At 41.1% G+C, this 287252-nt stretch overlaps 9 protein-coding genes, 1 non-coding gene and 3 pseudogenes across 23 annotated transcripts; 5 read left to right on the forward strand and 8 right to left on the reverse strand.

The window, feature by feature from the left end:
• Positions 1-2265: 2265 nt before the first annotated feature.
• On the forward strand, positions 2266-23013 carry SPTY2D1 (SPT2 chromatin protein domain containing 1). Of its 2 annotated transcripts, none has more exons than XM_071221418.1 (6): positions 2266-2383; positions 13199-13313; positions 14082-15581; positions 17093-17261; positions 18784-18861; positions 19793-23013. In XM_071221418.1, the coding sequence occupies exons 3-6, from the start codon at positions 14159-14161 to the stop codon at positions 19884-19886; spliced, it is 1764 nt and encodes a 587-aa protein (XP_071077519.1). In that variant the 5' UTR covers positions 2266-2383; positions 13199-13313; positions 14082-14158; the 3' UTR covers positions 19887-23013. The 2 variants fall into 2 exon arrangements, with proteins under 2 accessions (XP_071077519.1, XP_024414634.2); XM_024558866.4 differs by lacking the exon at positions 2266-2383 and adding an exon at positions 2618-2895.
• Positions 23014-23129: 116 nt separating this feature from the next.
• Positions 23130-30366, reverse strand: MISFA (mitochondrial sheath formation associated). Of its 5 annotated transcripts, XM_024558868.4 has the most exons (5): positions 30199-30366; positions 28100-28311; positions 27588-27676; positions 25892-25929; positions 23130-25226 (listed from the first exon to the last, which is right to left on the reverse strand). In XM_024558868.4, the coding sequence occupies exons 2-4, from the start codon at positions 28166-28168 to the stop codon at positions 25908-25910; spliced, it is 180 nt and encodes a 59-aa protein (XP_024414636.1). In that variant the 5' UTR covers positions 28169-28311; positions 30199-30366; the 3' UTR covers positions 23130-25226; positions 25892-25907. The 5 variants fall into 5 exon arrangements, 3 of the variants coding, with proteins under 3 accessions (XP_024414636.1, XP_045050068.1, XP_045050071.1); XM_045194133.3 differs by lacking the exon at positions 25892-25929; XM_045194136.3 differs by lacking the exon at positions 25892-25929 and having other exon boundaries at positions 27576-27676.
• Positions 30367-30421: 55 nt separating this feature from the next.
• UEVLD (UEV and lactate/malate dehyrogenase domains) lies at positions 30422-78242 on the forward strand. 6 transcript variants are annotated; one of them, XM_024558779.3, is made up of 12 exons: positions 30427-30554; positions 39018-39102; positions 42009-42074; positions 50847-51010; positions 53618-53753; positions 54668-54786; positions 58296-58398; positions 64523-64693; positions 65683-65856; positions 72460-72523; positions 74670-74793; positions 75581-78242. In XM_024558779.3, exons 1-12 carry the CDS (start codon positions 30513-30515, stop codon positions 75746-75748), a joined length of 1416 nt encoding a protein of 471 aa, XP_024414547.2. In that variant the 5' UTR covers positions 30427-30512; the 3' UTR covers positions 75749-78242. The 6 variants fall into 6 exon arrangements, with proteins under 6 accessions (XP_045050002.2, XP_024414549.2, XP_045050005.2 ...); XM_045194067.2 differs by lacking the exon at positions 39018-39102 and having other exon boundaries at positions 30422-30554; XM_024558781.3 differs by lacking the exon at positions 39018-39102 and having other exon boundaries at positions 30422-30554; positions 50924-51010.
• A 1429-nt stretch (positions 78243-79671) lies between these two features.
• On the forward strand, positions 79672-122033 carry TSG101 (tumor susceptibility 101). The gene is made up of 10 exons (XM_053924681.2): positions 79672-79853; positions 88623-88707; positions 90611-90676; positions 93037-93200; positions 95487-95613; positions 99350-99416; positions 106027-106118; positions 118720-118922; positions 120193-120432; positions 121695-122033. The coding sequence occupies exons 1-10, from the start codon at positions 79812-79814 to the stop codon at positions 121782-121784; spliced, it is 1176 nt and encodes a 391-aa protein (XP_053780656.1). The 5' UTR covers positions 79672-79811; the 3' UTR covers positions 121785-122033.
• Positions 85785-86774, reverse strand: LOC112303391 (transcription factor BTF3 homolog 4 pseudogene; annotated as a pseudogene).
• Positions 122034-137589: 15556 nt separating the features above from the next.
• LOC112303279 (L-lactate dehydrogenase C chain) lies at positions 137590-170016 on the reverse strand. Its single transcript, XM_024558792.2, has 8 exons — positions 169924-170016; positions 169503-169637; positions 159788-159905; positions 156165-156338; positions 152550-152723; positions 145994-146111; positions 140173-140296; positions 137590-137754 (listed from the first exon to the last, which is right to left on the reverse strand). The coding sequence occupies exons 2-8, from the start codon at positions 169626-169628 to the stop codon at positions 137590-137592; spliced, it is 999 nt and encodes a 332-aa protein (XP_024414560.1). The 5' UTR covers positions 169629-169637; positions 169924-170016.
• Positions 170017-174434: 4418 nt separating this feature from the next.
• LOC112303278 (L-lactate dehydrogenase A chain) lies at positions 174435-185897 on the reverse strand. 2 transcript variants are annotated; one of them, XM_024558790.4, is made up of 8 exons: positions 185744-185897; positions 183500-183649; positions 181015-181132; positions 179838-180011; positions 178450-178623; positions 177633-177750; positions 175714-175837; positions 174435-175140 (listed from the first exon to the last, which is right to left on the reverse strand). In XM_024558790.4, exons 2-8 carry the CDS (start codon positions 183623-183625, stop codon positions 174976-174978), a joined length of 999 nt encoding a protein of 332 aa, XP_024414558.2. In that variant the 5' UTR covers positions 183626-183649; positions 185744-185897; the 3' UTR covers positions 174435-174975. The 2 variants fall into 2 exon arrangements, with proteins under 2 accessions (XP_024414558.2, XP_024414559.2); XM_024558791.4 differs by lacking the exon at positions 185744-185897 and adding an exon at positions 183867-184050.
• LOC112303283 (large ribosomal subunit protein eL34-like) lies at positions 175848-177619 on the reverse strand (annotated as a pseudogene).
• Positions 178755-179374, forward strand: LOC112303282 (glutathione S-transferase P pseudogene; annotated as a pseudogene).
• Positions 185898-192322: 6425 nt separating the features above from the next.
• On the reverse strand, positions 192323-192428 carry LOC112303499 (U6 spliceosomal RNA). Its single transcript, XR_002974650.2, has one exon. It is a non-coding gene; the product is annotated as a U6 spliceosomal RNA (small nuclear RNA).
• A 9874-nt stretch (positions 192429-202302) lies between these two features.
• Positions 202303-237393, reverse strand: GTF2H1 (general transcription factor IIH subunit 1). Of its 2 annotated transcripts, XM_045194012.2 has the most exons (16): positions 236944-237393; positions 233296-233349; positions 227924-228092; positions 224903-225095; positions 223215-223380; positions 222040-222133; positions 220267-220416; positions 219689-219768; positions 215270-215397; positions 215086-215173; positions 213097-213185; positions 212631-212748; positions 208770-208860; positions 208197-208312; positions 205293-205385; positions 202303-203520 (listed from the first exon to the last, which is right to left on the reverse strand). In XM_045194012.2, the coding sequence occupies exons 3-16, from the start codon at positions 228075-228077 to the stop codon at positions 203434-203436; spliced, it is 1647 nt and encodes a 548-aa protein (XP_045049947.1). In that variant the 5' UTR covers positions 228078-228092; positions 233296-233349; positions 236944-237393; the 3' UTR covers positions 202303-203433. The 2 variants fall into 2 exon arrangements, with proteins under 2 accessions (XP_045049947.1, XP_024414568.1); XM_024558800.3 differs by lacking the exon at positions 233296-233349.
• Positions 237394-237409: 16 nt separating this feature from the next.
• On the forward strand, positions 237410-275145 carry HPS5 (HPS5 biogenesis of lysosomal organelles complex 2 subunit 2). Of its 2 annotated transcripts, none has more exons than XM_045194010.2 (23): positions 237410-237547; positions 242796-242959; positions 244638-244748; positions 244918-244982; positions 245430-245622; positions 246922-247055; positions 250798-251010; positions 251326-251397; positions 255501-255589; positions 257202-257380; positions 257733-257891; positions 258483-258669; positions 259349-259451; positions 260329-260478; positions 261849-261926; positions 262222-262799; positions 265260-265380; positions 265590-265745; positions 266469-266588; positions 267873-267986; positions 269561-269667; positions 272015-272285; positions 274401-275145. In XM_045194010.2, the coding sequence occupies exons 2-23, from the start codon at positions 242852-242854 to the stop codon at positions 274459-274461; spliced, it is 3369 nt and encodes a 1122-aa protein (XP_045049945.2). In that variant the 5' UTR covers positions 237410-237547; positions 242796-242851; the 3' UTR covers positions 274462-275145. The 2 variants fall into 2 exon arrangements, with proteins under 2 accessions (XP_045049945.2, XP_053780048.1); XM_053924073.1 differs by having other exon boundaries at positions 237500-237547; positions 242848-242959.
• Positions 275146-282190: 7045 nt separating this feature from the next.
• LOC128779137 (serum amyloid A-2 protein-like) lies at positions 282191-286220 on the reverse strand. Its single transcript, XM_053925705.1, has 4 exons — positions 286156-286220; positions 285215-285306; positions 282843-282981; positions 282191-282466 (listed from the first exon to the last, which is right to left on the reverse strand). Exons 2-4 carry the CDS (start codon positions 285303-285305, stop codon positions 282304-282306), a joined length of 393 nt encoding a protein of 130 aa, XP_053781680.1. The 5' UTR covers position 285306; positions 286156-286220; the 3' UTR covers positions 282191-282303.
• Positions 286221-287252: the final 1032 nt, after the last annotated feature.

The raw sequence follows: 287252 nt of genomic DNA on the forward strand, positions 1-287252 counted from the left end.
TGGGGAACCGTTCCAAGTGTGGGAAATGTGGCCCAGTCCCCACTCGGAAAAGCCAGTGGGGACCGAGGTTGGTGGGCAGGACCCACACCCATGGATAGGTTCTCCCAGGGGAAATCAGGCCTGCATTGTACCTAGACTGCTATGAGACTTGCTTTTGCTAAAACTCCCTCACCCTGAATTGAGGCAGAAAATGTTTACTATCTTTATCTTCCTAAAATCTGAGCTAGACCTCCCAAGTATGGAGCATTCTCCCTTTACATTGCAAATATCCTTCTTTGATGTATGACATCCTCTCCTTTGTTGTCTGCAAAAGATAACCACCTAAAACAAACCTATGCATAGTAAATGAGGACCATCCTTGGTGTAAGGTGCCTAGAAAAACAATAAAAGCATGTCCAGCCCGGGTCTCGGGGGCCCTCTCTCCTACTTGGAGAGCGGCCGCACAGCCCCTTTTTCTCCACAGGATTTCTGTAGTCCGTGTGTATTTGTCTATTGCCGCCACAACACAGGATGCTGCGGGCCGGGATCCCTGTCAGTATTCACCATATGCCTGTATATAAAATTGCTGGGGCTTCTAAACCAAAGCACCACAGACTGGGTCACTTAAATAACAGAAATTAATTTTCTCACAATTGGAGACTAGAAGTATGAAATCAAGGTGGTGGCAGGATTGGTTTTTACTGAGGCCTTTCTCCTTGGTTTGTAGGTATCCACCTTCTTTCTGTGTCTTCACATGGTCTTCCCCCTGTACGTGCCTATGTTCATATGTCCTCTTCTAAGGATCCCCTAATTGGATTGGGAGCCACTCTAAGGACTTCATTTTAACTTAATTATCTTTTCAAAGACCTTATCTCCAAATATGGTCACACTCTACAGTCCGGGTGGTTAGGACTTCAATATATGAATCTTAAGGTCACACAACTCAGCCCCTGACAGTTAGGTACTAATCTATAGTTCTTACACGCATTATTTTACATCAACTGTATTGTTGCTATTTTAATCTTATATATTAAACTGAGGTGCGGGGAGAGGTTGAGCACTTGCCCAGTTAGATAATACCTAGGAACCAAGGGAGCTCATGCTTGATCCTAGATAACCACCCACCAAAGGCGTATGAAATTCAGAAGGACGAGTTGGAGAAGGAGCTGGCCCAGCAAAGATAGGAGGGAGCATGCCAGGTAGAGGGGAGCATATGGGAAGGCCCTGGAGTGGAAGAGAGCTTGGCATATAAGGAGATGTTAGAGTCAAGGTGATGATACTAAAGAAATGGGCCAGGGAAAACCACAGCAGTCCTAAAGGCCATGGTTAGGATTAAGATTTTGGTCTTTATCCTAAGAACAATGGGAAGCCTTTGAAGGATGATGCTACCCATTGAATAGAAAACCACTTGAACGAAACACAAAAATCTTAGTTTTAATTTTCTACAGATGAGGAACCTGAGATCCGCTAGTTTTTTCAATATTTGCTCCCAAGTTTCCATATAACTCACAACCGCAAGAGTGAAATATTTGTAGAGTTGGCCTCTTGCAGCTGTGAACTACCTAAAATAGGTGGGCATGTATATGACAGGCACTGGCGACCTGTACGCTAAGCTGTTCTGGGTTCCCCAGAGGGAATAGGAAAGTTGAGAATTCCAGTTCTGCCCTGGAACAAACTAATCTTGGCCTATTGCTTTGGCAGCCTTAAACGTGGAAATGTAGTGAGGGCTACAGCTCAGCATTAAACTTCAATTGGAAGAGTAAGACCGAGAAGCTAATATTTTTCACAGTTTTACTTAGATATAATTTACTGTAAAACTCACGTGTTTTAAGTGCACAATGATTTTTAGTAAATTTATAGCATAACCATCACTGCAATGCAGTTGTGGAGTATTTTCATTACACTGGAAAGATCCCTACAGTACGTTTACAATGAGTTCGGGACTGTTCCCACTCATCCCCCAGTCCGCCTAATTGTGTACTTTACTGAGTTGAGATTACCTTATAGACCTCAGATAACTCTTAAAAGGAAACGAGGACTGGACTTCCAGTGAATGTGAATATAGGGCACACAGGTCTGTATGCGAGGAATTCATGCACTGAGCAAAACACTGCCCTACGTGGTTTATTTGCCCTTAAATGGGGCAAAAGCGGTAAGTGGGTGCCGCTAAACCTGGAACGTGTGCATCTGTGTAGGAGGTGAGCACACATCATGTGCCAGGACATTATGAATAATGTGTACCTAAGACAGGACAAGTCGGTGTCATGTGCGCCTGCGCAGCTTCGGGAGCGCCTAGAAACCAGTTACCGAAATCCCCCCGCTCGAGACCTGTCGGTTCTGCTGTTCGGGCGCCGCCGTTTCAGACCTGAGCGTCCACCCGTGACACCCAGCGAACCCAGGCCTGGTAGGTAACCACCACACCCCCACCTCCCCAACACAGAGCTCGCAAGGGGTACCAAGATTGTAAGGCTACGCGCCAGGGCCGCTAGGGAAGGAGCCCTCTAACGTAGCCACACCCCGCATTTTACTAGGCCGCGTCTCCTACGTCGGTGATGGGCTTAGTCCCGCCCCCTGAGGTGATGTCATCAGCCACGTATCACGTTTCTACGTGTCTCCAAACTAAAAGAGGAAGTTACGCCAGGGATTCGCTAGTGAAGCGACAGACCTGAAAGAATCCAGGCTGCCGGAGGAGAGGGGGCGGTTAGACGGCATTGGAAGGCGCCGGAAGTGGTCGTGCTGGGGCGGGGTGGGAAAGGGGCTGGTCGGCCAGTTTACTTGGCTGCAGCTGGCCGCCTGGGTAGGGCGCTCTTTCCCTCCGCTCCCAGAACCTGGCCCAGTCTGCCCGATTCGGTCAACATGGATTTCAGGGAAATTCTCATGATAGCTTCTAAAGCACAAGGAGTCAACAACGTACCGGTAAGTAGCCGTCGGGACGCCCCTGCAGGAGGTCTTAATCTTCAAGTTCGGAATGTGTATCCATCGGGTGGAACTTAAAGCATCCGCCTCTCGCCTCCGAAAGAGGAAAAACCTGAACACCTTTATTTACTTTTCTTGGGCACGGACTTCTGGAAACTCGGGGTGAAGATGGGCTGGCGACGAGGCAGAGCCTTCCAGCGAGTGGGTTTTGTTAGCTCAGTTACCCCTGCAACAAGGACTTTGCGGTTTGGTTGTTTTAGAGTTGAGTGAGAGCTGATGAGTGGAGTCGTGCCTGGCACACAGTGGAATCTAGCGCTAGTAGTTTGTGGCTTCGGTATAAACTTCTGCCCAAAGGTTGGGAGGAAGCATGTATACTGGGAGATAAGGGGTTTTAGATACTTGGCCTGATATACTTTTGGCTGATTTTCCGCCGATTTTCGGGTCAAGCATTTAGTGATTTCCCTAACAAGTTCTCCTGATTTGTGGCTCCACCCACTTAACAAATGGGGTGGTTAAATTATCTCCCAAGGATCACCTTTTGTGTTGAGAAGAGAAATTGAGCGGATTCCACGAAGTCCTTGGCTAACAGCGTGAGTGAGCTAGTTTTAGCTTCCGTTTACTTGTGGCCTTCCAGATTTGTCTTTGTTTGAAATACAGGTTCCATTTCCTCAAGTAATGTTTGCCAATTCGCTAATCATCGCAGAAGTGGAGGGTACCGGGGTTGTAGCTGTTTTGCATAAACGAATCATTTCTGGATTCTCAGACGGTACCCACAGGACAGCTGTAAACCGAAAAATTGCTTTGTGATACCTGCGGTTTGAGCAGTGAGATGTAGAACACGTACAGCTCTCTGTTAGAGTCAGTTCAGCTGGAATTTATTGCGCCCTCACTGTGGTCTGCATTTCTTAGAATTTTGTGTATTGCAATGTGGGTTTTTTTCTCTCTCTCTTCTGTACTTGTCTTCTGATGCTGGCTCATTCTTTTACCCTTTTGAAAACATTAATCTGAAGATAGTAAAATGACTGGTAAATAAAACTGATGTCTATCAGTTTATTATCTGTCTAGCCATCTCCATCCCAAGTACTCTTAATAATCATTCCCTTCAGCCATGAGTCATAAGCTATGCAGGTTGAAGTTCTGGGCTTAAACCTTTGAAACCTTGAATAACAGAATTACTTTCTGCATCTGTACATTTCCTAGACAAGTCAGTATGGAACCTGGTAATATTGGACCTTTGAATTAGGTCCATATTTAATCCTAGATTCCTGAATTTCAGTGGAGGTCAAAAATGGATGACAATACTAACTTTGATGCCCAAGTATGTTCTGTGGAAGAATTAAAGAGTTAGTAATTTCTTACTCTAACAACCAATAGCTGCTGGGAGAAAGGCAGATATTCCTGGAGCAGAAGCAGATTTCAAAATACGTGTATATTTCAGAATATATACATTATCTATTGATCTATCTATTGATCTATCAAAAACTGGAAGCAGAAGGGAAAACCAGGTAAATTGGTGAGGTCATTTAAAATTTAATAGATGAATACAGGCATATATGAAAACATGCTTTTATCTGCCTGCCCCTCAAAAGGTTAGTAAGCCTAGAAGTTGATTTAGTTAGGAGCATTTTCCATCACACGAAGGTACATCACAAAAGAAACTGTTGAGGAATAGAGCAAGACTCCAGTTAAATTTAACCCATGATCTTGCTTCAACTTGATTCATCTAGGTTATAAGTTATATTCTTTATCAGCTCAAAGTCTTGCCTTTAGAGCACACCATCTGTGCAAACAATGTATAGTAATAGGGCCCAAGAAAATGTTTTCTTTCTACAGGATTCTTTTTCCTTTTAAGTCAACTGGAGAGAGAGATAAAACATTCTTACAAAATAATATATTTTTAAATTTTTGGACACTTGTAAAACATAGAATGTTAACACATACCTATATGCCCACACCTCATATTTAACATATATTATTTTGCCATTTCCATATTTTTAAAGAAACAAAGCCTAATTGATAGAGCTGAAGAGTCTCCCAAGCCCTGTTTCCTTTTTTAAAAATTATAACACACGGTACAGAGTAAAAGAGATTCTTATTAAACAAGTATCCTCGTAAACCACCATCCAAATCAAGAAACATCATTTCAAGCCACATACGCCCTGCTGGACGTTAACTTTGCTGACTAATTGGTATTCTGAGAACTACAGAGTTTGCAGTCATTGGCAGCGATAGCGCCACCCCTCTCTGGTGCGTAGTTCATTTTTCCTTTCCAGCCATCTCCCCGACCTTCCGTTTGACTCAGATCCGACCTGAAGTTCAGAGTTAGTCTTCATGGTTCCTGTGTCAGACCTTCCCTACAGAAAGACACCGCTGGTGATGATTAGAGTAAAATCCAAGGGAGGCTAAAATCTAAAACACCTGGAAAGCCACTTGGACCTCTTTGCAGGGCTTTATTTTCAAGAGATGTCTGTTGTATCTGGCTTGAGAATCAATGAACATTTCCCTAATGGGACATCTTTCTTTTTTCTGTTGTTTCTTTTTAAAAGAATTAGTTATTTTTACAATGTTTTTGTTAAAACATAGAAAGGATTGCATCATGCCTAGAAATAGTAGGCACGCTGTATTTCCCAGTGGAAAACTGAGTACAGAATAACAGCTGGTCAAGGTGATGTAACCAGTCATTGTCATTAACTCTGTTTATATTTAAAGGAGAAAAGACATTTTTCTCCCTGTCTTCCTCTAGGAAAAACAAAGCAGTTGTCTTATTTTGATAGAATAGCTTAGCATATGGATTCTCTAGGTTTCAAGTAGCTATAATTAATGGCTTGTAGTGCATGGTCTTTATCACAGCGAGAGTGTGAAAATTATCCCAAACAAGATACCACAGCTCTGATGTGAACCTCACACCGAAAGTAAAGGGGAAGCCTTTATGTGGTACCAGATAATGTAAAGATGTGGGGGGCTGTTGCCCCTTAAGGAGAAAAATATAGGTACTGAAAATGGAGCCAGGAAGTTTAACTGGGATGGCAGTTACAGATGTCTTCAGGGAACAGGTGGGTATTGTAAATTCTTGAAGTAGTCTCGATGTAAAACGATAGGTGCCAAAGCTCCACGTATTCGAAAGAAGCCTGCCCTTTATTACAATAGTTGCATTTCCCTTTAAAGAACGGTATGGGCCAACAAAGATGCTTGTACAGGCAGTGACTTTGTAACCCTTGATCTGTTGGATTGGCCAAAAAGTTCATTCAGTTTTTCCCGTAGGATGGCGGCTCTGGTAGTGCTTAGTTGTCTTTAACTTCATTTGAAATGATTTTGTTGGATTGTATTGGGACAGCTGTCATATCAGTGTGCATTAAAAAAATTATCAAAATTGGTGAATTTTTTTGTGCAGCCATTTTAATATTGAAGATGGAAGAAGATACCCAACATTTCCAGTGTATTATGCTTTATTATTTCAAGAAAGGTGAAAACACAACTGAAAAGCAAAGAAAAGATTTGTATATGGAGGAGGTGCTGTGACTGGTGGAACGTGTCAAAAGTGGTTTGCGAAGTTTCTTGGTACTATTGACATTTTGGCCAAATAATTCTTTGTTGTGGGGCTGTCTCATGCATTGGAAGATGTTTAGCAGCACCCCTGGCCTCTGCCCACTAGAAGCCAATAGCGCAGGGGTGTCAAACTCAATTTCACCGGGGGCCACATCAGCCTTGCAGTTGCCTTCAAAGGACCAAATATAATTTCATCTCGTAAACAGTTAAGGAGTAGTTACATTTATATGGTTCTAAAATTATTTTGGCCCTTTGAAGGCAACCACGAGGCTGATGTGGCCCCCAGTGAAAATGAATTTGACACCCCTGCAGTAGTGGGGGATACCCAACATACTCAAAATATCCAAATCAATAAAGTTATTTGGGAAAATGAAAAGTGCGTCTTTTATATTATGGAAAAAACTAAATGGACTTTTTGGCCAACTGAACACAATCAGTTATAACTCCACTCTGGGATCTCATGACGACTTACCCAGGGCCTGGTGCAGCTTTGGATTTCTGGCTTCGAGCAGTATTTCCCAACCAGTATTTTAGGTTATTTCCTTCATCATCATCACCTAGATAATCTCTTTCTGAATAATAATGGCAAAAGCAATATTTATAGTACTTACTCTGTGCTAGGTGGCACTGATCTAAGCACTTTATATACATATTAATTAATCACTGTAATAACCTTATAAGGAAAGTTGTTTTACAGATGAGGAAACTGAGGCCCAAAGAGATGGAGAAACTTGCCCAGAACCACACAGCTAATGAGTAACATGGCAGACTGGCTCCAGAGTTCTTGTTCTTAATCTCGAGCCTTTGTTGAATGAGGAGAATGTATTAGATACAGGGTGGAAAGGAAGGTTGTCATCTATACAGCCTGAACCACTGAACCCACCCAGCTCCCTATCCCCAACTAATATAGTCTTAAGCAGTAATCCAGTTGGTTTTATTTATGACACTTCTCAGTATATAGTAAAGTCTGATGGGAGAGAGATTTAAACAGCATTTGAAACTGATAGAGAAATTTTCAGCCCATTAGGGATAGTGCTTGCCTGATTAACAGAAAGGGCGTGAGGGTGAAGGAAGATAAGAGAAAGTTCAGTGGTGGATCTGAGGTAATGGCACTGTCCAAGAGACAGATGGAAATTAGGGAGCGGCCTTTAAGATTGAGGTTAGAGCCCTGCCTGGTGTGGCTCAATGGGTTGGGCATTGTGCTGCAAACCTAAAGGTTGTGGGTTCTATTTCCATCAGGGTACATCCCAGGTTGGGGGCATGCAAGAGGCAACCAGTCGATGTTTCTCTCTCTTCCTTTTTCCCTCCCTTCCCCTCTCTCTAAAAATAACTAAAGTCTTTAAAAAAAAATACTTAAAGAAAAGATTGAAGTTAGAGCTAGAGATATAAGTGTTGGAATTAAATTAGAAGTGAGGCATGTTGTGGTGGTAACACTCTTAGACCCGCGTCAGACCTAAATACGAATTCACAACTGTCTGCTACAAACTGGAAGTGCATGGTTGTCCTACCTGGGGCATTTCTAATAGTGAGGTTGGACTAGAGGCTCTGAAGTACCTATCTGATATTACATTCTATCATCAGATATATTATAAACACAGTACTAGTAAATTGTACATTTAGTGCAATAGCAACTTGAATAGCAAGTTTTCTAATTGTTTTATTTTCACCCTCTTAGCTACCCAGCTGAGCATGCATGGTGCAAACCATTGGTTTTCCAGGCCTTGCATTCATTCCCTGACTATGATATTTTGAGATTGTAGAAATTGTGTGGTTATTAAAGATATATTCTTTGAATATTCCTAACTCTTCATTCTAACCAATAATAGATCTCTAACGTAGGTAAAACCATCAGGAAATTTATGTCTTCTGCAATTACAACAATATGTTATCTCCTGAGTAAAGAACAGCTTTCAAGAAGGGATTGACTGTTGGTTCCAACATATTTGGTGAACACATATTTCCAGACTGAAAGCTCCTAAAGAAAAAGCTTCCTTTTTTAATTTTTTTATTGAATTGATGAGGTGACACTGGTTCACAAAATTATACAGGTTTCAGGTGCACAGTTCACAACACATCATCTGTACACTGTATTGTGTGTTCACCACCCCAAGTCAAGACTCTTTCCGTCACCATTTATCCTTCCCATACCTCTTCCATCTCCCCCCCAACCCCCTAATTTTCTTAATATGACTGTGGCAGTATAGTCTCAACACAAGGAACACATGTTTTAAAATTAATGTCGTCTAGGTCTGTTGGCTTTAGAATTACAAATCTTGGCAAAATCTCATGCTGTATTTAAATGGCATAAGCTTCACTGTTGTGGATCATTCATTGGAGTCCAGCAGAATGACTGGGTTGGCTTACAGTATAATAAAATGAAAGAAACTCTTGTCCAGCTGCTTTTCATGGAGCCGAAACAATGAAGCAGCCTGGTGCCTTGAATCAGATTCAGAATTGGTGGGGACATCTTGATGTGCTGCTGCAAGAGCTAAATGCGACCATCTGATGCAGGGGAAAGTGCCAAGTGGTTCTTCTGCCTTATAAATAGAATATAATGTAGTCCCAGCCTGAGGCTTTCTGCAACATTTTTATTGAGATGTACGAGGGGAGACCCAAATAAACCTGGAATTTATAAACAATTGTGTATTTATTCTTACATGTTTAAACTTCAGTTTCAAAGTACTCTCCATTTGATGTAATACACCTATCGAGACTTTTTCCCACTGCTCAGAACAGTTCTTGAACTCATAGATGTTGATGCCTTTTGGTGCTTCTGCCATTTTTTGTTTCACCTCTTCCACATCGACAAAACATTTCCCTTTGAGGACTTTTTTCATCCAGGGAGACAAAAAAAAAAAGTTGCTCAGGCAAGGGTTGGGCACAGGGGTCATGCCATTTTTGGTTAAAAACTGCTGAACACTCAGTGAGGTATGAGTGGGTGCACTTGTAAATCACTCATCATGAAATGGGCAGATGTGTTGAAAGAATCTTCAAAAAAAAAAAATTCACTGAAGCCAAACAGCCTCTCACACCACCACCAGCTGGCACACTGATATAGATGGGTTCTAGAACACTCAGCTAGCGGGAGAAGCCCATACTATAAGGGGCCTGCCCTCCAGAAGATAATTCCTGTTTTGGGGGGTCCCCCATTGTAATTCACATAACCATAAAACCCACCCATGGTTTTTAGTATATTCACAGTTCTGCAACCATCACCAGTATCTGGTTCCAGACATTTTCATAATCCTCAAAAATAATCTGTTACCTTTCAGTAATCACTTCCCACCCACCCCCCTCTCCTATTAACCCTGCAACCACTAATATACTTTCCATCTCTGTGAGTTTACCGGTTCTGGACATTTCATGTAAATGAAATCACGTACCTCATGAAGCATTACATAGTGATAATTATCATAAAATGAGGTAAAATGCATAGGCCATAAATAAATGACTAAGTAGATAAGTGATTATACAAAAATATATGATTTTTTTATTTTGAAAACCTGCATTAATTTTTACTTGACTGTATTATTAAGTTTGAAAAGAGACACCTTCAAAGGCCAAGGGAATACCTTTTGGAGAATGCTCTGTAAGCTGGTTCCTAACATCCTTGAACTGAGAAATTATATTTCTCTTAATTAAAATTAAGAGATAATTAGTTTCTGTGACCATTAAATGTTTCAACAAGGGTATCATTTTAACTCTTTTGGAGTAAAAGAATATCGTAGACCTTAAAAAACGGCAATGATGTATGTCAATTTAAATGGTCGGAAGTAATTTTATTCTGTAGTCATTGTTGACTTTTCTATTACAAAAAGGGTGGTCTTCCTATTTGATAACAAGTTTTTTTTCTCAAATAAAAACTTTAAAAGAAAAAAGTGAAATTCTACACTATGTGGCTGTGGTGGTCAGTTTTGTGCTAGCTTTTGGAATTTTTTTCACTTACTGATTTTAGAAAGAGAGCAAGGGGAGAGAGGGAGGCCGGGAGAGAAACATTAATTTGTTGCTGTACTTATTTACGCATTCATCGGTTGGTTGTTGTATGTGCCCTGACTGGAGAGAGAACCTGCAGCTTTGGCGTACGGGACCCAAAGACGCGCTAACCAGGGCAGGAATTCCTTTCTGGGTGAATCCGAGTTCCTGAACACCCACCTTGTTTCTTCCTTGTGCTCTGCCTTTCCTGTATTTATGTTCCTAGTTCGTGTTTCCTCGAGTGCAGTACAGGTAGCTCTGCCTCTACCATCATTTTAGATGATGCACCAATACTTTTTATTCTAATAGCTTTTTAAAAATAGTTATATATTTTGATATGATTTGGAAAAATGTAACTAGCCGTCTAAGCTGGTCATTTCATAGATATTATTCCTGGAGGTAAAGCTGTAATAGTAAGTCACGGTGTTAGGTCTACGCATTTTCTTCCTTTTTAAAAAGATTTTATTTATTTTTAGAGGGGGAAGGGAGGGAGAAAAAGAAGAATAGAAACATTAATGTAAGAGAGGAACATTGATTGGCTGCCTCTTACATGCACCTGACCGGGACAGAACTTGCAACCCAGGCACGTGCCCTGACCTGGAATCCAATCGGCGACCCTTCACTTTGCAGGAAGACACTCAACCAGCTGAGCCAAACCCAGCAGGGCAGATCTACGAATTTTCTTAAAGTTAATAAATAACAATACAGGTGGTACACTAGAAAGAAGAAGAATCGCGACAGTGGTATATGAATGGCCGATGCTTGGTAAACACTGTGTTAAGTCGTGCCCACTGACACTGTTGTTTTCCCTTTGGGTGCCTGTGTTCAGCAAAGAGGAGCTTCCCTACTGGTCGTAAAGTCCCAGGGTAGGAAGAAAGGTGTCTGTCCTGAAATCAAATTAGGGAGTGCTTATTGCTTAATATGTAGATAACAAACCAAGCCTATTTTAAGTAATTAACACTGTGTTGATTGGTTTTCTTCTGTGGGAAACGTGCTTTGATTTGGCAGGTGAATCTATGGACTATATAGTTGGCAGGGACAGGAAAGTCTTAAGTCTCAGCAAGAAAAAAATCTACCTTTCCTCCTCTTCTGGTGGAGTGAGTGTGCGCACCTCTGCTTACGAATCAGTATATGTCTTATGCAACTCGATTCACAGGCATAGTGGTCCTTCCATTAGAAAACCGTGACCTTCTTGTCTATGTTTGAGGTTCTCGTAAAGCAGGACAGTTTTATATACCTAGTTAGGTAAGCAGCGTGCTCCTTCTCCTCAGTCTTCTTTCACCTCTAAATGTTGGGCCCCAATCCAGTATGGGAAGGGTCTACAACTAAATTTACAAAGATAGGGATTTTTTTAAAAAAGGAATCTCATTGTGACTCAGCCAAGAGGACTAGGAAAGAACTCTGGATGCTCTCTTGGGATTTCTCTGTCAGAGATGTGTCAGTCCTCGGCATTGTAATCACGCCGGATTTTCGGGTTGATTGGGGTGTGCTTCCTTGGCTAGTTGCTTCGCTGGTAGACTGACTTAGCTGGAACTTCCAGCCTGTTTCAAGATGTCTTGTGTTTGGCAGCCATATGGTAAGCATGGATCCTTTGGCTTTCCTCCAAGAATTTCATACACACTTTGGGAATCACTTTTTGGTTCCTGAGTAGCTGAATTTTTTCTCAGAGGTTAGTGTTTCTTTTTTAACTAGTACAGCAATAGGTTAAATGGATAAAGGTGTCATCTCTCTAAGAAGACAAAAGAGGGAGGGCACTTTAAAAATCTATTCCTAGCCCATAAATTTTGGGATGATCCTGGAAATGAGTCATCTCAGTCTGAGTTATTAGCTCTATTTATCATACTTCTTTAATGATAGTTACAAAATGGAAATGTTTGTCTTTCCATAGTTCAAATGAACCATATTTTAGTGTTAGTCATTTCCCGATGTGGTTACATAAAAAGTGAAGCCCAGAGAAATTCCCTCTGTGCCAGGATGTTAGTACTTTTTGGGTGGTCAGAGTGAAATCTCAGTGCTTCATGTTGTGAGCAGAACAACCTGTGTAGCCATGAGTCCCTACTAGAAAACCAGCTGGAGAGGGGTACTTGGGAAAGAACAGAGCTGTGAGTAGTCATCTTTACAGCTTGTTTGAAACGTTGCACTTTGAAATGCTTAGAGAAGAAGGCTGCTTTTATTTTAAGATTTTATTTATTTATTTATTTATTTATTCATTTATTCATTTATTTATTTATTTATTTTTAGCCAGAGGGGAAGGGAAGAAAAAAGCAAGGGAGAGAAACATTGATTGGTTGTCTCTCACAAGCCCCCAATCTGGCCTACAAACCAGGCCTGTGCCCTGATGGGGAATTGAACCAGGGACATTTTGATTAGTGGGACAACACCCAGCCTGCTGAGCCACACCAATCAGGGCGAAGGCTGACTTTTAGATCAGAATTTTAAAACAGTCTGTTCTAAGTGGTGATTGACTTTTTTTTAACCCCCAGTCCAGGTACCTTTTTGGGATAATAGCCTGAAAATAATGTTTCTCTGAATTTTTCATTTATGTATCATTTGGGTACTTACAGAGAAGGTCTGTACATAAAAATAGCCTTTCACAATCATATTTAACCTGAAATTTTATGGCTAAGCTTTAATGGGGGTTATATGATCTCAATTATTCAGATTAGGTTTTTCAGTCAACATTTAAACCCTCTCTATTGCCTGGCAAAGTGCTATATACTAACAGACAATACATTTTTTAAAGATGAATTATTTGTAACTTTCACTGTTGTTTTTTATTTTTTAGAAAAGGTATAGTTTGGCAGTGGGTCCTCCCAAAAAAGACCCAAAAGTTAAGGGTGTCCAATCAGCAGCCGTACAAGCTTTTCTCAGAAGAAAGGAAGAGGAGCTCAGACGAAAGGGTACGTTATCTATTATTGCCTTGCCCTTAGTTTTAAAGTCTTCCACCTTCACAGCTAGCTTGTACTTAGCCAGTGGATGTTTATAACAGTGTAACAGGCTAGTGGGTTTGTTGCATATGTGTGTGAGTCAACTGCATAGAATTACCTATGTTATGTTGGTCATTTGCATGGATGTTATCTTTTATTTCCTCTTCAATAAAAGCTTTTTGGGAGTAGTGACCATATCCTCTAATTGGCCATAGTAACCCCAGTAAGAGCTATTCCTTGACCTTGGTTCTGAATCTGCTTCTAACCTATTTTGTGTTTTAATTTTTAAATTATTATTGAAAGTGCTATCTAAAAGATTGAAATAGAGGCAATTTTTGAAAACCAGTAAACTCAAGAAGTAATTTTACTTCTTGAAAATGAAAAGGAAACTGACTCAATAGGTTTAAGTATTCATTGAGTCGTTATAACAACTATTAAGTGGGTACTAATGTTCCCTTAACTTGGTATATTTATTCGGTATGAGCTATTTTCTATATTTAAAGCTAAAAGCCAAGTCTCTCACTTGCTTAGTCATATAGAAAAACCCCTATGTGACCCACTTATTATGTTAAGATGACTCAGTTGATACTTGTTCAAGTGACTTCCTCATTTGATTCCTAGATGTCTTCAGACTGTATTGTTTCAAACTAAGTGTTGCTTATGTTTTGGCCACCTGCTTATTTCAGATGAACAGGCTGTTATCTTGAGATCTTGAAATGTGTTCTTTTTTGTCCCCTTTAGCCTTAGAGGAGAAAAGAAGAAAAGAAGAACTAGTGAAAAAGCGAATTGAGTTAAAACATGACAAGAAAGCGAGAGCTATGGCCAAGAGGACGAAGGATAATTTCCATGGTTATGATGGGATTCCTATTGAGGAAAAGTCAAAGAAGAGACAGGCAATGGAAAGCCACACTAGTCAGGGAACAGACCAAGAGTATGAGATGGAAGAAGAGGATGAATTCTTAGAATACAATCAAGCAGCATCAGAGCAGGAGTATGAGGAAGAGCAAGAACCTCCCAAAGTTGAAAGCAAACCAAAGGTCCCCCTTAAAAGTGCCCCACCACTCATGAACTTCACTGATCTACTGAAGCTGGCTGAGAAAAAGCAGTATGAGCCAGTGGAAATCAAGGTAGTAAAGAAAGCAGAAGAGCGGCCTATGACTGCACAAGAACTTAGGGAGCGAGAATTTCTTGAACGAAAGCATAAGAAAAAGAAACCAGAGGCAGACGCAAGACTACCTCCAACCAAGAAGGTACCCTCTCAGAAAGAAAGTGCGGGCACAAAACTTAGCAAAGTTTCTGGGGACAAACTTCCTTCTTCCAAAGGTGCTCCCCTTCCTCACGCTGAGAAAAAAGCCAGACCCAGCACTGCTAATGAGAAACACTTGGGTTTGTCTTCATCCAAATCCATGCCAGGAGAGAGGACCAAAGTAGCATCTGGCAATTGCTCCCAACCCCCGCTTCGTGCGGGCCACAACAAACCTGTTTTCAATGGGGCTGGAAAGATCCACTCGAATACTTATTCACCAGGTGTCCCAAAGACTTCTGCTAAAGGGACTCAGAAATCTGCTGCTGAGCACAAAGCCAAAAAATCTCCTCCCCATCCTAGCCATTCCAGGCCTGGGCCCATGGTCACCCCACGTAATAAGGCTAAGAGTCCAGGTGTTAGGCCGCCAGGCAGCAGCTCCAGCTCAGCCCCTGGCCAGCCCAGCATAGGGACTGCTCGGCCTACAGTCAGTTCTGGCTCCATGCCCAGGCGCCAGAATGGCAGCTCCAGCTCAGGACCTGAGCGATCAGTCATTGGGACCAAGAGGCCAGCTAGTGACTTAAATCCTTCTGGACGGACAGTCAGTGGTACCAGTGGCCCTGGACGACCCGTCAGTGGCCCAGGTGCCTCTGGGAGATCAGTAGTCAACTCTGGTGGTCCTGGGCGGCCTGTGAACACTCCACATAACCTTCGACGACCAGTGAGTGGCTCAGTGCCCACCCGGCGGTCAGTCAGTGGCCCTGGGCATTCAGTAAGTGGCTCAGTTCCAGCTGGACGGACTGTTGGTAGTTCAGGCCCTGGAAGACCAGTGAGCAACTTGGGACCTGGGCGAATAGTTAGTAGCTCAGGGCCCCCCTCGAAGCCCAGGTGCACTGTTGTCTCAGAAACAATTTCTTCCAAGAATATCATCAGCCGGCCCAGCAATGGACAGATGAATGGAATGAAGCCTTCTTTGTCTGGCTACAGATCTGCCCAAGGTAAAATTGTCCCTCGCCCTGAAAGTATCTATTTATCACTAGGAAATTGGAAAGCATACTTTTTTATATACCAGAGATACTAATCCTTCTACATGCACTTTAAAGTTTTCTTATGTTGCTAGAATCCCGATGTTTTGATTGTCTTGTGCCTGAGAGTTCCTGTAGTGATCATGACTTGGAAAAGTCTTTAGAAAGAGACTTATTTAGCGCCCCGGTGTTTATCCCTGTAATATCTCCAAGTTTAATAAATACAGCTTTGTGATTTGTAAGACAGAGGGTATATCTGCCTTATATGGTTCAGTGAATGGATTCACCTTTTCATGAGACTAAAGAGACCAGTCTTCAAGTATTGGAGGCTTGAAGCCTTTTGGTACGTCACTTATTCATCAGATGTTTGTTTAGTACCCAGTATGTGCCAGGAACTGTTTAAGACCGCCCTTGTGTTTCTGCTCCCTATAGTGAGCAACATTAAGGCCCTAGCTGCTGAACCTTTAGGAATCTCCTGTCCCAACATACAGGATCGTTGGCGGCACCTACTGGCTGCTAAGCCATAGTTTCTTCATTGTAATAATTATTTGTTAAAGCGCTTGTTAGGCACCATGGAGAATACAAAAAGAAACAAAAGATTGTCATCCATGATTTTAACTTCCTAATTGAGCTAGAATATTGGATCCCAAGCAAGGATGATTTTGATCCCCAGTGAACATTGGCAGTGTCTGGGGGCTGGGGATGCTACTGGAATCTACTAGATGGAAGGCAGGGATGCCACCATTGTCCTACAGTGCATAGTACAGCCTCCTCCCAACAGAGAGATCAGGCCCAAAGTGTCAGTGGTGCCGAAGTTGGGAAAGCAGCTCTGAGCTGATGAGACGAGCCTGCAGATTAAAGTTACAGAACAACAGGAGTGTCTGTAATCAAGGACTAGAAAGCAGTTGTTCCCAGATGCTGGCCTATTGATTAATGTCAGTCTTTGCAAAATTTTTAATCAGTCTTTTGGGAAAATGACAAAAATAAGGATAATGTAGTGAGTTTTTCCTAAAGTCAGACTTTACTCATTTTAAATAATTATCCATAATTCTGAGAATCTCTCCTACTTTATTGGACTTTTTAAAAATTTAATGAAATTATGGTGATAATAGATGATAGGTTGTTACCTTTGGTGTCTTTTCCTTGTGAAATTAAAAGTTAATGATCCTATGCTATTTGTAAGTTTTTTTTTTAAAAGTTGCCAGTCTTTTAAATCCAGGAGAATTTCACTTCTCAGTAAGTCCTGGGATATACAGGAATTCTGTTCCTTGTGGGTATCGTGAAGCAGCGGGGACGGGGTGGGAATGGCCCCATGCCGTACACTAGCCTGCTGGTTCTGGTTTTGAGAATACCATCTTAATGAGTTCTCAAAATCTGTTTATGTAGAACTTTGTGGCGCTATTTTAAGGGTTTTTTTTGGGGGGGGTGGCTATTTTAAGTTTAAGTTTTAATGCTCTTATAAACAATGGCTTTTCTATTCTTAGGTCCTCAAAGGCTTCCCTTCCCTAGTGGTTACAAAAGGCAGCGAGACTATGAAGAGGAAGAAGATGATGACTATGACTCTGAAATGGAAGATTTTATCGAAGATGAAGGAGAATCTCAGGAAGAAATATCCAAGCACATTCGAGAAATCTTTGGCTATGACCGAAAAAAGTAAGGCTAAAGGAGATTTAGATACACTTTTTATTTTGAATAACTCATGCTAACAGGAGGGGCATTGAATATAATTCTTAATTAGGAATCTTTGCATGATTTAGATTTACTTCTTTGGCATTTAATATCTGAGAATTATGTAACTCAGAATTATTTGTGTAGTTCCTTGCATGAGAGCCAAAAATTATCCCTTGTCAAACAGTTGTCTCTATAAGATATATAGCTAATGTGAGTGGAGCAGCATGGTGTGGTAGAAGTAGATTGGTTTTGAAATCAAAAAGCCGTCCACAGAGCTATGTTGAAAGCTGGTCTGATCTGACAGCTGCTTTTCTTTGGTGTTACAAACTTTGCGCTTAAGCTTCGTCCCTGGACAGCAGTTGTCATTAACTGCTAATGCTAATCAATAGCATTAACATTATCTGGGAGCTCTTAGAAAGTAGGCTCTCAGGCCTCACGTCAGATCTCCTGAATCCAAATCAGCTTTATAAGGTTCCTAGGTGATACACACATTATAGTTTGAGAAGCATTTAAAGAAAGATCAGGATTTGAATGAAGGTTCTACCACTTGCTAGCTAGGTAAACTCGAGTAAATTATTTTATATAAAATGGCATTTGGAAGGATTAAATGAGGCAGTGTTTACGTAGAACAGAAAGGCTGTATCATAGTGCCTGTCCATCAACAATTACTACCTCCTTCAAAGCCATGGAAAAGAGAAATGCAATGGCAGTCCTAAGTTTTTTTGTTTGTTTGTTTGTTTGTTTGTTTGTTTTAAGACATTTCGTAGAAAAAAGAACTGGATTAAAAATTAGATCTAAAAATCTAATCTAGCCCTGACTGGTGCGGCCCAGTGGGTTGGGCATCCTGCAAACCAAAAGGTCACTGGTTCGATTCCCAGCCAGGGCCCATGCCTGGGTTGATGGCATGCAAGAGGCACCAATCAGTGTTTCTCTTGCACATCGATGTTTCTCTCCCTCTCCTCCTCCCACTATTCCCTTCTCTCTAAAATAAATAAAATCTTCAAAAAAAAATTGTCAAAACTAGTAACTTTTAAAAAATAAAATAATAAAAATCTAATCTATGTAGTGCCATCAGAGCTATATGTTCTTGGCCCAACCTATTGACCTACGTGCTTCAGTCTATGTTCTGAAAGGCCTCTCCTCCCTCCTGATGGCATGAAGTTCCTGTGACACTTACACAGAGTAATTTCCACATGTATTGTGCTTTTAGGACTTTACTGTAAACTATCATATAAGTAGAAGTGAGTTGAGAGTAAGCATTGTTGGTTTGGTACCTTCCTCAGCATTGGATTCAGGAAACTGGGAGTAGTCAGGGCTCATTTAATTTGTCTCAGAAATCCACTTCTACTCATCCTCTGCCCACTCTACGCCCCGCCAAGCTAGGAGGAGTACTCCTAAATGTGTTTGATTTAGTTATAAAGATGCTGATTTTAAAAACAGGATTTAGTTCCTTTAAAAAATTGAATTTTTGTTTTTTAAAACAATTTTGATTTCCTCTTTCCAGATACAAGGATGAAAGTGATTATGCCTTACGTTACATGGAGAGTAGTTGGAAAGAGCAGCAGAAGGAAGAAGCAAGGAGGTAGGCACAAAATACCACGTTTTTATCCCATGTGTAGACATGACCTACATCTCTTTCCTGTTTGCTGCTTCATTTGCACCATTGGGAGCAGGGGCTTTGGGCCAAACAATTCTGAATTCCAGTCCTGCTTATTTGCTGTGGGGCTCTAGACAAATTCCTTAGCCTTGCTAAATCTTGTTTTCTTATTTGTAAAATGCGAACATACTGCTTTTACTGACAGATGTATGGTGAGAATTAAGACAATGTGGACAAGTTGCCTTGTGCAGCGCCTCATCCATGTAGGCCCACGAGAACTGCCGGAGGCTTGCTCTGATCCCGTTACAGTGTGTTCTTGTTTTTGTTCTCCATCCCGCTCCCTGTGCCGCTGTTGGCCTCAGGGCCCCGATGAGGGACATTAGATTCCCTCTGATTCCTGTCTGGCTACCTGATAGCAAACTCATGATAATTTCTTAGGTAGAGGTAACAAGTGAAATAATTTGTAACTTGGTAAAATACTTTGCCTTAGTCTCAACCCAGAATATTAAACCTTTTTCTCCCTCTCCTGTAACTAGGTATCAAACTAGTGTTGGGAAGGCTGAAGCACAGAATGCTATTTTTGTATAAATGTTTCTTGTTCTGTATTTTTAAAAGCTGGTGAGATCATTTCTATTTTATTACTTCATGGGAATGTTAAAGGTATTTTGTGTCGAGGTTGCACATGAGGTCTTTTCCCCACTATAATTTGAGTCAGTGGCAGTGGCTCCTGGTAAAAATATTTCTGCTAATCTGTTCTCAGTGGTAAGGCCTGGAGGCATTTTGAGTGCATAATACAGTCCATCTGAACTTTCCGTTGAAAATTCATCCTCGCTTTTTAAAGAAAGTAGTAATTTCATGTGTATTGACAACCTTTCTTTTCTTTTTCTTTTTTTCTTTTTTTTTTTATTTTTGACAGTTTGAGACTAGGTATGCAAGAGGACTTAGAGGAGTTGAAACGTGAGGAAGAAGAAATGAAATGCCGAAAGGGCAAGAAGCTGAAAAGGCGTTAGCTGCTGCTTTAATTTATTTTTGTGAAATTCTGGAGACACTCTGCTGCAAGGAAGTCCTGCCTTCTGACTGAAGAAGCCCCTTTATCATTTTAGATTTATACTTGGGTCCTAAGGAGAAGGAATGCGTACTGTATATCTTGAGCATAAAGTATTTTCAAATACTTTGCAGGGCGAAATCTGTAATGCAGATGACATCCTGCCCAGAGCGCTCTTATGAGGCAGGTGCCAGCCTTGATCCTGATGAGCTATGCACTCTAGTGTGGGGCCACTCGCAGTCAGCCGTCTTCACTGCTCCTTCGCTAGGTTAAGGAGGAGGAAAAAAGATTGTTTCTTGACTTCCACAATTCTGCTGATGCGTGTGTGGGGCGATGGCCAGCTCCCAAACTTACTTTCTTTTTACGAGGAACCTGGCCCTTCCACGAATGTTGCCAGCAATAAAGTGACCTGTCCTAATCTATATGTTTGTATTGAGAACTTGAAAATGTAGAGTAGGCTTTATAATTATCAGATGGAAGTCATCTCTGTGACTTTGAAGTAAAAAGTAGAATAAATTATATTGTATTCTGTATTCATGGATTGGATGCTGAGCATTCTTATTCACTAATTTAGGTGATTAGGCAATTAACAAAAATTCTCATGTTAAAATATAAGTTATGCCGTTTAGTAAAAGAATATTCTTTTTCAAGTTTTCCTTTCAGATTTACTGTAAAATAGATAATGTCATTTCTGATTTTTATCTAAAAATTCATTTTTATATTGAAGAAAATAATATTTTACTCAAAAATTAGAGTTGGAAGAGTAATAGTTTAAAAAAAATAAGCAAGTGACATGTGAGGCTGCCCTCCTCCCCGTCCCATCCCCCACTGCAGAGATACTTTGGAATCCCAGGTGCCCTTGTATCCCTTGATGTTAACAACTTTGCATTTTTACTTTAAAATTCCTTAGCAATTAATGGCAACAACCAAAAACTAAATTCACGTGTATCAAGAGCACCACTTTCTCTTTTTGCCCATATTGCACTTTGTTTCAAACTATGCACTGTGAAGAGATTTTTCCCCCCAGGTAGAAAAGGATGTTTGTTATACTGGGCTGTGTTCCACCTTTCTTCAAGTCCTATCTCTTAAGCCTCAAATCCAAGCAGTTGCAAATGGGCTGACTTAGGTTCTGGCTGGAGAGAAGCCAAGTCTCAAGGAAAGACAGCAACAGAAAATGAGATGACAGAGAGCATGTGTCCTTGATTGTAAATGGGGAGGGTTGGGGACAGTGGGACATACGCTTCTAGAACAGCTCTACAGTACTGTGGCTACTTTAAGCCAGTGGGTGGTGAGGATTAAGTAAGAAAAGTTGTTCTACAAAGAATCCTGACTGTCCAGTAGGTCCAAAACTTGTTTTGGTGTATTGCTTTTTATCCATCAAGCTTTCTTTACTCTCCAAGTTTGAGTATTACAGACGACCGCCATTAGCCTTCCTTCATGGGTGGGCCATGTGACCCACCCCCTTAAGACTCTGACTCATTTTGAATTGACTTTCAGACTTTGAAAGTGCGAGGGTTTAATTTTGAAGTTGAATCCAATGAAAGGTTTTGTCATCGCTAGGAATAACATCCTTTCTAATGTTCCACACAGACTGTTAATACTGGAGGCAGAAAACCCTATAAACTGCCTCTCGCCCATCTCAGATACCTTCAGTGAAGTTGATGTAAGGGTAGTGTGAGGTTCCATGTGATAAAACAGGTCGGGAACATCATTTCCTTTGTTGTCACTTAATGTGGTTTTTTTCCCCCACTTCAAAAGTTTTTTTCTTGGATATATTTTTTTCAATATTCCAACTCTTTGATATTGGCAATTACAATCAAGTACTTGTTACAGATGAAAGATTTTTGGTGGCTTAAGTTAACTAGCACTTTACTCAGTGATGTTGAGCAGCCATTTGTACAGAAAGGCACCGTCGTGCCAGCTCAAACTTGCAGACCTTGGCAGGAGGAGTCAGGTCGTGTCCTTGTGTCTGTCACTTCTGAGTGCGTTCCTTCGGTAATGTAGATGTTGGTTTTGCTATTACTTAACATCAACATTAATGAAAAGGCACCTCCATAGCTCATTTTTAAAAAATTGAGTCTTTCAAGTTAATTTTGGCCTTGTTTCCAAATCTTGCCTTCCATTTTGTTCAATTCCTGACCACTCTTACAAAAAGCTCACAAACCTTTCAAGAAACTGGAGTAGGCTGTTATTTTATCACGGTTTACAAAATAAGTGCGTGATTTTTAACGTATCCTCTACTGTTCATTTTCAGATTTCCCTAAGTCAATATTTAAAGATGTGCCTTTTATTGGGTAATGTTAATTCACGAATGTAGTAATGTTATTTCACAACTGTAATAATGTTACATGATCATGAGCGTGGTACTCTAACAGATGATGTGAAAGGAAAGTAGTTTTCATAAAACTCATATGCCTCTGATTGCACAGTCCCACTTGCTTTTAATGTCTCTACGACAAAGCAAGGGGCACTTTCTTGTAAGGCTACTTTCAGAACTTTTCTTAGTATTTTCTCTAAACTATAAATGCAGTTTATGTCCATTTGGAGGCCAGGGTACCACATGTCACAGGCAGCCTTATGTGTGTGCCGTGAAAAGGTTAAGACTGTTAACAAAAAAGAAAGTCTATGGGAACTCGAAATTTCATGTTATAATGTAATCCCCAAGATTTTCTCCAAAAGATAATTTACTGTTTTTGTATTTTGTAACTTCAAAGCAGCTATTAGTACATTTCTGAGATGTAGCAGGAGACCAAAACATGTTTGGAAAGAGAATAAATCTATGAAGAGAGACTGGTTGGTTTATTTTCAATGTGCTGAATATATCAGACTACTATTTATTTTGTGTGTGAACGTGATGAGGTAAATATTCAGGTGTTTAGTTAATAATTGAGAATGGGATATAGATTTCTTTGGAGTTATTAAATCCACCATGTCTTTTATGTAATGGACAAATCAAGTTTAGAAACATTTATAGTTTAGCTTGTTAATCTGGTGCTGTTGACCTGCAAGAGAATCTACTTTTGCATTTACAGGTGAAAGTTTTAAAATTTATGTATAAAAAAATCATAGGCATTAAAAATATTTTATTGATATTTTCCCTGGTTTGCACTTATTTACCAAAACCCATATTCCTTCTGTCATCGCCCTGAACATTTTTCCGGCTAGCATCCCCAGCAGACTCCTCACACTTCAGAGCAGAGTTTGCCTCCTTGCACACATGCCTCTGTTGGTTCGCCCGTAGGCATTCGCTTCTGCTCAGTTCCTACCACTGATGCCTGTCTCCCACCAACTTACAGAAGACACCCAAGTTAGGAGACTGTTTGGAGGTATACTCCGAACTGGAGGGAAGAAGACTGGGTATAAACTTCTTATCAAGAAGAGCAGGCTCTGATCCCCTGTAATAAAAAGAGCCTGAGATGGCTAAGAAGATGAGTCCTTAGGAATATGTTAAGAAAGTAAGCACTCTTGATTGAAACTACAGCTCACCACATGGGAGGCAAGTGGGTGCCGCCATGCAGCCAGAGGATGCAGGCACTTAATGAAATACGTTGAGACTAGGTCATAAATACAAGAGATGCTAGTATCCTAGGTTGAGAAATTACAGTTTTGCTTATGGATTTTGAATTCACATTTCCATAAAAAACGAAAAGGGTAATCCAGTGCATCGAGCCACTTGGACATAGTTTAGCAAAACTGTACGAAATAGTCATCAACAAAGTGTGTACGTAACCAAAAGGTCTGCTGGTAAGGGTGCATTTCTGGACATGAAACTATGAGTAACCCCCAAGCAGCCACAGAATGTTTCATACAGTTTATTTAAAAAGTACCGTATTTACTCCTGTTAGAGTTGTCCCTCCCTCTCCCCTTCCCCTTTAGGGTCAGAGAGCTCTAAGCCAGGGATCCCCAACCTCCCTCCTCCTGGTGTGTGGACTGGCTCACATTACCATTACCACCTGAGCTCCTCCTCTTGTCGCCCACCCCCTTCCCCGGCCTGACCTCTGCCTTGTATCTCCCCTATACCCCCCACCCTGGTCCACGGAAAAGTTGTCTTCCACAAAACCTGCCTTTGGTGCAAAAAAGGTTGGGGAATCACTGCTCTAAGCCACTAGAGGGCTTATTAGGAATAACCCAGGGTTTGCACAAATTAGTTGCATGTATCTTATACTTACATTCTATCCTTGGTCTCATAAACTCAAACTACATCATAATGAGGACTCAGCAGTTAGCTTTTGTTTCTGCACATGCTGCCTGTATTAGCAGCAGTCAGTGCTAAAAGAATCAGGCAACTTCTTGGCTATACAGGTTAGGGAAATATTTGAACCAAGAGGCAGCCAAGAAGATCTCACATATCCCAGCCTCTTGTTTGGCCCTTTTCCTTGGCACATTAAAGCATGCCAAGGACTCCTGGCTGGTGTGGCTCGGTGGAATTAGTGCCTGCTTGCGAACCAAAGGGTCACCAGTTTGGTTCCCAGTCAGGGCACATGCCTGGGTTGTGGGCCAGGTCCCCAGTAGAGGGTACCCGAGAGGCAACCACACACTGATGTTTCCCTCTCTCACTCCCTTCTCTCTAAAAAATAATAATACATACATACAATCTTAAAAAAGAAAAAAAAAGCAGCATGACAAGGAGAAGGCCTGGATCTTAATCTTCACTGCAACTCAGAGCTGTGTAGGCTGGTAAGTTAAGACTCGCAACTTCATTTTGGCCATTTTGTAAAATGAGGCTAATACCCAGCTTAGGTTATTGTAAGGTTTAAAATAATACAGAATTTAGTATCCAGCACCCAATACAAAAATGAGGTCTTTCCGCCACATGGTATAAGCTTTGGGTTCTTAATAATAGCTGTGGGACGGCCACAGAGAAATACCCCGAAGAATAGGCTTAAAGTTACTGCAATCTTTAGTCCTTTAACAGTTTTTCAACCCTGGACCCAGGAGAAAGACATTATTTAGGAAATAGGTCTAAAGAGATCTTGAGAATTTCTATCCTTGAGGATACAGAATAGAAGACAAGTTGAACTTGATATCTTAGTCTTAATACCAGTTTTAAGGACTCTGAAACAAAGAGGACTCAGTCATTCCCATCCACCCTGACTCCCTCCTCACCCTCCACCTCCCCGTTCCCAGCTCACAGAATACCAAGTCTTCATCTTAAAAAGGTGCGGTAACTTTTTACATTAAATGTGACAAAAATAATGTGCAATTACTTTATGCGAAACCAACAACAGGAGCTGTACAGCTGGTCAGGTGAGCCTCAGAGCTGCATTACTTCACCAGGATCATCTTTGCTTATCTCCACCGGGGTCTAAAGGGAAAAAAGTATGTCAGGTGGGTCACGCTTAGTGTTTGCTAGGTGTGGGCTAAGGTAATTGCCCTCCTTACCAAGAGCAGGCAGGGGTAGCTGTGTCCAATCCTGTCACCTAATGCCTCTGATCTCAGTTGCCAGAGGGACTTAGTAGTAGGGAGCTGACAAGAGGCAGAGAAAGGACAAATATCCAAGGTCCAACAGGAGGAGAGAGGATAGAGACTTGTGTGGCCTGGAATACAGACCAGCGCTTACTTGAGGGAGAGTTAAGTGTGGGCTGCTGGTGTGGGCTGCGCTAAGAAAGGGTAGTGAACACTGAGCACACAGAACATCCCATGAGAACAGACTAGAGCATCCACGTCAGACAGCTTTGTCCCTGGGTCTGAGAAATCTTTAACTCTACCCCTCCAGTTTATTTGAAACTGAAAAAGAACAGAGACTCTTAGGAAAATACACATAAAAGATCACATGAGAGACTGAGGTAACTCTCCCAGCTTAAGTAGAAAGTAATAATAATAGAAGTAGGTAAGCTATGTAACTTTTTTAACAAAGAAAAGGGTATTTGTTTCTAAAGTTACTACAGTGGGATTTCGATGCTTCGTTCATTTATCTGGGGGAATACATTTCAAAGTCAGAATAGAGAACAAAGTTGACAGTACACTCACCCCTCCTGGGGGATACTTATACCCCTTCCACATAGTTCCTGCAATGAGAAGCATCCATAAGACAACAATCATTGCGGGCTCCGGCTCAGCTGGTGGTGCGTGCAGGGGGAAGTGGGTGGTTCTGAAAGGTGTGTTCTGTTCCCTGAGTGCTGGGAACTGGGCTGTTTTCATTCAAAGCCTGATGGTGGATGACCCAGCATGATAGCTCCTGGCTGAGGAGCTCTGTGGTCTAGTCTGAACTGAAATGGCTTGCTGTGGCCATTTTGGGGGGCAGAGCTCAGCTACCAATTGTGACATCAGCTCCTGTGACCTTGGGGGCCAGTCAGAGTGAGTAGCTGTGGGATGGCTGCCCAGGATGCCAGGTGTGTTGGAGCTAAGGAGCCCTCCTTATCAGAAGGGCCCTGTTCTCTGGTGGTTCTGTGGTTGGGATCCTGCTGGTGCCAGATCTTTATTAACTCATCACCTGTCAAAATTCTGACTAGTGGTGTTATGCAATCAAATGCATAAAGAATCCTATGTAAAACACAAAACAAAAAAAATACCCTGGATTAATTGGGAGGATTAAGTGGCTAGGTATGCTATGAGCAATTACTTTAAATACAGTTGTCAGACTATTCAAAGAAGAAAAATCTTGCATTTTGCAAAATAGCACAGTTAAACTTTTATGTAAGGTAAGCCTCCTCACAACTGCCCTCAGAAGGGAAGAGAAGGAAGGTGGGCTGTTCTGCTCATTCACAGCCGGGGAAAAGGAGCCACAGGATAGATGCAGTGGTTTGGTCAGGAACACGGCAGAGGCTCGGCGAAACGTGTACCCCGGACCTCCATCCCATCCCCACCCCTACAGAGGTCTGACTGCGTGGTGCCAATCATCTCTCAAAGGAATTCTGAGGCAGATGAAGAAAAAAAAAAAAAAAGGAACCACCATTGTGCCTTGCTCTTAGCATATCTGGGGCTGGGATTTGACACCCATGCCTTCCAGAGTAGCTTCCCAGAAAACCTGCTCCTGCAGTCAGTACATTACTAAGACTCGGAGTTAAGTTTCTCTAACTATGGAACATCTTTGAAAAATCAGGTCTGAATGAAACGGGGTGGGACATGAGAAACCCAGAGGGGATGGTTTGCTAAAAGGACACTGTTATTAATGTTTGTTACAGGCAGGCTGGACTAGTGGAATGAATGTGAGAGGCTATTAAGTCCAGAGGTCTACACTTACGTCCCAGCTTCACAAACAAGTTGGTCTGTGTGGTCTTGGATAAACAGTTGAGGTTGTTGCCAAAGTAAATCTTTGTTGACTGGTTCATGAGTTTGCTTAGTTGTTAAGTTAGCATATACCAAATGCTAAGTTTTGCATTAAATAAATGCTTTGCATGCATTACCAAATGTAATCCTCACAAAAAAATAGTAACATCTGAGATAACTCCATTACACAAATGAAGAAAGTGAACTTCATAGAGATTAAATTTACCCAAGTGTGATAGTTAGTAAATTGCAAAGTTAGGACTTGAACCCAAGTGCAGGTTAACTGTCCTCAGCAGTGCTCCCCAAATTCTCTTTCCTGGCCATCTATTTCCAACCATATCCCCTTCTAGAGTTTATTATATTTTCCAGAGGAATATAAACTCTCCGTTGAGATTTCAGGGTTCTACCAAGTTCTCAGGAAAGGGAGGAAAGCAGCCCAACAGACCTGATCACTCACAGTTGTAGATCTTCATCCAAAGCCTGGCTGCTCCGTCGTGCCTTGCTCTCCTTAACAGGCCACCTCTCTTTCCACCTCAGAGTTGGAGGCTGAGTCAGAAAGAAATGTAAAGGCAGACATGGCTTTACTCGTTGGCTCAGTAGGCAGCTGCCCTTGTATGGGACTGAAAGGACTGCTGAGAAGTCCACCCTCCAAGGCCCGCCTCCCCTCTCCTGATCAGCAACCACTGATCCACTTGGCCTGAAATCCAGAAGTCAAGCACGATCTCCAACAGATCCCTTATAAATTCTGCAATGCTTTGAAACAAGTGATGTTACATATAGCTAAGGGGAGGGGGACTTAAAGATGTCCAAATGGGATGGGAAGTAGCCTGGGAAACTAACTTTATTTCCTGACCTCTAATTAGTGATGAACCTCAACTGTCTTTCCCACTTGCTCAGAAACCCCAGCTGGGAGGGTCAGCCTGAGCCAGGACTGATTACCATGGATTTACATGCAGGGTCATTACTTACCATGAACTCCGGAAACGTGCCCATGTAACATGCAAGGCCAACAAAAAGCATCCAGCCAAGCACGATCATGTTAACACAATTTTAAAGACACGATAGCACAGTGAAAGACTCTTCACCTAGATCTTGGTAAAGGAGTATGCTCATGAAACCCTCAGGTGGCAGAGCTCTCAAAAGTCAGTTCCAGTCCTTGGCTCCAAGGGATCTGCAACTCCCTAGTGGAGAGGTTGGAGTCTAGTAGGGCATTGTGACATCATTGGCCACATGACCCATGCTCACACCAAATCAGATCACGTTAATTCTACCGTTCAAACCCCACCAGTAGCTTCCTCTTTCAGAGTAAAGGCCTAACAAAGGAAAAAGCAGCCCCTGACATTGGAACAGGTCTGACCCAGCCAGGTCTTACTGTTGCTAGCTGAGCTGGCACTCACAGCCAGGCTATATGTGATTCTCCTGTGGGTATAACAATCTCACTGAAAACCAACATCAGATGGGTCATTCAAACCATGATAAAATGAGATAAAACAAGGCCACTTCATAATTTTGTCTAAGCAGGCAAAAACAAGGTCACTTTACAAACCATGGAATAACAAATATCCTCTTTTCTCTGCTAATGTGAGTGACTGCTGCTTCTTTACCAATCACCACTCTATCATCACTCTAGTTTGCCCTTCTTATAGATATTTGAGATAATCATAGAATTGTCCTTTCTGACAGCACCCAAACCAGAGGGAAGCTTTGGTCCTTAAATCCTTCCCCAAGTCACCCAAAGCCCAAATCCTGTTATGATAGGTTCAACACTCTTACTGAGCTATCTCAATGCTTGTCTACAATATCTGTTCCCTCCCTACAAGGAGCAGTCAACTCAGCTTGTTCAGGTGTGAGTGTGTCTGCTGCTCTCTGGCTGAAGGGCACAGACAAGCCAGAGTCACAACTGTCTGCACACACGGTGGTTCTCAGACTTTATCACGCATTAGATTCACCCAGTATTCTTAAAACAGAGTGCTACACCTTACCCCCAGAGTTCCTGGTTTTGTATGTCTGCGGTGGGGTCTTAGAATCTGTATTTTTAACAAGTTCCAGATGCTGCTGAGGCTCTAAGTCTGGGGATTGCAGTGGAAGAATCACTGCCTTGAACCATCTATAGTTCCCTCATTTCTCTGATTTAGCCTTTTCTGCTTCCTTACCTCTTACTTCATTCTATTCCAGCTATACTGGCCTCACCGTTTCAAGCATCCCCAAGCTCATGTCTGTCTTAGGACTTTGCCTTGAATGTCCTCTATGTATATGAAATGCTTACATAGTTCACCTCTCAAGGGGATCCACCCTGCCTTTAGGAGGTAATAACACTTAATTACCTCCTAACATGGAGTCTAATTTACTGATTTATTATATTTATTGTTTTCTCTCTTCCTACTAATGAAAGAATGACAGCCTTAGAACAGCTGATTTTTTTGTTTGTTCACTTCTATATCATCAGACCTAGAAAAATATCTAGCAAGTAGTCAATGCTCAACATAAGTTTGCTGAATGAATACATGCTCCTTCCAGCCTTTCAATTTCTTCTAATTGAGCCACAGAATTCCTGCCTTTGGGTCTTCCTAATGATACAGTCACCCTACTGCCAGCCCAACCTCCTAACAGTTAAAGTATCCAGCTCCTGAGAGTTGTTAGGCCCAATGGATCAAGCCAGGAATACAAAGCAGGTAACTCACAAGTCAAGGAGACCAAATAAAGCCACCATATTGCATATCTTCACCCGCCTTCTCCAGACGACCTTATCCACCAATCTACCTCCTATCTTGTTTCCTGAGTCTTTTTCTCACCTGGCTTTTCACCCTCTCTACCACCACCAAGCTTGTGGCACCCCTCCCCCGATGCTCCATCATCCTCACAACGCTGTCCCTATCTCCCATTTCTCCAACAACCCTCTTGCCGGCGCAGTTTTCCTTTTCTAGCTCCCTGAAATTTTGGGTTTGAAGTTTCATTACCTCTTTCTTCCTAAATCCAACTACAATATTCAGTCTTGATATTTTTCCATACTCTGAATGTAACACATCCTTCTAGAAACTCTCTTCCAGAACAGTGCCAGCTGCTTCTACCTCCTTTCCAGCTTCTCCTCAGGTCCTTTCTACTCCTCTCTCCACAGATGTCTCCCAAGTTTCTTTCCAGCAAGCTGGAGCGTAGTTCCCTACACGCTAGCGCTAGCGCGTTTCCGAAGGTGCAGCGACGACCCGACTCCCGCGGACCGCTGCCGAGTCTGGTGCGCTGGACGCAGGTCGACTCTGGAGTCTGGATAGGGGCGGGGCCTTGGAGCTCTTGGGAGTTTGGTCCTCGGCGGCCTCCGTCCAGGAGCCGGCGCGAGAAGAGGTCCGGGGGGGCTGGGGTCTCGGGACCTGGCTCGACGTGGCTGGAGATGGAATTCGACTGTGAGGGTCTGAGACGGCTGCTTTGCAAGGTGCGGGCAGCCCGCCGTGTGGGGTTTGGGGACCCGGGGTCTCTCGGGCGTGGCCACCTGGCCGGGCTACCTCTGCCGGGCGTGTTCCCGTTTGGAGCGGAAGGGTGTGGGCCTGAAGTTGGCTGCGGAGAAGGGCCCGCGGGAAGCCACTGGCCTCTCTCTCCCAGATTCGGGGGTCACCCGCAACTCCGGAGTCCAGTCTCCACCCGGTGTGAGACCTCCCTTCGCCCCCAGTAGTTTCCAGCACTCCCCTGTCCCTTTAACCACTCCCCTTTCTCTCTGCTGAACTGGCCTGTCCCATTTTTCTTCACTTGCAGTGCCCAGCCTGTGTATGACCCCAACTCAGATGTTACTCCCCAGAAGATAGAATCAGTCACTCCCTTCTCTCTACTTGCTTTCAGAAATATCAGTTATCACATTGTGGAGTAATTATTGATTTACAAACTTTACTCACGCTTCTGAACTAGACACCCTACACGGTGCTTCACCCAACTCTATGCCTGTCAAAACCGGAGGTGCTTAATAACTGCAGTGAATGAAAAGACCTGAGCAGACTTAGGGATGAAGACAGGGCTTGAAGGCCCAGAGGAGGTCCTCTTAATTTTGAAGGGTTAAGTGGGAGGGCTGACCCAGAAGTATGACCCACGTTCCTGGGGCTTGACTATTGCCAGTTTCCAGGTCAGTCCTGGCTCTCTGATTCCCTACCAGAGTGTATAATCTGAGGCGTCCCCCTTTTTCACCAGTTTTCTAGTTAAGTGATACTTATGTTTCTTAAAAGTTCCCTCATGTGAAAACCATCCATTTGTGCCATTTTTTTGTTGTTTTTGTTGGGTTTGCCAGTGTTTTTATTTGTTGGAGCAGTTTGCACTGCTGCGTGAAATTTTAAGCCTTGTGAGTGAAATTGTTTATATATATAAATGTATATATTTATATTTATATATATATTTATATATATATATGCACGATTTGAATGATTTTAACTACTGTGACAGGTGTAGATCTTATAAAAAGAGCATGTCATCATGCTTAGAGTTACACCCATTCTATTTTCTCTTCAAACATGGAATTAAAAAAAACATCTCTACCAAGTTTTTAAATGAGGGAACACGACGTACCAGTGGCAAAATTATTAAAATTGATAGTAGAAAAAAACCTTAATTTTACTGGAACTGGAATGAAGGAAAAAGACAAAAGAGAGTGATTTTTTTCAAGGGTGGGAATAGACTTGTAGAGGGTTTTTTTAAATTTTTTTTATCATCGGTGCATAACATAAAGTCTGTCACATAGGCGCCCAATATTTGCTGGATGTGTCAATTAAGGAAACCAGTTAGAAACAAGTCAGTCCTGCCAATATTTCTGAAGTTCCCTAGCCCTTGTACTAGGCAAATAATATAATAACTTAATATCTAGAAACAATTTTAGTGCTGAAAAATCTGTGAGCAATACCTTAAAATTAAGCAACTATACGGAGAATGTGAAAATTTTTATTGAAAACATATTAAATATTTCAACCTAAATAAATATTCCAACTTCATGGATATGAAGAAGTCGGTTTTCTCCAGATTGACCTTCAGAGTCAATACATTTCCAATCAAAATTCTAACAGGTTATTTTGGAAACTTTTCACGCTGGTTCTAAAACTCATTTGGAAGAGCAGAAGGCCACGAATAATCTTGACATTCTGATAGACTTGCTCTACCAGATGCCAAGACTGGTAATTAAGATTTAGTGTGGTGTTGGTGTAGGATAGATGAGTAAGCCAGTGAAGCAAGACTACAGGACTTAGAACCATACTCACACGTATTTGGAAATGCAATACAAGACAGAAGAAGTGCTGCAGACTGGAAAGGAGGACACAGGGACAAATAATTATTCATATGGGAAAAAAATAAAAGTAGATGCCGACTTTTTACCAAACTTAAAAATTCCCTTGTATTGAAGATTTAAATGTAAATGACAAGCTTTAAAACATATAGAGGTAAATGTAGGGAAGAATCTGTGGATTCAGAGTATACAGACATTTTTAAAAATAAGACATAAAATACTCAAACTGATAAATTTGACTGCATTCAAATTAAGAACTTCTAGATATCAAAAGACAGCATGAAAAGAGTGAAGAAGGGTCAAAATACAATCTTAGAGAAGAATTTTGTAATATATAACTGACAAAGTGTTGATATCCAGATACATAAACTAGCATGCTTACAAATCAATAAAACCAATAGAAAATTGGTTTTATAACCATGAATAATCATTTTTTTAAAAAAGTAAAGGAACCAGGGAAATTAATGTTTGCTCAATCTGTTAGTAACTGGAGAAGCAAATGAAGGCCATGGTAAAACACCATTTTCCCTTGCTAGGCTGGCACAGATTAAGGTAATTTCAAATGATTTGAAGGATGTAGATGAATTGGAATTTTCAGCACTGCTAGTGGTTAAATGGTTGTTTAACCATTTTAGGAAATAGTTTGGCCTTATTTTATTGATTTGATCATGTGTGTTTGATGTCCCATTTACCTCTGGGTAGATACCAGAGAGAATTCAGAGTATATGAAGCAAGAAACATTTGTAGAAGTTATTTATAGCTAAAAATTAGAAACAACCGAAGTGTGCAGTGACAAAAAGGAACGGTAATTTGTTGTATATTCACACATAGAAAACATGTGCGTATACAACATTCACACACGCAGCAGTGGAAATGAATGAGCTACAATGGGCAACAATACAAATGAATCTTAGAATATTATTTTGAGTGAAAAAATCTGGTTATGTACAAATTATTTTTTGATAAACTCAAGAAACAAAACTGAACAAAAATTAAACAATGAACTGTGTTGCTTAGGGTTACACAGGTGATAAAACTATGGAGGGTAAAAGCCAAGGGATGTGAACACACAATTCAGTTCAAGGGAGGCAGCTGAAGCAGCAAAAGCAGGAGCGCTGAGACAGCTGTAACGGCATCGGGAAGGTCTGTGCGGCGGCCTCCCGCTGCTGTGGCTACTTCATCATTAAAATTAGATAAAACTAAAAATTTAGTTTCTGAGTCACACATGCCAAGTTTCAAGTGTCAATAGCCACACGTGGAGGTGGCTGTTGTATTGGACACCACACATAACGATCTTTTTCATCTTGGCAGAAAGTTTTGTTAGCACTGTTCTGGATTATATGTGGGTGGGTTGGTGCATGTGTGTCTGTTATTCTTCAAATGTGTGTCTGTAAGTATGTGTATATTTGTATATATTATCTAGTTTGTATTAAATATTAAGTTTTTTAAAAATTATCTGATTCCCGGACATCCAGCCAAGATGGAGGCATAGATAGACACACTGTACCTCCTTGCACAATCAAAAGAACAACAAATTTAAAAACAAAAAACAACCAGAACTAACAGAAAATCGAACTGTATGGAAGTCCAACAACCAAGGATTTACAGAAGAAACTTTCATCTAGACCAGTAGGAGGGGCAGAGAGGACTCAGGGCAAGGCAGCAGCTGGAGGACTGGGGCGGGCAAGGCGGTGGATTGCAGACTGGGTGGTCCCATATTCACGTACAGATAAACCAGGAGGAACAACTAGGGAGCAAGTCAGACTATGCAACCCAGGATTCCAGTATCAGGAAATAAAGCCTCAAATCTCTGATTGAAAACACCTGTGGGGGTTGAGGTGGCAGGAGGAGAAACTCCCAGCTTCATAGGAGAGTTCATTGGAGAGACCCACAGGGTCCTAGAATGTACACAAGCCCACCCACCTGGGAAACAGCACCAGAAGGGCCCAATTTGCTTGTGGGTAATTGGGGACGAGACTGAAAACCGACAGAGAGCAGAGCAAACGGCATTGTTCCCTCTCAGACCCCTCCCCCACATACAGTGTCACAATGCAGGGTTGCCCCACCCTGGTGAACACCCAAGGCTCTGCCCCTTCCTACAGATGCACTGAGACAAAAAAAAATAGCCCAAATGAAAGAACAGATCAAAGCTCCAGAAAAAATACAACTAAGTGACGAAGAGATAGCCAACCTATCAGATGCACAGTTCAAAACACTGTTAATCAGGATGCTCACAGACTTGATTGAATATGGTTGCAAATTAGATGAAAAAATGAAGGCTATGCTAAGTGAAATAATGGAAAATGTACAGGGAACCAACAGTGACGGGAAGGAAACCAGGACTCAACAGTGTGAACCAGAAGAAAGAAAGAAACATCCAACCAGAAAAGAATGAAAAAACAAGAATTCAAAATAATGGAGGCTTAGGAACCTCCAGGACATCTTTAAACGTTCCAACATCCAAATCATAGGGGTTCCAGAAGGAGACAAGGAAGAGCAAGAAATTGAAATCTTATTTGAAAAAATAATGAAGGAGAGAGAACCAAGATGGTGGCGTAGGTAGACACACTGCTCCTCCTCGCACAACCAGAACTGACAGAAAATCGAACAGCAAGGAAGTCCGACACCAAGGAAATAAAAAATAAACATTCATCCAGACCGGTAGGAGGGGCGGAGACGGGCAGCCAGGGCGGAGAGGACTCGCGTTGCCGTGGTGGGACCGAGACTGGCAGAGTGAGGGACCAACAGGGCAGGCAGTCTGACCACTAGCAGACCCTGCGGCCCCACAATCGCACAGATAAACCGAGAGGGCCGGACTCAGAGTGGCAGAGAACGGGGCAGGCAGAGCGGCGGGTAGCACCCCGTGGCCCCACATTCGCGCACAGATAAGCCGGACAAACAGTGGGGAGCACAGCAGACCACACAACCCAGGGCTCCAGCTCGGGGAAATAAAGCCTCAAACCTCTGATTGAAAACGCCCATGGGGGTTGGGGCAGCAGCAGGAGAGACTCCCAGCCTCACAGGAGAGGTTGTTGGAGAGACCCACAGGGACCTAGGGCGTGCACAAGCCCACCCACTCGGGAACCAGCACCAGAGGGGCCCAGTTTGATTGTGCGTAGCGGAGTGAAAGACTGAAATCCGGTGGAGAGGGGAGCAGGCGCCATTGCTCCCTCTCAGCCCCTCCCCCACGTACAGTGTCACAGCTCAGCGACCAGCGTTACCCCACCCTGGGGAACACCTAAGGCTCTGCCCCTTTAAGTAACAGACATGCCAAGGCCAAAAAAAAAAAAAAAAAAAAAAAATGGCCCAAATGACAGAACACTTCAAAGCTCCAGAAAAAATACAACTAAGCGAGGAAGAGATAGCCAACCTATCGGATGCACAGTTCAAAACACTGGTTATCAAGACGCTCACAGAATTGGTTGAATTGGTTCGAAAACTAGATGAAAAAATGAAGCCTATGCTAAGAGAAACAAAGGAAAATGTACAGGGAACCAATAGTGAGGCGAAGAAAACTGGGACTCAAATCAACGGTGTGGACCAGAAGGAAGAAAGAAACATCCAACCAGAAAAGAATGAAGAAACAAGAATTCGGAAAAATGAGGAGAGGCTTAGGAACCTCCAGGACATCTTGAAACATTCCAACATCCGAATTATAGGGGTGCCAGAAGGAGAAGAGGAAGAACAAAAAATTGAAAACTTATTTGAACAAATAATGAAGGAGAACCTCCCTCATCTGGCAAAGGAAATAGACTTCCAGGAAGTCCAGGAAGCTCAGAGAGTCCCAAAGAAGCTGGACCCAAGGAGGAACACACCAAGGCACATCATAATTACATTACCCAAGATTAAGCAGAAGGAGAGAATCTTAGAAGCAGCAAGAGAAAAGGAGACAGTTACCTACAAAGGAGTTCCCATAAGACTGTCAGCTGATTTCTCCAAAGAGACCTTACAGGCAAGAGGGAGTTGGCAAGAAGTATTCCAAGTCATGAAAGGCAAGGGTCTACATCCAAGATTACTGTATCCAGCAAAGCTATCATTTAGAATGGAAGGGCAGATAAAGTGCTTCTCAGATAAGGTCAAGTTAAAGAAGTTCATCATCACCAAGCCCTTACTATATGAAATGTTAAAGGGACTTACCTAAGAAAAAGAAGATAAAAATTATGGACAGTAAAATGACAGCAAACTCACAGTTATTAGCAACCAAACCTAAAACAAAAACAAAAACAAACTAAGCAAACAACTAGAATAGGAACAGAATCACAGAAATGGAGATCACATGGAGGGTTATCAGCAGGGGAGTGGGTGGGGGAGAGAGGGGGAAAAGGTACAGAGAGTAAGTGGCATAAATAGTAGGTAGAAAATAGACAGGGAGAGGGTAAGAATAGTATAGGAAATGTAGAAGCCAAAGAACTTATATATGACCCACAGACATGAACTAAAGGGGGGGAATGTGGGTGGAAGGGGGTGTGCAGGGTGGAGGGGAGTGAAGGGGGAAAAATGGGACAACTGTAGTAACATAATCAATAAAATATATTAAAAAATGTCTCTGATTCCCTACTTCCTATTTTCCACTCCCCTGGCTGAGTTACTTTGGATAAGTAACTAGCAAACTAGATTTGCTCACTCATAAAATGATAAGGTTGGGCTTGATCAATGTTGGGTTTAAGATTTAGCAGATTACTTCTTGCTAAAAATATTTTATGAAATGATGCCACAAAGTATTACTCAATGTTCTCCTATATTTGAGCAATATCATGAGTATTCTTGATATTCATAAATATCAAATTACTAAAAATACTGTAGTATATCAGATACAATGAAGATTTTAGTAACATCAATTTTTCAGTTGTACTGATTTTTATAACAATATAATTGCTTTAGTTTTAGACTATCATGGGCCATTTTGTCTCTTTAGTGACAACGCCTGCACTCTTTAAGCATATGACATTATCTGAGGCACATTTCCTTAGAGAATATTATGCAGATTTCTCTTAGGTGATACAGGAGGGGTAATGGAATATGTCTTAATATTACACTAAGAAGATATCTCTGTTTCATATAGTGAAAATGACCTGAATATTTTTTTAAGGACATAAAATAGACCTTTTCTTCTTTGGATGTCAAAAAGACAAATCACATATTTAACTTGTCATAGTGACTTGGGTTTTCAAGCCTTAAAGAAGAGCTCTTGCCCTCTTTGGACAAACCTTTATAGCAGTTTTGCCATTCATTCAATACTGGTGTATAGTTATCTCTTTAGCTATTTTTTAAAGATTTTATTATTTATTTATGTATGTATGTATGTATGTATGTATGTATGTATTTTTAGAGAGGGGAAGGGATGGAGAAAGAGAAGGAGAGAAACATCAGTGTGTGGTTGCCTCTTGCACACCCCCTACTGGGGACCTGGCCTGTAACCCGGCCATGTGCCCTAGACTGGGAATCAAACCAGCAAGACTTTGGTTCACAGACCAGCACTCAATCCACTGAGCCACACCAGCCAGGGCTTTTTAGCTATTAATCACATTTTCACCAGATTTTAAAGATGTAGAAAACAGCCTATAATATTAAGTAGAAAAAATTGCTTTTAAAAAAAATAAATGTATATTCCAGGTGACAACAAAGCAGCCTTTTGTACATCAGTGTAGTGTTTGGAGTTGGGATAATTTCATTCACTTTTGTTTATCCTGAATCAGGGACACTGAATCTGGGGCTCATTTTACTCTGCTGTAGTTAATACTGATCAATTCTTAGTTTTGATGCTCAGTCCTGTGGATCACAATTGCCTTCTATATCCACTGTACTCATGCCAACCTGCCTCTTTGTTAACTCCCATCAATCAGCCTGCCTTTTTTATTTCTCTTTGCAGAGGAGAAAATCAGTTCAGAGAAATTAAATGATTTAGCCCTGGCTGGTGTGGCTCAGTGGACTGAGTGCTGCTGACCTGCAAACCAGAGGTTGTTGATTGGATTCCCAGTCAGGGCACATGCCTGGGTTGTGGGCCAGGTCCCCAGTAGGGCAGCTGATGTTTCTCTCCCTTTCTTTCACCCTCCTTTCTCCTCTCTCTAAAAAATAAATAAATAAAATCTTTTTTAAAAAATTAAAAAAAAGAAATTAAATGATTTTGCCCACAGGGCAACCAAGGTAGTGTTTCTGGGAGTGCATCTGGATGAATGAGGAGACACTTCACTCAGTCTGACTACAAACCCTTGCATGCTTTCTATTCACCCTTTGGAACCCAAGGTGCCAGGGGGATTGGAAGGGAAATTCAGGGTGTCTCAAGTGAGTGAATGAGTATTCAGGAATAAGAGTTGGATCTTGAACAATGATGACAGGAGTGGTAGGTATACACTGCCTCACTTCCTAAGCCTTCGGGAGGTATTTGAAGGCAGTAGGGAGACCGTATGATCGAAGGCCCGGGTCCTAGGTTTGACTCTGGCTTCCCTACTTAACTTGCCGTCCTCTAGCATTCATTTTTGTCTTCATAGGGTCGCTATTAAAATGATTAAATCAAATACAATTTATGTTTTTAAAACTCAGAGCCCAGAGCCTAGTACATAGTAAGTGTTAAGTGTTCTTTGTAATTGTTCTGTTGCCTATAGATTTACTCTTATTCCATCTTCATTTTTCTCTTTTCAGTACAAGTTCAGGGATCTAACAGTGGAAGAACTAAAGCATGTAAATATGTTTTTCCCACATTTCAGATATTCCATGGACACCTATGGTAAGAATCATATTCTCTAGTTTTTCCTGCATTACATAAACTGTTAATTATTTGTTTCTAGAGATCTACAAAATTATAATTTCTCATTTCTCTGTTTTATCCCCTGATTTTGAACTACACTTTGTGACCTGTGATCTCTGAGGCAATTTAAGTTAATAAAATTTACATTGTATTAGATTTTTATTGCTGCCATGACAAATTAGCACAAATTCCATGGCTTAAAACAACACATATTTACTATCTTACAATTCTATAGGCCAGAAATCCAGCACAGGTCTCTGTAGGTTAGAGGTGCTGGCAGGTCTCCGTTCCCCTCTGCAGGCTCTGGGACAGAGTCCATTTCCTTGTCTTTTGTCGCTTTCTAAAGGTCACCCCCCTTCTTTGGCTCCAGATCTCCCTCGTCTTCACGGCCAGCAGTGTCGCCTCCCTCTGACTGTTCTCCTGTAGCCAAATCCCCCTCTCTCCACAGCTAGACCCGTCCTCTGCTTTTTAAGGACCCACGTGATGAGGTTAGTCGCATGTTAATATGTTAATTAGTCTTAACTTGATTACATGTAAAAAGCCTCTTTGCCAAGCAGGGTTAACATCACAGCTTCCAAGGATTAGGGTATTGGATATCTTTGGAGGCTATTATTTTGCCTACCACCTGTATGGTTGATTCAAAATTATTAATAACAAAGTTTTAGTTATCTTATTCACTTAATATAGAGGGTCTGGCTACCTAAGAAAAACTTTACTGTCTTTCAAAAATTTCTGACCACAACCCACACTTGGGAATACATTTTGCATCATGACCCCACATACACATAACTACGATACTGTGGACCCGCTGGCATTTTCTCTTGTTCATTTCAGTCCATTTAAATACAAATGCTGGTTAAGACTCACTAAATTTCAGGGCCCATGAATTAGAACACACAATTTTGAAAAACTTCTTTGCTCTATGTGGATATGTTTTATATTTGAATTAGTTTGGATTAAGAAAATATATTTAATTGAGATTTATACATTGGAAATTTTGAGGAGTTAATGAAGTATTTCTTAGGAATAGCTAATTTTATATGTGGAAGAAATGATTAGATTCTGGCCCATCTGTGACTGGCCTGTTTTGATTGCAGAGACTTTCTAGATGTAATTAAGAACCCTGAGATGGGAAATTCTCCTGTATTATAGGAGTAGGACTAACCTCATCACATGGGTCCTTAAAAGCAGAGGACGGGTCTAGCTGTGGAGAGAGGGAGATTTGGCTACAGGAGAACAGTCAGAGGGACGCGACACTGCTGGCCGTGAAGATGAGGGAGATCTGGAGCCAAAGAAGGGGGGTGACCTTTAGAAAGCGACAAAAGACAAGGAAATGGACTCTGTCCCAGAGCCTGCAGAGGGGAACGGAGACCTGCCAGCACCAGGGATGGGGGATCCAACAGCTGCTGCTTACTGAATGTCGGCTGTGCTTCCAGACGTCTTATCTGTGTTACCTGACATATATATATTTTTTACAACCAGGGCCATGAGTTAAATATTATCATCTTTATTTTCTGGATAAAGAAACCAAGACTCAGAGAGTTTAAATGAATTGCTCAAGATTTCACAACCAGTTAGGGATAGAGTTGGGGTTTGTGCCCATGTCGGTCTTGCCCTCTGCTTGAATACTGCTTGTTCTTTTATAGTGTGTTTCTTCATTATACAGATTTATTATTCCAGTTAATTCTTATTCTCGTTTCACCACGTCCAGAGAAAGTGAGCTCTGGTGCCATTCGGCCCTCAAACTATGGGGTTTATATTGTCAATGTGTATTTTATTGTATATTATAATGATAGTCATGCATCTTAATCACTTTTATTTTAACTTTTTTAATAATTTAATTGGACAATGAATATTGATACCTATAGTTTCTCTACCACATTTCTAGGTTATTCTGTGTCCCTGAAAAGAATCCCTGTTCCATACCTGTTTCCATTTTAATTTTACCATGGAGTGATCTCTTCACCTATTGTTACCTTTCATTTATGTATTGTAGTTCAGGGTAAACATTAGTACTTCTGTACCATCTTGGACTTGAGTTTTCTGTCAGCTTGGTTTCCTCGTTTCTCTTCCTAATAGATCATCAAATCTACTTGGGATTTTTTTCTTCCACTAAATATATAGTTACCGAGGTACTAAAAGGAACACAATTCCAAGGCAGTGTGATAGTTTGAGGTCAAAGGTAGTCTTTCCTGTGCTCGGTTCAGAGGTTAGGGCATTAGCTGTCCCCAGTGTGTCCCAGTTATTGGTGGGCAAGTTGAATTTCAGGGATGTGAAGACTGAATAAAGATTGAGAATAGTGGAGTTAGAGAAACCAAAGAAGATAATCATTGATCTTTTTAAAAGGTCACTTTAAAAAATAAAGCTAACATTTTTTTCTGATTATAAAAGTTATAATCTGATTTCTGAAAGTTTTTGTAACTGATTTGTTACATGTGACAAGTATTTGATAATGTCCCCACATTTTATAATCCTTTACTTTTTTCACATTATCTCATTAGAGTTGTCTTTGTGACAACTTTTTTATGCAGTATTATTATCTTTATTTTATTTTACCTTCAAACTGAAGGTCAAAGAGATTAAAGTAACCAAAATCAGGTGCCTCTTAGTGGGGAAAGTGGACCTAGAACTTGGCATTTCAATGTCAAAGTCCCATGTTTTTTCACCTACTTTCTCTGCTTTCTAAGAAAATAAATTCAGTAATTTCCCTTTGTCAACATTTTCACTGATTCCGAGACTGTGGTATTTGGACATGACGTGTGTCTGTGCGCGTGTGTGTATGTGTGTGTTACCTGCTGCTGAGTCAGCTTTGACTCCCGGCGACCCGTCTTGAATGCACTTCCTACTTCTGATAGCACATTTTGAGGCTTTTTTTTTCCTTTCAGTTTTCAAAGATGATTCCCAGAAAGACTTGCTGAATTTCACTGGTACTATTCCCGTGATGTATCAGGGTAAGTGTGGAAATTGAAAAAATGTGGGAATTTTCTAAAAGAACAGTTTAAGAAGAACTTATATTTGTTTAGTGCCATAATATTCTCAAAGTGTTTTGACATGTGTATGGTCTATACAGAACCTTATTGAATATAGCAGACTACTGTCCCAGTCAAGGAAAGCCTAGATTAGTATCAACAAATTCAATTCAATTCAATAAATATTTATCAAATGTGAACTATGTGCCCACTACTCTGCTCGGTACTGTGGTTCAGAGGAGAGTAAGACAGGCATAGACCTTCTCTGGTGGAGAGTTATCTCTGTTTCCCATAGCAACCGGCAGGAATCCCCACCTTTGTCTTCATTACCTCAGTGGAGAGTTCCCCTTCCTCTCCCTCCATATGATGTAGCATTATCCCCATTCTAGAGATGGAACTAAGTCTAAGCCTGGTCAGGTGATTTACCTAAGACGACACATCTGGTATCAGGCTAGAACTTCAAACTCCTAGTAGGAAAATTTAAAACATGAGGGTCATTAAAATTCAAAGAAAGCGTCACATTTTCAGTGACCCGACAGGTTTAAACAGCTAAGTGTTTTCCCAAAAAGAAAACAAATAAACCACTAGTTCCCTATACATAACTCTTCCTATTTGTCCAGACCTAGTTCCTCCAGTGTTCAAGAGGACCAGCCTTTAAGATACGTATCGCAGGAGATTGCTTTTATAGTGCGAGTTGAAGAATACCAGTGAAATGTTGGTTCCAATATAGTTCTCTTAAGTGGTGCCTGAAATTTCACCATTAGAAATTTATTCCTTTTTAAATGTGCAAAGAATCCCCGGGGGGATAACACTCAAAATCACTGCTAGACCGTGCTGCGCTTACAGAAGACACTCGGTGAATAGTTGAATGACTGCCCTAGTTTATTACTGACTGGAGGACTGAGGAATACTGGGCATTTGAAAGAGGAGGTGCACTGCAAAGGGACTGAGGAGGTTCCGGAAAGCAGTGGGAAGAGAACAGTGGAGTTTGCTGTCTCTTCAAAAGGGTTGAACACTACGTAATGAGAATACTTTGTTCAAAACACACCAAGAAGCTATATGCTGGAGGACTTTTTCAAAGTAGGTGCTTCATTATGGTAGTGCCTAGATTATTAGAAACATTCTTTAATTTCTGCCTCTCTGTAATGACTTATTGCTGGAAGCACTCACGTTTTATTCTGCCTCTGTTTATGTCCCACCATTGTCACCTCCTTTGGCACAGGAAATGCAGAGGAATTTAGTTCGGTTTTTACACATCGGAGTGTGGTTGGAGATGAAAGTAGGTAGCAATGGACTCTGCAGAATTTGCAGTGAGGTAGGCAGAGCAGACATAAGGTTTGTTTTAATTCTCCTTTCCTGCTCCTCTGCTACCAAGCTGTCAGACTATTTTCTGGCTGCTTGGAGAACTTTCCTCGGACCTGTTCCCCATTACTTGTGTTCTGCATATTTTTATGGTTAGATGTTAGGAGTGAGAAAGAATTCCTACCCACCCCAATGACTGACTGACTGACTGACCAATTGATTTCACAATTCTTGCCCATCCCAATCATTTCAAGGGAAGGTGCATAGTAACAGAGGAGCTTATGCATTTAAATGAATCATTGCTTAGTAGCATTTCAGTTTTTAGAACAGTGTGGGAAGGTAACAGGAGGGCACACAAGTTAACTTAATACCATCAGTAAGGTGCCCTTCATTGGCACTCAGACTCTCCTAGTGCCATGGAGTCGTGTCATTGGTTCTTATGCTGGCAGGGTTTTTCAAGGTAGTGATGGTACCTGCAATACCTTTTTATTGGCAGTGCACTTTTTTTCCCTTTGCTTTTTTTTTTTTTTTTAAGAATTTTTGGGATTGATTTTGTCTGGGCAATTGATTTTGTCTGGGCATCTCACAATCTTCAGAACAATCACAGAACAGTCTGTCTTCAGAACAGTCACAGCACAGGAAATGGGTCAGCAAGACTGCCCAGGTAGTCTGACCAGCTGAATCTTACTGCTTAAAGTTCACATATTCAACTGACAAACAGTGATGTGCCTCACACAGGAATGTGTTAGCGTTTGCAAATCTTCTGACTAGTATAGAACCCTCGAGCAACACTCTCCTTCTCATTTTTCTGGAAAACCAGACTCAATAAAAGCTCCCTGGCACCCTAATAGGCCTTCGATGTGCCATTTCCATCTCTCTCTGCCCTCAGGGTAGCCTCCAGGAACAGGCACAGGTTGTGACTGCTACAGTCAAGCCCAGCTACCCAGGTTCTGTTACCCCTTCTCCTGTGTTTAGGGTAGGACTCTACAGTGAACCTTAACACTCAGACCAAATCCCCACTCTAATTGAGGAAGGAAATTTGAGAGGGCCAGAATTCATCCATTTGATCGATTAACTAAAGGATTCATTTTAGTAAAACTTGATTCCTGGAAGAAGGGCTTGATTCCTTATACTGTTATAGTTGTGTCAGTTTTTCCCCCTTTCCCACATCCACCCAGCACCCCCCACTCCCTCAGACAATTCCCCCCACCATTGTTCATGTCCATGGGTCAGGTGTATAAGTTCTTTGGCTACTCCATTTCCTACACTGTACTTTACATCCCCATGGCTATTCTGTAACTATGTATTTGTACTTCTTAATCCCCCCACCTCTTCACCCATTCCCCTCCAACCCCTCCCATCTGGCAACCATCAAAACGCTCTCTGTATCCATGATTCTGTCTCTGTTCTTTCTTGTTTGCTTAGTTTGTTTTTTAGATTCAGTTCTTGACAGATATGTATTTATTGCCACTTTATTGTTTATAATTTCAATCTTCTTTTTCTTAAATAAATCCCTTTAGCATTTCATATAATAATGGTTTGGTGATGATGAACTCCTTCAGTTTTTTCTTGTCTGGGAAGCCCTTTATCTGCCCTTCAATCTAAGTGATAGCTTTGCTGGGCAGAACAATCTTGACTGTAGGTCCCTGCTTCTCATGACTTTGAATATTTCTTGCCAGTCCCTTCTAGACTGCAGAATTTCTTTTGATAAATCAGCTGACAGTCTTATGGGAACTTCCCTGTAGGTAACTAACTTCTTTTCTCTTGCTGCTTTAACCAAAGAGAGAATCTTAACCTTTGGTTAAAGACAAAACCAAAATGTTTAATTAACATTTTAATTATGATGTGTCTTGGAGTGAGCCTCTTTGCATCCTTGTTTGGGACTTTGTGCTTCCTGGGCTTGCATGTCTATTTCCTTCACCAAATTAGGAAAGTTGTCTTTCATTATTTTTTCAAATAGAGTTCCAATTTCTTGCTCTTCCTCTTCTCATTCAGGCACCCCTATGATGCGAATGTTGAACATCTTGAAGTTGTCCCAGAGGCTGCTTATACTATCCTCACTTTTTTGGATTCTTTTTTCTTCTTGTTGTTCTGATTGGTTGTTTTTGGCTTCCTTATGTTCCAAATCAGTGATTTGATTCTCAGCTTCATCCACTCCACTGTTGTTTCCCTATAGATTGTTCTTTATTTCAATTGTGTATCCTTTGTTTCTGACAGAATCTTTTTTATGTTGCTGAGGTCTTCACTAAGTTCCTTGAGCATCCTTATAACCAGTATTTTGAAATCTGCATCTGACAGATTGCTTATCTCCCTTTCGTTTAGCTCTTTTTCTGGAGTTTTGCTCTGTTCTTTCATTTGGGCCATGCATCTTGTCTCCTCGTTTTGGCAGCCTCCCTGTGTTTGTTTCTATGTATTAGGAAGAGCTGTTATGAACTCTCTGTCTTGGTAGCATGGCCTAATGTAGTAGGTGTCCTGTGAGGTCCAGTGGCACAGCCTCCCCTCTCACCAAGCTGGGTACTCCAGCTGCGCCCTTCATGTGGTCTGAGTACACCCTCCTCTTGTAGCTGAGCCTTGGTTGCTGTTGGCAGGTCAATGACAGGGATTTACCCAGGCCAGTCAGCTGCAAGGATTGGCTGTGACCCCTTACCACAACCTCCACCCTCCATGGAAGATCAGCTGTGCAGAGGCAGTGTGGTGTTATTCTGACATGGTCTGTAGTTTTCCACTGGGTGTGCTGGCCCTGGAGTTTTCCGGGTGGTATCAACCCCCACCTGTATTTTGCCTAGGGCCACCCAGCCTGAGCTATAGAGCAATCTGAGATGGCTGTTACTTGTGCTGGGCCTGGAGATTCCCAGCCAGATTATTCTTATCAAAGCTCAACTGGTTATCTGAAGCCAAACTGCAGTAATAAGGATCCTGTGGTCCTTCTGGTTGACTGCCTTCCCCCACCCCTCCTGGGCCACTTAGATTCTTTACAAAGGCTACAACGATTGGTTATCCCACTCACAAGGGGTGGGGGAGGGAAAGGGCATGGAAACCACAGGTAACCAAGGCAATTTTTTCCCAAGTGATCAGTTTAAAAATGAAAGCTTGTAACTGAATAAAAATTTTTTAAAAATAAAAAAATAAAAAAAAGAAAACCAATACATCCCAAAAAGTTAAAAAAAAAAAAAAAAGGCCTATTTAAGGCCTTAAAAAAAGAAAATAAAAAAGAAAATAAAAAAGAAAACTTATTCAGAATCAAGAGAAAATACTGTGTGAGAGCCCTGTTGCCCTTCCTCAGAACCCACAGTCCCCTCATTTGTTCATATAGAATGATGAGACATAAAGGCCTGCAGGCGGTGTGCTTGAGGTCGGGGAGGGCCCTGTGTGGGCACAGGCCAAAGGGCAGAGATGCAGAAAGCTGCAGCTCTACCTGCTGCCATGGCTTAGGGCCTCCTGTGCACCCACAGAAGTTCCAGAGATAGCCTCCCCCCAACCCGGTACACAAAACATCTCTGCCTCTCTTGCAGCAAGGCTCTGTGAAGGCCAACTTGGGTTTTTCCTTTTGCTTTTTTTTTTTTAATTGTCAGTCAAGTATATGTATATTGATTTTAGGGAGAGAGAAACATGAATCGGTTGGCTCCCATGCATACCCCAACTGGGGATCAAACAGACAACATAGGTATGTGCCCTAACCAAGAATTGAACCCACAACCTTTTGGTGGACAAAATGATGCTCCAACCAAGTAAGCCACCTAGCCAGGGCTTTCCCTTTGCTTTTGACTAAAATTACATCAACTAGTGATGCACACTAGTTATTTCTTGCTGATCAGGTGGTCAGAATTTATTATCTTTCTTTATCAAATGGGCCAATATAAATGATCACGTTGTGGTACTATGATCATATGACTTTATAATCATAGAGCTATATACAGATCAATAGCTATGCCTATCTATACCTATACCTATATTGTAAATATTTAGACACTATGGTGATGGATGTTAACTAACTGTGGTGACATACCTCAGTAAAAACATCTTTTAAATAGTTAGACATCCCTGGCTGGTATGGCGAAATGGTTTGAATGCCAGCCTGGGAACCAAAGGGCCACCAGTTCGAGTCCCAGGGCACATGCCGGGGTTACGGGCCAGGTCCCCAGTAGGGGGCGCACAAGAGGCAGCCATACATCGATGTTTTTCTCCCTCTCTTTGTCCCTCCCTTCCCCTCTCTAAAAAGAAATAAATAAAATCTGTTTAAAAGTACTTAGACAAAAGTAGAAAAGGAGTATGGAGTCTTGAGTGACTCAATAGGACCAAGGTTGGGGGGAGGTAGGGAGGAGAAGAAACAAAGAAAACTTTGAAGGAGCAGCCATTGGTATAGATGGAACCTCAGGAAAGCATGATGTCTGGGAAGCCATGAGAAGAAACTTATTCAAGATAAAGAGCTCTTGATACTTCAAAAGCTTCTGATACTTCAAATCTTGCTCTACAGAAACAACCAGTTTTGCCTGGTGGTCAAAATCCAGAGCAATCAAATAGGAATCATAGTGAAGATAAAATAAGGAAAAATAAAAAGTGGAGAGAAGGAGAAGGAGATAAAGAGGAAAAAAGGAAACGGATATAAAAGAGAAACCAGAATGGGAACAAGAGGAGGTGAAAAAAGAAGAAAAAGTGGGAAAAGAGGAAGACCATCTGGAGAAAAGATTAGTTGGTAAACCCCTCTTCGCCATTCTCTGGGCAAAGTTTAAGTTGCATTTGAATTTATCATGACAGAAAAACAGGTATATCAATGGTTATTTATATTTTTTAAGACTTTACTTATTTATTTTTTAGAGAGAAGGGAAGGAAGGGAGAAAGAGAAGGAAAGAAACATCAGTGTGTGAGACATACATCAATAGGTTGCCTCTCGAATGCACCCAACTGGGGACCCGCCTGCAACCTAGGCATGTTCCCTGACTGGGCATTGAACCGTCAGCCTTTTGGTTTGTAGGCCGGCACTCAAACCCCTGAGCCACACTAGCTAGGGCTAAATCAATGTTTTTTAAAAAAGAGAGGGGAATTCAATAAAGAAATGTGTAAACGGAAATATAAGAGAAAGTGAGAGGGGGGTAGGGAGAAAGAGAGAGAGAGAAACATCGTAGTGAGAGAAACATCAATTGGTTGCCTCTCTCATGCAACCCATCCAGGGACTGAACCTGCAACCCAGGCATGTGCCCTGACCAGGAATCGAACCAGTGACCTTTTGCTGGCATGTCAACTCCAACCAACTGAGCCACACCAGTCAGGGCTAAACAAGAAAACATTAACAATTTTTAATTCTGTGGAGAGCTGGATGAGAGGAGTGCAAAGAAGTTTCTAAACATTCTATTTTTACACTACTGTGGATTTGAAGTTTTATAATGTAAGTTCATTGATTTTATTTAATTAAAAAATCAGTGAAGAAATTATTAACCTCTGTGGAAATAAATGTTCATAGAATAAAAGGGAAATCTACTATAGAAAAAAAAATAAAAGGAGTATAGTTTGGGAACTGCTGATATGAAATAGTAGATCAGCTTTTAGGACATTTTAGGACATAATCTCCTGATTTTCTATCCTAGCTGCGTGTTAGAATTACATGGGAAGCTTTTTATTTTTTTTATTATTAATTTTTTTTATCCTCACCCACAGACACTTTTTTTCATTGGTTTCGGAAATAGAGGAAGGGAGAGAGGAAGGGAGAGAGAGAAACTTCAGCATGAGAGAGAAACATCTATTGGTTGCCTCCCATACACACCCAGACCAGGGACTGAACCCACAACCTAGGTATGTGCCCTGACTGGGAAATGGACCTGCAACCTCTTAGTTATAGGGCAGTGCTCCAGCCAACTGAGCCACACTAGCCAGGGCCATGGGAAGCTTTTTAAAAATTACGTCCACACCCCATCCCACTGAATCAGAAACTTTGGGGGAGTGGCCTAGATATTGGCATGTTTCGAAGTTCCTTAAATATTACTGATTTGCAGACACTGCTGAGTATTACTGTGCTTAGGGGAGGAGTCAGTCAGCAAGATCAAAAAGTAACTTTCAGTGGGAGGAGGATTTCCTTAGAGAAAAGGGTTGCAGTGGAAAGGAGAACATTTTATTTATACCTGGCCTATTTGCAAAATGCAAATATTGCCAACCCTTCATGGTACTTACCATGTCATATACTGTTCTAAGCATTTTACTTACCTGCATCAACTAATTTCATCCTCTCAACAACCCTGTGAGGTAGGAGCTATTGTTCCCATTTTATAGAGGAAGGAATTGAGAAGCAGAGAAGTTAAGTTCCCTGAAATCATACAGCTAGTAATGTGTGAAACCTATGCATTCCTGCTTCTACACAGCTATGTTCTTAAGTACAGTGAAAGACATAGGCAATAAGACTATGAAAGCAGGAATAAATATCAGGTGCTACAATAAAAGAGCCAAGGTAATTGATGAGATTTTTAGTTTAAGTTTAGTTGTTGTACTTATGTTAGGTTTAGCTTTGGGCTTCCGGGCAACCGAGGCAGTCAGATGTTGGCTCTCAGCAGGCGTGACATGCGTGATTACAACAGGAGGCAAGTCCCATCTCAGCACACTAAAATGGACAGACCACTGGGCAAGGTCCCTGTTAGAGTTATTTTCAGCTCTAAGCCTTTGTAGCAAAACTAGCTTGTATGTTACAGTGCCTGCTAGTAGTGAGCATCTTGAGGGACAGTATCAAATTAATCTTACTTATTTTTCATTTGTTTATTAATTCAGTCATTCTTAATTATATAAGAAACTTTTATTGAGCAGCCAGTATGTCAGGCACTATACTTGGTGCAGGGGATACAGAAATGAGTAATAGGTAATCCTCTCTTAGGAAGAAGTTTATGATGTAAAAGAAGAAACAGAACTGTAAGCAAATAACTTTAATGCAGAAGTATAAAAATATAAGGGTCCAGGTAGCAGCACTTCTGTCTCACTTTTTCTTACTTACCCCCCTTTCCCTTCCTTTTTTTTCTTTTTCTTTTCCCCCCTTCCTCCCTTTCACCATTTCCCCTTGGAGGTGCTTCCCCACCAGCAGGGCAGAGCTGGTCTCACCCTCCTCCTCCTAAAAAATACATATATGTATAAGGATCCACTACCATTCAAGAAAGGTGCCATAGCTCTGCTTGGGTGGACAAAGAAGATTATATAGAGAAGATGGTGTAGCTCAAACTCCTGGCACAGTAGGTCCTGTCAATATTCATTGAATTGAATTGGATGTCTTAATTAAATTTCCTCAAATATTATGCTGGTGACTTAATGGGAACATATTTCCAGTGTTAATGTAGATGAAATGGGGAAAATAGGCCTCGATTTACATGAATCATTTCTATATAAACTTGACTATGCATCTTAAAATGCCACCTAGCTATACCGTAGATAAATGCATGTGCCTTATTATTGTTTGAAGTGTGTTTGTTTTGTCTCAAATAGGTAATACATATAACATACCCATTCGCTTGTGGATTTTGGATTCGCACCCTTTTGCTCCCCCCATTTGCTTCCTAAAGCCAACTGCAAATATGGAAATCTCAGTTGGAAAACATGTGGATGCTCAAGGCAGAATATACTTGCCCTACCTCCAAAACTGGAGCCATGTAAGATTGATTCGGGTTTTCTTTTAAAAGTTCTTATTTTTCTGAATATTTATATTTGATCCTAGTGGATCAAAGTAACAAATAAGTTACTGAATTTTCTTTCAACTCTATGCTTCATATGGTCTTTAAAAGTAACTGGAAGTTGAGCCCCAGGGTCACCCGAGCCCCAGCACCCCGATGACAGCAGCCTGCCTGAAGCTGCTGTCTGCGAGTCTGGGAGCCAACTGGTGTTTGCTCCCTGCCTCTTCATAGTTGTTCGCTGCTTGATAAAGCAGGTGTAAAGCTACTAGCGAGATTTGGGGCGTTATTTCCCAGTGCCTCTTGATTAAAGATTCTTAGGTAACATATATGTATTTATTCGTAGTTTTGCCTCTCTATGACCTTTAATAAATTGAACCATATAATTTTCCATTATGAGCTTTGTTTTAACTGAGCATTACATTTTTAAAATTCACTCATGTGATGTATGTAACTGTAATTTACTTGTTTTATAAATTCACATTATGCAGCTTTGTATTCTGCATTCTGCAAGATTTTCATCTGCCATTATATTGAGCATTGATAAGTCTCTGGGAATGGAATACTTGGATCAAAGGTTATAAATATTTTGAAGGCTATTCTTATCTGTTGCCAAATTGGCCTCCAAAAAGTAGACAGAATGTTGCAGGCCCACCATCAGTAGAAATCAGTGCAGGCAAGTACCTGTTTTACAGCACCCTTGCTCTGACAGAAGGTATTATTCAAACAAAATAAACCTTTGCTTCTCTCTTTACATTTACTTTAAAATGTTCTCATTTTGATAAGTAATTAAAACCTTTGCGAAAGGATAATTTGTAATATATTTGTACGTACCCAGGAAGTTGTAGAACACAGGGACAGGGCTGTAGGAGAGTCCAGCGAGGTTGCTGCCGAGGATGGCGTTAGGGTCGCCACTTCTTATTTTATATGCATCCCTTAAAAAGGTGTGCAACTGTGGATACATTTTCCTTTTTTTATAGCTTTTATTTTCATCTATATAAAACCTTTAAAAAGAAGGAAAACAAATAGTAAAAGAAAGAATTTACACCAAGTTGTCAGTAGTGGAGTTTAGGTGGAAAAACATTGATTGTTTATTGACTGTTTTATGAACTTGTACATTATTTGTAATAGTTGGTGATTTAAATAAGATTTTCAGTTAAATGTTATGATTGGGTCTTGTTAACAATTAGTCCACCAGAAGGCCAAAAATGATGTCTTAATCTTAATGTTTAGTTCTTTGGGTAGTTGAGAAATTTAAATCTTTTTCATATATTTATCAATCATGCATGTTTCTCCTTTTTTGAATTGCCTCTCTCCTGCATCAATATGACCTTCTTTTTTTCTTTTCTTTTTTTAAAACTATCCTCAAAAGATATTTTGACATCTGTACCCTGTTGTGGGAATCCATGGTTCCTGTTTCCTCTTTCTGACTTTCTTGGGCATCTCTTTTCATAGTGTTACTCGTTTGCTTGTTTAATAAACACTCCGAGACAGTCTGTAATCTGGTCGAGGTTGTGCTTTATTTCAGCTCAGACAGTGTTGATTTCATTTTACTCTTCTGAGTTTCTATGTTATAAGCTAAAACTAGTTTTAAGAAGATACTACATTATTTAAATTACCCTATTTAAGATTACTAGTAATTTTAAGTTCCACATACTCTTGTACAGTGGAATTATAATTATGTAGTGTAATTATATAGGATTTTGGAGCTAGAAAGAATCTGGAGATTGTCTAGGCCAAGGATTACAGACATTCTCCCCAGGAGAGTCAGTGTGCTGTGTTAGGTCTATAGAATTTTGTTTGAACGGCACAATAGTTTTGTTTTATTATTTTTCTTCTTTTTTGTTTTGTTCTTAATATGAGTTTGAATGCCTATACATGTACTGTTTCCAATCTGCCACAATAACCATCTCACCAAATTTTCTTATCCCTAACAACGTCACACATTATGTTATCTTCTTAGTCTTTAAAGGTATTTGATGCTAATGACCTCATCCCCTTAACTGACAAATAATGAAACCCAGACACTGAGAATTTAAGCATTTTTTACAATGAACAAGCTACTAGATATTCCTAACAACAATAAACATCGATTTTACACTCAGAGTATATAGTCCGCATGCATCGGCTCATTTCTTTCTCATAGCAGCCACTCGGGATTTCTTACTCACGTTATATTGCTGATAACACGGAAGCTAAGCTAGGCTAAATGACTTTCACTGAGGTTGCTTAGCCAGTTAAATGGAAAGAAGCAGTACAGCTTAGATAATACTGATCAGCGCTGACTTTTGGATTTGATGACGGCTGTATAGGCACTCTGCTAGTAAGCACGTGCCTGTGATTTTCCCACATTCGGACATGTGGATTTAACATTTCTTTCTTCATTTTTCAGTTAAAAGGTTTAAGTAATTTTCTAAATGAAAGTATTGAAACAGTTGAAGGCATCAACTAATTTCCATGGTAGTTTTCAAAAAATGAGAACGTAACACAGTACTTTGTTTTGGCTAACTAAAACAAAGTGTAGGTTAACAAGGTAGTATTTGTGAGCAAAATTTTTGCATAACTCTTCCCTTTGTGTGTGTTCTGCAGCCTAAATCTGTCATTGTAGGATTAATTAAAGAAATGATCGCCAAGTTTCAGGAGGAACTTCCCCTGTATTCTCTCTCACCATCTGATGAGGCACGACAGGTGGACTTGCTAGCCTATATTGCAAAAATCACTGAAGGTTTGTATCTTTGTTAATCAAAGAGTTATGAATTTAGAATCTCTCGCTAATAGCCTCTATTCTCTGCTACTTTATTTTTATAAGTAAATACATAGACACACACATATCTGTCTTGAATCAAAAATTCCTGTCTTTCTATCATAGGGTAAACTTTAGCATATGGTTCCAATGAATATGGTTTCTTAAAATGCAGAAGATTACTCTTAGAGTGATAGATAAAACAATTCTGTGTTTTGTTCAAAATCACTTGATATGTACAGGGGCCGCAAAAGTAAGTTATCAGCCATTATTACCTAAAAGATAAAGCATAAGTAAGGATACAAAATAATAATAAAAAGAAGACAAATTATATTATAATAAATAATAATACCAGAATGAACTGTTTCGTGTACTCACAGCTGTAAACCTACTTCTGCCAACCCCGTATTAATGATCCTAAACCTTTTTCATTACGTGTTTATGTGGCTTTTTGCCTCATTTCAATGTATTGGACCAGAAAAAACTGTGATTCCCAGTGTTTCCATTGAGTATAAGGCAAAATACCCATGGTTATAAAATTTTGTAAGGTGTTGAATATTTTTTACATTTTGGACCAGAGCAGTAAGAATTAGAATGTTTTTTAGAAATATGAAAATTCTGTTTTTTTCAGTCTTATATAATGTTTTTAAATGTTTGGAAGGATGTTTTCCTTTTAAAAGAGTAGCCTTCATTTAGCAGACTACTTAGTATCAGATTCCTGTCTCTCTAGCATTTCATTTGTTCAGCAGGTATTTTTGAGTGCCTGCTACAGGTTAGCACCATGTTTTCTGTCCCAGTTATTGAAGCTCGGTGTATTCTTTTTTTAAAGAAAATCTTTAAAAAGATTTTCGATAGTATTTTTAAATTGTCACGTTCATTCACTTTTTTCTTTCTAGGTGTCTCAGACATAAATTCAAAGAACTGGGCAGATCATGAGAACAAAACAGTAAAGAAAATTACTGTGGTTGGAGGTGGAGAACTAGGAGTTGCCTGCACTTTGGCAATATCAGCAAAGGTATGTAAGCATGGTGGCTATAAATATATTTATCTTATTGCTGCACTTTTGGGTAGTTTATGGTTAGTATACAAGAAATGATGGCTTAATTTTGTCATGTGGGACAATCTCTTTTTGCCTTAAAATATATTTAGTTAGTTGACAAAAGCTAAAAGCTCTCATTCAGTTAGTCATGGAATAGGCTTTGAAAAAGTGATTTGAATAATGGACTTATCACACTAATTCAAGGGAAACCTCAACTTGGCATTTATCTGACTTAGTCACAAATTCTTTTGTTTTCTGAGTCATGCTGCTTATTTTTAAAAAGATTTTATTTACTTATTTACTTTTAGAGCAAGGGGAAGGGATGGGGAGAGAGGGGGAGAGAAACATCTGTGTGCAAGAGAAACATTGATGGGTTGCCTCTTGCACTCCTCTGAGTGGGGACCTGGCCTACAAACCAGGCATGTTCCCTGACTGGGAATCGAACCTGCAGCCTTGTGGTTTGCCGCATGACACCCATCCCACTGAGTCATACCAGTCAGGGCTGAGTCATGCTGCTTTAATTAAACTCTTATTTAAGAACTTAATTTTAGCTCTTTCTAAAATTATTCAACAGAATTTTTTAAGGTGGTCTTTTTTCATGTAATTACTCTACTTTCTTTAAGATTGTAATTCCCGAAGTGACAGTTTGAGATTTATATTTCATAAGTCCATTTCACTAGATATTTTCTATATAAATTATTTTCAGAAAGGCACTTAAATCCCCCTTCCAGAATGGTTCAAATGGCCCTGCAGGGCCCAGTATCTTGGTAACAGTATGTCTATGTTATTTGAGGAATATAATCCAGAATAGAATAGCTGCCCCTTTATATGTTTATTTGATAGTTGTCATTTGATTTTCTAGTCCATTAAACTTTGATTGTTTACCAACTAAATTTTCCCCTATCCTTGCCATCTAATTTCTTCCACTTAAGACTCACATATGTCTTGGAGCTAGGTTCTACTTCAGCAAATAATTAAATTGTATCCAGGGAGCTAGAAAGTTTTAAATCTGGCTGTTGAGAACAATACAAGTATATGCTACCTTTTGACATATTTATAGTTCCATTTCCTCCACCCTCCATCTGAATAGACTGTTCCCTGTTAACTGGAATTGGAATTGTTTTCAATTCTTTTGTTACTCAATAGAGTGCTTTTGTAAACACTGCTTTACAAGCTGCTTATTTTCTCATCTGAATTTTTTTTAGGTGTACATAATCTCAGAAGTAATACGAGTAAGTCAGAGGGCATGGATGGTTTTTATGGCACTTATTACATATTGCAGGACTGCTCGGAGAAAGTAGAACTAATTTATGCTACTAATAAAAACGGGCACATCAACCAGAATTTTGACATCTCTAACAATACTGAGTTTCATCCATTTTCTTTGTTTTTGTTAAGTACAGAAAGCCCTTTAAAGTCATGTTTCTTTAGCTGTTAGAGGAGTCTCACTGTCAGTATTTCTTTGTGAGCTGTCTAGATGGAAATTTTTTTCCATTTTTCCTTTTTAAACATTACTATTTTAAGACAAGGTACAATATTCAAGTAGTGCAACAATACTCAGATAGTGCAATAGTAGCCATAACAGCAACAGTAGTATGTACTAGTGGTGGTTATAGCAGTAACTAACCTTTACTGAATGCTTAGCCGGGTGCCAGGCACTTGTCTAAACACCTGAGTCATTTTTACAGCCACCCTGTGGCTTAGATACCATCACTACTGACCTTTTACAAATGAAGAAATCAGGGCTTAGGGAGGTAACCCAACTGCCCGAAGTCACACTGTTAATAAACGGAGCCAGCATTTGAAGATAGGCAGTCTATTTATAGAATCTTTATTCTAGATCCTTCCTACTCGATGTGTGGCTTTCAGACCAGCAGCACTGACATCACCTGAGATCGTACTAGAAGTGCATAATCTCGGGCCCCACTCCAGACTTATAATAGCAAATCTGCATTTAATAAAATCCCTGGTGATCCATGAGCTTCACTGACCTACTAAATGTGATCCTTTAGCTTGGGAAGCTCTACTTTAAATCGCTATGTTATACTGTTTCATTATTGTTGTTGTTAGCAGTGGACGTTTAGGTTGTTTAGTCTTTGTTGGTTTTTTTTCTGAGTTTATCTGAGCCAAGCTGATGGCCTATGCTGGGAGCAAGATTTCAGATGCTCCCTCTATTCTTTTGAATATCCGTATACTTACCCATCTTGTATCAGCATCCTCCATGTACTAGTAGACTTGTCGGATAATTTACATAAATGAAATTGATGGATTAAAGGAGTTACTGTTTTAAAATTTTGATAGAAATTTTCAAATTATCTCTATGTCAGTTTATTCTCATACCCATATTGTGTGAAAATACCTGTTTTTTATTGTTGTTAAACTTTTGGATCTTTGAATGTCTGATAAATGAAAAATGGTAATTCAGTTTTTTTTGTATTTCTCTTGTAAGTGGTTAACAATAATATAATTAAGAGGTACAATTTAGAGGACTGCTCTCTGCCAGGCCTGTGTCACATAATTAATTCTCACAACTCATGAAATAAGGCCAAGTTCAGTGACTTGCCCAGCATTACAGAGCTAATAACTAGTCTTGCTGCGTTGTTTTCTTAACTTCTACACTTTTTTCCCAATAGTCTGGTAGATCCCTTGGTGTTCTTGCTCCTGCACTCTAAGACAGGAGAGAGTCTTAAGGGATCCCTTAGATCCCTTAGATCCCATCATGGCACCCAAGGAGCCATCTGCAGGCAGGGGGAGAGAATTTCCATGAGCTCTCTGGGGAGAGTGCTGCATGATAATTGGATTTTATTTTAGACTTATGGCTATTATCCTTTTTTTTATATGTTTACTGATTTTTGTAGAGAGAGAGGAAGGGAGAAAGAGTGAGAGAGAAACATCGACTGGTTACCTCCCATACATACCCTGACTGGGGATCGAACCCACAACCTAGGTATGTGTCCTGACTGGGAATCGAACCCCCAGCCTTTTGTTGTATGGGACAATGCTCTAACCAACTAAGCCACAGCAGCCAGGGTTATCCTTCTTTTTTCTTTAAGAGAAAGTTGGCATTAGTATTTACTTTCACGCTAGAAATGAGATGCCAAAAGAGACCAAAAAAATCATTCTAAATTCTTTCAGAATGTAAATTATAACATGAAAATGAAAACATGAACTCAATAACAATAGTAAACATATTGAATGCACCAAATCATCTTTATTACTTGTCCCATCAAAGGAAACCTGCAATATGTGACTTCTGATTTAAGCCCTGCTGGATCCGAGTTTTCAGTGACACCTGAAGGATCAAATTATTCAAGTTCATAATAATTTCTTGCTTGTGTGTCCCTTTTATTGTTACTGCATTACTTTTGCTTCATAACACAGCACACAAGTCCCGTGCATTCTCCCGTAGCCCTCACTTCTGGGTGAACTTAAATTGAGTAACTGGACATGTCCCTTGTAATGCTCTTCTGTTTCTTATTGTGCAGGGCCTTGCAGGCAGAATTGTCCTCTTAGACCTCTCAGAAGGGACTAAAGGAGGGATGATGGACCTTAATATCTTCAACCTGCCTAATGTGGAGATCAGCAAAGGTCTGGTTTTTCTGGTTAAAACTTGTATGCTTTATTTGCTCTTGTATTTAAGTCCTAGAATTTTAATAGACTTTATTTTTTAGAGCAGTTTTAGGTTCAGAGCCATATGAAGGAGAAGATACAGAAATTTCCCATATGTACTTCCTGCTCCCACACATGCATTGCCTTCCCCATTGTTAGCATCCCCTACCTGAGTGGTACAATTGGTGATCCCATCTGGAAACATCATTATCATTCAAAGTCCGTAGTTTACTTAGGATTCACTCTTGATGTTCTACTTTCTATGGATGTGGACAAATCTATAATGACATGTATCAATAATTACTGTATCTTAGAGAGTTGTTTTACCTTGTAAAAAGCTTGGAAAATTTCTGGGCAAGTGGAATATGGAAACTGAGAAAAGAACATTGAACAAGGCCAAACAGTTTGAACAACTTACAGCCAGCTAGTGAGTTGCAAGACCTTATCTTCCCCAGGCCTAACCAAGGACACTTGAGAGCAAAGTGGCCTATACCTCTCCTCCCTAACCAGACAATACACAGCTTAAATGACTCTAGTTTGGGAAATAGAGAACAGAGACCCAGTTAATGCCATTTATGCCAGCCAAACCCAAGGCTGGATAAAGTCAGGGGAACAGATAACAAAAACGCGACTGGAGCCAGAGAGACCCAAGATAAAAAGTAAAACAGTGAAGCAAACCAAAGAATAATCTCAAACTGTCCTATATGATCATTTTGATGCATCCGCATACTGAAAACGACCTGGAAAGCTCATAAATATTCTGCTGAAACTCTCCCCTAAGATTCTCACCTGCAGAAGAGAAATAAAACTCTCAAAACAAAAGATGTAAGTATGGACTTGCTCTAGGGCATGCCCTTACCCCTTCTCAGGTGTGAATTTTTTTCTTCCTCCTAAACTCTAAGGGTCCCCAGGAGACTTGCAACTAGGGGGGAAGTGGGCAGCTGGAGCTCATCCCAGGCCTTCCCCCTGGTCCTCTCTCCAAGGCCCCCTTTTTCTCTGACTTCCCTGTGAGCCAACAGCAGCCCTGTCTGGACTCACTCCTTTCCTATAACGATTCTAGGGAGCCAAAGCAGAGCACCGCCTGGGCTCTCTCCTGTCGCTTCTACCCCGAGCCCTTCCGTTGTGTCACTGTCTCCGGCTTTAATAAATGTACGCTCAAAAGCACCTGGACTTGTGTTGTGAAATCTTCCCTACATGAAGTCAAGAGCCCATATACTGCAGGCCAGCCTGAGGCAGACCCACTCTGGGCCTAGGCCCATCTGATAACAGTTTCTGCCTAAAAGTCATCTGTGCTCTGCCTGGAGTACTAGAATGTTAATGCTGAAAGTACCTTAAAGATCACCTAGTCCAGGCCTGGCTCAGTGGGTTAGAGTGTTGTCCTGACACGCCAAGGTTGCGGGTTTGGCCCCAGGTCAGGGCACGTACAGGAATGAACCAATGAATACATAAATAAGTGGGCCAACAGATCTGTGTTTCTCTCTCTGTCTGTATCTCTCCCTTCCTCTCTAAAAATCAATTTTAAAAAAAGATCACCTAGTCCAAATCCTTCAGTTTATATATTTAGAAACTAAGATTCAAAAAAGTTAAGTGACTTACCCAGGATCATAGAGAGTCTGCAGTTGATTATAGTAACAAGAGTCAGATAAGCAAATACCGTACTTTCGGACCATAAGATGCACCTAGATTTTAGAGGAGGAAAATAGGGGGAAAAAACCCCGCTGCCCCCCCAAGAACCAGGTAAGCTACATTCGGACTATAAGACACACCCCCATTTTCCTCCCAAAACGGGGGGGGGGGGGGGGGGGTGCGTCTTATAGTCTGAAAATACAGTAATATTCAGGTTGGTCAGAAGGATGTATTCTGGTCTCTTTCAAAGCACCTGAGGGGACTGTTTGGTACATGGACCCTAGAGGTCATGAGGCCATTTAGGACATGAGGGAATTTTTTCTTTCTGTGTGTCTCAGTATCAATTTATTTTCTCTGATTGCTTGCTTTTTCATAATATTTTGGTTAAGAGCACTGGTTTTAGAGTTAGAAAGATGGGGTGTGCATCCTAGGTCTGCCACATTATAACTGACATTTGTCAGATTATATAATCTCCAAAAGTTTAGTTTTATCATCTTAAAAGTGGGAATACTGCCTACTTCTTGGTATATAGCCAAAGTGTTAAACCAAGAATCTCTTTATACATATTCAGTTTGCATTACTGCCACTAAAAATATATTGTCAAAATAAGTTTTAATAACAACAATAAAAAGGGGTTTTGTATGAATAAAAAATTTTAATGTTAATTTATCTCATATTTTTAATTTAAAAAGTTTGTATATATTTTATCATGTACATGATATATTGATACAGACATATATATGTAGGTAAATACTATATTTGAGGATATGGGCTTAAAATATTTTATTACCAGAGATGTATGATCAAAAAAATTGGAAGACCATTGAACTAGAAAGTGTTTATTTACTCTAAGTACCCTAAACACTAGAATGTGTTTACTCTAACCTTCCAAAACCAGGTTACCGCAAAAGTCCGGTTGTAACATATAGTTGTTTGGCTTTCCCTTGCGTTTCCTTACTTAGGTGCCTGCTATCCATTCACCATACTTGCCATATATAGTGTTGAGATATAATGGCTTCACAAGCCTAAATGTACTAAGAACAACAGGAGGTCAGAAAAGTTGAAATGATACCTCTGGTTTATAAAAGTTGGGTAAAATAGTTTCAGCAAGCCTCTAGATCCCTGTAGGGCACAGTGGGTTCATTTCCTTTCTCTACAGACAGTACAATAGTCGCTTAAAAGAGCCTTTTGTGGCCCTCATCTAGGGGACCCCTGGGGGGCTGGATATTCTCTCGTGGCTGTCATTTCAAGTACTGAAGTTCTTAAGGGACCTTGTAACAATTCCAAGTCACCTTAGGGCACTGTTGAGTACCGGACCCTAGAGGTTGTGAGCCATTTAGTACATGAGGAAATTGTTTCTTCCTCTGTGTCATTAACCATCAGTGACTGTTGTTTCCTGTCACTGGAAGAATGGAGTCCTTGGAGTAGATATGTAGGTTGAGGAGCTTGCCACCAGATGGGGAATGTTGAATGAATGCACGCTGTCTTGGGGCAAGTTTCATGTTGCCCTCGTTAATTGTGGTTGCACATTCATATAATACTTAATTCCTATGACGCAAAGTAATTTTAAATATAATGTTAACTAACATTTTATGAATATATTTTACCACATGGAGAAGTGCACTAATAATTTTGGGAAATTGAACTCGGGAAATTTTAGTAATGTCCCATCATAACAGGTCTTGATGATTGCGGCTGATCATTGTAGAGTTGCACTTTTCTCCATTTGGATATTTTGTTTAATAGCTGCTAAAACATTTAAGGGAGTGATATACGTATGGGGTTGGCCAAAAAGTTCATTTGGTTTTTTTCTGTAGGAAGGCTCTACGAGCACTTAGTTGTCTTAACTTCATTTGAAACAATTTGGTTAGATTGTATTGTGACAGCTGTCATAAGAGCGTGCAATTAAAAAAAAACTTTTCAAAATTGGTGAATTTTTGTGTAGCCATTTTAATATTGAAGATGGGAGAAAATAAGCAACATTTTTGACATATTATGCTTTATTCTTTCAAGAAAGGTAAAAATGCAACTGAAACACAAAAAAAGATTTGTGCAGTATATGGAGGAGGTGCTGTGACTGATCGAACGCATCAAAAGAAATGCACAACCTTTTTGGGTATGGGATGACACTCCCAATGGAGCCACCAGGCCAGGGTGCCAGCGATTCTTCAAACATGGTTTATGGATTGATAATTTGCATCACAATCACCTGATGTACTTTTTAAAATCACAGATGCCTGGCACCCCCACAGGCCTATGGAGAAATGAAAGAACTGGGGAGCTCCCTGGTCTTTCAGCTCCCTGTGGGGACACTCAATTGGTTGGAGTGTCATCCCACAAACTGAAAGAGGTTGAGGGCTCGATTCTCGGTCAGGGCACATGCCTAGGTTGCAGGTTCGGTCACTGGTTGGGGCATGTGCAGCAACTGATTGATGTCTCTCTCCCTCTCTCTCTCCCTCCCTTCTTCTTTCTAAAATCAATAAGCATGTCCTCAGGTAAGGATAAAAAAATAAATAAAGAACTTGAGAGCTTGATAGGAAATAATACGGCGTAGGAAGCCTTTCTTGCATTTTTGAAATATTAGAAAGCTTCTACTCTCTTTAGTCATAAATCAACCTTGAGGGTAAAGGCATTTTCATCATTCAAAGCAGAAGAAGCTAAAAGGGGAAAAGAAAAGAAATGATCCTAGCAAGGTAGGTTGGGGCCAAACTCTAGGGTTAGAAGTTGAACTGTTCACTGATATTTAATAATATGGACAAGCCACCTAATCTTCCCAGGAATCAGTTTCCTCTTCTCTGTGAGGGTTAAGCACACTCTGAAGCCAGGCTGCCTGGGCTTGAAACTCTGGCTCTGCTGCTTACTAGGTCTGTGACTTTGTACAAGTTACTTAGTTCTCTGTGCCTCAGACTTGTGATCTGTCCGATGGGGATGATATTGACCCCATAGTGTAGTGTGGCTTAGATTGAATGAGTAAATATATGGAAAGCTCTTAGAACAATACTTGGCACATAAAAGTGGTATGGAAGTCTTCACTATATCCCTTCCAGTTCTACTGTCTTCCAATTCTTGAAATTTTGACTTACCACCCAATGTCTATTCCGAACTCTAGAACACAGGAATTACTTAAGAGGACTCATGAAGAACCATAATTAAAATCCATGAGTCAGTTTCTAGAGCTACCATGCCCACAGTTGCGTTAGATTATGAACTGAAATTGGGTAGTTCATTTCCCAGTGGACACATTGCACATGTGTTTCCTCCTGAAACTTGCTTAGGAAGATGGCCTTAGAGGCTTAATTAAGACTGTAAACCCCGGCATCTACTCGTCTCCCTGGGATGCTAATATTCATTTACAAAGGTTGAACTGATGCCATCCTACTTGCTTTCTTATAGTCCTGTTGTTTCTGATGTTGACAATGTCTGGCTACTGTTTTGACATGTACTTACTGTAAAACACACTGTGTAACAGAGAGTAATGTTGGAAAATAGCATATGTATGTTTGAGGATCGCAGCAGTGAGCCCCAGAGAACAGCTTTTCTGAAGTCGTAACAGTTGCTTTATGCCTTAAGTCCCATTGAAAGAACCTAAAACCAAGGATAGTGGGCTTCAGCATAAGAAAAAGTCAGCAAAAAGTGAGCCAAAATATTTTATCTTGATTTAAAGAGTATTCAAACCATTTTTTTTTCCTATTTGAAGTGGAATCCTCAGTAAATAAAACAGATACGAGCAGAACTACTCTGCTCGAAGTTGAAGTAAGTGGCCTGGACCCGTGCCTACCAGCCTCCTTTTTACTCCCAGTCCTCCCAGCTGGCCTCTGAGTCACTTTTAAGGAACTCTAGGACTCCTAAGCCCAAAGTTTAGAAATGAGTGATGTAATTGATTGTAAGTTCATTTTGCCTATAGTTTGCCTATTATTATTGCCTGTAGTTACCTATTATTTATTTTCCCTAATGAAATTGTGAATTGCATAGAAATGAATTCCTTATTTGTGGGTTCTGGATCCTGTAATTTATTTGGTTTATCTTTATTGCTGTCTTTCCCTCCTTGGGATATACTCTTGCTCTTAATTCTCCTTCTGATGGCAAATGTCAGCACTTGGTATACTTCCTATGGAGATAAGATTGATCTGGGGCCAAGTAAGCCTAACAGCTCTCTACTTGAAAAAAAGAAAAACCTTCTTATGAACTCGAACTTGAATAAAACCTGTATCTTGAGCCCTGGCTGATATGGCTCAGTGGACTGAAAGCCAGCCTGTGAACCGAAAGGTCACTGGTTCAATTCCCAGTCAGGGCACAAGCCCAATTTGCAGGCCAGGTCCCTGGTTGGGGGAGTGTGAGTGGCAAGCAATTGATGTTTCTCACACATCGGTGTTTCTCTCTCTCTTAATCTCTCTCCCTTCCCCTCCCTCTATAAAAACAAGCAAGCACACAAAAAACCTGTATCTTGACCTCAGGCTGTTTCTTTTTATTCATTTAGATCCCTCTGCCTCTGCTCATTCCAAGGTGGTCATCTTCACAGTTAACTCTTTGGGAACTTCTCAGTCCTACCTTGATGTGGTGCAGAGAAATGTGGACATGTTCAGAGCCCTTGTCCCAGCTCTGGGGCATTATAGTCCAAACAGTATCCTGCTCGTTGCATCTCAGCCAGGTAAAAGGTTTTATTTTAAATGAGTTTGATGGTGCAGTACATCAGTAGAATTGCCATTACTGATAGAAGTCATAAAACTAGATTATAAAGGGACGACTAGGGTATTCAGTTAAACTGCCCTTACAGCGAACAATGCAGTGTTTCCGTATCCTGTCATCCAGGATTTTCATGGCTGGCATAACCAGAAGGTTACAGACCCCAATTTTTAATGCAGTACGACTGTTACTGTGTTCCAGGTTGTTAGCCATGCTTTCTTCAGACAGAAAACAAGCTCCCAAGAGAAAAATACAGGGACTGAAGTGAAAGATCTTTTGTTAATTCTGAAGTATCATAAAATGTTAGTGAGCATGCCAGAGTACATTTTAACATTTTGTATTTTAAATTGTTTGAAAGTGTTTTATCTAAAAAATGAATAGTTTCCAAGAGTTAGGTGTGGTACTGGGCTCAAATCGGTGATCGCATTTTTTTAATGTTCCCAGTGTAGGAGTGTGGTATGCATTCGCTTGTTTTCCTGTGGTAATTGGTGAGGGACACTGGCCTCCCTAATTCCTTATGTCCTTTGGCATGTCAGAAGGAGGTCGTTGTGTTCTGTTGCTATACTGCATAGTGGTGGTATGTGAACCAATATTTTAATTTCAAGATAGAAATTTAGCCTAAGATGTAAAAGAGAACTTGACTAATGAAAAAAAAAATTATCTTCTGGTTTTCTGTACCCGGATTTCATCCTTCTTGCTTAATGATTCTAGGAAATTGTTTTCCACTCTTAACAATTTATATTTAACAACAGAGTTACGTTAAATCACGCTGGAACCTTGTTCATGTTTTTAATATACATTAAATTATATTGAGCTTCATAGTGCATTTAGGACCCAAGAAGAGTGCATACAAGTTCTAATTTACTTAGTAAAATAACAAGTATTTGTCTATGAACTAGGCTAGAAGTATATTTTTAAAAATGTTTACATGTTCCTCTTGTGTGCAATATTTAGTGGAGGTCATGACCTATGTGACATGGAAACTGAGTGCATTTCCTGCAACTCGAGTGATTGGAATTGGATGCAATCTGGATTCACAGAGATTACAGTATGTTATCACAAATGTTTTGAAGGCACAAACTTCAGGAAAAGCAGTATGGGTTATTGGTGAGCAGGGAGAAGCCAAAGGTAAGAAGTACATTTTTGTTGGTTATATTGACAACCTGTCACTAACGGCCATGATGTTCAGAACATCTGGGGACTCATAATTGTGGAGTTTCGTTGGTTTTTGCTCCACATTTGAGTGCCTTCTTTGTTACATGCCCTGTGTCGTGAATAGAGACCTCAAACTTGTTTTTCTAATTATACTTACTTTTCTGTAAATTTACAATTAGGCTAGATTTCTTAGTCAGGTTATATATTTCCTCAGAACTTTCTTAAAATTTAAAGCTTCTGGTATGCTTTGATGTCCAATATTAACGCTGTTATGTCTGGGTTAGAGATAACTTTTAAAAATTTATACTTTTCTGTGTTTCCTAATTTTGTCATTATGGATATGTAGTATTTGTATAATTTTTAAGAAAATTATTTTAATGAAATACAGCAGTATTTTAAATCTGTGCTAGTTACCTAGAAAGTTCAATGCCAGAATCAGGCTATAGAATAAGTCTTTACAAAACCTGACAATGTAATTCAAGCAGAAATACTTTCCAGGTTCATAATACCTCCTGACCCTAAACAGTCATCAGCAGGACCCTAGAAAAGGGTGGTGAACAAGAACTTGGAGCAGATGCATTAGAGTAATGGATGTACAGGGGTTTAAACAAGCCCGAGACCTGAATTTCACTTGCTACTCCATTTCTGGTCCATGTCGATCTTTGGCTTATCTGATTATTGTAAATCTCCCAGTTAGTTTTCTCTTCCTCCCCTAGTCCTACCAAATTAATAATGATATCAGCCAAAACTTACATAGTGTTTACTGTATGCTTTCAAATATTAATTCAATCTTCCTAAATCATATTCCTCTTTTCAAAACATTTCACTGGCTTCTTCTGACCAAACCATTAAATTCCTTTGCTTGGCATTCAGGGAGTCCCAAAATACAGCCCTAATTTTCTTTTCCAATTGTAGGTATGGAGGTAGTCATGTCATGAAAGAGTTGGGAGGGACCCAGGGATCATCAATTATACTTTGTTTTAGGGAGCCAGAAATGGTGCAGGATGGTAAGAGTATAGGCTCCTGGGGAGCCGATAGCTTTCCCGGTCAAAGAAGGACTACAACCCAGGTCCTGTGCCTCCCAGAGCCACCCCAGAGCTTCACTTCAGCCACAGGGACCTTAGCCCACTGCCTTTCCCTCCTCCATAACCCCTTCTCCCTCCCTCTCAGCATATTTAAACCTCATCCTTCAAGCTCTCAGTCAGGACCCCCTTATTTACACTTAGGAAGTTTTTCCTGATCACATCACAGTGATTTTTTTCATTCCTTGGAGCTAAAAGTCATTGTTAACTACATGGCGATTAACCATTTATTGTCTCATGATGTTTATTCTTTTGTGAAACTGCTGTTTATCCTGATCCAGTTTGAATTTTGTGTGTGCAGTTTCTCCTTATTAAAAGTGTAAGTTATTAAGCGTTTCTTCTAGTTGAAAAAGTCATATGTTCACATTGTAAAAAAATTAAATAGTAGAAAAAGATATACAGAGAAAAAATGTCCCTTCTATGCCAGACACCCAGTTCCCTTTCTGTGAAAGCAATCACAGTTACCTGTTTCTGGTGTAATCTTAGAGAAATGTTTTGTGAATAGACAGGTGCGTGTATGAAATGTATATCATACATTATTCTCTACCTTGCCCTTTTACTTATTGGTGTGACTCGAAAATGATTACTACATATATACATATGTATACATATACATATATGTATGTATATATATTTCATTCTTTTTAACTACTGGATATACCAAAGTTTATTTAACCAGTCCCCCAAATAAGTGACAATTTTTGAATGAATTAGAACATTTCACAATATGGTTGCATTAATATCACAAATTGTACAGTGAAAATAAAGGATGATGTGACAATAAATAAACCTACAACACTGTGTTGGCTGCTGTTAGAACTATTTACATGAATAGAACCCGACCCTGTCTTTAGGAAGCTTAGGGACAGGTCCAAGGGAAGCAGGATGAAAGCACAAGGGAGGATATGGTAATTCTGTCCTGAGAATAGGACAGAATGGGAACTAGAATAGAGGGATGTAGGTGCATGTGAATTGGGGTTACTAAATATAACATGTAATATTTGACACATGTAAAAGAATGCGTATAATGTATATGTATGTTTTAAAACATAATAATAGAATATACATTCATGAATCCACACTCAATTATTAAGAACATTACCGATACCACCCAAGCTGACTATGTCCTGCCCAGCCCATCTCCCGGTCTTCCCTCTAGATACCACTGCCAGATCGTTTTTCATCCTGTCTTCTGCTTTGTTTCACAGATAAGTTACGTCCACGGGTAGGTGTACTTAGGTTGGCCCTGAAGCCAGAAATGGATTAGAGGCTCCCTCTGCTGGTTGCATGTGTAGATATGAGCTGATTATATTTTTAAGTGATACTACCACGATAATAGCAATTATAATTATAACTCTATATTGAGTGGCTACTATGCGCATTAAATGGTTTGCATATCTTACCCTGAGAAGGAGGTGGTGGTTTTCCAAATTAATAGATGACAAAGCTTAAAACTAATTTGCTTATAAGGGCATCTAGTAAGGGCAAAACTGAAGCTTGAGCCCTGATCCAAAGCTGTGCTTTTGCTTGCTGTGACTTAATGAGATAATTTACGTACAGCACTTAGCACAGTGTCTGGCACTGAGTAAATGCTCAGTAAATGGTAGCTGTCACTACAGTCATCAGCAAGATGGTGGTGAAAACTGACAGCAGGACATGTAAAACTACACTTTGAAGCAGATTAGGGTTTGGAAACATAATAGTAGGTGTGCAAGTAAAATTATTCTCTCCAGGTGTTTCAGAGACGAATGACAACTACAGTCACATGACATGCAAGACCCTTTAGGATCTGTTTCCTGCTTCCTTCCCCAGCTTCGTCTTCTGCCCTTCTGCCAGGCATTCTGTACTAGTCAGACGGTCAACTTGCAGCTTCCTGAATGGCTTGTGCTCTCTCATGCCTCCTTGCCTTTGCACCTGATGCTTCCTTTCCCTGAACATTCATTCACTTGACTAACTCCTGCTTGCCCTTCAAGACTAGGCTTGAGTGCCACCTCTCTCAGGAAGCCTTCCTGAATTCTCCAGGTTAAGTAAGTTCATGCCTCTATTATAAACATTATCACACTATGTTATAACTGCATATTTACCTGTCTGTTCACCCCACCAAGACTGTAAGTTCCTTGGAATGGTCTCAATAAATGAATGAAATGAATGATCTTGAAATGAATGGATTTCAGACTCAAATTCATTTCAGTTTCAAATAAATGAATGATCTTGACACCTCTTGTGACCAAAAGTCATTCATATTATGCCCCACCAAATTAGACATTCAGCAGAGCATGTACTTCGGAGCTGCTATTTTCAGCTGTGATACTGAAATCATATGTGAACTGCAGATCACTCTTTGCAGTGGTGTTCTAGAAATCCAAGGCTGGACCTCAGAACAGGGTGTTCGGTCATCTGCTTTGGGCACCAATCTTACTGAAGGGGTAGGCGTTATATGTGATGGAAAAATGCTGTTCCATGGTCGTTTTTCATTAAAATATTGGGGTGTAGAGGGTTACTGTTCTTGAGAAGTGGAACCAGAAAGATTAGGATTGATATTAGATACAATATTTGAAAGGGCTCCTTAAACTAGGATGGATTTACATTTAGGAAGTTTGAAGGGCTGGGCAGTAAATGAACAAAAAATGAAATAATTAAGTCCATCTAAACTTAAAATTCTAATGACTGTCACAAGCAAATTTGAACATTTGGACATTTGAAAGTAGTGAAACTTTCTCCCTCTTTCCAAGTGTTCTTTTCTCATGGCTCAGAGATGAAAGATTAAGAATTTGATCATTGTGTAATATATAATGGTAGTAATATTCATAATTAATTTCCAGATGTTGTACCCTTTGTCTTTTTTATACCTACCTTGCCCCTTTTATTCATCTCTCCAAGGTATATAAAGGCTGTATTTTGTTTAACATTTTCCTGCAATTTTCTATATATTGTGAATATACTAATAATGTACCAATATTTTTTCTGGAAAATAAGTCGTGTGTAATCCTTCTGTCCAAGTAAAACAGTTTTTAAAATTCCTCAATCTGTCCGCATTTATTTATATTTATATTTATAATTTTTGGTTTCCATGTTTTTCAACTTAATTAATGCAAGTATGTCTTCCTCTTTGTTGCAAAATATAATTATGGATTGTGTGTGAGGTCAGTTCTGTATTATCTCCTGAGCATTCTTTTTTTTAAATACTTTTATTGGTTTTAGAAGTGGGGGGAGAGAGAGAAAGTGAGAGAGAGAGAGAGAAAGAGAGAGAGAGAAGCAGAAACATTTACTGGTTGCCTCCCATACATACCCCAACTGAGAGTGAACCTGCAACCTAGGTATGTGCCCTGGCTAGGAATCGAACCCCCCAACCTTTTGGTGTACAGGAAGATGCTCCAACCACCTGAGCCATGCCGGCAGTGGCTCTCCTGAGAATTCCTTACCATGGTAAAGAATATATGTGAGAGGACACAAAAGATGAACACATGGTTCCTGCCCCCCAGAAGCTTATAATAAGTTTAGGGAAGGGAGGCATCTGGATACATATGATGTTCTTTGTTACTGACACATCTCTAAATGGCCTAATTTTGAATGCAGTTTAGACACTTGTATTTTAAACATAAGATAGTCTTCTGTATCTGAGTGTGTTTTCGTTTTGCTTACTCAAATGAAGATTTGTATCAAAGAATGTCTTCACACAGATAAGAAGCAAGTGAATATTACAAAGGTTTAAAAATGTTGACTTTCTGATATGTCCCCTAAAGTAAGGGACATAAAGGAAAGAATAAACGAATGGGACCTCATCAAATTAAAAAGCTTCTGCATGGCTAAAAAAAAAACAGCATTAAAGTGAAAAGAGAACCAACTATATGGGAAAACATATTTGCCAATGATACCTCGGACAAGGGTTTGATCTCCAAAATATATAAAGAACTCACACAACTCCATCCAGGAAGACAAACAACCCAATTAAAAAATGGGCAAAAGACTTGAACAGACACTTCTCCAAGGAGGACATACAGAAGACCCAGAGGCATTTGAAAAGATGCTCAGCATCTCTAGCCATCAGACAGATGCAAATTAAAACCACAATGAGATACCACTTCAAACCCATCAGAATGGCATCATAAACAAACCAACAAACAAGTGTTGGAGAGGATGCGGAGAAAAGGGAACCATAGTGCACTGTTGGTAGGAATGCAGACTGGTGCAGCCACTATGGAAAGCAGTATGGAATTTCCTCAGAAAACTAAAAATGGAACTGCCTTTTGACCCAGCAGTTCCACTACTGGGATTATATCCTAAGAGCCCTGAAACACCAATCCGAAAGAACCTGTGCACCCCAATGTTCATAGCAGCACAATTTACAATAGCCAAGTGCAGGAAGCAACCTAAGTGCCCATCAGTAAATGAATGGATCAAAAAACATTTACACAGTGGAATACTACACAGCAGAAAGAAAGAAAGAGCTCCTCCCCTTCACGACAGCATGGATGGAACTGGAGAGCATTATGCTAAGTGAAATAAACTAGGCGGTGAGGTACAAATACCATATGATCTCACCTTTAACTGGAACATAATCAACAAAAGAAAAAAGCAAACAAAATATAACCAGAGACATTGAAATTAAGAACAATCTAACAATAGCCAGCGGGGAGGGGAGAGGGGACAATAGGGAGAGGGGTTTTCAGGGGCAACTATAAAGGACACATGGACAAAACCAAGGGGGAGGGTGGAAGCAATGGAGGGAGGGAGGTTTGGCTGGGGTTGGGAGGAGTGTGGGGGGAAATGCAGGCAACTGTAATTGAACAACAATAAAATAATTTAAAATAAGAACTAAGAACTAAACAAATGACTTTATACAACTATAAAAATATAAATTTAACTTCATTTGAAAAAATTTTAAAAATAATAAAAATGTTGACTTTCAATTCAATATTAAAATATGATATAAATATTGAGCTCACATGCTCAGCTTTTAATTTTCAATTGTTTTTATAATTAATGTAGTAGAGGAAATGGGGAACACCAAAGATGCTCTCAGAAAACGGGACCTCACCTGTCTTAACCGCTGTGGAAATCTAGTCCAGAGTAGGTGACCAAATTACTCCTCACCTGGTGAAAGAGATTAGTCTGTGTGGTTCCCAGCTGGACAAATGTCACGTGTTTGCAGTACTTGAGGTCCGATTATTCACAGCCTGCTAAGGAAAGAAAGCTTTCTACCTTCAAATGGCCCTGGTAGAACTACTGTTGATGAGAGAGGACAGGTGAGCGGGCTGCAAGTAGACTTTGGGGATCAGTGTGTTTTGGGGATCCCAGCTCAAAGTCTTTCTTACCCCAGGCAGTCAATATAACACACCAGTGTCATCAGTGGAAAATGTGGCTGTTGCTAGAAGGGGGGAAATGTTTATTTAATGTTTAATACAGGTACCCTTGACTTCACACAATCATTTATCACATCTTAATCCTGTGAGAGTTATTGACAAAATATAATTAATTTTTCATTTACTTCCAGTGACCAAGTGGGGTGGCCAAGAAGAAGTAATGAGTCATAACGCCCAGGTGCAGCTGTCCAGCAGGTAACACTGAGTGTAACTTTGCGTTTTTCCAACTAGCAATCATGTCCTCCGTTGCTAACACAAGAGCTGTTTACACAGCATGTGCTTACAAGGCTCCTGCAGACAGAACCAGCTAGTACGGACAAATCCGAAAGTACAAGGGAGCAGTCAGTGTTTTCTGCTCTTCGATTTCTTATCTGAAAGTGGATCCAAGAGTGCTTTGCAAACTTTACATAAGATACTCAGTTGGCACTTAAAGGGCAGAACAGGCTCCTGTGATTTGTAGGTAGAGATTTGCTGCTTCTGTATCTAAACATCTGAGGATATTGAGAACTTCTGAAATGTAGAAGAGAATTTGTGCATACCACTTGAAAATGAATGTGTATTTATTAATCACTCATAATACATTTAGAAATTGGTCTAACATGAATGGATAAGCCACATTATAAGTTCAGGCAAAAACACAGGATGATGCGCAGATCCTTGTATCTAGTGCTTTATTCAGAGGCCTTCCAGGGTCTGCAGGTTGGACTCTCTGTGTATTTCCATGCCATTGTTTGTTTCACCATCACGTAATGACATACTTCCCTGCAGTCTGAGTGGTGGAGATTTTTAGCTTTTTAAACCTTCAGCATATGGCCCTGACTGGTGTGGCTCAGTGGGCTTTGTCCCACAAAACCAAGGGTCACCAGTTCGTTTCCAGTTGGGGCACAGGCCCAAGCTGCCGGCCAGGTCCCTGGTTGGGGGTGTGTGAGAGGCAAAACCAAACAATGTTTCTGACCGATGTTTCCCTTGTACATTGGTGTCTCTCTCTCTCTCTTTCTCCTTCCCATCCCTTCACTCTATAAATAAATAAATAAATAAAACCTTTGCCAAAAAACCCTTCAGCTTATGGTTTTCAGAATATAGAGACTGGAAAGAATATTCTTTTATTGAGAAGAATAGTATGTTGTATAGTCCATTCTAACCTGATTCTTTATATATTCTTTACAGCTTTTAAAAGGAAGAAATTCAAACATGTTCTTAAAATTTATATCATTTTTATTAGTTACAGAAGACCGTATACTGTTATAAAACTTTACTGTAGATATCTATAAAGTAGAAAGTGAAAAGCTGGGATAATTCCATTCTCTAGAAGCTATCACTTCTAACAGTTTAAATGCCCATATGTTCAAATATCTTTTCGATGCTTCTGTAAACATCATTTTTTAAATTATTTTTATGATAATAGATTTATGTCATTTATATTATCCTATAACTTGATTTGTTTTCTTAATAATAAATCTTGGACATTTTTCCATATTGTACATATAAATCTACTTTGCCCTTCTCAAGAGCTACATGGCACTACATTTGGTAGTTACTTATTTAACCAGTCACTTTTTAAAAAAAAAATTTAGTATTTATTTTTAGAGAGAAGGGAAGGGAGGGAGAAGGAGAGGGAGAGAAGCGTCGATGGGCGAGATGGGCGAGAAAAGCACTGATCCGTTGCCTCTCGCCTGCCCCCAACCTGTGACTTGGCCACAACCCAGGCATGTGTCCTGACTGGAAATCCAAACGGCGACCTTTCTCTCTCCAGGATGACGCACTGCTCACTGAGCCAAGCTGGGCAGAGCTAACCAGTCACTTCGGATTGTTTCCAGAATTCTTTCTGTCTGAAGCAAGGCAAACGTACTCATGTTTATCTCTGCACATTTGAGCATATTGCTGTAGGACAAATTCCTGGAAGGGGAATTTCTAGGTCAGGTGTTGCCAAATCTTTCTCCTAAAAGATAACTCTTACCAGCAGTTATAGGAATGCCTGTTTCTTTGTAGCTTCTCTAAAAGTAGTGGCCAATTTTTTTAATATTTGCCAATCTTAATAGGCAAAACTGGTGTATTTATTGTTTTAACTCATATCTCGTTAAACAGTAGTGGTGGTGGTGAGCATCTTTTTATGTTATTAAGCCATTTGTATTTCCCTCTGTGAACTGCCTGTTTGACATTTTAGGAAAAACCTTAATCATTAGTTTATCTGTGGCAAACTATTCCTAACAATTACTCTATAGCTCTTATTTCTGCGTTATAAAAATATGTAATTAATACCTTAACTAAAAGGTAAAAAACTAAATGCGTATTGTGTTCATTTTCTGAGGTTTTTTTGTTTTTTGGTTTTTTTGTAACCTAGAGCCATGGAATTACTAAGGGAAAAAGGTCAAAGATCCTGGTCTGTTGGACTGTCAGTAGCTGACCTGGTTGACAGTCTTATAAATGATAAAAAGAAAGTGCATTCTGTATCGGTTTTAGCAAAGGTAATTCCTATTCTCATTCTCTCACATTTTAAAAATCTTGTTACTAGAATAAAACCAGAAAAGGTGCTATTCACACTGTAACCGAGTGTCTTCCGTATCACCAGCTTTTAGAGTAACACCTGGGAGGGGACAGTTCGGTCTCAGCCGTATCCCGCTTGGCTGTGGGAATTCTGGACTCCTACCATGTTTCTCCTCCCCGCATGTCATTTTAGAGAATTCCCAAGAAGCATTTGTGTATTCCATAAGTGACTTGTGGTTGTCATTTACCACCTCCGCCAGCCAGGTCACCCCAGACTGCACTGGTCATCAGTCTGCGCCCTCCAGTATAGTGTGTCCCTTACCACTTAATCCCAAGTGTGAAATCCCTAAAGCACAGCTAAGACCAGGTGCAAATGCCTAACCAAATTTTCTGGAAAACTTAGGGATACCAGGAGGAATAAAACATGGAAAAGAAAACGTAAAGCAGATGACTGTATTTAACTGCACCCGGGGCCCAGTGCCCCTCCCTGGGAATCTCCTCTGACGTCTTAGCCCTCATCCCGCTCTCCACATTGCAAGGAGCCAGCTCCCTTCCCATGCAGGCATGTTTCTGACCAGGTCCTTCCTGTCTCACAAACAATTCTGAAACAATAGCTTGAGTTCACAAAATAAATGAACAATTTTTTTTTTAAAGTTCAACTGTATCACTTGGTACTAGGGCTATAAAAGCAAGAAAGTGACCATATGTATGATACTAACTTCTTGGCAGTGATTCAGCTGTATTATAACCTAATTTTATTCGTTTTAGGGATACTATGATATAAATAGTGAGGTGTTTTTAAGTTTGCCTTGCATCCTTGGAACCAATGGGGTATCCGAAGTCATCAGAAGCACAGTGAAAGAAGACAGAGTGGCTGAGAAGCTCCAAGGCAGCGCGTCTTCGCTCCATGATCTCCAACAGCAGTTAAAGCTTTGAGCCTGAAGTTCAGAGTTACTGAAAGGAAAGGTCACTTAGTTTTGCCAACACATATAGGGTTGAGAACTTCTGTATCTGATTACTTATCCTTACAAACTGCTTGGTTAAGGTAGATGGTTTCTTGGTTAGTTTTGTAATTTGAATTCTTAGGGAGTTAGATCAGGAGAGGGGAAAATCCAATTTTCTTTGTTGGTCTTGGGGTATCGGTATCGTTCTTTAAACCTGCAGCAGAGATGAACACTCTCCGCAGTGTACGTCATGTAAAGTTCTGTGTCCTCAGCGACACGCACATTCGGCACTCCGGGAATATTTTGAGAGTAATACATTTTTAGAAGACAGTTACTCCTCGACGGTTACAGTAAACATGAGGAGCTGAAGGCCCATTATGGATTTAGGAAATCTGTGCTAGGTGTGCATTCAAAGGATCCACAGTTTAAGGTCTTGTTTCTTCTCTAAAATACCAAACACAGTTGGTAGTAATGGTAGTAAAGCATTTTGCTTTCCCTCTTCAATTAATTAGCTACCAAAATATGGAAAAGAATTTACATGTACTTTAAAATAGTAAAGGGGAAAATGAAATTTTTTAAATATATGAAGACAAAGTCTAGTTTAACTTCCAGTGGGACTGTCCTTTTTGAAATTTTCTATAATCTCTTTCTGGGCCATACCAGATCTCTACTATATCATAAACTCACTGTAATATTAGTAGAATCATAGAGAAATGTGCCTTTTGATGGTGAACGAAAGCCAAGCAGTTTACCTTAAAGCTGAAATATGAGGGGGAGTGGTTGGACTGATTATTCTGAGCAGATCCTTTAATGACTCCCAAAGAAATGATCGGAGTGCATCCACTTTGATGCTGGGTCAACAACAGTATCTTCACGTGTGAGAGATAGCCTGTTATCACTAAGGTGGTGTGCAACTAGTAGTAACAACTAACGTCAGCACTTCTTACATTTCAGGCAGTGTGATGAGCAGTTTATTTTTTTATTGAATCTTCAACAGTAACCCATCGAGGTAGGGACTGTTACCATTATCATTTCATAGAGCAGGAAATTGAGTTTTAGTGACCAAGAGCTCATGGTTAAAGGGTGCTTATCCACATAATGTCTACTTTTTCTAGTACTAGAAGAGGGAAAAGGCCTAATAGCAAAAATAGTCACCACCAGAGTAAAGCTGAGGTTCTGTATTCTTCCATTCTCACGTAGGAGCTGACTTTTTTCCAACATAGTTTTTACAAAGATTAATTCTCTGACTTCCCAGACTTGCCCTCAGCAAGTAGCAGAGAGGGGTATGCACCGAGGGAGGTGTATATTTATTTGGTCACTCAGGAGGTATGGACTGGGAGCCTACTGTGCAGCAGGCGCTGCATTTTCAGGTACTGCAGATACAATGAGCAAACCTGGACTAGGTACAAGCCCTTATGTTCCTTAAAATTTAGCATAGGAGACATACTAATCAAATGTCACAAGTAAATGTGCAATTGTACATGTAAGTACCGTGAAGAAGTCCAGGCGCTTTGAAAGCATGTCATAAGCGAATCCATACCTGGTCAGAGAGAGGTAGGAGCCCAATGGTTTGTGAGGGCAGATACATCCTAGATAAAGAGGAAACAGTCAAACTAAGGTTGCTTTAGTGTAATAAAGGATGCTTATAATGATGAGCTTAAATCATTAAGGAAAGGTAAAATTATATTGTATCCTATGTTTAAGAAAGTGGGAAAGTATTTATTATGCTTGGAAGGATTCCCACTAGAATTAACTAGTGTAAAAACCTTAGACACTTGAAGAGATGAGCATTAGTTCTGTGTAAGTTCACTGGATGGAAAGATTATTTTCGTGTTAACTCTAAAAATGTATCCTCGTTGCCCATTTGCATGAGGTAGGAAAGTAAAACTGAAAGAACAATTCTTCTGTTTTTTAGAAACTAGCCTTTTTTCATATCAGATATCTAATGAGAAAGTAGATAATTTCTATGATCTAATATGCTCTTAAACAATGACCTAACTAGAAGACACTATATTACAGATGAATTGCCGAGAATTCACTGCATTAGTTATAGAAGAAACATGTCAATACAACAAATACTTACTGAATGTCTGTTATTCGAAGTACTGTGTTAGAATCTGAGTATTGAAGGAGTTAACAGCTCTTGCCCTACAGCAGCCTACCGTGTAGAAGTAATTCTATCAAATAGTTCCTTGTGTCAGATAGTTCTTTGAGTGTTGAATACTATCAATCATGTTGTCTATATTCCATATAAAAGTCAAGAAGCAGTACCACCACACCTCACTATGATTTGGTGATAATTTGACATTCATGATGCTGCTATTAAGTTTCACTTTATTTTTCCCCAAATCATGAAATGTCCCTTGTTATGATTTTTAGTGGAGCTTAAAGTGATTCTTTGATATTGTAGCAGAAATAAATATTTTATTTTTCCAGTTATACATTGTAAAAACAGTGAATAAAATAAACTTTGACTTTAAAATCACCAGGAGATTCCTACTTTATTGAGTGGAAAGAAACTTATTCAGATTGAGGAGGAAGATTCTTTCATATAATTCTGCGGTTCCCAAGATATTTAGTTTTTTTGAGTAGCTTAAATGCAAAATGAAGAGACTGGATTTTGTTAATTGTTTTCAAACTTTAAAAGATTGTTTTTAGCAAGAAAACTTTTCAAACAATATATTACCTCACTCCCTCAATTGATAAAAGCAAGGTTGCTCTAAGTGAAGGTACTCCTGAGTAAGCTGTGGCTTTAAGAACAATTTGAAAACCACATTGGAGACAATTGTACTTAACAACAGTAAAAAAAAGTTTAAAAAAAGAAGAAAACCACATTGCTTTTAAATGACATAAAAGAGGTGCGGTGGCAGGATAGACTGCCGTGTGGTTTTGTCTGACTGGAGCTGTGTGCTTTACTAACATGTCCACATTCAAAATAATTACTCCTATTGAAATAATTTTTATTGTTTGTGTGTGTGTGCAACAATTTATAATAATGCTTCCACGTAGTTTCAGTTATGCCCTCTTTGTGTATGGACCTTCACTTAGGTGCCGGTTTAGAAGGGAATTAACACTACAGCCTGTTCCTCATTAGCACTAGGCCAAAATCATCCAAATTACCATACATCATCAAAACCAAGTTTTACAGTATCTTTAATGACATTGTACTTAAAACGGTGGGGATGTGCAATGACCAATATGACTAGTTCTTCATAAATGACTATGAAGAACTCTTATTGGTGGTAGAAATTCAATTAAGATCAAGTTCTCTTGTGCTTTACACAGCGTGAGCCTCTGAAGATGAGCCTGCCCTCAAGACTTGGACTTGGACACAAATACAGTGCAAGGTGGAATGCATCCTGTGTTATCATTTATGCCTGGGTACAGAGCGGAAGTTCTGACTCAGGGGAATGGTTTCCTGGAGAAGAAATGACCGCCATGCCTTCTGTGAAAGGAGTGCTCTGCACTTTTCCCTTGTTGGTGTAGTAGTAGTAACTTTTACGCTTCAGACAAAACCCCTGATAATCAGAGAGACCCTGGGCATCATAAAAGCAAGCCTGTCATCTTAGAATTCTTAAAAAGTTCGGCCAGAGCTAAAAGTGCACTTGCCTGCTAATATCACATGGGCAAGTCAGTGCCAGTTTCGCGATTCCCAGTCCAGGGCCCTCCCATTTGATGAATCAGTCATTAAAGCTGATTGGCAAGACCTTCCCAGGACGTTTTCTCCTCCCTGCACCTGCTCCCCTAGTCAAAGGGCAACTGTGAACACCTGCCGGTCTTGCCCCAGCCCAGTTCCCACCGTCGGAACAAGCTGTCCACATCACCAGGACCCGACCGCAACAGACCTTCGGGTAGGTGGGAACCAACCCGGCTTCAGGGATCACCTCGGAAGTGACGTAAAGGAAGCGGAAGGTCTGTCGTGGCGGCCGACTTCCTGTTAGAGGCGGGGGGGTGGGGGGCTGGCGACTCGGTGTACTGCTGTGTGGGGCGGCCTGGGGCAGCCCCGGAGCGGCTGACCCCCTGCCTACGGGGACAGAAGCCGCAAGGTGGCCGCCATGGCGGTGTCGGAGGGCCAGCTCAAGAAAATGGTGTCCAAGGTGAGGCCGCGACGCGTTCGCCACCCGGCCCGCCCACCGCCCCCTTCCCTGCCGGGACGGGCCTGGCCCGACCCGGTCCAACGAGCCACCCCGGCGGGCCGGGACCCCAGTGTGGCCCTCGGGTGCCTTTGCGCCCCCTAGCCCCCAGATCCCTGTCGCCCAGTGCCGGAACCCCAATATAGGGCCAGGGAAGGTGGGGGGCGGCGACCGTCAACAAAGGCACGGAGCGGAGGCCGTCCGCCACCTGCCGCCTGCCCTCCTCTCCCCCGCTTGAGTTTGGAGCAGTCTGCGGGGCAATAGTTTTCGTTATCGGTTTCGTTTTCGTTTTGATAAACACAAAGGGAAGGTTGTACTTAATTCTCGGTCGGGGGCAGACCTCCACGCCAAAAGGGATCCGTCAGTCTTCGTCCTTCCCTCCCGGGCCCCCAGAGATTGTGTCTTTTGTATTCCTCACACGGCTCAATGCCTGACCCGCGGGAGATGAGGAACTGTTGGTTGAATAGGCTCGATTTTAAATAAAAACGTCCAGAGAATCCAAAATACCAATACCGCACCACCTCGGGTAAAATGAATAGAATTGCGTTACCATTTCAGGGACTTTGATTTGCTAAGAGTAACTATCTTTTATTTTTTTAATTTCATTTTTCAATTATAGTTCACATTCAGTATTACTTTCTGTTAGTTTCAGGTGCACAGCATAGTGGTTAGGCAATTATACGTAGCCATTACAATAGTTTTGACTGTGTTCTCTATGCTTTCCCTCCCTGTGACTATTTCGTGATACCTATTTGTACTTCTTCATCCTTCCACCTTCTTCACCCAGCCCCCCAACTTCCCTCACCTCTGACAACCATCAGCCTGTTCTCTGTATCCGTGGGTCTGTTTATATTTTGTTTGTTCATTTATTTTGTTGTTTGGATTCCACATGAAGATGAAATCATACAGTATTTGTCTTTCTCTGACTTATTTCCGTTAGCATAATACCCTCTCAGTCCATCCATGTTGTCACAAATGGTATGGTTCTGTTCTTTTTAATGGCCAAGTAATATTCCATGGCATGCACCACCTCTTTTTTATCCATTCGTCTGTTGATGGGCACTTGGGCTGCTTTCATATCTTGGGTATTGTGGATAATGCTGCAGTGAACACAGGGGTGCTTATGTTTTTTCCAATTAGGGTCTTGGGTTGTTCAGATACATACCCAGCAGTGGCATTGCTGGGTCATAAGGCAATTCCATTTTTAATTTTTGAGGGACTCCAGTTTTCCACAGTGGCTGCACCGGTCTGCATTCCAACCAGTAGTGCTGAGGCTTCCCCTTTCCTCCATGCCTTGCTGACACTTGTCATTTGTGGATTTATTGATGGTCGCCATACTGACAAGTGTGAGGTGACATTTCATTGTGGTTTGAATTTGCATTTCTCTGATGATTAGAGACATTGAGCATCTTTTCATGTTTGTTAGCCCAGAGAGTAACTGTCCTTGATTGTATGCTTCATATAAGGTGAATTTATTTGCTTTGAACTTAATTTATAATCTTCACAGTTCGAGACCGGTGTATTTTTTCATTTAAAAAAAAAAGATTGGAATTTTGTCTATTAAAGCTGTGAATTATTTTCATAATTACTTCAAATGTGGCACTTGCTACCAGAGTGAACTGGGTGGGTTTCCCCCCCCCCTGAATTTACCAGACCTAATCAAAATAAGATGTATATGAAGTGTTCGAGAGTTGAGTCTTCTGTAGTTCACTGGGTGAGCTTTGGATGTTTGTCAGAGCAAGAATAATAGAAACTGAAGTAACGTAAACACTTTTCAATGTTAGTAAAACACATTATTATATATAAACTTATTTCTTTGAAAAAAATTTTCTAGTCCCTAGTCTTTGGTGAAAAAGAACATAGCCTCTGTAGAGAAAGTGACAACTTTCAGAATATTGCTTCTCTTGGTTGTCTAGCGTCTTCTAGGCTTTTTGATTTTCTTTTGATAAAGTAGTTATCCTTAATTGTAGATAAAGTTTTGGGAGCCCTAGAAGATTGTGGCCCAGATCTATGTTGTAACATTTATATACATACATCACTTTTTAAAAAACAGTATATTATTTTACATACTGTGTAACTAAGAGTATCTGTCCATGCCATTTTTGATCTTTAAATTGATGGCATAGTATTAAGTATTAATATGTAAAGACAATATTCAAATACTGATTTTGAATTTTTTTTGCATTTTATTTATTTATTTTTAGAGAGGGGAAGGGAGGGAGAAAGAGAGGGAGAGAGACATCAGTCGGTTCCCTCTTGCACGCCCCCAGTGGGGAACCTGGCCCACAACCCAGGCATGTGCCCTGACTGGGAATTGAACCAGTGACCTTTTGGTTCACAGGCCGGTGCTCAATCCACTGAGCCACACCAGCCCATGGCCAAATACTGGTTTTGAATTTTAAGAACCATAATTAAGATTCCCAGGCTTCCTCTAGAGGAACTTGTCTTCCTCTCCCTTCAACTTCTTTTGAACCTAAGAACGAAAAGGATGTAGGGAAGAGGTGAGACAGAGCATTCTACCATCTTTTGGTTCTTGGACCAATATCTGAAAAACTGAGCCTCCTACAAGTGATCATGTCAATTCTGTGTATCAGCATCTTTTCTATCCAGCCTATAAATATCCAGCCTGTGGAAGCAATATGTGAAATTTTGTCCTCCTGGTGGAGGGTTAGCTGCAGGTGTTATTCTTTCAGTCAGGTGCGGTTCGCTGTAGGGGTTGCTAGCCAGGACCATAGACACAGTCCTAGGGTGATGGTCGTTTATTCTTGATTGTGGGACCCCTATGCCCATCATGGCACTTTGGGCCACCTGTCTTGACTTATGTCTTGTTATTTTATTTTATTTTATTTTACTTTAAGATATAAGTGACATGTAACATATTATATTTTTATATATTATTACAGATCATTTTTTCCTTTGAACGTTATCCTAGCTGCTGGCTTAAATATAACTTTTAGTTAACATCCTTCTCTATTATAAGTCCATCTTTACACAAATAACTTTCTATTTTCAATTTTTCATATAGGCAGTTATCTGTATTCTTACGTAGTGTATCCACAGATTCCTAGAGGCGGAGTCACTACTGCGTAGGTAAAAGAGAGCTGACATTAAAGATTGCTATGTGCCTCATGCTGTTTGAGGTTTTAGGGATACAAAAGTGAACAGATGAAACAACTACACTTTTGGAATTTAAATTCTCATAGAGCTCAAATACATTAAGTATGATGTTGGAAGGTGATACATACTGTGGAGAAAAGTGAAGCAGGAGAGGGAAATAGCAGAAGAGCACTAGGGGGCGAAAATGAGATGGGTGACAGTTTTACAGAACGGTAGAGGAAGGCCTGTGTGAGAAGATCTGTTTGAGCAGAGACTTGAAAGAGGTGAGGGTGCAAACTGGATCATTCTGAAGTAAGAACATTCCGAAAGAAGGAAAAACAAGTGCAAAGGGCCTGAGACAGAAGCTTGTTATGCGGGATAGAGGAACAACACAGGAAGTAAAGGTGGCTGTCCTGGAGTTAGCAAGGGAGAAAGTACGGGTGAATAAAGGCCAGGGAGACTTTGGAGGGTATTGTAAGGACTTTGGCATTTACTTGGAGTACAACGGGAAGACGAGACTGTAGGAGATTAACTGGGGAGGCAGAGATACCAGTAAAGAGGCTGTTGCAGTAATGGTGGCCTACCGGGATTATAGCTATGGAGGTAGTTAGGAGTGATCAGATTCTGGGTATTTTTGAAGGTAGAGCTAACAGGATTTTCAACTGTAAATGTGAAGTAAAGAGAGGCATCAGGCATAACTTCCAGGTTTTTGGTTTTGAGCAGCTGGAAGGATGTTGATATGGAAGATTTTGGAAGGGGTAGATTTGGGGAAAGATCAGGAGTTCAGTTCTGATTATATTAAATTTGATATTCATTCCATACCCCAGTGTAGCTATCAAATTGGCAATTGTACATACGTGTCTGGATTTCAGGAAAGAGGTTCAGGCTGGAATTCTAAAATGGGGACTTACCAGCATATAAATGGCATTTAAAGCCGTGAGGGACATCACCAAAGGAGTGAGTATAGCTAAAGAGGAGCAAGGACTGAGCCCTGGGATTTAATAATACTAAGAGGGTGGGAGAAGGGAAAGAACCAGCGAAGAGACAGAAAAGGCACAGCAGGATGTGGGGGCTAAAATTTAGGGGGAAAAGTCATGAAAAAGATCATAATTTCTAGGTCAAACTACTAATTCACAGGAAATACAGAGGGCATAGGAGCATATCTATTAAACTACACCAAGGCGATGCAATTAGCAAAGTGCTAACTATGGGAGCTTTTATAGGACAAATGAACCAATTTCATCAGCAAATTCCAAGCGGCACAAATAGAAATGGGCCCATCACCTGATGAGTAGATAAATAAAATGTGATACATTTAATAATAATGGCATATTAGCCACAAAAGGAATGAATACATGCTAGCACATGGATGTACCTTAAAAACATGCAAAATGGAAAGAGCTAGTCATAAATGGCTCATAGTATATCATTCCATTTATATGGCCTGTCCAGAATCAGCAAATTGATACAGACAGAAAGTTGATTGGCAGGTGTCTAGGGTGAATGAGGGTGTGGGGCAGGTGGAATGAGGGGTAATCGCTAAAGGGTACGGGTTTCTTTTGGGGTTGATGGAAATGTTCTAAACTCGATTGTGGTGGTAGTTGCACAACTCTGTACTAAAAACCACTGAACTTGATATAATTCCCTTTAAATTTGTGGATTATATCTCAATAAAGCTGTTATCAAAAAAGAGGAATGGAGAGAGAATTTATAGATTAAAAGAGCCCTAAAGACATTTTAACATGTGTGGGTTTTATTTGGATTTTAATTCAAACTAAGAAAAAAAAACGTGACATGGATGAACCTTGAGGATATCATGCTAAGGGAAAAAGTCAAGACAGAAAAGTTAACCATATGATTTCACTCATCTGTGGGATATAAAACTGAAAGGAATAAATGAATAAATAAGAAAAACATACAAAAACTCACAGACAGCCCTTGCTGGTGTGGCTCAGTGGGTTGGAGTGTCCTCCTGCACACCAAAAGGTCGGGGCTTGGATCCTCAGTCAGGGCACATGCCCAGGTTGTGGGATCCATCCCTGGTTGGGGCGTGTACGGGAGGCAACCATTTGGGTGTGTGTGTGTGTGTGTGTGTGTGTGTGTGTCTGCGTGTCTGCCTGCCTTCCTCTCTCAAATCAATAAACATTAAAAAATTTTTAAAAATCCCATAGACACAGACAACAGCATGGTGCTTACCAGAGGGAAGCAGGACGTGGTGGGTGGGGGGAGTAAAGGGTGAAGGGGTCACATATATGGGGCGGGAAGGTGATGGGGCTGTGCGTGGTGCAGTACGCAGATCCTGAATCACAAATACTCACTTGAAACCTTTATAATCTTACTAACCGATGTCACCCCAATGAATTTAATTTTTAAAAAGGAAAAAGAACCATGAGTCTGCATATTTGATAATATTAAGGAAATGGTGATTATTTGACTGAGATAATAGTATTATGGGTTTTTTAAATGTAACAATTTGTTTATTTCTACTGGGGAAGGAAGAGGATAAATAGAACAGTTTCTGATTTGCTTTCCCTGTATACACACATACCCACCTGCATACATAAATACACACACACACACCCCAAAAATACCCCAAGACAAAAAAAAAAGGAACAATCAAAAATCAAAACACCTTCAAACTACAATATTTGGACCAAAAGGATAGGTCCTGAGGGGACATGCAGAATCAAGTGACCGGAGGATGCTGAGCAAACGGCAGTTGGTGTACAGAGTAAATGACTGAACTGTAACAGTTGATGTTCTTCATGTCTGTAAAACTTTGGAACCACATAGCTGATTGGTTCTAGTCCACACCGGCTTCCAAACCAGAAAAGGTTTTAGTTAGCTTCATTCTTTGATGCCTTGTCAAAATTTCCTACACGATCTGGAACCTCCTCCTCCTCCTCCTCCTCATCCACATCTGCTGGTTTTGGCGGTTTGCTGTCCAGCACGTGCGGAGGGAAGCTTCCGCCAACTTCCTAAGATTGCCACGCTGCCAGGACGCGTTTCTGTGACTGGTTTGGCTTCTGTGTGGCTGGTAATTGCAGCCGTGTTAGTGGGAAGGGAAGCTTGGACTTTGGGATTGTTGAAGTGAGTAACTGTCCCACAATCTTCAATTATGTTTATCTTCAGTACCAAGCTCTATTATTCACAGCCGTTTTTTTGAGAACTCTGAAGGTTTTTGTCATCAGCTGTAGCTGTTCTGTGTGCCACCTTCTTTCTGTGAGCTGTACCCTTACCCCTGTCCTGCCCTGGGCCTGAAGTCTGGCCAACTTTTCTTGATTTATGCTGTTGGTAAACCCGAAGCAGGGAGGGTCCGCCACCATCACCAGCCCGCAGCAAGAGCAAGGTGGCTGCTTCCGTGTGGGGGTTTTAACGTTCTTTTAAAGACATGTACTAAAATATTTATGGGCAATAGGATATGATGTTATGATTTATTTCTAAATAATATAAGAGGAGGGAAAGATGAATGAGATTATAGATTAAATAAGGTTGCCTATTGGTTATTGTTGAAGCTGGGGTTAGGCTAACAGGGGGCTCATGATATTATTTTGTCTACCTGTGGATGTTTAAAATTCACCATCATAAAAACGGTGTAAAAAGAGAGAGAAGGCAGCACTGACTGTGGTGCTCAGTTGACTGGGCATCCTCCCACAAACCCAAAGGTCGCCGGTTCAGTTCCCGCTCAGGGCACATGCCTGAGCTGCAGGTTCAGTCCCTGGTCAGGGTGTGTGTGAAAGGCAGCCAATCGATGTGTCTCTCTCATGTGTGTGTTTGTCTCCTCCTCGTTCTTCCTATCCCCCCCTCTCTAAAAATAAATAACTAAATATAAATGAATAAAATCTTAAAAAATAAATAGAATAGAAACAGCAGTCCCAGTCAGCAAAGGTAGGCAGCTCCTGAGAAGTTTTTGCTGTAAAGGGGACCTGAGAGGAGTGGGGTTGTAGCTGGGGGGCAGGGGGAAGGTTAGGCACAGGTTTGTGTGAATAAGATGGAAGCAGTAAAAATACGTTTGTGTGCTAATAGTACTGATCCCATAGTATAGGGAAACTGGCGCTTCAGACAGAAGAGGGCAAGAAATGCTAAAGTAAAGAAATGCTAAAATAGACCTGGATTCATTCCCTATTTTTTCTTGGATTTTCTTTCTCATTGTTTATCAATCTTTGTGCTAATCTCTGAGATTTCTTTGACTTTACTTTCAAATCCTTCTATTGAATGTTTTGTTTCTACTCTTACATTTTTTATGTCCAAAGTCCTTTCTTCTCTGCGTGTCGTTGTGCTAATGAACAAAGAGTTGGTCCGCTGGGCACTGGCGGAGCTGGACACTAAACACTGAGATTACCGTGGAGAAATACTGGCTATTCTGATGAATGGTGCCGCCCAGGAGAACGGGAAGTGAATCTCAAAAGTCCAAACCTCCCAGGGGCGTTTGGGTTACAAATTATATAGGGCACAGCCACAGATGCTTTGGGTTAGGGGTTTGGGTTCATGCTGGGAGTTGATTGGTCAGAGGTGAGGTAAGGGTACATCTTTTCTTCAGGTTGAGGACAGTTCTTAATTCTTTTCCAGTCCAGAGTTGCTTGGTCCTATCTCATGGGAAAATAGCTAGAGGTCATTCCGTCTTTGAGCTCAGGACCCGAGACATAACCTAGGACCTTGTGATCATTAGTTGGGTCCTGGCTACTGTCTTGTGCTGCCTTGGGGGCTGCTGATTGAGGGGGGCGGGGAGCTAGGTCTCTGAGCAGGTGTACGTAGAGAGAGAGATGATCAGATTTCTAGAACTAGGATTTAAAATTGAATTTAAGCCAAGACAGAAGAACCTTCGGTTTTACTTGTTTCATGGATACAGTGTCATTTCTTCTTTCTTTGAAGTTATTGATCCTAATCCTTTTTGAAATTTTCTTCTGCTTCTTGCATTATTTCTGTTACTACTTAGTTTCTTTTCTGTTTGTTTGGGTCTCTGACATGCTTCTGGAGTCTTTCTGGAATAGCTAACTGCTCCTTTTTAGGAGAGAAAGACTGAAAGCTGATTGAAGGCTTTGTGTGCCTGGGTGGAGTTTGTCAACTGTGAGCTCCAGTATACAATGTTTTGATCAGATGGGGGTCCCCGTCTTCTGGTCTCCTAACCTGGCAAGAGTATGTGAGCCAGGTTCCCAGTTTTCCTTTCTTTCTTTCTCCTGCCCTAACCCCCCACCAGGTTCCTAGTTTTCTGGAGTTGAGTGGCACAAGGTAGAAATGTGAAAATACAATACAGCAAGTGATACATCGCACAATAATTGGTATTGACAATAAATGCTGGAGTTTGAAGGCAAGGGCTAACAGGAATTCTAGGAAAGGATTCATTAAGAAAAGGAAGAGAGATGTATGCTAGGTTTTTGAGACTGATGAAGATTTGATTTGGTAGAGGACATTTTAAGTTGGAAGAAGAGCTCAAATGGAGTTGAGCAAAGGATTCGAAAGGTGGTAGGAAAGAAAGTTACTGAGATTCTTTCAGGCTTTAATTAATGTTAGTGATTAGTCAGAACCGTTATACTTTCAAGAGTGTTATTAAGAAAATAAGATTTTAAGAAAATTAACCTAGCTGTAAAATAGGTGCGTTGGTTTTAAACTAAATTCTTATATGATTTTCCTTTTCAGTACAAATACAGAGACCTAACTGTACGTGAGACTATCAATGTTATTGCGTTATACAAAGATCTCAAACCTGTATTGGATTCATATGGTGAGTTCACATGATAAAATATCAATTACTGTACTTTGAGTTTACTCCTCTTGTTAATGATTGTAGGTTTCCCACTTTCCTTTTAAGATTGTTGGTTTTTTCTACTGTAGGACTAAACCTTCACCTAACATAAGTATCAGACGGATAGAAAATTACAAGATCTAATTATAACATCTTGTATTTGTGTAGTTGTTACAAGTTTTTAAAAAGTACTTGAACATAGAGCTATGCAAATTTAGACCTAAAGGAGATGTTAAAGATAGTTTAATTCATCATCTCCCAAAGTATTATCTGTAGCTGTGAAGAATGTTATGGGGCAGGGGGGTGGATTCTGTTATTAAATTTAAGCAATTGTAGATTAAACAAAATTCAGTGGGCTTCTGTGCAGCCTTGTTGCCATGTTTCTCAGAGCCTTTAATGTGCTAATACGTTACACCTCAGCAAGGGGGGGAGAATACCCTTATATTGTAGTGTATCCTAGAGTTAATTACTCCCCCCCAGCATCTCTTTATGGTCTTAGGAAGACATTTAGCAAAACGATAATGCTGTTATTTTGTAGACAAGGAGAACATTTTTAAAATAGGATCCTTAATTCTGTAGAGTACATAGGTGATAGTTTCATTATTGAGACGAAATAAACCTCGGTTTTAAGAAAGAAATGCCAGTACCTAAAGTTCTTGTTATAAATAGTCTTTTGTCCCCACCCTGGATGTGCCAAGTCCATGTCCATGGGCTCAGTCCATGGTGAGGCCCTTGGCATGGAGGACAAGGAGCTGAAATTGTAGCTGAGACCCTCACTCTAAACTCCACTTATCCCCAGGACTTTGAAAGCATTGGGTGCGGTGGGTGGCAACAGAGGGACAGTCAGTCCTGAGTTTGCTGAACAACAAAGGCAGAACCAGGAGTCCTCTTCCAGAGCTAGGGCGCAGCTCTACCTCCTGTCCACATACTGTAGTGTGGTATCTAGATCCGCAAAAAACCCTCATATTACCAAAATTAGTTTATTTAACAATGGCTTCAGTGGGGGAGAAAGTGGAGCTAGAATTTTACTGTGATAGTTTTTACTGCTTGCTAAAAAAAAATAAATAAGTTTGTTGATCAAAAAGATCCCAACATCATTGAAAAAAATCTTACATAGCTTTATATGGCCAAATCACATCTAAACCATTGCTGTCCACATGCATTTAAAGTAAATAAAGTCATGCATTTAAATAAGGTGGGGTTTTTTAAAAGCACAAAATCAGAATAAATTATAGTGCGGTTTATAATTGTCAATAGTAAGTAAAAGAACTGAGGTCAGCAGTACCGTGTTCTGTGCTTCATGTTACAGCCTTTTCCCCATGTGATCCGGTGTTCGTTCCAAGTCATTGCTACAAATAATAGCAGTCCATGTGATACGGATTATGTGTGCCCTTATTAATCAATGGATTATAGCTAGAAAACTTGTGTGATATGGTATGAGAAATACTTGTATTGAAAGATACATATATTTGATTGTGAAAACTTTACTTTTTTTCTTTTTAAAACTGTGGTTTAATGCCATATTAGGATTGAGAATGATAGTGAGTAGGGCTAAACACATGGGAAATCTAAAATTTTATGATATTAGATTAACATGAAGTATGGTATCAGTTGATAGTTATTTTCAAGTAATTTTACTGGGATTCCAGCACTCACACCCATTTTCCCAAGTAATTCAAAGCATCTTTGTTCTCATTCAAAAACTGATCCCACTGAGTGACTCAACAAAGGATACTTTGTTATTGGACCAAATGGATGATACATTAACAAATTAAACCATTTCAAGGATACTAATGAGTTTTAACCAGCATTTCTGAAAGAATAACTAAATGGGAACATCTATAAAAATGCTTACGTTTAAATTGTTGTTCTTTCCTTTCAGTTTTTAACGATGGCAGTTCCAGGGAACTGATGAACCTCACTGGAACAATTCCTGTGCCTTACAGAGGTAAGTATCGTGTGTAATTTATGTTTCCAGTATTGATGCATTTTCATGCACGTAATATGTTGCCAAAGAGTTATAAGTAACTTAAGCCTATTTTCTTATGATTTCCATGATGATACAGAGATTTTAACTTCTGTTGGAATTGAACTTTATTTGGCAGCAGCACCTAATATTTTCAGCGTTTTTTTCCTTCCTACCAGCGTATATCAGTAAGTGCCTCCTTGTGCTGGAAGAGTTTGAAATTTCAGAGAATCAGAATTTTAGAACTAGGAGGGGATCTTACATGCCTCCTGATTCCGCTTCTCACCCCATTCAGACTTCTCTGACAACGAGACGCTGCACAGTGCAGTGGCTAAGACAGAGGCTTTAAAGTCAGGGTGGAGTGTGATTTCAGTTCTCACTGTCTGGTCTATCGGGTTTGTGATCATGGACATCTGTAACATTTGTGTAACATCTAACTCAAAAAAGAGTTCACTGTATGTAAAGGACTTAGCACAGAGTCTGGTATATAATAAACACATGTCATAAGTAGCTATTATTTAAGGTTGTAATGCTGGTGAAAATTTGATAATGGATCGTTACATCTTTATTAGCCAGTTAGCCACCCTCTACTGGAATACTTACAGTGATAAGGGAGCATTCAGTTTCATTAATGACTATTCTGTTTTTTTGTGAATAATTTCTTGTGACTTACTAAGACCCATATGTCTATAACTTAGCCATTAATTTTATATAGTACCTGCTATGCATGAGGCGTAGGGGATAAGGGCTATGTATACAAAGATAAAGTACGAACCTTCTCTGGAACAACTTACACAAATAGGGGAAACAGAGGGAATAAATAGATATATATAGCCCTAGGTGGTGTGGCTCAGTGGACTGAGTGCTGGCCTGCAAATCAAAGGGTCACTGGTTCGACTCCCAGTCAGGGCACATGCCTGGGTTGTGGGCCAGGTCCCCAGTTGGGGGCGCATGAGAGTCAACCACACATTGATGTTTCTCTCCCTCTCTTTCTCCCTCCCTTCCCCTCTCTAAAATAAATAAATAAAATCTTAAAAAAAAATAGATACTTATAATATTCTATAACTGCTATAGAATGATAAAATATAAAGGTGCTATGAGAATTACCAAGACGAGTAAGACCATGTTGGATGATAATGGAGGAAATGACATTTGAACTTGGTATTAAAGGATAGTCAACCATTCATAACAGAATGGACATTTCAGACAGAGGGAAAACAACACTTGAACATCAACACTGAGTAAAGCAGGTATGATAAGGTTAGGGAGGGCCGAATAAAATTCAGGATTACTGACTATGCAGTTAGGAATTAAACTCTGGTTAGGGAAATAGGTAATGGGGGAAATAGGGAGGCGGGAAACTATGGTAAACATAATTAAGGTGGTTTATTTCATATATATATATAAAAATTTTATCTAAATCCTTCCCTCACCATTTTTCATATGGCATAGTTCTTAAACCCAAATAATTGTGGAGAAGTCTTTGTTTTCACAAAGCAAAGAATTCTGGTTGGTGGAAATAAACTTACGTTTTCTGTATTAGGATATATTCTATTGGAGTCCTTTTTCATTGTAGATAGAGTTTTGGGTAAAAAATAAATTCAGAGTTCCACAACTGTGTAATTTCTTTACGTAAAATTTATATGTATATATTTATATGAAGTGAAACTTTCTAAGAGGAAAAACATCTGAATTTATGTTAGGTGATTCAAATGGTTTCTTGGGACATTGGCTTTGAGCTTAGTAAGAAAAGGCTACGGTTATGTTCACTGTATTAACTCTGTTGGATCTTTTGAAACACTGTTCAGTTTGACTATATATAGTCAGATTTCTCAACTGAGAGAGATTCTATTTCATGAAGCAAAAAGATCACATCATAGATTGAATAAGTATCACTGAAAGTGCCATATACTTTGGTCAAGTTGTAGCCACCAGTCAGCATCTATTTGACGGTTGGATTGGCTTTGGCGAGGGAACTCTCTCTCTTTCTGATAGGGTACCATAATCCATGGTCTTCCTTGTATAACCCTTCCCAGTGAACCTTATTAACTGAAATGACAAGAGGCAAGTAGCAAAGAGTGGGTTGCATGGAAAGATAACTCCTGAAGAGTGCCCATACAGCAGCAAGCGCACACTAGCAGGGTGGTGATCAGCAAGTCCTTAATCCTGCTGGTGTGTTTTACAAACTGAAAATTTGAGAAGCTGATCTTAAACAGAACTTTGAAATATTAAAATATTTGTTGTGATTTTTTAAAAGTGTTGCTTACTTGTCCCTTGCTTACCTGCTAAGCCATATTGAAAAATAGTAAAGATAGAGTAACTGAAGTTTCTTTCTCTCTCAGGTAATATATATAATATTCCAATATGCCTGTGGCTGCTGGACACATACCCGTATAATCCCCCTATCTGTTTTGTTAAGCCGACTAGCTCAATGACTATTAAAACAGGAAAGCATGTTGACGCAAATGGGAAGATCTATCTTCCTTACCTACATGAATGGAAGCATGTAAGTGTTAACAGTGTTCTGTGAATTTGTTGTAATTTATATGTTTTGTTCACTGTCATCTACTTTTCGTTAACACTCAAAGAGGGTTCCGAGGAGGAGATAAGCTCACACAGGATCACTTATACTGAGCTGGGTAGCCGAAAGAGGCTGTGCACAGCAAATACGGTCAGGTCAGTAGCGGCGTGACGGCATCGTGGCCAGCAGCACACTGCCTGTGTGATGGTGGCTGCATAAGAGTGTAACGGAGCTGGGAAATTCCTGTCGCCTAGGGATGTCGTGGCCGTCCACACATTACAGCGCCGTGTGCTACTCACGTGTTTGGTCATACTGGTACAAACAACCCGGCCACGCTGCCCGTCTTGTAAAAGTATAGCACATAGAGTTATAGTAGCAGGCTGCGCCCCCTAGGTTTGTGTGAGTGCACTCTGTGACGCTCACACAACGATGCCATCTCCTACCCACCCATTTCTCAGGACGTATCCCCATTGTTAGGTGGCTCATGACTATACGTATATCTTGTGTTTGTACAGAGCTTGGTATTTACAGAATATGCTTAGTCACTTTTATTTAAGTTGAACCTTTAAGGATAGATAGAATTCATATAGTGGGAAGTGCATTTAAAAAATAGTATACTGGTGGCATGCATTTGTGAAACTGTTCAAATCTCGTTACTCAAAGTGTTCCTGTCAAGCAGTGATACTGGGAGGAAGCCTTTGTTTCCGACTGTGATGGTAAAGCTCTGGCAGACCAGTGTTCCTATCAAAACAGCTAGAAAAGCCGAAGTACAGACCACAGCTGTGGACGGCTTTGAAGAGCCACTGAGGCAATCAGGACTTGAAGGGCCAAGATCCTCTAGTGAAGGGAAGTGCCAGAGCTAAGCCAGCATTCTGCCAGTTTTCCCTGGGCGTATTTACTGATTCTTACTACAGAGTAAGAGGCTGAGGATCTGGGCAGAGGGCCTTGGCTAAGAGGCAAAGAAGCCTGCAGAGTTTCTAGCAGTTTTACAGCTGAAAAGACAACAGGTGCTGTTCTGTCTGCCAATACAGACAGTACTTTAGGGGCCAAAATTTGGGAGAAAAGGAAGTTACAGAGAGATAAACCAGATAATCTGAGTTTTCCCCTCGAAGGATATGCTGAATTCCTAAGCTTCAAAGACAGGATGCTTAAAGCTAAGCAGAAAACCTCTGAAAAACAGAGCCAAGTTCTCAGCAGTCTCAGGTTGAGGAGGCTGTAGGAGTTCAGAACCTTAGCCCGGAAGGGGGTGTAGGTAAACATCATCCTAGGCTCATAGCTGATGCCGCTGGAGGAACACATCCTAAGAGCGAGAAGTCAGGTATGGTGAGCCTTGCAAAACCCCAACCTTGAATAAGCTCCGTCCCTGATTATAGTGAGGCGATTCTCACAGTATCTGCCTGCCATAGGATAGGCGAACCCTTGCTGGAGGAAGATACTGTATAAAGCCTCTGTAAATTGTCATAAAATGTAACCAGCATATAATTTAAAATTATCAAGTACATCAAGAAAGAGGGGAAAAAGGCAATAGAACTAGGACACTGCCACCCCCAGGTAACCCACTTACCAGACACAGAGTTGGAAATCTTAGAACTAGAAAACAGAATAGTAGAAATTAAGAACTCAATGGGTGGGATTAGTAGCAGATTGGAGTCAGTCACAATGGAGAATTAATGAACTGGTAAATGAATACTTCCTATTTTTTAGTGCTGTTAACCTAGGAATAAGACTTACAAAAGGTGTACAAGTCCATTGTGGAGAAAATTTTATTCTGAGACATCAAAGAAGACAAATCAAAGGAGAAAGAACCGTATTCGTGGAATAAGAAATACTGGTTCCTTTCAAATCGATTTATATCCTAACAGGAGTTTTCGTTTCTGTCTGTACTTGCTAATTTTGTGAACATGCTGGGCTCAATGGCATGACATTTCTTCACACTACTCAGAATGGCACACGATTTAAAACTTACAAATTGTTCATTTAAGGAGATTGCCATTTGTTGTCATCAGACCACAGATAACCGAAATTGCGGAGTGACACCTTGGATAAGCGGGGAGTACTGTACACGAAACAACAGCCTTGCTCCACATAAATAACCAAATAATAAGTAAATAATCACTCAGCTTTAAGTTAATTAAATGAAATGTTTGCGTTTGGGGTCCTGTAAAGAAAATTATCAAGCTGAGTTGAAAACTGATTCTTAAAAACAGCCGAACTTTTCCATTTTGCCAAAAATTAAATCTGTACTGGTTTAAATTTGTCTTCTGTTTCTAGCCACAGTCAGACTTGTTGGGGCTTATTCAGGTCATGATTGTGGTGTTTGGAGACGAGCCTCCAGTCTTCTCTCGACCAACGATGTCCGCGTCTTACCCACCATACCAGGCGACAGGGCCGCCAAATAGTAAGTAGAATTGGGATTTGATTTTTAAACTCACAGGAACAAAAGAAAACAGAAAACCTTGTTAACAAAATGTTTTTAATGACTTCACTTTGCTTTTTAGCTTATCAAGTTAGTGGATTTTTTGGAGGTGTTCTGAGGCCCCACATCTGCATGTACAGATTCCCACCAAAGACTGGCATTTGGGCTTTCATTTGTGGGTAGAAATCCAACTCTGGGTGTGCTGGATTCCAGAAGAGGGGAGAAAGAATGCTGGAATAGAGCTAGATTTTTTCTTTAATTATGCATGCCATGGAATAGCCTTTTTTGATCAGTTTGATCTGATCAAGCAGATGTGACTTGAAAGGTAATCTGACCTCTGCTTTTCTTTACGACTTCAGGGTCAGTGTTGTAGATAAGAATCAATAACAAAGTCAACTCAATCACTCACATTCAGCTATTCTGGGTATACACAATTGGACATCTAGCTCTCAGCCTTCTTCTCTTCAGTACAGCCAATTCAAGACTTTCCCTTGTGTGGCGGGAGTGGGCGCGTGGAGTCAGTATCAGTTCTCCCCTAATTGGTGCACATTATCTCTCTTATTCTGGGTTTTTGAAAATAATTCTCACTGATACAATTTTAAAGTCACCCTGGATATTTGAGAATTGGTTGTACTTACTTGTTTTGACTTTATTAAACCTGCATTGATTTCATTGTTTTGAATTGTGATTATTGTTACAAATTTTGTTTAAGATTATAATGAACCAGGCTTATTTATCTTACAAGTCAGGTTATATGAGCTTTAATATTTCTTCTGAAAATTATCCTTTTCCTTTTTAATTCATTCTGTCTTGAGGAACATCTTGACTCGTAAGCTGAATGGGAATTAAACAGAAAGAACTTTCTGAACCCATTTCCTTTCCTTCCCAGCCTTCCTGAGTAAGCTTGTTTTTAGGATTCAGTACTGCTCTTAATACAGATGCCAGGTATTCTTTTGGACCCCAAAATTCTCATCTTAGGTTCTGTTGACTCCAGTACCCAATATTAGATAATCTTGCTCGTATAAGTTTGAAATACCAAGTATTTCCTAGGTTATCATTCATGTTTATTTGCTCTAGTGACAGCAGTGACCACTTAAGGGAGGAGCCTTTTCAGATTTCAGTAGGCAATCTCCTGAGCAACGTTTTTTCCTAAGTTTCTTCCATCTTTGTATTGGGAAGCACAGCATTCGAGAAAGAGAACACACCCACGAGGTCACCGTTGCAGTTTGGTTTTGTACTCGCTGTAAATCACATTAAGTACTCCAGAACTAATGTAAATAAATTACTAAAAGACCAACTTGTTGTCCATCCATTCTAGTTGTAACACTTTATGTATGCTTAAACAATATTATTGGTAGGTATAACTGTAAAGAAACGAAAGTCTGAATTCCATTCCCCACACAGACCAAAGAATAGCTCAAAATTTGGATACGTACTTAAATATTGTCTTTTAATTGAGAAATTATATACTTCTATTACTGTTATTATTACTCAAAACATATTTTTTGTAAAGAATTTATTTATTCTTAGAGGGGGAGGGAAACATCAATGTACGAGAGAAACATTGATCAGTTGCCTCTTGCACAACCCCAACCAGGGACCTGGCCTGCAACCCAGGCATGTGCCCTAACCAGGAATCGAACCAGGACCTCTTGGTTTGTGGAACGATGCCCAGCCCACTGAGCCATACCTGTCAGGGTCATTACTCAGAACATTTTGATCTGTTTTACCTGTTAGAGAATGACTTTTGAGCTAGCTATGAGTCACATTTAAAAAGTGTTATGTACAAACCTCATTTTTTGACAACTAACAGTAATAGTCAACATTTATTGAACGGTAACTGACACACAGCTAAGCACTTCACATTCATTTTTATTTAATCCTTCTATGTTGTGTGTATTTGTATTGCTTTTGATTCTGGCTCTAAAATTACTTAACTTTGTTATCTGTTTCCTGCCAGTCTTGAATCCAGATAACGTATGTTGTTTCCCAGAATTACAATTTGGAGGCTTTGGTAGAATTGTTAGCTTTTTAGAACCTCAGAAAAGGAAAATCGCTTATAACTATGAGGTGGTAGTTTTCGATGTGTGAGAGAATCTAGCATGGGGGTGGTAATTGGGTACCGTATGTTACCTTGTATAAAGCCAATTTTTTGAAGGAAAAATAAGGATGCGCATTATACATGGGTATAATAATGGGCATAATAATCCCATGCATAATGTGCACGAAAATGTGGGTGCTCATTACACTCGGGAGTGCATTGTATGTGGCAAAATTGTGTATGTACGTTGCTGACATTTAATAATGGCCTCATTTTTTGATATTCATAAAGTTAAGCTGTGCTTTGCCCCTAGGGCAGAAAAAAAGATACTGTGTTGTTACCTAGCATTGTGACATTTTGGGAGGCTTTTTTTCTTCTGAAATAGCATTGAACATCATCTTTGCTTCCTTATACTTAAGAAAAAATTTACTCCTGACATCAATAGATTCATTCTAACAAGAAAGCTGCGCACACTGGTACTTGGAGATGTATGCTCAGCAACTCTGGTAAAGACCTCTAAAGTCTCCCACCTTACTCGCATTCTGTGCTCTAAGGGTTTATTTCTTGAAGGTTCCACATCTCTTGCCTTCAAGCCTTCGTATACCATTTCTCTGCTGGATCACTTTTGTTCACCCCACCCCCGAGGTTTAGATTTGCTGCCTCTGGTAGGGCCTCATACACAGCGCTCCGTGCTCCCCTGTCATCACACCTACCACTCTGCGCTGTTACTGTTCGCTTACTTGTCTCCCTGGCTAGACTAGAGGCAACTTGAGGCCAGAAAGTTCCTGTCTTCTTTTTTTTGTCATCAAATTCCCCGTGCCTGTCAAATTGCCTGTCACATAGAAGGCACTAAAATGTTGATTGGATTACGGACTAATTCATTGTTACATTCAGTGAGAAACATTTCACTGAGGATAAATTGATTCTCAAGTCATTTCCAGTTAAGGCCAAAATTAACTTGTCTTTTATTCCTCTGTCGATTAGCCTCTTGGCACCATTGACTAGTGCTGTCATTGGTGTTTTGGAAACAAAGTATACAGCATTTGGAAAAAAATATACAGCATTTTTTAAGCTTGCTAAATTGGGACCTCTTACTCTAGTACTTACAGGCTTTTGTTTCAGTTTGTTTTAACAACTCTAGCTGAATAGAAGTGTGTATAGGACTTTTCATAGTAATTTGAAGTCTTTTAAAGTCCTCAGTCAAGCCAACAAGACCAGCTGTGCTAATCGGTCAACACAGTCTGAAAAGAAATATCAGAAGATGTCTTAGACGTAATAAAGAGGTCACTTTCTAAGAAGCCTACTTTGGTCCAGAGGAGGGCAGAATCACCTTCTTCTAAATTCCAAGTTGAACCAGCTCCTGTCTCAAGTTGGAGACTCCTTGAGAGCTTGCGGAGCTGAGCAGGTTGACCTATTTGCCAGTTAGTCCTTGTTGGGATTGTCACATGTGTTGCCATGGCTCACGTTTAATGCTCTGAGAATCACGTGATTTGCAGAGCATTGCGCTTGCAGTGAAGCGCGAACACGGGTGGAATGTTTGGTTTGGTTTGGTGCTGACATTTATATCCTTTAACTGTATGGAATTTGCTGTGGTTTGACAGTGATGCGAATCTCATGTAATAGCCTACGTATCTACGACTGTGCATATTATTTGACACTGTTAAACCTTATTTTCAGCTTCCTACATGCCAGGCATGCCCAGTGGAATCTCTGCATACCCATCCGGATACCCTTCCAATCCCAGGTAATGAAAACTGACCTTTTGAATAATTGTTCGAAATTCTCCTGTTGATCTAGAGTCACAATAACAGATGCTAACTAGGGATTAAAGTAAATTTAGTTACAATTTAATGGAAGATAAGACTAGGTTCGTTGTTGGAATTTATGGTACATGAGGGCATAGCTCAAAAGGAGTTTTTTCCATTCTGGAGAAATGCGGCTCCATCTCATGTAATGTACAGAGAGGAAAGGGATGGGGTAATGACAGTGATCTTGATTGCTTTTGGACCTTGAAATTCTTGCTGCTTACCGTTAAGAACAGTGTTGGAGGCCCAAAGGCTAATGGAATACTAATTATAAAGAGTTCAACCAGGAGAACAATATTTTAATGCCCTTTTTAAAAACTTAGTTTTTCTGTAAATTGTAGGGGACAAATTAATGGTTCATATGATGAAGTCAGTGTTGTCCCTATAATATTTATTCATTTAATTCATAGACTACATCTACTACCAATCTTTATTTGATAATAACATGACACAAGTAAATTAACTTAATAGTGCAGTCATCTATGAATAATGTATGGTAGAAAATCATGAGAAATAATTTTTTTAAAGATTTTATTTATCTTTAGAGAGGGGAAGGAAGGGAGAAAGAGAGAGAGAGAAACACCGACGTGTCGTTGCCTCCCAAGCATACCCCACCAGGGACCCGGCCTACAATCCAGGCGTGTGCCCTAGACTGGGAACTGAACTGACGGCCCTCTGGTTCACAGGCCGGCACTCAATCCACTGAGTCACACCAGCCAGGGCCATGAGAAATAATTCTTAACCCATGTTTTAAATGTGTACTTGTTCCATTGATAATCTAGGAGTAATTTCAAAAGTGGACTTTGGGCAGACTTAAAGGGCAAGACTGGCATATACAGGTATGTGCCAGAGAGATTTGGCACATACCTGTATATGAGATTTTCAGCTACTCTAACAATTAACAAGAAATTTTTAACCCTGCTGACTCTTCTAATCATTGGGTAACCCTCACAGATAAATGCAGCCACATTTCCTAAACACCTGCTATGACTAAATATATAGATTTACAAATATACCATAACATGCAGTACCTTATAACTTAAATTTAGCAAACTTACTTATTTCTGGGACTTTCTTAATTTCGGAGACTAGCTTTCTAAGGTAGTGAGTGTTGGGTCACATTGGACAGATGGGCAGAGACTAGATGAACATCTGTCAGGGGCAGCAGAGGAAGATTCCTGGGATCATAACATGTAAGCAAGCTGTGAGTTTCGGATTTCTTGAGGCTCTTAACTTTCTTACTAAGTTCTAGAAATGGAATCCTATTTGAATTTACTAACTGAAATTACAAACCTTTATTATTAACAGTAGCTAGTAAGAAGGAACTTTGGACATATAGGGAATAGTTGTTGGAAGGACAATAAGGAAGTGGACTTCTGAATAATAAAGCCATTGCAGAGAAAGTTGTCAATAACAGTGAAGGCTGAAAATATTGACCAGAACCTTATTCACTTACCATATGTGACCAGGAAAGTCTGTTTTGTGAGGTTACTTGCTTGTAAGAAGTTCCTTTTTGAGGCAGCTATTGTTCAAAGATTTGGTGGTTTTTTCCCTGTGAAACACAACTTTTCATCTCAACATGTAACATGCTAATGAGTTGGGAAGAGCAGCTGTATTCAAATTGCCATTGATATCTTTCTGTATATGAAAGGCCTTGGCAGAAGAGCTTCAGAATCTCCATCTTCTTCCTTTGTCCTAAAGGAAGATTAATAAGTCAGTGACTGAAGAAGAATCTTTAACTTAAAACAATGAATATGAGAGTCTTTATTCTTGCTATAGAAAGTTGGACCAGATGATCTCTGAGGTCTTCCAAGTCTTAAGGTCTTCTCGGAATTTTATTTAGCACCTACAGCATGTATACAAGGGAACTAAAAGGAACATTGACAATGGTTGGTCCAATTTTGATATGTGTACTAGCAAACATGTATTAAGAGTATTAGAAAACAGTTCTTAATATCAGAAAAGACAGAAAATGGTAAGTGCTGTGATAAATAGAACTTTAAAGGAGAGGTTCCATCTGTTTAGAGGTGGGAGCTTAGATATAGTCTTATAAATGCCACTTACGCATTTACAAGGATGACCTTAATGAAGAAAATTAGGTGGTTAGTAGTGGAGGGAGCAGCAAAGAGTAATAACATTTGATAATAAAGAGGAAACATACCAGCTATCAAGTCCAGCCCATTCATTTTATGTAACCAAAGGTAGAAAAACAAAAACAAAAACAAAAAAAAATCCAAGAAAGAATAGGGAAATACTTTAGTATGGCTGGAGAACATAGGGTTATGAGTAGGGGAATTGAAGAGAATTGGGTTCAGCTGTCATGGGTATTACAGATCTCCCAAAACCTTCCCGGATCTCTAGCTAGTATTGGTTTCCCACACTCCATCTCCTGAACTTTTGTTCAGCATTTGTTATTTCCTTTATTCTATTAAGATTGTTTACAGGGACCTTGCCCTATTTTGATTATTAGTATTCTGAGGAAGAGATGGATTCATCTTAGCTCCTACCTCAAGTACTTAGACACAGTGCCTTAAATATAATAAAGAGTAAATTTTGAAGAGGTACATAAACAAAAGGAGCATAACAGTGTTGGAAAATTCTTTTTAGATATACTTAGGTCAAAAAGTGCTCTTAAAATTTTGAAAAATATTTGCTACCCAGGACAAATTGCTTAATAACATGCAAAGATAGAAAATAGTACAGTAAGGACTTCCGGTCAAGATGGCAGTGTAGGTAAGCACAGTACTCACCTCCTCCCACAACCACATCAAAATTACAATTAAACTATAGAATAAACATCATTCAAAACAGCTTTAAATCAAGCTGAATGAAAGTCTTACAATTACGGAATTAAAGAAGCAGTCACATTGAGATTTGTAGGAGAGGCTAAGACATGGAATGGGCTGGTTCCATACCTATGAGTGGTGGATAAAAGTCGGGTAGGATATCTTGGTTGCAGAGGTCGACCTTGAGGAGCAAAGGCTCCCAGCCCCATACCAGGCCTCCCAGCCCAGGGTTCCAGTGCTAGGAAGAGAAGTCTTCATAACTTCTGGCTGTGAAAACTGATGGGGATTGAGGCTGGGAGAGACAGAGCCTTCTGGAGTCCCTAGCAGTTCTTCTTAAAGGGCCTATACACAGACTAACTCGAACTTACCCTCTCTGAGCTCCAGTGTGGGGGCAGAAACGCAAAAAGTGTGAAAGACATACTAGGAGGAACTGAATTGTCCCACATCAGGGCAAGAATCAGTGGGGTGCAACTTTCTGCCAGACAGAAGTGTTGCAGAGGCCACTATTCCTTTGGTGAGCCCTCTCTCCACAGAGCCAGCAGATGGGCACCATATCTGACACTCCGTCCACCTGGTTCACACCATTTGACCCACCCTGGGGATTCCCTAAGGCCCTGCCCCGCGCATCTTTCAGGTCCATCCAAGATGTTTCCAGTGGCTTTTGCATGCAAATGGCCTTTCTTGGCTCATGCTTCAGATTTTCCTAAGATTTCTCAAACAAGCAGCATCTGGCCTCCGTAGGCCCTGTACCTCTTACTAAATGGCCCCAAGCTCGGCACTATCAACAGCTGGCCATGGTTCACAGCTTGGCCTCACTGGGGCACCTCTAAGCCCAGCAAAGTAGCAGCCATCTGAAGATCTCTTTGTAGTTCATGCCAGGTGACCCCAGGCAGGCTATAAGTTTTAGATTTCTTGAGGCCCTTAATGTTCTAAACATAGGTGTGGCTGACTTTGGTCTGCACCTCCCAGGAGGCCCCAGAGCCGGCGCTCACCCAGTGGACAGCTTTAGACCACATCAACCACCTCCACAGGCAGCACACTCAAGGGGTGAATTCAGCAGGCTGAAGTCAGTCTTGCTCTGTGGGGTGGGCCCTTGCACAGCTGATCCTTCACTGTGGTCAGAGCTTGGTGGTCAGAGGTCACGGCCAGTCCTTGTAACTGATCACCCTGGGGGTAAATTGCTCCCGTTGATGTACCAATAGTGATCAAAGCTCAACTACAAGAGGAGAGAGAACCCAGCCCACATGGGATGGGGGGCGTGGTATCTTGAGCGCCCCACTTGGGTGATCAAGGAGGCTGTGCCCCTGGACCCCCCAGAACACCCACTACATTAGGTCACTCTGCCAAGCCTCAGAGATGTAGCAGCTCTACCTAATACGTGGAAACAAACACAGGGAGGCTGCCAAAATGAGGAGACAAAGAAGCATGGCCCAAATGAACGAATAGAGCAGAAGTCCTGAGGGAGAACTAAACAAAGTGGAGACAAAAAACCTTCTAGATGCAGAGTTCAAAACACTGGTTATAAGGATGATGCTCGATGAACTTAATGAGAACTTCAACAGCATAAAAAAGGACCAGTCAGAAATGGAGACTCCACTAACCAAAATGAAGAATAACTTGAAGGGAATCAATAGTACAGTAAACAAAGCCAAGAATCAAATTAGCAATTTGGAATATAAGGAAGCAAAAACACTCAAACAGAACAAACAAACAAAAATTTTAAGTGAGAATAGTGGGAGAAGCCTCTGGGACAACTTCAAGGACACACACATCGTGGGGCTGCCAGTAGGAGAAGAGAGTGAGCAAGAAATTGGAGACCTATTTGAAAAAAACAGTGACAGAAAGCTTCCCTAACTTGGTGAAGGAAATAAACATATAAGTCCTGGAAGTACAGAAAGCCCTATACAAGATGAACCCAAAGAGGCCCACACCAAGACACATTATAATTAAAATGCAAAAGGTTAAAGAGAGAGAGAGAGAGAATCTTAAAAGCTTCAAGAGAAAGGCAGCTCCCATAAACCTGTCAGCTGATTTCTTAATAGAAACCTTGCAGGCCAGAGGGATTGACAAGAAATAGTGAAAGTGATGAAAAGCAAGGACCTACAACCAAGATTTCTCTACCTGGCAAAGCTATCATGAAAATCTAAGGATAAATAAAGAGATTCCCAGACTAGAAGAAGAAAAAAAAAAGATAAAGGAGTTCATCACCACCAAAGTGGTATTATTATACAAAAAGGGTCTACTTTAAGAAGAAAATAAAAATAAAAAATGTGAACAATAAAATGGCAATAAATACTTAATCTGTCAACAATTGAATCTTAAAAACAAACGCACAAGCAGAACAGAAACAGACTCGTAGTTACAGAGAACATTTTGACAGTTCACGGGTGGGAGAGGGCTGGGGCTGGGTGAAAAAGGCAAAGGGATTGAGAAGTACAGATAGTTGTTACAGAATACTCATAGGGGTGTAAAGTACAGCATAGGGAATATAGTCAGTAATATTCTAATAATACCCTGGCTGGTGTGGCTCAGGGGGTTGGGTCATCCCACAAACCGAAAGGTTACTGGTTCACTTCCCAGTCAAGGCACAGGCCTGGGTTGCAGGCCAGGTCTCTGTTTGGGGGCGTGAGAGGCAGCAGATCGATGTGTCTCTCACACATCAGTGTTTCTCTCCCTCTCTTTCTCCCTCCCTTCCCCTCTCTCTAAAAAGAAATAAATAAAATTTTTAAAATATCAGGATGATCACTAGTAAGTGATGTAATTTCTAACCACTGGGGTGTACACCTGAAACTAATAGTAATACACGTCAATTGTGATTAAAAATTTTTTTAATGATAAGATAGAAAACATCACAGAAATCCCCCCTTATCTGCAGTTTCACTTTTCGAAGTTTTAGTTAACCACAGTTAACCACAATCCAAAAATATTAAATGAAAATACAGAAGTTAACAACTCGTAAGTTCTCATACGCCTGCTGCCCATACCGTGATTAAATCTTGCACCGTCTCACTCCCTGCCAGGGACATGAGTCATCCCTTTGTGCGGTGTTGCATGCTGTGTATGCTGACTGCCCATCGGTCACCAGGTCACCTGTCCTGGAACCACAGTGCTTGTGTTTAAGTGAACCTTATTTTAAAGTGGCTCGAAAGCACAAGAGCAGTGACGCTGGCCACCTGTCAGGGACACTGTAAATGGTGTTTATGCACAATGCTGAGTAGAAGATAGGAGGAGAATGCTTCTAAGGAAGTTCCTTCCAACTCTGATATGAATACACGAATGACACAAAATTTCCATAGAGTGAGAAGAAAATACTTAAAACTTTATTTAAGTAGGAGTATTTTTCAGATGAGGTATTCACAAAGGTTATCAGTAAACCACAAGCAAAAAACTAAATAGTATGATTTACCTCTGCTAGGACATCAGAATGGAAGAGCTCTCTTACAAAATATTTGTTGCTTCCCAATCTGATGCCATTGAACTGCCCTTAGAAATACCGTGGTTGCTTTCTGCTGCTGTGAAGGTGACCCTCAGGGAACCAGGGCCAAGCGAGAGCATTTTAACCATTCACTGTGAGAGTAAAACCAGTGTCATTAAGGGAGTTTCTGTGGAACTTAGCTTCACTCGCCAGACGCCTGCAGCTCTAAAACTGTAGAGTCATTAAGTGGTAAAAGAATGGCACGTCAAGTTTAACTTCCTGAGTGGGGATCTGAAGACACTAGTGTTGATCATCTTAGTATTTAATGTTTTCGGTGCTTATCTTTAGCGGTTACCCGGGCTGTCCTTACCCGCCTGGTGGTCAGTACCCTGCCACAACAAGTTCCCAGTATCCTTCCCAGCCTCCTGTGACCACTGTTGGTAAGTAGCCTTCCAAACTGTATCCCTCCACATAAGGAAAGTCTGGGTCTCCTAGTGGGAAAAGTGCATTTCGGTTTTTTATTGAATAAATTTGGCCAGTAACATTGTGTAGGTTAAGGTGTACAGCACGTTACTTTGATACACTCATATGTTGTAATATTACTGTTGTAGCAATAGTATTGTCTATATTTACTACTCATTCCAAGTTTGTATCCTTAAACACCATTAGTCTTATCCTTCCCCCCTCTCCACCCTCCCACCTGCTTTTTACATTTACATTGAAATGTCAGAATACTCCTTAGAAGACAAACTCTTCTTTTTTTTATTAGAGGAAAAACTCTTAATGGTAATTTACTTCAAAAGCCTTCTGAAAGGTTTCTCTGCTTCTGTCCTTGGCTTCCCACACCTGTTGATAACAGCAGCAAAAGTGATCCTGTGAAAATAAACAAGTCACACCACTTCTCTGCTCAGAACCTTTCGGTGTTTCCCCATTCCACTCAGAGCTCAGCCCCAGGTTCTTAGGCCTGCAAGGCCCTGTGTGATCCTGCGTTCCTCCCCGCTATTTATGCGACCTCATCTCCTACTGTTCTGGCTTAGGGTTCGTCCACTGCCTGTTTTCTCTGCATGGAGCGGTGAGGCCTGCTCTGACCCATCAGCTACCGCCATCACCACCAACCCCTAACACAGCACACATACCCCCAACATCAGAACGGTGTTTGACATACAGCCGTTCATCAATAAATACTTTGCTGAGTGCCTCAGTGAATGTAGGATCTTGTGACGTTTATTTTTCTGTTACATTTTCTGATAAATTATAGCCACCCAGAAATCTGAAGTATAAATACCTGCCCCCAAAAGCATTTCTTCTACTGTTTTTGTCATTGACACATTGCAGTTGTTGAGATTCTAGTGGTATGGTTTTGATTTTTTTTTATTTTCTCATCTTTAATGTGGCTCTTTTTCTACATTATAATTGAAATAATTCAGTTAGAAACCTAACGATGGGAGATCTTAAAACCATAAGCAGAGCACACTAAGTCTTGTTAAGCTCTTAATTTTGGTTCAAGCGGCATCAGTGAAACGGGAACAGTGCTGGTTTGCCGCCCTGTTTCTCCTTGAGACGATGGAGAAACCCCTTTGGCTTGTGGAGGGCTTGGTTTCTGCAGGTCCTTCATGTGTTAGCTCTCCGGGACAGTAGGTCTAGAGCATTTTACAGCTTCAAGTAGATGATTTCCATACATCCAGAAATGGGAATGTGGGGGAAATGGTGTATTTAAAATCAGATCTCATCTTTATGTTTTTAGGACAGGCTGTCAAAGTAATTAATATTTTATTGTATTTTTAAGAGTACTTTTTAAGAAAGACTAGAAATAAATTATTATTTTATGATAACCTAGGATATCCTTTAACGTATATTATTTTTCTAACCTTGTTACTTACCTACGACCAGTTTCTCGTCATGTTTTAGTAATACATTTTGCACATTGTTGGCCTTCAAAAATGTAACCAAGCAGAAACATTAAAGTATATTTGAATGTCAGTTCACACATAGAGAACGTTTTCTCAGTCTGTCAGTGGTTATTAGGATTGGTACTATTGTTCTCTGCCACTGTGGCCGTGAGAAAGAATGAATGTGGTTATTTATCCTGGTACTTGGTGGAAATGATAGTTTCCCTTTATAGGTTTTGATTTGAGGATGGAAAACAAAACCTGTTCAAAGGCACCATTAACTAACGTATATCTTTTTATTGTTGATGGGGGTGCCGGTGCCTATGTTGCTTTTTGACCATCTCCAACAATATTGAAGTAAAACCCCTTACCAATGAAGTAGTAGAGACGACATTCTTAGGCATTCTTATAGCGACGTCTTCTGAGAACGTAGTGACGGCTGAGGATTGATGCCGTTCATGGGACTTAAACAGGTCTTCCTGACTCCATTCGGTGTAGTTTTTGAACAACATTTAAAAGAATATCAGAGAATTTGTTTTGTCTCATCTCATTTTATAGCTTTTTTACTACGTGGGCAGACAGCTTTCTACCTAACCTGACTTAGCACCACCTTTTTGAGACTGGAGCCCACTGCGGGCACTGAGCGGCGGCGGCAGCGCTGAACAATGAAACACCTGTTGATGGTGCCCTTCCGTCGGGTCTGGGCAGCTGTAGTGCGGTTTTAGTACACTTGTGTTATTTAAGTTCTCCCTTGAAGTCATTTTAAGACCAGGTGTATTTTTAGATACCATCTTTGCAGGTGACTACCAGAAACATTTTCTGTTGCAAGATCATTGGGAAAAGTTGGGGAACTTGGGACAAGTTTCCTTAAATTTTGTCCATTGCACACAGTATTTATCTCCAGAGGCATCAGAAGGAATGTAAACTTTTCTTGATATCTGAGGATAAAACTTAAATGTCAAAAAATTTTTAAATGTGCCCTGGCTGGGTAGCTCAGGGATGGGAAGGCATCATCCCACTACGCCAAGGTCGCAGGGCAGGGCACACACAAGAGTCAGCCAGTGAGTGTGTAAGTAAGTGGACCAACAAACTGATGTTTCTCCCTCTCTCTCTCGAAACTCAATAAATTAAAAATACATTTTTTAAACTTAAAAATTTAAGTTTCTGTTTCTTTAGATCAAAGTATGTGTTTCTTTAGGGTGAAACATTTCTGTTAGGACTGGGCATATAAATTTGACCAAGTTGACATTGTGAAAACTGTAAGAGAACTTGAACTCTGATTTTAAAGTTTGAAAGTGCTTGACCACTACCAAGTTACAAATAATAAATTTATAAAGCAACATTAATACTTGCTTATGTTCTCTTAATAGCAGATGCTAGAAGAAAGCAGTGGCAGGTATGGAAATGTGGTCATTCATGTTTTCGGGGCACTCGAAGAAGCTCTGGTCCCAGCAGGGCATTCCCATGGAGAATGCCAAACTCCATTGGACAGGGAAGAGTGGCCTGATGGGGGATCGGTGAATTTCCACCTTCATACAGGCACCATCTGCCAGATCCACACGTGCTGGTGGTTCGCCTGGGAGGCAGTAATCTCGGAGTGATCAAGCCATTGGATATTATAATCCAAATTAAGAAAGATTTAAGATTTGTCTAGCAAATGTTCAAGAATGTTAGTATAGTGTGTTCCAGTGTGGTGGCCCAAAAAGTGTGGTGCCACTTAATGAAACCTCCATGCGTTACGAGTGTATGTGTGAAGAAAGCCAGGGGACGATTGGGCCCCTTCACGTAGTTCATCGTACAGAGGCTGTTTCACCAGCCATACTTCCTTGTGCCGGGGTCTCCGGTCATCTCAATGGAGATCTGTTATCAGGGAATGGTACAGATGTCTTCAACCTTGACTCGCTTATTAATGTTTCCGAAACTTTAATATAACTGGGGAAGGGCGTAACAGAACAGGGTACTTCTGGCCTAAGGCTTGCCCCCAAATAGAATCCATTGTTTGGACACTTTGGATCATTAAGATTCATTAAGATTCTTGTACTTGAAAGAAATCATATAGCTAGTTCATATCTTGAGGAATAGTTCTTTGAATCACATAATCCATGAAGGTTTATGTATGCCTTTGGGGTGTGTAATGCTAATTTTTCCTGTGTTCCAGTGTAAATCCATTTCCAAATGGAAAGTTTTATTTTATATACGTGAAGTAATGCTTCTAATTTCTTTTAAAAAGATGCTGTGAAAAGAGGCCCCCATTTTTACATGCATGTCTTTTGGGTATTTCCAACATAAGTACTTCATGAATCTTCAGTATCGCTTTGTTCATGGTCTCTTCCTGAGACTGGAAAGCTACCCTGTCATTTGTGCCGTGTCCCACGTGGGCATTTGTATGCCTGTTCCTAACACATTCACCTACTTGCAAGGGCTCATTCCAGAATGTCTTTGGTAGAACTGTTAACCAATGATAGCGGCCGGCGTGGGCTTTGGTTAGCGTGGGGTTGGGTAGTCATGTGTGCATTCTGGTCGGCCCCTGTGGTCTGAGCGCCTGTGTTGTGGCTCATAGTCATGTGTCAGGTTCCCAGGTCCACTAGCTCAGAGCTTTGCTTTTTTTAAACCCATCAAATACTAGCATGAAGTCATCGGGTAGCTAATAACTTACTGGTCTTGCTCCACAGCATTGCATTTCCGTTGCTGCCATGGGACTTGGATTTATTTTCTATAGGGAGATATATTAGGCCCCAAATCAAATTTAACTTTCGACTATATTTTTAAAGCACAGAACAAGAACACTGTCATTTAGTTTTAGCTATAGCCATATAGTGTGTACTAACTAGAAGCATGCTTTTAAAGTGGATTTGACATTTACAGACAGAAATAAACTAATTTCTTCAAAACTATGGTTCTTGAGGACTCCTTCCATTGTCTGGAAAAGTTAGTGTTACACTGAACTTGTAGGTTCATCCTTACTTTGGTAGTCAGCGAGTAATGAACAAACCTATCCACATAGCAAAAAAATAAAATCTAAATGGTGATACGTATTGGAACTTAACACGAAGATCCTTTTTCCTATTACTGGAGAAGCAAGAGAGAAACCGCTTTGCCTATGACTACATTAATCTTAGTTGACCAGTTTCACGTACAAGATCTGTGAAATGGGATGGGCGTGAGTACCACATCAGGCGGTGTCTCCCCACCACCAGCACCCCACCCCTGTCCAGGAGGAGTTACAGGTCTGGCAGTCCCTTAATCCCAGTCTCAGCACAGTGTGGAAGTTCTGTTTGGTAGGTCGGTCTATTTCAGGAGGCTGTGTACAATAGGTATTATGGTGGATTTGGAATTCTGAATCCTAGACCTTAGGCCTTAGCATTAATACAGTGTGTATTTGGTTTGTTATAGTTTAATAATGATAACGTTGAAGAACAAGTGCTTATCCACCCTTTTATTTTTTCATTCACTGATTTGGGGGCGGGGGTTTGTCATCTTTTTAGAACAGTCACTGGTTGGGAGCTATCAGGCATGGTACTTGGGGAAATAAATACTCAATTGAAGATGCTGCTTCTGTCACATTTGACCTGGCACCTAGGATATATGAATACCCTTACATGTGATGGTTTTGGATAAAGAATTTTACTTTAGCAAGGTCCACAGTAACATGCCTGCACCATGTTAATGTGGAATGATGTTTGGGTTTAATGTAATTCATGTAATTTTGTGAAAATTACTAAAAGGTACAACCTTAATTAGTGGGTTGTCATATGGTTCGGCACACCCCACAGGAGACAACCTGGTCTTTATTCTTTACTAGGAAAGTAAGGGTGGCAACCCCTAGAGTTAAGGACAGTGCCTTATACAGATTTCTCTGGGAAAACCACCCTAAGTACTATATATCTCAACCTTGGACTTTAATAACACCATTTGAACATTTTATTTCTCAATCATAAACAAGGATCAGAAATGGTAGGTTTGGAAGGGTATTATCAACAGACATTTAAAAAACCTGCATTACTTTCATTAAAATCTTTTTTTAAGATGTTGGAGTGGAAAACCCTATAAACCCTGAATGATTTCTATATTTTCCATTCATTGTTCTTTATTTAATAATTACAGAGCGAAAAATAAGAAGCCTTCCTGTTGAGTAACATTCCTTTTAGGACAGAAGCTAGTAAGCATGACGAGGTGTTCCTGACTGCCCAGTGCCGCTCCCTTCTCTGGCCATCCCGCACTGGATACTCTGCAAAAGTGTCCTTCTGGGATATGGCACCCTGGGCCCTGTTAAAAGATAAATAAAACTAATTCTCTTAAGTGTTGGGAGATTGTTTTAAATCAGGCATAGTATAATGCACTTTGAAGATACTGGCCTAAATTATCCATTGAATTATCACATCCATTGGTAGAGTATTGCTTTGCCTGGAAGAAAAACTATCCTACTTCGTAAGGGCTAATTAAGTCCAGTGATCAGATCCTCACATTTAAGTGAAGTTTTGCTTTGGACTGTTTCTCAAAATCCGTGCTGCCGTTTGGATGGCTGCTAATCTGAGATCCGACTCTGCGTGGGTAAGGTCAGCATGTGGGGACTTTTAAGATACACCAGTTTGCCACAGAGTCTTGAGCTGAGGTTCACTCTAGCAGGTATGAATCATATTAAAATTTATTTTAAGATGTTTAAGAAACAAATTGTTTGTTACAGAAGTGATCCAGGAGAAGATGAGAATCTTCCACCACATTTTTTGTTGTTTATATAAACAATCTCTTAGAGAGTCAGGATTCGTTGAATTTTGAATTTTAATGTGGGTTTTCTTTTTTGGTGTTCACATTTCAGATCTTACAATTTTTAGAAATGATGGATTTAAAATATTCAGATATGCTGTGTAATAAGGCCTGTGTGTGACAGAGGAACGGACTTGGTCTGTTTGGGATTTCTAGCCGCCTCAGACGAACTGGGACCTTTGTAGAAAACCAGGCAACTGCTGCCTCAGCTTGGGTCCCGTTCTGACTGTTAATGGCTTTAGCGGGAGACGTACTTGAATGGACTTAGTTGGTGTTGTATGGTAGCATTTGCCTTAATGTATTTATAAGAGAAACTATATTTTTTAAAATGGGGATCTGAAACATAAGTCTAAGTATAACATATCCACTTTTTATGTAAAAATTTTAACAAAGTTTGTTGATGTGCTTGTGTGTGAAAAATCCAGGCTAGCTATGAAGAGACCCCAAGCCTTTATTAGTTCTGATAACTTCTACACAGATGAATGGAGCACTTCATCTGCCGCTGGTGATTGACCACAGCTAACCGTATGCACATCATTGGGGTCCCCGACCTCTGGGAGGGATGTCCTGTCTCACAGGAACCACAAAAGTTCGTGTAGGATATAATAAGCTCTTTAGGAAACAACTTTTAAAAGTCTTTAATGCATTCTTATAAAATAGGGACTTAGTGAGATAACATCTTCACTAGTCATTATTTTGTAAATCACCCTTTGGGCACAAATTCTACTCTTGTAGAAAGTAGACTTTTTGTTCTCTTAAAAGAGCAAGATTTTTCTTTCCCTCCTAAAAGCCAATTTCACCAACTAGAAGGGCGTTGTCACAGGCATCAGAATGTGCGTGGGTTAGAGTGATGGTGGCTGCACTTGGGCGGGAACTCAGAGGTGGCAAAGATCTCCCGAGGTCTGGGGATAGGAAAAGAGGAGAATGCGTGGGCCTTGCCTTAGCCAAGAACAGAGCTTAACCAGAGAACCAGAACAAAAGCAAAGTAGAAAAGGCAGTGCCTGGGCTTGGGCTCATTCACAGTAGGAAGAGGGACAGATGAAAGCTTCAAAGCCTCTGGTCCGTCGAGGGGACCTGGAAGAGGCAGGCTGTCTTGCTGAGAAAGGTTCATACTTCCGAAGGATGAGGAATCAGGCACATAATTAAAGGGGTCTGGATTCTTGTTCCAAAGGAGAAAAAAGAGAGTGGAAGACTCCCATCTGATGGTGTCAGTCTTCTATGAAGATGTGCTGAGGATTTTTCTGCCTTTGTAGGAAGATGGTTAACAGAGGGCTTAGGGCGTTTAGAAAGATTCAGAAGCATCGAGGATGTTGGTTTGGTTATGGCAGGTAAGACCTTCAGAGTTGGAGTCCTGGTGACCTGACAGTGTGAGAGGGGCCGCGGCAGCAGGCAGGCTGCGTACAGGACTGTGAGATGGGCAGAGGTGGGGCTTTGGGGACACGCTGGCTGGGAGCAGGAGTGGTAGGAGAAGGTTGAAGGTGTGAGAACAAATGAGTGGAGATACAGATTGGTGAATTCAAAAAGGTTGCTAGTCATCTTAATGTCTAAATGCGGGGACATGAAGAAAGAGGTGGTTGGGGGAAAGTAAAGAGAAATTGAGTGGGATGAGTCTAGAGATGATGCAGTAGCTGGTAAATTCATGAGAACACTGGAAAAGTTAGGTGTTCAGAAGCCAGGGATGTGAAAAACAAGACCTCAGCTTTCACAGGGGAAATGAGGTCGGCATCTAGCTTTCCAGCTCTGAACTCCAGAGCACTGGTTGTCTGAGGTAATACTTTTGTTTCTGAGAAATATGAAATAATATTTGCTGTAATACAGAGCTGAAATACTTTGGTAAGGTCAGAAGTGAATTCTGGAAAACATACACTATATGGATTTGTATGTTAATAATCAGCCAAAGTATGAATTGCCTCTGTCTGAACCCTGTAGCAGGATGGATACTGTCTGGGCTCTCCTTAGCAAGAGCTTTCTAGCAGAAAGAGGGAGGCCCTTTGTAGGCAGAACCCGTGAACGCTGGGGATCTGCTCTTGGGCTCTTCCAGTGCAGAAGCACTGTCTTTCGGACAGACTGACGAAGGGCACTCCTCAGGAAAACCTGGCCACGTGAGACACATCTGTACTAATTTTCCAAGTCAGAAAAACACAAACAAACACACAAACAGTTCTTCTGTGGTGAAAACAAGAGGAAGGGCCCCCTCCCCCAAAAAAGCAAAACTTTAGACTCTCCCTTTTCAAACAGATGATACCTGAGAACACCAAATGTCATTTGCAGAGGCCCAGGAAAGCACTCAGAGTAAGCCGGGTGTGGACCAGCTTCTGAGAGAAGACAACGTCACTAATCAGGAAAAAAAATGAGGTGACCAGACCAGCTTGTGGAACGAGTGGCGAAAGCTGTGGTCACCAGGTGACACTGAGAACACATGTGGAGCTGGTCGCAGTGTGGTTCAGGCTGCAGTTTCCTCTTGCAGTCTGTACCTTGGGACCAGGAAGGGGCCTGTGGGGCCTGTAACGGATGGGGGTGTGAGTGGTGAGAGTTTGGGCACGTTTTTGCGAGCAGACTAAAGGGCCTTTTTCCCTGATGAGTGGAACTCAATGTCAAGGTGATAATTTTTTGGCTCAGAATGGAAGTATACTCTCTGTTAGTCTGAAATCATTCTTTTTATTCATTGTGGGCAATAAAGGTTACACATACTTACAGTAATTCCCCACATAGTACTCTATCATCGAACATAACTGAAAATCAAAATACCATTTATACATTTGCTGGTTGGGGGCCCTAACTGAAGAACATTGGTAGTCATAAAGAGAATCCATACTTAGGTTAAAGGAAGGACCTTTTGAAGAAAATATCTGGGGGATACATTTATTTGATCTGAAACATGCAAGGAAATTAAGACACTGGTTAGGAAAAGTAATTTAGAAAAGAATCTAAGAATAAACAAGTTTTCAGTTGCTGAGGTTTTGGGATGTCATTCTCTCTTGTTCATCTGGTAAAGAGAAAAGGAGAAAAACCTGGCAGAAGCAAAGCCTTATGAACCTGTACATTAGTTTGGGAAACTCTTCCTGTTCTCAGTTCTCTCACGGACCTCTGCAATGGGTTCCTGTCTCCTTCAGCTTTGTGATAAGGCCTGAGAATGGACTTGGCCTAAATCAAATGTTTTTCCTTGGTGTAAATTTGTCGTTTCACTTATTGGAGATTTAGGAATTGCAGTCTGTAGGGACATAGCCTCTACTTCATTGATAAAAATAGCTAATTGTTGGACCAGTAAGTAGATAAAGTGGGTAAATATATGAATTAGTAGTCTCTTAAAGGGAAAGTATTTCTGAATAAACTCAGATTTTATTATTATTTTGCATGAAATTACGACATAATTTTTCTTTCCTCCCACTTTGAGAATGTCAACTCATACTTTGTCCTGTCTTTTTATGTTTTATTGTTTTTGCTATTACAGTTGTCCCAATTTTTCCCACTTCCCCCCTTCCACTTGGTCCCCACCCCGACTCCTTCAGGCCATCCCCACACCAGTATCCGTGTCCATGTGTCATGCATCTGTGTTCTTTGGCTACTGTATTCCCTATGCTGTACTTTGACCCCCAGCCTATTTGTGCTTTGTAATCCCTTCATCTTTTGCACTCGTCATCCTGACCCCCTCCCATCTGGCAGCCATCAAAATGTTCTCTTTATCTGTAAGTCTGTTTCTGTTCTGCTGGTTAGTTTATTTTGTTTTTTTTAGATTCAATTATTGATAGATATGTATTACCATTTTATTGTTCATATTTTTAAAGGTTTTATTTATCTTTAGAAAGAGGGGAAGAGAGAGAGAAAGAAAGGGAGAGAAACATCAATGTGTGGTTGCCTCTCATGCGCCCCCCCACTGGGGACCTGGCCTGCAACCCAGGCATGTGCCCTGACTGGGAATCAAACGGCAACCCCTTGGTTTGCAGGCCAGGGCTCAATCCACTGAGCCATATCAGCCAGGGCTATTGTTCATATTTTTTATCTTCTTCTTAGAGAAGACCCTTTAACATTTCATATAATAATGTTTTAGTGATGGTGAACTCCTTTAGCTTTTTCTTGTCTCAGAAGTTCTTTATCTGTCCATCGATTCTAAATGATAGCTTTGTCAGATAGAGTAATCTTGGTTATAGGTCTTTACTTTTCATCACTTTGAATATATCTAGGCCAGTCCCTTCTAGTCTGTAAAATTTCTTTTGAGAAATCAATTGACAGTCTTATGGGAACTCACCTGAAGGTAACTAACTGCTTTTCTCTTGGCTACTTTTAAGATTCTCTCTTGTCTTTAATCTTTGGCATTTGAATTTTTAAGGGTCTTGGTGTAGGTCTCTTTGGGTTCATTTTGTTTGGGACTCTCTGTGCTTCCTGGACTTGTATGTCTACTTCCTTCACCCAAGTTAGGGAAGTTTTCTGTATTTTTTCAAATAGGTTTCCAATTTCTTGTTCTTTCTCTTCTCCTTCCAGCACCCCCATGATGTGAATGTTGGCACGCTTCAAGTTGTCCCAGATGCTCCTTACACTGTCCTCATTTGGGGGGATTCTTTTCTTTTTTTTCTTGTTCTGACTAGGTGTTTTTCACTTATATTCTAAATCACTGATTTCTCAGTTCTATCCCCTCTGCTCTTGATTCCCTGTAAATTGTTCTTCATTTCAGTTAGTATATCCTTCATTTCTGACTGGTTCTCTGTTACTGTTTCCATGCCCTTTTTTATGCTGTTGAAGTCCTTACTGAGCATCCATATAACTAGTGTTTTGAACTCTGCAACTAGCAGACCACTTGTCTCCATTTTGTTTAGTTCGCCCTCTGGACTTCTGCTCTGTTCCTTAATTTGAGCCATGTTTCTTTGTCTCCTCACTTTGGCACCCTCCCTGTATTTGTTTCCATGTATTAGGTAGAGCTGTTACGACTCCCTAACTTGGTAGAGTGGACTATCTAGTATGTGTCCCATAGGGTCCAGTGGCACAGCCTCTCATATCACCTAAGCTGGGCACTTGAGGTGTGCCCACCATGTGGGGCTGTGTATACCCTCTGGCAGCCAAACCTTGATTGCTGTTGGCAGGCCAATGGGAGGGATTTACCCAGGCCAATCAGCTGTGAGGACTGGCAGTGACCACTGACCACCAACCTCCAACCACTGTGGAGGATCCGCTGTGCACGGCCCACTCCACAGAGCACAACTTCCTTCAGCAGGGCTCTGGTGCATGCTGAGTCTGCCCCTTGAGTGTGTCACTTATGGAGGTGGGTGGTGGTAGTGCTCTGAAGCAGTCTGTAATTGTCCACCGGGTGCACAGGCTCTGGGGCCTCCTAGGAGGTGCAGGCCAAGGTCAGCCACCCACTTTGGTCTGTCCAAGGCCACCCAAATAAGCTACGGTGCAGTTTGTAATTGGCTGCTACTCGTGGTGGGCTTGGAGGTGCCCAAATGAGTCCAAGCTGTGAACCAAGGGCCAGCTGTTTGCTACCAGTGCTAGGTCTGGGGCCACTTAGCAATTAAGCATGGGGCATGCTGAGGCCAGGTGCTGTTTGTATGAGAATTTGGGAAAATCTGAAGCATGAGCCAAGATAAGCCATTTGTATGGAAAAGCCTCTGGAAACAGCTTGGGTGAGCCCCGAAAGCTGGTGGGGTGGAGCCTCGAGGAATCACCAGGATGGAGCAGATAGTGTTAACCAGGTTGATGGGTCTCAGATATGCCACCCGCCTGCAGGCTCTGTGGCTCTGGTGGGGGGTGGGGAGGAGCACTCAGAAAAGGAACAGTGGCCCCTGCCAGCACTTCAGTCTGGGAGAAAGCAGTCCCCCCACCTCTCACCCTGATACTGGACAATTCAGTTCCTCCCTGCATGTCTCTGATGCCTTTCAATCTGCTGCCCCTGTGCTGGAGCCCAGAGGGAGTGAGTTCAAGTAAGTGGTGCAAGCCCTTTAAGAGGAACCGAGACTCTGGCAGTTTCTGTCTTCCACAACCTCAATCCCTGCTGGTTTTTTTAGCTAGAAGTTCTGGGCACTTATCTTCCTGGCACTGGAACCCTGGTGTGGGGCTGGGACCCCTCACTCCTGAGATATTGCTCCCGATTTTTATCCACCACATGTGGGTACGGGACCAGCCTGTTCCATGTCTCCACCCCTCCTACCAGTCTGGATGCAGTCTCTTCTTTAATTCTGTAGTTGTAGGACTTCCTTTCAGCTTGATTTCTGACAGTTTGAATGATGGTGGTTCTGTAGTTCAGTTGTAATTTTGATGTTGCTGTGCGAAGAGGCGAGCCATGTTTACTTACCTGTGCCGCCATCTCGAATGGAAGCCTCTCCGATATCCTGTTTTTGAAGGTTCCTGTGAAAGAAATAGAAGCTTGGGAAATCAGTGCTTTTGCCTTCTTCTGCAGGTCCCAGTAGGGATGGCACAATCAGTGAGGACACCATCCGGGCTTCTCTCATCTCAGCAGTCAGTGACAAACTGAGATGGCGGATGAAGGAGGAGATGGACCGCGCGCAGGCAGAGCTCAATGCCTTGAAACGAACAGAGGAGGACCTGAAAAAAGGTCACCAGAAACTGGAAGAGATGGTTACGCGTTTAGATCAAGAAGTAGTAAGTAACTCATTGAATAGTTGCCGTTTTCACGTTGAATTAATTGTAGGCAGGGCAGAGTGTTCTGTTACCTTGTCACACTGGACTGTGCGGGCTATAGTCAGGTAAATTGCGCCTGTCCTTTTAAGCATTTAAGTACTGCTTCTGTACAGCTTTGCTTAAAATGGAGCCTGCGTTTGATCTTGGGAAGGCAGTTGGTGTTTAGAACATTTCTGCTTGCACCTTCACCCAGGGGATGAGGTTTTGACCCAAAGGACTGTTCTTTGAGTACTTGATTTGCCATTATGAGGAAATAAGAATTTCAGAGAGCGCCTAGCCCTGGTAAAGACCCGCAGACCTCAGGGTCAGTCCTTTTTCTTCCCAGATGTTGTTTGAGCTGTATTTAAAGTATCTTCATTGAGCCCGTCTAGCTTAATGATCCAAAGTATACGGGTGACAAAGAACGACATGTAGATGTAGTGTTTGCAGCCTTTCGCTCTTAAGCTTTCTCACACTTTATCAGGCTCCTGTGCCCTGAATAGTCAGGTAAGTCAGCTGACTTCAGCAGGGAAGTAGAAGCACTAGCACTCGTAATTTGAATGCCAGCTTCACTCTCTGCTTTCATTCCGCGAGGGAGAATTTATTACAGTAAATGTGCATTTTTGGTGAAAGGGTTAGGAGTTACTGTGTGTGTGAGGGCTTTGGGGAGAGGGACTTGTTACGTGCACATTAGTTTTACAAAATGATTCCAGCGAGAAGTGAGCTTCCCAGTAGCCAGCTGTTTTCAAAAACGTTCAGGAAAGTGACCCCAGTGCAACTTGGAGCCTGCAGTTACCGCCCGTGATATCTTGCGCCTACTATTCTAGTGTTAGGTGGTCTGCGTGTTGAATCCTGTATAGAGTGGGGAAGAGTTATTCCTCTGTGGGAGAGGCCCACTTGTTTGAAAGAAACATCTCTTCTGTGATTTTCATGTAAGGAACCTCCGGCTGGACAGGTTTTGTTTACAATTTCATTGTCAGCGGTCAGTGACAAGCTCATCACTGCCACTGAAAGTGCCCAGCTCGAGCATTTCCAACACCCTCCTCGTCTCACTCAGCATGCTGTTGTAGATCACGCCTTTCCCTCTGCCTTTGGCCAGCGTGCTGTCTGAAGTGTTAATCTCATCCATGAGTTTTTAAACGGTGCTTTTTTATTAGAAAACTGTTTCTGTGAGGTTGAGTTGGAGATGTCTGACAAGCAAGTAACTGTATTATCAGTATGAAGTCATCATGCTTGGACTGTTCTGTTTCAGGCTGAGGTTGATAAAAACATAGAACTTTTGAGAAAGAAGGATGAGGAACTCAGCTCTGCTCTGGAGAAAATGGAAAATCAATCTGAAAACAACGATATTGATGAAGTTATCATTCCCACAGCCCCACTATATAAACAGATCCTAAATCTGTACGCAGAGGAAAATGCTATTGAAGACACTATCTTTTACCTGGGAGAAGCCTTGAGGCGGGGAGTCATTGACCTGGATGTCTTCCTAAAGGTAATTCTTCCTCACCTGCTCTCGAGGACTTTGGAACTTTTAGAGGCACTGAGCTTGAAAACCACAAACCAAGCAGGTTTCTCTGTAGGGTGGGGGTTAAAGTTCCTCATCTTCCCAAAAGACAGAGAGTGAGGTAGGGGGCAGTGAGCAGTGACTTCTCACCCGCAGAGGGGTGAGGGCCGTCCGAGCAGGGCAGACGATGGACTTAGTGGCTGCATCTCCTCTGTCTTACTGCCTAGTGTGCCTGGGGGGGTCAGGAGGTACAGTCAGGTTTCCGTTGGTTCTTTCAGGTCATACCATCTAAATTGAGATCACCAACCATCCCCCCACCCATTTCTTTTCTGATAGTTTTTCATAGCGCTACATATTTTTAGGCCTGTTTTTCCAGATCAAACAGCCCTGCCGAGTTTTGGGCTGCCCTGGTACTAAAACCCTTCTGAATGAAGGTTGTTCCAGGCTGAACGCTGTTGTCCAGACATAAAGAAGAGAGCCTGTGAGCCAGATGTGCCTACCGCTCCCTGTGGGGTCATACGCAGCACAGTTTTAGGAACAGCAGTAGCCGCCACCCTTGGGGTATTCAGTCCAGCTGCCGTTGGTGCTACCGTTGGGTCACTTGCTTACCTTGCCTTTCCCTCTGGGAGTGAGGGGCCAAACCACTCTTGGACCTTGTGCAGCACATGAATGGCCGGGTTCCCTTTCTAGACACTCCCCTGCTTAGGTGGCATAGCCTAGGGACAGATTCACGTGGAGAGGAGGCAAGCGAGGTATGCCGTTTGCTGAACACTGGACAAAAGCTGGCCTTGTGTTGTTCATCCCTGCCCTGCCTAGTCGAGTGAGGACAAACAGTCACAGTTACCAAAGTTTTCTGTGACTTTTGTTAGGGTCACAGTACAAGTTTCCCTGGCATCTTGATAATCTCCAGATGTAGCTTGAATTCCTGAGCCAGATCCTGCAGTATGGTGCTTTTCTTGTGAAGTAAATGTGTGTGGGGGCGGGGCGGGGGGGGGCGGCGAGGGAGGGTGGGGAGAGATGGAGAGGGAGAAGTAAATAAAAAGGTCTCAGAAGACTACTTTTGTTAATACAGCCTACCAGCATAAATCTAGTGGAGTTTAAAAAGCCACATGTAATGAAGTATTGGTTTCAAAGGAAGGCTGGTATGATGAATTCTTAGAATTCTTAGATCCCATCTAGGTTACAAACTGTCTGATACTTCATGCCTCGCCAAAGCCGTTCTAAACTGTTGAACTTTTCCCCCCTCCCAGCATGTACGTCTTCTGTCCCGTAAACAGTTCCAGCTGAGGGCACTAATGCAAAAAGCAAGAAAGACTGCCGGTCTCAGTGACCTCTACTGACTTCTCCGATACCAGCTGGACATTGCGTTCTTCTTAAGCATTCTTTTCTTCTCTTCCTTTCTCTGATCAGTAGGTGCCCAGAATAAGTTATTGCAGTTTATCATTCAAGTGTAAAATATTTTGAATCAATAATATATTTTCTGTTTTCTTTTGGTAAAGACTGGCTTTTATTAATGCACTTTCTATCCTCTGTAAACTTTTTGTGCTGAATGTTGGGACTGACTATGCTAAATAAAATTTGTTGCATAACTGCTCTCTTCTTTATTGAACATCTTTAGGAAAAATCCATGAAACCTTAATAAGATGCCTGGCTTTTAATTTAGCAAACAAAGCATAATATCCCACGTAGGTTGAAATTTAGCTTTATATTTATTCTATAGCATATAAAGTGAATTGTGTTTAATATGGGATATATACATAGACATCCCAATTTTGAAATGATTGAAATTCAGGGATTTGAGTGACTTTTTCTGTGAAAGATCCTGGTGACATCCGCCTGCAGTCTCTACCTAGATTTGTTTCCTGTCTAGGCCTGGCTGGCGGCAGCGTGACTGTTCTCATCAAAGGGAAAGTGGCAAGAGGCCATGCTATATACCTAAGAACTTGTTTTAACTAGGCAGATGGTATGCCACAATTAAGGAGGAAGATGCAATGTACTCTTTTATTGGCATCTGAAGTCGGTCTTCCTGGCAAGTGGTTCTGCTTGTGACCACTACATGAGCTAATTGTCCTGTCAAACTCATCTAATAGAATTTTCTCTATGAGGATGAGAGAGCTAGAAAGTTCATGAAATTATAAAAGAAACATATGTTCTAATTTGAGATCTTTTTAAGATATTTAGGGAGCCAGGCAGCCTACTCTATAGTTCTTCCAGGAAAAGAATAACCAACTTAGTCATCACTGAGATCACTGTAGATCTTTTCTTAAAAAATAAAAATCTACTTGTAAATATTACCAAAATAAAAACCTGCAAGTTCAATTCAAGGTTTAATTTAGTGTCACTTAGAGTTATTTTTGACACATACTTTATTTTTACATCATAGAGGAAGATACAACTTTTAATAGCACATAAATGTACATAGGGGCCCTGGCTTGTGTGGCTCAGTGGATTGAGCACAAGCCTGCAAACCAAAGGGTCACTGGTTCAATTCCCAGTCAGGGCACATGCCTGGGTTGCAGGCCAGGTCCCCAGCAGGGGGTGTGCAAGAGGCAACCACACATTGATGTTTCTCTCCCTCTTCCTCCCTCCCTTCCCCTCTAAAAATAAACTTTTTTTTTTTTTCTTAATGCACATAGGTATCTGCCTGGCAGAATGAAAAAAGTAGCATATACTTGATGAAAAGAATCAGAATTTCTTATATGCTGTTTTGGACCAAATGGCAACTGCACATAAACACACATATACACACACGCACAAGGCAAGTACGGGTACATCAGCGGTACTGAAACACCTTCTTTAACTGTCTCTTCGATAACTTCAGATTGGTAGCTTTTAGCAACTTTAAAGCTTCAGCTCCTTCTGAATTTCCCAAAGAGTTTCTGCACTGTTTTTGAAACGGGCCTCCTCTTCAGGGGCCAGCTTTACCTTAATGAGGTCTGTAATACCATTCCCTCCCAAGATACAAGGGACACTAAGGAATATTTCATTTACTCCATAAAGGCCCTGAAAGTAAAAACTTAAAAATAATTCCTTTTTCTTTCTTATAACAAAGGTCTGCAATATAAGAAACAGTACTTGCTGGATGAATGAGTATTTAACAGATCTGTAATATGAATTGTGGCAGAAAAATAGACCATTGAGACAGAACAATTTAAAATTGACAATTATACATACTTGTTCAAATTCATCAGCCATCTTTCCACAGAGGCCCCAGCCTTTTGCTGTGTTTCCTGGGACCTTCCTCCTTACCCCCAAACCACTTCAGAATTTCTGTTTATTCCCAATGACAATTCCATTGTGCCGTAGCCTCTCTCCCCTTCAGACCAACGGACGGATCTTAGTCTCCAGCTTCCCCTCCCAAGACACTAACTGCGGACACTTCTGTGACTAGGTGCTGCTTTCTTAGGTCTCTTCGTTGGACGTAATTGGGACTGTTAGAGAACAACTCAAAATGTAGCAAGATCTACCCACAGTGATTCCCAATGTTAATAGATGTTTGTAAAGTTAAAGATGCAAGAAGACTTTTATCAAATTCAATGATAAATACAAGACTAGGCCAGGACAAAGGTCTGCAAAGATAGGCCCCTCTCTCTGCCTTACCTCCCCCTTCATCCCTTTCTGTCTCTTCAGCAGCAACTAACAACAGACGTTTTAGGAAGAGAGGTGCTTTCACGAGATCAACCTCAAAAATAAATTGTGCCTCATAAATGTTCTTTTACCTCTATGTTATATTAATGTTAAAGAACTTTTCAAACATAAACATGCTTCCTTACTATGGTGGAAACTGGACTCTCCTATGATTCTTCAAAATACTTTCCATTATATCAGCTACAGATAGGGTAGCACCCCAAGAAGTGTATCCTTTCATTTTAAGCATCTCATGGCCACTGTGGCGTTAGAAGAAACACTCGTCACTAAACACTCGTGTGGGAACCTATTTGACAGTGTCACAAAACCGAATTGTTTCCATCAACACTTTCTCCTAGAAATTTCTTACAGGGTTTTTGGTTGGTTACTTAAGATAAACAGTTACAAGGGTAAGTACAGAGATCCAGAAATTAATCTGAAATCAATTTTACCACTACCAGTAAAGTCTATATAGCAACAGTCTAAAAGAAGAGATCATCAGTCAACAGCGAGTGCCAAAAAACTTTGGCATAATCTGATGTTTTAGGTAAGTGAACTATTTAAACAGCATTAGCTTTATTAGGAATTTTTTCTTACTGGATTTAAAAAGTAGTAACTATTAGCTAAAAGCAGGGTAGTGTAGGAATAGTAATAGCAAATGAAATAGAATTTTCAACAACAAAAAGGCATTAATGGGGATAAATCAAAATAATGTGATATGAAATACTCCTGTTTTATATAATAATTATAAACTTATAGTCTCAAAGTATATGAAGAAAAATTGGAAATTGCAAGGTGTATTTGATTCATAGTCATAGTGGACAATTACAACAGCTTTATCAGAAATTTATATAGATCAAGAAAAATTAACAACTAGTAAAATTTAGTAAAACTAAACATCAAAGTAAGTGTGAATGAATAAATATACCAAGATCATCATGCCCAGTATAGTCCATTTTCCCCCCAAAACATAAGGAACATGTACACTTTCTATTGACTAGGTCAGAAAGTGAGCCTTAACGGATTTGAAAGAGCTGAAGTTAAGCCACATTCCTCTTGATTCAATTGAGCTAAGTTAGAATCAACCACAATAACAAATTTTTTAATGTTTCAAACCAAAAATAAAAATACTGTTAAATGACTCACTGAGTTAAAGAGAAAATAAAACTAGGAATTACAAAATATTTAGAACCAAATGACAAAGTACCACAAAACCAAGAAATGTGGTACTCACTGGTAAATGTATGTTTTTAATGCATTTTTAAAAACAAAATTTAAAATCAATGACAAAGACTTACTGATCATAATGTAAAAAAGTAAATATAAGTGTAGAAAGTAGTAAGATAAAAAACCACTATTAATAAAATAGAAAAGCAATTCTTAGGGAAAGAGAGACTGATAAATTAGACAACTAGCAAAACCAGGGAGTTAAAGGGCTGTGTCCCAAGCAAGAAATATTAGAAAACAGGAGCGGTAACTATAGATAACAGTAAAGGTTTAAAAGGTCATAAAATATGAAACATGCTTGTACATTTAAAAACTTGGATGAAATGGACAACTCTAGAAAACTTCCTAAACTGTCTTAGGAATGGAAAATTGGAACAAACATACATACATGAGCTATCAAAAATCCCTTCACCATTTCAAACTTTCACAGATGGGTTTTATCAAAAGTTCGAGGAACAGTTAATTCTTACACAACCTACTTTATTATAGGAAAAAGATTTTGGTGGGGATACTAAAATCTTGATACCAAAACTGAGCAAAAACGGCATGAAAAATAATAAACCCATGTCACCTATTTACACAGATGTGCAAGTACTATATACAGTATCAGCAAATATAATTAAGTGGGGTTTTTGAAAAAACTTCATTTGAAAAATCATGATGCAGAACTGCAAAGATGGCTCAATACCTCATGAGATTTAAAGAAAAAGATATGATTGTTTGAATTCTATAAAAACCTAATAAAATTCCAAACCCATTTAAAGTTTTAAGAAATAAACTCAACAACTTGGAAAAGAAGGAAACTTCCTTCACCTCGAAACATTATCTATCAAAATCCAAAACAAACACATATAATGAAGAAAAATGAGGATTTTCATTACAGTCAGGAAGACAAGGATGCCTACTGTTTTCATTAACTTCACACTGGAGAGACCCTAGTTAATGCAGCAGGACAGGAGAAAGATAAAGGTCTTAAGAATAGCCAAAATTCCTTATTTGGAGATGCTAGGATTGTCTAGTAGAAAATACTTTATAACTCACAAACTTTAAAGAACAGAAAGAAAAAAGAAGAGACTTGTAGGACACCCTTAAACACACCAACATATTCATTGCAGTGACTAGAAGGAAAAGAGAGAAAGGAGCAGAAAAATTATTTGAAGAAATAATGGCTGAAACTTCCCAAATACAAAACACAGTAACCTACAGAGCCAAGAAGTTTAAGGAACTCCAAATAGGATCAAAGCAAAGAGATTCTCACTTGGACACAAAGAGAAAGTATTGGAAACAGCAAGAGAAAAGAGACATTTCATTCAAGGGAACCAAAATAAGTCCTAGCTGACTTCTGATCTGAAGCAGTGGAGGCCAGAAGACAGTGGATGACATTCAAAGTGCGAGAAGAGAAACTGAACCAACAGCCGTGTGACAGGCCTGTACTGCGAAAATGAAGGCAAAATAAGACATCCCCAAGTAAACAAAGACAGAAATCACTGCTATTTCAGACCTGCCTTACAACACATACTCAAAGAAGTTCTGGATTAAAGGAAGTGGCCTCATGTAGCAATTGACACAAAGATATAAAATTGACACAAAGATATAAAAAGCACTGGTAATAGTGATTAAGTAGCAACTATAAAAAAGTATGATTTATATGTACATATAATTTTATAATACGTACTTTATAAATATAAGTTGTATTATAAATGTAATTTACATATATAAATATATACACACACATGCACACCTCCTTTATTAAAACAACTGCATAAAACAGCTATAAAATTTAATTGTTGAGGCTACAGGATGCAGAGATGCAGGTATTTGATAATACAAACCCAGAGGAGAGAGAAGGGCAAGAAGCTAGAGTAGAGGAAAGAAGTGACAGCAGACTAACTCCAATCTAGACAAAGAAATAAAGAATACCAGAATTTAAAAACAAGGTTAACCAAAAAAAACCCAAAAAACTTTATAAATGTATTTTTTCTCCTTTCTTCTCTTAGCTTCTACAAATGAAAACCTGGTGATGTAATCCCAAGAACCATTTAAATACTCAAAAAACATACTTAAAATTAATAAAGGAATTAAAATGATATTCAGTACTTTAGAAAATACCCTTTAATGCAAAAAAAAAAAAAAAAAGTAAAAGAGGAACCAAGGAACAGAAGTCATAAGACCTATAGAAATAGCCAAATGGCATGCGCAAATTCAAACATATCAATACAAACACAGAATAAACAGTCCATTCAAAACATTTCCAAACTGGATAAAACGAACTCTAACTATAGTGCCCTGTAGAAAGGGCACATTTTAGATTTAAGAGGTTGTAAACAGGTTGACACTAAAAGGGTGGGAAATGATACACCATATGAACAGCAACCACAAGGGAACCTGAGCAGCTCTAAATCAGACAAAATTTTAACCAAAAAAGTTATTAGAATAACAGGGATATTTTGTAATAGCAGAGTTAATTCATCAGGAAGACATGACAATTATATACCTAGGCCCTAAAATACATGAAGGGAAAAATGAAGGTAGAAGTAGATAATTCAATAATAATAACTGAAAACCAACATCCCACCATGGCTGGTGCGGCTCAGTTGTTTGAGCATCAGCCTGTAAACCTAAAGGTTGCAGGTTTGATTCTGTCCTGGTCAGAGCACATGCCTGGTTTCTAGGTTTGGTCCCAGCCAAGGCGCACGCTAGAGGCAACCGATTGATGTTTCTCTCTCACACTGATGTTTCTCTCCCTCTCAGTCCCTCCCTTCCCCTCTCTCTAAAATCAATAAGTAATTTTTTTAAAAAAAGAAAAAAAAGATAAACACCACCACATTCTTTGATTATGGATAGAACTACTACTCAGGTAATCGGCAAGGATATAGAAGACACTGTCACTATCAACCAAGTAGAATTAAGCGACATCTTATAGAACACCCCAAAACAACAGAAAATACATTGTCAGGTGCACACGGAATGTTTTCCTTACTTTTTAAAATCCTTACCCAAGGATATGTTTTTATTGATTCTAGACAGAAAGAAACATCGATGTGAGAGAGAAACATTGATTGGCTGCCTCCCGTATGTGCCCGGACCAGGGATTGAACCTGCAACAACTTTTAGCGCACGGGACAGAGCTCCAACCAACTGAGCCAGGGATGGAATGTTTCCCAGGACAGACATATACTAAGCAACAAAATAAATCTCAACAAATTTGAGTTGAAATCATAACAAAGTATAATGTCATAACCACAACAGAATGAAATTAGAAATAACAACATAAGGAAATCTGAGAAGTTCACAAATACTTGAAAACTAGAACATTCCCCTAAGTCAGCAATTTTCCACTGGTGTGCTGCAGTAGCCACACTGGTGTGCCACAAAAACTTTTAAAACATGCGTATCTGACTATTTTGTCAGGGGCACTGATGACCTCTTTTCCCTTAGACTGTCAAATAGGAAAAAAAAAAAAGACAACAGCCAACACTACAATAGCTGTCTGGTGTGAATGAATCAAAATTATACCTATTTTTTTTGTCAGATCAGCAAACAATATATTTTTTGGTGCGCTGTAAATTTTAGTAGTTAGTTTATGAGTGGAACGAGATGAAAAAGGTTGAAAATCGCTGCCCTAAGTAACCAAGAGGTCACACAGAGGCTCAGGCACATTCAAGATCTGGCTCCATCCTTAACCCACCCCAGTGGCTGGAGATATAGTGGACATTAGTACAGCTTTACAAAAGATGCTGAAGACCACCTTCAACCCAGAAATATTCTATAAAATTATGAAATAAAATTTAAATAACTAATATCAAAATTAAAATGAATAAACTTAATCATGTACTCAGTTTTGGTCTACCCACAGAGAAAAACCATTCCAAATGATCTTAAAATACAGTGACTGGACTGAATATCCCAGCCTAGATTTCTGAGTTCCAAACTCAATGAGCTACCTGTTTGACATTTCTTCTTGAGTGTCTTTTCAGATTACCTCAAATTTAACATGTCCCAACTGGAAACCTTGATTTTTCTCCCCTAAACCCAACACCCCCTCCCTCATCTCTCCCAGACTCCCACCCCCAGGTTGAAAGCATCCTAACCCAGGTAAATGGAACCACCATCCAATCAGTTAGTTGTTCAAGGAAAAAAATCATTCATCTATCTACAATTTAAGTATATGTCCAACTTATATTGTTGGATCTTCTTACTCTATTCTAATTAATGGAAATCCAAAGCCAAGTACTTTAAATTTTAAACTACATTATAAATAATTAGCCTGGAATAATTAAACTGTATCACAAGAAAAAGGTCGCTGCTTAACGCGATGACAATGCTTTCTAGATACTCTGAACTATTCACAGAACCTGGAGTAGTACGGAACAGAATTTATGCAGTATTGGTAACATTATCTTTGAAACATTGTGTTTTTTTTAATTTTTTATTGTTATTCAATTACAGTTGTGTGCCTTTTCTCCCCATCCCTCCACCCCGCCCCAGCTGAACCCCCCTCCCTCCCCCGACCTCCACCCTCCCCCTTGATTTGGTCCATGTGTCCTTTATAGTAGTTCCTGTAATCCCCTCTCCTCACTGTTCCCTCCCTACTCCCCCCTGCCCATTGTTAGATTGTTCTTAACTTCAATGTCTCTGGTTATATTTTGGTTTCTTTTTTCTTCTATTTATTATGTTCCAGTTAAAGGTGAGATCATATGGTATTTGTCCCTCACCGTCTGGCTTATTTCACTTAGCATAATGCTCTCCAGTTCCATCCATGCTGTTGCAAAGGGTATAAGCTCCTTCTCTCTACTGCGTAGAATTCCATTTTGTAAATATACCATAGTTTTTGGATCCACTTGTTTGCTGATGGGCACTTAGGTTGCTTCCAGTACTTGGCTATTGTAAATTGTGCTGCTATGAACATTGGGGTGCACAGGTTCTTTTGGATTGGTGTTTCAGGGTTCTTAGGGTATAATCCCAGCAGCGGAATTGCTGGGTCAAAGGGCAGTTCCATTTTTAGTTTTCTGAGGAAATTCCATACTGTTTTTCACAGTGGCCTCACCAGTCTGCATTCCCACCAACAGTGCACTAGGGTTCCCTTTTCTCCGCATCCTCTCCAACATTTGTTTGTGGATTTGCTTATGTTGGCCACTCTAACCGGTGTGAGATGGTACCTCACTGTGGTTTTAATTTGCATCTCTCTGATGGCTAGTGATGCTGAGCATCTTTTCATATGTCTCTGGGCCCTCTGTATGTCTTCCTTGGAGAAGTGTCTGTTCAAGTCCTTTGCCCATTTTTTAATTGGGTTTTTTGTCCTCCTGGAGTGGTGTCGTGTGAGTTCTTTATATATTTTGGAGATCAGGCCCTTGTCTGAGGTATCATTAGCAAATATGTTTTCCCAAAACATTGTTTTTAAAATGTACTGTAACCCTGGTAAAAAGGAGCATAACCTAGCACCCATATTCTTGGTTTATAACACAATTCCTCAATAAAAGGAACCAGGGCTCCTTGGGGAGAAGGCTGATTTAAGACCAGAGCAGAAAATATACAAGATGAAGAAGCCGAAACGTCGTACAGCGCCAGAAACTAAGGAAGTGCTCGACACAAAACCCTACATTAACAGGATATGTCAAAGAGACACAATAGCCAACTGGAAGAGCTGCTGATGGTCCAAGCGGAAACAATTTGAGACACAAAATAAGTATGTGTTGAATTTTAACCCAAAGTGTAAAATAAAACCCAGGAGTCCATACCGACACTAACAAATGACTGAAATAGCACTGGACAGAGTGCTCAGCTGGTTAGACTGTCATCCTGCAAACCGCCCAGTCACATGTTCGATATCTGGTCAGGGTACATACCTGGGTTGTGGGTTCAGTCCCTGGGTGGGGCAAGTGCAGGAGGCAGCCAATCAATGTTTCTCTCCCTGTTTCTCCCTCCCTCCCCCTCTCTCTAAAATCAGTAAGCATGTCCTCAGGTAAGGAATGAATGAATGAGTGAGTGAATGATAGAGAAAGACAAATGCCTCATGCAGAAGAATTCCAAATAATTTATGTAGCTACACCACCCTCAAGGAGAGGGAGCATAACTCCCCATTCTTTAAGTGCGGGCTGCATGTACAGACCTCCTTCCAAAGAGCATAACATGGAAAGGGGAGGGGAAAAAGAGTAACTTCACAGTGGAGAAACCTAACACGACCTCAGCCAGATGACTGAGGTCAACATCAACCATGATGGAGCATGTTGACCGTATACATACTCTGGGGATGATGTGATGAAAACATCACTTTACCTTTCTGTCTTCCTCCCAAAAACCCATAACCCCAGCATAACTGTGAGAAAAACTCAAGGGAAAAATTCCAGTGGAGGGGCATTCCACCAGTATTCCTCAAAACTGCCAGAGTCGTCAGAAACAAGAGAAGTCTAATGACTGCCACAATCTAGAGAAGCCTAAAGAGACATGATGACTAAATGTAGTGTGGTATCCCGGATGGAGGCCTAGAACAGAAAAAGGACATTAAGTAAAAACTAAGGAAATCTGAGTAAACTGTGGACTTCAATTAATGATAATGCATTAATATTGTTCATTAATTGTGACAAATAGCCCTGGCTGGTGTGGTGCAGTGGGTTGGGTGCCGGCTTGCAAACCACAGAGTCGCCAGTTCGATTCCCAGTTGGGGCACATGCCTGGGTTGCAGGCTAGGTCCCCAGTGGGAGGCAACCACACATTGATGTTTCTCTCCCTCTTCCCTCCCTTCCCCTCTCTCTAAAAATAAATGAATAAAACTAAAAACTATTATTAAAAAAATTGTGACAAATACACCATACTAAGGTATGATGTTAACTGGATGTGAAGTATAGACAGAACTCTCTGTATTATCTTTTCAATGTTTCTGTAAATCTAAATAAAACTGTTCCCCAAAATTGTCTATTAAAAAATGTATCCTAATTCAATCTCTCTGGGCCCTCTTTCTTTATTTATAAAAATTAAAATGGGTAGAATATCCATTATATTTTCTCCCCAGTGTTTTTTTTAACATGTATTTGGCTTTCAGTAATTCTTTTTTAAAAATTATTGTTGTTCAGTTACACTTGTCCCCAGGTCCCCCCATTACTCTCCCCTGCACTACCCACCCCCTACCTCCCACATTCAATCCTCCCCCCATTGTCTTTTTAGTACTAAGTGTCTATTCTAGTAGGCACCGTTCTACACTCTGGATACAACACTGAATGAAGTGATTCGTGGATATCACACTATCATAATGGAAGTTTATGTATTATAGTATATAATTCAGTAACTTTCAAAGACAGTGCTATTTCTTTAATAGGTTTGCACCACGTATTTCTAATAAATTCCTAATCAATTCCTACAGAGAATTCCTTCTTCAGCAGCAAAGAGCTTTTAAGATTTCACAATCTCCTTGAATAAAAAAAAGTCACAGAGTCAGAGCCAGGAGAGGGAGAGACTAATGTAAGCCTTACCCGGGGGGCTTTGTAGAAAGATTGTGCACCACATTTTCCAAGATACATACAATGTTGTAGTTTGCAACATCATAAAGCTCAAGCTATAGGAGCTTGTGGCTATTATCTTCTGGGATAGGGCTCTCAATCCCTCTCAGAAAAGCCCTTACAAATAGAGATGATAAATATTATATGCACATAGTATCTGTATACTTGTCTATTCATACAACTTGAGATAGTCTTTTTTCTCCTCTCCCCTATATCTAATAATTACTTTGGGGGATTATATTAGATAATGTATATAAAGCATAATGTATCATCATTACTGGTGTTGAAAACAAATGCACTGGTTTCCATGTACATGTACTCATCGGCATTGAGGTCACTGCTGAGGACAAAGCATTACAGTTTGTAGGACCAGAATGAGTCATGGAGAATTCATGTGATTACCAAGAGCAGCAGTTGACAAGAGCTGATATGCCTTAAGGATAGATACTATGTCATCTAGGTATGAAATCCACTGCCAAACCTTTAAATCCAATAAATCATGCCAAGATTAAAGGCTATCGCTTGAAAAAAACTCTCTAGATATTCCACTGAAAAAGCTAATCATAGCTCATAGTCTATTTTGATTTACTAAACCATTATGGGTTCAGATGAAGGTAATGTTCTTAGAAAGAATTCAGAATCTTTTTAGCTCCGTGTCTAGCCATTGAACTGGAAGCTAATTTTATCAACTACATCAATACTAAGAACACTAAAATCAACCTAACACAAATAAGGAATGAAGGGAAATAAAGCTAGAGTAAGAAATGGGAGGGAGATTTTTATAGAAAAAAGACTATTGTGTTGGTACTAGTAGGACAGCCGCCACAACTGAGGGACTGTACACTCTTTTTTCCTGTCACCTATTTCTCCCGTTTTTAAAATTATTATTTGTTTCTTAGTCAAGCAAATGAGTAAAAGTTAATGTCAACAAGCTTTCACACAGATGCTTTTTAACATATATGATACCATGAGAAGCCCTAGAAAAAGACGCCCACTCTGGGTGGAGCAATTAAAGACGGCACGTTCCTCTGGGTGGAGCCCGGCAGGCCTCCCACTCAACCCTCGAACTGGCCACAACCCACGCCGCCGCGCGCGGCCTGGCCTGCAACCCGGAAACCTTGGGCAGCCCCACGGCGCACAGCACACAACTGACTTTAATAAGATGCTGACTGCACAGGCCGTACCTTCCGATCCGGAGCCTGTAAGGGAGATCTTACTGTGATGAATGGCCTCCTCCGCAGGGAAATTCGCAGTAAGTTCACGCTTGGCCGTCGCCATCTTGGAAACCTGGGTGAGAAAACCCTGCAAAGCCTCTTCCAGATGAGGAGCGGGTCTGCAGAGAACCCCCGGGCGCCAGCGGGGAAGGTGCTTCAGGCACAACAGGGAAAGACGAAGCTGACTGTCAGAGCCGCCCAGCAGCCAGGAGGCAAACCGAGGAGGGGGGGCGGGGGTGCAGTCCGAAGGGCCTGAAGGAAGGATAGGGGCTACTCCACCGCAGACGAGCCTACAGCCAGGACGGCCTCCCCCGGCCCAGCCTGGTTCTCCCCGCTCCCAGCTGTCAGCTCCAGAGCCGGGCCGAGGCCACGGGCCCAGACCCGAACACGGCCAGGCGCGAGGTACCTCCGGCCACACGCACACGGGACACGGGCCGGCATCCCGAGTGGGGCGCGTGCCGCCCGCAAGGGCCCCGGAGCCATCCCTCGGCAAAAGAAATTAGCCCCCGCCGCGTGCACTCTCGGTCTGGGCCGCGGAACTGCCGCTGCCCGGCTCACGTGGGGGCGGAGGCAGAGAACGGAGGAAAAGCGTCGAGTACGCCCGGCTCGTGCGGCCTCGTGGGGACCCACACACCTGGGGCAGGCGCGAGGCCGGGGACCGGACTGCGCGGAACTGCGCCTGCGCGCGGCGGGCGGGTTGCGGTGGTTCGTAGGTGGACGTGCTCGAACACGCTCCTCCGGCTCCAGCCGCAGGAGGTGCAGCGGACACGTTGAACTCGGGCCCGGGCAGTGAGAAGGTAGACTGCTTTCCCAGAGCCCATCCGCCAGAGCACCCAGTGAGTTTGGTTGTCCAGTACGCGCGTTTCACGCCTAACCGGGACTTCTTCACTAGGGCTGTAGGAAGAGACCTCGGGGCTACTATTACCCACCAACAAATGGGAGCTGAGGTAGGAAAGATAAAAAAATTTAAATCTTCTATGCCACGGGGATTTTTAAATGAGGTATGAACCCCTAAGAATTTGATCATTACAGTGCTGATAACCATTTCTACAAATGGAAGGGGAAAATCAATTCATTAAGTGTAGAATCCAAAATTCCCCCTCATCCCTAAGTCTGAAATAAACCGAGACATGCGTGTCTCTTCTCCCGCCACGTTCTACCTAGTTAACTGTTTTCTAACTAATTTGTGAGTTATAATCCACAATACACATCTGACTAATTATTTTCTAAAATGTAACAGTTTCTCACCCTTTTAAAAATTATCTCTCCCTCAAGAGCTTTTTTAGACATTTTCCCCAAGTCATTCAACTCCCTTCCCCCATCCTGGTTGTGAAATTAAATATTAAGATTTTTGTCAGGTAGGGTTGAGCTTCAGGGAGTAAAACCTTTGTAATATTTAAGATTTTCACACACACACACACACACACACACACACACACTTTCCACCTTCTTGAGGGTCATGTCGCCACTACTGAGAATACGTGATGTAGAGCAGCTGTACTTTCTAGGACATTCATTGTAGAAACTGTAATTTACAGCTTTCGATCTGTCAGAATTTCCTAAAATGAATTTTAATTTGGTGTACAAATGGGAGCTTGTTTAAAAAGATTCTCTTAAAGATTTTATTTATTTATTTTTAGACAGAAGGGAAGGGGAAGAAAGAGGAACATCAGCGTGTGGTTGCACTCATGCGCCCCCTACTGGGGACCTGGGGACCAGTCAAGGCATGTGCCCTGACTGGGAATGGAACTGGCCACGCTTCGGTTTGCAGGCTGACACTCAATCCCCTGAGCCACACCAGCCAAGGCAGATTTATTTTTATTTTATTTTTTAAAGATTTTTTGTTTTTTTAAAAAGTTTATTTACTTATTTTTAGACATAGGGCAAGGGAGGGAGAAAGAGAGGGAGAGAAACATCAGTGTGTGGTTGCCTCTCTGGTCCCCTACTGGGGACCTGTCCTGCAACCCAAGCATGTGCCCTGAATGGGAATCAAACTGAGGATCCTTTGGTTTGCAGGCTAACACTCAACCCACTGAGCCACACCAGCCAGGGTGATTTTATTTCTTTTTAGAGAGAAGGAAGGGGAGGGAGAAATAAAGGGGAAAAGAACACTGGTGTGCGAGACAAACATCAATTGGTTGCCTCTCGCATGCCCCCAACTGGGGACCTGGCTTGCAACCCAGGCATGTGCCGTGACTGGGAATGGAACCATGGAACTGGCGACCCCTTGGTTTTTGGGGCAATGCCCAACCCACTGAGACACAGCAGTCAGGGCAAGAGCAGCTTTTTTAAAAAGCCAAAATCCACAGAAGATTCCCCTTTCCCATATTTTGTGCATTGAAGGGAAGTATTTTTTTTTAAGAAAAAGGAACAAAACAGGAAACTAACCGTGTTCAGTAGATGACTAGAATGAAGGCTATTATGATAGCAAGAATAACAAGAGTGTGAACTGTGCCTCCCATCAAACAGTGCACCTGCACTACAGCCAGGCAGGTCCTCAGGGACTGCACACCTGCTTTCCAATTTTCCCCACTGGTCTAGTCGAATTTGTAAATTACCTTAGTCCTGCTTTCTTAGCTTTTGTTCCATTGATATTTCCTACAGCTGCCTTATTTTTTTGTGTAATCAAGGAAATATATATGTTATATATGTATATATATTTGTATACATAAATCAAAGAACCACATTCACTCCTACCTTAGACACAAAGAGGGAGCTACCAATTAACTATTGTCAAGCATTCATTAATAATAAGATGAGGTACCTTAAATGCTCACTGAGATACTTGAGGGCAGAAATTGTCATACTGGCCTTATCACCGTAACACAGCAAGAATAATAGTAGTTTGCTGAATGAATTGGCAAGAATGTAATCCAGACATCCAAATTGAAAGTTGAAAATCGGCAATTCCAGGTTTCATATTAGTTTGGGTTAATCACACAAACCAGGCCAAATTTCCTTCTATTTATTTTCCACAATGCATTATTTTCACTTACATCTGATGGTCTGAGGTCCTTGTGTAGTATTTCAACAGACACCAAATCAACAATTTAAATTTATATGAATTGGTATAATCCTTGCAGAGTTGAAGATATTTAAATTTTTTTATACCAAAGAAAGTTATAGTTCTATATTTCTTCTGCTATACATGGTCTTAAAAACAAGTACCTAGTAAAGATGATACACAGACGCAGGAAGCTAAGAGAGCAATATAAAGTGAAAAGGTTGGCTCCCTAAGGGAAGAAAGCAAAAGATGAAATTCCAGTACTAGAAAAAGTTGTTGTTGTGTGAGAAAAATCCTAAGTTCTATCTTATAATGGATTGTTACATATATTCTACTAAACCTTAAGACAACTCTTACTTTTGTACAAGTTGGGTATCATTAGAATAGAACTATGAGAGATTCATAAAAGAGGAGAAATCTCTTTAATATTTCCTTTACTAGCCTTGAGAGACTGGAAGTATGCTATAGGTCTTCAATTTTTTTGTTTTGTTTATTCTGGATCAGATGAAAATACTTTCAAAATGTAAAATATACAGTTTGTTATTTTCTGCTCTATAAAACTGTGGAACATTAAACGGCTTTAAAATACCAGGTCTTTTTGGATATTCCAAAGTGTGTTTGCACTCTTCTTAAAAAGGGCCTCCTCGTCAGAACTCAAGTTAACTTTCACAATGTCGGAGATACCATTTTGTCCCAAGATGCAAGGGATACTGAGAAAAATTTCTTCTTTTATTCCATAAAAGCCCTAAAAAGCAAAATTAGATTATTGTTCAGTAACCTGATATGGAAAAGCAGCTATGCAAGAGAGCTGCATGCAGAATAAGAGTGTACTGGAGAGACAATGAAGCACAACAGAAATCCCTCAGAGGTGGCTAAGTGACTGTCAACGCCACCAAGAGCACCTTGTTCTATGACCACTGGAACTTGTGTTCAGTAACATGGAAAACGTGCCAGAGGCCTCAAAGTGACCAAGAAAGGCACTGTCTACTTTACCTCTTGCTGGGTCATCCTTCCATCTAAGGGAAAGGATACCATAAAGAACTGTCAGATCAAGCAGTCTGTATTTGGTATCAATGATATCAAGATAACAGTGAATTTGGAAGCAGGAAGTGGCTGAGAAGGCTCTATTTTGTATAAACTGACCTTCATACAAGGGAGTACCACTGAGTTTAGACAATGGATGCTACAGGTGGCTTTGCAAGTCTCCAGAGGCGAAGCCTCCGTGGAACGTATGGATGTGGGTGCTCTCTCATGCCTAGCAGAGCCCCCACCAGTTGCCAGTGGAAATGTACCCCTGCCCTTCTGACTACCTCTAGCCATTGCCCCCACCTTACTTGTTTCCTGAACCTTCCATGATGTACAGGACCCATGAAATAGGTGCAGTCACTGCCCTATCCTGGGCTTATTGAATCTCTGGTCAAGAGCCCTAATGTTCCCTCCATGTATGCACCTGAATCCAAGGCTACAGAAGCAGCTGCCAGAGACAGTCTATTAAAACCTGCACAACCCACACAATGCCTGCATACCCGTAGACAGGCCTCTGCCTCCTCCCTACTAGCCCTAGAAGATAAGAAGACCCAGTAGATCCCTAACCTACCTCAAAGGTTGAGTGTAGGGTTGGAGGAGGCGAGGTCTTGTTCTTCCTCCAGGTCTGATTATAAACAGTTAGCAGACACTAGCGTTCAGGGGAGGGAGAAGCCCCCCGACTCTAGAGTGGTGCCACCCAGCTTCCTACTGTAGCTCAGAGCCCGCAGGCACTTCTCAGCCAAGCTTCCCTCTCACCATCTCTGGGGCTCTCCTCAGGAGCTCAGGATATACCCCTTGTTCCCGTTTTGCTATAGACACCCACAGAGGGACACTCCGGCCACCTCCTCCACTGAAGTCAGCTTCCTCATTTTGGCAGCCACTGTATAGTCAACCTCAAGAGCTCCATCAGACCAACCACATGTTTTCCTCTGAGGGCCCCCTGCCAGGCTGTACTAACATTCACTCCACTCTGGTTGGTGCCTAACCATGGAGGGCATCGCCCCACCAGACAGACTGTCAGCCCACATTCCATCCCCAGCCAGGCGCCAACTCCAGTTAAACTCACATTCCCTTCCTTTCCCTTTTCTTGGTCATTCTGTTGCCACCTCTGTGTAACTTTTGGAGTTTTAACATGAGCTGCCAGGGTGATATCAGGAAAGAGGTCCCTGTGGCTGGGGAAGGAATCCCTCTGCAACACTGCCTGTGTTCCTGGAATTTGTTTCCTTCTACTTTCTCTGTCACTCTTCCTTCTAGAAGGGGATTCTCTGACTAGAACTGGACAATTCATGTCCATCCCACCATGCCCTTTGGGGGCTGCTGGGTGGGCTGAAAACAAGGGCCCTGACCCGAGGGGCCTGGCCTGGCCCTGTATGCTGACCATGACCTGCTGCCGTGCCCTCCTACCCTCTTCCTTTCAGTGGCCTGAACCCACTTGCTTTTCCCTTCACCATGCACCCCTTGCTCCCTTTGCTCCCTGCATTCCAACAATGAAACTTTTCTTCAGATCCTCAAGTGCTCTCTACTTGTATCTACCTCAGACCCTCTGGCACATGTGTTCCCTCTGCTTGTAATCTTAGTCCAGCTTTCCAAATTAACTACTACTTGCCTAGTGGGTTGAGTGCAGGCCTGGGAATCAAAAGGTTGCCAGTTCAATTCCCCGTCAGGACACATGCCTGGGGTTATGGGCCAGGACCCCAGCTGGGGGTGTGTGAGAGGCAACCAGTCAATGTGTCTCTCACACATCGATGTTTCAGCTCCTCTCTTTCTCCCTCCCTTCCACTCTCTTTAAATAGATAAAATCTTTTAAAAAACACTACTCATTACTTGGATTAGGTCACATTTTACTTCCTCAGGAAGACTTCTCGAAACACCATGAATGCCTCCTTCCCAAAGCAGTTAAATTCTCTTCTTGTATACCCTTAGCATTTTTTTAGTTTTTTCATCATAGCACTTAGCATATTTTGTTATATTTTCTTTGTCATTGTTTTATTAAGTCCATTTTTTTCATTAACTTATGTGATGTCAAGGTCTGTCTTTTTGTTCAAAATTATATACTCAACATCCTGTATAATGCCCAGAACATAGTAAGGACTCAACAAATGTTAAAGATGATAAGTAAAGACCAATTTAAGCCTACCTTAACCATAGTGGAAACTGCATGCACTCTCCTAAGATTTTTCAAAATTGATCCTACTAGATCAGTCACAGACAGGCCAATAGCCCAAGAGGTATACCCCTTCAGCTTGATAATCTCATAGGCACTACAGTTGCAGAAAGTAAGAAAAACAAATTAATGAGGAGTCAACTTAGAAAATATATTTCAAGCATCCATTTTGGAGCAATCTACATGTCAAGGCCATTCCATTAACATTTTCTCAGAGATTTCTTCTAGAAATTATTTATAAATAAGCTATGTAGGTTTCTTTTTTTAATAATACTTTATTGATTATGCTATTACAGTTGTCCTGATCTTTTCCCCTTTGTCCCCTCTCTGCCCAGCAACCCCCACTCCTTCAGGCAATCCCCCCACCATTGTTCATGTCCATGGGTCATGCATATAAGTTCTTTGGCTACTCCATTTCCTTCCTATACTGTACTTTACATCCCCATGGCTATTCTGTGACTACCTATTGGCACTTCTAAATCCCCCCACCTCTTCACCCATTTCCCCCCCAACCCCCTACCATCTGGCAACCATCAAAATGCTCTCTATATCCATAATTCTGTCTCTGTTCCTCCTGTTTCCTTAGTTTTTTAGATTCAGTTGTTGACAAATTTGTATTGTTTGCCATTTTATTGTTCATAGTTTTGATCTTCTTTTTCTTATGTAAGTCCCTTTAACATTTCATATAATAATGGTTTGGTGATGATGAACTCCTTTAGTTTCTTTTTGTCTTTGAAGTTTCTTATCTGCCTTTCAATTCTAAATGATAGCTTTGCTGGGTAAAGCAGTCTTGGCTGCTTTTCATGACTTAGAATATTTCTTGCCAATCCCTTCTAGCCTGCAAAGTTTCTTTTGAGAAATCAGCTGACAGTCTTATGGGAACTCCTCTGTAGATGACTAACTGCTTTTCTCTTACTGCTTTTAAGAATCTCTCTTTATCTTTAACCTTTGGCATTTTACTTATATGTCTTGGAGTGGGCCTTTTGCATCCATCTTGTTTGGGATGCTCTGTGGTTCCTGGACTTGCATCTCTATTTCCTTCACCAAAGTGGGGAAGTTTTCTGTCATTATTTTTTCAAATAGATTTCCAATTTCTTGCCCTTTATCTTCTCCTTCTGGCACCTCTATGGTGTGAGTGTTGTACTTCTTGAAGTTGTCCCAAAGGCTGCTTATACTATCCTCACTTTTTTGGATTCTTTTTTCTTCTTGTTGCTCTGACTGGGCTTTTTATTGGTTTGTTTTTGTTTGTGGGTTGGTTTTTTTTTTTTTGCTTCCTTATGTTCCAAATCATTGATTTGATTCTGAGCTTCATTCATATACTCTTTATTTCCCTGTAAATTGTTCTTTATTTAAATTAGTGTATCCTTCATTTTTGAATGGATCCTTTTTTATGCTGCCGAGGTCCTCACTAAGTTCCTTGAGCATCCTTATAACCAGTGTTTTGAGTTCTGAATCTGATAGATTGTTTATCTCCCTTTCATCTAGCTCTTTTTCTGGAGTTTTGATCTGTTCTTTCATTTGGACATGTTTCTTTGTCTCCTTGTTTTGGCAGCCTCCCTGTCTTTGTTTCTATGTATTAGGTAAAGCTGCTCTGACTCCCTGTCTTAGTAGTGTGGCCTAATGTAGGAGGTGTCCTATAGGGTCCAGTGGCACAGCCTCCCCTATCACTCAAGCTGGGTTCCTAAGGTGTGCCCTTTGTGTGGGCTGAGTACACCCTCCTCTTGTAGTTGAGCCTTGACTGCTGTTGACAGGTTAATGGTAAGGATTTACCCAGGCTAGTTGGCTGCAAGGACTAGATGTGACCACTGACCACCGACCACCAACCTCTGCCTTCTGTGGAGGATCAGCTGTGCAGGGGCAGAGTGGTGGTGCTCCAATGTGGTCTGTAGTTGTCCACTCGCTGTGCTGGCCCTGGGGTTCTCAGGTGGTGCAGGTCAAAGTCAGCTCCCACCTGTGTTCTTTCCAGGGCCACCCTGCCTGAGCTATAAAGCAATATGAGATGGCTGCTACTTGTGCTGGCCTTGGAGATTCCTAGGCAAAGCCAAGCTGTGACTCTAGGCTGACTACTGCTAGTGCTGGGTCTGGGGCTCACTGAGGCCAGTTGTTCCTTGTTTGAGAGGATTTAGGAAGTTGTGAGGCATGAGCCAAGACCAGCCATTCATATGGAAAAGCAGCATGCGTCCCTAAATTGGATGTGGTGGAGTCTCTGGGGATTTCCAAGGCCAGTCAAACAGTGTTAGACAGGTTGATGGAGTCTCAGATATGGCATAAGCTTGCTGACTCTGGGTAGATGTGGTTTCTTTATTCTGTAGTTGTTAGACTTCCATTCAACACAATTTCTGACAGCTCTGACTGATGGTTGTTGTATATATTAGTTATAATTTTGATGTGGTTGTGCAAAGAGGTGAGCCATGTCTGCCTATGCCATCATCTTGACTGAAAGTCCCATACCATTTTTTATAATAAGTACAGAGAATATAGTATAGTATAGTAAATACACAAACTAGTTACACAGTCATTTATTATCATTATCACTTTTTATGTACTAAACATAGTTATATGTTTAAACATAGTTATATGTTTAAAGACAGACTATATTATATCTAACAGACTTATAGATACAGGGAACAAACTGATGGTGGCCAGATGGGAGAGGGTTTGGGCGGATGGGTGAAAAAGGTGAAGGAATTGAGAAGTACTAATTGGCATTACAAGATAGTCATGGGGATGCAAGGTACAGCATAGGAAATATAGTCTCTAACATTATAATAACTATGGTGCCAGGTGGGTACCAGACTTACTAGGGGGATCACTTCATAAGTTATATAAATGCCTAACCATTTTGCTGTATGCCTAGAACTAATATAATATTGAATGTCAACCATAATTGAAAAGAACATGTTGGGAAACAAAGACAGCATTCTTCCTATGCTGGGGTAGTCTGCCCTCTTCCCTTGTAACTGAGTGTGCCCCACGTAGTGATGAGGCCTGAAAATTGCACCTGAGCACTTGTAATACTTCCTTAAGAAAATGCTATTTGGATGTTTGTTTCTTCCTTCTGGTCCACACCATTGATTTGAGTCCCAGTTTCCTTCTCATCACTATTGGTTCCCTGTACATTTTCCTTTGTTTCTCTTAGCATAGGCTTCATTTTTTCATCTGTTTTTCGAATAGATTCAACCAAGTCTGTGAGCATATTGATAACCAGTGCTTTGAACTGTGCATCCGATAGGTTGGCTATCTCTTCGTCGCTTAGTTGTATTTTTTCTGGAGCTTTGAAGTGTTCTGTCATTTGGGCCATTTTTTTTTTTTTTTTTGTCTTGGCGCGTCTGTTACTTTAAGGGGCGGAGCCTTAGGTGTTCACCAGGGCTGGGTAACGCTGGTCGCTGAGCTGTGATGCTGTACACATCCAAATAGAAAAGAATGAAGAAACAAGAACTTGGAAAAATGAGGAGAGGCTTAGGAACCTCCGGGACACCTTGAAACGTTCCAACATCCGAATTATAGGGGTGCCAGAAGGAGAAGAGGAAGAACAAAAAATTGAAAACTTATTTGAACAAATAATGAAGGAGAACTTCCCTAATCTGGCAAAGGAAATAGACTTCCGGGAAGTCCAGGAAGCTCAGAGAGTCCCAAAGAAGCTGGACCCAAGGAGAAACACACCAAGGCACATCATAATTACATTACCCAAGATTAAACGCAAGGACCTACATCCAAGATTACTGTATCCAGAAAAGCTATCACTTAGAATGGAAGGGAAGATAAAGTGCTTCTCAGATAAGGTCAAGTTAAAGAAGCTCATCATCACCAAGCCCTTATTATATGAAATGTTAAAGGGAGTTACCTAAGAAAAAGAAGATCAAAAATTGGAACAGTAAAAATGACAGCAAACTCACAGTTATTAACGGCCACACATAAAACAAAAACGAGAGCAAACTAGGCAAACAACTAGAACATGAGGGTTGTCATTAAGGGAGTGGGAGGGGGAGAGAGGGGGAAAGGTACAGAGAATAAGTAGCATAGATGATAGGTGGAAAATAGACAGGGGGAGGGTAAAAATAGTGTAGGAAATGTAGAAGCCAAAGAACTTATAAGTATGACCTATGGACATGAACTATAGGGGGGGAATGTGGGAGGGAGGGGGGTGGGCAGGATGGAGTGGAGTGGGGGGGGAAATGGGACAACTGTAATAGCATAATCAATAAATATATTAAAAAAAAAAAGAAAGAAAATGCTAATACTCTATACTGTGTTTTCTGTCCATATCCTTTTTTAAAAAATATTTTATTTATTTTTAGAGAGAGGGGAAGGGAGGGAGAAAGATAGGGACAGAAATATTAATGTGTGGTTGCCTCTCACACGCTCCCCACTGGGGAACTGGCCTGAAACTCAGGCATGTGCCCTGACTGGGAATTGAACCAGCAACCCTTTGCTTCATAGGCCAGCGCTCAATCTACTGAGCCACACCAGCCAGGACTGTCCATATCCTTTCATTAAGCTTAATAAACTTAATGCTGGATTAAAGCATGTCATGTCTTCTTAATTTGACAGTCTGAAATTCAAACCACTACTGATAACCATGTACTTTGTCTTATTTTTAAAATTGTGATAAAACTGCTCATTTTAGCCCTGCTGGGTAGCTAAGTTGGTTAGAGCATCATCCTGATGAGCCCAAATTGGGGGTTCGATCCCCTGACAGGGCACATAGAAGAATCAACCAATGAATGCGTAAATAAGTGGAACAGTAAATCAGTGTTCTCTCTTGCACTTCTCTATCCCCCTTTCTCTCTCTAAAATCAATAATTTTTTAAAATTAGACATTTTAACCATTTTAAGTATACAAGTCAATGGCATTAAATATACAGACATTGTTGTACAACTATTACCACCATCCTCTCCAGAACTTTGCCACCATCCCAGACTGAAACTCTGTGCCCATTAAAGTGATCGTGTGATTTTATGATCAGAAAATAAAGTAACTTATTTCTTTAATTCAAGGACATTTAGAAAATAAAAACATACCCAAAACCACCTTTTGCTATATTGTGTACCTTTTTAGTCTCTGCCCTAATTCTTACACATTTCTATAGGGTTGTTATCCTATACACACTATGTTATACTTGAGCTTTTGTAGATTTAATACTCCAGACTAGAATATCCAAAATTGATTTTTAGGTTGTGTAACTTTTATTAACATGTACCTTGGCTAGAGCATGAAGGAGAATCATTTGTGCTGTTAGGGCTAACGTATGCAGCGTCAGGCACTTCATTTGAAGGGAGCCTAGTTAACTCCTGACTGTGTGCATCAGCTTCATGCTTTTTCTTTGTTAATCAAGTCACTTGATGAACAAACTTCTAGGTGCTGTTCTAAGCATTTAACATGAACTAACTCACTTACTCTTCATAAAAGTCCTCTAAGATGGGCTCTATTATTAGCCCCATTTTAAAAACTTGCAAACTGAGCTCTTAAATTTTTTAATAACTTTCCAATATCACACCACTAATAAATGGTGAAGCCAGGATTCACACCTGGGCAACCTGGTTCCAAAGTCCATGCTCAGAATCACTTGCTAAACTACCCTCTAAGTCTAACACATCTGAGTTCTTTTAAAGTACATTTTCTTTGTGAAAATGCCCCCCAAATAGAGCTACCCATAAGTCTGAATTCAAGGATTTTCGTAAGGTTAGACTTATTTCTCTTACAAAATGCAAAGATCAACTATATATTTTTTTCTGTGACCATTGTTCTTATGACTAATTATTAATGCATTAAGAACCTGAATGAATACTTTACCTCTGAACAACTTGTCGATGGATATTTTTCCAATGGTCCTTCTCTGAATCAGTTCCTAATTTGGGGTCTAGAGTCTTCAGAGCAACACCAGCAACATTCACCCCACTCCATAAGGGCACTAAAAGAAATATATCTCAGAATGAATTCTTCTTCCTAGTAGAGCATCAGTTGTTTGAGTTTAGTAATTTTTTATTATATTTTATTGTTTATGCAATTACAGTTGCCCCAGATTTTCCTCCTTTACCTCCCTCTACCGAGCCCCGCCCCACAACTCCCTCAGGCAATCCCCACACTGTCGTCCACGTCCACAGATCATGCATACATGTGTTTTGGCTACTCTGTTCCCTATACCGTACTTTGATTCCCATGACTATTCTATAACAACCCATTTGTACTTCTTAATCCCTTCACCTTTTTCACCTATACCCCTGACCCCCTCCCATCTGGCAACCATCAAAATATTCTCTGCATCTATGCGTCTGTTTCTGTTCTGCTTGTTTACTTAGTGTTTTAGAACAAATTGTTGATAGATATGTATTTATTGCCATTTTATTGTTCATATTTTTTATCTTATTCTTAAAGAATATCCTTTAACATTTCATATAATATGGGTTTGGTGGTGATTAACTCCTTTAGTTTTTTCTTGTCTGAGAAGTTCTGTATCTGTCCTTCAATTCTAAATGATAGCTTTGCTGGGTAGGGAAATCTTGGTTGTAGTTTTTTGCTCTCAATAAGTTTAAATAATTCTTGCCACTCCTTTCTAGCTTGCAAAGTTTCTTTTGAGAAATCAGCTTCCAGTCATATGTGGACTTCCTTGTAACTAACTTACTGCTTTTCTCTTGCTGCTTTTAAGATTCTTTGTCTTTAACCTTTGGCATTTTAATTATGATGACACTGGCTGGTGTGGCTCAGTGGATTGAGTGCCAGCCAGCATACCAAAGGTCGCCAGTTTGATTCCCAGTCAGGGCACATTCCTGGGTTGTGGGTCAGGTCCTCAGTTTGGGGTGTGTGAGAGGCAAATGATTGATATTTCTTTCACACAGAGAGAGAGTGTTTCTCTCCCTCTCTCTGTCCCTCCCTTCCTCTCCCTAAAAATGTGTGGGAGGGACACCATCCCACAGAGCTTCTCCCGGCCACGGCAGATGAGAAGTCAGTCATCCTGGACACAATCTTCTTGTTCTGGTGGAAAAGGGGGTGGTGATCCCCTCTAGTGGGGAATGCCCCGAGCCCTCCTCCCAAATGGCTTTTATTGGGAATGGTATGTGTAGGTGTACACAGCATACATACATAGCTCATCAGTCAATGTCAGAAGGCTGTAGTCATACAAAAACAGGTATTATCTATAGATAACAATTGAAGGAACACAGAGATCTGTCATAGGTCAGGGTCTGTTAGTCATGCTGACACCAGAGGGTCTTTAAGATGTGTTTCATGAGATAAGAAGTTTACTCCTTATGCCCTGAACTTAAACATCCAGTTTATATCGACAGGGCTATACAAAGCAGAACAAACTTCAAAGGATACAATGTATTTCTCAGGCCTGATTCCCATGGGAACCCTCAGTGTTAGAGTTGGGTCATGTCTGCCACCTGCATTTCCTGGCTTTCCAGGGAGACTTAGCCCTTTCAGGGCTTGCTCTTGTGGGGCTACAGGCTCTGAAACCACAAAGGTCCCCAACCAAAATAAATAAATAAAAAATTTTAATTATGACGTGTCTTGGTGTGAGACACCTTGGGTTCATCTTGTTTGGGACTTTCTGTGATCCTGGACTCGTATATCTATTTCTTTCACCAAGTTAGGGAAGTTTTTTGTCATTATTTTTTCAAAAGTTTCCCATTTCTTACTCTCTCTCTTCTTCTGGCACCCAAGTGATATGAATAATAGTATGTTGGATGTTGTCCCATAGGTTCCTTACATAAGCTCTACTTTTTTAGATTCTTTTTTTCTTCTTGCTGTTCTGATTGGTTGTGTTTTGCTTCCATATATTCCAAATCACTGATTTGATTCTCGGCTTTATCCACTCTTCTCGATTCCCTGTAATTGTTCTTTATTTCAATTAGTGTATCCTTCATTTTTTTATTGGATTTTTGATGCTGTTGAGGTCCTCACTAATTTCCATGAGCATCCTTATAACCACTGTTTTGAATGCTACATCTAGTAGATAACTTGTCTCTATTTTATTTCATTCTTGTTTTGGACTTTTTTGTTCTTTCATTTAGAACATGTTTCTTTGTCTCCTCATTTTGGCAGCCTCCCTGTTTGTTTCTATGTGTTAGGTAGAGCTGCTACATCTCCAAGGCTTGGCAGAGTGGCCTAATGTAGTAGGTGTCCTGTAGGGTCCAGTGGCACAGCCTCCCTTATTACCTAAGCTGGGTGTTCATGGTGTGCCCATCATGTGGCAGTGTACACCTTCCTCATGTAGTAGAGCCTTGACTGCTGTCGGTATGTCCAAGGTGAGCCACCAAAACTGTGTTCGGTCCCGGTCTCACAGCATGAGCTACAAAGTGATCTGGAGATGGCTGCCACTTGTGCTGGGATTGGCATGCCAGGCAAGGCCAAGCTGTGAACCAAGGCCAGCTGCTGCTAGTGCCAGGCCCTGGGGCAACTTAGCAAGAAGTACAGGGCACACTAGGACAGATGCTGCTTGTATGAGAGAATTTAGGGAAATCTGAAGGATGGGCCAAGACAAGCCATCTGTATGGAAAAGCCACTGGAAATAGCTTGGGTGGGCCCTAAAGTTGGCTGGGGCAGGCCCCAGGGAATCACCAGGGCAGGGAAAATAGTGATAGCCAGCTTGATGGAATCTCAGATATGGTGCCTGCCTGCCAGCTCTGTGGCTCTGTCAGGGGAATGCTCAGAAAAGGAAAAATGGTCTCTGCCAGCATTTCTGTCTGGGAAAGAACTGCCCCGCCCCCAGCTCTCACCCTGATGCCAGACAATTCATTTCCTCCCCATATGTCTCTGATGCCTTTCAATCTGCTGCATCATGCAGGAACTCAGAGGGAATGAGTCTAAGTCTGTGCATGGGCCCTTTAAAAGGAACTGCCTGAGACTCCAGCAGTTTATGCCTTTCACAGACTTGATTCCTGCAGGTTTTTATAGCCAGAAGTTATGCTCCTGGCACTGGAACCCTAGGCTGTGGAATGCAGTGTGGGGTAGGACCCCTCTCTTCTGAGATATCATTCCTGATTTTTATCTGCCACAAGTGGGTGTTCCATGTCTCCGCCCCTCCTACATGTCTCAATGTGCTTGCTTCTTTAATTCTGTGGTTGGGTTTCTTCTTTAATTCCATAGCTGTAGGACTTCCATTCAGCCCTATTTCTGATGGTTCTGGATGATGGTTGGTCTATAGTTTAGTTGCAGTTTTGATGTGGTGTATGAGGAAGTGAGTCATGTTTACCTATGCTGCCATCTTGACTGGAAGTCTAAATTCAATTCCAGTAACTTTTAAAATAATTTATTTATTTATTTTTAGAGTGAGGGGAGAGGGAGAGGGAAGGAGAGAAACATCAATGTGTAAAAGAAACATCTATCAGTTGCCTCTCACACACCCCCAAATGGGGACCTGGCCTGCAACGCAGGTCTGTGTCCTGACAGGGAAGTGAACCATCGAAATTTCAGTCCACATGCTGGTGCTCAATCCACTGAACCACACCAGGCAGGGACAATTTCACTAAGTTTTTAATGAACTGAGACTACTACCTTATACCATATATAAAAATACATTTCAAATGGACATAAAAGGGAAATTAAAAATAAAATAATATGTTAGAGAAATATGTAGTAGAATTTATTTATAATTATGTGATATAGGAAGCATTTTAAAGCAAGGTGCAAGTACAGAATCCACAAAGAAGAGAATGGTTAAAAAGATAAAACATTACAAGCAAAGAGAGAGAAGAACAACAAATTAACACCACACTTCTCAACAGAAACAAAGAGCTGGGGGGAATAACTGTCAACCTAGAACCTCATATCCAATTAAACTGTCATTCAAGAATGAGGTGAAGTCCCTGGCCATGTAGCTCAGTTAATTAGAGCATTGTCCTTGTACTCCAAGATTTGGGTTCAATCCCTGTTCAGGGCACATACAAAAATCAACCAATGAATGCACAAATAAAGTGGAAAACAAATCAATATTGTTCTCTTTCTCTCTAATTCTCTATTTCTACCTCCCTCCCTCTAAAATCAATTAAAAAAATTTTTTAAATGAGGTGAAGCTAAAACGCTTTGACATAAACAACACTACAGGATATACTTCAGAAAGAAAAAATGAAGGCGTTAGATGCAAAAAATAAAGACAAGCAATAAAATTGGCAAATATATTCATAAATTAAAACAGTAGTATTGCCCTGGCTGGTGTTGCTCAGTGGGTTGAGGGGCAGCCTGTGGACTGAAGTGTCACTGGTTCGATTCCTGGTCAGGGCACATGCCTGGGTTGTGGGTCAGGTCCCCATTTGGGGGCATGTGAGAGGCAACTGATAAATTTTTCTCTCCCTGTCCTTCTCTCTCCCTTCCCCTCTCTCTGAAAAATAAATAAAATCTTTTTAAAAAACAGCAGTATTGTTTACTCAATAATGATTATAAGAACAAGATGAACTAGAAAAGTGGTTAATTATTGCACATATGACAGAAAGAGGGTGGTCAAACTTAATGCATTCCAAGGTCTTTGCATTGTTCCAAAGAACAATAAAGGCGCTAATTATTTTGAGGTCAAGTATGATTACTAAAAACTTACAAAGTGAGTGTATAATGCAAAGTAATGGAGGAAATTAAGAAAGTTTAATCAATTCAACAGAAAGCAGAAAAAGAGAAAAGAAACAAAATAAATCTCATTGAATACAGTATTTATATATTCAAATTAATTGCAATCAGAATACACTACTTTGTTTTCAAATAAACTAATAGAATATTAAATGTGAGAACTTAAACATATCTAGGAAAAGTAATAACTTTCAGGAGAAGGAGCTGAGTTAAGACAATATAGCACAAGCTGACAGGTCAAATTAAGTATTTGTCTAAGTCAATGCAGAAGTATTTATTATACTATGACCCCTGTGGTAAAAAAAAACACAAAACAAGAAGGGATCATTAAATGCTTTGAATAAACAAATGAAGGACCGAATTACTGCTCCCTCTTTTCAACAGGTTTATTGCCACTGTGGAAAGAACATTTACACATATGACACAGAAAACAGGTAAGAAGAAGTATAGAGTTCTAATTGTGCTGCATAGCTTAAATGTTTAAGTTCAAAAAAGAAAAAGGTTGATGTGGCCTAAATAACAGTTTAAATGACATGTTATATAAATTTATTTATATGAAAAGTCTGAAATAAACAAATCTACAGAGTCAAAAGTAAATTAGTGCTTGCTTGGAGCTTGGGGGGACTAAGTTCAGGAGTAGAAGTTTCTGGGGTGATGAATATGTTCTATAATTAGATTGTGGTGATGACTGCACAAGTCTGTGAAAATACTAAAAACCAGTGAACACACAATTTAAATAGGTGAATTTTATAGCATATGAATCATACCTTAATAATGCTCTTTTAAAAAATAACAGGCCCTGGCTGGGTAGCTCAGTTGGTTAAAGCATCATCCCAATATGCCAAGATTGTGGGTTCAATCCTGGTTAGGGTACATACAAGCAGCAACCAATAAATGTATGAATAAGTGGAACAACAAATTAATGTTTCTCTCTCCTTTCCTCTCTCTCTCTCTAAAATAAATCAATAAAAAAATTTTAAAAACAATAAATGAAAGTGCTCTGGAGAAACACTCATAAGAGAAACATTCACTGACTTTAATTTTTTTATTCTATTATTTTTTTATCCTCACCTGAGGACATTTTTTTTCATTGCTTTTAGAGAGAGAAACAACAATGGGAGAGAGAAACATGGATTGACTGCCTCCTGTAGGTGCCCAGGACGGGGATCATATGTGCCCAGACCCGGGACTGTAGGTGTCCAGACAAGGGATAGTATGGGCCCACACTTGCCAGGGATCAAACCCACAACCTAAGTATGTGCCCTGACTGGGAACTGAACCCACAACCTTTTGGTTATGGGATGATGCTCCAACCAAGTGAGACCCACTGGCTAGGGCAGAGAAACACTCACTAACTTTTAAAACAGCTACTGTATTTTTCAGACTATAAGACGCACCGGACCATAAGACACACCTAGGTTTTAAAGGAGGAAAATAAGAAAAGAAAACATTCCACCGCCACCCATTCCCCAACCCCACAGTGACCCAGGTAAACTACATTCAGACTATAAGATGCACCCCCATTTTCCTCCCAAATTTGGGGGGGAGTGCATCTTATAGTCTGAAAAACATGGTATATACTCTATGTACAACTTTATGAGTGGTAATTAAATCAATGATGGAAAAGACTAAAAGTAATTGAATAGAAAAAGATAGCCATATCAGGAAAAACCAACAAAATACCAAAAGTTACACAGTTATATTAATATCAGAAAAAGATAGGCTTTAAAGAAAATAAGCATCATTACAGATAAGAAGTGTAACTATATAATACAAATAGATTTATACTTACCACTAGAATCACCATGTTCCCCAATAATCCAACCATGGCAGCTAGTGGGATGGACACCCAACTTGTCTCCAATTAGGTAGCGGAAACGGGCAGAGTCTAGATTACAACCACTTCCGATTATACGAGTAGCAGGTAAGCCACTTAGTTTCCAGACCACATATGTCAAAATATCCACTAGGGGGAACAATTTCTTATTAGAAAAAATTTTACAATAACTTCCTTTCATATTTGTTTTTCTGAATAGATCAATTGTCTTGATGTCAAATATGGATTGATTACCAAGTTTGAGGTTAAATAAATCAACAAAGAAATATTCATAATCTCTTACATAGGTTTTAGAAGTTTAAATTAATAACTATAATATTTTAATTCTTTTAAGATAACATATGTGTCTATCTGCATATTTAATAACCAGTCAGTTAATTCTACCTCATTAAGATTGCCTTAATTTTTCCTCTCTATCACCACAGCCTCATCTAAGCCATCAGCATCTCCTACCTAGAATAAGACCACATGCGTAGCCAGGGCAGTGTGCAGGTCTGTGCAAGCTCAGGAAAAGCATGACAAGATCCTAAGCTTAAACTCTATCTGACCTTGAGGCTCTGTGCAAGCAGGAGAAGGGCACATTTGTAAGTTGGTTAGCCAAGTGTTGAAGGCATACTGCAACATGCACACAGAGCCCTCAAGCAAAGGCTGGGAGATACTTATGGTTCCAAATTTAAAGAAAGTTGTGGCTAGGATTTCCGGTCAAGATGGTGATGTAGGCAGACATGGCTTGCCTCTTTGCACAACCACATTAAAATTACAATTAAAATATAGAACAACCATCACTCAGAATCATCAGAAATAGAGTTGAATGGAAGTCCGACAAGTATAGAATTAAAGAAACCACATTTATCCAGACTGGTAGGAGGATTGCAGATGTGGTATGGGCTGGTCCCACACCCACATGAGGTGGATAAAAATTAGGGAAGGATACCTCAGGAGTGAGGAGTCCCAGTCCCACACCAGGTCCCCCAGCCCAGGGTTCCAGTGCCAGGAAGATAAGTCCCCACAACTTCTGGCTGCAAAAACCAAAAGAGATTGAGTAGGTGGAAGAAACTGCTGGAGCCCCAAGCAGTTCCTCTTAACCCACACATGGACCCACCTACTCAGACTCATTCCCTCTGAGCTCCAGTACTGGGGTAGCAGCTTGAAAGGCACCAGTAGCATACAGTAAGGAACTTCAGTGTCTGGCATCAAGGCTAGCAGAGGCCATTGTCTCTTTAATGAACCCTGCCCCGACAAAGCCACAAAGACAACTAGCTGGTGCCATATCTGAGACTCCATCAACCTGGATAACACTGTTTGACATGCTTGGAGATTCCCAGAGACTCCACTCCACCCAACTTACAGGCCTACCCTAGCTGCTTTTCCACATGAATGGCTGGTCTTGGTTCATGTTTCCAAAGTTCCTAAATCCTCTCAAACAAGCAACAGCTGGTCTCAGTGAGCCCCAGGCCTGGCAGTAGCAGCAGCCAGCCTGGAGTCCCAGCTTGGCTTTGCCTAGGAATCTCTAAGCCCAGCACACATAACAGCCATCTCATATTGCTTTATAGCTCAGGCAGGGTGGCCCCAGGCAAAACACAGGTGGGAGCTGACCTTGGTCTGGATCACCCAGGAAACTCCACAGCTAGTGCACCCAGTGGACAACTACAGGCCACGATGGAGCACCACCACCCTACTCCTGCATAGCTGATCCTCCACAGAAGGCAGAGGTTGGTGGTCAGTGGTTACAGTCAGTCTTTGCAGCTGACTGGCCTGGGTAAATCCCTCCCATTAACCTGCCAACAGCAATCAAGGCTCAACTACAAGAGGAGGGTGTACTCAGCTCACACCAATGGTACATTTCAAGTACCCAGCTTGGATAATAGGGGAGGCTGTGCCACTGGACCCTACAGGACACCTCCTACATCAGGCCACACTCCTAAGACAGGGAGTCAGAGCAGCTTTACCTAATACATAGAAACAAACACAGGGAGGCTGCCAAAACAAGGAGACAAAGAAACATGGCCCAAATGAAAGGACAGATCAAAACTCCAGAAAAAGAGCTAAATGAAAGGGAGATAAACAATCTATCAAATTCAGAACTCAAAACACTGGTTATAAGGATGCTCAAGGAACTTAGTGAGGACCTCAGCAGCATAAAAAAGATCCACTCAAAAATGAAGGATACACGAATTGAAATAAAGAACAATTTACAGGGAATTAATAATAGAGTGGATAAAACCAAGAATCAAATCAATGATTTGGAACATAAGGTAGAAAAAAAACACCAGTCAGAACAAAACAAGAAGAAAAAAGAATCCAAAAAAGTGAGGATAGTATAAGCAGCCTTTGGGACAACTTCAAGATGTCCAACATTCGCATCCAATATAAACTGGGACATCCACTACAAAAGAGAGTTTTGAGTTTCCTCAAAAAATTAAAATAGAACTACCATATGATCTAGCAATCATACTTCTGGGTATATATCCAAAGGAAATGAAATCAGTATCTCAAAGAGACATCCGAACTCCCATGTTCATTGCAGTATCATTCACAATAGCCAAGATAGGAAACAACCTAGGTATCTATGTATGGATGAATGGATAAAGAAAATACGGTATACACATATACAATGAAATATCTGGCTACAAGAAAGAAGGGAATTCTGCTATTTGTGACAACATGGATGGACCTTGAAGGCATTATGCTAAGTAAAATAATTCTGACAGAGAAAGACAAACATTGTATGGTGTCATTTATATGTGAAATCTTAAAAAAAAACAAAAAAACACGAACTCATAGAAACAGTACAATGGTGGTTGCCCATGGGGAAGGGGAGATAATGAGGAGGCATCAGCCAAAGAATAAACTTACACTTCCAGATACAAGGTGAATAAGTTCTGGGGATCTAATACATAGCACTGGTGGCTATAGTTAACAATACTGTATCATATATTTGAAAGTTGCTAAGATAGTGAATCTTAAATGTTCTCACCAGGATAAAGAAATGGTAATTACAGTCAGCCTTCCACATCTATGGGGTTCACATCTGTGGATTCAACCAACCAAATGCAGACCAAAAATATTTGAAAAAAAAAATCCAGGAAGTTCCGGAAAGCAAAACTAGAATTTGCCACACACTGCACACTACGCTGATTCCATGCAAATGAAATTACATGTAGGCATACCCTTCTGTAGTCTATATGCAAATATAGGTTATATGCAACTACTACTCCATTTGATAAATGGGACTTGACCATCCAGAAATTTTGGTATCTAGTGGGGTACCAAATACCCTAAGAATACCAAGGATGACTGTATGTGAGGTGATGGAGGTATTAACTAACCCTACTGTGGTAATCATTTCCCAAAATGTAAATGTATCAAATCATCATCACACTGCACACCTTAAACTTTCATGTATGTGGCAATTATATTTCAAAGAGCTGGAAAAAACCTTATTGTATTGTTTACTTTGAATGGGTGCAGTTTATTATATACAAATTTTACCTCAATAAAGTTGTTTAAAAAAGAAGAAGGAATAGTATGGAAAGACCATCCTTAAGCAGTTAAAGAGAAAAGGCTCACCTGGATTTGAGACAATAAGCATCTTACAGTCAGGACTATAACGGACTAAGGTAGGAATGACTGATTTCATGATATTCACATTACGTTGAACCAGGGAAAGACGACTTTCTCCCTCCTGTTGCCGCACACCTGCTGTGATAATAATTAATTTGGAGTTTGCAGATACACTGTAATCTAAAAGGGAAACAAAAGACAGTATTTGGATCAAGATTGCCATAATCACTGTGCCTTAATTCTTTAAAAGTCTATTGCATGACCTTAGTATAAAAGTACTCATATACCTCATGTCTGACATCTGGAAATGAACAGACCTTCCATGTGGTAATGTTATTTTGAATAACCTAAAGAAAGTTTTATCACTATGACTTAGAATTTTCATACAGCTTTAAAAAAAAATAACACCACAATCTACTATCCTTTTAAACCCACACTGTCACTTGTTATTAAGGCCCAAGGCAATGCAACTCATCCCTCTGGCTTTGTAGAAACACCATATGTATCAGAAGCTTAGAACTCTGAAAATTATGTAACTGTTTCAAGATTCTAAGAGTAAGAATGCATTTATTTCTAAATAAAAGACTGGATTTGAGATCACAAGCAAGTTCTTGATCCACACACAGAAAAATAGCCTTCTAAATCCAATGACCAGTTGTAAAATTGTTTTACCTATTAGATCCAATGACAATATATGATGCTCACTATCCTATACTGGACTTGTTTTAAAGCATTATATACCTGGAAGTTATTTATAATATGGATGTCAAAAATTAAATTAGATAAAATCTCTTCTATATCCCATCTCTATTTTTTAAAATTAGTTTTATGCTCTTTTGAAAATGATATTTGTTCAATTTTAAAGATATTATCACATCTTCATTTATAGTCATTCTCATTTTCCTAATCCAAATTATAAACTGTAAACATTTTATGTTTTTCCTAGCCTAGTAAAAATTTTAATCAGAAAGACAATTTAGAAAGACAGCATTTCTTAGGCTAATATGTTTCGCATTAATCCAAAAGACTCTCTCCCCCTTCTGTCAAGTAAAGGATTTACAGAAGTTTTCTCTTTGCAGTCAACTCATTCTTGCTCAAAGATCTTGCTTGAGATAACCTTCCATAAACTCTTACCTAACCAGAGAAACCCCAAGTAATCTCTCAATCTCTGTCTCTCTTTCCCCATCCCTCCTTTCCCTCCCTTCTCCCCAACTCAACTTTTAGAGGATACACAGACAAAAACCCTTGCAACTTCTCCAAAGTCATCTCTCCACAGTTCAGATAAATTATTTGAAATATTGTGCCCAGTAAGTCAATTAAAGTGCATACCAAAGTAAAATATCAAGTCTTCACAATCTGCCTCTGAATCATTTTACTAACTTTGTGTCTTATTTTTATGTTAAATTTTCCAGGTGCCCTGGTTTTGTTAATGCTATCATCTCCCTGCCTGTTATTTATTTTTCTACTTAAGTATAACTCAGTCCTCCAGGAGACAGTAAACCATAGTGGTCTGGAGCAAAGACCTATATTTTGACTTTGCCACTTCCTAGCTGCATGACTCCAGAAAAGAATTTTGCCTGTTCCTCTGACTCTCAGTCCTTCATCGACAAGATCAAACTAATCATAGTTTTCCTTTAGATGATTCAGTGAGTTTAATATACATAGTATTCAGAACAGTGCCTTATACATATTAAATGTTCAATAAATGTTAGCAATTATTATATCATTAGTCAAGTATTTCTTTAAATAACAATTCCTCTGCTAGGTATCCCATAATCATATTATTAATAAATACTACTCTCTTACTTCACTGAATTTTTATAGCACTTACTGCTTATAATTCTCAAATAGTCTTTATATATGCTGCCTTATGTTATCGTCCCATTGTTTTTTCATAGTTAACCCTTACCTTGATCCTAAGATCTATAATAACAGATTCTGATCTCACATTCCTCCCTTTCTTCCATAAATATTTTAGCACCTTCTATGTCCCAAGCACTTCAGATCTGTGTTAACTATTGTACACACATTAAGGATTGAGATACGAATAGATGTTACAGAACATATCAACTGAATTGGTAATGTTTCACTTGGATGCACTGATGTTTGTTATACTTAAACTCTCTATATTTAAATTTTAATATTTTAAAATAATTATTTCTATGAACATTAATTTTAATGTCTTAGACATTAAAAGCATTGTTTTAAAATTGTCCTTTTAAGTGCAAAAAATAAAAGTGAAGGAAAACCATAAAATTTAGCAGTTTTGTATTTAAATTGCTTCATGAGTATCTTTAAATTAATTGTAGTACTTTCAAGACACTGAAATGATCACTGTTAGTGTGCTTTATAAAAGATATTGCAAAGCTTCAATCAGCTGAGTCATACACAAAGGCCCTGCCCTACAATCAGAAAATTAGCAAATGAACTTCTAAGTACGTTTACATGTTTTAGGTCAATATGAAATGATTATAATGGCCCTTTCCAACAGCATTTTTTAAAGATTTTTTATTTATTTATTTTTAGAGAGAAGGGAAGGGAGGCAAAAAGAGAGGGACAGAAACATCTATGTGATCTGAGAGAAACATCAACTGGTTGCCTCTCTCATGCCCCCAACCAGGGACCTGGCTTGCAACCCAGGCATGTGCCCTGACCAGGAATCAAACCAGTGACCTTTCATTCGACAGGACGCCCAACCCACTAAGCCACACCAGTTAGGGCTATAACAGAATTTTTAAATTAAGTAACCACATTCCATTTCAAAGTTTTATAAGAGGGTTTCTAGTAGAAAGTACATTTGTTCAATCAAATTACCTAATAGTGTACTATGCACTTCAGTGCATGATAAATTATTTATTTTGCCTAATTCTCTGAGGCTTCTTAGTTGGTCAAGACATGATGCTAATGCTAATGCTAATCTCTATTTCCTGTTCCCACACTATACCTTGAAAACTGATCCTCTATAAGGACAAAAAGAAAACCAGGTTAAAAAGTATAGATAAATATATCAATAGTATTCAGGACTAGTCAAGACTACATATACTATGGAAAAATCTAAGATGGAATGATAAGTTTAAAAAGCATTTATAGCCCTGGCCAGTGTGGTTCAGTTGGTTGGGTGTCATCCCACAAACCGAAAGATCGTGGGTTCAATTCCCAGTCAGGACAAACGCCTGGGTTACTGGTTTGGTCCCCAGTCGGGGCATGTACAGGAGGCAACCAATCAATGCTTCTCTCACACATTGATGTTTCTCTCTCACATCAATGTTTCTCTCCCTCTCTTTCTCCCTCCCTTCCCCTCTCTAGAGAATCAATAAAAATGAATAAAATTAAATTAAAAATGAAAAATAAAAAGCATTGATATGTCAGTTATGTAAAAAAACAAATGAATAAAGTAAACAAAACTATTAGAAAAGATTTTAACTTTTCTTTATGCATTTTTGTATTCACTAAACTTTGTCCAATGAGAATGGATGTTCTTTTTAAAAGAAAGATAAACTAATCTTTAAGCTGTAAGTCCTAATGATAATGGTACTATTTTAAATTCTATATTTATGGATATCAGTTAATAATAAAAAATTCATTATTTTTTAAAGCTTTGAAAATAACTTTATAAAATTAAAATTAACCTTTTCCAGAGATAATCTTTGAAGTATGAAAGAAAAGGCTGCCATGCTGAAGATCCATCATTTCTCCCTTCAATTTGTCCTCTGCGACATCAATAAGTGCAAGTTCATCAGTTAAATCCTAAAATACATGAAAGTTATGAATAAAATATTCTGGAAAATGTTCCTATTGCCATTTTAGGAGGATGAGAAAAAATTTTGTGTGGCTATTTTATAATCAAAGGAGAATTATATTTTTTAATAGAAAAATGATATAAAAATAATAATTTTGGACTTCTGGTCAAGATGCTGGCAAAGGTAGACACACTTAGCCTCCTCACCCAACCATAGAAAGAATTACAACTAGATCTCAAAACAACACCCAGAACCATCAGAAAATTGAGCTGTATGGAAGTCCAACAACCAAGAATTTAAAGAAACCGCTTCATCCAGACAGGTGGGAGAGGTGGAGAGTCATGGGGACATGGTGCAGCACAGAGAGGCGGTAGCAGCGTGGATGGTCCCACAGTCACATATGGTGGATAAAAATCAGGAGGGATACCTTGGGACCAAGTGATCCTAACCCCAGGCCAAACCACACAGCCCAAGGTTCCGGTGCTGGGCAGATAAATCCCCACAACCTCTGGCTGTAAAAACCAGTGAGGATTTGGGCAGTGGAAGAAACTGCTGGATTTTCAGGAGACTCGTTTAAAGGGCATGCACAGACTTAGCACATATGCAAACCCACCCACTCCGGGATTCACCACTAGGGCAACAGTTGGAAAGGCGCCAGTAGCATACAGGAAGTGAATGAAGTGACTGGAAACAGGGTAAGTGCTGAGCAAACCACCTGAAGCCAGGCAGTGAGTGGCATTGTCCTCTCTTCCCCAACACAGAGCCCCAAAGCAGTGAAGGGGTTGCCACACCCTGACAAATACCTAAGACTCTGCCCCACACAATTTACAGGTGCCTTTTCTACAGTAGCCCACACTATTAAGACAGGGAGTCAAAGCAGCTCTACCTAATATACAGAAACAAAAAAGGGAGACTACCAAATGGAGGAGACAAAGAAATACGGCCCAAATGAAAGAAGAGGGGGAAAAAAAAAAAACCCAGAAAAAGAACTAAATAAAACAGAGATAAACAACCTATCAGATGCAGAGTTCAAAACACTGGTGATCAGAATGCTCAAAGAACTCATTAGGTATGGCAACAACATAAAGGAAGAAATGAAGGTTACACTAAATGAAATAAAGAACAATCTACAGGGAATCATCAGTGGAGGGGGGTGAACGTGGGATTCAAATCAATGATTTGGAACATAAGGAAGAAATAAGCATTCAACCAAAACAGCAGGAAGAAAAAATAATTCAAAAAATGAGGATAGTATAAGGACCCTCTGAGACATCTGCAAATGTACCAACATTTGAATCACAGGGATGCCAGAAGGCAAAGATGGAAGAGCAAGACTGAAAACTTATTTGAAAAAATAATAAAAGAAAACTAACCCAATCTGGTGAAGGAAATAGGCATACAAGTCCAAGAAACAAGTTGTACCCAAAGAGGACCACACCAAGACACATCATAATTAAGATGCCAAAGGTTAAAGATAAAGAGAGAATCTTAAAAGTAGCAAGAAAAAAGCAGAGTTACCTACAAAGTAGTTCCCATAACACTGTCAGCTGACTTCTCAAAAGAAACTTTGCAGGCAAGAAAGGACTGGCAAGAAGTATTCATAGTGACGAAAAGCAAGGACATACAATCTAGATTACTCTATCCAGCAAAGCTATCATTTAGAATAGAAGGGCAGATAAAGTGCTTCCCAGACATGGTAAAGCCAAAGGAGTTCATCATCACCAAGATATTATTACATGAAATGTTAAAGGGACTTATTTAGGAAAAAGAGGATCAAAACTATGAACATTAAAATGGCAACAAATTAACAACTATCAACACTGAATCTAAAAAAAACAAACTAAGCAAACAACCAGAACAGGAACAGAATGATAGATATGGAGACCATATGGAGGATTATCAACAGGAAGGGGGGAAGGGGAGAATGATAGAAAACGTGCAGGGATTAAGAAGCATAATTGGTACATAGAAAATAGACAGGGGTATGTTAAGAATAGTATAGGAAATGGAGAAGCAAAAAAACTTAATATGCATGACCCATGGATATGAACTAAGGGGGAGGATTACTGGAAGAAAAGTGGGTACCCAGTGGAGGGGAGCAAAGGGGGAAAAATTGGGACAACTGTGATAGCATCATCAATAAAATATTTTTTAAATGACAATTTTTAAATATGCCTAGAATTATCAGAATTCAAGGTAAACAACAGAATGTAGCAAAAAATATTAATTGCTTTGCCATCATATACTTGTTAATTTTTTTAGAATTGGATTTTTCCATTTCAGATAACGGTTTAAGACCAATGAAAAGTTATGAGATTCTTTCAAAGAATTTTATTATATTTAACCCATACGCCTAATTTCTGAGTTGGCTGAAGTTGTTTTCAGTATGCATCCTTATGGTCAGAATAGACAGGCAGCCATCTATGGGAATTGAATTCCACGTGGGTCAGTGTGCACATTAATGTCAGTTCTCCAACCTAGGATAGTAGATGGTCATATAACCATATCCAATTGTTCCACTTCCTCTGGTCACAGAAATTAGTTCACAAATGGGCATGCAGTCCAGGCATGACAAATGTCTGTGAGGTTTGAAAATGAAAAATGGGAAATTAAGTCTCATTTTTCTTGGGAATCATAGCTCTAAGAATAACATAAGACTCTTAAGAACCATGGAGATGAACAACAGTGTGGTGACTACAGGGAGGGGGATGAAGTTGGGAGAGGGTACAGGGGAATAAATGGAGATGGGAAAAAATTTAAAAATAAAAAAGACTCTAAGAACTGAATAGCCATCTTTACCATACACAGAAAGACCTTCCTGAGAATTCGGCCAATAGGGGAAATATAAACAAAGGTATACAAATACTGGGTATGGATATGCATGAATTCCAGAATCTACTAGTACCTGAAGCCAGCTCTACTTTCAGAGTTTCCAATTATATGAACAATATATAGTAATCTCTTTATTGCTTACTGTAATTTGAATTGGGTTTTATCATATTCAACATATAAAACTATATAGAAGGACTGTATTCCCTCAGATTCTAGTGGCCAGATTCCAAAATTGAGCAATAAGAAAAAGGGATCCAAGTCCCTATTTACTAATTTTTTTCCTCACATCAGGTACAATCTTGTCTTATTGGAAAACTATAAATTCTAAAATTTACTAAATTATGTGTCATATGTCAGGAATAGGAGGAGGATAAGGAGTTTCATCCAGAATGATCACATATGATTTTTGGCTAACTGATTAAAAAAAATAGATCATGTTTACAGATCCATTTTTACATCAGTTTGTGTATCTATCTGGGTCTGAAACAGGAAAGCAGAAACTACTCTAAGCATTTCAATAGAGGGAATATAGGGAATTTTTTAGACAGATGTTGGAGGACTAAAAGAACAAAAAGGTATCACTTGTGGTAACTCAAGAGTATCTGCAGCTTGAAACTACCACCCCTAAGGCTTAAGAAACAGACATACTAAAAAAGGAGCTTCAAGGATCTAGTGTCAGAATTCTGGTGGATACTAGTCTCAAAATCTGGCTGCTACCACTAATGGCGCAAAATGAGGACAATGCTGGACTTCCCAAAGAACCTGGAGGCTAGAACCAACTTCTACCATTGGGCCAAAGGGGCTGAAGTTGAGATGACTGTGACCAGAACAAAATGCCAACAGAAAAAAGTCACTGCTCTCCCACTACCTTCCAACTACCCTATAGTGCCCCTATTGGCAGAACCAACAAGATATCAACTGACAAAGGAGAAAAAGATTAAGCAGAGATCCAGCATCAGAATCACAAAGCTGAGTTTAGAACGTTGGATTTGGAGATGAGTGATAATAATTTAATAACCAACACAGCCTACTTTTAACTTATATTTTCACCTTGATTTACCTCTCTTCTCAACAGGTAACCACACAATTCTCTTATTAAGAAAATCTTCCTAGCTACATTTGTCTTGACTGTCAAAGACAACTCAATCCCTACACGTTTTTGATTGTTTGTTTTTTAAAGAATTAACCTACATCTATGAGAGTCATTTCTCAAATAGAGTTCTAAATAAAGACCCTGGGCTTGTTTTGCCAGAATCTTCTATGAATAGCTATGACCCTGGACAGTTATCTCAGTTGGTTTCCAATCGTCCCAGTACACCAAAGTGTGTGGTTTATCCTGGATAGGCCACATACAAGAAGCAACCAATGGCCCTGGCCAAGTGGCTTAGTTGTTTGGAGCATCATCCTATACATCAAAGGTTGTGGGTTCAACTCCAAGTCAGGGCACAAACTAGGTTTTGGGTTCAATACCGAGTCGGGGAGCATACAGGAGGCAACCCATCAATGTTTATCTCCACATTGATGTTTTTTTCTTTCTCTCTCTCTCTCTCCTTTCTTCTCTCTAAAATCAATAATATATCCTTGGATGAATGTTAAAAAAAGAAAAGAATCAACCAATGAGTGCATGGGTAGGTGGAACAACAAATCAATGTTTTTCTTTCTCTCTCTCCCTGCCCCCATCCTTTCTCTTTTTCCCCCCTCTCTCTTTCTTTATAAAATCAATCAAAAAGAAAAAAGAAAAAACAGTTATGAGCATCCTAGGAACTTTTCTGCAGGGAGTCCCAGATAGACCATAGTAAGGCAGAGAACAAGAGACTAAAAATCAATCTGAGGAAAATAGCTATGGCCACTCTGCTCTGTACAGGACAAGTAAGTCAGCTGCATGGCTACCCACTCCTAAAAACTTATAAACCCTTTAAAGTCCACCTTTCAATGACATATGGAGGTATCATGGTGCTCATATGTTCCTTTTTGTCAATGGACTATATGAATGTGTATATTTGAATATCCTTTATCACTTTCCATTTATGCCACAATACACATCAATGTGACCTGAAAACAAAGTCCTGAACTACTCTGCTTCACTCAGGTATTGGGCAAAATACAATAAATTCTAGTAAAAATTAAATGGGCTCCAACAACAGGCCTTTCTCACAACTGGAGTTCTGAAGTGTCATGCAAATATACCTTAGAGTAGGCTTCTTTTTTTTTTGACTCCTTATGCTGAGCACTCAGTAAATTCTTTATTTTTTCATTATGTTTTCTTGATTATGCTATTACAGATGTCCCAATTTTTCTACCTTTGCTCCATTCCACCCAGTATCTCCCACTGTCTCAGGCAGTCCCCCCACCATTGTTCATGTCTATGGGTCATGGATATAAGTTCTTTGGCTACTACATTTGCTTTACTGTATTTTACATCCCCATGGCTATTTTGTAACTACCAATTTGTACTTCTTAATCTCCTTACCTCTTCACCCATTCCCCCATACCTTCTTCCCATCTGGCAACCATCAAAACGTTCTCCAAATACATGATTTTGTCTCTGTTCTTCTTGTTTGCTTAGTTTGTTTTTTAGATTCACTTGTTGATAGATATGTATTTGTTGCCATTTAATTGTTCATAGTTTTGGTCTTCTTTTTCTTAAATAAGTCACTTTAACATTTCATATAATAATGGTTTGGTGATAATGAACTCCTTCAGTTTTTTCGTGTCTGGGAAGCTCTTTATCTGCCTTCTGATTCTAAATGATATCTTTGTGGGGTACATCAGTCTTGCTGTAGGTCCCTGCTTTTCATGAGTTTGAATATTTATTGCCAATCCCTTCTAGCTCGCAAAGTTTCTTTTGAGAAATCAGCTGACAGTCTTATGGGAACTCCTCTGTAGATGACTAACTGCTTTTCTCTTGCTTGCTTTTAAGATTCTCTCTTTATCGTTAATCTTTGGCATTTTAATCATGATATATCTTGGAGTGGGCCTCTTCACATCCATCTTGTTTGGGATACTCTGCGGTTTCTGGACTTGCATGTCTATTTCCTTCACCAAAGTAGGGAGTTTTATTTCATTATTTTTTCAAATAGATTTCCGATTTCTTGCTCTTCCTCTTCTCCTCTGGCACCCCTATGATGCAAATGTTGGACTTCTTGAAATTGTCCCAGAAGCTGCTTATACTATCCTCGTTTGGGGGGGGGGGTCCCTTCTTTTTTCTTCTTGTTGTTTGATTAGTAGTTTTTTGCTTCCTTACTCCAAATCATTGGTTTGATTCTTGGTTTCACCCACTCTGCTGTTAATTCCCTGTAAATTATTCTTTATTTCCATTAGTGTATCCTTCATTTGTGACTAGATCTGTTTTATGCTATTGAAGTCTTCACTAAGCTCCTTGAGCATTCTTATTACCAGTGTTCTGCATCTGATAGATTGTTATCTCCATTTCTTTTAGTTCTTTTTCTGGAGTTTTGATGTTCTTTCATTTGGGCAATATTTCTTTGTCTCCTCGTTTTGGCAGCCTCCCTGTGTTTGTTTCTATGTATTAGGTAGATCTGCTTTGACTCTGTGTCTGCGTAGTGTGGCCTAAGTAGTAGTTGTGTTATATAGGGTCCAGTGGCATATCATCCCCAATCACCCAAGCTAAGTACTCAAGGTGCACCCTTTGTGTAGGTTGAGTACAACCTTCACTTGTAGTTGGGCCTTGAGTGCTGTTGGCAGGTCAATGGGAGGGATTTCCTCAGGCTGCAAGGACTGGATGTGACCACTTACCACCAACCTCTGCCCTCTGTGGAAGGTCAGCTGTGCAGGAGCAGGGTGGTGATGTTCGGATATGGTCTATAGCTATATCCACTGGGTGTACAAGCTCTGGAGATTCCTGGGTGGTACAGGCCAAGGTCAGCCTCCACCTGTGCTTTGCTGAAGGCCACCCTGTGTGAGCTCTAAAACAATCTGAGATAGCTGTTACTGTGCTGGGCTTAGAGATTCCCAGGTGAAGTCCAGCTGTAAATCTAGGCTGGTTGCTGCTAGTGCTGGGCCTGTGGCCCCTAAGCAAGAGGTATGGGGGCTGGAGGCTCACTGAGGCTGGCTGTTGCTTGTTTGAGAAGACTTGGTAAGTTGCGAGGGATGAGCCAAGGCCAGCCATTCATTCAGAAAAGCAGCTGGAGTGGGCCCATAAGTTGCATGGGGCGGAGTTTCTGGGGATCTTCAAGCAGGTCACATAGTTTTAGCCAGGTTGATGGAGTCTCAGATATGGCACCAGCTTGCTGTCTCTGTGGGGGGAAGGTTTATATAACGGACAATGGCCTCTGCTCACCTTGATGCCAGATACTTCGGTGTCTCCTTGTATACAACTGGTGACCACAAGCTGCTACAGGGAGTGAGTCTGATTAAGTGCATGGGTGGTTCTTCTGCTTGGGGCTCCAAAAGTTCCTTCCACTGACTCAATTCCCACTGGTTTTTGGATGCATAAGTTATGGGGGCTTATCTTTCTGGCACTGAAACCCTGAGCTGGGGGACCTGGTGTGGCGCTGGGACTCCTCACTCTCAAGATATCCCTCCCAAATTTTTATCCACCACACGTGGATGTGGGATCAACCTGTTCTGTGTCTCTCCCCCTCCAACCAGTCTGGATGGATGTGTTTTCTTTCATTTCATAGTTGTCTGACTTCCATTCAACTTGATTTTTGATGGTTCTGAGTGATGGTCGTTCTATATTTTAGTTATAATTGTGATGTGGGTGTGCAAGGAGGCGAGCCATGTTTACCTATTATGCCATCTTGACCAGAACAGTAAATTTTTTATATCTGCAAAGCATTTCTCTCAGTTTTAGTATTTTTAAAAATCTGCTAAATAATTTTCTTCCTGCTCTTTTTTTTTAATATTTTAAAATTTATTGATGAGAGAAAATGAAAAAGAGAAACATTGATTTGTTGTTCCACCTATTTTTATTCATTCACTGGTTGATTCTTGTATATGCCCTGACCAGGAATCAAACCAACTACCTTGGTGTAACAGGATGATGCTCTAACCAACTGGGCTATCTGCCTAGGGCCTGCTCTTTCTTGTATCTTCCTGAAATGTCAATCAATTACTGGACCTCCTGATTGTTCCTGTAATTTTCCCACTTTTCAATACCCCATCTGTGTCTGACAGCCTGCTGTCTAGCAGCCCAGTGGGAATAAAAGGGCTCTGGCCTCATTGTCTTAAGGTGCAGACTTTCCATTAATTCTACTGCTCTTAATGAGATGTCTGTCCTCTCCCACCCTTAATTTCCTGCAGGTAGAGCATGTCGGATTCAATTTCTCCCAGGAGTAAACTGCTTCCCCTTGCCTGCTTGGATATGAGAGGTGGTTGCCTAGTTGATTAAGGTGCAGGAGAGAATCTGGTGGTTTTCCTTCTCATCATATAAAACTCCAACCAATCATGAGCATTTTGGGGGTTCTGGAATTTAACTGGTTTTGCTTCTTCTTATTATCCCCCTTTGCAAGTTTCAAAAAATTGGAAAAAAATTTTTCTCCAAGAAAAAACATCTTGCATCAAATGGAGAGTGCTCTGAAGGTGACTGAAGTTTAAACATGTAAGAACACACAATTTTTTATAAATAAATTCTGGAGTTTTGGGGGGGTCTCCCCTCATATATGATAAATGATTTTTGACAAGGGTGCCAAGACCATTCAACTCAGACAGTCTTTGCAACAAATGGTATATTTATATGCAAAAGAATGAAGTTGGAATGTTTATTTTACACCATATACAAAGTTAACTCAAAATGTATGAAAGATCTAAATGTAAGACCTAAAAGTATAAAATTCTTAGAAGAAAAAAACAGGAAAAAGCTTCGTGACATTGAATTTGGCAATGATTTTTGGCTATGATGTCAAAAGCACAGGCAACAAAAGTAAAAATGATAAATTTGAACTACATTAAAATAAAAAACTTCTGTGCATCAAAGGATACAATCAACAGAGTAAAAGGAAACCCAGGGAATGGGAGAATATATTTGAAAATAATGTATCTAAAAGTAATTAATATCTAGATATAAAAAGAAATCCTGCAACTCTACTACAACAAATAACTTGATTTTAAGATAAGGAAAGGATTTAAATAGATATTTCTTCTAAGAAGATACAGAAATGGCCAATAAGCACATGAAAAGATGCTCTAGAAAAAAAGGAAAATCAAAAAACTTCCATTGTTATTTTATCAAACATGGTACTTTTTGTTTTATAATAAGCATGTAATACTTATACAATTACATTTTTTTAGAATCTAATGAACAAACTGAACTAAGAAGCGAAATAGAGAAAGACTCACAGAGAACAAGGATAACTGCTATGAGGGGTTGGTTAGTGGGTGGAGGGCTCCAGCAAAAAGGAAAAGGAACTCAAGGACATGGACAACAGTGTGGTGACTGCAGAGGAGGGGGAGGCATAAGGGGGATAAATGGTAATGGGGAAAATACAATAAAAAAATAAATAATAGTCAAAAAAATTAAAGTGGAATTGGGAAATATGATTTTCTCCCATTATTCCTCAAGGAAGGTAATTCATGGATCATTGCAACATCAAATGTTATACTATTTAACAAATCCAGTCAATGTGCCTATAAGTAAATTTAAAATAGTCTAGTAATGGTAAACTCCAAATAAATGTTTTTTAAATTGTGTCAAAATCACATGAGAGGATACCTATTAGCAATCAAAGGATTAGCCCTGCAACCCTGAACTCATCAACAAACCTAAAAGGGCTTACTAGACTTTCAGCCACAGAACAGGCTTATCATTTACCTTCATTAAGATACAAATAGCACAAGCCATGCCTACAGCACCAGCTCCAACAATGGTGATCTTCCTCTGGGAGACTTTATCTTCCTTAATTAGATTCTCAATAAGCTGCTCCTTGACCGTTGACATTTTGAGAACCTGAGAGAGAGAATGCAATTTCAATGGAATCGAACTCACTAAATAAATCACTCTCAGAGTTATTGATGTGCTTCATCACACTGAACAACTAAGAAACCACCTCTTGAGTTTGCAGAAGGCTGGAGCGGAGGTTGCGGGGAAGCCAAAGAAAGAATTTCCCGGTCAAGGGGTGTGGGGAGGTAGAGCAGGGGCCAGTCTATCAGTTGCAGGAGGCTGGGGCACCAAAAGGCCTTTAGATGTCTCCCTGCCCTCACCCGCCACTTCCGCCCCTCTACCAGATACTCACAACTGCTCTGCTCAGCGCAACTCAGTACAGACCCCCTGAAAGCATAACACACAGCCTTTAAAGAAGATACTTTAAAATTGTAACCCCAGAAAAGAACACCAACGACATAACGTCAGGGAAAAAACAGCAACGGCAGCTGAGGTGCGAAGGCCAGCGACGGTTTGCTCCGAACCCCTCCCACGTACGTCCTCGGCTCGCGGGCTCCGCCCCTGGCCGACCCGGCGCAGGCGCAGTGAAGGACGCTTGCCGCCCTCTGGGTGTGGGCGAGAACTTTGACTCCCTGTGGTTACAGCCTCATTACCTCTGTGTGAAGAATTATGGACGTTCTCGAAGCGTGTGCAAGAGAGGTAATTGGAGAGTTGTTTCATTTACTTCAGCCAGCCTAGGCCTGGGACTGATTTTCGGTCTGTGGCCCCTTTGGATACCCCACAACCACCGGGGCAGGGTCCAGACCCCCCTAGGAAAGATCCTTCTTGGGAGAAAGCACCTCTTAGGGTGGTGCTGGCTTAAAACAGCATCCTGCGGAAATTGCTTCCAATTCCTGAGGTGAGATTGAAGATTGGAGTTTAGTTTGGGAAGACCGTCAGTGTAGTTCAAAGGCATGCTAAAAGAAGCTGGGCCTAGCCCTGGCTGGTGTGGTTCAGCGGACTGAGTGCGTACCTGTGAACTACAGTGTCGCTGGTTTGATTCCCAGTCAGGGCACGTGCTTGGGTTGTGGGTCAGGTCCCCAGTAGGGGGCGCAGGAGAGGCAGCCACATATTGATGTTTCTCTCTTTCTCCCTCCCTTCCCCTCTGTCTAAAAAGACAAATAAATAAAATCTTCAAAAAAAAACAGGACCTGAATCACAAGGATAGAAATTTAAGTGAAGTGTGGGCTTGGGAGTGACCAACCAACCATTCATTGTTAGGAATTTTTAATTTATTATTAAGCTCCATAATTTCAGGATCGAATGGTGAAATAATGTTCGAATATCTGTTGTAAAATCAGAAAGTAATAATGAAAAGGAAAGGCCACGTCTAATTTTTTAAGGGTATGTTAATTTATGCAAAGAATTTATTCATAACTCACACAAGGGGATACAACCTCCTCTCATTTTTTATTTGCATTTGAATCCTTTTCAAAATCTAAGGGGTAGTTTATTTTCTGTATCAAAGCCTGTGGTGTGTTTTGGGGTTTTTTGTATTTTTGGGGGTGTTTTTAATGTAGTTCAGATCATGCAATAACCCTGCTTAAAACCCTTCGATAGCTTTCCATTCCACTTAAATTAACCAATTTTTACAACCTAAGAGACATTCAAAATTTAGCCTCCTTCTACCTCTGCAATTTCATCTCAAAACATTCTCATCACACTCTCCCCAGCTGTTGCCAGCTTTTTCTTGGCACAGGACTTTTGGATGGACATGGACAACAGAGTGGTGATTGCAGAGGGGAGGGGAGTATAAGGGGGTAAACGGCAATGGAAAGAAATATAATTTAAAAATTTTTTTAAAGACTTTTTGCTGTTCCCTATATTGGAAAGTTCTTCCCCAGCCCTTTTCCAAGTTAATTGCTCATTTTCCATCTTGAGCATAAATGTCACTTTCTCTAGCTTTCCTTGACCAATACGTCAACTACCACCACATCCCTACAAACCTCCTATTCCTCTTGTGGCACTTTAACAACCTATGGCCAGCCCCAAGCAAGAGGAGTCTATGGTAGACAGGAGCGGCAGCCGCTGTTGGTCCTGCGCTACCACTTAACTTGTGCGCTTCCTTCCATAGCAACTCTACCCTTGTACCTCTTTTACCATGAGGCTGAGAGGGAGATCCTGCTGAAAGGGATGACCTCCAAATTCAGGCTCTACACCTGCTTCGTGCCCTTATTTGCTTATGGAGATGCCAGCTGGTAGTGACCACACTGCTCTAATGGAAGACTCTTCATTCATACCTGCCCAAGGCGCAGGGCGTTGGCGGGAGCTTGACCTCCTCTCAGCCTGAGTGGGTTCTCTGGTGGCTGTGATCCAAGCTAACCTATCATTTTGCTATACTGCAGCAATGCGAATAAAAGAGTGCCAAGATTTGTCTGGCATATTCCAACATCTACCAAAGTATAGTAGGCCCTCAGAAAAGAATTTGAAAGAGCATGGCTCTGAAGTCCTGATAATTTTCTCAATATAGGCTTCAATGAGGAAAAAAAATCTACACATACACATACATATATAGATACAGGCCTACATGGAAGGAGGACCATGTTCTGAACATTCTAATTTGCTTTCCACACTAATTGGCAACTTGTGGGAGTTGGGGCTAGGACCTGCTTAATCCACTTCCCAGGGTATTAAGACTAAAATAAGATCATATTCCATTAAAAAGACTCGGGGCTCCTTGAAGAGTTGGACTATTCCTTGCCCGAGACAAGAAGATACAAGGTATCCCTGAAACACTGATTATGACAGAAAGCAAGAAAGCTTCACAAGATCTGGAAATTTATAAAAGATTAGTAAGTCTCTCTTAAGCATTATTTTTCACTCATGTTGGTGTTGACTAATTTATTGCATCAAGTAATATGAAATTAATAACATAAATATATTTTTTTAAAAAACTAAATGAGCTTAACTTAAAAGGCTCTAGGAATAAGTATACATTTCCTTATGGGGAAGATTTAAAAGTCCTAAGATTAGATACTGGTGATAGTGCACAACTATATGGATCCTCAGAATTGTACACTTTAGGAGTAAATTTTATGGTACGTTACATCTTAAGGCTGTTTTTGAGAGCCTATAGGAAAGCAAATTTCTGTAATTGTTAATTGTCAAGACTACATAAGTAAGTCTTGTCATTTTACATTTAAGACACATAACAAAAAAATATAATTCTTTCCCTTACCTAGCTCTCAGGAAGGAAATTTTGGGAGAGATCCTAGAGAAGTGATAACAATAAAGTTGTTCTAGTTAACCTCTGGAAGTACGGTTTTTAGGCCTGGATAAGGGTCGTAGTTATGGAAATATTTTAAGAACTCTAAAGAAAATTTTTGCGTAAACAACCACCAGGTCATTTGGTTTAAAATTAAGTACAGTAGTCCCCCCATTTATCTAGTTTCACTTTCCATGGCTTGTTACCCAGTCTGAAAATACTAAATGGGAAATTCCAGCAATGATTTCTAAGTTTTAAATTGCCCGCCATTCCAAGTAACACAAGATCTCACACCATCTTGCTCCAGCCCGCCTGAGCAATGAATCATCCCTTTGTCAAGATTACCCATGCTGTACGACTGCCTACCCATTAGTCACTTAGTAAGTCACCTGTCATCAGATCAACTAGCCCTGACTGGTGTGGCTCGGTTGGTTGGGTGTCCTGCAAACCAAAAGGTTGCTGGTGAGATTCCTGGTCAGGTCACATGCCTGGGTTGAGGGTTCTGTCCTGTTGGGGCATGTTTGAGAGGAAACCGATCAGATGTTTCTCTCTCTTTCTCCCTCCCTTCCTGTCTAGAAAAATAAAATCTTTAAAAAAATAAAAGCTATCACAGTGCTTGTGCTCAAGTAACCCTTATTTGACTTAATGCCACATTCATAACTTTTTAGTCTGTTTTATTAATCTTACTGCTCTAAATTTATATACTTTATCTTATCTCATACATGAGAAAAAAACATAGTACATAAGGGGTTTAGTACTATCTGTGGTTTCAAGAATCCACTGGAGTCTTGGAACGTATCCCCCATGGGTGAGGGGGACGGACTACTGTGTACCATTATGTTACTGACCTCCAGAGAGTGAAAGTTCTTAAATACCTGTGTTCCCCTGCAGTGGCAAAGTACCACTACTTAAGTTCAGTTGGCAAATAATGTCTTACATTAGTGTGTAATAGGTTATCTACATGAATTGTAGGGTACCAATTATGATGAGCACTATTACCAAGTTATCTTATAAATAATACCTTGGAGCTTTGTATATTGAAACAATTATGATGGAAATGGTACTAAAATAACATAGTCAATCTAGTCACAGCCTTAATATATTCTTAAACTGAAGTCTGATCAATAGTAAACAGTACCAACAATAAATAATAATAATGTGGGGCAAAGTAATTAAACAGTAATTACAACTTAAAAAAGAGTAAACAGTACCCCTTAAAAAAAAAAAATCATTGCAGCCCTGGCTGGTGTGGCCCAGTGGACTGAGTGCTGACCTGCAAGCCAAAAGATCACCAGTTCAATGCCCAGTCAGGGCACAAGCCTGATTTGCAGGCCAGGTCTCTGGTTGGGGGTGTGAGAGGCAACCAACTGTTTCTCTTTGCTTTCTTCCTCCCTTCCCCTCCTTCTGAAAATACATCTTTTTTAAAGCATGTAAGCCTGTAATCTGATCCCCACTTCGCTTTCTCCCACCCTCCTATAATCTTCCATATGTTCCCTCATTAATTTCAAATGCATTAAAAAAAAATCATTGCAGAGTTGCCAAAGAATAACCTAACAGCTCCCAATAATGTAATGAATGCTAGCTTTATGACTTTGTATCTCAATAAATTAACAGAGTAGTCACTGTTCAAGGTTTATTTGGTGTTTTAGTTGGTATGACACTTGGATAGTTGGCTGCGTTATTTACATGTAGACTTTCTTTTTACATTATATGGCAAGGTACACTAATCTGATTCATATAGTACACAAAATAAGATCCTTAAGAAGTTATGCACAAGACATGCAACACTGGATTTATACATTGGATCCCAGGATGTGATTGACTGGAGAGAAAAAGCTGGACTAGGCACGCTGGGTAAAGGAACCGCAAGTTACATAACACACAGTGAACATTCATCTAGTTTGAAGGGCAACTGTGGTGCGTGCAACACTGGTAGTGGTGCCTTTGAGAGGTGGAACTGTTTCACACCAACCAGGCTAGGACTACACAAGGTAAGTACCATCCAGCATCAGGGCAGAGATGCAGGTGAACCATTACTATTTCTATCTTTAGGAAATTGATGTTTTTAGTCACAGATCAGATAAAAGGGACAATATGCACAATCTCCAACTAAAATCCTGTTGTAGCCTCGACAGTGAGGTGGTACGACATTAGAAGACTTTAAAATTGCAGCTCTTTCTGGATCCCCCACAGTGTATCTGCACTCTTCTTCAAACGGGCCTCTTCCTCAGGTGTCAGAGTCACCTTCACAACATCTGAGATTCCATTCTGTCCCAAGATGCAAGGAACACTAAGGAAGACGTCTTCTTTTATTCCATAGAGACCCTGAAGACAAAATGAAAAATATTATGTTTTTTCAATGCATTCTGGGGTCTCCCAAGACTTCCATTCTCTACATTATGAAGCTTATTTGATAGAGCTTAATAAGTAGAAATTCCTTTCCAGATTTTCAGTTAGGATGTAAAGAACAGTGTAAAATACAGTCATTAAAATAGCAAGATTTCCATTCTAAAAGAAAACCTAAACTATTGCTATTATCCATAGTACTTTCTAATTTTTATTATATAACACTTTGGTAACTCTAATTTAAGTGTGATTTCCCACAGGAAAATAAAAAAACCTGTTTCTTTTATAGTCTTCCACCCATCTCAACATAATTGAACAGTTATTTTAGTCAACAAGTTACCAAGTATCTATGAGCTGAACACTGTGCTGGTGGATATTAATCCTAACACTCAACCATGTTTTTTTCAAAAAAGAAAGATGCAGGTGCATTAATTTATTCCTTAAATCAATGATTGAAGACTTAACATTAATCTAATTGGTTTCTCAGGAGAAATTAAAAATAAAACAGGAAATAATGGCAATCGAGTACAAGATATCACTACATAGACCTACCTTGATCATGGTGGAAATGGGATGCACCCGCCTAAGGTTCTTCATTATACTTTCTGCCAAATCTGCCACAGACAGTCCAATGGCCCAGGAGGTGTAGCCTTTCAGTTTGATCACCTCATAAGCACTGCAGGGTGGTGAGGGTGGGAAAGGATAGGGAAGGACAGGGAAGGGCAGGAAAGAGTAAGGTAGGAGTAACAAAAACAAAATTTTCACTGAGCATATGCTTTATAGTTAATAATGCCACAAAGCTGCATTATCCACGTAAGAGTAGACCTTGCCATGTATACCAGGACATTACGTACAGGGATGTTCGCAACAGTATTGCCAGCAATAACAAAAACCTGGCAACAAGCCCAATGCTCTCCAACAGGAGAATGAATAAACTGTGATTTACTCATACACTGAACTATTCCATAGCTATCAAAATAACCACAGTGACCTGCAACAAAATAGATGACTCTTTAAAATATAACACTGAATTTAAAAAGTAAATCCAAGATTACATATAGCATGCTTACTCATGATGATCTCAAGTATGTGGGGGAGGGGTGGATGGGGGGAGATGGAGGAGCACAGAATTTACTCATTTCCAAGCACCAGCAGACTAATAATTCTGACCCAACAAACACTACAGTTAGCTGATAGCTACTGTCATTGTTTCTTGGGTTGGGTGGTGGGTTCACAGGTTTTACTTACTTAAACAAATACACAAGTGCCCTGCCTAGACTGATCATGATTCATTATTCAATTCTATAGACCCGAGGTCCACACATGATCATATGATTTATAAGTAAATAATGCCACCAGGTACAAAGCGTTCCTATTTTACCTGCAGTTAATAAGTATTTACATTTTTTAAGTCTTTTTTTTAAAGATTTATTTATTTTTAGAGAGAGGGGAAGGGAAGGAGAGAGAGAGGAAGAGAAATATCAATGTGTGGTGCCTTTTGCACACCCCCTCCTGGGGACCTGGCCCACAACCCAGGCATGTGACCTGACTGGGAATCGAACCAGTGACCCTTTGGTTCACAGGCCCGCAGTCACTACACCAACAAGGGCTACATTTTTAATGCCATTATGAATGTAGACATTGCTTAAAACTGTATAATCATCTAAACAAAAAGCTAGCTCTGTTTCTATTCCTAAAAGCTATATAAAAAGATCTTGGACTTAAATTTCTTATTCCTAAATGAATGGATCATATATGCTGTTGAAGAAAAGACTGAATCTCAAATAGAGTAGACTTAATGTAATTTGTTCTTTTACAATATAAGCACAAAAAGATTTCTCATGCTATAAATTGGGAATTATACAAAAGACAGACTATAGCCTTAATAAATGTCTGTAATTTTCAGTATCTTGTTATTACTCAAAAAAGTTGCATATTTAAAATTTCACTGACTCTATGCATGCCTTCCAGACTTTCACAGCAATTTTCTGCTCCTCAGTAAGAAAACACACTTGATCCCGTCACAGTCACAGTTAGGACACAGGCACCCACCAGAGGCCCTGCTGCCATGTTTTTTCGTCTTAGACAACTGCATCAGAACTTCGGGTCTCACAGCACGAACTCCGTAAAGTCGGCCTGGGCATGCGCCACAAGCAGATTCTGGTGCTTTCCCAACCTTCTTAGTATAAGGTAAACAATTCTGTTCCCAGGGGTTCAGGACAGCTAGTTTTGATAGAGGCTGTATTATAGGACGGCCTCAGATGGCACATCAAACGCTGGACCATTGTGAATGCCTGAAGACACCGTCCCCAGAAACAGAGGTAACAATATCTTTACCTCAGTTTATAGTATGATCTTTAACAAGGCTTTAGAAAACAGGTTTTCTCTCTAACAAAAAGTACTCAAATGCAAATGCTATTAAACTTTTAATCTTTAAAATAAAAATAATGCAACTTTATCTTCCATATTACCTGTCAACCACCTGTTTGTGAACTTCTTTCCACTGTTCCTTATCTGTATCAGTGCCTAAGTCAGGGTGCAGAGTCTTCAGGGACACACCGGCAACATTCACTCCGCTCCACACAGGCACTAAGAGAAACAGCACAAAATGCACTTGCTTCCATGCCCCAGCCAGCAGACTGGTAATTCTGACCCAAGAGAATTGGAAAATTCTCTTTTATCTGGGGAGGATTACCTCCTTTTGGTAGACTACTAATGCCCTTACTTACAGATTTTCATTTGTTTATAAATTTTATAAAACTAAGAATTCACACCTACCCCATATCCCTAACCTTTTCTAATAATATTCTAACCCATTTCCCTAACCTACTGGGATGCTTAATCCATATATATTTGAATATAAAGATAGTACAAGATCCTAAAGGGAATCATCTTGGCATCAGGAACAGAACTGCACAAATTATAACACCTTTCAACTGTGAAAATAATAGAATTTTTTCACACTATCCATTTGACTTGGCTGAACTTTTCAGGGCCAAATAATTGCAAGCCAAGTATAAACAGCTAAGATGATTTATACAAGATATCAAATGATTTAGGTCACCCTAAGAACTATTAATATGTCCACGGTAAGAAGTAAAAGGAATTTCATCCCCCATCCTGCATGCCAGATAAATATACAAAATGGCTAAAATCTTAAACAATAGATTTCTGGAAACAGCCCTACCTTGATGAATGGATATTTGATTTAGGCCCTTATTTTAAAAAGTATGTCAACTTTTACATACTCTTTTTGGAAACAAGAAAGAAAAAATAAGTTATGCTTACCACTCGAGTCTCCATGCTCCCCAAGGACCCACCCATGACAGCTTAATGGGTGAACTCCCAGCCTTTCCCCCATTAGGTAACGGAACCGGGCGGAATCCAGATTGCAACCACTTCCAATAACACGGTTTTTGGGAAAGCCGCTTATCTTCCAAGCCACATAGGTCAAGACATCCACTATGAAGAAAACATGTAGGCAAAGATACTAGGTGAATCACTGGATAATGACTGGCTACTCAAGATACATGGTGGAGGCCCGCCTGGGCTCAGCTGCTGCCCGTGCCACCGCCTTGGTCCACGCCTCCACCATGCCGCCCTACACCTTCTACTTCCCTGTTCGTGGGCTCTGTGAGGCCATCACACACTGCTGGCTGACCAGGGCCAGAGCTGGAAGGAGGTGGTGACCAACGAGACCTGGTTGCAGGGCTCACTGAAGGCCACCTGCCTGTACAGGCAGTTCCCCAAGTTCCAGGTCAGAGACCTCACCCTCTTCCAGTCCAATGCCATCCTGCGGCACCTGAGCTGCTCCCCTCGGGCTACACAGGAAGGACTTCTGAGGAACAGCCCTGGTGGACATGGTGAATGATGGCATGGAGGACCACTGCTGCAATCACAGCACCCCCATCTACACCAACTATGAGGCAGACAAGGAGAGCTATGTGAAGAACTGCCTGAGCACTTGAAGTCTTTCGAGATCTGTCCCAGAACCAGGGTGCCAGGCCTTCATCGTGAGCAACCAGATCTCCTTCGAGGACTACAACCTGCTGGACTTGCTGCTGAATCACCAGGTCCTTGCCACCGGCTGCCTGGGCTCCTACTCTCAGCCTACCTGGCTCGCCTTAGTGCCTGACCCAAGCTCAAGGCCTTCCTGCCCCCACCCTCCCAACAGCACGTAAACCTCCCTGTTAATGGCCATGAGACACAGTGAGCGAGGGGCTGTGGTGCCCTCAGCAAGTGGTAGGGGCTGCCTGCATCCCCTCTCTGAGGACCAAGAAGATACCTGGTGCTGTATGGATCTTGATAATGATCATGGCCGATATTTTTGTTGATATTTTTAAACCTCTACAATATATCTAATATAGCAAAACATTAAGTATTATTCAAGAGATGTAATTTAATGAAAGTAAACTGCATCAATTAAGAGAATACCATATTATCCATAAACTTATCCCTTATCCAGGATGTTCTTACACAGGTAACTAATTTTAAAGTTTCAACTACATTCAGCGGTACTGTACCCCTTTTCATGTTTTATACTTAACTATTTCACAAAAACACAAATCCACTCCAGGAGGAAAATGAAAGATGAGAAATAAATATGTGTATACAATATAATATGTACTATTCGTTTTACTCCAGCTTATCTGTTTTAATGTAATTAAAAACCTCACCTGGATTGGAAACAACAAGCAATTTGCAGTTGGGACTGTATTTTACAACATTAGGAATGATGAATTTAAAGATGTTCACGTTACGCTGGACCAAATTAAGACGGCTTTCTCCCTCCTGTTGACGTGCCCCAGCTGTGATGATAACCAGCTTGGAGTTTGCAGTCACATTATAGTCTAGACAAGAGAAAACAATAATCAGATTAAGGCTTTTAAGAGCTCTCCACTTCCTAGCCAGCAAAAATTTCTTCCCATAAACAATTTTTTTATAGACAGTTTTATGTGGTAGAAAAATGTCCCTAATGCCACCCACCTCCAGACTCCTCCTGTCCTTTAGGTTTTGGAGTTTTATCACTGTAGCCACTTACATAGAGGAAGAGTTCTCTCAATGCCTTCTGTGTATTTTGGTTTTAGTCACATTGTGACTTTATATAACCACAACTGGGGGTGGGGAGCTGGAAGGAATAAAACTTGAGTCTTGTGTCAAATGAGATACATTAAAATTTTTTTTTTTTGCTACCTGAGCTCAATGCTCACACTCTTCCACACTCCTACTTTGACTTAAATACTTAATTGTAGTCATATCAGCCCAGCAACAAGCCTTTATTTAAAAAAAGCAGAGGCAGCTAGCTTTACATTTATCAACTATATCTTGCTTCTAGGTCCCTATGGCACAGGATATTTAAGCCAGGGATGAAGATAATAAAGGGAGTCACCCATCATATAAATGGTCAACGATTTTCAAGTGTCAAAACAGATACTATTTGGGTCCATGCCCAGGGCTCGTAGCTGATGCTCATTAAGTGTGAAAGGATCAAGCCAAGAATATCTGCTGAACAGGCTCAATTACCCTACTCTCACCATTACATTAGTGCGTAAAAGGAAACAGAGAAGTATTTATATTTAATTTAAGAATTTGAAGCAATGTGGTTAAATATGGACCCAAGGAGCTTTCTAATTATATTCTAATTCATATGCTTTCCATATCATGGCCAAGCTGGATTTCCATTGAAATCATTTACTAGAAATTGAGGCTTTGATATCAATAGGTACCAATGCAAAATTGTCCAAAGGCTCTCTCATCCTGTTTTAAAAAAGAAATGTTTGAAGAGCTGGGATTTTCAGCCTGATAAAGAATTAAGTCTAGCATGGACTACAAGATAAACATGTTGAAATTAACCTTTGCTGGAGACAATTTTTGGTGTTCTAAGGAAAAGGCTGCCATGTTGGAGATCCATCATCTCTCCCTTTAATTTGTCTTCCATGACATCAACAAGAGCAAGTTCATCTGCCAAGTCCTAAAAGACAAAGTTTTTAGTTAAATCAAAATTGCTTCCAAAGTTAACATCTCAAAAATAAAACTTTTTCAACTACCAAAAGAAAAATTGCTACTTCCAAATTTTTAGATGGGCCTGCAAAATTTCCGTATTTCTGGCATAGGAGCAGGCCCCCATTTAAAAGCTGATGCACAGATGATCCATACATAGGAAGAAGCACTGACCCTCTCTCCAACCCTCTCTCCTCACAGGAGTAATCTCTGCAGCAGCCAAACCGCCTCTATGTGCAAACAGAACACCGCATCGACAATAGTTAGGGTAATGTCCAATCATGTAAAAAGTGACTGAGTGTCTCTCTCCAATTCAGTTATACATACTGACTTTAGGCTGTTATTCATTAAATAGGTGATATGAACCAGTATTAAGACTTGGGATTAAAAAGCGATATTTTGGACCATTCCCTGGTTACATTTCTGTATACTAATTACAATGACAATTTTATACATAGATTTGTGCATTTCAAAATGTTAGTGAAGCCCTGGCCAGGTAGCCCACTTAGAATGTCATCTTGAAGGTTGTGGGTACAGTCCCTGGTTAGGAATACATACAGGAATCGACCAATGAATGCATAAATAAGGGGAACAACAAATCGATATATTTCTCTCTCTCTCTAAAAATCAATGAATACAAATTTAAAAAATGTATTAGTGAAAAATATCTTTTCAGTTGAACCTACGCAGGACTGAATCTCAGACCAGGAGCACCCATAAGTTTAGTACAAATGGGATGTGGACCGTCATAACCAAAGAAGTTGTACTAGCTGAGCTGCAGATCTACCCCCAAATTATCTGCAGCATAATGAGTGGTCTGGCATTTATTCTTACCCACACCTAAATTAGAGGGCTTCTCAGAAAGACCATGGGTGGTGTAGGAAAAACAGACAGTATCAATTTCTGAGTTAGTGGGGAAAGAAGAGTGGATATACTTTATGGCCTTTCCTAAGAACAGATAGAGTAGGTGTTGCTCTGCAGCTCTGCAGAGTTCATTTCTGCTGCTAGTCCCTTCTCACTTCAATCCTTCTCTGTTCAGAACCCAGAACTCACCATTTCACTTGACCTTCTGCGTTATACTAGGAACCACAAATCTGAACTTAAAATATTTTAATATTGCAAGCTGCCTCAATTTATTTTATATAAACCAGGTCTGACTATTCTAAAAAGTGTTCTTTCTTCATTCACAACTTCTTTTCTAATTAAACTTTAGGTTCCATAATTGGTAGCCAAATTGCTATCCAAAAAGGGGGCCCAGTGGAGATTCGCATGGGAGCAAGACTCTTAAGATTTCCCACATTCAAAAGAATAAAAATAAAAAATAAAATAAAAACTTTAAAAAATTAAATTAAAAAATTAAATTCTTTATTTTAAAATGTTTTTATTTAACTTATTTTCAGAGAGAAGGGAAGGGAAGAGGGAGAGAAACCGATATCAATTGGTAATCTTCACATACCCCTAACTGGAGACCTGGCCTGCAACCCAGGCATGTGTCCTGACCAGGAATTGAACTGGCCACCTTTTGGTTTGAAGGCCAGCACTCAACCTACTGAGCCACACCAGCCAGGGCAAAAAAATTAAATTCTAAAAAATAAAAACATCCATCCCCTTTACTGACAAAAATAAAAATAAAAAAGATTCTCCCACAATCAGTGTAATTTTTTAAAAATATCTCTATTAATTGATTTTAGAGAGGGGGAGAGAGGGTGAAGGGAGAGGGAGGAGAGGGAGGGGGAGAGAACGGGAGAGAGAGAGATCAACTGGTTTCCCCTGGTACTGCCCTGATGGGGGATTGAACCAGCAACCTTTCAGTGTATGGGACCATGCTTCAACCAACAGCCCACTGGCCAGGGCTTAATGTGATTTTCATTTTACCATAGTATACATTATTTCACTTCAAAAATTACTCTAAAATAATTTTAGTTTGTGCCCTGGTTGGTGTGGCTCAGTGGATTGAGTGCCAGCCTGAGAACTAAAACGTCACAGATTCGATTCCCAGTCAGGGCAATAAAATTATTTTAAAAATAACAATAATTTTAGTTTGTTTGAAGGCAGGGATGCTTTCACTGTAGGTACTTCATGTATGTTAACACAGCAGAGTGAATTTAAGAAACTGGGTTGTCAGCCTAATGATCTTTGATTTTTTTTCTTTTAGTTCTGATAGATACTTTTTTGGCAAAGCATCATATTTCAAAAATTTGTTTCATATAAAGTTCTTTGAGTGCATGAACCTCAATATTTGTATATGCAATGTGATAATGCGATTGTTAGGGAGGGAGTAGAGGGACGGGTGGGGTCAAGTTATCCTTGGCTTCCAGAGTGATGGTCTCTCACTTACCTTCATTAAGATGCTGATGGCACAGGCCATGCCAACAGCACCAACCCCAACAACTGTAATCTTATTCTGGGGGGTTTGTTCTTCCTTAAGAAGATTCACAATCAGCTGATCCTTGAGAGTTGCCATATTGGACTTAGAACCAAAAGGAATCTATGGGAGGAAAACATACATCCTCTTTAACACTTATTAACCAAAAGTTGTTCTGAAAAAAGCTCATTTCAATTTCTTCTGGGGTACTTGCCACGAAAAATCACAAGGGACCAACAAAAAGGGGGAGGGAAAAAACCTAAAGACAGCCAAAGGTGGGCTGGAAGGCCTAATGCCAGGGTCTGCGGTCCGGCTGGGGTCTTGGAGTGAAGAACCTCACCTTGGCATGGAAAAATAATATGGACGTCTGGGTGTAAGTATAGCTTCCTGAGGGCTCACTCATCTTGCTTTATTAAGCCCAGGCTGGGCCAGCCTTCCTTCAAACAAGATCAGTGTGAGCCGTCTACTCCAGTCACCGGGCTCCGGCCAAGGCCCTCACGTAAGGACCAGAGAGGTGCGTGCGGAAAGTGCCATTAACTGACTCGCCGCCGAACCCCGAAGCAGTGAGGCCTGTGGTGGCCTCTGCTCATGCGCGCTCACTCGTCGGCCCCCGCCCCCGAAGCGGCGGAAAATCAGACTAACTGCTGGGTCCCCTGGCGCCCCGGGGTTTCAGCGCCCGCCCAGACCCGGAAGCCCACACGCCACCGCCGGCCCCTCCCCCCAACCCCCGCCGGCCCTGGAGACTTGCGCACATGCGCACTTCAGGACGCTGGGAGTGGACGCGAGGGGTGTAGAGGCCACTGGCTTGTAGGGAGGTGGACGTCGGCCCGGGAGCGGAGAGGATTAGTAACTAACTTGCCAGTAAGGTCAGAGGCAGCAATCTCGGGGCCAGACGTTCGACTTAACTAGTGCTCCGAAGCAGACAGGAGCCACGTGAAGCCCGGATGGCAGCCTCCCTGGCCTGGCGCAGGGCCGGAGCCTGGCTATTAACCAACCCGGAGGGAGGTGCCTGGTGTGGCTTCTGCTGTGACCCTTACTGCAACGGCGTGAGGCCCAGTATGAGGAAATTTTGTGCGTACAGGAAGTGCAGAAATAGCTCCAGAGGCCTGAGGCCTGGAACCTTAATACTCGGTGGAACCCTTGATTTCCAGAGCTGGGGAGGGAACGGACCTTCGCCTCCGTTCATCCAGCCCTGCGCTGCACTCACTGGGACCTAGTCTCGACAGCGTTCCAGCGGGCAAAAATATCCCACAGGGCTCACGGGCAAGCAGCCCAGGGTCACCAAGCCGGAATCGGGTCTCTCCTTACAAATCACGGCTATTTCTAGACATCCCTGTCAGGTTTCTGCAGCCCAGCAGGGGGAAGGGAAGGGCGTTCTTCCTGCGGACACCTGGCTCCACCAGAACCGAAGCGCGGGACTCCGGTGTTCCCTTCAATGTGGGGCCACGTGCAGAAGAGGAGCCCTGCAGAAATGGGGTCTACTCCCCAGCTCTGCCACCACTAACTGTGACCTTAGGGATGCCTTAACCTTCTCCCAGCTTTAGGTTCCCCCATAAGTCAAAAGGAGACGGTTCCGGATGATTCTACTCTCAAAAGACGGTCTGAAACGCGGGAGGGCTGAGACACCCTTCCGGCTTCATCTTTGCAGCGCCCCACAGATACACCAGTAGCTGCTTAATAAATATAGTTGGCGCAAAGCGCACCCTATAATCTGCAGAGGCCTCCCACCTCTCGGGAGTCCCGGGGTTAAAATGAGACCCGGGCATGTGGTTCCCAGCGGCTTTCCGGCTCCTAGGAACCGGCCCAGGCTGCTGAGGCTTTCTCGGCTCCACTGGCTCCGGGAACCAGACCTCGAGTTCTGCGCTGTTTGCCGAGTTCCAGCTCAGAAGTATGCCCTGCCGCTTAGACCCCGTCACCTCCTTGTCCTAATGCATCCACTTGGGCTTTCCACCCCGGGTTAGGTGCGGGCCATCTCCCCGGTTCCCCAGCATGGCCGGAGGCAATGGTGCCCACTAAGAGCAAAAGAAGAGCGCAGCGGGCTCCGTGCCCAGGCCAGTCGGGGGACACCGCCCAGGTCTCCAGACTACGGCTCTAGGAAGCAGCGCCTACACCCCCAAGGAGTAGGGACTGCCTGGCAGCTTGCGCCGGGCCAGAGAGGCCCAGGACGGCTAGCTCGCCAGCCCTATCCGGCTCAGAGAGCGCCGGGCCCTACCGTACCGGGTTGCACGGCAGACGGGCGTCGGTGGCGCGCGGCGCTGGATGCAGACTTGGCGGCAGCGGCTCCGGTACTCCGAGCTCGCACGGGAGGGGCCTTAAATAGAACGGTGGCGTTGACGTCCGGGCGGGAGGGGGGGAGCGGGGCGGACGTGCGGGATCCCACGTGTGGGTCGGGCTGGGGGCGGGCTCCCAGCTGGGCAGGGCAGTGCGGAGGCCCAGGCGGCGCGCGCAACCGAGCGACCCACCAGCGGACCCACGTGCGCTGGGAGCCGCCCAGAGCCACTGTGCCCTCCTGCCACAAAAAGCCCTTGCCTGAGCCACCAGCTGGAGTCAAGCCGATCCTCAAATTCCTCTTGGGTGAAATGTGGTGGTTACCCTCAGAAAAGGCTTGATTTGAATCTTCACCGCTATTTCTCAGTGCCCAGAACATCTGGCTCGACAACTATTTGTTGAAAGTGCCTAGCACAGGGTCAGTCTGTCCTTATCCAAGACGAGTGACCTACCAAATTTGACACTGCGTTTCCTCCTATTGCAAAACTTTCCAAGTCCTGACTCAAAAGTGAGGCCTCAGCAGCTCCAGTCTGCTCTCCCCACTGCCCCACCCCATCCAGCACCTAGTGTCCAGCCACACTCAACTGTTAGGGGTATTTTGTTTTTGTAAACATGAGATTTTTACCTCCATTCCCAGCCTTTGCTTAAATTGGCCTGCCTTCCTCCTCCATCTCCTCTTTAAACTACCAGTCTCCTGGTACTCCTCTACTACACCCACAGAGTTGGTACCTCCTATCTGCTTCTGCCTCACTGGTCTGTGCATCCTTCAAACCCTCTTGCATTAGAGGTGTGTGTCTGCTCTCCTACCTGACAGTGAGTCTCAAGGACACAGATGAGTCTACTTCCTGCACCTGGGGCATCATAGCCTTAGCGCCCAGCTCCCAGAAAGCTCCATAATTGTGAGTTTCTTGGTTTTAAAGGGAAAACTCTAACCTCAGCTCCAGAAAAGCAGGGCATCTCTTTAGCATGTCCTAACAATTTTCCCATCACTCTAGAAGGCCCAGAAACCTAGGTTCTCACCTAAAACACACAGCTGGCAGGGCTGAGGACCAACCACAGGTTCTCCAGGGTTCCTCAAGTCAGGGAAGATTACAACAGTGTCTGTGGTTCCTCAGTGTTTGCAGCAATGTCCTCATTCAGTTAGGCCTGGGCCCCTTCCTGCCTGCCTGCTTACCTAATATGACCAAAGCTCCTGGGAGGAGGAGGGCAGAACTCAGAGTAGAAGTTAGGCTAAGGACACAGGTAAAAACACTCACCAGGAGGACTCTGGAATGACCTCTGAAGGTAATCTAGACAAGGGGTTTGCTGTTCCCTAAATTAAAGTACATGACAATAGCTCACTTCAAAGCACAGTCTCCTTTCTATGCAGAACAATAGCATCTATTTAACTCTGCAAATATGAATAAAAGAAGTACCATTTACCGAGCCCCTCCTAGGTGTCAGGCAGCAAGCTAGGCAATCCCCATGCTCATCTGTACTTTAATTCTTTGGAATAGGCATAATTACCCCCATTGTTTCTTTCAGATAAAGGAACCAAGGCTAAGAGAGATTAATGATTTTGCCAAGGTAATACAACTAATACGGGATTTCAGCAGGCACTTTAACCCTGGGCTGACTTCACTCCAAAGCCTATGATTTTTTTTCTCTATATGATGCTGTCTCTCCCCGACTCCACAAAGGTTCAGAAATTATGTAGGGGGCTCAGGCCAGCCCTAGGCTCAGAAAATTCAGTTCTCAGTGAGAGGCGGTGGGTATCAGTGAGTGTCTCTGCCTGTCTGCTTGAACTGAGAGATTGATCTTTTCCCGTCACCAGGTGGGAATTGATACCATCTGCTTTCCTGAGTCTCCATCTTGCAGATGACAAATCGTGGGACTTCTAAGCCTCACATCACATGAGCCAATAATCATCACGTGAGCCAATTCTTTACATTAAATCCTGCTACATGCACACACACACACAGTTTCTCTGAAGAACCCTGACGCATACAATCCAAACGGAAAAATTTCTGTACTAAAGCCAAAGCAAAGGGAGGAAGGGATGCATGGAAAGGGTCAGGAAGCATTCAGAGGGTAAAATAGATTTCTTAACCTGATTAAGTGTTCTTAGGGGGTGACCTCTTTAAAAGAGAAAAATCTCACAAAGAGGTGGTTGGACCAGGGTATCCCTGACCTGAGAGAATGGGTGCTCTTCAGCACCCAACACAAAATTTTCCTAAAATGGACCTGGCCAAAGAATGGTGTCCACCCAAAATACAATGCTGTCATTGCTCCACCCACTAAGTACTTGTTAACATTCCTTCTCAAGGCCATTCAGTGGCTCCTCATTCCATTTTATTCCAGAATAAAACCCAAATTCCTTGGAAAGGCTCACAAGACCTCCATGATTCAGTGCCCACCTGGCTTCTCTGGCCTTATCTCCTATTTGCCTTCAAGCCTCCTTTATGCCGGTCCCAAGGCTATTTACATGTTGCCCAAATGTGCCACATACATCCGCATAGGCCGTGACTTCAACCTGAATGTCCCCCCCTTTGTCAACATCTCTGCTTACCGAAAACCCCCATCTTTATGGGTCAAGGACTATTCCTTGAGCTTTATGTTAAATTCAATCTTACTGCTGCGCATCTCTTTCTCACACCAGACTATAAGCTCCTAATAGACAGAAACTTTCTCATTTGTCTCTATATCCCCAGCATATACATTTATTTGTTTAATAAATGTATGTTGAACAGTGTGCCTGCTATGTAAAAGGCAACGTGCTTGGTGCTGGGAATACAAAATGAGTAAGACAAATGAATAAGCCTTCAGTCCTGACTGGTGTGGCTCAGTGGATTGAATGCTAGCCTTCGAACCAACAGGTCAGTTCCCCATCAGGGCACATTTCTGGGTTGCTGGCTAGATCCCTGATTGGGGGCAGCAACCAAATAAAAATAAATACATAGCCTTCAAAAACAACATTTAGTGGTTGAGGCAAACAGCATCCCCCTTGATAATTAAAATGCAATAGAATGTACACTGCCACAAAAGAGGTAGAAAAAATCACAAGCATTCAGAAGAGAGGCCCTCAGCTGGAGATGTCAGAGAAGGCTTCCTGGAAGAGGTAGCATCTTAGCTCAGCCTAGAAAAGGATTTCAAATGGGGAAGATCCTGTGTTGAGAAAATAGAGAACACAAGTGTGAGTAAACATGTGGAGGCAGGAAATTCAAGATGTGTCTGGGATACCCTTAGCTTTAAATGCCAGGATAAGAAGATTGGGGGTTTTGTTTTTTGGTGGTCAGTGGAAGTCACTGACGTTTTTGAAGAATGGGGAGGGAGAGGGTGAAGGCAAGGTGGTTGAGAGATCGTGGGAAAGGGGGTCACCTGGTTTTTAATAATACGTAACAAGAAGTTCAGAGCATACACAGCTCCAACCACATGGGCATGGAATATACACTTCTCTGACACATCGACACAGCCCCACACCCCCTCTGAACACTCACTGACAGCCTGATGTTTTCACCTTTTTCATGGTTGCAAAGCTGATGGCTTTGCTGAGTGGCAGGGCCCAGGGTACAGATGGCCTCATTGGTGTCCTTCCCTGGCCAGCAGGGCCTGCTGTGTGTGTGCTAAAGCAGAGGTTCTCCCTCTGGCAAGACAACAGGCACCTCCCCTGGGTCCTGAAGGAGGCACAGTCATCCCCCCAACCCCATCCATCCCTCACACAGTGGGAGCGGAAGCCAAAGACTCCGCCCAACTCCCCAGGTTCTCCTGGTGCCTTCCCCACCTCCACCCGAACTCCTCCCCTCCTCATTTTCCTCCTCCAGCCTGGGCTTACCCTCAGGTACTAGATGCTGCCTCTGTTTCCCTTTTTGTCTTGGACGGTCATTCCCTCCAGAGTTCATTCCTCACATGACCTGCAGTGGTGTCCAACCTTTTGGCATCTCTGGGGCCACACTGGAAGAAGAAAACTTGTCTTGGGCCACACGTTAAATATACAAACACTAATGAAAACTGATGAACAAAAAAAAGTTTTAAGTAAATTTATGATTTTGTGTTGGGCCACATTCATAGCCTTCCTGCGCTGCATGTGGCCAACAGGCAGAGGGTTGGACACCCCTTCAGAAACTCTAGATTCCCTTTGCTATAGACAGAATGTTTGTATCCCCCAAATTCGTATGTCTAAACCTAATCCCCAATATAATGGTTTTAGAGGTGAGGCCATTAGGAGGTGATCAGGTCGTGAGGCTGGAACTTCGACGAATGGGGTTAGTGACTTTATAAAGGAGGCCCCAGAGATTCCTCACCTCTCCTGCCATGTGAAGACACAGCGAAAAGATCACTATCTATGAACTTGGAAGTGGGCCCTCACCAGACACCTGCTTGCACCTTGGTCTTGGTCTTCCCAGCCTTCAGAACTGTGAGAAAAAAGTTTGTGTTCCTTATAAGCTATGCAGTCTGTGGCATTTTTGTTATAGCAATCCAAATGGACTAAGATATCCTTCTAGCCATTTCCTACCCCAGGAAAGAAATAATGTCTGTGCCCTTTCGCTTCTTCCTTCTCTGCCAGGGAGGCCTCAAGCTTTCCATCACTTTGATAGATTCCAAGCCAAAGACTGTCACCAGAATCTAAGTGGCTTCCAAACTGAGGGTGCCCCAAATCAGTGCCACAGATGGAGTCCCAAGGCCTCTCCAAGCCATACAATGTAACAAAGTGTCCCTTGTCTACTCACAACAGAGGAGGACAACAAGAAGCTACAACAGCCTTTTTCTCTGCTACCTTAGGGGGCGAGGACAGTGACGGGCATAGCTTAACAAAGATACATGAGCAGCCTGGTGGAGTGGAGACACTGACCTGAGGGTCAGGAGACTCAGGTTCTTGCTCTGGCTTTGCCATAGACCTTTAGGTGACATTGTGGAGGTCACATTTCCCTCTGTGGCCTCAGCACCCTTGACAATAAACATCAGAGGGTCTCTGTCTCCCACTTCTAGCCCAGGGAAGCTTTGAGTTAGTGAGCCAAGCTTCTACAAACGCCCCTTCATTTTTCACAATAGCTGGGGAGGACTCGGAGGCAACACTGCCCCCCACCCCCACCCATTTGGGGCAATGATTAGGGCTACTGCTGGGATAGAGACAAGCAGTCAAGGAGGGAAAACCAGCCCCACCCACGGTAACAGGGAATGCATGCCTAGCATTCTCTTGTCCCCTATATTAGTTCCAAACTGGATCCAAAATTCCCAAGGCACTGTGGGTGTTGAATTTGTTTATAAAAACAGTCTCACCTGACTTTGAAAGCTGATTACAGATAACAGAAATCCATCTCTCTGGTTCCTGTGTAGATAGTTTTAAACCATTAAACCTTACCAAATGGAGAACTACATCCCAAGTCCTAGCTCAAAAAAAGGAGGGTAATTTCCTATAAAATTCCAAGAAGATCAAAACAATTATAAGTGGGAATACGGCCAGAGGAGACTGCGTGTGCTTTGCTGGGGCAGGCGTGTGGGAAGGAGGGGAGGTCTTCCTGTGCAGCTGCTGACCACAGGGCACTGTCCAAAATGTGGGTGATGGGCCCTGGCTTGTTTTTTCTAAATCCTCGTCTGAGGATATGTTTATTGATTTTTAGAGAGAGAAGAAGGGAGAGAGAAAGCAACATCGGCCCTGGCTGGTGTGGCTCCGTGGATTGATTGAGTGCCGGCCTACAAACCCAAAGGTCTCTGGTTTGATTCCCAGTCAGCGCACATGCCTGGGTTGTGGCCAAGGCTGGGTACAGGTCCTGACCGGGGGCCTGCAAGAGGCAACCGATCACAGTCGGTTGTGTTCCATATGCACCCTGTAGGTGCCACAACCTAGCTTAGTGTGCGGGATGATGCTCCCCCCAACTGAGCCACCCTGCCAGGACTGCCCTGGGGGTTTTTGTTTAAACCGCTGCACAGAGTCAATCCTCACAAAGCAGTTTCTGCTGGAGAAGGAGGCTCTCTCCCCTGTTTGGTCTGAAAAGGCAGCCTTACCTCATTTTTCCAGGGTACCAGAAGGTGGGTGAGGGAAAGTTCCCCCTGTAACAGCGGAGGGATCTCAGGCTGTGTTGGAGCCCGTGCAGACACGGAGAAGGGTCCCTGCTGCATCTAGATAAAGCTCACTGGGTCCTTCATTTGTGCACAGCTTAGGTGGCTTTTTATTTTATTTTCATTTTTAAAATTTATTTATTGATTTTAGAGAGAGAGGAAGGGAGAGAGAAAGAAATCCATCCATTTGTCATTCCACTCATTTGTGCATTCATTAGTTGCTTGTTGTATGTGTCCTGACCAGAGACTGAACTCACAACCTTGGCATATGGAAATGACACTAACCCACTGAGCTACTTGGACAGGACTGTGGTGGCTTTATTTCATTTTTTATGGTGGCTTTAATATCTATTTTTTTAATTGGAGTGACACTGGTTAGCAATATTGGATAGGTTTCAGGTGTACAATTCCACAATACATCATCTGTATCTTGCATTATTTGCCCACCACCCAAAGTCAAATTTTTCATCGCCATATATTTGACCCCCTTCAAAAAGCATGGAACGCTTCACGAATTTGCATGTCATCCTTGTACAGGGAGCATGCTAATCTTCTCTGCGATGCTCCAGTTTTAGTGTATATGCTGCTGAAGTGGCAACCAAATCTACTCTTTCAATGAATTGTCACCTTGACTAAGAGGAAAGCAGAGCAGGAATTTTTACCCCAGTTTACCTGTGAGACTACCAAACCTTAAATAATGTAATTGATTCAGGCCACCCAGCTGGAAAGCAGCCAGGTGGGTTTAATCCCCAGATTAGCTTTTCTTCCCCTACACCACTCTGCCTCTCTCTTTCCTGAGGTGCTTCACAGCTTGGAAAGCAGTTTGCCCTTTGCTCCCTGGATATCAAAGGCCAAATGAAACTGGATATCCCCACGGCCCTCACCGGGAGCTGCAGGAAGGCCCAGGCAGCTCACCTGCCCACTGGGCTGCTCCAGGGCCCTACCCAGTCCTCCTTCCTCTCCCTGGCACTCGATCCACTGGGCTTGCACAGCCCACATGTATGCAGGGCCAAGCTCTGCCCTTTGCACAAACACACTTGCAGCGTCAGGCCCTCTCAAAGGACATTTTAACTTAGCTCATCCTCTGGTTTTAGCCACAGAAGGGATGAAAGCCTAGGAGAGGCCCTCACAGCCTTGGCTGTCCTTTACCCACTGAATCAGAGGGAGACCACCTGCCCCTCACACCTGCTTACACTGCAGGAAGTGGGTGTGGGGGGCTCTCAGCAACTCAGTCCAGGGAGCAAACATTGTTCTCACAGTGGGGAACCAGGGCTCGGAGAGTGGAAGTGCTCTCAACTACCTTAGTGTTTCAGAGTTGGCAACTAAGGCACTGGACCCTCCCATCTAGTCCAGTGCTTTCTCCTGGGCACCAGACACCTTCTCCACCAGCCTGGGCTCTTTCCTATGGGTGTGGCTCTCGCTTCCAGCTCTTACTCCTGGGGTTTTTCCACTGTATCAGAGCCTCTCCCAACAGCCCTTGCTGGGGCTGGCAGCTTGGCAGCCAGGTCTCATTCTGCAGGAGGCCATACCCCAGCCATTATAGCTACAGGACTGGCAGGAGGCCACCGCAGTGGAGCACTGTTCTCCCAGAGCTCCCAGCCTCCGAGTCCTCTCCAGCCCCATCAATGGCAGGCTCATGATGTCACAGATTATCCCCACCCCAAGCTCAGCAAGTTCTCAAGCAACCTCATCCTTTCTTAAGGGAGGCTGCCTGTCAACCACAGATGGGCACTGGCTGTGCCAGCATCTCCATGGTAACCAGGGGCCACAACTTCCTGCCTTGGGCAATGATCCAGAGCCAGTACCTTGGCAGGGCTGCCTTTCAGACTCCAGGAGGGCTGCAGGCCCATCACACTCCACTGTCAACCCCTGAAACTTGGGAACAGCCTGGGGAGGCAGCCCAGATGGATTGCCCTGGAAGACTACAGACCCAGCAGGAGTTCTTTGAGAAAGGTCCTGAAATGGGGCAAACTGGGAAGGCCCGCCTTTGGAGGCTGTCCCCTCCTCCCGCCTGGTATTGATTGTGGGGACTGGTTGTCGGGCTCCACTGTTAAAATCTCCTCAGGGCAATAGGTGAAAGTTGAAAATTTCAGTGTGTTGGCTGGCTTCAGACTTTGTTCTCCCTCCTGGAGGGGATGTTGGTAGTGCAGGAGGTAGATTGCAATGATTATGCAATAATCCCAGTTTCTTGCCACTCCCATCCCCCCACCCCATAAAGTGGCCGCTGGGCCAGTTGAGGAGCTGGAAGACTCTCAAGCAGGGGGTTGTATTGATCGATATGGAGTCAAAGACTCCTTAGAGACAGAGTGGACAGACCTGCTCCCTTGTGTGTTCTCCTAAGGGAGGCAGGGGGCTGCCAGGGCACCCCAGGAGCAGAGATGGAGCTGACTTCACTGCCACAATCTCTTTTTTTAAAAAATATATTTATTGATTATGCTATTACAGTTGTCCCATTCCCCCCCCCCACTCGACTCCATCCTGCCCACCCCCTCCCTCCCACATTCCCCCCCTATAGTTCATGTCCATGGGTCATACTTATAAGTTCTTTGGCTTCTACATTTCCTACACTATTCTTACCCTCCCCCTGTCTATTTTCCACCTATCATCTATGCTACTTATTCTCTGTACCTTTCCCCCCTTCTCCCCTTCCCACTCCCCTATTGACAACCCTCCATGTGATCTCTATCTCTATGGTTCTGTTCCTGTTCTAGTTGTTTGCCTAGTTTGCTCTTGTTTTTGTTTTAGGTGTGGTTGTTAATAACTGTGAGTTTGCTGTCATTTTTACTGTTCATATTTTTTATCTTCTTTTTCTTAGATAAATCCCTTTAACATTTCATATAATAATGGCTTGGTGTTGATGAACTCCTTTAACTTGACCTTATCTGAGAAGCACTTTATCTGCTCTTCCATTCTAAATGATAGCTTTGCTGGATACAGTAATCTTGGATGTAGGCCCTTGCCTTTCATGACTTGGAATACTTCTTGCCAGCCCCTTCTTGCCTGTAAGGTCTCTTTGGAGAAATCAGCTGACAGTCTTATGGGAACTTCTTTGTAGGTAACTGTGTCCTTTTCTCTTGCTGCTTCTAAGATTCTCTCCTTCTGCTTAATCTTGGCTAATGTAATTATGATGTGCCTTGGTGTGTTCCTCCTTGGGTCCAGCTTCTTTGGGACTCTCTGAGCTTCCTGGACTTCCTGGAAGTCTATTTCCTTTGCCAGATGAGGGAGGTTCTCCTTCATTATTTGTTCAAATAAGTTTTCAATTTTTTGTTCTTCCTCTTCTCCTTCTGGCACCCCTATAATTCGGATGTTGGAACGTTTCAAGGTGTCCTGGAGGTTCCTAAGCCTTTCCTCATTTTTCTGAATTCTTGTTTCTTCATTCTTTTCTGGTTGGATGTTTCTTTCTTCTTTCTGGTCCACACCGTTGATTTGAGTCCCAGTTTCCTTCACATCACTATTGGTTCCCTGTACATTTTCCTTTGTTTCTCTTAGCATAGGCTTCATTTTTTCATCTAGTTTTCGAACCAATTCAACCAATTCTGTGAGCGTCTTGATAACCAGTGTTTTGAACTGTGCATCCGATAGGTTGGCTATCTCTTCCTCACTTAGCTGTATTTTTTCTGGAGCTTTGAAGTGTTCTGTCATTTGGGCCATTTTTTTTTTTTGTGTGTGTGTCTTGGCGCGTCTGCTACTTTAAGGGGCGGAGCCTTAGGTGTTCACTGGGGCGGGGTAATGCTGGTCGCTGAGCTGTGATGCTGTACATGGGGGAGGGGCCAAGAGGGAGCAATGGTGCCCACTCCACTCTCCACCGGATTTCAATCTTTCACTCCGCTACCCACAATCAAACTGGGCCCCTCTGGTGCTGGCTCCCGAGTGGGTGGGCTTGTGCACGCCCTCGGCCCCTGTGGGTCTCTCCAACGACCTCTCCTGTGAGGCTGGGAGTCTCTCCTGCTGCCGCCCCAACCCCCACAGGCGCTTTCAATCAGAGGTTTGAGGCTTTATTTCCCTGAGCTGGAGCCCTGGGTTGCGTGGTCTGCTTTGCTCCCCGCAGTTCGTCCCGGTTTATCTGTGCGTGAGTGTGGAGCCGCGGGGTGCTACCCGCTGCTCTGCCTGCCCCATTCTCCACCACTCTGAGTCCAGCCCTCTCGGTGTATCTGTGCGTGAATGTGGGGCCGCAGGGTCTGCTAGTGGTCAGACTGCCTGCCCCGTTCGTCCCACACTCCGCCAGTCTCGGTCCCGCCACGGCCACGTGAGTCCTCTCCGCCCCAGCTGCCCGTCTCAGCCCCTCCTACCGGTCTGGATGAATGTTTATTTTTTATTTCCTTGGTGTCGGACTTCCTTGCCGTTCGATTTTCTGTCAGTTCTGGTTGTGTGAGGAGGCACAGTGTGTCTACCTACGCCACCATCTTGGTTCTCCCCACTGCCACAATCTCAAAACTGGGAAGGTCCCTTCAGAGAGATTCCCTATCCAGTAGCAAAACAATCAGAATGCAAAGTGGAGCTGCTCCTGGTTCCTCCCGACCCTTCCCAGCCTTCGGGGCACTGCTCTGCTTCCAACAGCAGCACTTGGGCTTGGTGGCAAAGGACTGGAGTTAGCCTGAAATTCAACTGTAAAAATACTGCACCGGGTGAAGTGTCATAGCCTGCTCGCTAGGTTTTGTGTTTGTGTTTTTATACTGTCCAACTTCTTTCCCAATCTCTATGGGGAGTTTGGTCTTTGCTCAAGTTTGTTGTTTGAGCTTTTGTGATACAGAATGAAGAATACCTGATGGGGGAAGAATAAATGGAATGGTAGGTGGGGAGAAGGATTTTGGTCCACAGGCTGTTAATCTACATAATAAAGAGGAAAACATCTTCAGGTAATTGCAGAGGTAGTAGGGGTGGGAGATTTTTATTTTATTTTATTTATGTTTTAGAGAGAGGGGAAGGGAGGAAGAAGGAGAGGGAGAGAAACATTGATTTGTGAGAGATATATGTCTTGGTTGCCTCTCACATGCCCCCAACTGAGGACCTGGCCCACAACCCAGGCATGTGCCCTGACCAAGAATCAAAACGGTGACCTTTGGGTTCACAGGCTGGCAATCCACTGAGCCACACCAGCCAGGGTAGGGTGAGCGATTTTTCAAAGAGATGCCGCTGACTTCTGTGGACGGATGAAAGTGGATTAGAGAGGAAAGGAGTTTTGGTAAATACTGCTGTAGACATCGCTGTACTGACAACTCTCACTTTGCCAAAGGGCAAGCCAAAGGCTTGAGCTATTTTGAAATTATTAGTGATTGCTCAAGGGTGCTTCTTAGCGCTGGAACCCCAGACTTTGTGGATCTAGGCTTTGTGAGAATCGCAATAACAATCACTCCCATGTTTACCGAATATTTAATATGTAGCCAGCACTCCTGCACTAACTTAATCCTTACAACTACCCTGTGGAGTGGGGAACATAGTTATCCCCATTTTATAGGAACAGGAACTGAGTCTTAGGGAGGCAAAGGCACCTGACCAGAGCCACGCAGCCAGATGGGCTGTAGCCCGGCTTCACGAAACCCAGGTGGCAGGCATCTGGGTAGGCTCCCTGCCTAGATACCAGGAGCAGGTTCTGCCCCTATAGATTCTCCAGGAAATTGCTAGACCTTGCTGAAGAGGGCTCTCTGCCGGAGCCACAGGCTCTCACTGGCCTAATGAAGCAAAAAAAATCAATGAGGTTTACACAAGGCATCTATCTGCATGGAGGCTGCTCCCTCACTGAGCTGAGCAGCAGGAATGTGCCTGGGGCCAAGTGACCATCTGTGGCAGCTCCTGCCAGCCTGTTTCTGTAACATTTTGTTAAGTCTTGGGGGTGGAGGAGTGGGGAACACAAAGCCCAGAGTGACCCCTCTTTTAAGGAGACCCCATCTTTCCACCTTTCTGGCCAGGCCTTTCAGAATATAGACATCCTCCTTTATCCCCCACCACTTGGAGAGATGCTGTCACGTCTAAGGGACCAGGAGGGGTAGACAGCTGAGCTCCATTTGCACTGCATACCTGTATGTTGCAGCAAACTTACAGCCATTCAGAAAGAGGGGGCTCAGTGGGAACCTCAGGTTTGGGAGCCAGACAGACTTGGCTTCCAACCCTGACTCTGTCCTATATGTTTGTGGGCAAGTGACTTCCTAAGCCTTCTGCATCTGTGAAGTGGAAAAAATTATAGTACCCACCTAATAGGTTTAATGCCAACAACACGACCTGGCATAGGGGAGTTGCTCAACAAACCATATTCCTATCTCAGGAAACGAGCCAAGGCAAGAGGGGAGTTATGGTTACTGTTCTGACAATTTATTTCATCTATTTCAGACTGTGATTGGTTTGTGGAATTATTCTTGGCCTTGCACGCAGGCCTAGCCTGACCCCTTCCTTTGGTGAGGGCTGTTCTGGAGCCTGCATATGCTGCCTGCCTTATCCTTTTTTTTTTAAAAGAGGAATGCCTTATTACTTAGTACTACAGTCAGTTATATGCACAGCTGGGCTGGTCAGGGAGAGGCTACCAGTTTCCTAGTTTCCTATGATGTCTCTAGTCTATGATGTAGAGCGCATGGGTGTTTCTGGCCACTGTAAGCTGGCCACGCCGTCTGGCCACTGCTGCACACTGGCTGATCTCTGCCCCTTGCATGGATTCTTTTCCTCCCAGGTTGGAGAGGCAGCCATGAAACGTCCAGACAACTGCAGAGTGAGGCACGTGTGTTCAGGGGACAGGCCTGATCGGTGTTGTTGCCACCACGGCGGCTCTTTGCTTTGGCTTCACGCTGCCCTGCATTTGATGCCTGGCCTGCTATTCACTATGAGAACTTGGGCAAGTTACTTGATTTCATGGAGATAATAGGGATGTTATCATTATCAACAGAATATAGAGGTAATACCGTTATCATAGGTTGATGTGAGATTTCAATGTAAAGCTCCTCACCAGGTAGGTGCTCGATAAAAGTTAGTTCATTTTTCTATCCCTTTGGGGCACTCTGGAGTGTTGAACTGAAGGTATTTCCTGAGAAGCTCTCAAGAGTCCAATCTGAGAGGTGGGACAGCCCCTATGAACCAGGAGAGACCTCGATAGACACCACCTGTCTCCCAACCTGCTCTCTCTGGTCTGGGCTGGAACTGTGCCAGGGGCAGTTCTGAGACAGGTGACCAAGTACCTTATGTTCTTTATCTATTATCCTCACAATAACCCTATCAGTCAACTGTAAGAACCATGCTATTAATGAAGAAACAGACACATGTTAAGTAAATTGTTCAAGGTCACACAGGTAGTGAGCTCTGTGACTGGGATTTGCACCCGAACAACCTAGGTCCCAGGCTGTGCGCTAGCAGTTCTGCTGTGCCTTGGCTCCACTGCTGTTGAGGATGCAGTCCAGGGACGGCCTATTGGAACACTCTACTCTCTCTCTACTCTTGTATCTGTGGGTCTAAATGTTCTTGGGTGATAAGGATCTGATTGTACATGTAAAATTCCAAGGAAGTTTTGTATTCAGGCCAGGCATAGCCTGTTCTCATGGGTCACCAAGTGCCAGGAATAGCACTAAGGGCCAGGACCAAAATTCACAAAAAATTGGATGGGACCACAAACGGAGATAAGCCCTATTGTCAAGGTTTATCTTAAAGGGCATGACTGTGTGCACAGGTTTCTCTTTGCCAGAAAAACCTCAGGTTATAGGTTAGAATGATAATTTAAAGTACACAGAAAATGTCCTGCAGAAAATGCACTTTAGTTACCTTGAGAGTGAGATTGGCAGTAAGGGTACAGAAACATTTTGTTTTATATACTTTAGTCCTAAACTTTTAAAAAATATACTTTCATAATTTTTAAAATGGACATCGATAGTCACTGGTCTTGTATTTGTCATTCCCTTTTCACTGTTCTGTTCACCAGACATTTAGCTACTAGAACCAGAAATAAATGTAACAAAGGCCTCTGAAGGCTAACACCTAGTGAACCTGAACTTGACACCTGATGGGAGGGCAAATCCAGTGAGGTAAGTGTGGACAATTCTGTGATAACTAGCATTTAGTTGAATCTTGTTTTTTAATCCAACCCGAAAATCTTTTAGTGTGTTCAGTCTGTTTACATTTAATGTAATTGCTAATAGTTGGCTTTAATTTTATCATCCTGTGTTTATTCCTATGACTACAGGTAAGTAAAATTTTAAATTTAAGGCCTGGCAGGTGTGCCTCCGCTGGCTGGAGTATTGTCCTGTGGACTGAAAGGTGTCGGGTTTGATTCCTGGTCAGGGCACATAACCTACGTTGTGGGTTTGATCCTCAGTCGGGATGCATATGAGAAGGCAACCAATTGACATTTCTCTCACTTCCTCTCTAAAAAGCAATGAGAAAAAAAATGTCCTCAAGCGAAGATAAAACGTTTTTTTAAAAAATTTAAAGCCAGAATTTACCTTTTACTTCAGTGCCCTCCCAATAAACGCTGTAGGTTACTGGATGTCCAGAGAGGGTTTTGGTTTTTCATGCTGTATTGCCAGAGGGGTGGGAGGACCTAGTCTCTGGCTGCACCTCAACCGGTGCAGTTCCACCGCTGTCACACGTATTAGGGATTCTGTGCGACTATAAAAACGGGGTTTTGTGGTTACAAAGTTTGAATTCCAACCTCTCTGCACCTTTAATACACAATCAAGGATATGGACTACAAACAGGCTGATCAGCTCCAAACCAGGTTCTAGGCAACGCTCTAGCTCTGGACAGTTTTGAGCCGAGAATACCGAAGATTCCCCTGGCCTCAGGAGCTGGGAGAACAGCTGAGTCTTAAAGAAGCTAAACTGGGAAAGGGCAGAGGTAATGCACTGAGGAATCCCATGCAAGTCTTGACATTGGAGACAGCAAACCTAAGTTTAAAACGGGCAGCTTTCCATCTCAGGGCCACTGCTGGCTCCAGGTGGTATACGCACCAACAGGAAATCACTTTCTGGATTGAACCCTTAGCCTAAATGAGTGGGTTACCTTCCTAGGTACAGATGTTGAGGCATTTTTGTGGCTTTCCAGACTGTTGTAGTTATAGGGTATTCTACTCACTTCGCAGTATCAGTCTAAAGAAGAATAGCACTACTGACTTTATGCTTCTTTCCAGGACACGTGCATTTTCCTAAGGCAGAACATGGTTTCATTATATTACGTTTTGCAGCCTTCTGGGCTAAAGGGACCCACTAGGCAGACTAACCCCAAAATGTGCTTTGCCATAAAAGCGGCACAGAATAGAAATAGAGGCAGGAGACCCACAGGGCAGTCAAATCAAGCAAACAAACTAGACAATGGGAGCACAGGCTGCGGAATAGAGTGGAATAAAAACTTCTGACCTCACAAGCATCTTTATCCATCAGTGAAAACAAACTTAGTAGTTTAGGGTCAACTCCAACTCTGCCACTTACTGGGTGTGTGAATTTAGGTACGTTACTGTCTAAACATTCACACTCAGTAGCACCTACCTGAGGCACTGGCCGCTGTGAGAATGAAGTGGGATAGCAGGAAAGGTTACTTGCCACAGGGCTGGCCTAGAGCAGCCCTCCATCACCAGCGGCAATCGTTGCCACAGTGGGAAGGGAAGGCCACAGTAGGCCTAAGTGGCTGTCAAAGGTCATTTTTAAAGGACTCCAAGGACCAAATATTTCAAATGCAAGCTAGACATAAAATTGAGAGCTACCTCTATTATAAACCCCTTTAGACTTGGTCACATACCTTAGGAATGCCTTTACTCATTACTTCTTTTTATCAGAACTCCAGTTTAATTTGGACCTAGTTTCCAGTCTGTATTGCTGCAAAAGCCTTGTAGGTTTTAGCCCAACAGCCAGACTTTTTATCTAAAAAAATCAAAACAATTAAAAAAAATCTCAAAAAAACACTTTGCTCAAAGTTTTCTGAGCGGATCCCTTATGCCTAATGGGTAAGGTCTGAATCTCTGACCTTCACATACAAAGCCATCAATTTAAAACTATTTTCCTAACACACTAGGGTCTTCCAGAGCCTTCATCACTTCATCCTCTTCCTCTTCCATCTTCAAGGCTTAAGTAAAATGTTACCTCTTTAGCGAAGCCTACCCAGGTCCCCAAGTTTTTTTTTTTCAGGCTCCGTTATATTTATCACTTAACCTTTAACAGTATATTTAAAAAAGCACTTTCTTTCTTTACATCTACCTTTCCCAAGAGACATACTCTGCTATTTCATTCTTCTATCTGCTCTATCGCTATTCCTTGGAGTGGCTGTGGTGGTAATACATTGGAATAGCACTCTGTAAAACTGTAAGGGGTAAGGGATCACACCACGCTACACTGATCTGAAAGAAGTGGGGAAGGTGACGTTGTCTTTCCTTTGCCAGTTGAAGTTATCTGAAAGACAGCCAGCTAGTATAATGGCTTTAAAAAAGGATGAGTGGCCCTGAGCAGTCCACTCAAGTAAATATCACACATAGGAGAAACCACAAGATGTGTTACAGTTAAAAGAGCAGCTATAAAAAGTTTTACTTTTTTCTGTAACTTTTAATACAAGACATCTAAAGTCTTAAACAGTTGATCCTATTAGGAACAATTTATGGCACAGCACGAATTCCATAAACAAGGACATAAGAATGATTTTTTTTTTTTTTTTTGCTTAGGCTTTTCAGTCGCTACGCAATGATTATCAAATCGCCAAGGATAGTAACAGTCAGATACTGCAGAAAAGGAGATATGAGAAACATCTTTTATTTTTTTCTAAAGAGGTGAAAATAAAATTTCTTATATTTCTCACTCATAAGATTATTTTAAACTCTTAAAAATGCAATTTCCTTCTTTCAAAGCACATGCCATCTTAAAAAAAAACTTAGCAATGTACATTTGCACTCAAAGAAAAACATGCAGCACCATTGTCTTCTGACAAAATTCTGCATAAAAACCCCACACGACTTTCTGCAAATTATGTTCCCTCTTTATCGTTTAGGGACTCCAAACCACATTCAGTGCAATATTTATTGTTTCTTATTTCCGTAGGAAACACAGGACCATGATGTCTTCTGAGCACAACTGTTTCCTGATGGTTGAGCAACAGTCTCCCTCTGGCTTACTTTAAAGCAGTCTCTTTAACTTGCTGACGTAAGATACAATTAGAATTCACTAAAACTTGAGGATCCAAGTAGAGGGTGGAGGAGAAATACTTAAGGTGTACCCTGTGCCATAAACTTAGAAAAAAAATTTACACAGAAAACAACAAAAACCTCAGATTTTATCAATGCACCCTTTTAAAAAGTGTTTTTTTTTTTAAATTTCCGAAAGCAGCAGCTTAATATGAATCAAAAGCAGTTCCTGAGTAACTGCAGTAAACAGTGTCTTTTAAAAATATATTTATATATATATATATATATATTTGCAACTTAGCTCATTTTGGTTCTGCCTTAATTTACCTCCCCAGCTATTAGTTTAATCAGTTCCTTTCCTTTTAGCTCACAATGTGCAAGTACAAAAGCATCAGCTCCGAAAGGTGGCGTGGCGCAGATGTTTCTTGTCACTTGTGTGTGATCATCTGCATGTCTTCAGGCCAGGTTTCCAGAGACACCGCAGGCCACAGTTCTCTCGGTCTCACAAAACCTGTGAGCCACAGACACTTCACGTTTTCTTCAGCAGACGCCGTGACTGCCACGTGTGCAGCTTGTTGTAGGCTGTCTGGAGCATCTCTTCTATGTGACTTACCAACTGCAAAACACAGCAAGACACTTAAACAACAACTGGGCAAAGGCTGGGGAACTTAATGCTTCTAGTTCAGATCGGCACGTACTTGAGAGTGTAGTTTCCAAGCTCACTTGATTTCCCCACAAAGGCAACGTGCAAGCCCCTGTGAAGGTGTTATCAGACACATTTTGTACAGAAAGGGAAGAGTGACGGTGGGGTGACGTCTGCCCTGTCATCCCAGTTACAGCACAACGTGAGAGTCGTAAGTGTGCTCTAGGCCTCAGTGTCTTTTGTCAAGTGAGGGATGTGAACAGTTAAAACCTGGTGATTTCTAGACTTGAACATCAGTCTGCTGACTAAGGCCAGGATGGCCGCACCCACGTTACCTTACCGAACATTTGAAAAGCGCCTACATACCCTGAAGATTCTGATACAGCAGGTCTGTGATGAAACCCAGGGGTCTTTGATTTTTAAAAGCACCTGCAGTTAATTATGCTGCACAGCCAATCTCGTGAAGAGCTCCTCTATGTTCTCTAGGACCTTCCCAGCTCCAACATTTCAAGATGCCAATATAACTCAGTAGGTTACGAAAAGTCCAAATGGTTTCAATGCTTCACACAGTGCTGTGCCACATCTTGCTTAGGTCAGCACTATGTATTTTGAGTAGAAAAAAATTTGCCCTCATCATGGACATAACTGTAAGTCAACAGGACCACATTGGTCTAAGCTAATAGACTCCTGAGGCAGAGTCTTTGCAATATCTGTTTCCTTGAGGTGGACACTGCTTTTGTGGGTGCAAGTCTTGTAAAGTCTCCTGGGCACTTCTGGCAGTATAGGGATGGGGATCAGGAAGTCCTAAATACTTGTGCCGTGTCAATGACTCATTCAATCTGAGGTGGAGTTTTAAAAAAATCACCCCATTTACACCTGTCCTCATTATGAGTGTGTGTGTGATACTTAGTTTTGTTTGGAAACTATATAAAAATCATCCTTGCACTGCTGCAGGAAGACACTTCACGCTGCTTTTCTGTTTATAATACTGTTATATTTTGAGAAAAAAACACTTAGCACGTTTGAGTATAAAGACTTACTAAAATCTTACTGACGAAGATTTTTCAACTTTCAACTGTAGAACTCCCCCTTTTGAAAGGAGGAGTTGTATCCTACTTACTGAAATACTGATCCTAAGTTTGTATATACTATTCTTTCCCACCATCTCTGAGAGGATTTGCGTGACACGCACAGAAACAATCTTGTGTGACTGCTCTAGCCTTGCATAAAAATAAAGCTAAAACCCTGGGCATAAAGGGACACTTTTCACTCCGTACCTGATCGACTGCCCCACCCTGATGTAAACAATCTGGGAAGCTTCAGACAGACGCTAACCCAGGGACTGTTCAATTTACTACCACAGAGGGGCAAGTCTTCCTTTCTTTACATTGTCAGGTTCATGCTTACTATTCAGGTTTTCAGAATAAATATTTTTAAGGAACACACACATAGGTTGCAAATCTATAAAGAAAAGCATGGAGGTGACTATTAGTCATGGTCTTGGGAGAGAGTGAGGGAGGGGTAGGCAACTGGACAGGGGCCCTCAAGGAATACCTGCGGGTGCTGGAAACGTTCTATTTCTTACCATGACTGGTGGGCACACAGGTATTTATTATTTTACAGTTAAAAACAGTACTCTGAGCAAGAGAAAAGAAACAATGTATCTACTCACTTACAAGAAAACAAAGTTAATGTAATCATTTCGCTACACAGAAAACCAGGCCAAAATCAGATTGTTGCCTTACGTTTGTGCTTAAATACTGTCTTCGAATTTTTTCTTGGAATGGGCAGAGCTTTGTAACTTGGAATCGTTCCAAATTACTTTTCATTTTCACTACCTAAAAAAGGTGAGAGAAATAATAAATTACAGAGAAATTTCAAAGTGTCTACAGAAATCAAAATACACAAGGAAGGTTATTTTTGTCTTTTCTTTTTTTTTTTTTGATTAATTGGCTCTGCCAGGCAGAGAAGCAATATCTAATATAGTTAGATTAAAATAAAATCTATCCCCAAAACAATGGCTGCTGTAGAAAAATTTAAGAAATACAAAACGTAGAAAACAAAAACATACTCAATTGCCCTAACTGGTGTGGCTCAGTTGGTTGGGCATTTTTCTGCAAAGCGAAAGGTCACTGGTTCAATTCCTGGTCAGGGCACATGCCTGGTTGCAAGTTCAATCCCTGGTTGGGGCATTTACAAGAGACAACTGATTGATGTTTCTTTCTCACATCTGTTTCTCTCTCTCTCCCTTTCTCTCTCCTTTCCCTTCTCTCTAAAAATAAATAAATAAAATCTAAAACAAAGTTCTTTTTATATCCTGCCATTTACAGATCATTAACACTTTGGTCCATAACTCACATCCTTTTAAACATTTTTTGTTCCTGCGTGTAAATGCACAGATTTCGGAGACTTCATGGAGTCGGAAAGGCCGAGGTCATGCTGGTGGCTTGCATCATCACAGGATCAACTTCAACAAATATCCCCCAGGGTACTTTGGGAAGGTCGGTAGGAGGTGTTACCACTTAAGAGGAACCAGAGCTTCTGCCCTACTGTCAACCTGGATAAACTGTGGACCTTGGTCAGTGAGTAGACATGGGTCAGTGCTGCCAAAAACAAGACTGGAGCCACTCCCATGACTGATGGGGTGCAATCGGGCTACTACAAAATTCTGGGGAAGGGAAAGCTCCCAAAGCAGCCTGTCATTGTGGAGGTTGAATTCTTTAGCAGAAGAGCTGAGGAGAAGATTAAGATTGTTGGTGGGGCTTGTGTGCTGGTAGCTTGAAGCCACATGGATGGGAATTCATTAAATTCTCACAAGTGCCAAAAAAAAAAAAAAAAAAAAAGCATAGATGTAGAAAATACACTGTATATACTGTTTTAAAATTTCACTTATTTTAATATGAACATCTACCAGTCATTAAATACTCACCCAAGTCATCATGTATAGTATTTCAATGTATGAGCATAACAAATGCTTCTTTAACCAATCACCTTCTGGTAGATATTTAGGCTAGTTCCACATTTTCTTTTACAGACAGTGGCGGAGGAACATCTCTATGGCTAAATATTTACACACATTCTTAATTATTTACTTAAGTTTGTAAATGTTGAATTTCTGGGTAAAGGCATTTTTTTAAAAAGTCAGTACTAGTAGTAGTGAAAGAAAGAACTCTTAGTAACTCAGCCAACATTGATCATTTTAAGTTTTTTGTTCATTTGCAGATTATAGATAAAAATGCTCTTTCTCTGTACCTTTAAAGATAATTTATTTGAATACTAGTGACTATGGAAATCTCCTCCTAGGTTTATTAGGCCACTTGCCTTCTTTATTTAGGTGCCTGTTAAAAATCATTTGTTGCCCTGGCTGGGTAGCTCAGTTGGTTAGAGTGTTGTCTTGATACACCAAGGTTGTGTGTGGGTTTGATCCCCAACAGGGCAAATACAAGAAGTAAACAATGAATGCATAAATAAGTGAAATAAGTTGATGTTTCTCTCTTTCTCCCTCCCTAAAAAAATAATTAAATTGAAAAAATTCTGTTGCCTATTATTTTTTAAAAAGATTTTACTTATTTTTAGAGAAAGGGGGTGGGAGAGAGAAAGGAAGGGAGAGAAACATCAAAGTGAGAGAGAAACACTGATTGGTTGCCTCTTGCATGTCTCCAGACAGGCAACTCAGGCCAGTGCCCTGACCAGGAATGGAACCGGCAACCTTTCTGTTTGCAGGATGATGCCCAACCAACTGAGCCACACTGCTCAGGGCTGCCTATTATTTTTTAATGGGACATTTATCTTTCTCTTAAAAATTACTTATAAGAGCAAGTTATACAGCAAAGCTATTACTATAATTATTTTTAATCCTCACCTCAGGTATGTTTCATTAATTTTAGAGAGTGAGGGAGGGAGAGAGAGAACCATCAATGGACTGCCTTCCATATGCTCTCTGACTGGGGATCAAACCCACAGCCTCTTGGTGCACGGGACGATGCTTCAGTCAAATACTTTTCTATATGTCAACTAGCCTTTAATTGGTTAAAAGGGTTTTATTGTTAAAGATCTAGTGCTGTATTTGTTGTCAATCTCAGTTTAGATTTAATTACCCCCAAATAATGTACCAAACAAAAAACTTTAGCCCTAACTGGTATGGCTCAGTGGATTGAGCACTGGCCTGTGAACCAAAGGGTCACCAGTTCGATTCTTAGTCAGGGCACATGCCTGGGTTTCGGGCCAGGTCCCGAGTAGGGGGCACGAGAGAGGCAACCACACACTGATAATTTCTCTCCCTCTCCCTCTCTTCCCTTCTAACAATAAATACATAAAATCTAAAAAAAATACACACACAAAGATTTTACTGATGTGACTTGTTTTGGGTCTCTGTTCTATCACTCCCAGTGGCTTAGAGGTAAATACAAATTTTAAGATGTATGATCATATGTTATGGAACTGGTCTATACACAAGTTTCTTAAACTTTAAAATTGGTATCAATACCTACTTCATCAGGATGCTGTGAGGTTTTAAATAATGTATGTAAAGTAGTTATCACACAGTCTAGCACATGGTAAACACTTAATACACTTTTCCAATTTTGAAATAATACCCCACCAAGTCACACCACTGTTAACAGCTGGCTGTGTTTGGAACTGGTTCTGACCTTTTCTTCTAGGAATGGTGTATTAACAGGAAAGCAGGACCAGAAGTGCCGAAGTAGTTCGCCCACAGCCACATACAGGTGTTTCAATTCAGACTGAATATCATTTGGCACCATCTCTGCAAAAGAAAGATCCACAGGATAAAAGCTCTTTTCTTGTGTGTAGTCTCTGAAAGAAGGACCACTAAGAGAAGAAACTTGAACATGAACTCTCTGCTGATGCCAAACCAGGATGTGCTCTTCTGAGGTAAGTTACTGATTTTGTGGCTGACAGATCACAGAATTTAAATTCCTTTGGGATTTTGGAAAAACTTTTAGGTTGCCCTTCATTCTAAGGGGTAGGTGAGAAAAGAAGAAAGCTTTCAGGACACGGAGAGCCCACTAACGTGCCACTGTGATATTAAGACAATTCTGAAACCTAAGGTATTGTCCAGACATCAGGATCTGGATGCATGAAAACAAACAAAACCCCCAGAAGTGTTGCACAGGAACGTCAATAAAACTTTAGATCTCCTCTCCCCTTACTAGAGTGTAAATAAGTAAAGGGATAGCACCAGAAGGTAGCCCAGCACGTACGGTTTATGGCTTGCTGTGTCCCTCCCTGCATAAGTGCTCCTCCGGGTGACAGTGCTGTGATGGCACTGCTGGCGGCACTACTTGAAAGAACCTGAAAGGGAACACAAGAAGTGGTTTTTCTCTTTTTTGGACTTCTCTCTTAGAGAACACGCCAGCTTTACAGGGAAATGTCCAGTAAGTCTTTATTACTGTATAAATACGCCATTTATAGCAACCAGAGTGAACTACTTTCCATGAGGCTAGAAACACGGTCCGTGGAGAGAGAATAACTACCAGCTTTCTAGGAATAGGACGCATCCAGATACCTCAAAACTCACAGGGTCTTTTGCCTAGTCAAGCCTTTTCTTAAGCATCAATTCAACTTAACCGGTGGACCCTTACCCTTGAAAGTAAAGTTGAGTTTAAGGAAAGTAACTAAGTAAAACACGTTAATCTGTATACTTGCTGGCAGCCGGGGGGGCGGGGACACCCAACAGAGTAGAAATACATCATTTGTCATTTTTCAAAGAAGTGAATACACTGAGCTTGAAGAGTTAAGAGTATTCCTCACTGTGTCAGCGTCCACATTTAGGGACGTAACTGACCTAGCCATTCAATGGGTGCCTGCAAGTGCTAGGCACTGTGGCCATGGCAGGGAACAAGTCATCTGCTGAATAGCTCAAGTGAAGGGTTAGTGCAAGTTTTTCAACGTTTTTTACAAGTATAAACCCATGTATAAATTGGCTGGATTAGAAAGAAATTTTTAAGCTTGGTGTAGTGTACAGCACATGACAACCATGAGTCAAAGGGACATGGGAGTGCACTTTACTCCTATTTCATCAGAAAATTTATAACGCATTGTAACCAAAAACTTCTGTGATTGCCGAGCTCGTTGACTAGCTCCTGGCTGTACTCAGGTACACACACAGGAGGACAGATAATTTCTTGGGCCTTCAAACTCAATGCATGTATTTCAGATAAAAAAAACATCTTTGGGGTGCAGGGGAGTATAGAGGGACCGATGTGAGGAATAATCTTACTTACATACTTAATATGACTGATAAGAGCTGTAAAGCTAGGTGGGTCTACCTGGGCCCAAGGGCCAGATGTCGGGCAATTACAGTCTAGAAGGAAAGTAGTAGTCAAATAAGCCCCAATCTGTTGGGTGTGCATGTATGTGTGTACAGCTATTTCCTAGCTCTGCCTCGCACGACCAGCAAATGACAAGCCAACAATACTGACACCCCACCGGACACTGGGATCTTGGTTTCTAAATCTATTTGGTATTACAAGGAAGATTCTGAGGCAGGGGCAGGGGAAGTGTAAGATGAACCTGGAACATGTACCTCATTGTGCCGTAAAATAAGGAGGCGCTCAGTAACTGATAAGGACGTTATCAGAACGATACAGAAGCCAGTCTGAATGGCTTGGGAAGGGTCTGACTACAGAGGGGCAGGTGTACATTTTGGGGACAACAAACCCTTTTTATCTTGACTGTGTTGGTGGTTATACAACTGTGTATGTTTATTAAAGTGCAGAACAAGAGACAATGAGAGCTGTGAAAAAGGTGAATTTTATTATATGTAAATTATACCTTAGTTAAAAAGAAAGGAACAATTTATAACCCACAGAAAAATGTAAGAATCCTTGGATCTATGTTGATATAAATAAATACAAGAGGGAAGGAAGCTCTTTCTTTTAGCAGAATGACAACGGACAAATGCAGAATGAAGGATGGAATTAGAAAATCACCCTTTTGCCACCAGCATGGTAACACTGGTTTGCAGCAAGAATCACCAATGGATTCTAAAAAACTAGTGGGTGAAAGTTTGAGAAGAAATAAAATATTTACATAGCCTTAAAGTATCTCCCCACAAGATACTAACTGCAAAGGGAAAAACAGTAACTTTTTGGTAGAGAAATCAGGCAGATATTAACCTAATGAAGTGATCAAAGTTAATATAACAAGTTAGGACAAATAAGTATGTGCCTCCTAATGGGAGGATAACACATCACTTATACATTACTTCTGTGGTATTTCTGCCAAAAATACGTAACATTAATCCAATTTTAAGGCAACATTAGGGCAACTCAAATTGAAGGAATTCTACAATAAAGTAGCTTGTACTCTTCAAATATCAGGATCATGAAGGGACAGAAAGACTTAAAACGATTCCATTTTATTTTTTAATTTTTAGAGAGTGGGGAAGGGAGGGAGAAAGAAGTGGGAGAGAAACAGCAATGCAAGAGAAAAACATTGATTGTTTGCCTCTCACACATGCCCTGACCCGACTGGGGACCGAACCTGCAACCCAGGATTTGTCCTGAGTGGGAATTGAAACAGTGACCCTGGGCTTTGCAGGATAATGCCCAATCAACTGAGATGATTCCACTTTAAAGAACACTAAGGAGACATGAGAACTAAATGCAACTCATGAACCTGACTTAGATGCTGGACCAAGGAGTTTTCTTTTGCTGTAAGGGACTTTAGTGGTACAACTGGCAAATTTCTGTAGGATCTTTAGGTTAGATAGTACTTTATTAGTGTTAACTTACTGTTCTGTAACTTTATTGTATTACTTGTAAGAATAACTTGTTTTAGGAGATACACAGTGAAACATTTAGGAATAAAGGGATCTACTTTCAAAATTGGTCAGAAAACTTTTTTTTTTTTTGCATCTTTCTGTAAATCTGAGATAACTTCAAAATAAAGAGTAAATATAAGTGCCAATATGTGATAAGCACTATAATACAGGTATTAAGTCAGTGCCTCCATATTTATAAAAACAGAAATGGAAAAAACTCATTACTGGGCATGTTGAGGATTGCTTTACAGAGGCAATGAAATCTGAGCTGAGTCTTGAATAATTCTTATTAGTTCTCCATGGGCAGAACAGGCTAAGGGTCTTCTAAGAACAGAGAAAGCAAGAGCAAAAAAAAAGCGTGGGGAGCATGATGATAATATGGCTGAGCAACTCTGGGTAGTTTAGTGTGTGAGACTGGAGTACAGGACTCTTGGTGATGTGTGGAACGGGATGGTGGAGATATGGCTGGAACTGGGACTGAACATGTGGGTGTGGGTTAGGCCAGATCTTAAAGGGGCTGACATGCCAGACAAGGTCATTCACATAATTGCTGTGGCAACAAAGTGGGGCAGTGAAGGTTTTTCAGCTACAGAGTGGTAAGATCAGGTTTATGTTTTCAGAAAGATAACGTGCGTGGCAGTATAAAAAAACTGATCAGGTCTGCCTAAACCAAGGTGATTAAATTAAGAAATACTGAAAAAATTGACAGAAACTGATGATCAACTGAAGGATAAATAAGGGCAGGGAAAAATGAAGAATAATGGGCTCTGAGGTCATGCAGATCATCTAGAACGTGATAACCAGAAGAACTTGGAAAGATTTGAAAAGATTTTAATTTTTTTTTAGAGAGAGGAAGGGAGGAAGAAAGAGGACAGAAACATTGATCGGCTGCCTCATGCACAACCCCCACTGGGGACTTGGCCCGCAACCCAGGCACGTGCCCTGGCCGGGAATTGAACTTATGGGACCTTTGGGTTCACAGGCCAGCGCTCAATCCACTGAGCCACACCAGCTGGGGCTGGAAAGATTCTAACAATAAACCTGTGTATATATATGGAAGGAAAATACTAGCAACCATAAAACTCATTACTTTTCATTATCGTCTTATATTCAGATGCTTCTTGAATATGCCAAATGCCTTCCCTCCCTACCTCTTGATTTTTAAAATTTACTTAGCAGAATTATGTTTTTAAATGCAATGAAATATTAGTGATATAGTTCAATTTGGCTGTGTGCATAAAATGAGGAAGTAATTGTGTGTGGGAATTCTGGTTTTCAAACATTACAAGTTACCTACCTGAGTTAATTTGGGTGTATAAGCTTCCATTTCTTGTTTAATACTTTGAAAAGAATTAATAATGTCCTGACTTGTTGCATACTGTAGTGACTGGATTGGAGTTGGACCATGATAATACCTGAAGGTTAGCGAAGAAAGAAAGAAATTACACAGAACAAAGGTGCTCAACATTTGTTTTCCATATATTTGAGCAGTCTCAATACATTTTCTATAAAGCAAAAAATATAATATAAAGAGATTTCAATAAAATGATTTACTTCACATAAGGGCAATAAGATGCAAATAGCACGGAAAGACAGTATTTATTTTCTTGGCTTTGATCATTTAGGATCCTTTCCTGAGGGGCACAAAGTACATTTCTAAAGAAAAAGGATACTGTACTGTTATGGTAATAAACTGAATAAATTGAACGCTATTCTAGTAGAATATATTCTGCAATAACTTGTGTTTTATCAACCAAACTTACCTATCTGACTTCTTGAGGTTTAGTGCAATCGTTTTTATGGAATTATTTTTTCCCAAGTCTTCATATTCAATGGACTCTTGTAACTTCGCCTATAATTATTAACACAACACCTTTTATTGTGACTGTCCCTTACAAAAGTAATGAATGTGACTAAAAAGGAAAACCGCACAGAGGGTAAATTATGAAGTCTTCTCCCCAAGAGCTTCACTTCCTAGAGATGACTGCTCCACAGATGCTAAACCCATTTTCTCAGCAACGTATTACAGAGAGAGAATACCTGTTTTCCTGCACTGTAATTACTACTGCATTTTTAGTTTTTGACAGTCTGGTAGGTAAAAATGTGTATTTTTCTATCCCCCCCCCCCCAAATAAAAAAAAAAGACTAATTTTATTATATGTGTTGTCAATACTTTTCTGTAGTTTAAAAAAAATTATTCCCTTTTTGAGTCATCTTCTGTGGATTAATTTTTGCTTAAATCTTTGATCCACTTGGAATTTATCTCTGGATAATGAGTAAAGTAGGGAACCTGAGCTTCTTTTTACTAAATTATTTATCAGGCATTCTAACACCATTTGTAGAATAATCCCTCTTTTCCCACCAACTCTGAAATGCCATGTTTATCACACTCTTAATTCCTCCACGTATCTGGGTTACTTTAAACTCTTTACGTCTTTCTTTTTTTCTTTTTTTTTTAAGAGAAAAGAGGAGGGAGGGAGGGGGAGGAAAAGAGAGAGAAACACTGATTTGTTGTTCCGCTTACTCACACACTCACTGGCCGATTCTTGTATGTGCCCTGACTGCAACCCTGGTGTACTGGGATGATGCTCTAACTAGGAGAGATAACCGACCAGGTGCTTCTGAAATTTCTATTTTGGTTTTACTGATCTCTTTTCTCCAACCAACTGCATACACCAGTCACTGCAATTTCTTCAATTTTTAAATTTTTTAAAAAATTGATTTGAGAAACATCGATTTGTTGTTCCACTTATTTATGCATTCATTGGTTGATTCTTTTTTTAAAAAAGATTTTTATTTATTTATTTTTAGAGAGGGGAGAAGGGCGGGAGAAAGAGAGAAACATCAATGTGTGGTTCCCTCTCATGCACCTGTCCACTGGGGACCTGGCCCACAACCCAGGCATGTGCCCTGACTAGGAATTGAAAAAGCGACCCCTCGGTTTGCAGGCCAGCACTCAATCCATTGAGCCACACCAGCCAGGGCCACTGGTTGATTCTTGTATGTGCCCTGACCAGGGATCAAACCCATAACCTTGGCCTATTGGGACAACACTCTAACCAACTGAGCTACCTGGCCAAGGCGATTTCTTCAATATTTAATGAGAAGACTTATGTATCCTTGAAATGCTAGGTTTAGCCCTGGCTGGTGTGGCTCAGTGGATTGAGTACCAGCCTGCAAAACAAAGAGTCAATGGCTTGATTCCCAAGCAAGGCACATGCCTGGGTTGTCAGCCAGGTCCCCAGTTGGAGGGTGTATAACAGGCAACCACACATCTATGTTATGTTTCTCTCCCTTCTCGTTCTTCCTCCCTTCCCCTCTAAAAATAAATAAATAAAATCTTAAAAAAAAAAAAGAAAGAAAGAAAAGAAATGCTAGGTTTAAGATGAGGGCCAAATCCTGTCTTTTAAAATCATTATACACAAATCTTCAGTTTTTCTTTCTTTCAACGTTGAATACCTTCCCCTGGAAAACAGGACTATATATCAGTATGTGCATATGCGTATATGTGAAGGGGGAGAAAAACCACAATAAAAATAGTTAAAAGGCTTGAGTCCATGGAAGGTTGACTGGCAAGACAAAACTGAGGAAGTACTTTTTAAAATGTTCTAGAATTTAAGCCAAATGTTTAACGTGCTAGTCAGAAGAACTAAGTCATTTGAAATAATCAAGAATCAACATAAAGTACTAGCAATTACATAAGGAATCTGGAGAAACTTGAGCCTTAAATATTCCCAACTTTTCACCCATACCCTTTTGACTGCTGGCTGAAAGCAGTCTGCATCTCTGGAATTCCCATCAGTGCTGCTGGGCTCACCATTTTGTTCATTTTGTGCTTCTCTAAAAACAAGGAAAAGAAATGCATGTTAAGAACCACAGGCAGACCACCACCACAGCTCCTTTTGGCTGCCACTGCACCTTGCATGTGTACTTAACTGTTTCCTGAGACCTGCTGCCAGGACCATGGCACTGTGGTGGTTAAACCTCTTGATGATGGCAGCATTACTGTTCTCCTTCATGGATTTAGAATTAGAAGTAGACGGCACAGAGGAAATGCCATAACCCTGTAAGAAACAATTTAGTAGATTAAAGATCAAAATAAAGTTCTGATTTTATCTGTTAAGATACATATTTAACTGAAAAAATTTTCTGGATGATGGGATTTTACTTAGTCTGAGCACTACTAAATCTTTATAGGTAAATGTTTAAAAGTGAAATTATACACATAAAAAAATTAAGAAATGCCACTAACTCTTTTTACCATCGTCAAAAATCTTAACTCGAGTCCTGGCTGGGGTAGCTCAGTGGATTAAGCGCAGGCTGCAGACCCAGGGGTCGCAGGTTTGATTCCCAGTCAGGGCACATACCTTGGTACAGGACAGGTCCCCAGTGGGGGCCACATGAGAGGCAACCACACATTGATGTTTCTCTACCTCTCTTTCTCACTCCCATCCCCTCTCTCTAAAAATAAATAAATAAAACCTTAAAAAAATTCTGCATTTTTTAAAGAGCAATTTTGGATCTAGTTAGCAAACTATTAAATCAAAGAACAGAATACAGTGGAAAAAAAGCATTAACTTTTGAAGTCAGATAGATATGAATTCAGTTTCTGGCTTTATCAGTTTTCCAATGCTAGTCTAGGCAAGCTCTATAAAATGGGTTATTTGGAGAATTAAATGGGATCATATTTTCAAACATATATTGAGTGCATGCTATGTGGTAGGCACTGTAGTTACAAAGTTGACAAGACCTTGTGCCAAAGGAGCCAAAATACTAGTTAGTGGGATGCTAGGCCGTAACAAGCATACACACAGTTAAGACTTACAGGTGCTATGAGAAAGTGGTCAAGCCCACTGGAGGAGAGGAGTGGTAGGTTTGGAACGTGTCGTGGAGTACCATATTGCAGGGCAGACATGGAGACAACATTCCATGATGAGCAAACTACTTAAAGATACAGAAGCAATATAATACACATTGTGTTATGAGTTGTATGCAGCTCAGTATAACTGCAATGAAAAGTGGGCCAGACATTGGTAAAATATAAGCTGACAACTGACAAGTAAAACAAGATCAGTTTTGAAAATGACAGATGTTAGAAAATAAAGAGAAAGAGATGATGCAGTGACTGAATTGGGAGGGGAAACTACTTTAGATTGGGTGGTTAGAGAAAGTCTCTCTGGAAAGTGACATTAGAACAGATATCTAAAAGATGGGTAGAAGCTAGTTAGGTAGAAGAACTAGGGGAAGAAAACAGCAAGTGTAAACACTCTGAGGTAGAAAAAGCTTGGGATAGTTTGAAGGCCATTGTGTCCGGCGCATTAATGAGTGAAATAGCCCAAACTGAGGTAGGAATAGAAGTAGGCAGAGGCCAAATCAAGAAAGGCCTTGCAGGAGTTTTGATTTTATTCTAAGTTCAATAAGAAGCCATTAAGTGTTTTATGTAGAGGAATGTTATGATCTGATTTTTAACTCTTACTGATAGGAGAGCAGGACCTGTAGAAATTGGAACAACAATTAGGAGGCTAAAGCAAACAATCAAGCCAAAGATGGTGGCAGCCTAAAAGCAAGAGGATGTGTCTGTGGAGATAAAGAGATGTAGACAGATCAGAGACCTACCGCTGGGGATTTGCTGATGAACTGAATGTTGGAGGTGAAGGAAAGGGAGGAATCAAGGAGACTCCTAGGTTTTGGCTTGAGCAACTGAGTTCATGGTAATGTTCTTTTACTGAGATAAGGAAGACCCAGGAAGAAATAGGTTTGTGATGATGGGAATCAAAGGTTCCATTTTGGACATGTTATGTTGAAGTATCTGTGAAATATCTAAGTGAAGATATCAAGTAGGCAGTTGAATATATGATTTTGGAGTTCTGGGATTAGACAGACCAGCACAATTTGGGATTAGTCATTACACATTTAGTATTTAAAGCAATGGAATACAGAGAATGCATTCAGAAGGAGGCCCAAGACAATATCCTGGGACAGTTACAACAACTGGAGGATGATAAGGGAAGACGCATAACCAAAGGGAAAAGTGAAATGAATCAACCAACATTTCTATTAAGGGGATTACTTATACATCCATACAATTGAATAACATGCAGGCACTAAAAAAATGTAAATAATAGTAACGGGGGGGGGGGGGAAGGGAAGAGAGACACACTAAGATTTGTCACTCCGCTTAGTTGTACATTCATAGACTGAATCTTACACGAGCCCTGACTGGGGATCTAACCTGCAAACTTGGTGTCTCAGGATGACACTCTAACCATTTGAGCTACGTGGCCAGGGCCTGATTAGATACATTTAAATACTGCAATATGATTGTCATGGAGGCTAACACCTCTACCACTGTCACATAATTATCATTTCTTTGTGGTGAGGACAATTACAATCTAGTCTCTTAGCAACTCTGAAATGTGTAACACAGTACTGCCGACCATGTTGTGCATTAGTACTCCAAAACTTTTGTTCCCTTAAACAACATCTCCCCAATTTTCCTACACCTCTCCATGGTCAGTACTATTAACCTCATTTTGTAAGAAAACTGGATTTAGAAATGTTAAAAAAAGAACAAGACAGAGTCTAAGCCAAGTAATTTGGTTTTAAAGTCTATGAACTTGACGATTTAGCTTGGATTGATACTGGAAATAGGCAAAGTGAAGAAAAAAGTTACATATATACATGTAATAATATACCATACTTTTATTTTTAAAAAAAGAGCACTAAAATTTTTTTTCTCATCACATTAAGTAAGCTACCATCTTCAAGCTTCTCTACATTTCATTCTCTCAGGATGATTAAGAGGGTCCTATTTGTAATATGTTGAAATTCACCAAGGAAGTCACTGAGTGCTGAGAATCACCAAGAAAAAATTGAATTTCATTATGGAAATGACTTACCTGGGACCAAGGGTAATTTTTTAAAACATGTAATCTAGACTGTATGATACAATTTTAACAGTTTTTCTCACTTGGAGAGTAAATACACTAAAATTAGAGGAAAGTTAGGGGTGGGGAGTGCGGAAAGAGGGACTTCCAGTCAAGATGGTGGTGCTGGCAGACATGGTACAACCTCCTCACACAACCACATCAAAATTACAACTAAAATATAGAGTAACACTCACAACCATGAGAAATTGACTTGAATGAAGTCTGACAACTAAGGAATTAAAGAAACCACATCCATCCAGATTGGTAGGAGGGGAGCAGATATGGAATAGACTAGTCCCTCACCCAAGTGTGATGAACAAAAATTCAGGAGGGATAACCTGGGAGTGAGGAGTCCTAGTCCCACACCAGGCCCCATGGCCCAGGGTTCCGGTGCCAGGAACATAAGTCCCCACAACCTCTGGCTGCAAAAACCAGTGGGGATTGAGAGGGTGGAAGAAACTGCTGGATCCCCAAGCAGATCCTCTTAAAGAACCCACACATGAACTTAGTCAGAGTCACTGCCTCTGAGCTCCAGCATCGGGATAGCAGCTTGAAAGGTACGGGTGGTACACAGGGAGAAACTCAAGTGTCTGGCATCAAGGCAAGCAGAGGCCATTGTCCCTTTTCTAAACCCTCCCACCACAGAGCTGTCAAGCTGGTGCCATATCTGAGACTCTGTCAACCTGGCTAACACTATGTGACCACCTTGGAGATCCCCAGAGACTATGTCCCACCCAACTTATGGGCCCACCCAAGCTGCTTTTCTATATGTTTGGCTAGTCTTGGCTCATCCCTCACAACTTCCTAAATCCTCTCAAACAAGCAACAGCTGGCCTCAGTGAGCCGCAGGTCTGGCATTAGCAGTAGTCAGCCTGGATTCATAGCTTGGCTTCACCTGGGAATCTCCAAGCCCAGCACAAGTAGCAGCCATCTCAGATTGCTTTACAGCTCAGGCATGGTTGCCCCTGGCAATAAGATGTAAACGGATTAGGGCTAGTGTGGAGTAAGGGGCTCACTCACGGTGGGTAAATAATAGCAATCAACAAATGTTAATGTTTTCCTTGTCTACTAATATTCACATTTCTAGAGATTAACGTTAGCTAGAGCATCAAACCAGACTCATCAACATGTTAAGCCTTCATTATTACCTAGAGGACCATTAATGGGAGAGCTAGAAAATTCTTTTTAAAAAGTTTTTCTTTTTAAACTTTAGCAACTCATACAGGAATTTGTTTTCCAAGGCAATTTTAATAGCGAACAGTACTACTGAAAAGCAATGGTGATAAATAACTCCAAGTAACAGTATTTTGTCTGATTTACATTCTCACAATTGGAACATCCTCACTAAAGGCAACATTAGAACTATAAACATGTTGAAGACTAGGAAAAGACTGTTTTCTCTTGTAAATCCTTTACTATCACTTACCTCATCTAACGGTTTATCTTCCAAAGCTGTCAAATCAAGTAGTGGGTTTTTCACTCCTAATGAAACCATTGTTTTTAACCCTAGAAAATACGTGAGATAAAAACTTGGTCACGTTTTAGCTTTCTTGGCACTCCTTCTTTAGCTCTCTTTAGCTCTCCTTCTCCAGGAGTACCCCAAGCCTTTCCCTTCCCTCACTTCTTCCCTCTCAGGCATGCACCTCCAAACTCTCAGGGACCCCATGAAACTTGCAACCAGGGGACCAATGGGCAGCTGGAGCTTGTCCTGCCCTAACCCTCTGAACATGTCTCCAAAGGCCCCCTTTTCTCTGACTACCCAGTGAGCCAAAGCAACCCCGTGTCAGCTCATTTCTGTACATTTCTAGAGAGCCAAAGCAGCCTTGCCTATGCTCTCTCCTGTTGCTTTTTGTAACCTAAGCCCTTGTTTCACTATCCCCACCTTTAATAAACATAACCCCCCCCAAAAGGTCTTACCTTTCTAGAAATTAAAATACACTAACAGCACCAATGAGTAGAGAATAGCAAATTAAATGGTAGAATGTATCAGGGATAAATAGTTACCTTTTTCATCTATTTTGGCACATTCTGCAAAGAGGTCCTTTGACCCTGTATTCAGCCGGTCCCTGTGAAAATAATGGGACTGAAAAAAACGTGTCCAGAATTCCTTTTCCGTCATGCTGTGGGGAACATTTTCTGCGTATTTCATTTTTACTGTGGAAAAAAACCATAATAGTTACACACCACATTTCCATTTCTTAAAACCTCAAATTATTTGAAATATAGACTAATAGCAAAAACTAGATTATAAATAAACTTCATATTCTTAAATTTATATTCTGTATATAATAATCTCATTATAAATATGAAATATAACTTGAGAGGTTAGGTGAGACACTACCTTTTTAAGAATCTTAACACATTTTAAAAAAATATATTGTTGATTTCAGAGAGAAAGGGGTGGACATTGATTTATTGTTCCACTTATTTATGCATTCACTGGTTGATTTTTTTTTTTAAAGATTTTATTCTTTTTTTTTTTTTTTAGATGGAGGGGAGAAGAGAAAGAAAGAGAGGGAGAAAAACATCATGTGTGGTTCCCTCATGTGCACCCCCAACCGGGGACCTGGCCTACAACCAAGGCATGTGCTCTGACTGGGTATCGAACCAGCAACCCTTTGGTTTTCAGGCACTCAATCCACTGAGCCACACCAGCCAGGGCTCACTGATTGATTCTTGTATGTGCCCTGATCAGGGATCAGACCTGCAACCTTGGTGTATCAGGACAATGCTCTAACCAACTGAGCTACCTGTCCAGGGATTCTGTTTGATCATTTATATACAGCATGTGCTTTTCCAATCCAAGGCACTGTGTTAGGTGCTTGGGAAATATAGACCTCAACACCCACTGTACTATCAGTTTAGCACTCCAGAAACTCACAGTCCAATGAGCAAAGAGGTTAATTAAGAGCATGCCTCTTGAGCCAGAGAGCTTGAGTTTAAAATTCTAGCTATGACATTTACTCTAATATGGGGGTAACAATAGTACCTACTTCACAGAGTACTTTTTGATGACTAAATGAGTTTATATACCTAAAGGCTTTAGAATGGTGTCTGGCACATCACTCTACAATTACATTATTATCAGAAAGATATGTAAATAATTACATTTCAATGTGTTAACTCTTTGAGGCAGACACAAGGCCCTAGGGAAAGAAAGGGGAAGAGCTCATATCTGTCCGAAGAAGTCAGGATTTTACAGAGGCGGCAATGCGGTGATGCCTGAACAAAGTCCTGTGGTAGAGGTAGGGGCAGGAGTGAGGAGGTGGGGAGAAAGAACAGCGCATGGCTTAAAAGAGCCCTGGTTGGTCAGAAAAATGACCGCAGCAGTGGCTCTCAACCTTGGCTGTACATAAAAAATCATTAGGGCTGAGATCAAAACACTTGTACTTTTAGAATGGCTTCTGCAAGGGAAGTTTTGTGAGGCAGGTTACTCTTGGAGGGAGCATGAAGGAGGATTTGAGTTAGTGCTCGAGAGAACTCATCTACTGATGCCTCTAGATGATGAGATCTTTTCCAGGTATAGCTAAGGGTACATAAAGTTTAAGAATCACTGATGGGAAGAATGTCACAAGTCATTATATCAATGAATTGATGACAGCACAATTTACACTAAACTCATAATGCCTACCATATGTCAGAGGCTAGAAAATGTACTTCATGTATTTTGTTGCACTTGATAAGGAATAAAACTTAAACCTTTTGTTTTTCATTGATATAATACTGAATTTATCCAAACAAATATTTTGACTATCTGAAAGAACTGATTCTTCTTACCTGCTGGATAGGTTCTAAATATGGATTCAATGATATCAGAGGTTAAATTGTATCTCAAACCGTTACATCCATCTGTTTGGGGCCGGACATCAGCCTAAAATAAAGACCATATATACATATACATATACATAGGCACAGACATAGACATATACATAGACATGTATATATACAGGGGTGGAAAACAGTAGGTTTACAGCTGTGAGTATGTGAAACAGAGTTTATTCTTGTACTATCATTTGTTTGTACTACCAGAGTAAACCTATTTTTTGCCCACTCTGTATTCATTAAAATACAGGAGGAAGATGTTTAAGCATGCAACAGACACTGGACAAGGTGGAAAAACAGATTTTTGAACGAATCAGGGACAGAGGTAAGTCCCTCACCTCTCTTTTGCAGAGAGACAAAGAAGCCTGGTCTGGTTTCACGGAATCATAGTGACCTATAAAATCTGCTTCCTTGAAAATCCTACGTGGTCAAACAGGCCTGTTTATGTGTGGCCAACAACAGACAGCTAGGGGAGCTTTAACATAAACTTGTACAGTTATAAAACTATAACACACCTTTCTTACTAAATCCGAAAGTATTGTCTGACTAGTTTAAGAAAGACCTTATTAATTCATTAATAAGCACACAGAAGGATGACAAACACATAATCGGTACTCAATTTTTGTTAAATCTATAAATACTGCTTTGGTTCCCTCTTCCACAGTAAAGACTAATTGAATCCCATTCTCTAATTCCACAGGTAAGGTACTCCCACTTTTTCTCTAAGATACATTTTACAAATCTTATTTTTCTATAATATGACATTATACATTTAACTTTGTATTGTATAGCAACCTAAAAAGAAAGGTATCAGAAAGCCCTAAATTTAAAATAACTAGGGGAAATAAGTACTAGTCCAATTGCTACAAGATTCTCTTTCAAAAGTCCATTTGATGTCCAGCATGCTAGGGTCTAGTCCAGAAACCAAGAAAAATAACTAGAAAAAATATGAATTAAAAAAATACTGTATGTATTTAAAAAGAATACTTCAGAAGAATCCATGAATACTAAAGTATCCATTAATTTACTTTTAATGAAATACTAAATTTTAAAAAGAAATGGCATTGTTAATACACAATTAGAGTTTTCTTTAACCCCCACCCCCTGCAGGAATCTAACGGGTCACATACCAGAAAAGCTGCAGAAATGCCAACATCTTGCTTATGATTGGATGTGGAAGAACTCTCTGCTGAGTTTACATTTAAACGATTGGCCCAGAATTCCTCAGCACTTATCACTTGACTCACAACAAGGTCTTTATAAAGCTGAAACAAAACAGGATCTTCTTGCAGCATTCTGGGGATAGAACATATTGAATATACTGAACATTCTAGAACAAAACACCACTTAGGTAACATTTTAAATGACATGAAATACCAAAACACACAACTTTCATTTTTTGATGATTGAGCAACAGAGGTCATTTAATTTGTTAGTAGCTGAAAGTAAAAACAAAATGAAACAAAAAAACCCAATATAACCCCTCATTTTTGGAGGAACAAATAAAGTGGAGGTACATGCAAATCTAAAGAAGCCAAGACTAACATTCTTTGAGAGTATGAATCTGGTCTTACTCATCTATCTCCGTATCCCAGTAATACAAAGGTCATTGTATCTGTATTTGTATTGCACTGCATTCTTTTCCACAAGTAAAGGTGAATGGAGAAGAGAGGAGGTATGCTTGAGATTTTCTAGCAACTAATTTTTCATGGTGATAAGCACTGGGATCCATAAGCACAGATCACCTGAAAGATACTGGTGATGGAATTCATCTTATCAGAAATTCTCAGCGCTTTATGTGTTTTCTCAACTTTTTAACACTACAACTTACTTCAGGTTTCTCATTCACAGCACACTTCGTTTTAAAAGATTTTATTTATTTCAAAGAGAGAGGAAGGGAGGGAGAAAAGAGAGGGAGAGAAACATCAATCGGTTGCCTCTGCAACCCAGGTATGTGCCCTGACTGAGAATCAAACTGGCGACCCTTTGGTCTGCAGGCCTGTGCTCAGTGCACTGAGCCACACCAGCCAGGGCACAAACACACTTCTGATAGTTCAGTGTCTCTGTGTCAGAGAACTGGGAAAAGGAATTAAGAGACATTAGCACCTTCTAGTCTCAGTTCTGTTCCTTATCAGACGTTAAGGCTCAAGGCAGTTAATTTACCATATTTTGCCGTGTATAATGCGTACTTCTGTGCCCAAATTTTTGAAGGAAAAATAAGGATGCACCTTATACATGGGTATTACTAATTCCATATCTATATAATTGTTTTTAATTTTTTACTTATGCTTATGCATTAAAAGTATAACTCTAGAAAGCAACGATGATATCTGTATGCAAAATAATACTCTGGCATACAATAATCAGTTTTTGTTTCTAAATATAATAAAAAATTGAATTAAAAAATTAAAACAAAAGATTTTTTCCTGAAGCTTGGGTCACAAACGTGGGTGTGCATTATACACAGGAGCACAATATATATGGCAAAATATGGTAACACACAAAATAAAGCAAATATGGCAAAATAGTAACTGTACTACTTAGGTGGGATATACTATATAGGTATACATTGTACCATTTTTAAATTTTTTCTGTAATTTTCAAGATTTTCATAGTAAATTGAGACTGGGACTGGCAAAATTATACATTCTCATTTGCCCAATGTTTAATAGCTAGTAAGATGCTGAAGTTGAAAACCATACACAGAGGTGAAGATACCACAACCCATATTTTCAGGGTGAGAAATAGCAAGCTATTAGTTGACAAGACTGCAGAGAACCTAGCATCTCCTCAAAAGGCTATTCTTTTCCTCCTTCACCTGTTTTTCTCTTCAAGTTCTTTATTTGCTTTCTTCTTGAATTTGGGCAGCAGCTGCTGAAGAAGGTCTTTCACTGCATCTCGCTCCTTGACTGCTGTGCTTTCATTGGAAAAATGGAAGTTAGTTGTGTCCCCTGCATGCAGGACCAGCTGAAGCTGAATTTTTGCTTTTCCTTCTGGACTGATTTTCTGGCCTAAAAAGAAAGATGAGGTTAATCAGATGAGGACATGCACACTGTGGAAACTGCCATCCAATAGGTTACTTACTTTGCAGAAATGCACTTTTTAAAAAGGCCCGAGCATGGTTCAACAAATTCACTGCTAACACTCTGCTTCCTTCTTTAGTATTCTTTTTGTATGGTGCTTCTCAACCGCGGCTTCCACCTCCAGATAATAAAGGGCTTTTGTTTCCATTCAACTAGGGCAGGTATCTTTAAAGCTTTCTAAACAGTCAGCAAGGAGTCCCGAACATACCCTGAACAGCTGTCTTCAGTCAACATTATTGTTAATAAAAATAAAAATGAACAGCTGCCTTCAATCAACATAATCATCATGACTCAAAAAAAACTCCAAAACACAGACGATGGCTTGCTTATTTAGTTGCAAAGGAAGATACGTAATTTTACATTTGAGAGGTCTGGTGCCACCATTTTAACCAAGTGATCAAATTAGTCTCATTAAGAGCAGGACAACCAAAAAAAAAAAAAAAAAAAAAAAAAGAGCAGGACAACCTAACACAATAGGCTTTCTGAGGTGACAGAATAGGAAGTAAACACCAGCACCTACATATTAAAAGACTATCAAACACAATCAGAATGTAAATATTCTATAAACCTACACTCTTAAAAGACTAAAAAACTACAATTTCATACATGAATGTAGATTGTACATTGGTTTTAAGAAAAATGACAACCCTAAGAAATATTACTAGGGCAACTGGGGAAATAGAAAATGGTCTGAGTCAAAGTATACACACAAAATAAAGCAAATATGGCAAAATAACAACTGTACTACTTAGGTGGGATGTATTACATAGGTATACATTGCACCATTCTTTAAATTTTTCTGTAATTTTGAAGATTTTCACAGTAAATTGGGACTAGGACCGGCAAAATATACTACATAACGGAGAACCTGTATTCTCAAAGAGTGGTGCTTGTCTTCTTCATAAAGGAAATGGAGATTGGAGGGGCTTTGTCCCGTTAAAGGGGTGATTCATGGTAGTGTGGACATACTGCCTAGAACTCTCAGCCCAAACCAACCTTTTTCAATGAAGATGCTGCTTCCACACCAACAGTTTAGGTGAAGTACCATACTGTGAAAAGCAGCAATGTGAAATGATTGACACTGCCAGCAGCCTGTTCCATTATCACATTCCTGCAAAACGCTCCGAGGTTTCTTTTCTTAGTCACTGCTTTATCCTTGCTCTAGCTTAGCTCTTGCCTTTGAGAGGCCTACTTCTGAAGTTTTTTTCTTTTATTAAGTATTTTACTTATTTATTTTTAGAGAGAGGGGAAGGGAAGGAGAAAGAGAAACATTACATCAATGTGAGAGAGAAACATTGATTGATTCCCTGACTGGGGATTGAACCCACATCCAAGGTATGTGTCCTGACTGGGAATCGAACCCCCAACCTTTTAGTGTATGGGCCATACCAGCAAGGGCAGGCATACTAATTGTATGCTGAGGGTATCACAGTGAGTGTGTTTTCCAATATATAGGGTTAGCAGGCTAACACAGGAAGTTCCTAATTTATGAGTCTATTGTAGAATAAGTATTAGTCTGTAGGACCATTATCAGGAATTTTGTAAAGCTTTTATTTTTTTAAAAAAACAAAGTTTTAAAAGAAGATAATATTCCCAGGATAGTGGGGAAAAAAGACATGATAGCTTAGGCAGTTCTGAATTATGATAATTATAAATAATATCTTTTGTTGAAAATTTAAGATTTTAAGTTACTTCAGTGGAGGAGGAGGAGGATCTTGACCACATCCAGCACCAAGTGGAGGTAAGCCTTCGGGCAACTACTCATACACTGAGGACATTGATAAATGGAGCACTTGCAGGTTGGCGGTCTACTTTCCGAAGTGTCCTGTTCCTTAAAACCTGCACACAATTTTATCCAGAAGAATCTTATATCCAGGAAAATATTAAAATGCGTATTAATGGTCACAGTTAAGATAACCACAATTTGTCAAGGACTTTGCTGCCCAGACTCCCCTGCAGTCTCTTTTACTCAAGATCTTTAGCTAGGTGAACTGCAGAACTCCCCTTCAGAGTAAAAGGTCCTCAGTCTTAGAATTTGCTTAGTGCCTTTAAACCTACTTATTAGTGAGCAAGAGCACCAGACCCTTTGGGTAATGTTTCAGAGTTAATCTCGCAAATTTGGAAAGAGAAGGGATTTTGATTTTTGCCTTCATATTTGAAAACCCTAAAAAAAAAAAAAAGCTCTGTATTTCTCCCATCTACATTCAGTATAAAACTGAATTATCTTCTCAACAGATGATGGCCACCTAACTAAAAATTAATTAGACAACTTACTTAAATGATACAATTTTATTAAAGGGAAATCTGCTGTCATTCATCAACATTTGAAATGCATGAGCCATCTGAACCAGTAAGTTCACTGCACAGAAGTATTCCACGTATACCACCTCACAAAGGAATTAGCACACAGATCGGCACTGCAACACTGTTTGAATCACGAAATTCTGGAAACTTCCTGTATGTCCTTCAACAGAGGACTGGTTAAATACATAACTGTACATCCACTCCGTGGACTATTGTGCAACTCTTAAAAGAAGGTATGCAAAGAGATCTTTACATGAGGGAGATTTACATATGTACACACTCTATTAAGTGGTAAAGGCTATTACAGAATTACATATATTCGATAATATAAGTGGGACTAGCTGGTCCTGCTTTGTAATTATTTTTGTGTGGTTAATTTTGTTGGACATTACAATAAAAAACTCAGATTTTTATAAGCAATTCTTCTAAAATCACTAACAAATATGACTTACATTTAATATCTCCATACATATGGCTGATTGTAAATCTATCTTTGCCTTCAGGTGCCCAAGCAATTCTTTCTGCCATGAGGTATAGAGCTCCATCCTGCTTCTTTTGACGCACCTTCTTTACTATCAGCAAAACTTCTTCAGATGAAGTTGCCATGATGGCTACAAGGTGCTGAGAGACAAAAAGATTTCACATCTCAGGGTCAGAATTATTGACTTCTCGAGTCCCTTCCAAATTTAAAACCTAAACTAATGAGGGGGAAAAAAGTCTCTTTCCTCATTCAAAGTTGAAGATAAAGTTGTATGGCATTTTTTTGAGTCAAATTTCATTTTTCTCATACTATAGGTATGAATTTACACAACAGTTTATAACATTTGGCAGTTTTTAAACCATTCCCATATGTGCTAATTGGAGTATTTCAACTTTTTTATTTTCCTGTTATATCCTTAAATCTTAAATGCATGATTTGACTACATATATGTGGTCTTTTATGTAATCTATATTTAGAATTGTATAACTTCAGAATTCAAAGGACCCTATAAATATCTAGTTCAAACTGTTTCAACTAGTTGAAGTAACTAAGGGCTGCAGGGTTTGTGTCTGTCCAAGAACCACTCCCAGAGCTGAAACTACACCCACATTCCCTAATCCCCGATCTAGGTTTCTTCCAGTGTGCTTGAAAACGAAACTCAATTTTTTAGAAAATTTCCTTTTACTGTTAAAAATGTTACAGATAACAGCATTGCATTTTGGACCATAATAGTCAAGTCAAAGATTATATTCCTGACTACAACCTTGTTGATTTTCTTGATTACTATATGCAAAGCATTAAAATAGCAGCTGGGTAGAGAAAACATGTAGAAGGGTTGTCAGATAAAAGAGAAGATGCTTAGGTAAATTTGAATTTCAGATAAACCAATTTTTAGTGTAATTATGTCCCAAATATTGCATATACTAAACCATTACGTTGTTTATCTAAAATTCAAAGTTAACTGGGTTTCCTGCGTTTCTACTTGCTACATTTGGCAACTCCTTGCAGATCCTTATCTCTGGCAAACAATGCATTTTCATAATAAAGGCATAAATAATAAGTGCAGTGATACAAGCAATCAGGTGAGAAGAGGATCTCAACAACCACAGTAGAGCACCTGGAAGACATGCCAACTGCATTTCCTAAGTTTTGATTAGTGGACAGATGGCTTAGTGTGATGGTTTTGAAGTTCAGTTGTCCTAAGTTAAATCCAAAATTCACTGCTCGCTAGCTGTGTAAACTTGGATAAGTTAATCTCTCCTTATTATGAAATGAGGCCACTAATACCTGCTTTACTAGGTTGAGGATCAGAAATAATGTATGCGCCAAGCACCAGGAAGACAGAAAGCACTCCCTAAATGGTAATACCTACTATTGAAACATCACAGAGTAAAGAAGGTATTTGTCAGACATATTCAAATGTTAATGTCATGCAGTAATAGCAATATTGAATAAGTAATTTTATTTCCATGATCTATTTACACTGCAGGAACACTGCTGAAAAGCACCCTACAAATTCACAGTATATTACAATATATTTAAAATATTCTTCTATAGAAGGTTCATAGAACACTGGCGTGCCAACATGTGACAAAACTCTCAAAGTATGTCACCAATTATGTGTTGGCAAGAATGCTTCCAAGTGTTGTCAATTTCACAATCACAAGTCACCATTTGAGGTTTAAATAAAAAATTTCTACAGTGGAAACTTCTTGCAACAATACTAATTACTTAACTGACATGTATTTTAATGGAGATGTTGTTTCACAGTAATGTATAATATCAACTCTTCCGCCAGAAACAAGTAATTTCAGTGAGTTTCACTGTGTAAAAATTCTTGTCTTTTGCTGTTTTCTACTTTATCTTCTGTTGGTTCTCCTAGTTCTGCTTTGTGCTTTTTATTGTATTGGACTAGACAAAAAGTTCATTTAGTTTTTTTCACTCGATGGCTCTAGTAATGCTTAGTTGTCTTTAACCTCATTAGAAACAATTTTGCATTGTGACAGCTGTCATATCAGCATGCATTTTAAAAAAATCAAAATTGGTGAATTTTTGCAGCCATTTTAATATTGAAGATGGATGAGGATACACATTTTAGGTATATTATGCTTTCTTACTTTAATTAAGGTAAAAATGCAATTGAAATGTAAAAAAAGATTTGTGCAGTGTATGGAGAAGATGCTGTGACTAATTAACAGTATCAAAAGTGGTTTGTGAAGTTTCTTGGTACTATTGACATTCTGGCCAAATAATTCTTTGATGGGGGGCTGTCTTATGCATTGGGAGATGTTTAGCAGCACCCCTGGCTTCCACCCACTAGCAACCAATAGCAAGAGATAGGTGACCTATTCAAAATCAATAAAATTACTGCAGAAAAGGAAAAATGTGTCTTTTATGGAAAAAACTAAACTGACTTTTCGGCCAACCCAAAACGTATGCTCATCTTTTTCATCTGATTCCACAGTCTTCCTGCCTTCTGGGAGAAGCCTAGCTTTCTTACTGTTCCATGGGACGTTATCATCATTGTCTTCATATATGTTAAGACCATTTTATGGCCATGTCCAGCTCCGGAGCGGGAGGTTTCTTCTCAGCAGTAATCTCCAGAGGTGCTGCATAGTTTGACTTCCATGTTTTGAATTTCTTTGGAGGCCCCTCAGGTGCCTTGACAACTGCCTCTCCCCATCTGTTGACTGGATTGTGGAGAAAGGCTGGGCGAGTCATGCTCCAGAATAGCTTGTGGGTCTCGGTCACCACTTCTCTGTCTTGTTCTCAGAGCCACAAGCCAACTTTGAAGGACCTGGGGCCCTGCAACTATTCTACTCTGGCTGGCTGTCATCCTCCTCCAGAGAGGAGCCCGAGCTGCTGTTCCTGCAGGGTTCTCCCCAGCTGCCATGACGGCTATGTGCCACAACCCCAAACTGAGAGAACTTAATACTTAAAAGACTTCAGATGCCATTTCCCCCATCTTTTAACAATCAAATGTCTTCCACTGCTCTCCATATATCTTGGCATTTGTATATATGGCTAATTTGTTACCTAGAAAACAGCCTGGACACCCCTGCCCACACTGTGACCCTTCTCCTAAATCCTGGGAATCTCCAATGCCCAACCCAAAGGCTAGAGGCTTGAGCACTAATTTCTGGAATATGATTATGAAAAGGACTTTGAGGTTGTCTGGGCTCGACAGGTAAGATGCCATGATTGATGGTGATGTCTACTATGGGCTGGGGTGGGCAAAGAGTTAGAAAAGATGCCACATATATGCCATTTCTGACGTTGTGACTAGTTTTCATTCTCAAAGGAACAATTTAAAATGTAATTTTAAAACAGTTCTTCAGAAGTAGTTTTAAAGTATAATTTTAGAGAAGTTAGCATATCTAGGTACATATAAGAATTAAATTTGCCCTGAACAAACAACTGAAGCTTTAGGGGAACATTTTAACCGGAGATGAAAACAAATGGGAACAATGACATATTGGATCTGCCATTAGCTAGTTTAAAAAAATGGTAACATATTTGGATGTAATGGGAAAGTAAGTATTAGGAGGACTGGCAGGAATTAAAATAATAGAAACCAGCAATTCTTGATAAAGATATCTGAAAAATAAAAACAAATTACTTCTTAAATCATCACCTCTTTGAAGTAATGAAAAATACCATTGGATTAAAAACCTAGTATTTTTTATTCACTCAAGTAGTGATTTAGAAATAAAAAAATACAAGTTAAAAAAAACAGAGTGAAATCTTAATTTCTCTGAAGTTGATCACCTCAATGAAAAGAACCGGTATAATTGACAAACCAACGAAACACATAGGTCTTAGAGGTTCCATTTGATACATTGTGTACAACCCATACATCATTACCCAAAACAAGACACACAGCATTTCCATCACTCCTGAATATTCCCTCATGTTCCTTTCCAGTCAATTTTCTTCCCTTCACCCTCCAGCAACTATTTTCTGATTTCTATTAGCACATATTAGTTATAAGTTTCTGTCTGTTCTGAGATTTCATATAAACATGCAATATGTGTTCTTTTGTATCTGGCTTTTCGTTTAATTTTTTTTAAAAAAAAATTCAGCATATATTACATGTATCAGTTTATTCTTTTTAATACATTAAGTCAGTTATGAATTGGGTCTTGCAGATTTTGGTAGAGAAAGGAAAATAGGCATTATAGGCAACAGGAGTGGTTTGGGGCAAAGGCTTGAGAAGCTCTAGGAATGGTTAGTTGCCTGCTCTGGATGTAGCATCAAGTTCATCACGGGAATCAGTGGATAGAAGTTGATGGTTAAGGTGTAGGCACGTAGTGAAGAATACACCACCCTATGTAGTAGAAAACAGAAAACCTCTACAGACTTTTCAGTGGGGATGTGATTTGTGTTTTATGAAATTAATCTCTGGGCAATATGAGAAATACGGAAGAGAGGGACCAGAAAAGGTCTGAACCAAGCTGGTCGCAGTGAGAATGGAGAGGAAGGGACAAGGAGTGCTGAGGAAGCAGGGTAATAGACACTAAATGCTGAAGGAGGTGTCACAGATGCCTGCTCATACCTCACTTCTGACATGAGTAAAGCGGTGCCATTTATGGAAATAAGGAAGAACAAGTTTGAAAGTGAAGACAAGGAATTCAGTTCTGGACACACGAGTGTGAGGTACAACTGAATCATGCAGGTGGAGATGGTCTATATCATGTGAGCATTTGTAAATGCTGGGATGGAGCCTGAAGAGTTCAGTAAAATGGGATTTTAAAAATTCCATAATCCCACAACCCTAAGTCAATTTTCTTAATTCTAAATTGTGCTTATCTTATCTATACCCACCTTACAAAGGTAATCTTTAAGTACACCCAGTTAATTACCTTATTTTTCACTTACCAATGAAAACACTTCCCCATGTTGTTTTACACTCTCCACAGTTTGGGTAACTATATACCATATGTAATAAAGGGTTAGAATTCTCAACATATAATACTGTCTTTGAACTGCCAGGGGTGTCCAACCTTTTGGTGTTTCTGGGCCACACCAGAAGAGTTGTCTTGGGCCACACGTAAATACATGCTGACACGTGATCACACACACATAAGATCTCATGTTTTAAGTAAATTTACGATTTTGCGTTGGGCCACATTCACAGCCATCCGGGGCTGCAGGTTGGACACTGCTGTTAAATTTAACTGATCTCTTTGATGTCATCCTAAGATGTTTTTCAGAGGGTATTTGTCCTTTAAAAAGTTTGGAGTTTGATTCCATACTCTTAAATTTTAAAAACTCTTATCTAAAATTTATTGGACTCTTAATAACATGTGCCAGGCATTGGGCTAAATTCGTTATAGGTGTTACCTCATTCAGTTCCTGGTTAAGAATCTTGAGGTAGGTTCTATCATTACTTCCATTCTGCGGATAAAGGAAATTGGGTCTGAGAAATCAAGGTACTTTTCTAAAAACATCAAGAAGTAGCAGAACTGGGTTTGAATCTGGGTCAGTCTGACCTTGGAATTCCACGATGCTATTCTGTGAATATATATGACTGGAGGGATAGATACCCTATTTAATAGTGGTTACGGCGACAGGATTACAGATGATTTGAATGTTCTTTCTTTTCTGGATTATGTACAATAAATACATGTTTTGTAATGAGAAAAGTAGTTACTAAAAATGTCTTTTTGAGAGTTTATTCCTTATCAAACCGTAAGTTTATAATACAGGTAAAATGGAAAAGTGTTAGGGGTGTTGGTATGGGTAAGGATTAAAACAATTTTCAAATGCTGTAATACATGTATATAACTTTTTATTTAGCTTTAAAAATTTAACTTATAAAGGAAACTTTATAACATCTATGGAACCATTAAATACTTTAATATCAATTTTCTAATATTTATTTTAACAAACACAATTATTAAAGTTTTAAAAAACCTGTACTACATAAAAGATGAGAGAAACTGCAAAGTGGAGAATCAATGAGACTACTAGAACAGACTTTATTAGCTACTTCGAATCAACTGGAAAAAACAGCCTCTTATGTGCAGGGTGGGCCAAAAGTAGGGCCACAGCTGTTCATCTGTAAACAGTACAATAATTAGTAAGTACTAATACAAGAATAAACTGTGTTTTGCATACTCACAATGTAAACCTACTTTTGCCCTACCCTGTATGAAGTATGTAAAACCATTCATGTGAAAATCCATTCAGGCATTACTTTAAAAATACATCTGAGATAAGTTATTGAACATTGGGTATGACTACTCAACCGTCTCACAGCTACTTGCCTGGCAAATTTCCCTGGTCATCTATAGCAACTCTGTTCACTGCACTAGGACCAGTTTTAGAAAGGTTAATAGAACCAGTAGGGGTATCCTACAATAACCTTGATTTCTAGATTTTTCTTGAAGGTGGTTCCTTGGGTAGCAAAACCTTCTTCCCAGTACACCTCTTAAGAGCTACCGAGTATTTCGCTCACAAAAAAATTTTGTGTAGTTAAGCAGATTGGCTTGCAGAAGATCAGGCTTTACTTAAAAGATTATTTATTTTATGAAATAATCTGCCACAAGACTTCTTTAAACAGCAGGATCCTCTGATGAAGACATTAATTCATTCACAGGTGAGCAGTTACTTGCCCGAAGCTAAATGTATATGCCTCGCTCTGAGCCTTGGCATTTTCCTACCTTCCCATTAACTAACTTTTACTAATTTTTTTCCTACTCTTAGCTTCAAAGTTATTAGGTAAGTTTCCTAGACTTCTCTTTATAGCACTTATCACAACTCTAATATTAAAGTTTTTAAAGTAATTCTTTTAATGTCAGATTCCCCTGACAGAATCTAAGCTTCATAAAGAAGGGCAGAGATTACATGTATTGTGTTCAGTGCAATACAGCAGCCAGAAACCTATTCTGGAGTATAGAAGAGTTCAAGAAATGTCTGTGACACCTATTTATTTGTTCTTAAAAGGATATAATATTGGTAAGACAAGAGACCTTTGCATATCCACCTGCAGCTAAAATCCAGGAATCACTAGAGTTTTCTACTCACAGATCTGAGTACCATTCCTCCTAAGTTCCAGTAACTGGCTTATAAGGAAACAGGGATAGGAAGAATTTGAAACTATTCAGCAGAAATCTTTATAAACTACCATATCTCTGCATTTCTATTACCTACATCCCCTTTTCCAATGTCCAATGTAAATGGGGCAGGAAAAAAAAAAGTAACAAGTGAAATATAAACACCTCATCACTGGCTAAAAGAAGAGCTTGCTGTATCTGCCAGCATACAAAATGGAGTTTTGGAATGCTGCTTTCCATTAGGTGACCTAAAATTTTTTTAAATAATTCAGCATTACAGGGAATAAGACCTTGGAAGTATGAAAAGAGTGACCAAACTGTACTACTGTTTTAAGGATAGTTACACAAGGAAAATATTGAGAGAATAACTAATGCAGCAATTTTAAGACAAAGAACTTTTTAAAAAATCTTACAAGTGTCAGGAAGGGGAAGGGGGAGGAAAATGCGATAGCGAAATGCACGATAGAGGGAAAACCATGCTCGCGTTAACCCACAAATACTGCATGCTCAAGAGTACAATGCCAAAATTGAGAGGACAATCGGGCGGCAATCGAAATGGGGAAATGAGGGTCTAGTGGACGCCTGACCCTGCCTAGAGAAGACAGGAAAAAGGAAAGGGGGAAGGGCACGAAGACACGGCCTGCAGCAGTATCCACGAGGCAGAGGGCGGTCTGCTGGTGGGGAACCCGCCCCGCCCCGCAGCACAGAAAAGCAGGGCTAAATGGTGGACAGACAGACCAGTAGGAAGTAGTTACAGGCCTCCAGCGCAGTACATACAGGAAGCAGGCATAACTGACTGAAGCTGATCATTTTATTCATTACTTTTAACTGATGCCTTCCTTTTGCACCCATCTTCCCAGCATTTTTAAAAAGCTGTCTTTGCATTTGCGTGAATTATTTTTTTTAATATTTGAACTGCCATATGCATTTAATACCACCTAGGAGAGAATATAACGTCAATCTGTTACAGTGCTAAATGTTGGCTCAGTGAGGGTAGCAGAACAGGTGTACTAGCCCCAAATTCTCCCTCTCCCCTTCCCAAATGAGGGATTTAGGTTTGCTAAAAGGTACAGAGTTCCCTCTACAGCCCAGTCCTTCTGTAGGCCACAGGCCTGATACTGGAGGTCCTCTTTTCTGCTGTGACATTTACATTTCATTTGCTCAGAGTTTTGACTTTGCTTTATATATTAGGATTCCGGGTAAGAATTCAGGGTGAGGAATTGTTTCACTCCTTTATGAAGTCAATACTTACTGCAAGGAATATTTCAAAGCACTTTGTTTTTGTATGTTTTAAAATTGGATCTTCTAATGGGCAAAAGGGTTTTTTTTTTTTTTTTTAATTTCTTCTCCAATTTTACAGATCCTAAAAACGGGCATTTAAGAGTCAACTGGATACACCTTCTCAGTCAATAATTACATATTTCCATGTGTTGGTGGTCTATTTTTAAGATGATCAAATTGGGCACAGTCCAAAACTGGGCAACGGAATGTGTAGATCAACACACGCATTAAGGTTTTAAGAGCGGTAGGACTGACAGGTGAAGCAAAAAGCGTGCAGACGCGGAGGTTAAAGCATTTTCTCTTACAGAAACCGAAAGACTCAACAGCACATTTTTTAAGGGGAAGGGTTCCTTTGCGAGGGAGAGGCCTCCACGTCCTTCACTCTCCAGAGCCAAGTCTAATCCTGGCTTTGGGTAAATCTCCTGGTCCCCGGTTTCGGCAGAGGAGTAGGCTTCCTACAGGCAAGCAGATTAAGAGTCGCCTCTTCTCCGTTTCAAAGTAACGGGCTCCCCAGAAGGCAGGCTTGGGAGTTGTGGGGAAGGAGGGCGACAGGGACACAAGTAAAAGGGGCAGTATCGGCGCCGTCCTGCGGCCCCCGGGCCTGTCAGCAATTCACCTACTAAGCCATCCCCATTCTTCGGTCTAAACTTACCAGGTGGGAGCTACGGCCCTGGCCGGGCAATAAGTAAGTGGGCTGGATCGGGTCGAGCTCCGCTGCGCTTCTTAGAGACGCTGCCGAGGAGAGGCTGAAATCCAGAAGCCTCCGGCGCCTCCGCCACCGCCTCTGTTACTGGGGGGTCTCGCCTCCATCGCTGGCTGCGAGAACTCTGAAGGCACGTGACCGGAAGTACCAAAGCAGGCCCGCGGGGCACGTGATCCCAGAGCACGGCCGCCATGACACCTTCCGCAAGCTCCCTCCCTTCCCCGCCAGTTCCCGCCTGTTTCAGTTCCTCTTGCCGGCTTCCAGCGGTGAAGTGTCCTGGAATCCTGGCTGGCTCACCCTTTTGCCCTAGGGCGCCTTGGCTCCTGATTGACGTTTTGTCTTCTACCTGCAGCGGCCCGAGAACTGCAGGCCGCAGAGAGCGTAATTGCGACGGCGGCCTGAGGGGGTGGGTCCACGCACAAGCAGGGGCGTGACCCGTCACGTGACGAGGAAGTACCGTTAATACAGTTGTCCCCGGCGCTCTGGGATGACGTAAGCCAGGGAGGGGAGGAGCGCGAGCAGAGAGCAGCTCGGGTGTGCTTCTGGGTGCTCGGTGAGTGTCTTGGCGCACTGCCAGGAGAGACAGTGTGAGCTTAGGGAAATTGGGGGTTACTGGCGAGGAGATGGTGGAGCGGGGCTGGGACCCAGCGCTGGAAATTGGTTACCGCTACTCCACTCCCGTAGAGTTGTTAATACAGCATTAAAGTTTAGCAGTTAAAGTTGTTAGTTCCGCTAGGCGGGGAGATAGTAAGCAGAGACTGTCTCCCGCTGAGTGTACAGTGCATATTGCATGCATGAATGAGTGTAGTGGCCATTTCTCCGAGTGGAGAGTTCTCTGATGATTATTTCTTGGGGTTAGAAAGATCTAATCTACTTTCCCTTCACATACGAACTTTCAGTTTTTACTTCCTTTTGCCTTGTTCTACCGTGCGAAAAGAGAATGCTGTGATTTGCATTTGGTGTGAGCAGCAAACACGGGTCCATTAGTAAAATGTGTACAGTACTAGGGCGATAAGAAAACCTTTCCTTGAACCTACTACTCGGTTGTTACCACCAAGTAATGCGGGGAAATGGAGAGATGATTAGATTTGGACTGTGGAGAAGTGGATTGTAGTCTCGCCTCTACCTTTTAAGACCTCTGACCTTGGGCAAGCCATCCCCTTTGTTTCATTGACTTCGGTGAGCATTTATGACCACCTTCTGTTTCTTTAATTTTTTTAAAGATTTTATTTACTTATTTTCAGAGAGAGTGGAAGGGAGGGAGAAGGAGAGGGAGAGAAATGTCAATGTGAGAGAGAAACATCAGCTGGCTGCCTGTTGCATTCTCCCAACCAGCGACCTGGCCTGCAACCAAGGCATGCGTCCTGACTGGGAGTCAAACCAGTGACCTTTGGGTTCACAGACCAGCACTCAATGCACTGAGCCACACCATCCAGGGCTACCTTCCGTTGCTTAATTTTTGCTAGGTTGGAGATGCGACAGACTTAACGGAAGAAATATTTAAACTTAGATTTGCAGGAAGGTAGGGTTTCGTTAGATGGAGGAAGATTCAAGAAGCATATATTAAAATCGTGGAGGCACAGGAAATTTATAGAGTGAAAGAAACGAAAGATAGCTCTGTACAGTTGAAGAGTAGGAGAGAGGATAAGGAGGAAGATGAAACTGGAGAAATAGGGATGAGACATAGATTATGTTAGAAGGGTAGCAGGTGAAGGTTTGTATAGAGGGTTTTTTTTTAGTACACATTGAAAAACTTGTGGAAATTTCAAACATAGATAAAAATAGGATAATTTAATGAACCCTCATGTACACACAACCCAACTTTAACAGTTATCAACATTTTGCTATTCTTGTTTGTACAGAGATTTAAAATTGCAGGTACTTTTTATATCCATCATCACATTTGATTAATAGCTTTCAAATTGAGTTTTAGGTACTGGCCATTTAATATGAAAGTTTCTTTGAGTTTTAGTTGACCACTTGCTCTGTTGAATCAAAGTGTGGTATGGCCATTTCAAAAACACATCTGATGCTATTTTAGGTAGTAATATAGAAATTTAGTGTCCAGATCAAGGAGGTTAGTGTTTCTACTCTATTCTGTGTTATCCAACTGCTTAATGACTTTATGTTCATTTCTAGGCAACACATTTTCAGTTGAAGTGCCTGTGTAGAAAGTTGACCGGAACTGGGAAATTTTCATGTCAGGAATGATTGAAAAACTAGCAGTGTTAAATTTTTAGAAGACCTGATAACACTTCAAATACTTCAGGGTTGTTTTGGAAAGAGTAAACTTATTCTCTTAAATTGTAGAATCCACAGTTAGAAATACTTAATAAAAGCTCAAAGTGATCAGGTTTCAACCCAATATTTTAAAAAGGACTTTATGGCCCTGGCCACATAGTTTAGTTGGTCAGAGTGTTGTCCCCATACCTCAAAGTTGCCTGTCTGGTCCCTGGTCAGGGCACATACAAGAAGCAGTCAATGAATGCATAAATAAGTGGACCAACAAATAGGTGTTTTTCTCTCTCTCCCCCTCTCTCCCCTCTTCTCTCTGTAAAATCAATTTAAAAAAATAAAATAAATTTTAAAAAAGAACCTTATACCTGAGATCTGTGGAGAAGTGGAATGGGCAGCTTCAGCAGAGGAAGTGCTTCCTTTTCACTGCTGAAAATGTTCAGAGATCCGAGGTAAAACTAATTTCTGAATTAGGTGGATGTATGATACATGCACTGAACTACCTTTGAGTTATCTTCCACCTTGAGAATTTTGGGAAGTGGGACTTTTATGGGGCCTGAAGGCTGGGCACATTGTATAAGGAGATGTGGAGGGAAAGGAGTCATTTCAGGGAGAGAGTGAGCACACAAAAAAAGTGCTAATTTGGAGTTGGCTTAACAGTGTCACCCAGTAACATCTCTTGAGAACTGACATTGCTTATGCTGTTTCCTTTCCATTCTTACAGGCATTAAATCTTAAGAACAAATTGGGTTTTTTACCCCATTAAATCATAACTTCCAGGACATTTTCACTGAGATTAAGGGCAAATGACTTCAGAGTTCACCTTCAGAGTTTAAGATCACAAGTGGAAGAGAGAGACGCTGTGGTCTTGATGTCATTCATTTCTTTCTTTAGGATCTTATGCTATGGTTTTATCTTTTTCTTGTATCTTCAGTTCCTTTCATTTTAGAGACTCTCACTGGTACCTACAAATCTGTTTTGAGTGTTGTCTGGTCAAAAAGTCAGAGAGTTTTTTCCTTTCCACCAGATTTCTTTAGTAATATAAAAGGCCTTATCTTTACCTCCTCACCACCCACTCTTGTTCTCATGTATCTGCCCACAGGACTTCGCAGAAATTATGTGGTCACCCAGAACTAAATCCTTCAATGCCTTTCTGTTGCCTACCAAATAAACATGGGTTCAGGTTCCTTGGTGTGAGATGCGTTGTGTTACAACTTGTGCTCGAATTACTGTTGTAGCTTTATTTTTCATTATTCCAGTGTTAGAATTGTGTGTTTTAACCAAAGACCAAACTTGTATTCTCCAAATATATCCTCTGTATGTTTGCTTCTTGCTGCCCAACCTGCTGCCCTCACCCTGCTGATAAAAGCCTGCTTAGCTCCAGTGCTGCTTCCCTTAAGGAGTTTTCCACGGTTGCTTTGAACTCAGTGTGACCTCTTTGTCCTTCTAAGTTCCACAATAGCACCTTGCCTACGTTTTCCTTGCAGGTATGTGTGTGTGATTTCTTCTTTTTTCCCCTATTTGAATTTATAGTGATTGATTTCTGACAGTACTTTGTCTTGTTTGCATTGTGCCTCATATTTTACTAGGTATTCAATAAAATGAACGAGTGGAAAAAAATTAGATTTTTCTTAGGTCAGGAATTCTCAAATATTTTAAATCCAGGCATACCTCATTTTGTTGCACATTGCTTTCTTGTGCTTCTCAGATGTTGTGTTTTTTCTTTAACAAATTGTAGGCAAGACCTTCCACCAGCAAAAAGATTATGACTCGTTTTATCACTGCATTCACTTTATTGTGAACCAAACTTGCAGTGTCTCTGAAGTATGCTTGTATAGGACTCCTAAAGATTTTTCTTTTTTCAAAAGAAAAACAATTATTGCAGAGGTCGAGTTGTAGTAAGAGCAGTATTACTAGCAGACACTAGGTACTTACTACTAGAAAATAAGACTGTATTATGTGTATGCCATACAAATATCGGGTTGGCCAAAAAGTCTGTATGGCTTATTCCATAAAATAGAAGACATATTTTTCATTTTCACCAATAACTTTACTGATTTGGATATTTTGAGTATGTTGGCTATCTCCCACGTGGTATAATGTTGATTGTTCTCAATGAATGACTCGATTTGATCGCTATCAACTTCAACTGGTCTACCTGACCATGGAGCTTCCTCCAGCAAGAAATCTCCAGCACGGCAGGAAACTTCGCAAACCCCTTTTGACACTTTCCACCAGTCACAGCACCTTCTCAATACCCTGCACAAATCTTCTTTTAATTTCAGTTGCATTTTTACCTTTCTTGAAATAATAAGTCATAATATGCTGAAAATGTCGTTTATTTTCTTCCATCTTCAATATTAAAATGGCTACACAAAAATGCACCAATTTTGGTGCGTTTTTAAAAAATGTATGCGGGTATGACAGCTGTCACAATACAATCTAACAAAATTGTTGTGAATGAAGTTAAAGACAACTAAGCGCTACTAGAGCCGTCTTATGGAAAAAGCCAAATGAACTTTTTGGCCAACCCAATATCTTAAGCTTGTGCCACTAGAAGTTATGCTCCGTGAACGTTAAGACTTTATTTTGTCCTCTGTTCTTAATTGTTCTTAATGCCTGGCACATAGTTGGTGCTAGGTATACATTTGTTGAGGAAGTGAATGAGTGATTTCATGTGTTTCTGAAAAAAACAAAATACAAAGTATAAATAATTAGGAAACAAGTATAAGCAATTATTTTAAATTTTTGTAGTATTTTAATTTGGCAGGTAACAAAGGATTGAGGAAAGTTAAAATTAATGGATAGAATTTTCTTAAGTTTTTTTAAATGTCCTTTTTTGGAAATAGGTACAATTTGACAAAAATATTCACTTGAGAGCTGTTGAACAGTGAAGAACTCTCGTGTTAGTTTACAAAGTCCTCATTGGGTATTTGGCACTCGCTACCCTCCTATCAGGTCTCTTATTGAAGCTCTTATTCCTTTTCAAGTTCTAATTGCCTGTACTTTACTTCTCACTTACTTAGTAGGTGCATTTATTCATTCCACAGATACTCACTGAGCCCCTGATAGGCAGGAGAAAGATCCAGAGGTCTATTCATTTTATGCACTATTACATTGTTGGCTGACAACCATTGAATTTGCTGACAAGGGTTTATAGTTAGGGGTCTTTACAGAAAATTGGCCTTTAATGAGAGACACTTAATGACAGAAGATTTACAACTTAAATAAATGAAACTGGGGATGCTATTTTACCATAGAGGAGCTCGACCAATTTTCCTGTTGAGTATCTTGCAGTGCCTATTCTGCTCACACTGTTGGATACCGTAAGTAGACGGGATAGGATTATGGAGAGTCTGGTCTGATTCTCTGGGAAGTTCAGAGTCAGGGAACGATGCAGTACGAGCTGATGTTTGCATGTTACCTATGAGTGTTTTCTTCTACCTACATTCTGAGCCCCTCCAGAGGAGGGATCCCTGTCCCTCTCTCCCGATCCTCTGTGTTCTCCACGTACTCATTAGTGCATGTCGAATGACTGGTGAGCTTCTTAAATTATATTTTTGCAGGTTTAATGCAGGAATACTGTGCCTATCACTCAACACAGTTTCAACTTTCCAGCTAAATGACTTCTGTGCCAGTGATACCGGAGCCCTACACCCATGTTCTTGCAGAGTTTGAATCTCTGGATCCATTACTTTCAGCCCTGAGGCTGGACTCTAGTCGTCTAAAGGTGAACTTCTTGATCCTTCTATCAGTTTCGTATTCATAATTCACATTCATATTCATGCATGTGTGCTCTCTATGACATGTTCCCCCAGCCCTTTAGTTCTTCATGTTTTGTGGAACCTTGGCTATTACCTGTGCTAGTAATGCCTTAGAGAGAAGTACCATGTTCATAGCTCTTTCTTGATTTATTTTTTGAGCTATTTGAATTCTCTTTTCCTTGAAAACCATGAAATTGATTGCTGATTTTTTCCCCTCTCAGTAATTTTTCTGTCTTCTCTCAGAAAGTAATATATTTGAAGATAAAATAGTATAAATGAGTTTTGAGCAGCATTGCATTTGGAGCAGCATGAACCTCTGCTGTTAAACTAACTTCATTCCAAAACAAGGAGTTTGCTGTACAATCTGCTTTAGGGAACAGAGCGAAAGTTACTAGTTCTCTGACAAGTTATCTCTATGTGCTTCCTGAGTTCTTTTGATAAACTCAGGGATGACATGGTGAAGAACAAGTCTCATTACCATTTTCAAAATAATTTTATTTTTATGCTTTTGTTCTCACCCAAAGTACCATTGTAGCCTCTGAGCAAAGGGAGAATAGGAATAATGGGCAACGTAATATGAGCAACAATTATGAGGGTTGATGTCAGGTATTTTTTTAGCTGCAGGTTATTCATTACCTTGCCAATAATGGCTTAAGTATTAAAGGTGTTATTAACCTTGTCGGAGGTTAGTGTTTCTGGGTTTAGTGTGTGGCCCACTGATATCCCTGAGGACGTAGGCCCTCCATCTTCCTGTTCTGCCACCATCCATAAGTTGGTTTTTAGTCAAAGATGTAAGATAAGTGTCCTGGCTCCAATCTTGGTGTGTCCATTAGTATCACAAGCAAGAAAAAGGGGTCAAAGGTAAGGGCTTTCTTTTTTTCAGACTCTGCCTTTTATCTGGCAAGGTGGAGCTATCCAAGAAGCCCTGTCATCTTAGTTTTATTAGCTGGATTTGAGCCACGTGGCTCCCTATAACTTCAAGAGAAGCTGGGTAAGTGAATATTTAGGTTTTCTAGCTTCTGTGGTGGAATGCAGGGAGACTGAACAGGGTTGGGAATGTCTGTCAGCCAACCAACAGTCTTTACCACGGGGCCACAGTGTGGCCACTGCTTTCTCTGGAGGCTAAGGAGGGGAATCATCAGGTCGAGGGTGTAGTGAGACATAGCGCAGTGACCTTCATCCGTGTGCTCTGCAGTCTCACTCGCTCCAAAAGCTTTGGGTGTTTTGTGCTAATCATACAAAGGAGAAATTAAGTGAGCAAATGATTAAAGTGGTTGTTTTATCCCGTGGAGACTTACTTAATCCACCATCATCATGGTCAGCATTGGAGTGGCCAAGCTGAATTACACAGAAGATGAATGGTTGAGTAAGTGGCTTTGGCCAAGGGAAGATTACTCACTTATATAATCGAGCCTATTGATCCCTTTGGATATTCAGTTACCAATTCAAAGCCAGAATGTTCTTTCTTCTGTGTTTTTCAGTATACGAGAATGAGATCCTGAGTGACATTGTGTGGTGTCCAACTGGGCAGGGGTGGGGAGGGGAGGGACCTGGAACACAGATCCTCAGTGTTTTTTCCCAGTAGATAATTTATTCGATTAAATGACTGATGATCTCACTCTTGTCTTGTCTCCATGTCTGTAGTGCACGAGCATAGCTGTGTCTCGGAAATGGCTGGCTTTGGGCAGTTCAGGCGGAGGTCTCAACCTCATTCAGAAAGAAGGCTGGAAGCACAGGCTTTTTCTTTCACATAGGGTAAGCTTAAGGGTAGCCCTGTCGTATACCACTTGGAGTATCTCATAAATGCCAGTTTCTCCATTTGAAGTAGTCATGTGGAATAAAAGAAAAATGTAAAACTTGACATTTAAAAGGAAAAGTATACCATTTTTGAGAAACTGCCTAAAATTTTTCTTTTTTGCTCTAGGAAGGTGCAATTTCTCAGGTTGCCTGTTGTTCGCATGATGATGATTATGTTGCTGTAGCTACCAGGTAAGAAATTGTTTTAAAACTATCTGATCCTGTCCAGGTGCATTTTAAGTTAACAGATGTAGCTGTGTGTCTGTTAGGGTGACCGACCATCCCAACTTGCCTAAGACTGTTAGCACGGAAAGTGCTGTGGGCCAGGAAACTGCTCAGTGCCCAGCAAACCCGGATGCACAGTTGGTCACCCTAGTGTTTGTGGAAAATGCTAATATGTGGCCACAACGTTTCACTGGGCTTACAAGAGAAAGGTAACAGATAATGTAGAGCATATAAATCCTGTTATGCTGGATTAGGGGACTAATTTAAGGAAATTAATACCTTGACTATGTACTTCCTGTGTTTAAAGAACAAGTTTACATATATATTTAATATAATTGATGCTGTGATGCAATTAAAGTATACCCTTTTCACCATTGCCAAAAATTTGCTTCTGTAACAACTCAATTCTTGCAGTCAAGGTCTTGTAGTTGTCTGGGAATTAAATCAAGAGCGTCGTGGGAAACCAGAGCGAATTTATGTGTCTTCAGAACACAAGGGCCGAAGAGTCACAGCTCTCTGTTGGGATACAGCAGTTCTTAGAGTTTTTGTAGGTGATCATATGGGGAAGGTTTCAGCTATCAAACTCAACACTTCTAAACAAGCAAAGGTGAGAACCAGTCCAGTTCTTTTTGTATGTGGGCAAGATAAAAAGTGTTGTCTCACAGAATTTCAAATAAAGGGCACAATTTTCATCTACTGAATTTCTTGGGAAACTGATCTGGAGTCCAGAATATGAATTTTGAGCAGACTTGTTGGATGCTGTTGCAGAATGGCTTCTGTGAACTAACTTCAGGAATTTACCCTCTGTCTGTTATAGTACTCCACAATTCACCTGTGTGGCTAACCTAAATATAGCATTCTTTAATACTAGTCTATTAAGAAAGATACCTATTTATTAGTTGTGTAAATAAAATGCCAAACAGAAGTGGCACCCGTTGCCCAGGCTCCTTTGTAAGGGTAGGAGAAATTCATGGGTCAAGGTATATTTTCTCTGAGAATGGTGTAACTTACTGTGAATGGAATCTTAAAGGCACCCCCTGGATGATGCTCCACTGTGCAGGATCCCAGGCTTCCCATCAGTAGTTATTGTTGGAACAGAAGGGTTGAGTCTCAGGTTACTCTACCTGAGAATGCTCCAGTCTGTCATTAGGCCAGCTTCGCACTGCCGCTCTCCTCCAAAGGTTATTGTTATGTTGGAAGGGGGGAACTTGTCCTTCATTGGCTTATTCCGTGTAGGATCCTGGCAGAAAAGAGAATCTCTTACTAGCATTGGTAAATTACTTTATTTTAATTAATAAATCTTCTTGTTTGGTCATGATGACGCATCAAAGTTATCACTTGATTCCTTATAGTTTTGATCCAGAATACAATTAGCCCCGATTTGTCTTTCTTCCAAAGGGAGAAATACTTTGCACAGGTGAAAAATTCCCTTACATATTTGAAAACCTGGTTCATCATTTTTATTCCAACCTCTAGAATTAGATCATCACAAACAGAGCCTTAAGAATTCACTTCTGGGAGGTGGGAGGGGATAATGGGGGGGAAGGGTCCTTAAGGAGCATGTATAAAGGACACATGGGCAAAGCCAGAGGGGGGTAGGATCGAGGGTGGGAGGTGGGGATGGTTGGGGTGGGGGTGGGGTGGGGGGAGAATGGAGACAACAGTACATGAACAATAAAAAAAAACCATAATAAATAATAATACAAGAATAAAAAAAAGACTTCTGCAATTGTGTACCAGGTTATTTCACATAACTTTGATATCCCAATAGACAAATTCAGTTTTGGCCCATTAAAAGTTTTTATTTTGCTATCCCAGGGTATTTTCATATAAAAGGTAAAGAGAAGGAGATTATGTGTATATGGGCTGATGAATAAACTTTGTTTCCTTCTCATGCCCCCTTTAGGCAGCTGCTACCTTTGTGATGTTTCCTGTTCAGACAATAACAACAGTGGACTCCTGTGTTGTCCAGTTAGATTATTTGGATGGAAGACTACTTATATCTTCGCTCACTCGGTCCTTCTTGTGTGACACTGAGAGGTATATCAACCAACCGTGGGTTCTAGGATGTACGGAATTTTAGAACTGGAAGGGACTTAGAATTCATGTAGCCCAAACTCCTCAATTTAATTATGCACATATTAATAGGGAGCCAGCTGTGCACAGGCCAATGCTAGAGAGTAGAGAAGAGGTAGGGATACTGAGATACTCCAGTGGGTGACTAATACCAATTCTGTAAGCTCTACGTGAAACGTGGTCTGAGCGCCGTGAAGGAAGGCCAAACAAAGGCCTGTTTTGATGTGGGAAATCAGAAAGTCGTCCTTAATTGGATTTGTTCTTGCTTAAATTTCTTGTGTATTTATTTATTTTTAAAGATTTTATTTATGTTTTGAGAGAGAGGGGAAAGGAGGGAGAAAGAGATGGAGAGAAACGTGTGAGAGATACATCAATCAGTTGCTTCCTGTACACCACCAACTGGGTACCTGGCCTGCAACCCAGGCATGTGCCCTGACCAGGAATCAAACTGGCAACCCTTCGGTCTGCAGGCCAGTGCTCAATCCACAGAGCCACACCAGCCAGGGCTAAATTTGTTGTGTATTTAATGAAATTTTACTAAAGGGAAAATTAGGTGAAGAATAATAAAGAAGTTGTGAAGCTGACAAATATTCTACCAAAATTTCAAGGGCAGAGCCAAAGGTCCAATGAATGGCAAAGGAGTGTGTTAGAGGTAGCTGTGAAATACCAGAACAGAACGGAAACATCTTAAATGAATATTATGTATCACTGTGCTGATGTTTCTCCGCTATTCTCACTGCAGGGAAATTTTCACTGGCTTCCTCCTACCCCCATATTCCTCAGAACCTTCCCTCTTTTAAAACCATTTTTGGGAGAATTTTGAACATACATAAAAGAAAAGAGAAATGTTTAATGAACCCCTGTGAATCCATTAGCCGGCTGCAGTAATTTTGGTGAGGATTTCTAGTAGATGAAGTTTGGAGGAAGAGGTGCGGGGGTGATATTCTAGCAGGAAGGAACAGCCCTGTGGGGGAAAGTGAGAAAGACATCGGCATATTCTACAACCTGCCAACCTGGCTTGAGTAGGGGAGTTGTGGGAGGTCAAGTTGTTAAAAGTCGCACCACACTGAGTGTGCCAGCCTTAAATGTCCCACTAATGAAGTTGATGGGCTCTCAGATCATTTTGAGGAAGTGTACATATAGAAAATCAGGGTTTGGAAATTGATTCCCTTAGAACTGTCCAGGCTTGGAAGGTTTATTTCCACAGGTTCATGTATTTCAGGAGGTTGCTAGTCGGGAAAGCACGAGACTATTCCAAAAGGTTTGAAGAAATGTGTGCTGACTGTCAGGGATGGTAGAGGAAAGGATGAGGAGGGATATACTGTTTTTGTTTTCCCTCTGGATAAGAAAGGCACATGGGAAGGGGGCCAGTTACAGCAGGTGGCAGGTGTCGGGTATCAGAGAACCTAGCTGGACAGCAGAGAGGCAAGGCTTTGAGATACAAGTGGTCAGTTTACATGCAATTATTGGAAGGGTGATGCACTTTCTTCTGAGTTATTTCAGATTGTAGTTCAGTGATGAAGTTAGACTTCCAGAACTGGAGATCATCTGGTGTCACCCTTTCGTGTTTGTGGATCCGAAAGCCTTGGCCTGGCTGGGAAGAGGCTAGAACCTTTCTGTACTGATTCTGTGCCCTACCTGTTACCTCATGTACCTCTGATGCATCCTTTGATGTTCAACCTTTGGCCATTAACTCCACCCTTGAGATTTTGGTAAAATATTTGTTGGTTTCCCAAAGTTCTTAACTATTTCTCATCTGTAGGTTTTTAAGTTTATCAAATGGCTCAATTCAGAAATTTGGCTGAAATTCTAGTAAGTGGTCAGAACACTGAACTGAAAACACCCTATTAGGGTTGTTTTAGGGATTTGATGAAATGATGTATCTGAAAGGCTTTTAAAAATTCAGAGCCAAATAAGTGGAGCTTTCTTTTTTCCCTCTGCAGTAGAGTTGCGAATCATTATTTTTCCATTTCACAGGAGTGTGGCTAGAGTTGGTTATGAGAATAACAAAGACCTGTTCTCTAAAATAACATACTTTATAAATGTCCACTTTCCGTAAGCTAGTATTCATTTTGGGGGGGCATGGCTAGTACCATAATTTTAAAAATTCATTCATGTTTAAAATTTTTAATTTATGTCAGTCTATATTCCCTCCCAACAAACTTTTTTTTTTTTTTTAAACGGAGGCTCCTAATAACTAACAGAAGTGATAGATTCGAATTTGCTTCTCCTGCCAGTCACTGTCTCCTTTCTGTCAGAATTGTTAATGTGTATGGTGGGTCCCAGGAGGGAGCAGAGTGGACAGAAACAAAGAGCTGTGGTAGCGGGGAGAGAACACTGGGGGACGGAGCCTGACAGCGTGACTTGAGTTCTGGTTCTGCCACTTTTTAAACCTTGCCAGATAATCAGCGTCCCTTCCAGAGTGTAGAGATGGCTTTCAGGATTAACTAAGATAATGCATATGAAATACTTAAACCGGGTAAAACGAGATTAATGAGTAAACAAATGAGTTGACTGTATTTGTTCACCTAGCAAACATTTATTCTATTCTGGATCCTTATCACTGTATTAAGCATCACAGAGAATATAAAATAAGCAAGGGATATATTTTATTTCCCAAATAAGGAACATAAATAATAAAACCATGACTATCTATATTGCACATTTCAAAGCACTTTCACATTCACATTCTGAGAGTAAAGCTGATGTTATATTTTATTCATGAAGGGAATGAATGGCACAGGGTTATTTATTGAATTATCCAAGGTCCCATAGTAAATTCACTAGAGAGTATATTAGATCGTTCTCCAATAAAAGGGTTTGAGAGTAATCATCCAATGACAAAGCCAACCACTCTGCAGCTAAAAAAAAAGGCTTGAGTGTACAGAGCACTACAGTGTACTGAGTACTTTCTGTGGGCCAGGTGCTGCGCTGTATGCTGAGAATTCAAGTAAACAGGAGTAATAAATGGGCTTTGTCTTGGAGAAAGTCATAATCTGGTCGAATAGACACGATTGCCATGTATAACGTGGAAGGTGCTATGAAAACAGCATGGGAAGCATGCAATTCAGCTTGTGGGAGGCGTGGAAGTCTCAGAGGAAGAGTGATGGGGCTCAGTCATGAAGGGAAAGGAAGGGAGTGTTCAGGAAGAGACATCCTCCTCCTCATCACCCTCCATGTTCCTAGGCAGTGTGCTAAGCTCATATCTAGCTCACGCAATCATAAAGGAACAGAGTGTGCCAAGGTACAGTTTCAGAAGGACTCAGCATTTTGAGGAAAGAGTGAGGAGTTTAGTGGGTGTGTGTGGCAGGGGAGTGGCTTGGAGACAGAGCTGGAGCTGGAGATTAATTGTTCCACTGAGTGGACAAAGAAGGTGATTGGGGAAGCAATCAGTAGGATTTATAGACGTATGAGGTGATTTTAGGTATTCATATTTTAGATCTGAAAGGGACATTCACATTAATTCTGTGGATAATGAATTAATGTGAAATGGTTTGCTTCCTGTCACAGACGTAGTTCTGGGCGAATCAGAGCTAGAACCCTGTTTGACCTTTCCCTTCTGTTGTTCAGTGCAGTAGTACGTTGTTAATATGACTAGAGAGAGGACTTTGTGGGTGGGGTTACCATGGCCATGCTGGTTTGTAGTGCCATTGTTTTTGACCTTTTCTGTAGGTAAACATGCTTTCTCTTCCTTTTTGGGTACTAGAGAAAAATTTTGGAAAATCGGAAACAAGGAGAGAGATGGAGAATATGGAGCTTGTTTCTTCCCTGGAAGATGTTCTGTGGGCCAGCAACCCCTCATATATTGTGCCCGCCCCGGCTCCCGGTTGTGGGAAGTGAACTTCGATGGGGAAGTTATAAGTACACATCAGTTTAAGAAGCTCCTCTCATCGCCACCTCTGCCTGTGATCACTCTACGGTAAGATGGGGTTTGTATGGCTGGTAGGGAGTGTTTGAGGAACCACACTCAATGGAGGGGTTGTGTTGAAGTCTCATATTCTATATGCATTTGAAGATTTTATTAAGCCTTTTAAGAATGAAGTAAGATTTTTATTAAAAGATTCAGAGAATCCAAAAACTGTTCCATCAATTATCTTCATATGATTTAAAGGAAATCGAGTAAGGGCGGATGCAGTTAGGCGTTTGGGGTTTTTTGAGGCAAAGATTTTCCTGTGTAGGGAGAAGCATACGCTTACGTTGTGATGAAATCGTTAACAGATGTACTTACCTGCAGATCAGAACCTCAGTACGGTCAGACGGCTGGATCCTCCCAGTCTCTGTCTTTCCCCAAACTTCTGCATCTGAGGTAAGTTTCTCCCTTTGACCCTTGCATGCGCGCGCACACACCCCCCCACACCCCTTTTTCTCTTTGTTTCTTGTTCAGGGGCAGTTATCTTTTCAAGATTGTTTTTGTATTAAATTATTTTTAGAAAATTAGGAAAAGATCGTGTTATGTGAAACGTTCTGTATATAAGAGGAATGAAAAGGTCATAGAAATGTGCTTTGTCTCCCGTTTTGAACTGACCTAAACTAATGGGACACTTTGTAATCGCCAGGGAACCTCGGCAGAGTTGAGAGGTGCGGGCACTCGTTCGTGCGTGGCCACCCCTACCTGGTGGAATGTTACAGCGAAAGCAGGTCTCAGTCTGCCCTACGAGTGTATGTTTCTGAGCAGGCAGGGGCAAAAGTGGTTACAGAACTTGCCCTTGTAAGCATGGTGAAATTTCGGCCTCTGTCTTTAGGTGCTCTGACAAGTGCCTTGCATGAGAGATCTGCCCAAGGTAGATTCAGCCAGCCATTTTTTAATGTCGGGGTTCAGTCAGCCCTTCCGGTTGGATTCGATGCAAAAGTCCACTATGAAGTGTCAACACGGAGTGCCGGCGAAGGCTGCTGGTCTTGCCAGTTCTTACACCTTGTTCTGCAAGCATCGGGGTGTCAGTATGGTTTCCAGCCAATCTGTATGTCTGGAGCTCTACTTAATTTCAACAATGGAAAATTATTTCTAATATCCCTTAGGCTAAGTCATAAGGTCTCTAACGCAGATTCAGAAAAGATTGGGGTTTTTCAAAGGCTAACTAGCTGCTCTTAGAATGTCATTTTTTTTAAACACCTGAAATGTTACCTCATTGCCCCTAGCTAGTGTATATATATATGTCTTACCATCTAAACTGAAGTATTTAAAAGTAAATTGTAAACAGTATAACACTTTAATAAATCTGTAACGCACCCTGAAAGTTACTGGAGAAAGATAGCTATGTTTTCCCCATAATTAGATAAAGCATACTAAACACTTTCTTTATGGCAGTTCCTACAGTTTAAAATTCATATTCATGCAGTATTTATGCCTACTTACGCCTAGACTGTAAATTCCGCAAGGGCGCCATGTCTGTTTTATTCACTATTTTATTCTCAGTGCTTGGTATGGTGCCTGGCATATGTAGACACTTAGTGAGTATTTGTGACTGTAGTGTGGTATGTGGGGTATGGGGAGATCCCTTACCCAAAAGTGTGTTTTCTCATGGTGAGGCCACAGTCTGCTTGCTTCTCCTGGTAGAGTTATTATTCCTTTGAGTCAAAGCTATTTAAAGCTCCCATTACAGTTTCTGCCATAGCAAAAAAGCCCTTCATGATCTGGCTCTGCTTGCTTCTCAGCATAAGCAATAATTAACGCCACTTTGAAGCCTTTGCCGACTCCTGACGCGGCTGAGACTAGGCCGTCATTGCTGTGCACTGTTGTCACACCGTGTTCATTCCTTCATCACCACCCCTGTTCACCATACCACCGACACCCATCCCAGCGCCAGCTCGTCAGGTCCTTTACTGTGGGTACACTGCTAGGCGCACGTAAGGCTGTCAAATAAGAGCTAAATTAAAGAATTCAACAGCCCTGGCTGCTGTGGCTCCGTGGATTGAGCGCCAGCCTGCGAACTGAAAGGTCACAAGTTTGATTCCCAGTCAGGGCACATGCCTGGGTTGCAGGCCAGGTCCCCAGGGAGAGGTGTGTGAGAAAGGACACATTGTGACGTTTCTCTCCCTCTCTTTCTCCCTCCCTTCTCACTGAAAATAAATATAATATTAAAAAGAAAAATTAAAAAAAAAAAAAGAATTCAGCCCTGGCTGGAGTGGTTCAGTGGATTGAGCACTGGTCTGTAAACCAAAGGGTCGCTGGTTCGATTCCCTGTCAGCACATGCTTGGGTTGTGGGCCAGGCCCCCGGTGGGAGGCGTGTAAGAGGCAACCACACATTGATGTTTCTCTCCCTCTGTTTCTCTCTGCCTTCCCTTCTGTCTAAAACTAAATAAATAAAATCTTAAAAAAAAATCCAACAGAGATTGTTTGGAGAAACCATGAGTAGGAGGGCTTTTGTGTCTGTTTATTGTTTCATACTTGTACACTTGTGTCTCCTGGTAACCTTTACTGTTACACCCACAGATCCCACCAGAAAGCAGACTTACATACTTTGTTTCTTTTTGGGTACACTGATACCACTTTCCCTTCTTAAACAATGTGTTAGGCTTCTGTCCCAGTCTGTTGTTATCAGTGAAGGGGGAAGGGGATGAGGGATATAGAAGTTACAAAGTATCAGCTCTTATCTATTCTGCACCCCCTTCCCCCCATCTAATCTAGATTGCTATTCCTAAGGAATCTTTCCAAGCTGAATATCAAGTTCAGTATCAAAATCATGATCCTGTATCTCTTTACTCAGGGATCCTCTGGCCTCTCGTTTTTTCTCCTTTGGCTCCTGAAGATAGCCTTCCAATTTTACTCCTTGGAGTAGGATTCTGACCATGTCTTCCATCTTTGTGGCAAACATTACTTTTTCACATGGTCTGGTCTTATATTAGCAAAATGTTTAATATTTGTGTTAACTATCACTCTTAGTTTCACTGCTACACGGTACCATTTTTAGTATTCTTGGGTGCATTAAAAAAAATCCATGTTCTCAAGATTATATTTTGTTGGGAAGATGTGGTTTATTTCTACAAAAAGTTTAACAACAATAAAAAATAGGAGTGTGTCAGTTCAGAACATGATTAAGTGCCATGTGAGCAGGGTTGACAAGAGATAGGCTGGGTATAGGAGGAAAAGCGATTGCTGTGAGCCATCAGAGAGGGATTTCAGAGGGGAGTACAGCTTCTGCTGATCCTTGAGAGGTGGTTAGAATGGAACATTTTAAGCTGGGGACCACCCTGGTGAGGGGTAGGAAGCATAGATTACCGGTGGTATACAAAAAGTAGTAGCAGCTCTGAGAGAGTAAGAGAGATACGTGAGCAAAGGAGTATAGAAAGAGATGAGCAGAGACGGAGAGTACCACAGCCGGAGCAGAAAAGGAAGGTGGACGGGGAAAGCGCAGTGTCCCGGCGTCCAAGGGGTGAGATTCAGGAAGGAAGGAACAGCCAGCGGGGTGGCTCCTGCTTGGGGAATAAGAGGGAAATGAGGAAGGGGTATTGGGTTTGGCAGTTAGGAAATCTATGACTTTTTGAGAATGCAGTTATGTGGAATAATCAGGATTCCAGATGACAGTGGATGGCTTAGTCAGGATAAAGGTGGGAAGAAAAAGTAGGTTTTATGGCACAGAGAGAAAAAAGTCTAGGTTTTGGAGCCAGATGATTCTTGGTATAAATTCTGACTCTCTTGCTGAATGGCCTTGGGCATATATTTTTATATTTCTGCATGTTTTTGTCATTGTTGTGGTTTTGTTTTGTTTTGTTTTTTTAAGATTTTATTTATTTAGTTTTAGAGAGAGGGGAAGAAAGGGAGAGAGGAAGGGAGAGAAACATTGATCGGTTGCCCCTTTCATGCCCCCAACGTGGGACCTGGCCCGCACCCCAGGCATGAAAACACTGACTGGGAATTGAACCAGCAACCTTTTGGTTTGCAAGCCAGTGCTCAATCTACTGAGCCATTCCAACCAGGGTTGTTTTTTTTTCTTTCTCTTAAGTAGGGGTAACACATCTGTCTTGATGAGTTGCTACACAGTAATGTAAGTAGAGTCTTTAGTAAAGCTCCTTTCCGTGTTCACACACAATTAAGGATGTCAAAATGTTACTATCCCTAAGAGTGGCAATGACTGGTGATGAGACCTTATGTTTAGTCTTTGTTTTAAAGGTACCCCTGTCATACCACATAGGAAGTTTAGCAGCTTTAACAGACATCAGGAAAGATACCAGCCATTTCTTTTTCTAGAAGATATTTAGCATATGTATTTCCCAGTTTGGCATCATATGATGTGTGTATTTATTTGTTTTTAGTGGTATGTTATAGACAGAAAAGAGGTTTTAGGACTTGATTGATCATCTTTCTATAGGCTGATTTTACTTTGATAGCTAATGTCTGAATTCAGGGAATTATAAAATTCTGTATCTGAGCAAACTAGAATTCTCTTGATTCCTTCCTTTTTTTCTTGCAGTGAGCATTGTGTGTTGACTTGGACAGAAAGAGGAATTTATATTTTCATTCCTCAGAATGTTCAAGTTCTTCTTTGGAGTGAAGTCAAAGGTAATTATATTTTTCTTATGTAACTATATTATAATCTCATGCTTGTGAAAGATTGAATTTTATAGGAGGATTCTCTTATAGTATAAAATGTAGAAAAATAGAACAAGGTGACATTTCTTTTAAACATCAACATCATAGATGTTTCCCTATGTAAGGTAGTTCACAAACATACATTTGTGAATTTGTGTTTAGTTATTTAGTTTTTCATGCTTTTTAAACTTTTAAATAGAGTTTTTATTTATTCCTAAGTATTAGTAAACACTGCTAAGGACTGAATGGGTAGGTTTTTTTCTCTCTACTTACCATGAATCCTTTTTTTTTTTTTTTAAGATTTTATTCATTTATTTTTAGGGAGGGGGGAGGAAGGGAGAAAGAAACATCAGTGTGTAGTTGCCTCTTGCACACCCCACACCAGGGACCCAGCCTGCAACCCAGGCATGTGCCCCAACTAGGAATCAAACTGGCAACCCCCCGGCTCCCAGGCCGGCATTCAGTCTACTGAGCCACACCAGACAGGGCTGAATCTTTCCTCCTATTAAGTCTTGCTTTAACTGCTGGTTTGTGTCTTGGTAGTTTAGGGTTCAAAGAGTCCTTGTGGGAACAATAGCCATTGTAGAGGGTTGAGACAGAGAAAACCAATCTCCGCATTCTTTTGGTTAAAATCAGAAATAGAGGAAATCCAGCTTTTTTAACATTGCTGCTCAGGGTTGAATTTTGGGTCATTTTCTGTTTTGTAAAAACATAAAAAGAAAGAAGCCTTTATTTACCAATCTGATCAACACTGATTTCTTGTGGATTAACTACTCTAAGGGTGTTCCATGAAAAATAGTTTGTTTTTCTTTGGGGTTTTTTAAAAAATTGACATATACATTGAGTGAGTTTAAGGTTATACAGAATGTTTATTTGATACTTTTATATATTGCAATATGATTACCACCTGTGGTGAGAACATTTAAGGTCTGACTCATAGCAACTTTGAAGTATATGATACTGTACTGTTGGCTACAATCACAATGCTGAGCAGTCGATCTCCGGAATTTATTCGTCTTCTCATTGCACATGTGTATCTTTTGACCAGCGTATCCCCAGTTCCTCCAAGTCACCAGTCCCTGGAAATCACCGTTCTGCTGTTTCTGAGACGGTCTTTTTAGATTCCGCATATGAGTGGTATCAAACTGGTTTTTAAAGTCCTTTCAAGATATCCTACCTTTAGATACTTTCATGAGGTTCTGTTTTTCCATAAACTGTTGATTTATGCACTATGTTAAAATACATTCATCGACATTAGATTATAACTCTCAGAAGTGGCCCAGTCTGGTCTCTAATGTAGAGTGCCCTCTCTTAAAGTCCCAAATCTTTTTCATGGAAATTAGCATTTTAAACATAGGATTTTTAGATCTGAGAGATGTGTTTCTTTCTCTGTATCTTTTATTCTTGTTCCTTTTAGAATAGTGTCTAAAATACGATTTCTTTGTTGAAATGCAAATATAAAAAGATAAAGTTCCATCAAGCCAAACCTATGTGAATAGTGAATTTATGAGAATAACTTCATCCCTTGCAAAAGTGGAAAAGGAATATCAACAGTGTGTGTTCACCCCTGTGGTTTTTGAAGATATTCAGGATGTGGCTGTCTGCAAGAATGAGCTGTTCTGTTTGCACCCAAGTGGGAAAATCTCACATCTTTCCCTCATATCTGTGGAGCGTTGTGTGGAACGCCTGCTAAGGAGAGGGCTGTGGAACCTGGCTGCTCGCACCTGCTGTCTTTTCCAAAACTCTCTCATTGCGGGCAGGGTAAGTCAGAGCGTACGTGCTCATCCGGGTTGTTAAAACCATCCTGGCTTCCAAGATCATGCTTTAAAGTTGCTTGGCTTTACTAGCTTTTTCTCTGTGACCTACAGAAAAGCAGCTGTGAGTTCCCAGAGGAAGCATGACAGATAAATCCCGGGGTGGGTGGAGGGTAAGAAAAAGGGTATACTTTCCATTTTAAAAAAATACCAAGTTTACCCACAAATTGATTTGACTTTCAGACCTTGTTTTAAGCAGAGTGATTGTGCATATGGTAATTCCTAATTAATTTCTTAATTCCTAAGGTAATTCTCATTGAGTCTTTCGCTAGCTTGTTAAGCTTTTTTTATTTTATTAGGGAAGAAAATCTTTGACTGTAGATAAGTTGGAGCATTTGAAATCTCAGCTGGACCTCACAGCCTATAGTGATTTGATTTCTCAACTGGAAGAATTGATCTTAAAATTCGAACCTTTGGATTCAGATTGCAGTAGTAGGAGAAGCTCCATTTCATCACATGTAGGTGTTTGCTCTTTTAAAAGGATTTTTCTGTATGGTAAGATCTTCTACACTGGGTTGTACTCACTTCTAGGATCCCAAAACGTATCTTCCTTTCCATATAGTAGATTTGGGGGCGGGTAGGAGGGTCAAGGAAGGTTTTCTTTCAGTTTTTGGACAGCCCATGAAGCCTCTATTAAGGTTTGTCTTGGAACCACATTTTTTTTTTTTTTGGTCATTTTTAATTAAATTGTATTTGCAAATGCACCTCCTGGAGCCTCCAGCACAAGTTAAGTTGTTCCTAATATGCGGTTTCAGATTCTTAATGTTAACTTGAGTCTCAGTGCAGCTCAGGATTGCCTCGCTTCAGCGCCCATTCTCACTGCCAGGCCTTGTGGAGACATTGAGAGAAATGTGGCAGCAGGATGCCCCTAGCATGGGAGAGTGACCCAGCTGCCAGGAGCCTCCACCTTGTTCCCCAGTTTGTCCTAATAGCCACGATTGTTAGTATTGGTTTGCTGCTTTTACCGTTGATTTTTCTCTTAAAAGGCTATATTGTGTTTTAAAGGAAAATTTCACTTTGATTTTTTTAAAAATCATTTTTATTTTTAGGAAAGTTTCAGCATCTTGGACTCTGGCATTTACCGTGTCATTAGCAGTAGAAGAGGCAGCCAGTCAGAAGAAGACTCTTGTTCCCTTCACAGCCAAACCCTCTCGGAAGAGGAGAGACTTAAAGAGTTTATCTCACACCAGGAAGAGGACCAGCCAGAGCAGTGCTGCAGCCCGCAGGGCAGTGAAGGTGATGAGTGTGTCTTTTATTGGTTGCAGGTGTGAAGCACTTATTTCCTGTTGCTTTTACTTGCCAGGCCTATCTTGTGCATTAACACTTTCTACAAAGTGTTAATAAGTGTCATTATGTTGATAGACATTCCATCCAGACCTATAGATCTGCTCACCAGTAGAAGAATTGTTTTTTTCCTCTCAGGTTTAGGCTAACAATGGCTAAAGTACCTAATTTTAATCATGCATCAAAATGCTGGAAAAGTTAAGAAAGGAGATTATTAGCCAAAAAAGTAGGACAATTTTATTCTAACCAAATTATTTTCCATCAGGAATGAAAAATTACTATGGTTTTGGGGCCATTGCCTACACTTTTTGATGTTTGAGCATTCCCGTGACCAAACTGTTGAGAAGATACTAATAGAGACTAAACTTCCTTTTTGACTTACGGGGATTCGGGGTTAGCAGGACAATGAGTGTACCGGCCTGAGTGTTTTATATGTGGACCATCCCATGCGTCTTATACACCTGTGTTCTGCTCATTTGTATCTGGGTCAGTTGTGATTTGAGTATTGAATCCTTCATTTCCTTTGGTTTGTTTATTTCATAATTTCTTTAAAGATTAAAAAACTCGCATGTGATTAGATTTTGTTTTTTCCCCTGATTCCATTCGTAAGACAATGTTTCTCATGTTCCAGTGACGTTTGAGACAGATAAGAATGAAACTTTTCTCCCCTTCGGCATTCCATTATCATTTCGCTCTCCATCTCCTCTTGTGTCTCTGCAGGCCGTCAAGGAAAGGTAAACTAAATAGTCTTGTCATTTAATCCCACTCTGGTTTTACTTCACTTGTCACCTTAGGTACTTTCGTGCTGAGAATGGAAAGACATTTTAAATGAGAAAAAAGAAAGTCTCTAGGTTATTTCTTATATCACCTGTTGTATGGAGCTGCTAACTTCTTATTTCCATCGTGGGGAATTTAGCTTCCCTTTTTGTTTGAATAGATGGATATTTGAGTTGTTCTAGATGCGTTTTTTAACCCACAGACAGCAAAAGTTTAAAAATCTGATTTTTTCCTCATTCCTCATAGGAGCAGTTTCCATATATCATTGGTCATTTCTTGATTCTTTCTCAGTTTAAGCTCAGAATTGGAGACTTCAGAAGTGTTTCTAAGACTGGTCAGTTTTTCTTTCCTGGTCATGGGACCAGGATTGGCATTTGCCTCTGAGAGAGAAGACCTTGTACAGCTGCTTAACTGCTTATCTATCTTACTGGATACAAATTTTGCTTATTAAGAAGGACACATTGTGACTAGTTGGCAGCTGAGTTTCATGAAGAAATTCTCTGGCCAGGCTGGGGGCAGGTGGTCACGTGGCCTGCTTTGCCTATTTGACATAAACATTGCAGACACAGCTAGAGTTAAAGACTTTTTCTTTAGCACCTAATCAAGGCAGGTTAGTAAATGCAGTGAATCCTTGTAATTTTGTAAATTTTCTGTGGACCGTATGTGAACTATGTATTTGGTTAGGGAAGGTGCTGTAAGCAGAGTCTTTCTTTCTATTAAATTCAAGTGGCCTTCCTGGGACTAATAGGAACATGGAGAACTAGGTACTGAATTTTCCATTTTTGTCAGTAAGGAGATTTTTTTCAAATTAGTTTTTTGGTATTTGACTTGCAGTGTTTCTAGCTTCATGCGTAAAACTACTGAGAAGATTGGCACCCTTCACACAAGCCCTGAACTGAAAGTGAGACAGGATCCCAGGGGTGATGAGCAGTCTTGTGAAGAAGATGTGAGCTCCGTCAGCTGCCCAAAGGAGGAAGACACTGAGTAAGCCTTGTGTATGAAACTGTGTAAATTCCAGAGGCCTCATCTATCAGTTTGAAGACAGCCATAGGCTGTTGGAGAAGACACCTGTATGATTCTGTTCCCTGTTGGTTGTTTATGTAGCTCATAAAGATTGGGGATACCACAAATTAAGTGTTGGAAAATTACATCCACACAGAGCAGATCTGTTACAACAGAGTTTTCATTTCGTGCCTCTTCCGTCTGTCTCCTGCACAACCTGCTCCCCACCAAATCTCTTCATACTTTTGGGATGTTAGAGGAGTAGTAAGTTAAGAGTAAGATGACCAAGGATCTAGGCCTTGTCCTGGCTCTGTTCTGACTAATATGTGACTTTGGGCGAGTCATTGATGTTTTCTGGCCAGTAACACGAGGGTACTGGTGTTGATGTCTTGCCTCGTGCCTTCTTATGATATACTTGTGTTCGGGGTAGTGTGAAATGTCTTCTCCATCTGGTCTCTGCCTTATCTTATAGTTCAGGGGATCTGAGCGTTATAGGCAAGCGAGCTCCAGCACTCATTCAGGACTGAGAGAGAGCCCCATAGGCCCAGTGTATCTGCACGGTCAGATGAAATAGAAGGTGTGCAATCCTCAGAATAACTTAGTGAATCCATATATTTATAGGAAAAACATAACAGATATTGTTACGGCATTTAAAGCAGCCCTTAATCTGACTTTAGCTCACTTTTCCAGCCTCATTTTTTAAAAAGATTTTATTTATCTTTAGAGAGAGGGGAAGGGAGGGACAGAAACATCGATGTGCAAGAGATGCATCAGTTGGTTGCCTCTCACTCACCCCCAACTAGGGACTTAGCCTGCAACCCAGGCATGTGCCCTGACTGGAAGTCGAACTGGTGACCTTTCGGTTGGCAAGCGGGCACCCAGTCTACTGAGCCATGCCAGCCGGGGTTCCAGCCTCATTTTTAACCACATCCCTCTAACCACTCTAAATTCCAGTCCTGTCGGGGAGCTGGTGTGTACACCTCACTAGCTTTCTATGTGTTGTTTCTTGTACTTGCCGTATTTCTCCCCCATTTTTCCTAACACAAATACCGCCTCCTCGGGAAAGCTTCCATTGACTGCCTAGTCAGTCAGTTACGCCCTTTTTTGTGCTTTCATAGCACAGTGCTTGTGCTGTTCTTTAGCATTCTCTTTATTCTCTTGTATGTTATAGTTAGTTACTTGCCTGCCATTCTTTCTGAGTTGAGCTTACTCATTTGAGACCATTGACCATTTTTGTTTACTTAGCCATTTATGTCATATAACATTAAGTATAATACCTGCCAGTTACTAAGCACTTAGAAATGTTGGTCTAAGGAAGCTCTAATCCTCTAACTCTCTTCACACTTCTCTAGGGAAAAAAAAGAAGTAACTAGTCAACCTGCAGAAGAAGATAAATTCCAAGAGCTCAAAATAGCAACAGCAGAAGCAATGTGAGTATTTCTGAATGAGGAAGTTTTATAGTGAATGGAAATGACTTTTTGAGATCATTGCTAGTAGTCCTGAGATAATGTGGGGCAGATGTGATCTCATCTGGAATTGAAATTCAAGAATTAGTACACAGTTAATGTTTTTTGTATTGTCTTGTTGCCAAAATAATTGTTAAGGAATAGAAAAGTAACATTTATTCTAGATAAGCATGTTGTATTTGTTAGGTTTATTTAGCACGAAATAATTTGTTTAAAAAAGATACATGAAACAGATTTTATCCTTGTCTGTCTTGTGCAGGACCAAGCTACAGGACCCACTGGTTTTATTTGAGCCCAAGTCTCTGAGAATGGTTTTACAGGAGTGGCTTTCCCAGCTAGAAAAAACATTTGCCATGCAAGACTCTTCAGGCATTTCAGACACTGGCAACTCATCCAAGACATTGAGTGAGGATGTGGTATTGTTTGATGAGTCAAAAAATGGAATGTTAGATGAAGATAATGAAAAAGACAAAAGGGACTCTTTGGGCAATGAAGAAACCATCGCTCAGATGGCGTGTGAATCTGTAAATAGTCTGAGGGAGCCCTTGGATGACCTTTTTCAAGTGTGTTCTCCATGCAGCATAGCAGATGGTCTCCAGAAGGACCTGGCTGAATTGACAACATTGTGTTTGGAATTGAATGTACTGAATTCGGAGACCAAAAGCACAAACGGACACATGGACAACACTTTGCAACAGTGCTCTCCTGAAATTCTGGCTTGTCAGTTCCTAAAGAAGTACTTTTTTCTCCTGGACTTGAAGAGGGCAAAGGAGAGTATCAAGCTTAGTTACACTGACACTCCTTGTGTTTGGGATACTTTTATTGAAGGATTGAAAGGTAATAATTGGATTGCCTTAACAAAGAGAGAAATTGGTATAGAGCACCTTGGCATTTTTGGGTTTAAAAGATGAGAATTAAGTAGAAAATCACCTCTGTTCTGGTCAACCTCTATTCTTTTTTCCACTCAATTTTTTAAAAAGATTTTATTTATTTATTTTTAGACAGGGGGAAAAGGAAGGAGAAAGAGAGGGAGAGAAACATCAGTGTGTGGCTGTTTCTTGTGTGTCCCCTACTGGGGACTTGGCCTGCAACCCAGGCATGTCACGTGCCCTGACCGGGAATCGAACTAATTACTCTTTGGTTCTCAGGCCGGCCCTCAATCTACTGAGCCACACCAGCCAGGGCTCCACTCAACTTTTTAATAGGTCTTCAAATATTGGTGTGATTTATAGCTGTATTATAAGAAATTAGTTTTCTTTCTCTCAATTATACTCAGAAAATGACATAGCAGTGTTGGAGAAGTTGGGATTAAAGTAAGGTTTTTGTAACTGCAGATATATAAAAATGAGAAAATCCCTTGTAACTCACTAATATTGAAATAATATCTACCATTTATTGAGTACTTATTGTCTGCCACATATTATGCCAAACACATTACAGGATCGTTTCATTTTATTCCTACAATAGTCTTCAGAGTAGATGGTGTTATTCCTTTTAACAAGTGAGGAAACAGGCACAGAGAAATTACAATAGTGAAGTAGGCTAAACTGCTGCAATATTGCATGAAATATTAAGTCAGATATTCTATGTAGAAGTTTGCTTTTTGCTCATATACTAGTCTTAAGACAGATGTTTCAGGTCAATGGGCAGCTCTCTTCCATGTGGGAATCCAGAGTTCCGAGTTCCCTCCACTTTTTTGAGTCCCATCCTTCTTTGGGTTTATGATTGCAATTGGGTTGTTATTCCTGGGGAAAGCATATGGAAGGGGTATATATGTCTCGTATAGGCCTGCCTTGGTAGTGGCTCATACCTCTTCTGTTCGTATTCCGTTGGTAAGAATTCTTTTTTTAAAAAAAAATATATTTTGCCCTGGCTGGTATAGCTCAATGGATTGAGCACCGGTTCGATTCCCAGTCAGGGCACATGCCTGGGTTGTGGGCCAGGTCCCTAGTACAGGGTGTGTGAGAGGTAACCACACATTGATATTTCTCTCCCTCTCTTTCTCTCACCCTCTCTCTGAAAATGAATAAATAAAATCTTTAAAAATATATATATGTATATTTTATTGATACTGCTATTACAATTGTCCCATTTTTTTCTCTCGTTTATTCCTCTCTGCCCTGCATCCCCTCTCCCACCAGCATTTCCCCCCTTAGTTCATGTCCATGGGTCATACATATAAGTTCTTTGGCTTCTCCATTTCCTGTGCTATTCTTAACCTCCCCCTGTGTATTTTGTACCTATCAATTATGCTTTTTATTCCCTGTACCTTTTCCCCCATTCTCCCCATCCCCACTGTTGGAGAAGTTGGGATTAAATAGAGGAGTATTAAGAGAAGGTTACCTAAGAGAAGGTTACCCAATGGTAAACCTCCATGTGATCTCTATTTCTGTGAATCTCTTCCTGTTCTAGTTGTTTGCTTAGTTTATTTTTGTCTTTGTTTTTTTAGGTTCAGTTGATAGTTGTGAGTTTGTTGTCATTTTACTGTTTATATTTTTGATCATCCTCTTTTTCTTAGATAAGTCCCTTTAACATTTCATATAATAAGGGCTTCGATGATGAACACCTTTAACTTGACCTTATCTGGGAAGCACTTTATCTGCCCTTCCGTTCTAAATGATAGCCTTGCTGGATACAGTAATCTTGGACGTAGGTCCTTGCCTTTCATGACTTTGAATACTTATTTCCAGCCCCTTCTTGCCTGCAAGGTTTCTCCTTCACACTTGATTGAAGTTCACACTGTTTGTCATCCTCATATGGAAACGAGCTCTCATACCCCAGAGACCATGCATGCTCTTTCCACTGTGTAGGCCCAGGTTTTTAAAGAGGCAGATTTCCCTAATTCAACATTCTGCTTAAATAAAAGATGCCACGTGTCTAAAAACTGATTTAGACTTTAAGCACACTTTTCATTCATTACCAAAAGTGAATAATCACAAGTTGAGATACATTTTATATTACTGGTTCTAGAAAAAAATCAGTGCTCCTACTCCATCTTTTGGAACAAAATATATATACATACGCTTTTTTCAAGGGTAATGATACTTATAAATTTGTTATTTGTTAACATTGTCTTGTTTAAAACTTTCGGTATGCTCTGCCTCCCAATTTGATTTTTAGGTTTTTAAAAGTAGAGGTTGTACCTTGTTCTTTTTTTCTTCACCTACAATGCTTAACAAGCATCGGGCCTTGCACACGGCAGGTACATGAGTAATGGTTGTTGAACGAATGTGTTCATGAATTGAATATTATTTACTGCTCTGAGATGAAGGGAAAAACGTATGTGTTATCTTTCAGAAATGGCAAGTTCCAGTCCTACATACATGGAGATGAAAGAAGGAGACCTACCAACCAGATTAAAGTTAGTGGATGACTCAGTCCCTTTTGACAGTCCTTTGTTGATTGCTTACGCTACCCGGTAAGTTGTCGTGTATGTTGTTTATATGAACTAAATAAAGCATGGTTTTAGGTTTTTTTGTCTTAGTTTCTAAAGTTTTACTCAGTTGCATGTTGGTCAGCTGCCTGTTAGTATATTTATTTTTATTTCTAATAAGTACTTAGATAATGTAACGAACTGATATCATCTCATTGAAGTTGGAGACTAATATGTTTTGTTTTTAAATGCAGATTGTATGAAAAGTTCGGGGAATCTGCCCTTCGATCCTTAATCAAGTTTTACCCATCTATTTCACCTTCGGATGTTATGCAACTTTGTCATCAGCATCCTGCTCAGTTTTTGGCCTATTTAGACAGTCTGGTGAAATCAAGGCCTGAAGATCAGCGGTGAGAAGGCGAAGATTTGCAGATTCTCCTCTGTCCTCATACGGCACTATTTCTCTTGTATAAGCAGTTGTACCATTTTTACTATTGACTGCCACAGAATTGAGGCATCTATCTCCTCTGGAAGAGGAGGGTTTTGGCAGCTGCGTACATTCCTTGAGGGTTCACAGTACACACCATAAATGCGCACATGCCACACTTCTCTTCCCTTCTGCCCTTTCTTCCTCTCAGGGATTTTTGGATCATCAGTATAGAATTAAACCCCTGCCTCAGGGTCCAGGCTAAGACAGATAAGCCTCCTTGTTGTCTCTGCCAGTGAGTGGATTTATTGCTACCATTTTTGTTGATGATAGCCTAGCTTTTTAGGATGGATCTCAGTTCTAGCTCTTTGCCTATTTTTAGACTGAGGCCTCCTCATCTCCACGTGACACCTGGTTACTGAGACTGGCTATTCTCCCCACCCCTGATTGATTCACATTTGCCATACTGACTTTTATTTCTCTTTTTATTTTTGGCCCTTTGCTATTTTCTGTATCATCGTGGGGATCAACTGTTCTTTTAAAAGGCTATTAGATTTTCATCAGCTTTTCTAGGCATTTTGTAGCAGAAAGATTTTCAAGTTATTTCATTTACTGTATTGATCTCTTAGTAACGTTTCCACATCCCCACATTTTGTTTCCTTTCTTAGCATGAGGATTGGTGATTCTTCTCTCTACTTTCTCTTAGGCCATCCTTCCTGGAGTCCCTACTACAACGAGAGTCTATGAGATTGGATTGGCTGCTTCTGGCAGTTTCCCATGATGCTCCCCCAAGCACAAGCACTATGGATGACGAAGGAAACCCCAGGTACAGAAGTCCTCTTTCTGAGTTCTGCTGTTCCTTTGGAATGGGACTGGTTTATTCACACACAGCACTCTGGGCTTGTTTCAGGAGCAGGTCTGGAAGCGACTGAGCCAAGTCATGGTAGTAATGAGATTAAGTGTACTTCTTGGTGGTTCTGGACAATTTTTGAGTTATAGATACTGTAATTTGAAACCTGATGATTTCTGTTAGGAAAGTGCACATCCTTACAACATTTTGCATATGATTTCAGAATATTAAACTGACCCCCTTTTAAGCTCTTGCATGGACCCACTTTTAAGAGCCCTTGATAACTAAATGTTAGAAGGAAAAAAAATTGTACGTGTATGTATGTGCATTTTCCTCCTACAAATAACCTGATTTAGGATTTAAAAAAAAAATACAAATCATAAAAAATACACATTGATCCTTAAAGGTATCAGAAATGATTCTTGTGTTTTCCTTCAGGAGAAGCTTTAAAAGCCCCCAAATGCCTGTCTTACATGCTTAGATAGTGGTCTGGAAGGGTATACAATGGCTCTCTGTGAATGATGGAATTAGAGGCTACTTTCTTCTGTTTTTGATTACCTAAAATGCCTCATTTAACAAAATAAACAGATATTGCCCTGGCTGGGTGGCTCAATTAGTTAGAGCATCGTCCCATACACCAAAAGGTTGGTGGGTTTGATTCCCGCTCAGGGTACATACCCAGGTTGCGGGTTCAGGCGCACCCAGTCAGGCGCACACAGGAGGCAACTGATCAATGTTGTGATGTTTCTCCCTCTCTTCCCCCACTTCCTCTCTCTCTAAAATCAATAAGTAGTCCTGGCCAGTGTGGCTCAGTTTGATGGATTGTTGTCCCAGAAACTGAAAGGCCACAGGTTCAATTCCTGGTCAGAGCACATGCCGAGGTTTCAGGTTCAGTCCCCAGTCGGGGCATGTGTGAGAGGCAGGCAATTTGTTTCTCGTTCGTATCGATGTTTCTCTTCTCTTTTTCCCTTCTCCTCTCTCTAAACTCAAAAAACATGTTCTTGGGTTAGGATAAAAAAAATAACAATAAAATAAAATCAGTAAGTATATCCTTGGGTGAGGATTAAAGAAATAATAATAATAAACAGGTATTTGTTATAGGAAAAACAGTTTTTAATTTTTCGAAAGCCAAGTGGAAATGTTTGAAAAATATAATAATGGAACAAATATAGTTAAGCTCTGTTCTTAGCTATTAGATGACTAATAAGCATTTTGTAGAATTCATTTGCTGTCTCATTTATGGAGATTTTCATTTCACAGGCCTCATTCACACTTGTTTTCCTGGGGTTATAGTCAGCTGATCCTTCATCTAATCAAACTGCCTGCAGATTTTACAACCAAAGAGAAAATGACTGACATCTGCAGGTCTCATGGGTAAGAGAGTTTTCTGAGAAGCTGAAGTTTAGAATCATTTCAGTTAATAAATATACTTTATCATTTGCAAATTCTCTTTGTTATGGGAAAGTATCTTTTTGTGTTAAGTGATAGTAAAGTAAACAAATTTTTCCTTTTAAATTTGTGTATATTTTTTCTTTGTGTGGAAGAGACTGGCCCTTGCTAATTTCTCTCCCCTTCTGCTTAGTTGCTAATCCCAGGAATGCAGGTGGTATTTTATTAAGCACTAGACTCTTATTTGAGTCGTAATAGCTAAGGGTTGTCTGAATAAGGAGGGATGCTCAATAGAATTGCTGGTGAAGGACTCAGGGAGGAGGTAAGGCTTTTTGGAGGTAAACCCTGAAGGCTGGATGAGATTTGTATTTAAAATGAGTTAGGAGGAGGGCAGGTAAGGTGACAGAAATAAGAATAAGGGCATGAAAACTGACATTGCTTTTTTTTTTAATTGTCTTTTTAGAATGTTTTTAAAGATCTTATTTATTTTTAGAGAGGGAAGGGAGGGAGAAAGAGAGGGAGAGAAACATCAATGTGTGGGTGCCTCTCACGTGCCCCCTGCTGGGCACCTGGCCCACAACCCAGGCATGTGCCCTGACTCGGAATCAAACCAGCGATATTTTGGTTTGCAGGCTGGTGCTCAATTCACTGAGCCGCACCAGCCAGGGCTGACACTGCTGTACTGCATAGTAGTCAGTTATGTATTGCCTAGCACTGCTGTTTTATGGCTCTGCCTGGATTACAATCTTTTGGAGATAGGGACCTGTTTCTTCCTTTGCCTTCATAGTGGCAGGGACTTGGTATGTGTTTATTCACTGATAATGAGGGATGAGAATAGCCAGGTGGTGGGGTGATGCGATACGGAGGACCTTGAAAGCTAGTCAGAAGAAGTTAGTCATCAGTAGAGACCCTTTAGACTTCTTGGTAGGAAAATGACACGACAATACGGAGCTTCGTGGAGATCAGTTTTGGTGTCATACAGGAGAAAGGTGGGAGACGGGAAGGCCAGGTAGGAAGCTGTTGCGATAATTTATTCTTGACTGAATTGGTGATTAGTAGGGCAGCAAAGGGACCTCATCCAAGGGACATTTTGAAGGAAGGGGCAGTGGGACTTATAAAACTGGATATAGCAAATGAAGGAGGAAGAAGAGTCAAGGAGAAGTTTCATATTTGGGAAAGAAATATATTGAATCTTAATGTTTATAAAGTATATAAGCTTATATATATCATAATTGGTGCTTTGCCTTGAATGTCAGGGCTATTTATTACTAGCCTTTATTCTTTTTCCTTTGACACTCCAGGTCAGGGCTGCCTAACAGAACTTTCTGTGATAATGGAAATATTCTACTGCACTGTCCAACACGGTAGCTATTAGCCCCATGTGGCCACCGGATACTTGAAATGTGGATTGGTCAGCTGAAGAACTGGCTTTTAAATTTTATTGACTTTAATTTAAACTGAAATAACCACATGTATCTAGTGTCTGCTGTAATAGATAGCACAGCTCCAGATAAATTCACTGCCTTTTATTCCTTTCTTCAACTTTGGTCTCTTTGAAGTTTCTGGCCTGGATACCTTACTCTCTGTTTGGAGCTGGAGAGAAGAAGAGAAGCCTTTGCCAACATTGTGTGTTTGAATGACATGAGCCTGATGGAAGGGGACAATGGTATGTAAATACCAGTTACTCTCGGTTGTAGTGTTTTAGAAGTCACTTCAGACCTTTCAGTAAAGAAATCTGGTGAACATGTCAATGACTATGTATATAATTCTAGATAGCCGTCAAATTTATAGTTTTCTTTCTTTTTGTTTTTTTTATCTGTACCACTTGGTAATTACAAAATCATAATCAGGCATAAACTACAGGCAAGTTTTCTATTTACCGAGTGCCTGTTGTGTGTTAGGCACTGTACTAGGTGCTTTTCTGATTGCTGTTTAAATGAGGTAACAAACCCTTGGTAGTTACTATTATTTTTATTCTACAGAAGTTATAACTAAGGCCCCAAGAAAGGACAATTATGTTCCCCCAAATCATACAACTGGTGGAGCTGGAGTTGAGACCCCTGACTGACTGTCTGTAAAGCTTGTGCTCAGCTTTTCTCTGTATCATGTTGATTTTTTACATAGCCAAAAGTTAGAGATCATTCAGATGAACTTAAAGTGGAGTAGCAGTCCGATTTCCCTGAGCTTTTACCGCTATTTAGATGCTTTTTAAAACCATTTAGTTTTTATCAATCCAACAGAGATAAAATGGCCATCTGAAGGCCAGGCTGGGACACACTGACACCTGAAGTCTGAGAGTCCATCCTGCACGCAGAGAGATGGCTTTGGTCTGCTTTATTCGTCTCGGGGCAAAGATGCCAGCAGCAAGACGTTAGGCCCCTTCATCCAGCAGCGTGACCTTCAGTCTTTTCCAGCCCTGCTGGTGTGGGACGGGGAACCTAAGAACAGAGCAAAGAAGCCGGTTGACTAGCAAGGGTTAGCTTCAGATGACACAGCTATAGCAGAAACTACTGAGATCATCTTCGCTTCAGCAGTGAAAAGGAGGGCCAGGTGGTTTCTGTAGGTCTAGAACTAGAGACGTGCGTACACTTCTGAACAACAACCAGAGAAAAACTAAACTATAAATGATTTATATTTTTTAAGTGACATGATGTTTATTATAGGAAAAAATACAAAATTCAGGAAGTATAAAGAAAATATCCTCCCTGCTCAGATAAAAGTACTCTTGATATTTTGTTAATGTAAAATAATAATAGCTGTTTTTGCCCTTAGTGTATTAAATGGAGTCTTTTCTTGATACTTTTCCCTCCTAACTCATATTAATCACTCCAAGTTCTGTTGATTTTACTGCCAAATACATATCTTCTCTCTTTCTACTTTGTTTTACTCCACCATCACTCTGGTCCTAGCTACTTGTTTAGACTGCTGCCTTAACCTCATAATTGGTCATCTGGCTTCCATTCTTGCCCATTCTTTAATCCATTTTACTTACATCTGCCAAAGTGGTTCTTTTAAACAAGAATTAGAGCCTGCGGCCCTGGCTGGTGTAGCTCAGTGGATTGAGCACGAGCCTACAAACCAAAGGGTTGCTGGTTTGATTCCCAGTCAGGGCACATGCCTGGGTTGTGGACTAGGTCCCCAGTAGGGGGTGCTTGAGGGGCACCCACACATTGATGTTCCTCTCCCTCTCTTTCTTCTTTCTTTCTCCTGTCTCTAAAAATAAATAAATAAAATCTAAAAAAAAAAGAATTAGATCATGAGGCACCCTCTTTGAAACCCCTTACATTGAACTCAGAGTCAAATCCACATTCTTTAGACTCTTGAGGCCTGGCCTTGTCATCTCGTTCTCACTACTCACTATGGCCTTTGTGCACTAAAGGCCTTTTTTGGTGTTTCTGGAATTCAGGTTTATTCCTGTGTCAGTACATCCTCCATGTTTCCTTTGTCAGAAATGCAGGCTGTTTCACGCTCCATTCTTGACGCTCCCACTCTAAGTCTGCGCCTATGCGGGGCATGTGCACGTGCCCTCTGTCTGAGCTTGCCTCCTCTTTCGGCTCTCTGCTTCTGTGTCACTTCCTCACAGAACCCTTCTCAGATTCTCCAGAAACACCTGCCGTGCTCTCTGACGGTTCTTTGATTTGATCTTTTATAGCACTTGTAACTATAGAAGTTCAGTACATTTCTACGTTTGTCTAAATTCTATCTCCTTTACTGTAAGTTTCACAGGAGCTCCTTATTGCATATCCAGTGCCCAGCATAGAATGAATATGCCCTGGGTAAATATTACTGAGTCAGTGAAATATGGAAGTTAATTTTATGGCGTTTCCTTATCACGGACTATTTATTCAACAGATGTATGGAAAACCAACTTTGTGTTAGGTGATGAGATTATATTCTCTGATATTAGTATGTTTTGCTGGGAAATGTTTTCACAAACTGTTTAGACTGTCTCCTGTATGCAGGCAGAGTGCCAAGAGCAGTCAGAGCCAACATTTCTGTGTTTCTCTGTGCAGGTTGGATCCCGGAGACCGCAGAGGAATGGAAGCTTCTCCTTCACCTTGTACAGAACAAGAACACAAAGCCAGTGCCCCAGAAGTCAGCAAATGGGAACTTCGGTGATGGGCCTTCTCCTATCAACGTGGAGAATGTGGCACTGCTGTTAGCTAAGGCCATGGGTCCAGATCGGGCCTGGTCACTGCTACAGGAATGTGGTTTGACCCTTGAGTTGTCAGAGAGGTTTACCAGAACCTGCGATATCCTAAGGATTGCCGAGAAGAGGCAGAGGTAGTAACTGTTGTCACACCCTCTCCATAGGTGCTTGGGAAATGTAGAACCCCACGATTTTCTGGACTAGAGAGATCATCTAGTCCCAGCCCCTCACAGATGAGGGGACTGAGGCTCACGTGTTGATGAAGGGAAGTGGCTAAATAAATGTTTTTTCGCCATCATGACCAAGGCACTGTTTGGATTAATGTGAATGAATACCCACACCTGAGGTGTACTCAGTTCTTTGAGAATATTATTGGTACCAGATACCTAATTGTCTCAGTCATGTTCTGGTAAAGTACAGGGAGCACTGAATTAACCATCTTAGCCATTTTTAGGTGCTTGGTTCAGAAGTGTTACGAATATCCATGTCATTGTGCAGCCTGGTTCCAGAGCTCTTTCATCTTGCCAAACTCTCTACCCATTAAACAACACCTCCTCATTTCCCCTCCACCCAGCCCTGGCAACCAGCGTTCTACTATGTCTTTGTGATTTTGACTGTTCTGTGTACCTCATTGAGGCATAATCATAAAGTATTTGCCTTTTTGTGACTGGCTTATTTCACTTAGCATAATGGCCTTAAGGTTTATCCATATTATTGCATGTGTCAAAATTTCCTTCCTTTTTAAGCTAATACCCCACTGCATGTGTATTTTGTTTACCTATTCATTGGTGAGCGGACACTTGGGGTGCCCCCACCTCTTGTCAATCGTGAGTAATGCTCCGGTGAACGTGGTTGTACAAATGTCTCTTTGAGACCCTGCTTTCAATTCTTTGGGGTATATATACCCCAAAGTGGAATTGCTGGAACATACGGTAATTTTATTCTTAATTTTTTGAGGAACTACTATACTGGTTTCCATAGAGACTGCACCATTTTACTTCCCTCCCAACAGTGCACGAGGATTCTCATTTCTCCACGTCACTAGTTATTGGTGTTCGGTGTTTTTTAATTATAGTTATCCTAATGGGTGTTAGGTGGTATCTCATTGTGGCTCTTATTTGCGTTTCTCCAATGGTTAGTGATGTCGAGCATCTTCTTAATATGCTTGTTAGCCATTTATATATTATCTTGGAGAAATACCTGTTCAGATCTTTTTGCCTGTTTTCAGTCACACTGTTTTTGTTGGTGGTCTTGTATGAGTTCTTTATATACTCGTATATTCACCCATTATCAGATATGTGATTTGCAAATATTTTCTCTTATTCTGTAGGACAGTATGCCTGTTCACTCTGTTGTTTTTTATTTTACTTTATTTTTTAAAGATTTTATTTATTTATTTTTACAAAGAGGGGAAGAAAGGGGGAAAGAGAGGGAGAGAAACATTGATGTGAGAGAGAAACACTGATCAGTTGCCTCTTGCACACCCCCAACTGGGGACCTGGCCTGCAACCCAGGCATGTGCCCTGATTGGGGATTGAGACCACAACCTTTTGGTGTATAGGATGATGCTCCAACCAACTGAGCCACCCGGCCAGGGTGATTGTGTCTTTTGCATAGAGTCGTAACCCAACGAACACAGGTCTGGCTGCCCGCTGCTTTGAAAGCCAATACTTGAGAGGCAGGTGCTGATGTAAAAGTGGTTATATTCAGGTGCTGGCAACCTGGAATATGAGGGGCTCTTGTCTCAAAACCCATCTTAACATCTAAGTGTGGGCCGGGGTTTTTATAGGGAGGGAGAAGGACAAGGGGACCAGAGAGACAGGGGAAGAGGCTGTGGAAGTGCAGGCAGCATCCTTGCTGGTCCCGATATGGATCTTTAACATCAGCATCCTGGAGCTGGTCGGCGCCCCCCAAATTCCTGCAGTTGGGCAATCTGCATCACCCAAAGTCGTGGTCACAGTCCTTTCCGGTACAAGCAGGGACTGGAACTGCAGGCACTTGCAGCATGCTTACAAAGAAACTCAGTATGTGAGTTCTTGTTATCAGTGTGTTAGTGCATCCCATTTATTCTAATTCCATTTCATGGGAAGTCAGAGTAGTGTAAAGTTTTTATTCCCTGTTACAGAGTCAGTCAGCTTTTGGAATCCTCTAATTTTCTGTGGTTTTAAAAGGGTTTTTTTTTTTTTTTTTTTTGTAAAGAATGAACAATGAGAACTAAATTTACTTGTTTCTTTTTTTTGGAATTTCAGAGCCTTGATACAAAGCATGCTTGAAAAATGTGATCGGTTTCTCTGGTCTCAGCAGGCCTAGTGGAAGAAGATTGAACAGGATGTCAGGACACTTTGAGGAAAACGGAATCATGCTCCTGAATCTTCTGAATGCATGTGTTATTGAAGGAAAGGCACTACCTGAAAACCTTGCCACCTTATTGGGAATACTTAGCCCAGTGTCTGTAACCTCCGCATTTATGGCTTCTCTGTGGCCTCAGTGTTTCTCTACCAAAGTTGACCTTTGAAAGGAATCGGTCCTTGTTTACTGCCATGAAGTGTTCTGGAATCAGAATGTGAGTGTTCACAGCTCTGCAGCCCTTACTCTGACCAGCAGTGGTGCTTCCTCCTTGCTTGGGGGTTGAGGGAGCGGAAGTTTCTCATTCTGGCCACGTGGAGACAGATAATGTAACTGACGTTACACTAGCAGGAGTTGAATTCTTTATGTATCTTGCCTGGGACAGTTGAGAAATTACTGAAATATGACCGGGTGTAATGGAATTAACACATCAAATAAGTAAAACACAGAAGACTCAAATTAAATGAAATAGCCCCCTAAATTGAGCTAATTTAAATATATATATTTTCCAGTGTTTGACATTTTCTAATCTGAATCCATATCCAACTGACTAATTCATTACCAGAAATGTTTTATCTCTAATCTTTTCTAAACAGAGAGGAGTTCAAAGCAATCATGCACTTTGAGAAATTATTTTTAAAAGTTACACAATAAAAGAAGTCTAAGTACTAATAAAGATTGAAGCGGGTGTTTGTATTATTATTCTTTTTTAAAGATTTTATTTATTTATTTTTAGAGAGAGGGGAAGGGAAGGAGAAAGAGAGGGAGAGAAACATTGATGTGAGAGAGAAACATTGATCTGTTGCCTCTTATACATTCCTCTAACTGGGCACTGAACCCATAACCCCGGTGTGTGCCGTGACAGGGAATCGAACTGGCGACCTTTCGCTTTGTCTGACTATGCCCAACCAACTGAGCCTCACCAGTCAGGGCAGTGCCTGCATTATTTAAGCTGAGTACTAGATTGCTGTTTTTCAGGCTCCCATACACTTACATAGCATGTAAAATCTGATTAAAGTTTTTATTTGAATAGCATGTAGACACAGAGTTTATTGTGAGCAACTTGCAGGGAGGTGTGGGGTAGACTTAGTGTGGAGGAAGCCAAGTGTCGGCTACATTGAATGACTTTTCTGTTTATAACACAGCCAGAGATCTATAGACAGAAGTTGCTGTCATACTTTCACGTGACATTTGCGTATGTTCTATGACCTGATAGGTTAAAGAGATTGTCAGAGAAAGGAGGGTTCACAACGCTTGTTAGAATTTTGGGAAACCTAATGAGTCTGGTCAACAGTGTGTGGTGGTGGTGGGGGAGGGTGTGTGTGTGTGTGTGTGTGTGAGTGAGAGAGAGAGAGAGAGAGAGTGAGAGAGAGAGAGTGTGTGATTTCTCCATCCTAAGCAATTCTCCACCAGCTTGGGTGTCCTGCGATTCAAATCAGTTCTCACACTATCCACTTGGTGAAGGGATGTTAAACCAAAACCTTCACGGCCAAAAGCTTTTCTGAAACAAGGGTTTATTGAGCCATCTGCTAGTCAGAAAGAGGACCAGGTCCCGGACATACGATCTAAGTCACCAGTACCAGGGCGGGATGGAGATTAACATTCGTCTTTGTCTCTAGGCTTTTTTTTTTCTTTAAAGATTTTATTTATTCATTTTTAGAGAGATGGGAAGGAGAGGGAGAGAAACATCCATGTGTGGTTGCCTCTCACACGCCCCCAACACCCTGTGCCCTGACCGGGAATCAAACTGGTGACCCTTTGGTCCACAGGCCACCATTCAATCCACTGGGCTACACCAGCCAGGGCTATCTGTAGGCTTTTTATATAATGGTTTGGGGGAGGAAGATGCAAGTTGTTTTGAAAGGACTTACACTGGCTTTAGAAAATGGGGGTAGGAAGAGGTGAAATGCGGGCAGTTCTGGGATGGGTGCACAGTCCTTCGGGAAGAATTGTGTACTTCTGCGGGATTGGGTGTGGACAGCAGTGGGGTGGTGTGTGGTGGTCCCCTCGGAAGTTGATTCAAAGTTTCAGTGTACATTCAGGCATGTGAGTGGTCTTTTGTTAGTCTCTGCTTACAGCTCTTAACTGAATAACTCCAGCTGTCTTTTTCGCCCACTTTTGGGCCAACTGTCATTTAATGTGGATATCTCAGAGTTTCTCTTGTCAGTGCTTAGTTCCATAAGTCTGCCCTCCACTTAGACACCAGTCGCAAGTCCCGGTTGTTAACTGTGCTTCTGACTGATATAAAACAGCGGTTCATTCCCACAGTTCGCTCCTTGGTTTAATTAATTTGCCAGAGTGGCTCACGGAGCTCAGTAGGAACGTTTTACCTACTAGACTAGCAGTTTATTATGAAAAGGTAGAACTGAGGAACAGCCAGATGGGAGAGGTGCATAGGACGCCGTGTAGGGACAGTGGGAGGACCTCCCACGCCCTCGCTGAGCTCCGTGCTCCCCGAATCTCCACACGTTCACCAAACCAGAAGCTTTGGGACCCCATCCTTTTAGGGTTTTATGAAGGCTTAATTACACAGGCACGATTGATAAAATCACTTGGCCATCGGAGACTAAACAGTCTCCAGCCCCTCCTCCCGTCTCTGAAGGTGGGGCGTGGGGTGGGGTGAGCCTGAAAGTTGCAGTCCGCTATTCAGGTGGTTGGCAACCAGCCCCCAATCTAGGTGCAGTCCAGAGTCACCTCATTAACACAAAAAAGCAACCTCTTCCTCACTCATGGCCTAGGAAATGTCGAGGGTTTTAGGAGCTCGATTTCAGGTACTGGAACCAAGACCAGATAAACACTTCTTACAAATCACAACATCACACCTTCCCTCTAGCATCAGCCGGATTTGGACTGTGTGGATTATGTGGAATGTGAGTCTATACTAAGGTAAGGAGCCACAGCCTGCCCTTTGCCGTCAGCTTTGGTCCTTACACAGTGACTGTCCCAAACACCGCCCTGAGGGAACCTCAGAAGAAGGAACAGCCCGACCCGGCACAATTGGGCAGTCATTTCCCAGCAGATGTTTCTAGGGCATATTATAGCAATCTTCATGTACCAGAAGGCTACAGAGAGAAATGTCTGGCATTTAAAAATATCATGTCATCAGAATTCACTTTCCAAGTCAAATAAACCCAAAAACCCCCGCTTCAGCCAAATATTTAAATTGGAAGTCTACTTGGAAACTAGGCAGTGTTTTCAAATACAGCTTATATCTTGACTGCCTTAAAAAAGCAAGACAGACTGTGATTCACGGTTGCTCTACTTTTACTTTCGTTTATACACTTGACGGTTGTTTAACAGGGCTGCAGGGCGGCGCAGTCGGGAGACCTTGGGTTCTGAGGCTGATTGTCTGAATGTCTGCTCTGTCTTAACCAGACTCTGGGAAGTTATTTTGTTTCTCTGAGTTTCAGTTTCTTCATCTATAAAATGGGGATAATATGAGCACCCATTAAGGGTGTTGTGAGGAGTAAATGAGATACTGGATGTGAAGCATGGAGCTCAGGAATCAGCACATAGAGTGAGGTCAGAACTACCTCGCGGTGACCATTCAATGAGCCTAAACTCTAGGGCACAGTCCTGTGTCATGCTGGGTGGGTGGTAAATGTTGGCTGCTGTCTGAAAGATTAGAATGTCTTGCTTTTACCCAGTAGTGATGAGACCCATGTAAATTGTTTTACATGATTCAGAGAAAGTGGGAAGACAAAAACTGCAGTTAATAACGTTCTTGATGTATGAAATTTGACCCTGTTCTGGTCATCTTTGCCTCTTCCTTCTTCTAAGCCCTCACTGCTGTAAAGAGAAAACCACAAGCCCACGTCACAGAGATTCAGCAGACACCCTGCCACACCAGGGGTCAACAGAGCTGCAGAGCAGTAGCCGAGAGTAGCGCTAACGCCTTAATTTTGATCACACATGTTCATTAAGCTGAGAGTCCAGTCAAAAGAGGGGAAGTGTGAAAGAACTTTCATCCATTCCTTATGGATGACTCTGAATCAGTCTGCATATTCAGTTACTATATTCCCCTTGTGATCTAGGCCCATTTGTATCTGAGATTAGCAGGCAAAGCCTGGCTTTAGGGACATAGTCTCGGTGTCCTCAATTCCCAGGCTGTGGAGCTTCTCCTAGTAAACTGCCCGTTTCATGACCGGAGGCCTGTGTGTCACGCACAGCCCCCAGCGGGACTGAGCCCTGTGCTTGGCTTAATGCCCTGCTTTCGGCATTTTGGCATTTTTAATAATATCCGAACAAAGGTCCCCACATGTTCTCGAACTGGTCCTGGCTGCCACGGTGGGTCTGAGGCGGAGCCTGAGATGTTACATTTCAGACAGAGTCCCAGGTAGTGCTGAGCTTCTGGTGCCCGGATCACCCTCTGAGTAGGAAGGTCAGTCTGAATTTGGGGGGAGCAGAAACTCAGAAGGAATCTGAAAGTCAGTGCAGAGCCCAGACCCTGGTGAGGTAATTACTTATCACAAATTATTCTGTGAGACATAAATTTTTGTGGTTTTTAAGCTTATGTATTTTTTTTATACCGACTTAAAGGCAGACACTTTCTACTGTTCTCGGTTTGTTTAGACTTGAATCATTTTGGAGACATGGCTTCCAGTGAGGTGAGCCCAGGAACAGGGCCCAGGCTGGGTCAGACGGCTCTCTGGTCCCCCCTGCCATGCTAGGGGTGCTGGCTGGAACGGCCTTCACAATCCGGGCATTAGAGTTGAGTCTGGAATCCGAGGAGAAGACACGCAGACTTCCAGTCCAGCCCAGGCGGTGCGACCCAGGCTACTAGAGTTCAACTTTGACGTTGGGGGCCAAACTGTAGCTAACGAAAAGGCGCTGGTCACTGCTCTCGGAACTTCTCTCTATTGGTGACCTTGTGGCTTACATTGTCCTTGGACCCTCTAACCATAGGGGCCATCATATTGCCCTAATTTTACTCCAGCTTCTAGCAAACTACTCATTTTTGTAAGAAAACAAAAAGTCATTTTAAGCAAAATATTGTATGGTGTGTAACAGATACAATCTTGCTGGTAGGAATGCCACAATGTCCCTACACCTATCAAAGCCCCGTAGCGTTTGTTCCCAGTGCCTTACAGAGCACTGGGCTCCAGGTCATGCTCCTCTGGGTTGGTCTGTGTGGGTGGGGTCGCCAGGTTCATGGCCGCTTCACTTCACAAGTCTGTGGAATTTACATTTCTCCACGCCTCCCCATTGTCTCCACCCCTCTCCCCTCGTGGCTAACCAGTGTATATTCCTCCTCTCTTTTTCATTCTCAGCCTGAGGTTCCATCAGTCTTTTCATTCCTGAGTGAATTTCCTGTGTCCACCCGCTGGGGAGGCTTGTTTTCCGCACACTGTAGAAAGGCACAGGGCTTGGGGTGTACCAGGGAAGGTTTGTGGGCCCTGTCAGAACTCCCGGGCCCTCCTCTTTCCCCAGCACTGCTACAGCGGTGCGCTCCCCGTGGCTTCGACGCTTTCTGTGCACGTGCAGCCTGGTAGCATCTCGCTTTGAGTCTGCTCCGCGACCTCGCACGTCACGCCCCAGGGGACTCCCGGGCCACTCACACATGCATGGCAATGAAATGTACGGGGATGAACATTCAAGGACTCACCCCTGACAATGGAGATGGAAGCCGGTGGATAGGTGCTTTTATCTGACTCCTGGGGATAGTGCCGAGTCACTTGTTACTCTGTTCCTCAGAAGGTTCCAGCTCCAGCTCTGAGGCTGTTGCTCACGGCTGGCTCTATAATATGTCTTCATGTTGGCCTTGATCTTGCCCTGTGTTACTCCTCAGTCTCTCACTGCAGCAAATAAGGTATGGCAATGGGCCCACACTTAGGGAGCTCACTGGTGTCGAGGCTGGAGACAGTGTAGGAAGAACTCTGAGACTGCAGGGCTGTTACTGGCTGGCTCTAGAATCCTGGTTGCCAGGAAACGCCTTTTATCACTTAGGTAGAACGAAGAGCAAACCAAGTCAGGGAGGAGGAGGGAGACACATCTCACCCACTAACTCAGCAGTCCTGAGCCTGGTCCGATAATATTGCCAGGTGTTCCAGTATCACAGGAAACACTGTGTTAGCAAGGAAGGAGGGAAGTTTTTGAAATTCTGTGTAGTGTTTCCACGGTCTTGGAAAGAAAGCCTTGAAACCGTGCTTTCATCCCAAGGCCTGGAATGCGGGAGAGGGTCCACAGTGCCCAAAGTAGGAGCCCATAAACAACTTTGGGTAACTGCCCCAACTTTAACTGCCTCCTGTCATGTCTGTTTTACAACAAGATGAACCAATGGGGTCTGGAGTAAGATAAGGGTTCGGGCTAACAGACCCCCACACATACCTAAGTTTGGGTAGCCACCCCCGCCCCCCGAAAGCTGGCACCACATGCACCCATCAATCAATATGTAACTTTTTACTCCCACCCCACCAACTATATAAGTCCTCAGAACACAGGGCTCGCTCTCTGGGCTCTTGGGGCACTCTTGGCTCTCTGGAAACCCGGCCTCAGGCCACTCAGGGTCTTGCCTCCCTTCAGCCACTCTTACTTTTGCCTCCCTGCTTTGCCCTGAACCTTTGCTTTTCCTCTCCCCCCTGGCCCCCACTCTTGCTAGGCCCATTCTCTTCCATGGGAACGGGTCACTAATAAACTGACTGCATGCTAATAGAGTTGCTGATCAGCAAGAAGAACCAGGTCTCTCCTGTCAACGGTGTGGCCGTGAAAAACTAGCTCCGAGTGGGTAGGGTGAGGATGACTTCACAGGTGTGGGTGAAGGGCTGGGGGCGCCTGAAACTGCCCGCGAATGTGGGGCATGGGCCACTGGGAAGTTTCTTCGAGGAGCAGAATTTTTATCGGAATCTGAATTCAAGGACAGTGGGAGTCAAGATGTGAAGAATTAATGTGAGAGCCATTCCTCAGGGAGCATGAAAGGCACCGTTATAGGCGTCAGCAGGGTAGGGGCTGGTGTGGTGGAGCCCGAGGTACCGCTTGCCTGAACTTCTGGGATTAGGCTCCCAAACACGATTGGAAAGGGGCCACTGAGGGATGGACGAGGCTTGCATGCGGAGCTGCGGACAGGACACACTGACTGGGAGTGAGGAGATGGGGGCACAGAGAGGCCTGGGAACAGCAGCAGAATAACTGGAGAGGCCTCAGCATGATCAGGGGGAGGAGTGGTGGGAGGCATAGACATCTAGTCTGCGTGGCTGTGGATTTCAGAGGGGAGAGCCCAGGTGGGTGGCCTGGCCTTAGGAGACCCCTTTTGTCAGCCAGGGCCAGTCAGGAGGGGGAAAGCTGCCAGTAATTTGCAGAGGGAGGGTTTAACATACAGAATTACTAACTAGTAAGTGGAGATAGGCTTCTACGGGAAAAGAAATAAAGGATTAAATCACAAGAATGAGATTTAGATGTTGTTGGGAGCGTGTGCACACTAGATGGCAGAAGTTTGCTGGGTGCCACTAGCCAAAGCAAGAAACTTAACAAGGAAGAAACTAGAAGGTGCTGGGGTGAGCTAGTCTGGTTACGGGAAGGGGTGCTGCAGGGCGTCTGCCTCGCATGACACCGAGATTTTTGTGTCCCCTCCACACAAACACTCAGGCACATGCTCGGCCCTCTTGTGGGTGTCCATCCATCACCCCTTGGTATTGCACAGGCAGCCCTTATACAAAAGAATTAAACACACTTTTTATCATTCAGACTTATAAGCGTTTATTATACACCCATTAGGTGCCCTCTATTAGCAAATGCATGTAGACCTCAACCACTCGGTGTCCCTGCCCTGAGGGGGCTCAGAGCCCCGGCCCTGGGAGCACAGAGAAGGAGTCAGTACTTGTCCGGCAGGCCAGCAGGTCTGAAACGATTGGGGTCTTTGCCGCTCCTGCCCCATTCGTTGGCTTCCTGGTCCTTCCTCGAGTCCTCCACTCCATGGCCACTGTCTCCATACTTGAAAAGGTCTGTGACTCTCTGAGACTGCTCTCTGGCATCGCTGGAATGGAGGAGGGCAGGTAGGAGGTGAATCAGGGGCTGATGAGAAACTGCCCCACCTCCCCACTCTCCCCTTTCCAAGGGATCAATGACTGAGAGAAGCCAGGAGAGACCCTGCCCAGGCAGCAATGCAGCCCTGGCTGACCCCAACGTGGGGTGTACAGCACACACACAGGAGGGTGGGAGTCACCCATTCTAGCTGCCTTGTTCTGGCTCCTTTAGCACCTCAGGCTTCCCAATGGGCCCAGAGGGTCAGGGTAGTCAAGAGGAGGAGGGACCACATTCTTCACCGGAAACTTCTCTGGGCTTGACCCCACATCACTCCTCAAGGCCACCAAGCTCTGCTCGCCACCCTGCATCCCCAGGAGCCCTGTTACCTGATCACTTTAGCAGCCCAGGCACCTCCAGGGCCCCTCTGGGCAGCGTCATAGTTCCCCCGGGCGTGGAAGTATTTATCTGCACCTTTGTAGTTGGCTTCTCTCATGTCAGAGTAGGCTTTCCACATGTCTCTAGCCCCTGGGAAGGAAGGGACATGTGAGGTGGAGGTGATCACATCTCAGCAAATGAGGAATAAAACATTTTCTTCTACTGGTTGTATGATTTGAGCCTTTGACTAAGCCCTTGGAGATTAACTGGAATGAGATACATGTTTTTTTACCTTTTGATCCTGGGTTAACATTAAGAGAATCTGATGTGGTACAAGTTTTACTCTGTTTGACTCCATTCTAAGTTCTGTTGCTACTTTGTCTTTGGCTGTGTATGAGGCATGTGGAGAAGAGGTGAGATGGTCTTTAGGGGATGGTCGTTTGTACAAGGAACCTCCGCCTGGAAGGATGCAGGGAACCCCTGGCTGGGGGTGAGAACACAGGGGATTCTGAGGGAGGCTCAGAAGCACAGAGCTCCTCGCCAGTCAATGGGAGACATTCACCCCCTGGGCGAGGAACAGACAGCCCATCCTGAGGACGTCTGTGTGTCTGGGCACATTTGGCACCTGGGCAACTGTCAGGGTTCAATCCGCATGCAATAAGAGTCAGTTCCCTCAGAGACTTTAAAGAAATGGGGTACTAGATGCAGAACAAGGGCAAGTGCCCCACCAGCTCTAAAGTTCCATGTTCTCCCCATAAAGTGGGGGAGTCTTGCTTCCCTCAGAGTGGTTATGCAGAAACACTGAGAAAAGACTATGTAATGTCAGAACGTTGTAGGTGGATCATATAGTATTACTTTACTTCTCTGGACTTTAGGAAGAGGAAGAGCTAAAGGAAGTAAAAGGTCCAACTAAGATGAACAGGGAGTCATAGAATGAATTTGATCAAGGTAAAATTAAATGGCAAAAAATGTAATAATTTGTTAGGCAAAGAGAAAAATCTAAGGTAGAGTTAGAATCATGGTCTACACAACTAATTACTCTATGAGATCACTGATCTTCATTTCCTATGTCATTTGACATTAGAAAAGATAGTTTTAGATAGAGTTACGACATTCCTACTGTACTGACACACACAGAATTAAATAGATCCCTGTAGCCCGGACTTAACAAGAATTTCCAAAATGTGGGGCATATTTTACCACCAGGGGGCAGCGCATCAAAGACAGTGTTTCTCAAACTTCAGTGTGCACACAGTCAGCTAGGGGCGTAATAAAGGCAAGGTTTTACACTCAGCCCCAGAAATTGTGACTCAGTGGACCCGGTGGTCTGCCTTTTACAAAGCACCCCAGACTCCATATGATTCTTGTGCAAGTGGTCCTTTGAGAAACACTGACCTAAGACATGAAAAGATATTTTTAGACGGGTCTATGAGAATTTAGATGGAATTAACAGAAACTCTGAAGACAATTACTCAGAGTCAATTGCAGGAAAAAATGCAAAATAATTCGGTGAATAAACGAAATTTTATTTCTTTACTACGGCTACTGAGGTATCTGTCTCTATTGGTTTCCCGGCCAGATTGCAGCCCCAGCAGAAACATCACCAGGCAATTCATCGTGGCTTTCATCACAGGGAGGGGAGCTCTGTAGATTTGCCCGTCAAAGGCACCACATCCCCACTATTAGCAATTTGCTCAGATAAGGAACAGAACAAGTGTTCACAGAACCCTCGGTCTTCCATGTGCAGCCTTGTCTGGGAGGCCACCTGGTACCGTGGTGAATACCCAGGTCCAGGATCTCATGAACCTGATTAAATACTGCTCCACCTGGCGACTTTGTTAGGTCTTTTACTCTCTTTGCTCCTCTGTCTCTCTGTTGAGAGATAATGGTACCTACCCTGTGGGACTGACAAATTAAAACAAGAGGAGGAAAATGAGCTTATTATACGTGAAAAACACTTAGGATGGTGTCTAGTATTAAAACCTCTATTAATCTTTGTTGTATTAACTAAGAGGTTGGGGAATGTAAAATACTCCCCACACCTTTGAGTCACCCATTTCATAGCTGAGAGGGAGAAATGAACTGTCCCTGACTGCCATTAGGGGGCAGTAGAGTGTGATTTATATTTAAGGAGTCACCACTGAAGTCCCCATCTCTTCATCACTCCTGCTGAAAGTTGGGGCACAAACTTCTGCTGCCCTGCAGCTCCAGGATCCCCACAAAAGAGTACACAGCTGCCCAGGAAATCCCAGGGAAAATCCTAGGGAACACCTACCATGAAAACACTGTTCTCTTTCTTCCTAGTGAGAATGTGGCCTCTGCTCAGGTGGAACCTGGGTGCAGATCTGATGCAGCCTCCTCAAAACCCAGGCTGGGTCCTTACCATGACCAGCTTCCCTGAGGAACATTCCCCATCCTTGGGTGCTGACGCCCAGCACCAGGGAGCAGAAAATGATGACGACGGAAAGCTTCATCCTGAGGAGAGAGTTAGGCAGACACAACCAGCATGAAGCAGTTGTGTCTCTGTTTTGGTGATGCTGACCTCACCTAGCATTCCAAAAGTAAATTCCACTCAATTTTATATTTCCATGTCAACATCTATGTCCATCTGTCCACCCGTACAGGTGGATGGCTTGTATTTCAGAGCCTCCAGGTCTACCTTTTCATCTGACTCATTAGAATCACAGTGCTTTCCTTTACAGGAGAGTGCAACGTATAAGCCAGTGGTTTTCAACTGGAAGCTGCAACAACTTGTTAAATATGCAGTATCTGACTATTTAGTCAGATACACTGACCTGTTTCCCTTAAAATTTAAAACTAAAAAAAATGAAAAAACCAACACAACAATAGCCATCTTCTGTGAATGAATCAAAATTACAACTAATTCTTTGTCAGACCAACAAAAAATATTTTGGGTGTGCCATGAAATTTTAGTAGTTAGTTCACATGTACCACAAGATGAAAAAGATTGAAAATCACTTGTGTAAAATAATTTCCATTTCAGTCATCCCCCATCAGCCCTGAAACCCAAATGTAGACGACTTGCCCAAAAGGCATTTGGAAATTCGTGTCCGCTCTACCTCTCTGTAGTATCAGAAGAGTTAACCTATAAATATTGCAGGATACCTGCTCTACCATCACTACCTCACACAGAAGAAGCACATGATGAAATCTCTACCCCAAAAGTATTCCCATTTCATGAATTCTCATTGTCTGAACAGTAGACTCGGGGAAGGTCAGGAGAGCTGGGATGCAGCACAAGAATGCTGCTGGGGAAGGAGAATGTCCACAGAGGGAATGTGGTGGAAAGTTCCAGCACCTCACCTTGGCTGTTGGGTCCTGCAGAGACTCCTGGTGAAGCTGGGCTGCCTGTGCACCTGCCTGGGAGCTGTGCCTGGTGCCATATATACTGATGCTTTGTGGTGGGGCAAATGGGAAGAGGGGTTTGCAGCAAAACACTGAGAATTGGGAAATTCCTCCTGCTCAGAACGGGCCTTCCAGAACATGAGGGTTATTTTCCACACACATCTAAGTTTTCCAGATTGTGCAAGCTGGCAGCTTGCAGGAACGCAGCAAGTTGGCATTTCCTGCCCATTTTCAGTCTCCCTTGTGCTGGGAACGGTTGTTTCTCCCTGCACAGTGCTGCGCTCCCACTTGCTGTGAAGGGGAATCAGTGTAGAGAAGAGGTTTGACTGGGGAATGTGAGGACGCAGGGTCAGTGGGAGAGAAGAAGGGGCCTCAGGATGAGCAGCAGCTCAGGATGAAGTGGGGCCCAGGGCCCAGGTGTAGGGGAGAAGGACAGATGACCCTGGGAAGGAAAGCTTCCAGCACCCAGCTGTGTGCACTCTGCACTGGAGAGCGGGTCCTCCAGAGTCAAGTGTGTTCCTGGTCAGTCGCTACTGAAGGTCACAATGGCAGGTTGTATCGGAGGTTCTCTAACCCAGGGATGTTGCACTGCAGCGTAGAAACTTGCTGCAATGTCCTGTAGCAATGACACATGGGACGTATGACAATCTCTGAAGTTTGTTTGGTCACGGTAGTAGCAGCGGTGGTTGCTATAAAAACTGCTGTGTTAGGAATAACTTTAGTAAATGTAATGTTTATTATCCTGTGTACTATTCTTCAGCTGCAAGAGCAGAGCAAACATTTCTCTTTTTTATCTTGAGGAAACTTGTGTCTCCAGATCTTAGTGGGGGTTACGGCTTTCAAGGACAAGTGCTGGCATCACTCGGTTAGCCCTGGAAGGTCGCAGGCCTGAGAGGAAGCAGACCTGCGGAGAAGAGCAGAGCAGAGAAGGACTGCGGACCCACAGGATATGGACCATGGAGATGAGGGATGTCCTTTCCTTTCATCTTCCATGACAACTGTCACATGTGACCCCGAGCCATGGGTCAATTTTTGTTTTATTGTGATCTGTATTA

The sequence above is a fragment of the Desmodus rotundus genome, chromosome 5 (genome assembly GCF_022682495.2).
Source record: "Desmodus rotundus isolate HL8 chromosome 5, HLdesRot8A.1, whole genome shotgun sequence".
In the NCBI taxonomy this organism is placed as follows: Eukaryota; Metazoa; Chordata; class Mammalia; order Chiroptera; family Phyllostomidae; genus Desmodus; species Desmodus rotundus.

What these genes read in the sequence shown, in the direction of transcription:
- SPTY2D1 (XM_024558866.4), top strand. Translation starts at nt 2,836, where the DNA reads ATGGATTTCAGGGAAATTCTCATGATAGCTTCTAAAGCACAAGGAGTC. An exon ending in AAGGAGTCAACAACGTACCG is followed by an intron (nt 2,896 to 13,198) that starts GTAAGTAGCCGT and finishes TTTATTTTTTAG; the next exon opens with AAAAGGTATAGTTTGGCAGT. An exon ending in TTTGGCTATGACCGAAAAAA is followed by an intron (nt 17,262 to 18,783) that starts GTAAGGCTAAAG and finishes TCCTCTTTCCAG; the next exon opens with ATACAAGGATGAAAGTGATT.
- MISFA (XM_024558868.4), bottom strand. Translation starts at nt 28,168, where the DNA reads ATGATCGTGCTTGGCTGGATGCTTTTTGTTGGCCTTGCATGTTACATG. An exon ending in GCACGTTTCCGGAGTTCATG is followed by an intron (nt 27,677 to 28,099) that starts GTAAGTAATGAC and finishes TTTCTGACTCAG; the next exon opens with CCTCCAACTCTGAGGTGGAA. An exon ending in TTGGATGAAGATCTACAACT is followed by an intron (nt 25,930 to 27,587) that starts GTGAGTGATCAG and finishes TTCTCATTGCAG; the next exon opens with GAACTATGTGGAAGGGGTAT.
- UEVLD (XM_024558779.3), top strand. Translation starts at nt 30,513, where the DNA reads ATGGAATTCGACTGTGAGGGTCTGAGACGGCTGCTTTGCAAG. An exon ending in TATTCCCGTGATGTATCAGG is followed by an intron (nt 42,075 to 50,846) that starts GTAAGTGTGGAA and finishes TGTCTCAAATAG; the next exon opens with GTAATACATATAACATACCC. An exon ending in GCTCGTTGCATCTCAGCCAG is followed by an intron (nt 64,694 to 65,682) that starts GTAAAAGGTTTT and finishes TGCAATATTTAG; the next exon opens with TGGAGGTCATGACCTATGTG.
- TSG101 (XM_053924681.2), top strand. Translation starts at nt 79,812, where the DNA reads ATGGCGGTGTCGGAGGGCCAGCTCAAGAAAATGGTGTCCAAG. An exon ending in TCAAGAAAATGGTGTCCAAG is followed by an intron (nt 79,854 to 88,622) that starts GTGAGGCCGCGA and finishes TTTCCTTTTCAG; the next exon opens with TACAAATACAGAGACCTAAC. An exon ending in GGATACCCTTCCAATCCCAG is followed by an intron (nt 99,417 to 106,026) that starts GTAATGAAAACT and finishes GCTTATCTTTAG; the next exon opens with CGGTTACCCGGGCTGTCCTT.
- LOC112303279 (XM_024558792.2), bottom strand. Translation starts at nt 169,628, where the DNA reads ATGTCAACGGTCAAGGAGCAGCTTATTGAGAATCTAATTAAGGAAGAT. An exon ending in AAAGATTATCTCTGGAAAAG is followed by an intron (nt 156,339 to 159,787) that starts GTTAATTTTAAT and finishes TTTCCCTTTTAG; the next exon opens with ATTACAGTGTATCTGCAAAC. An exon ending in GCTTATTGTCTCAAATCCAG is followed by an intron (nt 152,724 to 156,164) that starts GTGAGCCTTTTC and finishes TGTTCCCCCTAG; the next exon opens with TGGATATTTTGACATATGTG.
- LOC112303278 (XM_024558791.4), bottom strand. Translation starts at nt 183,929, where the DNA reads ATGAGTGAGCCCTCAGGAAGCTATACTTACACCCAGACGTCCATATTA. An exon ending in GCTTGTTGTTTCCAATCCAG is followed by an intron (nt 178,624 to 179,837) that starts GTGAGGTTTTTA and finishes TTTTCTTCATAG; the next exon opens with TGGATGTCTTGACCTATGTG. An exon ending in GGAGCATGGAGACTCGAGTG is followed by an intron (nt 177,751 to 178,449) that starts GTAAGCATAACT and finishes TGTTTCTCTTAG; the next exon opens with TGCCTGTGTGGAGCGGAGTG.
- GTF2H1 (XM_024558800.3), bottom strand. Translation starts at nt 228,077, where the DNA reads ATGGCAACTTCATCTGAAGAAGTTTTGCTGATAGTAAAGAAGGTGCGT. An exon ending in GCATTTCTGCAGCTTTTCTG is followed by an intron (nt 222,134 to 223,214) that starts GTATGTGACCCG and finishes TCTTTATTTTAG; the next exon opens with GCTGATGTCCGGCCCCAAAC. An exon ending in TGCCAAAATAGATGAAAAAG is followed by an intron (nt 219,769 to 220,266) that starts GTAACTATTTAT and finishes CGTATTTTCTAG; the next exon opens with GGTTAAAAACAATGGTTTCA.
- HPS5 (XM_045194010.2), top strand. Translation starts at nt 242,852, where the DNA reads ATGACTTCTGTGCCAGTGATACCGGAGCCCTACACCCATGTTCTTGCA. An exon ending in TTCTTGTGTGACACTGAGAG is followed by an intron (nt 247,056 to 250,797) that starts GTATATCAACCA and finishes TTTGGGTACTAG; the next exon opens with AGAAAAATTTTGGAAAATCG. An exon ending in CCAAAGGAGGAAGACACTGA is followed by an intron (nt 260,479 to 261,848) that starts GTAAGCCTTGTG and finishes ACACTTCTCTAG; the next exon opens with GGAAAAAAAAGAAGTAACTA.
- LOC128779137 (XM_053925705.1), bottom strand. Translation starts at nt 285,305, where the DNA reads ATGAAGCTTTCCGTCGTCATCATTTTCTGCTCCCTGGTGCTGGGCGTC. An exon ending in CCTCAGGGAAGCTGGTCATG is followed by an intron (nt 282,982 to 285,214) that starts GTAAGGACCCAG and finishes CTTCCTTCCCAG; the next exon opens with GGGCTAGAGACATGTGGAAA. An exon ending in TGGGCTGCTAAAGTGATCAG is followed by an intron (nt 282,467 to 282,842) that starts GTAACAGGGCTC and finishes CCTCCATTCCAG; the next exon opens with CGATGCCAGAGAGCAGTCTC.